Genomic DNA, 243,491 nt, shown 5'->3' with positions numbered 1-243,491 from the left:
ACTAAAGCAATCAGGGGAGATGGATATGCAGCAGTAAATTATTAAGATATAGAAACATCATATTGAAGATGAGAATGAAAAATGTATTTACAGGTTAAAAGGGCTGGCACAATTTCATCACTCACAACTACTTTGGGTGGAGTTGTTCAGAAACCTTTTCATCAGCACTTCCTTTTTTGAGGTTCACATTAATGTTTCAGGGCACAATGCCATGTGGAGCTACTAGCAGTATTTCAGATGAGGTGGCACATGTGAGATGCAGCCTGGGGAGACCATGCACAGCCAAACCCGTGTCAGGTATTTATTTGTGGTGCAGCCGAGCGGCCCCGACAGCAGGCTGTGCCGCTTTGCAGCCACGTCCCTCGGTGCCCAAGACAACCACGCAGTCGCTAGGGATGGAAGGGACCTCTGGAGACCATCTAAAGATCACCTAGCACAGATTACACACGAACGCGTCCTGGTGGGTCTCTCAGAGCTTCCTATGCTTCATAAACCAAAAACTGCACTTCCTCTCTGGCCGAAAGCCACAAATGTATTACTGGGCCTTTCCCTTCCCCCGCACCGTTTCCCCAGGGAGGCAGGGGCACCGCTGCTTCCCACCAGCAGGAGCGGGAATGCCCCGGTTTCAGCGCCGCGGAAAGCGCGCTGTGGCCGGGCGCTACCGCGGGCGCGCAGGGGCCGCGGCCCGGGCCCGGGCCCAGCCGAGCGCGGCCGGGGGCGGGCCCGGCAGGTGGTGGCAGCGCTCTCCAAGCCGCCCAATCAGAGGGCGCGGGGCGGGGAGCGCGGCACGCCATTGGCGGACGGCCCATGGCGCGATGGCGTGTTCGCCGCTCCTGATGGCGCGTGGGGCCGCGCGGCGCTCGCCGGGCCGTTGCCGCGGCGACCGGGCGGGTGACGCGCGCGGGCGGGGCGTGGCGCGCGCTCGCCATTGGCCGCGCGATCGGGCGATGGCGGCGCCGGCGTGTCCTTGCGCGGCGGGGCGGGGCCGCGGGACGGGGCGGGCGGGACGGAGCGGGGCCGGAGCGGGGCTCGGCCGGGCAGTCCGGGGCGCGGCGGGACGGAGCGCGGAGCGCGGCTGGAGCGCGGCGGTGAGCGGCGGCCGGCGGGGCTGCGGGCGAGGGGGGGTGCGTGGGGCTGGCAGCGCGCGTCCGGCGGGCCGGCTCCGGGCCCCGGGTGCCTGTTGGGAAAAGCAGCGTCGCTGTCGCCGCACGGCCGGAGCGGCGGCGGCCGCGCTTCGGCGCCGCCCTGGGCGGCGTGCGGCGGGTGCCGTGCCGCTGTCCCGTTACCTGCCTGACGCCGTCGGGCTGCCCGCGTTTCGCCGGGCCTGCGAGGCGGTGGGCTCCCCCTCACGGGAAAAAAGCCCCTCTTGCGGTGTGCCAGGGTCTCCGTGCTGCCGGCGCTCCGGCTGAGCCCGCACGGGTTTTCTCTCGGCTGTACTGCCGCCCGATTGCTGCGGGTACTGCTGAGTCAGATAGCCGGAGATGGGGAATTAGTGCTGATGGGATAGGCGGTGGTGCAGAGGATTGCTCTGAGGTTAGTGAGAGCTGTGTAACAAACCTTTAGCGTTTAAGAGGCAAGTCGTACTGTTACGTGGGTGGTAATTGCTGTAAACCATTACGTACAACCGGTCTAGTTTGCTTTTTACGCTATGGCTAATTTTTGAGGGGGTCACATTTGGGGTTTGTTCGTATTTTGCATTGTATTTGCAAAATGCGTATTTGTATCTGTTTTTATTCCCAGAATGGATTGCTGTCTTTTCTAGCCTCGTAGAAGTTTTTGATTGAAAACAAAGGCAAACAGGATTTATAAAACATCCCTTTTGAGCCACCATTTTGAAACTCAATAGCACAGATGTTAAATTTCAGCTTTATATTTAATGTTATGTCTTGCTAATTCCAAGCTAGAAGTCAGTGTGTGTGCATAAATATTTTAAGCAGAAATATCAGCTGATGTTATGCACTGAATTTTTTTTACAGCACTGTAATGTGGAATCAGTGTGTGAAATCATCATTATTTTCTAGAAAAGTCAACTGCATAGTAGAAAGCATCCTGCGCTTTGGGCAAGTTAAATCAACACAAAAACTTTAAAGAATCTTTTGATGTTAGGACTTAGTATGGTTCAGTTAACCCCAAGATGAGTGATGAGGCATCCTGTGTTTCAGGATAGCAGCAGTTAATAATACAAGTAAGATGCCATGGATCATTATTTTAATTAATTACTTAATTAATGCATTCCCCCCCCCCCAATTAATTATGTGAAGCCATTTTACTTTTACCATTTTTGATTAGAAATGGGAAAAACTGTTTCTCAGTAAGAGATTCTGAATTTTTTTTAGCCATCCTAATTGGTTTTTGATTGTCAGATAATCATTCCAACTTGCTGAAATAGTTATATTAGCAGTATTACTAGGTTCAGGACTGGTGGAACTCTGGAGAGTCCTGTAGTAACTGCTAGTTATGATTTTCCTGAAATAGAGTGGTATTCAAAATTATTTGTGTTTTCAGAGTATGATGTAATGGCTTTTATATTTTTTTTGGTGTGGTTTCAAAATCTTCAGTGCAGGTATTCTTCTGGCTGGGTTTTTATTTCAGTTTTCCTAATTAAACCATACCTGCCATTGTGCTGAGGAGAAATGATAATACCGGTGTGGAACAGCTTTGCAAGAACACAAATTTACAGAACATAATAAAAAGTATATGATATAGGGAAGAAGAAGGGATAATACCAGCTTTAAAAGGAGTGGGTTAGTTTTTAATTTTATTTTTTAAAAAGCATTCAGTCTGGAAATCAAATTATTTGTTCTTAAGGTAGGCAATCTTCTCAACTATTTTCCCAGTTTGGCTCCATGAGCCACAAACATCCTGCCACACCTTCACTGTGGAAGGATAAAGAAAAATAAATAATTGCTGTTGGTGCTCAGATGATTCAGATTGGTATTGGTAGGAAACCAAGATGATTCTGGTATCTTCAGGAGCACTTAGGCAGATAGATTTGCCTGTCCCTTATTTTCTCCATTGAATGTTGGCTTGATTTTTGATGTCCAAGCAAAAGAAGTAATAGCAAAAACCCTATGGATGGATTTAGGGCAATACAAATGGATTATTTTTATCCTCTTTGAGGTGGTGGTATGTAGAGCCCTCAGGCCTCCATGAAAATCTTGCAGTACTAGGTTGGTACATGTAAATTGCAGATTGTCTCTGTTAGCCAGGCTAAGCATTTTTTGCATAATTAAGCATTTTTTGAACTTTACAGTGCAGTTTTGTAAGCTGTTATTTTTATGAGGAAAGGGAAGTCCAGTTACTAATGAATGTAAGAGTGTTATGACAATTTATTTCTATGCCGTAAAATGTAAGTAAAGATCTTTGACTTGCATAAAGAAGCTACACAGAGCAGATAGACCAGGGGATGTGGTCTGAAGGATGTGTTGAACATTCATGTTGTTAGTTATGTGAAAGACAGCTGTGAACATTTCTGGTAAATGTTCGTTATCTGTTGGAAGCAGAGGAATGATAAAATGCACCAGTAACCATAGAATAGTAAAGGGTAGAAGTGAACTGCCACAATACTGTTATGTGAGGGCTTGCGTGCTTTAGACGGAGGAGGAATATTTTTGAATTGTAATTAATTTGTATCATAGAATTATATTGAACAGAAAGTAGAGAAGACGCAGTCAGAAACATAACATCGCAATTCCTGCTGTTGAGTATTGCCAGTAATGGTTAATTGATAATTTTTATAGCTCATCAGTATTTTTGACAGGAAGAACGAGTACAGAAAAATAACAGAATCTGGTGAGTGCTTATGTAGATGGTAAAAATAAGAATTTTGAGTCAAATATGATAGAAGATTTTAAGAGATCTCATGAGAGTAGTGAGGCTTTACTGTTAGAATCTTCAGATTTGAAGGGACCCATAAAAGTCACTGAGTTCAGCTGTTAAATGAATGGCCCATATTGGGATTGAACCCTCTACCTTGGCATTATTACCACCATACTCTAATGGGTGACCGAATCCCAGTGGCAAAAACTGAGAAGAAACCAGGAAGATGGGTAGTACAAAAAAAAAGGTTGAGAAGACAGGAGCAGATCATACTGTGTTTTGGAATATTAGAAATAGATGTGTTTTACATGGAAGATTGAAGGAAAGGTAAAGATCAGTTTCTTTACTCATCTCTGCCTTAAGTGGTTTTGCTTTTATTTCTTGAAGGATGTCTTGCAGGAAAGCGTAGCGCTGTGTCTTTTTCACTGAATCTTGTACTTATATGAAATATTCCTTTGCTGCAGGTTTGCTAAGTGTAGAAAAACAGCCTTGAAAATGCTGTCCAGACTCTTCCGAATGCATGGCCTTTTTGTAGCCTCTCATCCATGGGAAGTCATTGTGGGAACAGTGACTCTCACTATCTGCATGATGTCTATGAAGATGTTCACTGGGAATGATAAGATCTGTGGCTGGAATTATGAGTGCCCCAAACTTGAAGAAGTAAGGATTTAAAATAATTTTATGGTATTTGGTGTTAATCAGTAGATCCAGGGTTTTTTATAGAATATGATCAAGCTGTGATGTACTAGAAGTAAAGTAGCCATGGAGAAGCTTCTTCATGTCCTTTTCTTATTTTGGACGTTAAAGCTGTATGCAAACAGTGATGCACTAATGACTAAGCATTTTAGTATTTTTAGTTTTTAAGGCAAGACTAGCAGTGATACTTACTTTATTCTGGAACTTCATTTTTAAAGCAGCTTCACAATGGACTTAGCATTTGACAATGGACTTTCTATAGTGTAAAAGCTAACTAAATTGCTTTGTATTTCATACAGGATGTTCTGAGCAGTGACATCATCATCCTGACAATCACACGTTGCATAGCAATTCTTTATATATATTTCCAGTTTCAGAACCTAAGGCAGCTTGGATCAAAATACATTTTAGGTATTGTATCTGGCTTTTGTATTTCCTGTATGTGTTTTAACTGGGGGGGAAGTGGTTTACCTAAATTAGTAACAAATACTAACTTTTTAATCCTTATTTTCACAACAGCATTATTTTAATTATTTTATGGATTGCAGAAAAAATGTTTTGCATGTATCAAAGTACTATTTTTTTAGTGAGAGGTTGTGTAGGATTATATAAACACTGAAAACGTCATTCTTGAAATAACTGTTTATTATGTGAAATACTTAAAATTGTAGAGCTGTTTAAGCCAATTTTAATTTTACTTAAAATAAATTAAGATTTATGGCTTTTATTTCTGAGTCTTATTTTGAATTACAGATTTTGGATTTTAATATCTATAAAAATAACATCTACTTCAGTTTGTATCTCAGCTGCTGTTAATGCACTGAGACAAGAATTATCATTCATTGTCATGATTCATCTAAAAGTGGGGGATTTTAGTTTTTTTTCCTTTTCCTCTTCCAATATATATAAATGAAAAATTTCCTATTCTCTTGTTTTTTCAAGGTATTGCTGGCCTCTTCACAATCTTCTCAAGTTTTGTTTTTAGTACAGTGGTAATTCACTTCTTGGATAAAGAACTGACAGGTTTAAAGTAAGTAATGAATTGTTATTGTGGATTTCATGCTTACATTTTTTTCCTGTACCATAAACCTTGAATTTTAACATGTGTCTCTTTTTTTTTTCAGTGAAGCTTTACCATTCTTCCTGCTTCTGATTGATTTGTCAAGAGCAAGTGCATTAGCCAAATTTGCACTCAGTTCCAACTCACAGGTCAGGGGAGTTATTTTTAAGGATTTTTTGGTTGGTTGGTGCTTTACTTTGGGATTTTTGCTTGTTTGTTTGCAATGGTGATTTTTAACTTAACGTTCAGAATTGAACGTTTGCGTTTTTTGTTTGTCTTGCAGTGGAGATTTTTAATTTAATGGTCAGAATAGAACATTGTCCCATAGCAGGTGATTAGAACCTAGGTGAGCTTTAAGGCCCCTTTCAAGACAAGCCATTTTATAATTGTATGAGTAATCCAAGTGGAGAGACACACTGGGAAATAATGTCTTGGGGATACATAAATAACAAAAGGATCAGATTCTATCCAGATGGTGTTCTCTTGTCTTCAAGTGAATAGTAATATGGTAAAACTAGTGTGCACAGCCATGTGCATTGTTAATTGTGTGTATGAGCATGACTTCACTAAATTGGAACTTTCAACCAGCAATGCTTACAGCTGTTCCACGGAGGCTAGAGTTCCTAGACAGTCTTCCTTAAAATGCTTACTGACAGTAAAAAAGTTAATTTCTAGGATCCCCAGAAAGGTATCTAAAGACACATCCAGTGTTTTTCTGTTACTATTAAAAAAAGCATATTTTTAGGCTAAATGTTAGCAGAATGAATGTAGCATATGTGCGGTCAACAACGTCCATGCTCTAATACATTTAACACAACACAGTAGGAGAGATTGACAGGACATCTTGCTTGTCATACCTGGTAATGTTTGTTTACTAATAGTCCAAATTCTGAAATAAAAGTATATCAAGGACAGTATTTTGTGCTTACAAAATACTGTACGTGGCATTTGCACGTACTGATTGTGACAGAACGTAATGTGTTATATTTTAATTTGGTGTATATTACAATGTACAGTTTCTATATATGCAATATAATGTATTCTATATTATTTTACAATTACTGCAAGTACAGAATTTTTTACTAATTTTTAAGAGAATATTTTACAAAAAGATTTCTTCTATAGTTGTTTATCACTCTGCAGCCCCAAAAATACCATCACCAGGAAAACAGTAGCAAACTCTATAGAGTCTATCATGCCTGCTTTCTGGAGGAAATCCTTTTTTCCCCAGCAGAAAGCTTCAGTGCCTTTTGTGACCACTTTTCTATCAGCTGAGTCTACAGAGTTAAATATAAAATACTAAAGTAATAGTAATTGGAGTACAGATATGTGAGTGTAAGAAATTTTGAAATGTCATGACACAAGTGACTTTTATTTCATGTCTTCAGATTTAGAAGTGGTGTTCTTTTGAATTTACTGTAATTAGTGTCTCTGTCCGTCACCGTTGTAGAAGCTTAGAATACCGATGAGGCAAAGGTAGAGAAATTCATCAAAATGAAATAATTTTGTGTCAATAGACTGTGAAAGTATAATAACTTAGAGGAAATAGAATAGATACTCTGTATGCTTTCTCATAATAGTTAATTTTCAATAAATGTTTTAGAAGGCCTTACCACCATAATACTACTCTGTTTACTAGTCGTGTTATGTCTAACTTAATTTTGTTTTTGTCTTCATGTTAATGGCTAGAAATTTTTCTTTCTAGGATGAAGTAAGAGAAAATATTTCACGTGGGATGGCAATATTAGGCCCTACATTTACCCTGGATGCACTTGTGGAGTGTCTTGTAATCGGTGTTGGTACCATGTCAGGTGAGCCATACAGTCTAAGTTAAAAAAGGCTTTTTGAGAGACATTAGGATATGGAGAGTTTCAAATAATATGTGTTACCCATGAGAGTGGAATTACTTAATCTATTTATTTATCTATCTGTCTCCTAATTTGTTTATTTTACTGGTTTGTTGCAAATATTATTAGTATATACATGTTGAACCAAAGTTTGAAATACTAGTAATGACTTTACTTGAGCATTGTGTAGTAGGAATGAACTTCTGTGCAGCTGCTTTCATAAGATTTGGTTTGAGTTTTTTTTCAACTACATTGCATACCTTAACAGCATCTTCTTATCCGAAGAGCACTTGCTCTTTAAATAATTTTGGTTCTTTCAGGGTATTGTGTATCAATAAGCTGTTTTCTTCTTTATATATCTTAGGGGCAAAAGCTCATTTTGGTCTTGTATATAGTTTTTTAAAACATTTTATACTGTTAGCTCTTTCCTTACTAAGGCAGTTGTGTAATGCATGTGCAACATGCATGGCTTTTTTCTGGATACTTGTGAACAAGTAGGTGGGGTGTACACTTCTTGCCTGAACATCCCATATTTGGAAAGAGAATTCAGTACATAATGTTGGCTGGTTTTTTGCGCAAATAAGTAAGGAGTTTCAAGCTTTCATTATGAAGTTTAAAATCTTGGTGAACTTAATTTGTATTTATGTAGAATTACACCTTAAAATACTTTTCTGTCAATACATAAATACACATTGTGCTTAGAATAAGCCAATGTACAATAAGTAGGCCTTAAGATGCTTGTTTTTAATTAATCTTGATGGTTCTTTCTGTAATCTGCAATGTCAGTAATGATTTCTTTCTTAGTCCAGCAGCATTTCTTCAACTATAGCCAATTTCATATTCAAATGTAAAAACTGTCTTTTTATTTAGGTGTACGACAGCTTGAAATTATGTGCTGCTTTGGCTGTATGTCTGTTCTTGCCAACTACTTTGTCTTCATGACCTTCTTTCCAGCTTGTGTGTCGTTGGTATTAGAGGTAAGACCAACTTCAAGACAATCTCAAGTTTAGTATTCAGGCCTGTGCTTCTGTAGACTATACTTTTCATCATAGAGTTACATGCCAGCATGTTCATCTTCCTTTCAAAGTAAACTTTGAAAGACAGTAACATGTAAATATCACTGTAAATGAGTCACACTCAGTAGTAGTTGTGATCTAAAGCATACTAAACTGTAACTTATTGTCTGTCCAGGGTCTTTCACAATTGAAAGTTTAACTACAGACTCTTGGTAATTTGGCAATAACCAAATAAAAATGTAATGTGGAATCTTATTTGTTGTTCTTCTAATAGGTGATGATATATATGACCTATTCTTGTTATTTTTTTGCAGCTTTCAAGAGAGAGTCGTGAAGGGCGCCCTATATGGCAGCTTAGTCATTTTGCTCGTGTTCTGGAAGAAGAAGAGAATAAACCTAATCCTGTGACACAGAGGGTCAAAATGATTATGGTTTGTGACTCTTTCTCACCCGTGGTGATGCAATCAGTGAGGTGTCCTGGTGCAAAAATCAAGCTTTTGTTTCCTACAGACTTGTATTCTGCAGCCCATTAGTTGGACTTATAGTGATAGTTTTTAATTAATATCCCCTATATCAACACCTGTTATTTTCCTGCTTATGCTGTTTCTCTGCCAAGCACTCAGGGCTCTTTCATGTATGCTCCCTCTTACCCCTGCAGTACCCTCAGCTTCCTTTGCTTATTTCTTGAGAGAAAAAATGTGGGTGGGACACATCCAAAGCTACTATACAGCAATGTCACAGTAGGCCAAAAAGGATGTTAATGAGAGGTGTGGAAAATCAGCTTTTGGATTTTAGAGGCATGGGAAGCATGGGGGGAAAAAACATCAAAAAAATCCAAACAGAAAGAGGACAATATTTACTGTTAGTGGGTTAGATACCAAGTTACATTTGAAAAATTAATACTTGTTTTGTGTTTTTTATACAGTCACTGGGTTTGGTTCTTGTTCACGCCCACAGTCGTTGGATAGCGGAACCAGCTGCTCAAAACAGTACTGTTGAAAATTCAGTGGGATTGGATGAGAATGCACCAAAGAGAATTGAACCTAATGTTTCACTGTGGCAGTTCTACCTTTCTCGGTGGGTGGCTTCACAGAAGTGTGATTGTGCTGTATTTCTACTGCTGCCAAGCAAGAAGCTTGTTGTCCTAGGTCACAAGACTTGCAGACTTACAGGTCTGACCACTGTAGGACTCCTTGGAACAAGAGGTCACATTCAGAAGAAATGTCAATATTAAGCCATTTGTCCAAACCCTTGAAATAATCAAGGACATGATCAAGAGCTAGCTGTCCTGTATGCATCAAAACATTGTCTTTTCCCACTAGCATCTTTCACAGCATACTGGAAATAATTTTAAGACTGCACTAGAGTAATTACTTACACAGAGTTTCCGACTGTTCATACCTAAGTGCCTATGGTGCAAACCCCATTTTATACTATGGCTTTTCCTTCAGCTCAGTTCAAGTTTTTTTCTGAGAAGTCAGAATTTTCTGGTATAGGCACAGGGATTTTGTCCCATCTTACCAGTTCATCTTTCATCATAGTAGTCATAATTGGTAGAGGATGATAAATAAAACTTTGTCTTGTCATTGGGGGACAGGTGTCAAATCAATTTGATGTAGCTATCAGTGAATCTTTTACAGTCATTTTTCCTACCAGGTCTGCTTTTTAACCAGATTTATGTAACTCTTCAATGGCATCTAAAGATTTTCATGTTGATAGTAGTATGAAGAATTATTTTTCCACCCTAGCCTAGCATACTTCAATGTCCTGATAGAAAATATCTTCTGACTGGAATTTCTGTAACCATGTGATGATGGAATTATTACTCTTTCTGAAGCAAAAAATGTCAAAATGCTGTTCTAAGCAACAAATTGTATGTACTCTGTACTTACTTTTTAATCATTTTTAGAATGGCCAGTATGGATATTGAGCAAGTAATCACGCTTGGATTAGCGCTTCTCCTTGCTGTCAAATACATTTTCTTTGAGCAAGCGGAGACTGAATCTACCCTCTCACTGAAGAACCCCATAACGTCTCCTGTGATGGTACAGAAAAAGGTCCCTGAAAATTGTTGCAGGAAGCAGACTGAACTTCTGAAAAACAATCAGAAGTCTAACCCAGGAGAAGAAGCTTTCATTCCCAAAGATGAAAGTGGTAGGTAATTTTTATAGTTCTAAAGTCTGGACCCATTAATGAGTATTTGGAACAAATTGTGCAATCTTTAGTGGCATATTATATTTGGTATCAAAACTTCAGGATTTTGTAAACTGGAGTTCATTTTTATTATCTCCGTGCAGCTGAAGTCATAAAACCTGTATTAGCAGAGTTATCAACCAAGGCTACATTTGTGGTTGGCAATTCCAGCCCTGTGGAAACTTCTTCATATCTTAGTGGAAAAGAGGAAGAGATTGAGTTACCGAAAGAACCACGTTCTATTGAGGAATGTGTTCGTATACTTGGAAATGCACAGGTATGGAAAAAAACCTTTTTTATTTAACCTCTACTGCAACATCTGATTTGAGAGTTGTTAGAGTTCTTTTTCCAGCTTTTAGATAATCCCATTGGTTGTAATATAATTCTTTGGGAAATTACACAGCTTTAATAACGTGGGGGGGTGTGGAGGTCACGATTAAAACAAAGCCCTTTAATGAGTTACTTCTCAAGTCAGTTGAGAAGGGTGTGAGTAGGGATTAGCTTCGTCATTAGTAACATACCAAGTCTTTGGAGCTTCATCATGTACGTGTATGAATTGGTGTCTGATCATGAAAGTTTTTGATCATGTGTTGGCAGTTGACCCCTTTAACAAAGTAAAGTTGCTACTCTTCTTCTTCTAGAAATATGTGAAAGGATTTTCACCAGGAGAGTCTCTCTTTTCTCTCTCCACCATTTATGTTTCCAGGAAGGAGCAAAATTTCTTACTGATGCTGAGGTTATCAGCTTAGTTAATGCTAAGCATATTCCTGCATACAAACTGGAAACCCTGATGGAAACCCAGGAGCGAGGTGTATCCATTCGCAGACAGATGTTATCTAAGAAACTTCCTGAACCTTCATCTTTGCAGTATCTTCCTTATAGGAATTATAATTATTCTTTGGTAAGTACAAAGTAGACAAGCAGAACTCACTGTAAGACTATTTTCCAAACACATGAATCTGTTGGAACAAGTCCAGAGGAGGCCACTAAATTGATGAGGGGGCTAAATATCTCACCTGTGAGGACAGGCTAATAGAGTTGGGGTTTTTCATCCTGGAAGAGGAAGCTTTCGGAGGACCTTAAAGCACTTTCCAATATCTGAAGGGGGCTTACAAGAGAGAGAAGAGGGACTTTGCACAAGGATGTGTAATGAAAGGAGAAGGGGGAGCATCCTTAAGCTGAAGAAGGGCAGATTTAGATGTTAGGAAGAAATTCTTCACTGTGAGTGTGTTGAGACACTGGAACAAGTTGTCCAGAGAAGGTGTGGATGGCCCAATCCTGGCAGTGTTCAGTGCCAGGCTGGATGGGGCTCTGAGCAACCTGGGCTAGTGCAAGGTGTCCCTGTCTTTGGCATAAAGGCATAAAGGGTCTTTATGTTCCCTTCCAACCCAAACAAGTCTATGTTTCTATGAAATAAATCCATAGTCATGTATGTGAGTTAACAAATAAGCATGATCAAAACTGATGTAGAAGGAAAAAAACAACAGGCAAACATGAGGCACCACCTTTAATTGCTCTTGATGTTTTTAAACCTAGGGTGGTGCATGAGTTTTGTAAGTTATCCAAAAAGTATTTCCTATCAAAGTATGCAACTGACTTATCTAAGAAATGCAGAGTTCTACTAATACTGAGCCAGAGTTCAATTGAATTATAATACTACCTTGAGCACAAGTTAAAATGGAAAATTGTTTTAAAATTATTTTAAAACTTAAAGGTTATTTAAGTAACATTTATTACTATACCAGATTCAATACATCTGCCTAGTGTTGAATAGCATTAGCTGTTGATAGCTGTAGCTGTTAACTTTTTGAGGTGGCAATGAGTTGCTTTATGGGTAAATTTGTGGGTGTTTTACAAAGATGCCTTGGTGTAGTCATAGGCATTGTATCTAGCATTGCTGTACTGTACCACTGGAATGTAACCTGAATGATTGTTTTGTATGGTTTCTGTAAGGTGATGGGAGCTTGCTGTGAAAACGTGATTGGATATATGCCTATACCTGTAGGCGTAGCAGGACCTCTGGTTTTGGATAACAAAGAGTTTCAGGTGCCAATGGCAACAACAGAAGGGTGTCTTGTAGCAAGCACAAACAGAGGATGTAGAGCAATATGTGTAAGTATGGTGTGACTTTAAAAACTTAGAAAACTTCCTGTATTATAAACATACATAAATATAATGCATAAAAATATGCATTATATAAACCTAAACATACTCAGGTTTATATAATGCATATTTTTTATTTCTTGAAAACTAAAATTTCAGAAATCTTACTTTATCCCCCTTCTGCTTTGGTTTTTAGCTTGGTGGAGGAGCAAGTAGCCGCATTCTGGCAGATGGGATGACTCGAGGACCTGTTGTAAGGTTGCCCACTGCTTGCCAGGCTGCAGAGGTGAAAGTCTGGCTTGAAAGCCCCGAAGGTTTTAAAATAATGAAGGAAGCTTTTGACAGCACAAGTAGGTTAGTATAATGGCTGTTCCAGCTTCATTTCCAGACATAAGACTTCTGTGGATGGTAGGAAGATCTCAGTTGTTTTTTTGGTGTACTGTAGTAGAGGATATTACATCTCTGTTTTAGCTATCCCAATGTTGTGAGTATCTAACAGGACAGACGTCACTCTGGCTAGTGTGCCACGGCTACCAATAAACATTTTTTCACAGATAATGGTAAACTGTGTGTATTAACAACAAATAGATATATACTACATATAATTAATAGAATACTAATTTGTCTAAGCAATTTTTAAAAGTCCTATGAAGTTATTTTGATTTTTACAAGGCAGAATAACTAACTGTAGTTACTGTGCTGAAGAAAAACCTCAAAGTTTGGTCTTAAGTCTTTCAGATGATAATATAATCAATCTGTGAGGCTTCAGACAATACAAGGTAAACTAATGCTAGAACTAAAATGCTAAAAAAATGTAAAACAGTGGTAAGAATAAGTCTATTTCAAGCCTTAGAGTTTTCTCTAGGGCTTATGATTACCTTCTTGCTTTAGGAAGATTGAGAGAGTGATTTTCTTACCTATTGTGATTCTTAACAAGTGTCAGCCAAAGATACATCTGTATTTTGGCCAAAATCAGCTCATGCTGCTTTTTAAACGCAGTATTTTCTGTGTTTCGAGTAACTTGTGCAGCTTGCACTGTTGAAGATAGCATGCTTTTTGCCTTGCTGTAAAACTTACATCAGAATTTCCAAAGGCCTCATTATTACTTTATATCTGCTAGTGAGATGTTTTAAGGAATAGAAATGAATGAAATTTATGTTAGCAGTTCAGGATATTTTATTTCTTCAAGTTCAGGTATAGAAAAAATAAAAAGGCAGTGAACACTTTTACAGTGAATATTTTTGTAGTACCTGTTCAAGAAAGCACCATGCCTGGAAGGGTTCAAGAAATGACTGGATGTAGCGCTTGATGCTGTGGTCCTGTTGGAAAGATGATTGTCTGTCAAAGACTGGACTTGTTGGTTTTACAGCTCTTTCCCAATTGATTCTTAAAGGAATCTATGATTCTGTATTTAGCAGTGCAATTTGCGAAGATTTACTGTAATTTTGTCACTTAAAGCTAATGTTCCCATGAGGATTGTAAGTAATAGTTAAACTTTCTTGCAGGTTTGCCCGCCTACAAAAACTTCTCATCAGTTTGGCTGGTCGTAACCTTTATATCCGTTTTCAGTCTGGAACAGGGGATGCAATGGGAATGAATATGATTTCAAAAGTAAGGACCAGTACCCTTAAGTATTTTTTTAAAAATGGGTATTCCTTTTTAAGATAGCCTAATAACCTGTGACATCTGAAAGACAAGACACAGTGGTCTTTGCACAAAATAATAAAAATGTTTGATTTTGCCAAGACAAAACTAGGAAGAGAATGATGAAAGTAAAAAGTCAATTTTTTTTTTATATTTTTCATAATTATTTAAAGAAAGTATTTCTGGTAATAGGAGAAGCTAAGCTGGTTGCACTGTTGCTTTGAGCCAGAGATTTTACCCAGCAATAATTATTCTGTTACTGTGTTTATCACTTCCTAGTTAATAAAGAATTAGGAGTGGCAGCAGAGAGATGTTCTCTAGTTTTGCTTGTTTGTTTTTATACAAACATGGAGAAGAACTTGAGATGTGATCCTTAGATTGCTGGGATGGCTTATGCTGTAAGGAATGAACAACATTAGACTCAAACTTCATATGGATTAGGCAGTCAGAACCATTATAAATGTGGATCTGATCATAGACAAGTCATAATATAGCAGATTTTCTAGTCTGATTTCCTAGTATAGAGAAGCTCTTTCCACTACATCCAAAATTGATTAATTCCATGCCTGTAACGTTTAACTTAGTTCCTTTTATATCTTCAGTATGGTAACCATATGTCCATGTACCTAGAATGGATCCAGGGAGTCTGCATGTACTGGGAAAAAATCAATGTACTGGGAAAAATCACTTATTCCCCAATATAATTCCCAAAGTGATTAGAAAAAAGATAGTCATAATTGTTTGTGGTTTTCCCCCTCCAATTTCTTGTTTCTTCATTATATTGTGTTCTTTTCTTCCACTGTAACTGATTATCTGATTAGAATACTGTTCCACTGTGCTTGAATAGCTGGTTTTACACCCATAATGATAAACCTAGCCTATTAACTGTTTCTCTCTTAACAGGGTACTGAAAAAGCACTGGTGAGGCTGAATGAAGAGTTTCCTGACCTTCAAGTTATAGCTATCAGTGGCAACTACTGTACAGACAAAAAACCTGCTGCTATAAACTGGATAGAAGGAAGAGGGAAGTCTGTTGTCTGTGAAGCAGTCATTCCAGCTAAGGTTGTTAGAGAAGTAAGTGTCTGCTCTCTTGTTTATAAAAATACATATATTTTGCAAAACTGATGCTTACTTTACATCAGAAATCTGAACTGAAAGTTGTTTTCTGGGTAAGGATAGTTCTTACACATCTTTACAGGTACTTCTGTAGGATAAGCCATTCCTCTGAGTAAGTAGTTACTTCCTTTTTCATTGTGGCTAGTGTGAAATAGTGTGTATGTGTTTAACGATGCATATCTAGTTGAAGGCATTAGGATTTTCATGTTTAACCTCTGAAAAATTATGCCAAATTTTGACAAATGTTTACATGTTGTGTTTTGCCTGTCATTAAGCCCAGTCTTTTAATCCTTCTACTCATATTTTGTCTCACATGCACCTGGCTTTCTCTTCAATATTTATATGCTTCCTCCTGCAATGGAAACAGATAATTGGGTGGTTTACTTACCACAAAGCTGTCTTGGCATCTTGCATGACCAAGGGTATTGCTTTATAAGCAATGCCAGTTGTTTTCACTGGCCAGCTTGTCCTCCATTACAACAGTGTCTTAGATCCTCTTCCACCTGAGTTCAGAAGCTGGCTTCTGTGTCAGATAAAATCCATTGGCTGTTACCTAGTTGTCAGCACTGGCCATGGGAGACAATATCCAGGGAAGAATTCACTACATTGTAACACTTGTTTAAGATGTGTGTTTGCATTTTGGATGGGTTTTTTTTTTTTTTTTTGCTTGCTTTCCCCTAGTGATTTGTCCAGTCCCTTCTGGGAAACTCTGTAAACTTCTAGAAGTAGTATTCTGGGCATTATTCCACAGTCCAGTTTCGGCTTGTGTGAGAATTACCTCAGTGTTGATTCCATTTGATGATGCCCCAGTTTTGTACTGGGAGAAATGCTTAAGACTTGTTATCTTCACTCAACTGCTCAAGATTTTGCAGCTCTGACGCAGCCTGTCCACCTTCCCAGCTATTCTCATTTTCAGACTGAAAAGTACTAGTTTCTCTATCAGCAATGAGTAAACAGACTTCTAGTATGTCTTTGAACATCCTTATCTCTGCATCTTTTACAGTTCTACCATGTCTAAAATTCTGGGTACAGAGTTGGACACAGGATTCTAACAGTGTGTGCAGAATGGATTTATACATTGGCATAGTTCATGTCTTCTTGGGTAGAATACTATTTTTCAAATTGTTGTCACTGGCAGTATCTATTGTAACCTCAGGATTTCATTCCAGGGTAGTAGTGGGGAGGTAGTCCTTTCATCATGGGCATTGATAATTTTTAGGTAAATTTGGGAAGGTTTTCCTCAAATCCCAGCCCTGTATGTCACCACATTTACTTGTATTGAACTCTTAATACATAAATGTCACATTTTTTTCAGTACTGCAGACTTGGTGCAGATGTCTGTAAATACTGTTCCTGCTGTGTAGAAATATCTTAAATTTTGCTCAACAACAGTATCTCTTCAGACCATCTTTCATAATTTTTTAGATTAAATTCAGTATAAATCTTACTTGAAAGTTTCAAAATACAGTCACTATAGTATAAATGTGCCACTTAATTTTATATTACTATTTGTAGTATTTATTTACCTATGTAGAAGAGTGGTTTGTGTTGGTACTTTTCAGTTTGGCTCCAAATTCATATGCAAAACAAATTTGGGAGGAGTTTAGTGTCTGGAACAACTTGACAGGAATGTTACAATCATGTCAAGGTGAATTAATAGGCTATTCCTGTCAAGATTATTTTGCTTGTTCCATTGTGAATATAAGGGAGACTTTGAAATGGACTACCCAGCTGTGAGCTTCTCTTACCTGTGCAAGTCCAGGCCCTTTGTACTGACTTTTCTATTGTTACTTGGACATCCTACATTTGAAAGTCTCCTTTGGAACAAAAATAAAAGGTATCCAGGACAATGATTGAGTCAAATTCCATACAGAAGCAAACAAGGGGTGCGGGCCATGAATAACCATAAATAGAGTATTTCTACTCCTGCCTGAGGAAGAGGGTAGTGAAAGTGTATCTATCACTTCTTCTAGGTCTTGAAAACAACTACAGAAGATCTGGTGGAAGTTAATATAAACAAAAATTTGGTGGGTTCTGCGATGGCTGGTAGCATAGGTGGCTACAACGCACATGCAGCAAACATTGTGACAGCAATCTACATTGCCTGTGGTCAGGTAGGTTTGTTTTACACCAGTTCGCATTTTCCGTAATTCTTAATTAAACACTGATTTAAGTGTCTGGATTGTTGTTTCTTCTCCTTGATCTGAAGGATGCTGCGCAGAATGTGGGCAGCTCCAACTGCATCACTTTGATGGAGAGAACTGGTTCCACCAACGAAGACCTGTACATCAGCTGCACGATGCCTTCCATAGAAATAGGGACTGTTGGCGGAGGCACCAACCTGCTCCCACAGCAGGCCTGTTTGCAGGTATAGTTCTCAAAGCTTAAAGCCACTTATCTTCTTAAATCAAAGGTTGCTTTCATGTGGTGTGCAAGCAATATTGTGGGAAACTTGGTGTATTTTATATAACAATGTTAGAAATGTCTAATGAATTTTCATTTATCCAGTTTCTAAAGCTTAAGACATTTACTATGTCTTAATAATGTCTTAATAATATTAAAGAGACTAATTGGCTATAATGTAGAAATACTTATTTTAATACCAAATATATAATAAATTGACTTAGATTTCATAGCATAATACTGCCTTGTATTTTTTTCCAGATGTTAGGGGTTCAAGGTGCAAGCCAAGATAACCCTGGTGAAAATGCCCGTCAGCTTGCTAAAATTGTTTGTGCTACAGTGATGGCAGGGGAATTGTCACTAATGGCTGCTCTTGCAGCAGGGCATCTAGTCAAAAGCCACATGATCCACAACAGGTAAAAAATTGAAAAAATTGTGTATTTCTCTGCTGTTTTGATCCTCTTACAAGTACAGGAGAGTCAGTCATGATTATGTGATTAATTGCTACACATAAAAACAGTGTAACATTTTAACAATCTAATTTAGTTGTCTTGCTGTTTTATTAGGTCAAAGATAAATCTACAGGATCTTCAAGGAACCTGCACTAAAAAGGCAGCTTGAATACTAAAATGGCTTTGAAATGAAGAATTGTTTTAGTAACTGACCAGGTGCACAAGGAAAAAAAACCAAAATCTATGAAGTTTAGAATAAAGATTGCCTTCAACTCAATGATTGCTGTGTAAGAGAAACTAAGAGATCAAGACTTGAAACTAGCTATGCTTGACCTTCTTCAGTGGTTACAGACTGTGAAAGAAGTCCTGTCAGATGTTTTGAACATGGCTTTCAAATTCTTACTCTTACACATCATTTTCTGAAGAGTCAGTCTTACATTTTTACAGGTTGAGATTATTTTGCCTAATAAGGTCCTGGTAACTACTAAACTGAAAAGTAATGTAATGTACTTCGTACGTTTAAAGTAACAAAACAAAAGAAGTTGGTGTAAACTTGGATTGAATGCACTGGTCCTTGCCATCTTTATTTTCTGGTTAAACAAGCATGTTTTTTAAAGTGATGGCAAGCCTAATTACTTTCTATGAACTCCCAGTTTTAATTTGTCCACATGTAAAACAGGTCTTAGGCTATCAGACAGTTTAATTGAATGATATTAGTTTAATAGAAATATTATATTCTATTCTGTCTATATATAGTACTTAATTTGCTGCTGCTTCAGCTAAGCAGTGTTAATTGTTTAACACCACAATTTAGGTTATTCCTTTATGTAAAACTTGTGATCTGTAAAGTTCTGAACTGTTAAATATAGTCTGTACTGAAGTAGGGAAGAACAGTGTCTTCAACTGTTTTGGTACTTTGTAGAAAAAATGAAATGGTAACTTCAAAACAGTTATGTGTCAGACAGGTATTTAAGTAAATGTAGTTTCTCAAACATTATTTGATAGGAGTGCATTCAAAGAAACAAGAGTCAAGAACAGATGTTTACACTTACTTAACAAAAAGTCTCTTTAGGAACATATATACACATTGTGTACCTTATGTTGGGGATTTTTATAAGGTGTTTAACGCTTATTCTCCAAGAATAGGTGTTTATCCACCGTTTCAGCTGAGATAAAACTAAGCCAGAAAACCACACTGTTCTTAAAAAGAAAACGGAGGGGATTTTTTTTCTTTTAATTTCCTTTTGAACTTTCTTTCTGAGGAGGGGAATATTTATTTTAAAAAGAAATCTTAGTTTTTTTGTCAATGAAAAGTACTAATTAAGGGGATTCAATGAAATGACATGTTAATGTAAGAAGCAGTTTTTGTAATAAAATACTGTATTTGGACCAGTGAAGCAGTCTCAGGTGTTCTTACTGTAATAAAGAAAACCCAGATTTATTCTGGTTTGATTCACCTTTGGGAATACTGCTAAATGCATAGCCCTGCCTAGTTAATCACAGGAGGAAAATTATTAATATACTTGATAATTTTTTTGGTTGGTTGGTGTTGGCTTTTCTTGTTTGACTTTTTGTGGGGGGAATCAGTGGATTGGGCTGGGTTTCCTGCGGCATCATTCCTAAACGGGTGTCTAGTAGCGGTGCTCTTCTAACATGCAGATTTGATATACATCATGGTGGGTTGCTTTGTAGTACATTTACACATTAATATCCATTGTAATGAGCTCATAAATGTAATGTGCAAGCATGAAGATATACTACATGCTAAACATGTTATGATGGCATGTAAATAGCAAATACCATGACTGTTTATCTTCCTGCAGTATTGTTGCTAATTGCTACTATTTTTATTTAAGGAAATTTGGAATGACTTGATTTCTGTGTTCATTCAATGATTTTTATTTAACACTGGTCTGGCAATAAATGGTGGTTCAGTGTTCATTTCAGTGGATTTAACTGACATTCTGTCTGGCAGAATTACCTTTTTGTATTATTACTAAACTGTGTGCCTTTTGGTACAGAACTACTTTTTCAGTTTCAGTAAAACCATGGAAAACACATTGACTTAATTGTGATGTTTTAAGCTTATTTTATGACTTAGTGACATATTTTTAGACAGTCTAAATTAAGAGTTAATGAAAAGACACTGGCAAGCAGTGCTAAACACAGCCAGAGCTGTGACACCAGAACTTCTCCCCTTGTTTGCAGAAGTCTGTTGGCACTCATTTATTCTCCTCAAAGCTTAATAAGGCAGTTTGACCAAGGGGGAGAACTAGCTCACTGCAGCATTAGAGATACCTTCTGCTGGGGCCTGTTTGGCAAGATCAAACCACCTGTCTCGAACAGAATTTCTAGAATTGCTGTAACTTTGGTGCTGTACTTTTACCATTGATAATGGTTTCCCAAATGTTTTAAAACCCTAGAAGAAAAAAAAAAATTAAAATAGTGTGTTTGACTCTGGTACCACCTTGCTTCTCTCTTTACCTCCTTTCTCCTCTGTGTGCTGAATGTATTTTACCCTGTAGCACACCAGTCCCGTTCTGCTGCCTGGTGTGGAAGTTTCAGCACTGAGGCTTGCAAGCACTTCAGCGCCAGCTGCCTCTAACCACACGGTTCTTGACCACCTTGATTTCCCCAGCTGCTGCAAGGCCCTGTCAGTGAACTGAGCATTACTGAACCTTCCTGATGGAGGGAGCAGCAGCTCCAGCAAAGGGATACACACCACCACCAGCTGTGATACCAGAAGCCTGGTATAGCAGGTGCTGACCTGGGAGGATGTGGCTCTGCCAGGCTCCAGCACAGACATTCCTAGGCAGACACAATGATTCCTGGAAAAGAGTGCAGCTGGGAGACCATTTGCTTTCTCATAGGAGTGTACAAGTACACTGGGTGTGCCAGTGCAAAGACACTGGACAATTTTTGTCCTTGATGTGAATCTTGCTCATAAAGTGAATACAGCCCTGGGAAAAGCTGTGGTAGAGGGCCTGTCCTGCTCCTTCCAGCTGCCTTCTGGGGTGCAGTGAGAGCTTTGGCTACTACTCGGGGCATTTTTCGGATGTGTGATCCTCTCCATCTCCTTTAGACATGGCTTACCATTTTCAAGGTCGTATCCTCTTTCTCCCTTTGGCTTTGGTTAGGGAAGATTTATATTGTACAATGATATCTGCTGAAACAAGATGATGGTATGGGATCCTATCTTGCCTCAGTGCAAGTTTCATTCCTGTCAGGTCGACCTTGTCCTGCACACAGAGTAGTGACAGTGGTGTATCCAGTGATACCCCTAGCACTGATAATTCCATACCTTGTCCTCCTGCCTGGGGATGACTGCTGGCCCCAGGCTCACCTTGCTTACTAGCCTGTGGAAGGGGGGAGGCCTGCTTCCAAAGTTAACCTCATCTCAGTGCTCCAAGGCTTTTGCAGTCTCTCACACAATGTAAAACTACTTAGCATCCTATCTTAACCGCCAGTTTTACTTCAGTCTGCTTTTAGGGGACTCTAAGAGCTTTAGCCCCAGCTTTCATAGGTTCATCCCCATTCCATTCCCACTAGGATTCAGGCCTTCTAGTAGAATATGATGGGTTGACCTTGTTGTTCATCCCCACTCGAGCAGAACAGGAAAGAGAAATTGTAAAGGCAAAAATGAGAAGACAGATTGAGATAGAGACTGCTTAGGAGATAAAGTGAAGCTACACAGGGAAAGCAAAACAAAGAATTTATTCACAATTCCCTAGCAGCAAGCAGAGCTTTGGCACACTAAAAATTACATGGGAAAACAAATGCCATAACCACGAATGTCCTCACTCTCTCATCTTTTTCCCACAGCTTTTGGTGGTGGGCACAATGCCAGGTGGTACAGAATATTGCTAAGGTCAGTTGGGATCAGATGTGACTCCTTGTGTTCCTTCAGAGCCTCTCACCCACCTCTAGCCTACTAACTGGCAGGAAATGCAGGATAAAAAGAAGGACAAAAATAAAACCTTGATGCTGGCAACCCCTGCTCAGCAACAGCCAAAACACTGCTCTGTAACCAATGTTCTTAGTCACTAATCCAGAACACAGACTCAAACAGGCTGCTATGGAGACAGCCAATTTCATCCCAGCCACAGCCTGTATAAAAATAGAAAATCTGGATCTCAGCACCAGTGCCTACAACTAGTGAGAACCACAACAGCCAAGTAATGACCAGCTCTTAGAATCACAGAAGGGTTTGGATTGGAAGGGACTTAAAGGAGCATTAATTTCAACCCCCCTACTATTAGCAGGCACACCTTCACTAGACCAGAGAATCGCAGAATTGTTTAGGTTGGAACAGAATTTTAGAATCATTGAGTCCAACTCTAAACTTAACATTGTCAAGTCCACAGGCTAAAAAGGCATCGGCCTGATGCACCTGGCATGTTCCTTCCTCTTGTCTGGCCTGCTGGTACACAGTGAAACAGACATGATGCAGTTCTCTTCCTGGATCCTCCTGGAGGCCTGTCCCTTGGACACAGTGCGCACCAGACAAAACCCGAGTGTCAACAGGAGCCAGCCATGTTTCCTTTCTCCTCCTTGCAATGACTAACCTCCAGCTCATACCAGGCAGTAGTAGCAGAATGGAAAAAAAATCACTTCTCTCTTTATCCACCACCAGAAACATAAAATTAGATTGCTCAAAGCCCCATCCCACCTGACCTTGAACACTTCCTGTCATGGTCCAGCCACAACTTCCCAGTTCTACCATCTCAGCACCCTCACAAGAAATAATTTCTTCCTTACCCACTTTACTCTTCTGGAGAAGAATTCAACAAGATCAGTCCACACTTGCAAAAGCTGGAACACCAGGATGAAAATAACCATGCCATAAAAATGACATCAATTATTAATCTCTCTCAGGACCATTGAGTGAAGGACCACAGTTAGGCAAAGTCTATCATGCTCAGCACAATAGCTAGCTTCTAGTTCTGCACCTGGTACTACAATACAGTTTGCCAAATTTCTTCCTATGTCCCCTAAATGAACCACTGGGCTCTTAAAAAAATTGGAAGGCAATATTACAGTATGTGTATGCCAAAGGCTGCATCATTCTCAATCTGCAGTCTCAGAAACATGGTCTTCCATGGAGTCAGTCACTGCATAAAGCTGCCCTCATCCTCAAAACAACTGGGCAATGTTGCTACTCTCTTTTGCCCAGCACTGATTGCATCAGTTTTTCACCCACAGACCACACCCACCCAATACACAGGTTTATGCACAGGTATAACAATGCTGCTAAGGGTAAAACTTCTTTTAAAAAGATACTTGAAACAAGCCACATACAATGTAATGGAATGCAGAGGAGTCCGTCTCACTCCCCATCTTTTCTATGAGAGAGCTGGCATAGCTCTGTGTGAGCTGGTCCAGTTAACACCAGAGATTAAAATTAGTTCAACTTTTGGAGATACTGGCTCTAAAAGATGGTTTTTTTAGTGAAAAAAAAAGGGCAGGTCTATAATGTGCAACGAGTGGCACCACTATTGCCAGAGTTTCTGGATAAACAGAATAATACTTTTTGTAGGATAGTCTTGGTTTTCCCTTATCAAAATTGTTCCTGGGTAAGTAGCCTGAAGAGCAGAAAATTCTAAGTTAATTCCTCATAGCAGCTCCTTTTAATATGTAACAATGCATTCTACATTTGGCATTTAAAATCCAGGGAACACAAGCACATAGCATAGAAAATTTCATGCAACATTAATTTTTGTTTTGGCAATACAAGCTTAGGAATGGGGCAGAGTGTTATGTCACCAGGCTGGCCAGTTCACTGAAATAACTCGCTTGGAAACTGTTCTTGCTTTGTGAGGTAGGGAGGAATAAATCATAACCTGCATTACACTGAGGCTCATGCTAAGTCACCAATTACCGGATGTTTATTATGGATTTCTCTGTCTGTGCCGTAACAATGTAGTCCCATTAGTTATGATGGTCCCTCAACTATTGACATACAACTCAGCCCCTGAATTATCTGTTAACATACAAAATCACCACATGAATAAGTCCAACCTTGAAATTCTCTCAACAACTTTTCAAAATATAAATTATGTAATGAAATCACCATGTAAATTGCCTACTACATAACTGAGCGGAGTTCTTGTCCCTCACTATAAGACATTGAGGTACTAGAGTGAGTCCAGAGAAGACCAGTGGAGCTGATGGAGGGTCTGGAGCACAGCTCCTGTGAGGAGTGGCTGAGGGAGCTGGGGGTGTCTAGTCTGGAAAAAAGGAGGCTCAGGGAAGACGTCATTGCTCTCTACAAGTGTCTGGAAGGAGGCTGCAGCCAGGTGGGGCTGGTCTTTCTGCCCACATAACAAGCATAAGCAGAAGAGGAAACAGTCTCAAGCTGCAGCAGGGGAGGGCTAGACTGGATATCAGGAGGAGGTTCTTCACTGGAAGGGGGAGACAAGCACTGCAACAGATTGCTCTGGCAAGTGGTGGTGTCACTGACCCTGGCAACGTTAAAAAAGCTGTAGATGTGGCACTCAGGGACACGGTTTACTGGGGGGCCTGGAAGGGTTAGGTTAGCCATTGGACTTGACGAGCTTTGAAGTCTTTTCCAGCCTTAATGGTTTTATGATTCCAGGTAGAGAAGCCTACAGGGAAGGAATGAAGCTAAGCTCAGGAAAAGGGGTAAGACAACTTATTCCACTGTTTGTCCTTCTGTCTCCCATTAACTTCCCATTATTTTAAATCAGCAACAAATTGATTTTCCACATGTCAGGAATGTTCTGCCGTGACAAAAACCAGGGAGCAATCTTCCTGTCTTTCTCTTGACCCATGAGCTTTCTTATTCTACTTTTCTCTCTAATCCTGCTGAATGGGTGGTGAGCATTTCACTCTTTGCCAAGGCTATCCAACCACAAGTCGTTATTTCATTCAAGAAAAAATCTCCTCTTCCAAAAGGTGAGCAAAGAGAGGACTACCCAGTCATGACTTTATATATTAATTAAGGTACTTAATACCCTGGCTATCCTCTAAACTCCAGAAAACGTCATTCACATGGGCCTTTTTGAAAGTTGCAAGTCTACCAAAGCAGAGCAAGTTCAAAACTCTCAGGTTTCAGGAGCTTTTGCTCCTTTTTGCTCCTTTTAATTCCTGTGAAAAGAAGTCAAAGGAAGTTTGTGAGCCCCTTTAAAATATACTTACTCATGCTGTATGAGACATTAGTCCTGGGAGACAATCAGTGAAATTCAGGATTGATTTGGTTAATCACTTACACCTTCCACGAGTGTTTTAAAGCTAGTTCACAAGCTTTGGAGAGACCTTGTCACTCTCTACAACTGCCTGAAAGGAGTTTGTAGAAAGGTACAGATCAGTCTCTTCTCACAGGCGACAAGTGACAGGACAATAGGAAATGGCCTCATCCTGCACCTGGGGAGATTCAGGCTGGACATTGGGAAGAATCTCTTCTTTGAAAGGCTTGTCAAGCCCATTGGAATGGACTGCCCAGGAAGGTGGTAGAGTCATCATCAACAGAGGTGCTTAAGGAAAAAATGGATGCAGCACTCACTGCCATGATCCAATTGACAAGGTGATGTTCAGTCATAGGTTGGACTTGATGACTTTGAGATGTTTTTCAGCCTAAAAAACTGTGTGATTCATTGCATTAATTTCGAGAAGCTAACACACAGATTTGTGGGGTGGAAGACTTTTTGCTGTTAATTTACTATGAGTGAATGTAGAGTGCTGTATGCTTAACCTGAAAGCATTTTTGATTGATGGATGTAACAAAATTGGATTTGGACCTCAAGTCTGTGACATGAGTGAGAAAAAATTCTGAGTTTTAGTAACCTTTCATCGAGTTTACGTCTAGCTGACCCTCCCTTCTGCTGGTATTATTTCAATGGATCACTCATTTCACCTGAGGTTTTCCTGCAGAGCTCTGGTCTGAGCACTTGACATGTGACACAGAGCTGAGATAAAGGTCTGGTCCCACATGGGCATCCCATTTCCCTGACACAGAGAGCTAAGTGAGATGGATTTTCAAGGGAGCTGAACAGAATGTAGGTGGGTGGCTGGGAATAACATGTTTACCCTTCATTGCTATCTTTGTTTCTCTCCACCTCCTCCATCTGTCCGACCACCTGCTGTTGGTGTCTGCTGCATCCTATCTTCAACAGCTGCAGAAGAAGTTTCTTTAGGATACCTCTAAGGTATGTAGGTGTACCCCAGATCTTCCAAGCCTGCAGTGACAAGCAGCTCAGCAGCTGCAGGACTATTACTCTGCCAGTGAAGATACTTGGAGATGCTGTGGCTGTGGGGCCTCATTTGATCACCTATTTTTTCTAGAACTACAGGGGGACGAGCACTTTGGGACAACATTTATTTTCTGGATTGCACTACTGCAGAGCTTGTCAGACTGTGGTGCAAAACTACTCAGAGTAGCGACCGCTGTGGAATTTGAAAGAATTTTTACTTTGAGACAGAAAATTGACATCCTCTTAGGTTTTATGCGGCACCTGTAATAACACTGTTATGCACTTCAGCTAGAGAGAAGAGAAAATTGGTATCACCACAGAGAGAAGTGAATCTCAGAAATTAGTCCTCTTGAAATGCTAAAACACTTTTTTACTTTTCTTAGCTATCTTTTTCAATATTTTTTTCCCATCCTAACTGTATGATGACCACACTAAGTAAAGCTGATCCATATACAAGAGGAAACCTATTTTTTGCTCCTTGAAGCTTAGGAATGCTTTTAAAACCATTAGTCAGACCTTTTGTTGATTATTTTCTTACTTTATGGCAACACAGGCCTCTTATCTGCAATCTGGGGAGTAAGTACAATGTGCATCCACTGTGGCAGCAACGTGGGGTCTGGTTCCCTGCTTTGTCAACCTACACATTCCCCTCACGGATTGCCATGCACCCCTCAGGTCACCCCTGCTTGTCAGTACTCCAAATTACCTCTGGTACATCAGGGGTGATATAAACCATTGCTGCTCAGGGAGGGCAGGATTATACAATTTCTCATTTGCAGGTCTTTGGCTTTATTTATTTATATAATTTTTCTGGGGGGTGGCAGGGGACACCACCGCTGTGTAGATACTGATAAAGGAAAGGTGGACATACTGTTCACATTCTGTGTGGTCTAAAGGTTTGTTACACAAAAAAAACTGCTAAGAGAAAGGTCACATTTACTACTCTATTTTGGGTATTGACAGGAGAAAATTCAGCTGGCACATATTGGGCATTTCCATCACTTTTTGAAAACACAGGCTTTTCTGCCTAGAAATGGTGCACACTGTACCAGGCCCAGATGAGATTTCTGCCTTTCCAAACCAATGAATCATACACATTGCAACTCTGGTAACTGTTTTTAACCCAAACTGCTGCAGGAGCTGAAGCACGGCCCACAACGCCCGGGAGCATCAGGCCCTTCGCTGTTGCTGTAAACGACAGATTGGAACATTTCTGGTGGAGATTTTACACAGAATTAACTGCATGTGCACCTCTCCCTGGGGAGGGGTGTGGGTGCAGCCAGGATGACCCCTGATGGCTGGTCCTGCCTGCTGGCCTCCCACCCTCCTCCACTGTGCTCTCTGCGCTGGGGTGATGTCTTAAGGCAGTACAGAATCTGAAAAATATAAAATACAAAACCTGAGGCATCAGGGTGAGGCTGGCAGCGAGCCCTGAGAGATTTGGGCCCCTCAAGATGTGAGGTCTCAAGATTTGAACCAAACTTTGCAATTTTTTTTTTTCCAGTTGTTAATCAGAAGCTGTAGCTGGACAGCTATGATTAAGCAATTTCACTGTGAATGTTGCATGCTTGGCTCATCTTTTGTTTTGAGGAAAAGAGAAGACAATCCCAAGATGAATGGGCTCTCTGGATGAGAGCTGCCAGGAGTGAAGTCAGCAGGACTGGGCAGTAAGCGAGGGGAGGTAATTCCAGCAGTGGATGACCGTGACCACTGTCTCAGTGACCACCAAACCCTCACCAAAGGGAGGGAAGATCCACACCTGCAGACTAAAAGGACTGCTCTCTTGGAGAAGCAAGAGATACAGCTAGCAAATAGGGTTTGAGCACTAATCAGGAGAAAAGTGGTACAACATATAGCCAACAAACGCTGATGCTTTTGTTTGTTAAAAGGTATAAGTACTGTGGAGGTTTGATGATCACAGAGCCAGCCTTTCATGGGCTGCCTCCTGATTCCCGGCTTTGAGCAAACCAGAATGAAAGACAGAAATACAGCATCACAGAATCGTTAGGGCTGGAAGAGACTTTTGGAGATAATCCAGCCCAACACCAGGAGTCACTGAGTGAGCGTCACTGAGAGCAGGTGACACAGGAACATATCCAGGTGGGTTTTGAATGGCTCCAGAAAGGGACACTCCATAACCTCCCCGGCAGCCTGTTCCAGTGCTCGGCCACTCTCGGGATAAGGAAGTTGCCCGGCAAGCCAAGCAGAGGCGGAAAAAGCCGCGCTCCCGTCCGTGCCCGGCCCGCGCTCCGCCCCGAGGCCCGCGCGGGGCTGTGAGGGAGCGGGGGCGGGGCGCCCCAGACCCCGCCCCCAGCGCCGGCCCCGCCCCGCCCCGCCCGCAGCGCCCCGCCGAGCCGCCAGGGGGCGCTGCTGCCGCCTTGCCCGCCGCCGGGGCCGCGGGGCCGGAGCGGGAGCGCACCATGGAGGCGCCGCCGGTGACCATGATGCCCGTCACGGGCGGCACCATCAACATGATGGAGTACCTGCTCCAAGGTAGGCGACCGCGGGACCGAGCAGCGCGGGGGGGGGTTGGGAGGGCGCTGGGGCGGGCGCGCTGCGGAGGGAGCCCAGCGCGGCCTGCGGGGGAGGCGATGGTCGTGGCGCTGTCTCCGCAGGGAGCGTGCTGGACCAGAGCCTGGAGAGCCTCCTGCACCGCCTGCGCGGGCTGTGCGACAACATGGAGCCCGAGACCTTCCTGGACCACGAGATGGTGTTCCTGCTGAAGGGGCAGCAGGCCAGCCCCTTCGTGCTGCGCGCCCGGCGCTCCATGGACAAGAGCGGGATGCCCTGGCACCTGCGCTACCTGGGACAGCCCGAAATAGGCGACAAGAACCGCCACGCGCTCGTGCGCAACTGCGTGGACATCGCCACGTCCGACAACCTGACGGACTTCCTGGTGGAGATGGGCTTCCGCATGGACCACGAGTTCGTGGCCAAAGGGCACGTGTTCCGTAAGGGCATCATGAAGATCGTGGTGTACAAGATCTTCCGCATACTGATGCCCGGAAACACGGAGAGCATTGAGCCGCTCTCCCTCTCCTACTTGGTGGAGCTCAACGTAGTCGCACCAGCAGGGCAGGACATTGTTTCTGATGACATGAGGAACTTTGCTGAGCAGCTGAAGCCTCTAGTACACCTGGAGAAAATTGACCCCAAAAGACTGATGTGATTGAAAATCTGGGCCATTGGGGCACTTGTTTTGTGTTTCAGAAAAGGATGTTTTTCTAAAAAGCTTTTTGTGGGCAGATCAAAACAGGGAGAAGGGAATAAAGTACTATGTATCAGTTTTCACAGTTGCAATTACTGAGTGGTTTTTTTTCCTTCACTTGTGAATATGAACAAAAGTGGATACTTTAAATTACCACTGTTAAAAAAATTGGTGAATGTTAATAGTGATAGATTTCCTTCTTTTGCATGGGAGATAACTTAAAAAGCCTATTGCCTAACACTATAAAAATGTCAGACTTACTGGAATTCATCCCTCTGTGTACCCAGATCCCACTGCTGTCTTAAGGTCTTTTAGAGCACAATTTGTGTATCCTACCTAGCCATGCAAAATTTTCCTTTTCAGTAATAGATGAAGTTAATACCGTTTAATGCAGGATGTGCTGTTTCACGCAAGCACAGAAATTGCTGTATAAAAAAGCAACTAACTGTACACCACTTCACCAAAGCTTATGAGACAGGAACAGGTACTTGTTAGGGAAACTGTTTCTTCTGATGTAACCAAAGTTAGAAGTGGAAGAAAATCTAATAATATTAACCTTTACAAGTGGTTTTCACATCTTTTAATAGTGTTCCATTATTTTCACTGTAATTGGTTAGGACAGTTTTCGTTAATAAGAAAGTAAATTACAGGTACTTTTTATTACTGGATTTCTCACAGCTGACAGCTATATTAAATATTGAAAAGTTAAGTGTTTTATATTAAAAAATTATTCACAATTTTTCATTAAAATGTATTACAAACAAATTAGCAGCTGATAGTTGAATTACTGATGATTTTGCTTAGCACCTCTCTTGATGGTAGGATGGTTAGTTACCTTAGTGGTGCCTTCAGATAATTACCTTCAGTTACCTTCAGATAATTCAGTGTTTGAATTAGATTTGAGTTTTCAAATACAGTTCAGTCAAATGAAGGTCGGGAAAGATAAAGTAGCTCACACAGTGAGATGTCACCAGCGTGACTGCTCATTACGACTACAAGTATTTTCTGGTGGATACAAACACACCTGCAATTCTGCTTATACTTGGGCATGACTTGCCCTCATCAAAACAGTACACTATCCTGGGCCTCAAGCTGGAATTCCTTCATATACAGGGCATAACTTCCTAGGAGCTGTGTGTGCCAGGCTATTCCATGGCAGTCTCATCCCAGCAAATGGAAATTGTCAGGGCTTTTCCACTCCTAGCACTGGTTAAAAATCACTGGCTACAGACTTGTACAATCTGTGGCTTATCTCCTGGCACACAAAAGTTTAGGAAGTCTTGTGGATGACAATAGGTCTAACTATCGATTGATCCAAATTAATAAAGTTTTTAAGGAGAATGAGTTTAAACCCTAAAAACTGCAGCAATCCTCAGTTGCGTGTCATAGCCCTAATTATCATTCATCATCCAGGGTCGAATGATATTGTAGTTACACAGAAATGCTCAACCCCTCTTTACTGGAAAGTACATAATTTTAAAATTATGCACATAAGTTATGGTACCATGAATGTGAAATGTGGCTTTTTTTTGGCGGGGGGGGAATTTATTTTTGCCAGGTACAACAGCTGCATTCTCCAAGGTCAGAGGTTACCTCAGGACTCTGTTTTTTGCAATATATTACAAGGGGTCTGATACAGATGAGCTAAAATTTTGTTCCTGTTCAAGTAATGCCGTCTGTTACTTCAAACCGTTCCTCCAGTCCTGCATACCTGTAAGGCTTCTACAATTTTCCTGATTGCTATAAAAAGAATTAGAAATCACTGCGTGACAAATAAAGGTAGGATTGTTATTGATCTATTAGGCAAGACCTATTTCTACTGTTAAGAAAAGTTGCTCATGGAAGCTTATCTCAGTTACTAAAAGTTAATCTTATTTGGAAAAGCTGTAAGTTTATGTTTTTGCACATCTTAGTCCTGAGTTGCTGTTCTTCCCATGGAAGCTCCCAGAATCTTGTTATTCCATACAAATGAGAAGCTGGCATACTCTGGGAAGTGCTCTTTGTCATGACTACACTCTACCTGGAGCACCTTTTAACACCCCTCTGATTGCTTGCACAAAATGAGCTTCTCAATGTTTAAACTAATCTGGCATTCAGGTTTTCATCTTAGTGACCTCAGTAACACAAGTAAACTGCTTTCCTGTTAAATGTTTTCCATGCACTAGAATATTGTATATAACGTTATTCATTATTTAAAAGTTGGTTAAAATGTAAGGTTTCTCCAAACATTGGAATGTTAAAAACAACAAGAACCCAGGATTTTTCTTCATAATTTTTAATACTTTTAAATTTTAAATACTGGTTTTAAATTTGTGATTGTAACATGTAAGAGCCAACTTTTAATTTTTAAAACTTATCATTAGGATCATAAAGCTATTATAGAACAGTTACAACTCTACACACTCAAGGTACTCAAAAATATGATTCATGTTTTAAGTCTGTAAATGAACAGTGGCAATTCAAATACAGCATTATCTGTACAACTTGACAAAAATACAGGTGGACAATCTGATTAAAGAGAATCTGCACAACTTCAGATAAGCCAGCTCAGCCCAATTAAGTAAAAGGTAAGGTTTTTTCAAAGTGCATCACATTTTTCACAGATAAATTTGTCAAAGATTTTCAGGTTCTCAGACAGAATAACAATGACCATCTCATCTTCATTCCCAGTACAAGTTCTATCAAGTCATGTCCTTCAGATCTAGTTTGGCAACATCCAAATTCTCCAAACAGATGCAGATATCCAGAGAACAATATCTGATGATTGCTGCATTTTCAGCCTTTTGAACTGGTTCAGCTTACAAAGCAACCATTCTAGAGTCAGAAGCTGCTTCTGCAAAGACAACCATAGCTGTGTTAACACTCTTGATCTGTTAACAGGAGGAAATGAGCTCACAGCACACAGACCTGGCAGTGAATGACAAGAGGGATGGGCTCAAGAGACACGGTAAATTGTATAAAACCATAAAAGCAACATCCCTTCCAGAAGAAAGGATATAATGGCTACTCACACAAGGACAATATAAGAGAGCCTGCTGCCTTTTGAGATTACTTTTTCAGAAGTCCATTAATAATGATTTCTCATTATAATCACGTAACTCCTTCCATAGTCTTTAAAAAGCCTCTTACAAATCTGATTGGGCAGGGCTAGCTACAGTGAAGTACCAGTGCCTTTATCTAAAAGTAAAACATACTCTTTACAAATAGTATCTGTAGTGTTGTTTTATTTACAGAATAAATTGCAAAAGTACATCACATTTAGTGCAAATGCAACTAATGATATAAGTTTATATACTGCTTTGTAAACTTTCCATACCTTTGTAAAATAAAGCTATTCTATTAAATTAATAAACTTGCCCGTGTTCCAACAATTACCAGAAATGGCAAATAAGGAGTTAAACTCTTTATATTTTGGACTTTTTTTTAAGTTCCCATCAGTGGTTATGGTGGAATGTACCACTGCTTGGTTGATTGTAAAAAGATGACATACATTTTGAGGTATAAGATTTTGTTTTTTAACATCAGTATATAAAATGCTCACTGGTGATATAGTAAAGATGTACAAATTTTCATCTTATTTGCCTTGCTAACATTACCATATAGGCACTTTTCTACATATTCAAATGGACAGAATAACTCTGTAATAAGGCATATTCCATGCACACCATTAGAGAAAGGCAAATAAAAAGGGAAGAGTTGTGGAGCATGAAATCTGCATGCTTGTGTAATCATGTGTTAGGTATGGTTTCATCTCTACAGAGAAGATGAACAGAGAAGTTTTTCAACACTGTGCAGATAATATTTATTCATTTACCAAATCTTCACTAAGTTACTGTATTATATCTCTTTTCAGGCACCTAGCACGCTATATCACATAAATTTGACTTTCAGCTTTCTTTTAAAGAAAATACATCTGCAACTTTTTTCCTTAAGATACCCAGTTCAGTGAAACACCGAGCAGTCTCTGATGAGTTTCCAAGTATAGGACATGGATAAAAGACCTCACAGTCAGTACTAGCCCAACACAGTCCTTTCTAAACAAGTATCTCCAGAATCAAAGGCAGGCAAACACCTGACATTTAAATTTTCACAGCAGCTAAAGGGAACTTTCCAGTAAGAACTCTGCATTCTTATGTCTCTGATGGGGTTTTGATCAAGAGGCAAATAATTTTCTACATGAACCTCATAGCACAGCTTTATTGAGATGAGGAAAACACATGCAGGATCTGAAAATAATGTACTCATCCTCAATCTAGACTGGGAATGTTGTTTTATATAACCCAAATTATTTCAATAAATATTATAGTGTACCTTCTCACAGCTTTGGGAAAGCCCCAGATATCATCCAAGAAAGCAGTCCACAGATAGCATGGACAGATGTCTCCTAGGTTTTAGGTAGTCTCTTGCCCTCTCATACAGAATCTTTCTAGGTATTTCTGGATCATGTTTAATAACAAAAATTATGCAGCACATATTACATAACTAAAAAATACAATAGAAATATAAAGATATCTGGAAAAAATAAAGCTTTTCACACTCTTACTCCTTCAGAACTAAAGATCGTCATAAGAGTAAGACAATAGAAAAGGCAAAGTCATTAAGGATATTGACAGCCCTCAGATATTAACTGGCATTTTATGTAACAAGATGATTCATTATAGAAACCAGCAGTAATGAACTGTGATTATACAAAGCAAAACAAAACCTGCCAACAAGTTACCTAGGTTTTACTGAAGCCACTCCTTTCAACACCCCCAAAATACCACACAGATTTTTGTGCATATAAAGCACATACAGTATGCTATATGTGCATTTGTCTCTTGTGCTTTTTACACATGCACAGAAACTGCACAAGTATCTTAGGAAGGTTGACAATGAAATTCTACAACTTGTTTAAAATTAACACAGTAGCCCATGTTGGTGATTCAAAGTTGTATGCGCTTTTCTTCTTCTAAAGCAAGCAAATAAAAATAGAGCCATATACATGTTATCAATACATGTATTTATAATTACACACTGATTCAGCAAGAAAGTTAGCAGGAGAGAGCAATTGTTAAATAGTCAGCCCCATGGTGTTGCAACACTTCTTCACTTCAGCATACAAAGCCTAGAACCAGGGCCATAAAAAGACTGTAGATCCTTCGTTCCAGCATGGAGTGCTTTGTGCGTGGTCACTTCTCCAATGTGGAATGCTCACCCAGTCTTGTTATGATTGCTGCAGGTAAGCAAAGAGAATACAGCACTGAAAAGGTTGTATATTGTGAGTAAAATGAACTTGTTAAACACCTTAAGTATCGTCAGGACTGCTATGATCATGTGTTAACAGCTGGCCTGTGACACCGTGTTTCTAATGCTTTATGTACTCTACTTCTCTAACAATTTACATTTAAAATTGTGAATCGTTACAGGGATAGCTGTCACAGAAGAATGAAACAACTAAGACCTTTAGTCTTAGTTGACACAGTAACTTTACTGAGTCTGACACAGTAAATAGAACCCAAAAATAGAAGTAACCTATGTCACACATAGAATAAGTGATAGAGAATTTTTCAGATGTGACTGAATGATGCTGTAACACTAGCACAACTAAGCAGAATTCTGTGATTTGACATGACAGTTATAGAAAATAAAATATATAGCAGGAGTCAAAACTAGCAAAAATAATTTAAGCCTTATTTAGCACTAAGGGGCGCAGATATCCTCAAAGTGATCAAGAAATCCTCTTCTAATGTCATATCATCATCTAACTGTTCAAACAACTTTAGATTAGCAAATAACCTATACCATGAAGAATATATCCATTGACTTCAGAAAGCACCTGGAAATCCCTTTTCTTTCCTAGGTCCATCAGAAAGGCTAAAAACTTAAGCCACAGTCTTCTAAATACTCTAGTAATTCATGTTGGTCTGTCAGTGAAGTTCCATTAATAAAAATCCTAGGTCAAAACTATTCTGTCAATATAAAAGAAAACTGAAATGTACTCATAGTCTATGAAATATGCAATTTTAAGTAGAATTTAAGTTACAAAAACCTCATGAGGCTCTAGAGTAACTTCACTATGTTTTTTTTCAGAACAAGTGCAAAATGCCTGTGATAGTTGAAAAAAACAGTACTTCATCCTGTTTTACTTCTATATAAATTGGACATGTAAGCAAAAACTTGCAAAATGAACCAATAAAATTCTATGAAAACTAATGCTAGCTAACTTGTGCACACAAATTACATGTTTTAAAAAAGTATATTGCGTGCTAAAGCAAGTACTGAAGCCAAGTTAATAATGTAAGACATTCCTAGATTGCAGACTTCCATCTTTAAAATGGTGAATCAAGAATTTAAAAAGTATGTATACCTGCTAGTACTAGAATAAAATAGGCTTTCCTGCTGTCTTCTCTTGCACATATGATGTAAAACGCTTTAAGAACTTTGGATATTCTCGTTTAGCCACTGCCCGTAACACTGATGCTGGTGCCCATCCTCCTGGGTTCACTAGAAGTACAGAAAGAAGGACATCAAAATAAAGCAACTCCACTACATGCTGAAAAAGTAAATTTTAGTTAATTACTTCTGTAACTCTTCCTCAAGTTAGAAAGAATAACCATCAGCAGATTTTTTTATGCCCCTAGGCTTGTGTTGTACACGTCCTGTTTGCAGTACTCAAGCTTAGTCCAGAGCTAATGATGCCATTATTTAGAAAACATTAAAGGTGCTGAATGGTGAGTCTTGGGAAAATACCTGAATAGAAGAGGATATTCTCTATAGGCTTCCAAGAAACAAAGAGAAAGAGACTTGAGCTACTCCTTATTTCAAAGAAAGCAGAGTCAGTCTTAACTTTTCAATAATTACTGCATTTGCCTGCAGAACTGCCACATAGGCAACAGCCTGCAAATGATTATAAAGTATTCAAACAAAATTAGAATTGATTTTTAATTACATATTCATTCACAGGGAAAGTATGTTGCTGAAAAAACTATCACTTCCCATACAGTGACAGTTCACAATTTGGCAGTGAAAATATACTTTTTAAGTAATTCGGAAACTTTAGAAAAAGTAAAGAGCAGGGTGAGCAAAGTGTTTTGTAGGTCTGGGAGAGAAGATATTAAGCATGTATCTCCAATTCTACAATACATTTCTAAATACTGGGTACAGCAACAATACAATCTGGCTTTGACAAGTTTTCAGTCAATACCAAGGATTCTATCAGCTAAAAAAAAAAAAAAAAGAAATGTAGACTAAATTATATAGCTTGCGAGCATCTTCATACAAAATATATTTACTCCTTGGCATCAGGGGATAAGAGCTGTGTCTTTACTCTCAGCAGCTTTTCAGCCTATTGAGATGAATTGGGAGAAAAAAAATTACAGTAGTACATGAAAAAACCCAACATGCCATTACTGAAAAGAAAAGCTATGCCAGCTCATTCCAGTTATAGACATTTCTGCCCACCTTCCTGCATCTCAAGGTTATATACTTAACATTGGGCTACACAGCTCTTTCATTTATTCCTCCCAGAGTACCACAAAATGAATGATCCCATTCACCAGTTCATGTAGCACCTTAATTTGAGACCTTTTGAACATGATGAACACAAAAGTGATGCTATATATAGATAAAATAGAAAAAGAAAAAGGCATCAAGGGAAAAGGCACATTTTTTTTCCTTTTGTGCCAGTATTCAACTTTCCAAAATTAACATCTATCATGATTGCCATACTGGAAAATTTTATACTTACCATTTGCTACATACGTAATCTTGCACAGAATGTTGTCCCTGCTTATCTCCTTGTTGCCCTCTGGTGGGCTTACTAACGTCTGACAAATCATTGCAATATTTATTTTGGCACGGACACAGCGATTGTTCAGCTGCCAAAAATATGAAACACTGTAAGCTTGAATTTGTTTCAGCATACTTGAGCAAGAACATCTTTTCATCATGAAGTCTAAGACACTCTAGAAGCAGTGTTTCTGAGAGTCTACTTTCTGGCATTTACGTGGATTTAACATGAAAGTGAGTAAAATGAAAGATAGATGGATAGAGATAGAATTATAAATGTCTGAATCTTAGGTTTCTGCTTACTTAACAAATTATAAGTGAATTACTTCAACTGTTGTGACAAATCAGCAAAGAAACATTTCAAGAATAATGTATCAGCATTTACAAATATCAGTTAACTTTTCCCTTGGAAGCAGGCTATGGAATAGCAATCAACAGAAAACAACCATTCCTATTATCTCATAGAACTAAGGCAAAATTGTGTCAAATGGAGACTTAACACTATCTGTAATTATACAAACCTACTCTTATATTTGACAATGCTGAAGAGATACTGATTTGATACCATACAAAATAACCTAAATTCTTTAAAATGTTTTCACATCTCCAAAAATTTTGCTTCCATTCTGCTGTAACAGCTTAGATCATCCACCTGAGAGATAAGGCAAGAAAGCTTTTGGCTAGGAATGCCTTCATCAAGTTATTTTACCACCTGGTTTAAATCAACTGTATTTTTGTAAAAACCCTCCATCACCCCCTGCACTAGCACTGCAAATGCATTACCATGGAAGAGAAAAACTACCTTAAAAAGCAGAACTTCACAGAATCAAAATAATACTTACAGGAGCACTGTCATGTTCTACAGAGAAATTGCACACAATCCATGTTTCCGGATCATTTTCACTGAATGCTGGTATCTTTCTGATTGCAGACAAATACAGCACATCCCTTTGAGAGGCTGGCCACACTCTCTGCAGAGAAACACCTGAACATAAGCTTTTCCAGGTTTAACTACTATCCTTAGTTAAAATTAAAAACCAAGCAAGGCAAACCAGTTATATTATTAAGTTAAAGTAATTTCATTCTGAAAACTGCAAGAGAACACAACTGTTGTAAATAGGGAACAGAAATTTCAAGTTGGCTACACTTCATACGAAAAAAATTAAGGCAAAACTTCAAGGCCTTTGAAATGCAGAGCACTAAACTGAAATGAATTTTTCAGTTAAAAATAGGAATAAGCAGTTACACTCCTGTACCCTGAACCTCAGGTTTGTGTTTTAATTAATACTTGTAAACTACAAACTGAACTAATGGTTAGGTGTATAGGGATGCATCTACAGTTACTTATGTTTCCAGAGAAGAGACAGGAGGGATGTATTTGAAAAAAATATTACCTCAGAAAGCTACTACTTCAGTAAGACAGATAGAGCAAACTGATATTATCCAAGAGGAAATTTCAGAAGTGAAACATGTGACAAAATAAGAAAATATACAGAACTTATTTTTCTGACATTCAATAGAAGAAAAGAGTTCTGGCTTTTAACACAACCAATACAGATGATAAAACTGTCTTACTCAAAATTATGAGTTTTCTATTAAAGAAGTTTTAATGTAACTGCACTACTGGTAAAATTGTCCAAGAAGAACCTTTGTTTTAACATTTGAATATACTCATACTTAGAAACATGTAAGACTAAGGATGAGTACATAAATTTTATTCCTATAAATTTTTCAGATCTTTACATTTCAGTTGTTGGGTTGTAATTCAAATGACCATTTAGGGGGAAAAAACAATTAAGGTACAAGAACAAATGTTGTACCTACAATTAAAAACACTTGAATTATGAGGTGGTATGTCAACCAATTGTGGTGAATGCTAACCTGCATTTTTGAAAAAAAGCCATCTGATACAGTGGTGTAGATTTCTTCCTTATAGTCAGTGGTGGTTTATTGCTTCTGTTTGCTTTGGGTGAATCTGGCCTTGCTGGCAGTGATATAATCATAACATTAAAAGCAGGCCTCACTTGCTACTGCAAGCCCTATCAGACACATGCATAACCAATTATGCTCTCAAGAAAAGTTGAAAAATTGATATAAGTTGCAGTTGAATAGAGAACTTGTTTGGGAATATTGTTCAGAACAGTATTTTAAGTTGTTAGGCCAGTAAAGTATTCAGAATATTGGAACACACATGCTTCCAATGTCTCAGTAAGGTATGCAAATGAAGTGTTATTACCTTATGTGTCTGGTAAATGATGATTGCGTTATCCGCTAAATTTTCCACAACATGGAAATTTTCAATTGTTGCTAAAAGGGGACGGGGGTGGGGGGAAGGAAAAAAAATACATCAGTGAACAGTCACAGACAACAGGACAATGCTATAAATACTGTTCTTGCTGATAAACCTTCAAAGCTGAGGAACCAATGCCTTACTTTCCCAGTCATTACGAACATCAACATTCCAGAAGTAGTGGCAAACTTCATGCCCTGTTACCCCTTTAACAGCATGGGTTGCTTTCAAAGGATCTAGAACTATTCCATTCTCTTCCACTTCTCGTCTGTATACCTATAGCCAAACACAAAGAAACATATGTAGAGCAGAAGCTGTCAAAACTGTTCACGTTTTAATTGCTTAAATTTAATCAGTCTAAAGAAAACTGAACTAACAAACCACTTATCTATAAGCTTATCACGTGAATAATTTGCCATTAAAGTGTTCTGTGGTAACATCCATTGAAGACATTATTATGTGGCAATTCACATTAAAATACCAGTACTTTAAGGTTTCTACTCCAAGAAGTATTAAGCTAGCTTATTTATTAATATCCAGATGGATTTATAATAATGGTGGAGCATGTTCCACGAGAGCCACAGTTCTCATGGACCCCAGTCCCAAGCTAAACACTGGTATTCCCAGAGAGAAGTTACAACAGCATAACTTGCTGATTGATAATATTTTCAAAAATCATAGAATGAATTAAGTTGAAAAAGACCCTTAAGATCACGGAGTCCAGCAGTAAAGATAACACTGCCAAATGTACACTGGAAGTATCTGTTTTCACAGCGTATCATCTTATACGAATTAACCAAACCTGAAACATTTACCTTCATTTCTCCTTCTTCTACCACTAGCTGCCAATTGGCATCTCCTCCTACATCTTGCAAGGAATATGTCATGTGGTTTTGTACCATCTCTTCCACCTGTAAAGGAAAAAAACCAGGCATTTTCAACTCATTCCTTCCATGTTTTTGGGGAGATACTGTACAGCATTGGAAGTCACAAGTTAATACTTCAATTCCTGTGCAGGAGCTGAACTTGAATGAGAGTGTTCTCTGTTAGGTTAGGAAAAAACAAATAATGCCAGCCTTCGGAAACAAAAGCCAAAATCTTGATTCAAATTCCAATTTCATCCTTTGTGATTACTTCCTAGCCTGCCTTAGTGCCTTTAAACTGTCAAACCTCATCACTTCTACCTAAAACAGTTCTTTATTTCAGCAGATAGGAACTGCAAATATCTCTAAATGGAATTGCAATGCACTGTAAGATATTCACTGAAGAGCATTTTAAAAATTCAGCAAAGGCAGGGGATTAGGGAGGAAAACTGACAAGCTCTAAAACCAAACGCACATCAAAAGTCATACTGGAAGAGAAGTGAAGAAAATAGTCACAAGCAAAGCATGCCTCCTCTGTTTCAGAGGCATCTTTGCACAGTTGACATGTAGAAAAAAACCAGAAATGCCTAGACTCAAAGGATTATGATGGTAGAGAGATTCTATAATTACAAAATGCTAATTTAAAACTTATTTTGCTAGCAGCTATGCCTTTTTTTTCAAACAGCCAAATATTTGCTATATTTTTATAGCTTTTCACAAGCTATGTGAATATCTTATTTTTTATTCCATACAATATGCATGAAAATGGGTAGTGGGACAGGAAGATGATGCTTATTTTAGATGTAAGATGTTATTCTGTTTCTTTGGTTCCCCACCTTTTTCCTAATGCCCCAAATAAAAACAGAAGCAAAATCATAGGGTATCTATTGCTGTGTAATGCTTCAAGTATTTGAAACATTTTAATAATTTTTTTCCACCCAAGAGATAGATGACTACTAAAACTTGTGCGAGAAAGCAAGTCCACACGATTCACAGCATTCTCCTGAACTACTGGAAATACTTTTTTTTTTCCCAGAAGGAAAAGCACTACAAACAAAACTAGTTAATTGACCAACACAAAGGTTAGTTGAAGAAGTGCACAATCACAAAATTAACAGTCTGAACCCCAGGGTGCTTTTGCACATCTTACAAAAATATGAAGCCTAGTGTGCACTAAAATATGTAAAGCTTATTTGAGCATGTATGCAAACAAGTAGAAAGCAAAAGTAATATTAACTTATCTTTTTTAATATGATACTGAATTGAAAGACGCTATTTACTTTTAATTTAAGGCAGTAATTTCGTTTGTACCATGTACTCAACAGGCAATACACTAAAGGCCAGAAAGAAAAAAGGTAACTGTATCTAATAAAACTCTACAACCACAACATGAAAAACAAAATCCATTGGATGGAAACCCTAGTTTGGTTTAGTTTAACTAAGCATGGACTTATCTAGACAAGGCAAAGTTATCAATCCAGCTTTTGGGTACTCTGGTTCTGAGGTTCAGTGGAAAGCATCACCAAGACTTAAGTTTCAGCTTCTAGACAAGCCAACTTTTGCTGCCGGTTACTAGCAGGTTTCCTAGCAAGTTACTAGCAAGTTTCTTCCCTTTTTTCATCCCAGTGACAAACCAGGTAAGAATGTGAGCTACTTAAATATTTAATGATTTAGCTCTAGATCACACTGCTTTAAGAAAGGAATCCTTGCTATGCTCTCAACACATACTTGCCACACCTTCAGGCCCTTATGTCTTTTCTATCCTACTTCTTAATTTATGAAGGAAAAAGCTGCCTTTATACATTTACTTTTGTCTTTTGATACTTTTTGCTTTATGTGTTACATGCAAAGGGATGAAGGAAATATCAAGGAAAGAAGAGAATGAGGCACCCACAGGAATGCAATCTGAGCAGACACCTACTTCACCAGGAATGAAATATTTACACAACCTGCTTGTGCACATTATCTGTTCAAACTGTATTTAGTCTATGCACTGGTCACCATCTGTCAACCTGCACCAATTTCAGAGGCATAGTCAAGACCCAAAGATTCTCTCCCACCTGAGAGACTCAAGAGTACCTCTGGGTTCCTAGCTGGCTACAAGAACAATCTGCAAAAGTACTTGCAACCTGTATGCCATACAGCCTGGACCTGAACTTTGAGTGGCAAGTTTTTCCCTTTTAAGGGCCTAAGAACAACTCAGAACCTATTATAAAGCTGACAGATCTTTAAAAGAAAGTCATCTGAACTCCCACTCAACTGGCAGAGACAACAACGCCTTTCTAGAGACACGCTGAAGAAACAGCTCCCATCAGAATAAATGTTTATACTTCTCAGCCTTAAAAACAGGGTTGCAGGTAGCTACCTGACTTTTTACTGATACCAGCATTTCCTTCATTCATATGAAATCTTGGAAAAATATCACATATATTAAGAACCAAGATATTAGTTTTCCTTCCTAAAGCCAAACTGTCAGCCTGGGAACAGAAGCCAATTTTTAATAAATTTTTAATAAAGTCCATAGCAGGTAGAATGAAAAGGTCTTGCTATTCTCATCATGCTCTCTGTTATTTTGTTCTGTAGAACTGAAACTCTAGAGCAGGAGTGACTTTTTAGTCTGGCAAAAATTTGTTTTAGGGAAAATATTGGAGGGTGGAACTGCATATGGGGATATTCATACATTCTGTAATGAGTCCATTAACTTGAAACTGGATTAGGAGGCACTCCATAGTAACTTTCATGTAGTATAATCCATGCAGCAGGCAAAAAGAGCAACTTTACTCCAGTCCATTTGATCCTGATACTTAACCACAATTTGTGTTATAGATACAACAATCTGGTCCACCTCAGTTGTGTTTGAAGTGATCAGTTCTGCAGTCACAGTGCTACTCTACAACTCAGGTTTATCGTATGAATACAGAAATGTTATCACAGGAATAAAACAGGTGCAAATGAGGACACATGCATATCTTGGAAAATATGAGTTGCCCTTATGCTGAATGATCTCTGCAACCACAATGTGACAGAGTACTAGTTCCCATCTTGGCAATCAAACTTGCTTTCTATTACTCATTACTCCCTTACTTTATTATCCCCTCCTCCCACAGAAAAAACAACTTGGAAAACTAACTCAGCTACTGGAGTACCAGTAGATGAGCCTATCACTGTTGTGCAATAGGACTTGCATACTTTCTCCCTTGCAGTAAGTTCAGATTTCAGAAATAAACTGACTGCAAAAGATGTTGGAATTTTAGTCCACTAGGCAAGTCCTTAAGTGTTGGTTCTGCTCATGGAGCTCGTAGTAAGGTCTGGAGGTAACAAAATTCCAGGCTGTTAACAAAAAAAAATCCATTCATGTTAGGAAAAAAAAAAGATTGGTCGGAGCTTTTAAAAAGCCTCCAAAAGAGCAGATCCCAGAAGGAAGCTCCATATTCACCATCACATATGGACCACAGAAGGAAAGAAATGGCATGAATAACAGATCTGACCTACTGATTTGGAGTTTAAAAAGCAAACACTTATCTAATTCTACTCTACACTACCATCTTCCTAGTAAGTACTTCAAGTAATTTTGTACATTACTGGAATATGTCATTATGGCAACATTGACATATTCAGGATGTCAGACAATTTCTGAAGGACAAGTAATACATGAACACTTCAATATGATATGTCACACCCGCAGTCTTGTTGGTCAACATGTTTAATGGCCTTTTGGTAATCAAACTAGTCATAGAGGTAAAAAATGGTAATAGTGAACCATAAGACTCAATGTATTAACATCACTACATATTAACACTTCAGACAAAAATCAAACCTTTGATTTAAAAGCCAGATAAACTATTCAATCTGAAGCAAAGACCATCTCCAGCCTCTATAAAACATGTTATTCTACTTTCATTATAACTAGAGATAGAAAATTTTCAAACTATAGACATTTTTATTAAAGCTACTGAAGTAAACCAAATAGTTTCACAAGATTTGGGCCTCTGCACAAGTGGTATGCATGCAAGCTGAATGTAAAGAAAGACAACCATTTAGTACAGGAATAGAGAACTCCTTTGTTTGTCTCAATGTACTAGTTTAAAGCAAGCAGTGATTGACGTAACAAAAAAAAAAACAAAAAACAACCAAAAAAAACCCAGGTTCTAGAGAAAAGGATGATATAAAGTAAAGATATGCAACCCCCACTTGACACATCAATACAGTACCTGGGCGCTGAATCTGTGAACATCATCAGAGGCACTGACTAGATCAATGGAAGACATGGAGGAAGAGCGACTATAGGGCTACCAGAGACAGACAAAGAAAAAACCAAGTAATCAGAACAAAGGCACAACAGAGCGTTCAGTACCAACTTGCAAGCACAAGATAATGAAGAAAAGGAAAACAAAAGCACCATAAGCAGCAAGCACAGCAGGCAAATGCTGAGTTCATGCACCTATTATATATTATGCTCCCAGTGTAGCCCTGACAGGAGCATAGTGTTTCCAGTAACATTCAAAAACAAGTCAACCAATCCTGATACAACCAACTGGATTATTATTATTTTTTTTAAAATAAAATCAATTCAATGAATCTGGGTGAAGGTATCTTGAAAATATTGCAGTTAGCCAATTGGGATTTTTCCTTTTTTTCTGCCCAACAAGACTGACACAAATAAAGAATATTCTAAACAGGTTCTCAAATCAGTCTTTTTGAACCAAGACAAAAAGCAGTCTTTCTTCAGTTCCAACTACTTTTTTTTTTTTTAAATAAGTAGGTCACTGGAAGTTACTAGAAACACCGAAAAAATCTCACCTACCCGTACAAAATATTACATAGAAACAGCACAGACCAGCCCATTATTCTGAGAAGATCAGCTTAAATATCTTACCGTTTGCACAAATCGATGAGTCCCAACAGCAGAATATGCATCTCCAGAAGGTAAGGATGTTGGCCAGTGTAATCTAACCTTTTCGCTTTGGGACTGCAACAACATAGGTTTAATTATTATTAGTCAGCTGCTACGGGGTGGACTGTGAAACAGAGTGAGTCATGCTCAATCTACATAGTGACTACAACAAGTAATGCTATACATGACAGGCATGAAGCTGTCATCCCACTGGAATTCTCAGTGAGTGGGCCTGAAGACTGAATTCATCAAGGTGTATTTCTGAGTTACGGAAAACACACTGGCAGCACTAAAGATCCATGCAGTACTATCACAGTCACTCAAAACCTTTACTCTTTGCTAAGAGATCCCGACTTAGGGTAAACTCTGTTGGGTACTACTGGTCCACTACAAAGTCTTTTAATTCTCAAGTCATTGTTATTCACTACATTCCTAAGCATAAAGACTTTTACGACAAAGGATGCACAACTTTGTCATTCCCTCTCATTTTATATGCTACTATACTTTCTCAAACTCTATTTTCTAGAATGCATCTTATCCTTTTCTGATACTTGTCCCTGAAGTGTATTAAAAAATAGTGAAGTACACAGGCAGAACAATGTCTTTCCTATTCCATATATCACTGAAGCAAAAAGAAACTTCAGACTAATTATCAGATTTTGAGAGACAGCTGAGATTTTGAGATTTTGAGTAGTATTTAATATTTTTATCTTAACAGGGAAGCAGTCACATATAGGTAATTTTCATACAGGACATTTGTTTAGGAATTAGAAACTAGAGACCTTCAATAAACTTAGTACTTATACTACTATTTTCTACACAAGCGATGAAGTTACTTTCTCAAAATTAGCATTAAGCAACAATACTTTATTGTAAAAATAGTAAGGGGAATTCCCTGATCAGTGTCAGAATAAATTAACTAGAGCTTCAGGACATACACCTCAGGACAGACTGTAAGACACAGAAGTCTCTCAGGAAGTGCTCAACATTAAGATTTTTTCAAGTTTTAGTACCTGTTCTTCCATTTTATCCTGTCTGTCAAGAGCAGCTTCAACAGCATCAAAGAATTCTTCTTCATTAATCAGACTATTGGGACCCTCCTAGTGCATAAGAAAAAAACTAGTTAAAAATCTTGGAGACATAAAAGTTCCACTTCAATTTAACATTAGAAATACATATTTATGTTTTATATGTAACTGATGGAAGCAAATTTCTTCTACAGATCTCAAATATTTTCACCAATATACAAGAATATTCTTAGATTACAAGTTCTCTGAAAACCTTTACTTGTTAATGAAGTGTCTTCCTCTAACAACAATTTAATGATAGTTACATAAAGAAGGGGGGAAAAAAACCCAGGAAAGTGAGTAATAGTGTCAAGTATGCTTTGACTCCAAATTTAGGGCTTAATTAATAAATGTCTTCTCTTGAAAATGTTTACAGTGTCAGTAAAGTACATCTATTAACATAACCATAGAGTTAGACTCCTTACAAGTATTTCAGTACTTTACAGCACTGATATTCATGTGTGTCCAAAAATACAACAAGAGAAGAAATAATTTTGGGGATCTCTATTGAAAATTCTTGGAAGCAACAGTTTAACACTAAACAGCAGGTAGAGTTAAGTCAAGGATTGAAAACTCTAGTCTACTAATTAAAATGATAATTTAATAGACTTAGGTTTACTGCTTTTACTGTATTTTAAAACAACCTAGTCCTGCAAGTTAAAAAAACCCTGAAAACTGTGTATCAGCAGTGACACCCGCAAGAAGAAGCTGGGTTCATAACCAAGTAGGCAAAGTTCAACTTCCTATTTATTTAATTTAATTTACATTGAATGTATCAGTGACAACAATTAATCTAATGTCAAGTATCTTAAATAGCTGTGTAGTTGTATTGCTGTTTCTCAGACCGTGATTTGAAAGTACAAACGTGTTTCATTAATGTACGTGAAAGGGTCAAGCTTACTGTATTACAGGTGCACCAGCTTACATTAGTGTGGATGCCTCAACTGTGGAAGTGTTCAAGGCCAAGCTGGATGAGGCATTAAGCAGCCTGGTCTACTGGGAGATGTCCCTGCCCATGGCAGGGATATTGGAACTACATGATCTTTAATGACCCTTTCAACATAACCAACTAAACCTACTATAACTCCTCAAAAGTTGGTTTATGCATCTTAAATAGAACTAAATACCTCACTGAGGAGAATGCTGATGAAATGCAATTTAACAGAAGCAAGGAACTTAAACTCTGAATTTGAAAGCATAGTATTTCGAGTGGCCGTGACAAATTAAAAATCAGTTAAAGTTAAATGTCATCTTCTAGGACTGTCTCTGCCATCAGAGTTTTCATATTTTTGTTTTACTTATCTCTACAGCTGAACAAATAAAAAGGTAATGTGCAATTACACATAAGCGGTATCAAATGTATGAGAAAGTAAGAAAAAAATCAACAGAAATATCTGTAAGAAACATACTTCAGACAAAAGCAAAACACCAAAGGTTAAGATATACTTCCACTCAAGAAATTAAGGACTGAGATTCTTCATGCAGTTTCAGTTTCCAAGGTGAAAAAGTACGTTTGGCATGAACACACTTGTAAATCACGCTTGTACTGGCTTTTGAAACTTCACTTTCCCTCTTTAAGAAACAGCCCAGTCTTAAAAGTGGATTGTGTTAGTGTAGCAAGCTTTTGATAGCTGAAGTGGCTACAGGGGTGGCTTCTGTGGGAAGCTGACAGAAGCTTCCCTGATGTCCAACTGAGACAGTGTGAGCTGGCTCTAGGATGAACCTGCTGTTGCCATTGTCCAAGGCCACGCCCATCAGCGGCTATGGTAGCATCTTGGGATAATGTATTTAACAAAGGAGGAAAAAACCTGCAGCTAGAGAAGAGTGGAGTGAGAGCATGTGAGAGAAAGAGCTCAGTAGGTACCAGGTCAGTGAAGAAGGAGGGGCAGGAGGTGCTCCACATGCTGAGATTTCCCTGCAGCCTCTGGTGCAGACCACAGTGAAGCAGCTGTTCCCCTGCAGCCCATGGAGGGGCCATGGAGGAGCAGAGATCCACCTGTAGCCCACTGAGGAGCTACTGGAGCAGGTGGATGCCCAAAGAATGATGTGATCCTCTGGGAAGCCCATACAGGAGCAGGCTTCTGGTAGGACCTGTGGCCTCATGGAGAGAAGCTCATGCTGGAGCAAGTTTACTGGCAGGACTGTGAACCCATGCTGGAACAGCCTGTTCCTGAAGGACTGCATCCTGTGAGGAAGACTCATGCAGAGCAGTTCGTGAAGAACTGCAGTCTATGGGAAGGACTCATGTTGGAAGAGTTCATGGAGAACTGTCTCCTGTGGGAGGAATCCCACACTGGAGAAGGGTAAGAGTGTAAGGAGTGCTCCCTGTGATGACGAAGTAGTGGCAGAGACGATGTGAGATGAACTGACCACAACCCCCGTTCCTTTTCTCTCTGCACAGCGGAGGGGTAGGAAGGCAGAACATTTGGAAATGAAGTCAAACCCCGGAAGAAGAGAGGGGTAGGGGAAGGGTGGTTTTTAAAATTTAATTACTAATTAAGCAGTATTTCCCCAAGTTGAATCTGTTTTGCCTCTGTCAGCAATTGGTGAGTAACCTTTCCCTGTCCATATCTCAACCCAGAAGACTTCCATTATATTCTCTCTCCCCTGCCAACCTGAAGGGAGTAGTGGAGTGGTTTACTGGGCACCTGCCATCCAGGGTCAACCCACCAGAAAAAGTCATAGTGTTATAAAAAATTTCTAAAGTAAAATTCATACCTCATAGTCTGGCCCTCCAAAGTGGGACTTTTTCTTCAGTTCTGTCACAGCATTTTTGTACGCTTCTTCAATTCTTCTCCTTTTCTCTGTCTCCTGTAAAATTACATAAACATTTGATGTAGCAAAAATGAAATGTCAACATGCCAATAAATGGAATGGCCAGGGTAGTGTTTTTTCCAAGCAACAACTGCAAAGCTGATGAGTTTCTGAATTTATTTGCATGTATACATTATATGTGCCGATATATATGCACATATTAGTTTGGGGAACTAGCTACCTTGAGGATACCTTCTAGGTCATGTGGAAGAAACTAGATCAGCAAGCAAAAACTGGTTTCTAGTTTAAGCATAGTGGTTCATGCTTCACTGGGAGTCATACTTTGTATCTGACACTTCATATAAACTTCCTTGATGCAGGAAGGGCAGGGATAACAAAGGGTAAAAACAAAAATGGTAAAAAGCTAACATGCTGAAAGTAGTATACACTAACAGTTTGTATACATAATTAGGGCAACATTAATAATTTTGTGGACTCCAAGCAGAGAGTGCAACTTGATATCCTTTTCCAGTAACAGACTGTGACTGTATTAGGAGCCAGTCTATGTAGAAACCTGATGGTGACTGTATCATTGTCTATTTTGAATAAAACAATTGTAATGCCAAAATCAGACTAAGTCTAATATTGCCTCTACAAATTCTGCATACTGCCAGATACTTTCCATGAAAAAGCTATAAACACTTCTGAAATTCTTGCAAAAATCAGCTTTTTTTGCAAGACGTTTCTCTGTCCCCTTTCAAAATCACTTCAGATGAAAGCAAGTTAAGTCTAACAGGTGGACATCACACTTCTTGCAGATATGGGTTTAATTATTCAGCAACCCAAACTGAAATTTAAAGATTCAGTGGAAAATCCTAAAGCAATACCGAAAAGCTGAGTTTACTAACTAGGAATTTGGTGGTAACATTCCCTCAAACACATTTTCTAGTTTTCAGTTAGGCAATACTTTTGATGTGGAGCAAGGTAGTATAGTTTTCTACACACAACAACAACAACAAAGAAGCACTTTGATGGAGACAATATTGTCCTTAACTGTGACTGTAGGCTTTTCCCTTCTGAAACAATCAAAGAGGCAGTACCTGCTAACAGATTTCATAAAATTTTGCATGTTTATCTTTTTTGAAAGGAACTGGAGAGTTCTGAAGATACGTAAAACATGACCTGAGTATAAGTCATGGAAAAATGCAGAAATGTTACCAGACTTGGAATGAAAAACAAAATAGACCCCACCTAAAACACAACTCCTTCTCCCACTCACCCCAAATCCCCACACTTTCTGTAGTTCAATCTTCAAATTAGTTACAATTCACATGTGTCAAAATATGACTCTCCAAATTTGCCAGCTTCTCTTGGCAATAATATTAGAGAAGGCAGAAACAAGAACAGAAAAATGCTGCAGCACTCAAGACAACATGAAAAGCATTATCACAAAGACTTTGTTGCCAGTAAAACAGTGTATCAAATACTAATGACAAAATCCTTTGTGTATACAATGTGTATACATTTTAAGAAAAGTCTGTTTTAAAATACATTCAATGTATTATATACTGCACTGGGATCAAAAAGTCAAGCTCAAGATTCTAAGAGCTAAGTATAGAAGATGGAATGAAAAGCTGTAACTACAATAACTTTAGATAATACTACATGCTTCACATCAATTTCATTCTGGACATTTGACTATTTTAGTAGTGAAAGAAAACTAACTACAGAATCTCTACTTCTATCATCTCACAATATTTATTTACTTTTTAGAGAAGTTTACAGACAGATTCAAGAAAATTGGAAGCACAAAGATCTACACCATTCTCATCCCACACCTATCATATGGAAAGCAAGTCTTTTGATCATGCCCATAGTTATAAAAGTTACTCTTAAAAAGTGCTGTTTAAGCACTAAAATGAAAAGATAAAAACTAAACCAAAAGCTCTACCACTGTGGAATAATGGTAACAGTCAATTGCTGTAATGAAGGAGGTAGGCATCAAGGTGTTGCTCACATGGGTAGCACTTGTGGGAGGAGACTGGGGCTGCCTTGTGGCAGACACAGGCGGCTCTTGCCAGCTCCAAAACAGACTCACTGCAACACAATGCTTAGCCCAAACAGCATGCATGTGACACTTCTCTGAGGGGAAAAAAAAAGGAGTAAAATATATTCTGTAGAGAGAAGAATTGGAAGAAAAAGTGAGAAATCACAGAAGAGATGTGGCCAAGACCAAGAAGATGAGGAGGTGCAGCTCCAGGGCAGAGAACATAGATGTCCAAACTGCAGAGGTATTTTCTGAAGAAACCACATCCCATGAAGGATCCACACTGCAACAGATTTTTTCCAAGAGGGCTGTCAGCAATGGAGGCACTAGAGCTGGGAAAAAAACTATGAGGAGGAAGGAATGGCAAAGATGAAGTTTGGGACTAATTGCAAACATTCCATTCCTCAACCCTGCACTGTCTGCTGCTAGCAGGCAGTAAGGTTATAGAACATACTACCTCAAGTGAGAGCACACAGCACGTACTGGACAATCAGCCCAGCCAGCCAGGGTTTGTGAAAGGCAGGTCCTGCCTTACCAACCTTCTTACCAAGCTTCTATGACAGGGTGACCTGCTTAGTGGATGAGAAAATAGAGAAAATGAGAATGAAGAGAACTGGAGAATGGAGAAAAGAAAATGAGAATCCTGGAGAAAATGGCAGCCCACAGTCTTGCTGAGTATACTCTTCACTCGTTAAGAAAAATCTGTCTGGGTGGCTGGGCCAGATAGTGGTGGTGAATGGAGTTACATCCAGCTGGTGGCCTGTCACCAGTGCTGTTGGCAGGGCTCAATATTTGGACAAGTTGTGGTTCATATATTTATGGATGATCAGGACAAGGGGATTGAGTGCACCCTCAGTCAGTTTGCAGATGTCACAAGCTGGGTGGAAGTGCTGCTCTGCTGGAGGGCAGGAAGGCTCTGCAGAGGGATCTGGACAGGCTGGATCATGGGCTGAGGCCAATGGTGTGAGGTTCAACAAGGCCAGTGCTGGGTCCTGCCCCTGGGTCACAGCAACCCCAGGCAGTGCCACAGGCTGGGACAGAGTGGCTGGAAAGGACCTGGGGGTGCTGCTGACAGCAGCTGAACATGAGCCAGGGTGTGACCAGGTGGCCAAGAAGGCCAATGGCATCCTGGCCTGGACCAGCAATAGTGTGGTCAGCAGGACCAAGGAAGAGATTGTCCCTCTGTACTCAGAATGGGTGAGGCCACACCTCAAATCCTGTGTTCAGTCCTGGGACCCTCAATTCAGGAAGGACATTGAGATGATGTCCAGAGAAGACCAGTGGAGCTGATGGAGGGTCTGGAGCACAGCTCCTGTGAGGAGTGGCTGAGGGAGCTGGGGGTGTCTAGTCTGGAAAAAAGGAGGCTCAGGGAAGACGTCATTGCTCTCTACAAGTGTCTGGAAGGAGGCTGCAGCCAGGTGGGGCTGGTCTTTCTGCCCACATAACAAGCATAAGCAGAAGAGGAAACAGTCTCAAGCTGCAGCAGGGGAGGGCTAGACTGGATATCAGGAGGAGGTTCTTCACTGGAAGGGGGAGACAAGCACTGCAACAGATTGCTCTGGCAAGTGGTGGTGTCACTGACCCTGGCAATGTTAAAAAAGCTGTAGATGTGGCACTCAGGGACACGGTTTACTGGGGGGCCTGGAAGGGTTAGGTTAGCCATTGGACTTGACGAGCTTTGAAGTCTTTTCCAGCCTTAATGATTTTATGATTCCAGGTAGAGAAGCCTACAGGGAAGGAATGAAGCTAAGCTCAGGAAAAGGGGCAAGACAACTTATTCCACTGTTTGTCTTTCTGTCTCCCATTAACTTCCCATTATTTTAAATCAGCAATAAATTGATTTTCCACATGTCAGGAATGTTCTGCCGTGACAAAAACCAGGGAGCAATCTTCCTGTCTTTCTCTTGACCCATGAGCTTTCTTATTCTACTTTTCTCTCTAATCCTGCTGAATGGGTGGTGAGCATTTCACTCTTTGCCAAGGCTATCCAACCACAAGTCGTTATTTCATTCAAGAAAAAATCTCCTCTTCCAAAAGGTGAGCAAAGAGAGGACTACCAAGTCATGACTTTATATATTAATTAAGGTACCTAATACCCTGACTGTCCTCTAAACTCCAGAAAATTTCATTGACATGGGTCTTTTTGAAAGTTGCAAGTCTACAAAAGCAGAGCAAGTTCAAAACTCTCAGGTTTCAGGAGCTTTTGCTCCTTTTAATTCCTGTGAAAAGAAGTCAAAAGAAGCTTGTGAGCCCCTTTAAAATATACTTACTCATGCTGTATGAGATATTAGCCCTGGGAGACAACCAGTGAAATTCAGGATTGATTTGGTTAATCACTTACACCTTCCACAAGTGTTTTAAAGCTAGTTCACAAGACAACAAAAAAAGTGACAAATCCCAAATCAATATAATTTTGAATTATATTTTAACATGTTATTCTTTATTAAAATATACTCAACTACAGGCAAAGAACACATGCTCTAAGGAAAGTCTCATCAGCACAAAAGAAGAATGTTTGTCCAGCACAGGGAAGGCTTCTGCTGTGGCATCTAACAGTAGCCTTCCCATATTTCAAGAAACTAATAAAGAAACTGAGCCAGTCTCCTCACAGTTTACAGGAGAAGTCTGAAAAATAAGCATCAGATACGGGAATAAAAGTTTCTCCAACAGGATATAAGGCAAAACTTTTTCACTCCAACAACAGATGAGGAACAGACTTAGAAGAGCTGGGCTGTCTAGAGTCTTGATATAGCTCTGAGCAACCTGGTCTGACTCAAACTGTCCTTACTTTAAGATGAAGGTTAAAGCAAAAGAGGGCTCTTGAGGTCTCTATCCAACCTGAACTCCCCTATGATCCTACAAACAGGCTTCCAGTCTTGGACGTACTGTGATTCTTCCAACATTCAGGTGAACCAGTAAAAAATTGTTGTCAGAAGTCACAATACAGTCACACAGGGCGAGGCACAAACTATAAAGAAGACAGGGTCAAGGATTCAAATATGGATATACTCATCCTTTGAAGAATATATCACTATATAGAGTAAGACTGATACATGGTATAAGCCACATCAAAATGCATAAGGATAACAGAAGGACAGCTACAGTGCACACCAGCCAGTAATGGCAAGATTCTTGAAATTAAAGCCTGAACTCCAACCTGCCATGCCTCCAACAACAGATCTCAGACAAGACGACACTGCTCCTTTAGAGCTGTTACACTGGTTGAGTAGGTTCAGAATGAACTATTGCTGCCCAGAATAATAGATACTCTAACATGACACAGAAGATTTAACCGATATAAAGTATAACTTAATTTCACCAATCTCCTAGAGGACAGTGAAATAATTTTATCTTGAGGAGACATATAAAGTTAGAACTGTTCTTCCCAGTGTTGTCACCACCTCTTATCATATTAAAACATTTCAGAGACTTGCACATCATTTTGCATACATGGATAATTAGGTCCATGTCAGAAGGCTGTAAGTAATACACTTACTACTATGAGATAATTTCAGGCTCTTTATAGATATAAAGAATATAGGACTACTATCTGAATAAGTGCTGTGAAAAAAAGACTATGATGAAAAGAGCTACTATATCACCAGTCAGAACAAGGCTCCTTAACACTTTACAGGGTTAATAATTTAAGCACCTGAAATTAATAAATGCTGTACATAAAAATAAAAGCAGTCGTTTGAGTACAAAAGTTAGTAACAACTTATTTGAAATTTAAATTTCAAGCTAAAGAAACTTTTTTTCAATATAAGTAAAAGGAAAATTATCTTACCTTATCTAGCCTTTTTTGCCAGCTTTCTTCACGTTTTACCATGAGTTCAATACAATGAGAGAGTGTAGCAAGGATTCCAGCAGTAGTTGCCTTGAAAGTTATAGCTTCTCCTTTAAAGTCTATGCCATTAATTCCTTTGGGTGTCACATGTGGAAACACTAAAAACATATATATGAGATCACTGATAGCTGCCCTTAACCAAACAATCACTTCACACGTATGTGTTATATCTGAAGACAACAGACTGGCTACAAACTTAATTTAAAAACAAAAATCTAAAATGATAATAATGTCCACAGTTAGCCACAGGATAAAGAAAAATACTCAAAAGGCGAAACAGCTCCTTGCAGCTTCATCTTGCTATATTGTACTTCAAGCCTGCTTGTAATGCTGTATTACTCTGCACTCTGCAAATCATGTGGGTGGAGGGAGTGGTAATAGTTTGTAACAATAGCAGTTTGACAGCTTGAAATGGGGCCTAATTAACACAGAGCAACCTTAAAACATATCAGACTCAGCACTAAGAAAGGAACAATTTCAAAATGTCATCAAATCCAAAATGTATAATTCAAGGTTCTTTTAAGCATATAATTACAAATTTTAAAACCTAAAAGTAAAAAGGTATAAGATAAAAAGCATCAAATGTGCTGAATTTTCCAAGTACTGTGAGTTTTACAGTTCCAAGAACTGCTTCATGCTGTCAACCAGGCCATCTGTTGCTAAGGCTATTTAAACAAGTCATTTAAAATGTGTTCAAAAAAAAGTACCTATTATATGTCACACTGGTACGTAGGTTGACATAATAACATATCAAGCACTGCACATGAATGTCAGAAAATATTACAAAGCAGAAGTACACTCAAGTTGAAGTTCACTGAACCCAGCAAGTTAAAGTAACTCCTGCTATTGCCAAAGAGCAAGCTCATGACTTATCACCTGGACTGACATAGTTTTTTTTCCTCCAGTCTGTCAGTTTGTCAACATATGACTTTTACAGTTTAAAAAGTACAAATTAATTTTTGAGTAAGTTTATTTGTCTGCAAGAGCAAAGCAGAACTTTCAAGCAGTTCCATTCTGTAATGACAGAGCACAGTGTCTGCACTTTGGGAACAGAAAGCAATCATCACATGGTCTTCAGCAGTGGTTCAAGTCTCTAGAAGTATCACATGCTCCCCTTTCAGAAGGAATCCAACTCTTCTTCAAACAAGTAATTACAGACTACACACAACTTCAAATACCTCAAGAAGCAAACCTACTATTGTAGAATAAAACTTTTTTGTTTTTTTTTTTTAAATTTAAAATCTTCAACATTCCCTAAAAGGTAAAAAATATGGGGGCGGAGAAGAAAAAAAAAAGGCAAGGGAACGAAGAAACTGTTTCAGAAATGATAATTAGCAGAGCACCTCTTCCTCCCCAACAGCTGCAGAGGGAACACAGAAGGGACTGAGACTGACAGTGGCATAAGATGGCAAGGAGGTGATGCAGTGTCTCCACTCAAAACAATTAAAATTATACAAGAACTTTACTGATAATACTTCACAACTGAAAAAGATGATTTCATACTAATATTTCCTCCGGCTGGTGTAGGCTATGTTCACATGCAGGCTTAATAGTACAGCTATAAGCTTGCAGATGTGATTTTTCTCTCTCACTTAGGAAATATGTAGACATGCTGAAGAAACTGCCACTAGCTGCAACACTATACAAATAATTTCAGAAATCTCTGCAGTAGAATTTAAGGGAAATACAGCAACACAGTTTAATTTTCTGGAAAAAAGAACTTTTGTCCCTTTCTAAGTCTCAGCCACATCTCATTAACAATTCCAGAGAGTTCTAAGACATTCTTTAATGACTAGTCTCAGAGTAGGTGTGATAGATGCAGAGCTGCAGACTTAAAGTCAGTGCCTTAAGTTTTTCAGTCATTACAATTATGGGCAAAAATGAACATCTTGCAGAAGGATGTAAAACCTATTTCTTTAAAAAGATGGTCACTCAACAGGTTCCTTATGATGGATATAAGTATTTTGATTCATTCCTAATCATGGGAAATATCTGTCTTTCTGAAGCATGCTGGGAGATGACCTCAACCCTTACCTCAGGAACAACTGAGCTCAGCATTTTACAAGTACTTGTGAGAAGATTTTCTATTTGGAGAGACCAAATCTGATTCCTTTTCTACACTTTTTTTCATGTCAGCAACAAATTGACCATTTCAAAATTAAATCAGCATCGGGGGATCTCTGTTTAAAGGTAAAGACTAATAAGAAAGGGTTCTTACTGTTGCAACTGCTCTTTGGTTATCAAACTGCATGCTGTCAACTGAAAAAAGCAGGATAATTTTGTCTCCCACCCTAACATCAATTTCAACATCTTCCAAGCAGTTAATTTTTCATTATTCCATCTACACTCTATTTCTGACTTGTTTTCTCTTTTGCTTCATACAAGGAATTCTTCATATCTTTCTTTAACTTTCAACAGCTCTTTAGCTTTTCTCTCCTAGACCTCTGTGTCTGTTAGGATAGATGTTTCCCTTCTTGTTCCCAAGATTCTGCTGGTAACACCTTCCCACTGTTTGATCAAATATTTTTTCCAGAGAAACAAGAAAATATTCTAAAGAGTAAGTTGAATTATGTTTTTCCATTTTTTTTCCATTTTAAGCTCCCTTAACATATTACATCACTAATGTAATTCTAAGTGAAAAACAAACATTTGTGTCCGTGATCCATTTCTTGATGAGCATTGTTGTTATCTTCTGTGGATTGCAATAGGATCAATATAATTAGTTTTCCTCTAACAACCCCAGTTTTTGAGCAATGTTTTGGCAAGTATTTTTCCTTCATTCAAAGCACAAAAATCCAGTGTCAATCTCTGCTGTAATTTACATGCAATTTTTCTCCTTCAGCCTTTGTACCATTTCCATCTCTACAGTTCCTGTACAAAGGACATCTTCCATATCCAAGGTGGTTCCTTAAGTAGGTTACTCCTGCTCTTCCTATTCTTAGAAATTTAAATCTAAATATGTTCTCTTTCCTGAGGGGATGAATGCGAACACTTACAGATCAAGACTCTACTCTGAATATAAGATCCCAAAGGGCAAATATGCATCAGCCAGATACCATACCTTGGTGTTTTATATAAATTATTACAGTTACAATTACCAGATCTTGTAATTGGAAAGTGGCCAATACATTTAAATAACTTCATTGTACTCTACCTACCTCTTTACCTAAAGATCCTATAGAACACAGAAAAGAGAAAGTGTCCCTATCCAAATTACCTTCAGAGCAATACACAAATGTCCATACTTACATTAACTTTCTCCTCTCACCCAGACAACAAATTGCAAAAGTAATTTTTTTTTTACTTTAAGTCCCTTAAGTAGGTCTTAAATCTAATAATTTGAGCTTTAGATTGCTGCACTAGTAGTTTGAACAGTAGGCTTAAACACTCCATCACATCATAGTAAGCTAAATTAAGAGGTTGAACCTATGCCTCACTTCCTGAACCACTGAGTAGAGAACTATCACAGAATAAAAAGGCAACCACTTGTAAGCTACAGTTAAGAAGATTGTTAGAGTCCTTCCAGGACGAGATAGAAATTTCAAGAAGAGAACCTGAAATTTGAGAAAGCAAATTTTAACAGCTGCTCTGAGGCTAAGCTTTAAAAAGGGCAAAGTTCAAGATGAATCTTTCACTGCAGTTTGGTCTGACCTTTGTTTTCTGCCCAATACATGATCATGTCTGTCTCAATCTGAGACATCTACTTTCCCCACTGTATCACTTTTAATTCCACTTTAAGACAGAGACTCTAATTATGCATTTCCAAATAAGTTTTGCAGCACTCAGCTACTAAATATTTAATTAATTTAGCCACTAGAAATCAGACTGAGGCATAGAAAAACTGAAATGGGGAAAAATACTTTCATATAAATAATTGATGGAAAGTAAATTCAGTGGAATACAGGACTCAACTGGAATTAGAAGTTCTGCAAAATGCAAGGGGTTGCAGAATTATTTTCTGTAGTGAGCTATAGTGAGTGAATTTATACAGGTATCCAAAACACCCAGTATCAATTTCTTAGCATGAAGTTCCCAAAAGCTTGATGACCAGCTCCATTAAAAATACAGACTTTCCTAACGACATTCCCCATAGTATATGCATATATACTGCAGATGTGCTAGAACAATGTAGCTATGAAAAAATTTTCTACCAGTAATTTAAGCTGAAACTCCTACATGATTGTACAAAAATTGAGTTTGACAAAGACATCTCTTCCAAAATGAATCATGTAATAAAATTAAACTCTTAGCATTTGTTAAAGATTACAAAAAACTTAAAAAGCCTAACTTAACAGTTCTTAAAAAAAAAAGAATATACAGACAACAACGTTAGTGGAACCATACACCTGCTTACACTTGCTTCAAATCTTCTGTGTTATGCTACTTAGTCTCTGAAATCAGCATTACAATTAATACTCCACAGAAAAATCTACTTATGTGATGAATTCTGGAAGTAATCTGAAAAGCTGCTTCCGTTCCGTTTCCTCTCCTCTTCCATCACAACAGTTTTGGATATGCTTTAGAAAAAGCACTTAAATACAAGAAGAAAGTATGTAATACATGGGAACAACAGCAAACAAAAAGAAAATGGAAGACACAGAAAAGGCTTATTTTGCCCTATATTTTCTAGGTTCTTATGAAAGTATTTACATTTAAAAAAACAATTCTGGTGAGTACTTTGGGAGATTCCATCACACTTGAAACTGAAAGTGCAATTTCCAAGCTTTGTGAATCAAGTGTAAGAAATACCTTAGGACTAAGTGAATTGCCAATAAGTAGAGAGTGTAAACACTAGAATATTTCAGTCAGAAACCATGAGAAGGTCTAAGAAAAATTCAAATACAGTTTAAAAGCATACACAACTTCCTCCAAGCCAGAACTACCAGATTTCTTGACCAGCAAGACTTGCATGAGTTCTTCACATTTGCTGCATGGGTACAGTGAGTAAAATAACTAGTTCATTTATTATAAAAATAAAAATCAGAATTATGATCATTATAACAATGAAAAGGACAGCACAAAAGCTCTAAAATTATGACAAATGAGAATCAGTAACAGTGTTGTCTTAACCATTCCACAGCCATAGTACTTGTGAAAACCACAGGGTGACATCCCCAAGTGAAAAAGCATTGAAGTCCACCAAACTCCTAAAGCAGGTAACACTTGCAATAACCTGTTACAAAATCTCAGTTCCCAACATTTGAAAAATGCAACTGTTTAAACAGAATTTTGCAGCAACAACAACTTTAGACACAGAATAGGAAATCCCAGCTTGACAAACTTCTATTAGTATTTGTGTGAATAACTCAGAGAATCACTAGAAATTGCTAAAGAATTACAACGTGACTAAGAACATCCATTCACATACACTTAAATAGCTATTTTTGCAATTTTCTGCTTAAAAAAGAGCATAATACACCTGTCTTGTATGAGACATATCACCATACCATTCATTCTAATTTTCACCACTGAAAAAATTGGGACAAACTTACATTTCTCCTTACTGCTGTTACTGTTATGTACAAAATCTCCATCAGGACGTACTGTAGGAAAATCATCTTCATCATCTTCTACCACTAGATTTGAGAGAGAGTATTATTATGGGAGTGAGAAAGCTTTTCTAGTTCTTTGGTGTGCAAGAAAGAATTAAGACCGTCTACATGGTTAGCCAACACTTCTTCCTGTAACAACAGTCATTACTCCTCCCTCCCTTTTGGGTTTGGTTTATTTTATTATTTTTTGACCCAAGACTACTACCAGCATAAATGTCAGTTAACAGCAGAATCTAACCTTGCTCAGCATTGAAGTCTAGCATTCAATTCTCTGGTGAGAGCAACATACTTTGGTGTTACAAGTGGATAAGCAGGAGCCATGATTCAGTACTTATCTAATCTTCTACACTGGAAAGTTTAAAAAAAAAGTGGAATTGCACTTCTCTGGTGTTTTATTGCTGCAGAAAGTTTCACACTGCCAGAACAAATACAGGGATGCCTCAGTAGAGTGCGCAGATACAGTGACAATCTGTGCTCAGGTATAAGCAATTCAGAGATATGCAGACATCCACATCATAGTCTTGTATGGTCTCAAGTGTGCATTCAGTGTTCTATTTCCATCCAATACACCTCAGAAGCATTACTCAGGGCAGCACGTTTGACCTTTTAAAAACAGTGTATTGTTTCTATACAAAACTAATATCCCATTAGTTTTTCAAAATAACAGGTAAGAGACAGCAATAAATCTATTTCGTGAGAGTTAGCAATTGGTATTCTGTAACAAAACACTTAAAAAGAGCATTGCTTTTGTACAGTTGACAGCTACAGGCTAACATCAAGTGGATTTTAAAGCAAATCTGAATTCCAAAGTAAAAATAATTAACATGTTTATGCATTTATGCAAATGACTGCTCCTTTACTAAACTAAATGTAGGATACATATTTCATTTAAAAGACATTAAATTGTATTGTAACAGTATCAAGATGTTGGGGGGGGGGGGGGGGAGCTACATTCTATGGAGGGAGGAGTTTTCGGCTACAGTGTTACCTTTATCCCTCTGGAGTTCATCTTTGGAAACTGCATCCGCACAAGCATCAAAGTATTTCTGCAAAGTATCAACTTGTCTGCACAAGATGTCTCTAAAGGTTTCCATTTCTGCAAGCTTCTCACGTAAGCTATGGCCCTTCTGAAAACACAAACGAAAAAAGCCTGCAATGTTTCTACACACTCAACAACAGCTTGATGCTGTATAGCTACAATTTAACTTAAAAAATATATTTCTGCAGCTATGAAAAAGAAATTGAAGTATCAAGGGCATTTTAGATATCAGCAATTATGAAATATTGTTAATGTCAAAAGAAAACATAATCAAGTATTCCTTACTATTTTGTCACTGGTCTCAATGTTTTCTCTTGACTGCAACTGCTACTTCAGAGCACTCCACAAAAACTTATTAAAAATGTGAACTTGCATGCTACCAGCTTTATACATATTTGCCTGAAAGCAGTCAGCTCCAGTTTAAGATCTTTCTTGTGTTCTTTCTCTTCCGCTCTCCCAGAAGTACAGCACATTCAGTTCATATATTAAATATTTATACGTGTGACACAAGGAAAGCCATAATTTGTCAGGCAGGGCTGTATCACACATATTAAGCTACAGAATTGGTGTTTGTTTTCAACTGGAAAATGAAAAACAGGATATTCTGGTGAGTAAACTAGTAAAGGTTAATGAACACACCCACAAGTTTGATCTTCTTGCCACAGAAGATGACACCACAATTTAAATAGGATGATTGCATGAGAGGCAGGAGAGAGATCCCCCCATCATCTGTATGATGGACTACTGACATTTAAACTAAATATTTCATGTCTTTTCTATAAGTCTTTATACGTTACTTTTCCAGTTGCACGCTATTTACACACGAATGTCAGGAAAACTTTTTGCACGAACCTTGAATGAAGAGGTGGATGTTGCAGAGTATCCACTTGCTCCAGAGACAAGAGACACCATGGAGCCATGACGTCGCAAACTTGACTCTGACCCATAGCCAGATTCAGTCTAAAAATCAAACCACACAAAAAACTAAGGTGCCAAGGCTTTTGATAAAACAGAAATAATGAAAACAACATTAATGTAATATTCTCTGAACCCATCCACTTGTTTTTTGCAGTAGAGGTTTAAATAACTCAAACTGTGCCTGCATCTAAGATGTTGATATAGTATCTGTGAAGTTATTATAAACTTTTTATTATAGATTAATCAATTTGTAAAATAATTTGTTTTGAATTATGTGCCCCCAAAGGACACAGCAATATATATTTAACGGTTTAAAAAAGGGACAGTGTTTCATTAATTTGGTTTGTGTAATTCCTAAGAAGCAACTTTCACACAGCCTATTAAAAAACTTACATTACTCTATAATTAATTGGGGGATAAAACATGGTTCAGTCTCAAGACAACCAACTTCATTCAATCCACCCAATCATACAAATAGTACCATTTTCTTTTTAAAAGCAACAAAATAGAAATCAAAGAAAATCAGACAATTACTTCTATCAAGTTTTTTTCCTGTTTCAGGCTTCTTCAGCAAAAGAAGCCTTTTTAGACTGAAATTAATATTTCATGAGAACAAAAGTCTACATAAAACAAGGTAAGACTAAAAGTAAGAGAGAAGATACAATAATAGTAACTAACCAAACAATGAAAAAAGAAAAACATCTCTTTATTAGAATAACATTTAGAAGATCAAAAAAAGAGTTTGACAGATTTCCTCACAAGTCAAACAGAAGCAGATACTGAGGAACTGAAGGAAAATAAATTTCTCTAAATGTTAATGTAAATGATGTGCATGGCAAAGGAGATGAAAGATCTTGATAGCGAACATAAGCAATAAGCAGGTGGTTCAGAATAGTACATGAAATAGTGTTAGTAGATGAGTTTGATCAAGTAGACAGAGACAACAGTGAAGGACTTTGACACAAATGAATTCTGCAGTAGCACCAAAACTCCAAAGGGGCAGGGAGAGGGGAGACAAAACAAATGGTATAGAACAAAGAAGAAGCAATTATGAAATTCCAGTTGTTGCACATTTTATGGAAAAACTGGGAGCTGTATAGGCTTTGAGAAGGCAGGAGAGTGTGGATAAGTTAAAAAGCAGGGAAAGGTAAAGAGTTCTTTGAAGTGTCGGTTAGAATTTGGGCAAAGTGGGACGAAGTATGTATGTATGAGTTACAAGTAAGAGTTTGGGCATACAACTTTGTTTCAAAAGCATTTAATAAGCACAAACCTGAAAAGAAGAGTCACCCAACGCTTTGAAACATTTCTTTAAAAATTTGCTTGAAACGTAAATATAAAAAGACTTCACTGCTTAATCAGTACCTTCAATATTTATTTAAGCATATGCCACAAATCTTAAGATGACCCAATATGTTTTTATTATAGTCAGTTTGACAGTGAAAATTAATTTAATTTTCTCTGTAACTTGTACACACTAGGAAAGGTGACAGAACTTCATTAAACAGGATAAGGCTTAAAGAACAGATCCATTTTAAAATGTAGCCAAAATACCCACTTTATTGAGGTTAGAGTATTTTAACTAAGGATAGGAAGTGTTTTCTCATTTTGTCCTTAAAGTGAGAAAGACACACCTATTCAACACCTTGCTTTAAGCTTAGAAAGTGAAATTTTTTGATTCCTTTATTTGAGATTTAGTCAAAGCCACGCCTATGTAGTCCTACTTTAGAACTTCCAAGAATACTTGTAAACTTATAAGTAGGAAATCTGATGCCTTACATTCTACATCTAAATTAAATCATTTTCTTCTGATACTGTGTATATAGTCAATACTCAGCTAATTTAGCAATATATAATAAATTTAATTTTAAATATTTAATAAATATTGCTAATTTAGCAATAACAAAATAAAAATACTGAAGGTGAAAGGAAAAAACCCAACCCTTCTTTCCACATCAATACATAAGCTTGATTTTTCTAAGGTATATTTTCAGCAGAATATTTATTTCTCTCATTTATGCTTATGATTATTATTTCCACTAAATAATTTATCCATGCTACAGAATCGTACATGTAACAGCATACACGATTATATGGATACAGCTATCAGCTTGCAAAGTCTACCAATAAAAAGGTGCAACATCATTAACTATTTGTTATCGACAAGCAAATTCAGCAGGCATTAAGAGCAGACTGAACAGCACACATCATGAATCAAAAGCATGGACATTTACAGACCATGTTCACAAAACTGTGTCAGACCATTATGTTCGAATAGCCAAGAGGAAAAAAAATAAAATTACAATACTTATTTTTCACAAGAACTGGAAAACAAGTACTCATTTCAAACTGATGCACAGAGACAAGCCATCCTGCTCACAGCAGACGCATGCAGGCAGACGAACAGAAACAAAGAAAGCATGAATCATGCAAAGCCCCACCATTCTACTACCGCAACATCTAAACGAGAGCAGGTCACTGCTGCATTTATGTCTTGCAAAGCAGATCATCGTTAACTAATCACTGCAGAAATAATCATTTACATTGAGAAGAGGAATGTAGACAAAGTTTCTTCTGTTTATATAAATTTTAATTTCCCAAGATAAAAACTGGAAAAGCTGGTAGAGTTCATATGATAGAAATCAACAGTCTCTGCTTCAAAACAAAATTACTTGCAGAAGTCGTATCAATTCATACCATCAAGCACTAATGCAAATTGCCATGCTCGGTAAAAAGATGCAGTTCTTGGAAACTCCATGCATACACGACAGCTTCAAAGCTACATTAAAATTGGCATTTGATAGTAATTGCAACACCTTCAGCTTTCTAAGGCAATGCATAAAATCCATTAATCCTTTTGTTGCAACAGACATGAGGAAAGAGCCACATGATCCAAAGCTTCATGTGATCCTTTAACTGGAGCAGATGCTAGTATCAGCAACAAGGCAGTACGTCAGAAAAGCTGCTTTCAATAAAAAAAGCTAAGTATTTGCAGAATCACATTGCAGATCTCTGTTACTGCTCGCACTGATCCTTAAGTGGAAAATAATACCCTTGAATAAAGCACAGACTCACAGTAAAGTTCTCCCACTAAAAAAATCAAATAAAGCAAATTATTCTCGCATGTCTTCAAGGAACTCTTTTGATTTTGTCTCAATATGCACCTGTGAAGCACTTCAATGTACGTTTGTTCACCAAGGCACATATATTCACTTAGCATTATAAATTATTTATTATTTTACATAACACAACCAGCAGGCAGCTCCTCCCTCTAAGGCATACAGCTCACTCAGAAGGTGATGGAACTGATATCAGGACAGAGTGATTCTAATCTCATTCTCTACAGTATTTGTGAAAATACACTCAGTCTCACTCAAACATCCAAGAGATCAAGCCACAATATCTTATGAAAAAAACAGAAGATAGAAAAGGTAGTAACAAAAAAGAGCTGGAAGGTACTATGAAAGGCTTGGTGGAAAACAAACAGATAAGCTCTGTAAAACAACTATGTTCCAAAGGAAATTTTTAGACTTGCTGCAAATGCTTCAGAAAGATGGGTCAGTGCATGGATGAGCCAAGGCAGGGCTACCCTACAAAATTATTGCAGACAGTAAGAACACAACAGACACTATGCTTTGCGTAGTACAGGATGCATTTCTGAGGACTGAAATTAAAGATATAACTATCATGTGACTATAGGTCTGATTTTTCAATTGTTCTGAAGCTGCTGACAATGGAAATTTAAGGTTGCAAAATTAACATAGTAGTTAGCAGGAAGGCAGAGATAAAAATTCCACAATCCAGGTCAGGGCAGCTGGATAGTGATTCCCCCACCAACATCCCTCCCAGGCAGAGTGCATATGACTATTTAAAAGGAAAGAGCTTCTAATCTGACCTTTTTTTACAACTGCAAAAACAAGGAAAGACATGTAGCCCTAACGTTTTCCTCCAGCAGTGACAAATGTTGCAATTCCACAATAAACACTCAGGTTATGTGCACAGGAGGAATCCCCAGAAATTCCAAATTGAAAAACACACACAAAAATAAAACTCTCCACTGAGCAGAAGTGCCAAAACCCAAGCTGACAATAATTGCAACATTTAGTGTATTTAGTAACAAAACTAAAGCACCTTGTACTCCTGGGTCATGGGACTATAAGCAAGTCTGGGAGAGGCTACATTTATACCTTCCATGAATAAGGGCTGTCAAAGGTCTGTATTGTAATACAAGAAATAATAAATTCCATTCTATTAGACACTGGCAGAAAAAGCACTGATGTTTTGGTGTCAGTTCCCAATGCGCTAAAGAAAATGCTGTTGCTTGTTTTCATGCTCTGAAAGCTAGTGGATTTTAAAGAATGAATTAATTCCATTACATATTGTCTGGCTAGCACTCATGTAACTGTGCCTTTAAGAAAATGAACAGTTATGATCCCAAGTGAAAGAAGTAGTCACATTGGTATTTTTAGCACTTATACAAAAATGCATAATAGTTATATTAATATTATTACATCATCACAATATATAAAATTCAAAAGGGAGTGTCGCCAGGGTTAAGCTCTAACTAAGGCAGATGAGTCAGGCAGATGAGCAGCAGGAAAAACTGCTGCAGGAGTCTGAGAACTGGCCCTTCCATGGAGCATCCACTAGGTGGAGGGAAAAGTCCACGCCTTGCAGGGACTGAGCATGCAGGAATAACCCAGCCTGTCTCAACAAGGGGATGTAGCAAGGAGACTAAGACACACACTGTGTTCACAGTTAACAGGCATTTAGGAAATCTTACTTATCCTTCAAAATGGCAGGGAAGGAGTGATTGCCTCTTACTCCAATTCTTGGTTTAGTTTTATTTTCTAACCAAAGTTAAGTGTTACATTAATATCTACCCCTGTAGAAGCAGAAAAATGTATCCACCATCAGTATTATGGTGAAGAATCTTGGGCTAAAGACCACAATGAGATTTCCAAAGAGCATAGTTAAACAGCAATGGGGGTTTATTCACCTTTGTTAAAAGGTACTTGTTGCAAGCCTGAGCCTGTTTTGGATACGGACTTGAGAGGCGTACACTTTGCTTAATCAGAATAAACATTTTCCTTACAAGAAACACTAGGATTCAAAGTACAGGTGCAGGCAAGGTTCTTACTTGCACTAAAAGAAATGGACTACAAAAGGCTTTACATCCACGCAGAACATATTTATCAGCAGATAAATAGACTTAGCTATCTATGCTTCTTATCAATAAGAAGAAAAACTGCCAAAGCAAATGCTCCTGCAAAAACCCATGAAGTCCCTTGTTCATCTAGTGCAATTAGCAGTTACCTTGGCTAAATTCAGAAATGGATTGTTTCCCCCTTCTAATCTTTAAACATTTGGCCATCAGAATAGATATCTCTATCAAATGGCTGGCATAATGTAATATATAGAAATCATTGGAGGATCAAAAAGTTGGAATTTTCAAATTCCATAATATATTTGAGAAAGAATTTAAGGAAAACTATCTCACAAAAACTATCTCACACACAAAAGAAATACATGCAAACACATGCTGTTTAAATTGCCATCTCCTAATAGTAATTTGGGAAAAAGTGGGGGAAAAAGGGGTTTACTTTTAATATATTTCTTGTATTGCATCTCACCCCCTATTACAACTAACACAATTTTCTTCACTTTCAAAACCTATTACCTACTCTTACTTCCTTCTTGCTGTAGCCCTTGTCAGCTCTCGACACCTACTTCCTTCAAAAACAACAGAGGCTCACTGACCTATCATACTTTTGAACCGAAACAGTTATATGAAATAAAGGACTCCAAGACAGGCAACTTTTTGTCATGTTCCTGATATAGTTTCAGATTGCTCAAGTTGTCAAGGGTTGAAGATTCATAAAAACCAGTACTACTATTGAGTCAAAACCATGTTTGTTTAAAAACAAAGCCCAGTCTGATTTAAAAGCTCTTTATGCAACAGCATTCTGCCATCTCTAGAAGCTTTACATGCATTTCTAATCGTACATTAATTTGACAACATAAAGATTCCATATATTAAGCTCAAACTATCTAGACAATAATTCCGTCCAAAGGTAATTTTACTTTCAAACAACAGATGAACATACTGGACATAAAAGTACCAGAGTTCTGAAAGCATAATTATCTAAGGAAAAACTCTGCATGACAGGCAGAAAATAATCAGATTCATTAAGGTTGGAAAAAACTTCCTAGATCATTGAGTCCACCCTTTCACCCAACACCACCATGCCAAATAGACCACAACACTAAGTGTCACATACAGACTTTTACTCTGTGCCTCCAGAGGCTCCATTAGTTTCCTGGGCAGCCCATTCCAATACCTGATCACCCTTTCAGTGAAAAAATTCTTCCCAATGTCCATCCTGCAGAGCCTTCCTATCCTCCAGCAGATCAACACTCCCACCCAACTTGTCACCTACAAACTGAATGAGGGTGCCCTTGATCCCCTCATCCAGGTTGTCTGTAAGGACACGACACAGAACTGGACCCAATGCTGAGCCCTAGGGAACAGCGCTGGTGAGCAGCCACCAGCTGGATATAACTCCATCCACTGCCAATCTATGGTCTCAACTATCCAGCTGGTTTTTTACCCAGTGAACAGTGTGCCCGTCCAAGCCACAGGTTGCCAGTTTCTCCAGGCTAACGCTATCAGAAATGGTGCCAAAGGCTTTAGTGAAGTACAGATAGAAAACATCTGCAGCCTTTTCCTCATCCACTAAGCAGGTCACGCTGTCATAAAAGGAGATCAGATTGGTCAGGTAGGATCTGCCTTTCACTAATCCATTCTGGCAGGGTCTGATGCCCTGACTGTCCTGTATGTTCCAGTCATCACACCCAATATACTCTGTTCCATAACCTTCCCCAAGGTCTGGCAGACAGGCCGTAGTTCCCCAGATCCTCCTTCTGACCTTTCTTGGAGGTGGGCACCACACTTGTAAATCTCCAGTTATCTGGGGTGTCCCTGGTTAAACTAGGATTGACCGTAAGTGATGCAGAGTGGCTTGGAAAGGTATTTAATCAGCTCCCTCAGTCCTCTTGGGTGAATCTCATTTGGCCCCATAGACTTGTAAATAGCTAAGTGTCATGGGAGGTCACTTCCTCCTGAGTTACAGGAAGTCTGTTCTGATCCCCATTCCTGTTTAGCAGCTAAGGGAGGATATTTGATGTCTCTCTTAAAGACTGAGGCAAAGAAAGTGTTAACTACCTCAGACTTTTCCTCATCCTTGGTGACAGTGCTCTCTATCCACACGCCAGTTAAAGGATGGAGACTTTCCTTGGCCCTCTTTTTATTGTTAATGCATTTGGAAAAGTATCTTATCTTATACAGCAGTGACCACACTGAGTTCTAGCTAAGGTTTCCTCTTTCTGAATTTTTTTCTCTACATGACTTTACAATATCCTATACTCTTCCTGAGGTGCCTGCCTCACCCTATATAGGAAGCAACATTTGCAAGATCTTAAGTTAAATGAAGCTGGTGAAGGGTCTGGAACACAAATGTGATGAGGAGTGGCTGATGAAGTTGGGGTAGCTCAGCCTGGAAAAAGGAGGCTCAGAGGAGACCTTATCACTCTCTGCAGTAACCTGAAAGAAACTGTAGTGAGATGGGTGTCAGTCTCTTATTCCAAGTAGCAAGTATCAGGACAAGCAGAAATGGCCTCAAGTTGCAGCAAGGGAGGTTTAGTTTAGACATTATGAACATTTTTTCATGGAAAGGGTTGTAAAGCACTGGAATATACTGCTCAGGGAAGTGGTGGAGTCATCATACTGCAAAGTGTGAAGAAATGTGTGGATATGGCATTTGATAACATGGTTTAGTGGTGAGCATGGTGGTGGTGCTGGGTTGACAATTGAATGTGGAAATATTAAAGGTATTTTTCTATTTTAGCAATTCTACGAAACATTTGATACACGATGGCTTACCAAGATCTACAAAAGTTACATGAAAACATTGTTTTACCAAGGATAAAAGAATTTTTATATTTTTAAAGAATAAAACCACATGATTCTATAAATCTAATTTTCGTTTGTGAGTTAAGAACAAGTCCAACATAATGCTAAAGGGATAAGTTGTTTAGATGTTTAGATGTAAGACCTAGCCACAGATATATAAAGGTGAAAATAGGCATATAAAGCAGATGTCATATCAAAAAACTTTATAAGCAAACTCAGATTATGAGTTTATCTAACTTAAAAGCTTTGTATATTCTTGCAAAAGACACATTTGGATATCTAAAAGGATAAAAATTCAGATAATTTCGAAAACCAATTCAAAACATGAGAATATGTCCTTTTGTCACAAGGCTTCACAATACTCTGTGGTCTAACAGATCAGGACTGGGAAAATTAAGTTGTCATACACTCATATTACTCTCGGGTTAGTACCAGTTCATCTGTTTAATCTCCCCAAGTCAGTATCGTGTGTGACCACTAGGGGGAAATAGCAAAAAGGAAACAGACACCGCTGGAGGTTACTAGTGGTCTTTGACCAATAGTAACCCTTACCCTGTTTCTGCTTCAGTCCCAGGGCACAGAAACCTCCTTTTCTTGGTAGACAATTAAAATCAGAGCAGTTTTACCTTTAGCCTTTATAATTACATTTGAGACATATTGCTTAGAGAGGATAAAGTTTTCCACACAGCATGCAATTAGCAACTATGACATTTAGTGTAGTGCTGAATGGATGACAGTGAATTAGAAACTGTAGTAGAGATTGAAGAAATTATTCTGAAGTCAGACTTCTCAGCCAGTTCAAAACAGTGAACCAACTAAGAACACAACTCATTTTCAGTAAAGACTGTCCAAAGACATACTAGAAAATTGATCTGACAAATGTTCTGGCTCAGATTTTTAGAACTTACATCTGACAAGAAGTAGTTAGGCTCAATATAATTTAGCTTTAAAGAAAGTTTAATACTTGTCTCAGAGAAAATTTGGCACATGTGTCTCAAGCATCATGTCCAAGTAGATTTTTCTTTACATTCAGGTGTTCTGTCATTAGTCTGCAAACACACAGCTCATCATTAAAATCACTTTTATATACCAGCCAGACTTATAGGCACAGGATTTCTTCATATACAGGTTATACATTAAATAGGCCCTCACCAAACTAGTCTTCCCTGTAATGTATGCTCACTTTGAAAAGCATTAGAAGAAACAAAGCTTTAGTTAAAGCCTACCAAACCCATTTAAAGTCATGAAGTAATGATACAGACATATTTAATCTAAAATAACTTATTACTGTATCCATAACACTTAAGTCTATACAGGCTTACTTGGGAATTTTTAAAACTGTTTTATGAAATGTAACTTTCAGAAAACTCATCTTTGAAAACTAAAATATTATGTGATATTACATACAATATTAACAAACATATCAGTAAAGATATTAAACTTACTTGCCAAAACAACCTCCACACTATTATTGATGCAAAAAAAACCAGACTGCTTTTATTATTAGCTGAAAGCAAACACTCCCTGTGTGATAGGAAAACCAACTTCAAGCACAGCACAGGTCTCTACAATAAGCTGACCTACCCTGCCCTTGAAGGAAAAATCTGGAAACTGTTTGGAAAACAGCTCACAAAAGGCTGCTTCTAGTACATTAGAGGAAAGCAAATCAAAGCATCTACCCCTAAAATGTTCAGGACTTTGAAGATAAATGCTATCATGAGCTCTACACAGATCTATACTGTTGGTCATTATTAGGCTATGCACTAGAGCTTTGGGACAGGATTTTGGCCTTACTTTGCTTTCCAGAGGGGTAAAAAGTATAAACAAGATAAAGGGTGCCAAGGACAGAGCTGGTACTAACACAAAAACCTCCCTGTGATAAGCATTAACTAGAGGATAGTATAATAAAACAAGCAGTTTAGTGCCTATTTTAACTTAAGCCTTCTCTAGTAAGTAAATTATCTTATTTCATGACAGCATGTCTGTTTTGTACAAGCTATAGAGCCCTTTCTGTAAGAACTTCTGCCTTAATTGCCCATTGTACTATGAAACCCCAAGCAACTGCAGAAACACATTCAGCATCTACGTAATTAATTATTTTGTAGACTCATATTTTCTATGTACTGCTGAAGTCCAATCCCATTGTTGTTTCTCTCACAGAAGTGAGAGAACCAACAATTCATCGTGAGAAAGCTGCATATGTGTTCAGAGCTGGCAAACTGAAACTGATGCTATTGCTTGCAGAGATCCCAGTGTGCATATGGGTGACATTAAGACTTCAGGAGAATGGTGATATTCTTGCTGTTGACTGCTTTGAACTGGAACACACTAAAACTTGCCTTTATCCCCTTGTGAAGTGAGGAGAGGGAAGCTCCCACCTGATGGTAGGTAAGGTGTTTCCTGACCATTCTGCATGGCAATGACAAAACACAAATTCTGTTACCAGATTTTCAAATTCTGACAGATCTTATATTCCAGTTCAGGCATTGAAAAAGCAGCAGCCATAAAAATGATGAAAGTGAAGCTATTGTATCTGCATCCAAAAGCATTCCAGACTCAAATCTGCCTCACAGTTGAGAACAGTTAAGAAAAACAGCAGATTTGCTGCTTAACACACGGCTCGTATATCAAGACAGTATCAATCAACAAAGAGGGCAGAGAACCTTTCCAGTCAAGTGCAACACCAGTTTTTCTCTTAAATGCAGCCCCAGGTCCACATTTCAGACATTCTTCCCAAATGACCAAGTTCTAACCCAAAATGAAGCATGTTTTTTACTCCAGGTTCTATCTATTCACGTAGATATCTGAGAGAGACTACATATGACCAGCACTATCAGTTGAACACTGTCCATCTGTTGAAGACATGTCTAGCTAGTAAGATAGTCTCTTTTCAAGAATTAAAAAAAAAATCCAGTCCTGTCACCCTCTGAAGATCAATTAGATATACTTGCACAAACCTTGAGTCCTATGTATTGTGTGATTAAAAGAGTGCTGAGCAGCCTGGTTCCTTGTTCTCATTAGCCACCCAGGCTCAGGGCGGGGTTTTTCTCTTGTGAGAGGCAGGGTGATTAAAAGAGAGCTCTAGGGAGCAAGGTGAACAGGAGTGCGCAAACAGGGGTGTGGCACAGCAGCTCACCGGGCAGTTCACGCAGGCAGGGTTGCAGGTTTCCTTATTCTAGTGGGGTTTTCAGTTTGTTGTTTGTGGTGTTTCTGTTGGTTAGTTGGTTTTGGGGTTTTTTTATTAGTAATGGTTTTTACACAGTCAAAAACTGCAGTTACTATAAGTGTACGAAACCAGATGGAGCCCTCCAAAAAGGGTGCATCTGTCCAGACCCCCAGAGGGTCAGCCAGATGATACAGAAGAAAATTATCTGCCCCGTGGGCCTTCCAGTAACATTCCATCTGTCAGAGGGACCACCACCTCTAACGTTAAAAAGAAAAGAAGGGTAGTCGTAGTGGGTGTCTTCCCTCTGAGGGGAACAGACTCGACCCATCCCACAAGGAGGTCTGCTGCCTCCCTGGGGCCTGGGTACAGGACATTACTGAGAGACTTCCTGGGCTGACTCAGCCCTCTGATTATTACCCACTGCTGATACTCCAGCCTGGCAGTGATGACATTGAAAAGAGGAGTGTCAGGGCAATTAAAAGAGACTTTAGGGCACAGGGTCAAATGGTTGATAGGGCAGGAGCACAGGTAGTGTTCTGCTCAGTTCCTCTGGTGGCAGACAAAAATGATGAAAGGAATAGGAGATCCCACATTATCAAGAAGCGGCTCAAGGTTTGGTGTCATCAGAATTTTGGGTTCTTTAATCATGGGCCAACTTTTTCAGCACCTGGCCTGCTGGAACTGGATGGGCTGCATCTCTCTGTTACAAATAGAAGAATTTCAACTCATGAACTGGCAGAATTCATTGAATAGGCTTTAAACTAGGTTTGAAGGGGGAAGGGGATGTAACTGGGCTCTCTGGAAGCATGCCCAAGGGTGGTAAGCCTGAGTTAGGGGTGAAATCAGCAGCCCAGCTGAGGTGCATGTACACTAATGCATGCAGCATGAGTAACAAACAAGAGCTGGAGGCCGTGGTGCAACAGCAAAGCTATGATGTAGTTGCCACCATGGAAATGTGGTGGGATGACTCACATAGCTGGAATGCTGCACTGGATGGCTACAAGCTCTTCAGGAGAGACAGGAAAGGGAGAAGAGGTGGAGGAGTGGCCCTTTATATTACAGAGGCTTTTGATGCCATGGGTATTGAAACTAATTAGGATGAAGTTGAATGCTTATAGGTAAAAATTAAAGGGAAGGCCAACAAGGCTGACATCATACTGGGAGTCTGTTATTGTCCACCCACCCAGGATGAAGAGGTGGAAAACTTATTTTATAAAGCAGCTGGAGAATGTTTCAGGGTCACCAGCCCTTGTTCTTGTAGGTGACTTTAACCTACCAGACATCTGCTGGGAACTTAATACAGCAGAAAAGAGGCAGTCCAAACAGTTTTTAGAGTAAGTGGAGGACAACTTTTTTGTCGCAGCTGGTGATTGAGACCACTGGGGAGGGACTGTTAGGCTTGTTTGCAAATAGAAATGGGCTGGTGGGAGATGTGGTGGTTGGAGGCTACTTGGGGCAGAGTGATTATGAAATTATGGAGTTCTTGATATTTGGTGAAATCAGGAGGAACATCAATAAAACTTTTACATTGGACTTCTGGAGGCCAGACTTTAGCCTATTTAGGAGACTTATTCAGAGTTCCTTGGGAAGCAGCCCTTAAAAACAAAGGAGTCCAGGAAAAGTGGGCGTGCTTCAAAACAGAGATCCTGAGGGCACAGGAACACACTGTCCCTGTGCGCTGAAAGATGAGTTGAGGAGGCAAACATCCAGCCTGGATAGGCAACAATGTTTTGAAGGAACTTAGGAATAAAAAGAGGATGTATCATCTTTGGAAGGAGGGTCAGGTCTCTCAGGAAGTATTCAAGGGAGTTGCTAGGGCATGTAGGAGAAAAACTAGGCAGGCCAAAGCTCAGTTCAAACTTAATTTGGCAACTTGTATAAAGGACAATAAAAAATGTTTTTATAAATATATTAATGGCAAAAGGAAGAGTAAGACCAACCTTTGCTCTCTCTTGGATGAGGGAGGGAACTCAGTAACTGCAGATGAAGAGAAGGGAGAAGTGCTTAATGCCTTCTGTGCCTCACTTTTTAGTGCAAAGACTGCTTGTCCTCAGGAGAGCTGTCCTCCTGGGTTGGCAAATGATGTCAGGGAGCAGAATGGTTCCCCTGTTATCCAGAAGGAGGCAGTCAGAGAACTGCTGAGCCACTTGGATGTTCATAAACTCATGGGAGCAGATGGGATCCATCCCAGGGTGATGAGGGAGCTGGCAGATGAGCTTGCAAAGCCACTCTCCATCATCTACCAACAATCCTGCCTCATTGGTGAGGTTCCAGAGGACTGGAAGCTGGCCAGTGTGACACCCATTCACAAAAAGGGTGGGAATGAGGATCCTGGTAATTATAGGACAGTTAGCCTGACCTCAGTACCTGCTAAGGTAATGGAACAGTTTTTACTGAGTATCATCACACAGAACTTAGAGCATGGCCAGGGTATCAGACCCAGCCAGCATATGTTTAGGAGGGGTAGGTCATGTTTGACCAACCTGGTCTCCTTTTATGACCAGGTGACTGCCTGGTGGATGCTGGAAACGCTGTTGATGCTGAATATTTGGACTTCAGAAAGGTCTTTGGCACTGTCTCCCACAGCACACTCCTGGAAAAGCTGGCAGCCCACGGCTTGGACAGGAGCACTCTGTGCTGGGTTAGGAACTGGCTGGATGGCCGGGCCCAGAGAGTGCTGGTGAGCAGTGCTGCATCCAGCTGGGGCCAGGCACCAGTGGTGTCCTCAGGGGTCTGTGCTGGGGCCAGCTCTGTTCAATGTCTTCACTGACAACAAGGATGAGGGGATTGAGTCTTCCATTAGTAAATTTGCAGACGACCCTAAGCTGGGAGGGTGTGCTGATCTGTTGGAAGGTAGGAGGGCTCTGCAGACAGACCTGGAATGGTTGGATAGATGGGCAGAGTCCAATAAGATGACATTTAATAAATCCAAGTGCCAAGTCCTGCATTTTGGCCACAATAACCCCCTGCAATGTTATAGGCTGGGGATGGTGTGGCTGGAAAGGGACCTGGGGATGCTGGTGACAGCCAACTGGACATGAGCCAGCAGTGTGCCCTGGTGGCCAAGAAGGCCAAAGGCATCCTGGCCTGGATCAGGAACAGTGTGGCCAGCAGGAGCAGGGAGGTCACCCTTCCCCTGTACTCAGCCCTGGTGAGGCCACACCTTCAGTGCTGTGTCCTGTTCTGGGCCCTCAGTTTGGGAAGGGCCTTGAGAGGCTGGAGCGTGTCCAGAGGCAACGAGGCTGGAGAGGGGCTGGGAACACAAACCCTGTGAGGGATGACTGAGGGAGCTCGGGGTGTTTAGCCTGGAGAAAAAGAGACTCAGGGGTGACCTTGTCACTCTCTACAACTTCCTGAAAGGTGGCTGTGGTCAGGTGGGGGTTGGTCTCTTTCTCCAGGCAGTAACAAGAGACATAGTTTGACAGAATAAGAGGACACAGTCTTAAGCTGTGCCAAGGAAAACATAGGCTGGAAATTCTTTACATAAGGAGTGATAAGGTACTGGAATGGTCTGCCTGGGGAGGTGGGGGAGTCACCATCCCTGGAAGTGTTATAAAAAGACTGAATGTGGCACTCGGTGCCATGGTCTAGTAGAGATGTTAGGGCATGGGTTAGACTTAATGATCTTGAAGTCTCTTCCAACCTAGTGATTCTGTGTGTAATGTTTGATTAGATTTTGGGAGCTATAGTCTAAATAGCTGTTATCTTTGCTCTTTCTTCCTACTTTGCAAAATTGACAGGTTTACCTAACAGATTTCCTCAAGCCCACTAAATATCATTAAGCACACAAATTATATATTTTCTGCTTAACCTTGCTTAGCATATTTAGAGACCGGTAGAAACAAGAATGGAAATAAGTAAATGCTGCACTTTTTGAACAGCACAAGAATAAAGCAAAACTTAAAGGAGACAGAATTTAACCAAACCTTTTATTTACACCTGAAAGTCTGAGAATCGGCAAAGTGAGGCAAAGAACTTTAATCTTGTTAAAAAGAACTCTTTCAAGACAGAGGAATTCTTGTGCTGGAAGCAGAAAATACTATAACACAAACAAGGAATAATTAACTGCTATGTAAGAAGCAGTTAACCTTTTTACCATAGAATCAGAATGACTAGGATGCAAGATCTCTAGTACCACCTCCTGATCAGAGCATGTCCAATTATGTACCCAGGTCTACACCCCACAAGGATGCATTCTCTAGAGAATTATTGTATCTATTTTCAAAGCCAAAGCAATTGTTACGAAACATAACTGGAACACACAGGCAAAGAAAGACTGAGTTGGTCAAAGTGAAACAATCTGCTTTGTTTATAATTAATCAAGTGTGTTGGGCTGAAATGGACAAAGCTTTAGTCCAGCTTTAGACAGTGCTAACTGTAATTACTTGTTAATAAAGCTGCAATTTAACAGCTGCTGTTCGATCAAGAACGGCAAAGGGGTGCCAAGACAGACAAAGAACTATTGTTTTCAGTCCTGAAAGGGAAGTTTCAACAATTTGGAAGTGAAAACATTTAGGTTTGCTGCAGCAAACATGCTTGTGTAGTCAACCGAAACTGCTGATTCACTGGCATTCCCCTAGTCTTCTTTCAGGAAATACACAGTTTTCAGCAATAAGTGCACTTAGCAAATTTAGCAACATCAAATGACATGCACTATCATATGTATCAGAGTTACTGCTGATAGCAGTGCTAAGATAATGGAATGTACAAGACATACCCAAGCTTAGTTTCCCTCACTGAAATTTAATTAATATTTAATTTAAAAAAATTAACTGTTATTGACAGCAAAGGAATAATAACTTGAATAACCCATCTAATCTTTCCCTGAAAGCGCAGCTTCTTACCAAATTTCAGTACCACCATCATACTGTACATCAGGGCAAGTAATTCTTATCAGCTGAGCATCCTCAAGTGTATTTGTTTGCTTAAACAAGCAATTTTACAGTAATGCACAAAGCTATAGAAAGATGGACACCTTTCTCTATTTGACTCTCCATTCCCCCAGTTTTCTGATGTTCATACCAAGCAATATGGGATATTTAAACAGTAGCAGTTAAATATTAAACCCCTTCTTTCTCACCTACTATTTAAAATAGGTATGCTCAAGAGCATGACTTTCTTTTCCTCTGCAGTCAGTCTATACATAGACAACATTAAAATAACAGCAAATGTATATTTTCCTGCTTGATCTGTTTTCAGAGAAAAAAAAAGGATCTTTTTGCTGACCTACAGTGATTATACTGGAAGAATTACCTTAAGAGGTTCTGATAAATGGCAGGGACATTAAATTAAAAGAACAGTTGCCCCAAGCCATGATGTGTTTCCAAAAGAATTCCTCCAACTCTTTTGAGTCATGTTAGGTTCTGGTTACCCTTCTTCTCAGGAGTTTCCTGGATAGTGGTGGTGTATGTGCGCCTCTCAAAAGAGCCTAAAAGTTACCTCTGTTCAATGTTACTATGTCTCATTGGTACTCTGCACCCCACCCATGCGGCTGAGCGCTCCTCCCTATAGCAAGGGGATCAACTATAATCTATTAATATCACCTCATTGAGTTTCACTGTAACGAAAGCTCACTGAAAAGCTACCTCCTAAAAAGTTATTTAAGAAAGAAAGCTATAAGAGACCACCTTTGATAGGTTGAGACATACATACAGAGTACCCAAGACTTTTCTATTAAGCTGTTGATGCACAGTATTTTTTGAGGTGATGAGTAATAATTCTGAGTAAGTAGCATAGAGTATTGGTAAGTGACAACTTTGAACTGTTTAACCACTCACTACTTTTACATTGCAGCTTTCTACTTTCTGTTCTTGATACCAAGAACATACCCTAATTTGAAGGGGCATTTAATACCAAAGTCAAGATTGACAAAGGTCTCTCTCAGTGAACAATACTGATTTCAGAGAGACCTTGTAAAACATACTAAAACATACTACCATTTGCTCAGACTCCTAGAGATAACTGCATGTCATTCTGCTGGTGACATTCCCCTTACTTCTATTAAATGAAAGTATACACTATCCAAATGATTGACAAAGTGAATTAATAACACTTCTGAGTGTAATACTGGAAACCCACTTGTTTATAGCAATGACACTGGTTATTTACTGCACAGCTAGCTGCAAAATGACTCTTCTAGAGCTCTGGTCACCTCAAGACCGAGCATTAGTCTTGAGACCAAGTTTACTTTAGCCATGTAGATCACTCTTCATTAAAGAGCACTGCAAAAATGCTGACTGACATACTCAACAGCTTAGTGGAGCAGTAGTGTCACAAGCCTTTCCCATTACTTGATACTGAGTTAACACATCTGCAAGTGTCTTCCTTCACACAGTATTGCACCCAAAAGGCAACACTCTGCTAATTTGCAATGTGAACTGTAATTTTCAGGCATTCATTAGCTATTTCAGAACACCCTGGTTCACCAGCCTGGCTATGCAGTAATCAAAAATTTACTTTAACCTTTCTATGCATTTGAATCTTGAATAAATGAGTAGATTTAGCTAATTTAAGGGAAAGATAGGAGTAAGCCACCTTGTAAGTTCACTACCTTTTGGGGGCAGGGACTTGAGAGGAGAGCTCCAGACCTCTACTAAGACTGTGAAGACTATCTCTGCTCTGACTACATGGAAGAGAGTACTCTTTAAATTAGGAACATATAGGTGATCACAACTTTCATGAATACAAAGATTTAAAATTATCTTAAGTGCATTATATGTACAGCTTCAGATTTAGATAAGCAACTCCCAAAAGAGTTACAGGCAAGCTAAGTTGTGAACTGAGACAGGTTAAACTACTTAGCAGTTTCTTCATGTCCCCAAATTTTACAAAGTAATAGAAGAATCACAGTCACTTAAGGAACAAAACCAAACCCACACAGCACAATAATTATTACCCAAAGCAGCTGAGCTGGAAAGACTGAAATTGACAGAAGAGCAACACAAACTTAACACTTATGTACACATGAGAAAAATAGAGTTCAAAGTTTACTTGGTTATTTACTTGAAAATACTGCACTGTACACGTAGAAGACAGGTAACTACCTGCAGATAGTTCTAGAGATGAATCAGATTTAGTGGTTTGCAAGCTGAATTAGTTAAAAAACTCATGGTGTTGTAAAACGGTAGCATACAAGATTCACAAAATAATCCTACATTCTACACAACACATATAGGATCCTAGTGGGAATCCTAAGTTCTGTTTTGGTGCTATACTTCACAGAAAGATGAAGACTGAGTTTGGAAGACAGCCATGCCAGGCATCAGAAAGCTGTAAAAGACATCCACATGAACAACAACTGAGGAATAGCCCACTGCTTTAACAGCAAAAGACAAGAGACATTAAATGTTTCAGAAATTAACAGAATCTCTAATCTCTCTAGATTTACTGTAAGACTACTTAATAAAGGAGAACTCATTTTGTGAGCATGGCAAGAAATCCCTTTGGTGGCAGAAACAGCCTAAAATGATTCCACAATTCCTTACTGTTACAACACTTCCCAGTCTAACTTACAGTGAAACATAGCACTTAGTAAGGATGGGGGGAAGAATTAGGGAAAGAATTACAATTAACTTTATAAGTCTTCCTTCAGGACAGTACTTCACTTTATTTCTTTGCTGATCTCTATACCACTCAGATGTCACTGAAGACCAAAAAGAAAAAGACAGTATTCCCAACTGAAGAATGAATGAATTTGAAAGTTAAGACAGGGTGCTCAGACTTGAGACAGCTACATCCTTCTCCTATATATTTCCCGCTCTACCTAAGGTTCTGGTCAAAATCTAAAATAAGTAAGCTTATTACTGCCAAGCTCAGAAGCCTCTGCTTGAACACATTTTGTTATTTAGTTACCAAGGAGCAGTTTTGCAAACACTTCAAATTCAGCTTTGCTGGAGATGTCAACTGTGAATACACAAGAACTTAGGTTACATATTTAACATCAACACAAAACAATGACAGAAACAGCAAAAAACCCCATATCTATTCCCCTGCATAAGCTTGAGCAACAGTTCATTACTTTTTAGTTTCAAACTAGTACAGGGTGCTTTTCTAACACCTTTAAGAGCATCTCTGCTACTCACCAGTGACTTGCCTATATATTTCAGTCCTTTAAACAGGTTAACAGGCTTTTAAACCAGCTTTTTACAGCATAATATAGGTATCTGAATGCTGTCCTCCAGCCTCCTCACGCAAGCTGCACTACTGCTGCAAGCCAGAGCCTCGCAATGCCACAGTGGGAGAGCGAGTCACTAGCTTCTGAAGCAAAATGCATGACTACAAAACCAGTAAGAGTGTATACTATACTATACAATCCATATCAGCATCAAACAGAAATATTTAGAGTTTGTTGCAGGCTGCAGAGCACCAGAGAAGGAAATCCAAGAAAATAACAAGGAAATCCAAATCAGGTTAATGGGAAACAATAGCTGACACCAAGATTACTTAAGACACTTGTTCCAACACTTAGGACACAGACACCAACATAAGGCCAAAGGAGGTCTCATCAGTGAACTCCTACAATCCTCTTTATGAACTTGATAAATAAAATCAAAGTTGAACAATATATATCTACTCCCATATATCCCATGCTTTCCTTCATCTGCATTGTAGCTTTCACTTATGTCAGTCTTACTTGTGAATAGGTACAGGGGAAGTATGGCCAGATGAACTTTGATTAGTATGAAATGCCAAAAAATTAAAACATTAGGGAGCCACAGTTCTTTTCAGACCTGAGCAATAACTGCTGAGGAAGCAAATACTTTAAACACCACACATTATTGAAACAGCTGAATTTCAGGAGAGGAAGTAGAGGGAGAAATGGCACCAGACACTCTTCCTGTTGCTCCCTGCTATATAATGTATCTGTAGTTACACTACTTTAGAATAATTAGCAAGACTGTATTTATAATTAACATTCACTCATCAATATTAGAATATTTACCATTGCTAGAAATTGACAGTGATGAGCTGTCAATAATATAGTAGATAAAATAAATATATTTATAAAGGTCGCAACACCAAAATAGACTTCTGAAGAGTATTTGCAGCACTTCTATATGCACTTAAATGCAGTCTGCACAAACATCTAAACTACTTGGTCCAGCAGCTCCTCAACGGAACACTAAATTTAATGTACAAAACTATTTACTGATGGCAGAAATTTATACTTCTCATTTAGTATATATTCTAGAAGTTTGCTACATTAGTATGCTGAGCTAAAATATTTCTGTATCATTTCTCTGCATATACCATTCATTCTAAATTATCTTACTAATTTCAGTCCAGACTGGCAACAGATTTGGAGTGATTTATTGGCATGTCTTTATTGTCATTATCAGTATATTAAATCCATTCTATGGCAGGGTTTGAAATGTGTAAAAAATGAGAAAATTACCCTCTCTTCACAAAATGTTACAGCTCTACTTAAAATTGCTGAAGACCTGTGGACAAGTTAAACATGTGCTACCTTTCTGTACTCTCCTCTTCTTGTTGACAACCCGAGCCATTGTTTTACTGACATTGAAACTCTGATATTGGTTTCTGACCTGATTAATGCGACAATTTTTTTTGCTCTGGCATCCGTTGCTAGTAAAATATTACTATGAGAAAGTTACCTCTATTTGTATATTTTAGTGTTTTCTTAGAACAGCTAAATAAAAATAATCTCATAGATCAATATTTACATATAGCATTCAAACAAAAGCTTGACTTTTAATCATACTTTAAGTATGGTTAATGTGAAAATTTTTAAGGCATTGTAGGTTGAAGGAACAGGTAGATGCCCTTGGATCTCAGTCTGAAGGTGACACATTCCAATTACAGAACAAAAACTAGGAACTGAGAAATTCTGGGTGCTTATAATCAAGCCTGAAGTGAAATTTAAGGCTTCCTCCTGAGTTTAATAAGTTACTCATGCATTACCTCTTAAATACTTAAGTTCATAAGAGAAATAACACAAGGCTAGAAAGCAATTTTAATTTAGAAATACTTCAATATTTACTGCAATATTTTACCTGAAGTTCTTCGCCTCAGTCCAGAACCTGATTTGTATTATCAACAGAATTAAGCAATTAGCTCAACCATTCAGAACAGGAACAATTTCAGCAGGTAGAGGCGGGGATCTGTTAGCTCTGGGTAGGTACTCTGTGGGTTACTTTGTTATTAAGATGCTTCTCAAGTGCAAAATCTGGTAGTGCTCTGGTTTCATCCATTGGCACTCTTGCTTTTGAAGGTTTTGCAGCATGTTAGATTAGTAAAAGCGCACCGGGCTTCCTGCTTCAACATTACCATTACTAGCAATATTTTTCAAAGTGTAACAGCACATTCAGTAATTCTTTTAGTACAGTACATTGACAAGGGAAAACAAAACAGGCAGATTACCTTAAGAGTGAAATTAATGATTCTTAACACTTTATAGATAAGGTAATTACTAGCTTTTTTTAGGTTACTTGGAAAAAAAGGAACTCCATTTTATGTGGTTAACAACAATTTTCTGAAAGTTTCAGATGATGTTTTTGGGTTTTGAATTTTCTCACAATGGTATCATGAAGTGCCTTTACTGACTGCAATCAAAATTATGCTGTTTAAAGTTTGCTCTGCAGTTTTCTAAAATGACTTATGAACTAAGATCAACAGTCGAAAAAAACCACTTCACAGCTAAGTATTTCATTCTAGGTTACTTGTTTGAAAATGTATCAGTGTTAAAGAAACAAAATTAATCAACTGCTTTAATAATTACTCAACTTTTTCTTAAATTTTAATTTATCTGACTGTCAAATCCAGCGCTTTTGGCTTTTCCCACCATTTAACAATGCAAAAATGGTATCTAAAGCATCTTACTCGGTTTGACAAGTGGTATTTTAAGAAACAAGTTGTAGTACACAAAGAATTGCACAAAATTAGAATTACTTAAAAGCTAAACTATCTTTGACCTCCAAGCTGCCATGTCTTCTCCCCATTTGGGGAGAAAATGCTAAAAAAAGGAGATGTAAGTTTTACTCTTCTTGATGTTTCTGTATAACCCTATTCTAACCAGCTAACTCCTTCCACATTATCTAATTAAGAGTGAAAACAATAAAGCAGTAGCCACTCCTTTAAGGAAAATTCTTACTGAGGGAGACAGGCCGCTTTTGTTTAAAGGGGACAGGTCCCTTCATCCCCCAAAAAGGGATGTATGTCAATTAGGTTCAGAAAATAACTACCTGATGCTTTTCACAGTCAAACTTTGAAATTCATTCCTTCTACTCTAGATATAAACACCTTGTACATCATCACTTCAAAATTAAAAAGAAAACCTACCTACTCCCTACATGCCAATTTGCTGGATATCTAGGTACTCCTCTGAAAAATTACCTTTTCCAGTCTAAACCAGCAAAATCAGATATTGTAAGAAGTTTAGGAAGACTTATTTTGATTTGACAAACAAAAGATTTTTTAAATACAAGACCAAAAAAACTATCAACCTATAGTGCTGAAGAATCAGGAAGTCAATAATGAAGACATTAAGAGTCTGTGTGCAGAAAATAAAAACTACAATGGAATAAAAAACTACAGATGGAACAAAATCGGACAAACCTAAACTGATGGAAAATTTCTCATAAAGTACTCATTTCTAAATAAATTCTCATCAAGTTCTCAACTCAGGTGGTAGATTAACATTACAAGAAATCATTATCTTGATTTCAGGAGTTCATTTGCTCAAAATAAGTTTACTTATACAGATATTTCTCACAACAAAGAGCAATTCACTCATTTTCTCACAGCACTGAACTAACAGCATTTAAGCCAGTTTATCTAATATTAGTTTAGAAATTCCAAATTCCAAACAGATCAGTACTGTGGTGCTCAAGTACCATCAATGTTTGGACACCAGAGAAATGCCTGATCAATACATCAAATGAAACATTCAAGTAGAAGAATGGAGTCCTGGTTACACATGAACTACTTCCTCATTTGCCTCACTGATGGCTTTACAGTACTTTTATATGTATCCCTTCTCCAGTTCAGAGCAATGAATAAACATTTTGAGCTATACTTGAAACACTTAATGTGGTAAGGATTCAGCAACCTCAATACAAGAAAAAAAAAGTACAATTATAAACCCCCCTGAAAATTCTAATGGTTTTTATGCCTGAACATAAGCTGTTTTACATTTCTCAGCCATCAGCTACTAATTTATATTTTATATAAAATTAATTTTAAATCAGTCTTCTCTTTGTTTGGAGCAAAATGAAACACAGTCAAAGTTTCTGTCTATTTTTCTTACTCTGAAGATCAACAACCTTATGACATGCTCCATTAAGTCTCACAAACATACTTTCATTAGCAAATAGCTTAAGCAGCCTACCAGAACTATCTACCCACTCAGTAAGCAACAAAGAACTTCAAAAACAAACAAAAAAGTATTTTATGCAGCAGTAGACTAATGTTAAGAAAAATTACCGTTTAGTACAGGAAATAATTTCCTCTCTTGATTTTATTCAAATTATGATGTGCCATTCGAATAACCTGTTTCTCAAACAAAAACATTTTTTACCCAGTGGAGCTTTTACGTGAGGTTAGGTAACCTGACCAGAAAGCTCCTTCAGAAAATGTCAGAGTAAGCTGACAGATCTGATCTTCTCAGTGCAATGAGATATTTTGCCCATCTTCCCCTACTCTCAGTCAAGATTTTAAATATGAAACTTCCACAAGCTGAAGTAAATTGAAGGACGACTGAAGAGTTATTCCAAGGTTCACTTAAGTGTTGTTCATACAAATTTGAACGAAAAATATAATTGACTTCCAGATTCCATGAAAATATTTTCTTTCAGATCCCATCAAAGTTATACTGGAAAAATGTACTGTTTCTTAAATATTTTCCATACAAACCTATATTAAAAATTACAGGTTATAGCACTAACTCCTCAATGAAAGTACAGAAACAAGGTATTTGGAGACATATTCTTTAAGAACCACTAGTAATTATCAGATTGAAAACAGCATTTGGACACTTCTGTGCTGTATTTAATTCTACCAAACACCTATTTATGTAAATACAGCACTTTTTCAAGTGCTGGTCAAGATTTCCAAGGTTTCTGGTCATGAGATTACTGTTTATTTTTCTAAAATCATTAGAAGTAACAGATGAGCCTCTACACCTACATTTATCACACAAAACTCCTACTGTATTAGGAAGACAACAGAATATTGCACTGGAAAGAAGACATTAGTAACTCTGATATTTCATTATATACTTTCAACTTGAGTTTAAGCTATTATTACAAGACTGCAGTAACTTCTACCGTTGTCCTTGCTATATTTTGACCATGATATTCTTGATATTTAGTTGTATAATACAAAAATTATATTTTAAAATAAAAATATGTATTGTAAGTATGTATGTAAATAATGTATTACTTTAACATATTAAACGTTTTGATAGCTTATTTAGAAGTGATGTGCAATAGTATCTTCTACTCCATTTAAGAATGAAAACAACTGCTATTTGCCTTAAATACACTAAACACTAGAGAGTAAAAAGAAGTATGAAAGAAACGGAAAAATATCAAATAGCCATGAAACTGCAAACTACACATAGTGGAAAAGCTGTAAGACTCAGAACAGTCAAATCCAGTATAATTTCCTTAGGATAGCAAGATGCAAAATGAACTGCTTCTTGTTAGTTCAGCGTATACAGAAGGACTTCTTACCACTTCCTACTTGTAGATATACTTTTCTTCTGTTTTTACAACATTCCAGAACACCCTAATTCTTTAAAAAATAAGTTGAAAAGTAACTTTATTAAAATAATGAAAACCACTTTCTTATCCCTATTTCTATACTAATCCTAAATACTAGAAAAAATTAGGTAGTGTAAATAATCAACCCTTCGTTGTTCTTCTTCTTTAAGCATAGAGATCTGGTATAATTTATTTATCTAAATGACTACCAAACTCTTGCAAAGAATGGAAGTCTAAACTGTCCAAATGTAAATTATGTTAAAAGATCATTTTTTAAAGCTGAAAAACTGTAAAATTAACCAGGCTTCTTTATAAAACGAGATCATTTTTGGAATGTTAGAATTTCAATATTCATTCATGATCTGAAAAGGAGGTTGAATAAGACAATTTAAGCTTGCCAATAAAAGCTTATCAATAATACCAGACAGAAAAAGGAAGATTAACAGATACTTCATGACAGGGGCTGAGTATTAATGCAGGTAAAAAATCAATGTTGAAAAACACAAGATTTTTTAAGTAGTACAGAGAAACAATGCCAAATCAACACCTCCAATAGCAAACTCTAAATTACTACCATTCAATAATCTTGTATTATGAGTTGGTGATTCCATAAAGTTGCAGCTCAAAACTCAGCAACCGTTCAGATGAATCTTACAAAAGGGAATAGAAAAATAGTATGAAAAAGGTTTGAGGTAGTGATGGGCAGAGTTTAATATAGGATCTGGGTTTTTTCATCACTCATTCCTACAGGGTAGCATTCAATGACACAGATTGCATTTCTGCTAACCCAGCTTCAGGTTAAAGTTCTGCATTTCCCCAGCTAAATCATTCATGAAACCTAGTCTAAATTTTAGCCTAGGGCTATCAAGTTCCATGACTACATTAAACCATACCTGAAGAGCCCCAAGCCTACCAGTTTTTGAAATGCCAGTTCTACAGATATGCAATCCAGTAACTTCTTCAGTGTATCCTCATAAGAAATTTCTCTCAGGAACTGCACTAGGAATAAATTGTGGTATTGCTGTCTCAAGAACATGCCACTGTTAACTTTGTATTTTTTCATTAGATTACAGGAAAGAATCCTGGCTTTGCAACTTAATTTCTTATGCTCCAGTATTACCTCTGTATCAAAATGAAGGCAAAACACCAAGCTACAAAGGGATGAATAGTCCAACTGAGATGACTTTTTTTTAGAGAACCCTTATTAAAAGGCAGCACTTTAAATTTAAGAACATGTACTGCTTATTGCAAGGAATGGCCAGTACAAGGTGAAATCTCTTAATTACACACAGTATCTATGCAGACAACACTTCAAGAAGCTGAAGGTAAAAATTCATACCTACTTGGATATCTATTTCAATTTGTATTCCTGTGTAACCCAGACTGAGAGGCTGCACTGGGCTAGGTATTGTAGTTTAATGCTACACCTTGGGACAGTGCCTATCTTACACCTGAAAACATAATGGATGTTTTGTGTATCTTCTACCTGACCTAAAGGGCTTGAAGGTCAGGTATTTTTAAAATGAAATTAATTAATTGGAAGATATACAGAACAGATCAAGAAAGCTGAAAAACAATGCAGATGAACAACAGTGCCTTAAAAGACAAAGAGACAAAACTCAGTGATCAGATACAGTAAAAGTGGTTAAATGATGAAAAAAGGAGCCCAAAACCAGAATGATAACTTGGAGAACTGACTGTAAAACAAACAAGATAGCTAAGAAGCAATTCAGCAATCAGGGAGAAGATGGATAAAACCTTGAAAACATCACTCAAACATAATAAAAGCTTTTTTTGTTTCAAGCTAGAGAGCTCAAGAAAGGCTCACAGCTGTTAGCACCCAGTAAAGTCTTATGTGAAGAACAAGTAAATTCCTTTTAAACATATTTAACACAGAGGTTCAATCTTGAGCGTTTACCTGTCATAAATACCGTGAGCATTTTCATGACTGTACAGGGAAGCTTAAACTCTCTGCAAGCACTATGCTTGATCTAATGAGGGAATGAGAGTGGAAATTAGAAAATAGACAATAACATACCTTATGTTGTTCTATTGCATCTACCCACTGTTGTCTGTGGTCGGGATCCTGAGCCCGGAGGTACCAAACACTATCATTCACACTGATATCAAATCTGCATTCATCGAAGTCATGGGGCTGTGACAGAAGAGAGTGTAAGAGTAGCTAAAATTAGCAACATGATCAACATTATCTCACAGATTTTGACAATCAAACACTAATTAGAAAATCTGTCTATATTGTCTCAAATTCATCCTAGATTCCAAATTCTGTATTATGTAGCTGTCTCAAATAATGAACATATACTCTCATAAGGAAAGATGCTGGTCTTCTGAAATAGAAATGCCTGTGTAATACATTCTAATAAATAAAATTTTCATAAATAAATTCCATACATAATAAGTTCCATATTTTCAAATATTTTGAAACAAATCCCTCAGAAAAATATCTACCATACTGGAAAATATTCCTACATATACATTTTAATTTCAAAACAGGATGAGAACTCCATAACATTAGTGCTACCAGCATTAATCTTAGATAAACACACACATCATAGCAAAAAAATACCAGGATAGAGCCATAAAAGCAGACTATATCTTAATGACAAGTCAGAGCGGGAACTTACAAGCTGTGACATGTTCTGCCTCGACTATTTTCACAGATAATTGGAAGCCACATGCAATCCTTTCACACATCTCCACTCAATTGTATCTAACTTTCAGTTCCAATGCCTCAAATACTAGTAAGCTTTTACTAATGCAACAGTGAAGCTGGTAAGGAAAGTACAGGAAACAATGATCTAATCTGCCCTGTACCCTGACATAGTCAATTCAAAGTTACTCCTTAGCAAACATCCAACTGAGCCCAGTATTTCCCACACCCTTCATCTTTGAAAGCCATTTTTAAAGACATGTAATACAGATATAGCTGAACACCTTTTTGAAATTGAATACAAAGAAAAATACACATTAAAATAACTGCAGGAGGCTAACAGGCTCCAGGATAAAGGCTAGTGACACAGTCTGAAGGACCACAAATATTGGTACCAGATGCTGAAGACAAGTATTAGAAATATCCTTTACAACACAAGGACCACACTGCCAATACAAACTAAAACACTGTTAAACACTGACTAAACACTCCACAAAAGAAAACCTAAAAGTAAGTCTCATTTGTTTTCATGCACACCATTCCAGTTTTAGTGAGAATTTTTTTTCAAAGAATTTGGAAGCCAGAAGCTACTTTCACATAAACAAACACACACCTTTCTCTTTTTCTGTTTTTAATATACTAAGGAAGAAGAAAAGTATAACATAATACAAATTACAAATTTAAAAAATTAATTAGAAAGAGTTTAACAAAAGTACATAAAAAACCAAAGTATAAGCAGCTTAAAGCTCCATATACTTTCTCAGACATCTGAATGTTCAATGTTAAAGAAATTTAAACTTCCCATAGGAAAAATTTCCTATGTAACTGAAAGAATTGAAAATCAAGTCAAACAACTACAGCTACTAATTACCTTATACCTGACCATCTCAAGTTAATTAAATTCAATCAACTTTCAAAACTGGTTCTATACACTCCTTTGCCTTCACTGAACCAGACAAAAGGGTGTAAAAGGGGACACGATGTTGTCTGACCCTGGCTGGATGCCAGGTGCCCAAAGTCTTAGTCACTACCCTCCTCAGAGAGGAGAATACTTTAAACACTTTTCTCTACCATTTACTGAGTAAACACTTCTGCAGTACATGTAGTTAAGAGACTAAGTCATATATATATATATATATATACACACACTATAAATATACACACACACGCGCACATACATATAATTGACCAGCCAGTCAAAGGAGGGGATCGGGGCGGATCGTCCTGCTCTGCTCTGCATTTAGGCACCCTCACCTTGAGCATTGTGGACAGGTTCAGGCATGGAAATATAAAAAAACCATAAAGCTACTAGAGAGCATCCAAAGGAGGGTTATGGAAATGGTGAAGGGTCTGAAGGGGAAGCCTTATGAAAGGCAGAGGTCACTTGGTCATTTCAGCCTGGAGGAGACTGAGGGGAGAATTCATCGTGGGTCTTCAACATCCTTACAAGAAGCATCCTCACAAAGAAGCAGGCACTGATCTCTTCACTCTCATGACCAGCAATAGGACCTGAGGAGGTGGCACGAAGCTGAGTCAGGGGAGGTTCATTTTGGATAAGGAGAGTAAGTTTTTTACCCAGAGAGTCGTTGAGCACTGGAAGAGGCTCCCCAGGGAAGCAGTCACAACACCACACCTGACAGAGTTCAAGAAGTGTTTGGATAATGCCCTCGGGCACACGGTGGGACTCTTGAAGCTCTCCTGCACAGGACCAGCAGTTGGACTCAGTGATCCTGGTGCATCCCTTCCAACTCAGCATATTCTGTGATTCTATAAATCAGGTTTAGGGTTATACTCAGCTCACCATGCAGTTCCACGTTATAAAAAAGTACAGCTGATCAGATGATCCTGTTAGATCTAGTTGCCTAAAGAAAAGAAATAACCACTAGCAAGGTTAAATGTGCTTCAAAAGGAAGTTTGGCAGGTGATACATGATTTGCTGTTTACCCATTTTAATAGTATGTATTATTTGCCCATTTTCCATATTTTTGGCAACTGAAATAATTGTTTATCATCCTTCTCCTCTGATCTTTTTTTTTTTTTTTTTGGAAAACATGTTTCATTGGAAGAACACTGAATTAACAGAACACAAAAGACAAATCACCTGAACCATGTGATGTGTTCTTTTCTTAACACAGAACAAATAAGGTTGTTGTCGATTAACCCCCTTCTCCACCAGTACAGAGTTCATATTTCATTTTCACTGATAACTTGGCAAACTTCTGTATGCTACTTTACAGTTACATACTCAGTACATAATAGGCAGCACTTGTTATATTCTCCTCCCCCTGACCTACAGATAAACTTCCCTGGTTTACCTCTGCCTATAACAGCTTTTATTGTTTTCTGTAGCTGCATCTAGCAAACACCACAAAGTGTTATTCACAACTTCTCAGGTCTGTCCTTTATTCTTCTAACATTCTCATAAGACTACTTTGATTCCTTTATGCTTTTCCATTTCTCTTCACCTTTTTTCCTGTAGATCGCAACTCATTTCATTTCGGTCTCATTTCTTTCTGAGAGTCATGGTTTCTACCCTAGTGTTACTTTTCCCTTTTTTACTCAGAAGCTGTTTTAAAATGGTACAGTTCTTAGCCAGTCACATGACAGGACCTTGGAGGATAAATAGGGATTTTCATCTGTAACAAGCTAAGGACATGTGCTGAGGCCAGGATATGTCCTAATGACCTTTCACAACAAAGATAAGGTAAGAAAGAGGAATGTTATGCAGGAAACAGGAAGAAAGTAGGAGTTCACTATCTATTCTCAGGATTTAAAGCACCTTGGAGAACTTACAGCTGCTTTTTCCCAACCCACAGCAGTCTCAAGCAACATACATAAATTGAGAGAGCACTGGGGAATAAAACTCAGATCAAGACACTTTGAATGGGGGCACCTGAAAATATTTACAGCATTTTCAAAGCCGAGTTTTAAGCACAGATTTAGGTGTCTGTAGCAGAGGTAATCTCTGTGTATGCCAAGAGCACCTTCAAGAGCCCTCATTAAAAAATAAACAAAACCAACAAAAAGTCCCTACAGCTAAATCATAATTCCATTTAAGAACATGCTGCAATAAATAGGCATCCAGGATCCACAAAGAGCCTTTCTGTAGGACTCCTAAGATTTTTTCCAAGGCACCTGCAGAAAATCCTGCAGAAACAAAAGCAATTCCAAGTATTCAAGCATCCTAGATCTTTCCAAAACTAATGGACACTAGTTCATAAATTCTGAACATTTCTAAGCAGGAACAGTTTACATGAGAAAACACTCACTTGGCTTACAGTTATTGAGGAAGTCAGTAGCCAGCCCCAGTCTCACGAGTCACAGCTGATTGCACTGCCACAAAATCCTTCCTGCTATACAGCTGTCAAGCCTGAGGTGTTCATAAAACAAGCTTCAGAGCAGTATCTGCTTGAAAAATACTGGTTCAGGTGTTTAAGGCAAATCACACAGGAAAGATTAAGTGTTTTCATGTACTTTATGAACTTCAAGAGTACTCCATGACAGAAAAAAAAACCCTCTAAATCAAAGCTGGAATGAAAAAAACTCTTGCTTGATCTCTCTCATTACTCCAAACGGTGTTAATGGCATTTTGTCCTTTCCTTACTGAGGAAAGCCAGGGTGGTTCACAGCAGATACAACTCAAGTCTGCATATTGCTATTATTAAAGTGTACTTCTGCCACTATTCTCATTGCAGAACTAGAAATTACCTAAGCTGAGATTATTTTAAAATTTTGAAGATTTTTCTTATTAAGAAAATCCTGAGCTGGGAAGTAAGGCACAAGACAAACAATAGAGGCCTACAGAAAATGAAAATTACAACTCCTTAGATCTCAGACATGAATGTCACTAGCATAAATTCAACAGAGGCTGTCATCTAGCCTGACCTAAAACAGAAACCTGATAATTCCCCTTTGCTTCTCTTAGTGCAACTCAAAGCAAGTTAAGAGAACTTCACATTCTTTCTTTCTGAGTGGGTTTGAGTATGGTGTCAATCAGAAGTTACTTAACTGAAAATTGGGAAAACAAATCCAAGTTTTGGTAATCAAACTCCAGGTTTTTTCTTTGAAAAATGGCCTACACATATATGCTTTATATCAGAGTACCTCAAGCTATTAAAAAAGCAAATACTCAGCTTTTAAGAAGCAAAAAAGAACCTTATCTAGTAAAACGAACAAGTATTTTGCATATATTTCATTGATACAAATGCGGTAACTCATGCCTGCAGATTTTTTTGTTTTGTTTTGCATGTAGCATGTGTATGGGGACAAACCACCCGGCAATCACTTCTTTTCCACCTGGAATACAACTTGGTGCATTTTGCCCTTTGCTTCATCTGCTGAGGAAATACTGAAACACCACTCTGCAACTCTGATGTCTATCTGCCTGCATCTTCATGTTAATAGGCCTGTAAATCTTTTCACCAGTTTCAACTTAAATACCTCTTATAAAAGTAGACATGAAAAGTTATACTCTAGAAAATGAGATACAAGCCAGACTGTAACTATTCATAAACAACTCTTCCAGCTCAACAAAGCTGAACACACAACTTTTCCCATGTGAACAGTGTCACTGTCCTACCATGCAAGGTACAATTTATCTACTGGTTAGCTTTTTACAATTCCCATGGCATTCAGGAAAAAGCATCCTTTTTGCACTGTTCTTCAACTTCCTGAAATTCCCCAGTTACAAAGTAACTGAACAAACTACCACTTCCTTCACAAAAAAAGCCAAATGTTCAGAGCAGTTACCACCAACCTACAGATTTGCTTATTTGTTTTCACAGCTCATTCCATATGTTCTGGACCTGGATGTATTCACTCAAATGCCAAAACCACCTCTATCCTCTCAAGTTTTCAACATGAAATTCAGAAGATCACTCCAGGATAATATGGATAGGACAAGAAAGGACAGAGGGGCACAAGCCATGATCAGAATAAAATAAACTGCGTCTGTAACATAGTACTACTTTTGAAACAGACAGAAGTTCAAAAGAGCACTGTATTCATCCATAAGCAAGGAAAACTCACAACAGAAGGCAGCAAACTGGTTAAAGGGAGAGATGTGCATGTGATAATTTAGGATACAATGGACAACATCAGTATCCTATGTTAAAAAAAGAGAAGCTAAAGATATGATAAGCTATAGAATTAAGATAATGAGCACCTTAAAAATTAGTTAACTTGATGGAATAGAAAAAGGGAAAGCAATGCAATGTAGCAGGTAACAACATTAAATAAAGAAAAGTAAAAAATCACTCCATGATTCTCAGTAAGCAGCATGTATCAAAGCAAGAAAACATTGCAGTTACTGGGAATTGAGGCTAACACTGAAGTACATACTTTGACTACGAGAATAAAGGAAAAAGGAGCCTATTTGATACCAGGAAAAAAAAGAAAAAGTTTTATGAACACATTGTACATGTACCTATGTTGAGATGCTAACAAAACCCCCCCAAAAAAAGGGGGCTTTACTTTAAGTTTACTAAACTAAAAGTTTACTGCAGTGTGAAGGAATTAGCTCTAAAAGCACACATGTGAATTGTATTTCGGCTACCGTGTAAAACCACTTTGGAACTGGCAAAGGCTGCCATTAGTTAACTAGAAAAAAGCAAATAAAACACCAAGTTTTAAAGAGTGCACATCTTAAAATTATTTTTCAAAAACACTTAATTCATGAGATTCAAACTGTGAAGAACTTGTCCCCTGCTTCCAAAATATAAAATGGCTGAAAACATGCTAACTTTCAAAAAAACTTTGAACAGAAAGGTAGTGAAATGAAGTACTACTCACATGATTTTAAAGTTGCATTCTACATGGTGATTATTACTTAAAGTCATCAATGGAAAAATTCTATCAGCTGAATCACAATGTGTGTTTTATTAAATTATATATAAATAATAATATTATGTGTGGTTAGGATTTTACCGGACAAGGCCAGTCAAATCATGGTTATTCATGCCTTATTGAATACTAAATAGCAGTATTCTTCAAGTTAGTGTATTTCTCTCCAGAGTCACTGAAAAGCTCATGGGTCAAGATAAAGACAGAAAGACCACTTACCTACTGCCAGTGTGGTCGATCAGATTTGATTTAGGGAAAACTGACTTAAATTACTGCAAAGTAGAGTTGGATGGTGAGAAACAAGAGAAGCACAGGAGGATTGGGAAAGAGGACTACGGTCTAACACTTTAATTCTGCCACTCCTTCCTCATGCTTTCACATGCCCCAGCAAGGATTGTATCCATCACTGCAATTCTTCAGGCCAAACCTGTTACAGCATGGGGTCTTTGGAAGCTGCAGGCTTTGTTAAGACATATCCAGCAGCCACTGTTGGGTTCTAAACAGGTTGCAGTGTTGTCATCTGGACTGGTGTGATTCTCTGCACAGGTTACACCAAAAACTCCTGCACAACACTCTCCTCTACAGACTGCAGGGGACCTCACTCTGTGGCTAGTGCATCTCTTCCTGCCCAGCCAGCTGTTTCTCACACCTTTTCCTCACTCCTCTCTTTCTTACACGCTGCCGAGCAGCATTTTTGCCATTTAACTCTGTTTACTTTGAGATGTCACACAGTGGCTGTGAGGCTCAGCTGTGCCCTGCACTGCGACCCCTGAAGCTGACCATGTTCTGTGCAGGACAACCAGGAGTCTCCTTACAGAGGCTGCATAGCAGACCCCAGCCCCATGACATATATTCAGTGCAATCATAACAGCTCATCAAGATCCTTCTCTCACTATGAAGAATTTTTGACAACACTTGGCTCTAGAACTACAAACACTGAAGTAATTAATTTTGCAAGGATTTTTTAAATATCAATATCTATTGTGGATCTGAGCCTCAGGAGGGAACAACTTAAGGAAAGCATTGTACTTCATTACTTATAATACATATTATTAATAATGTACTGAAGTCCCAAAAGACATTACAAGTTCCAATTTTCTATATTTGCAATATTTGCGCCCTGCTGCCCCACAGAAAAGCCAAGGAGATCCACAAATCTGGCAAATGAAAGTCTACCAAGAGTCACAACACAAAATTCCGGTTTCCCATCAAAACCTAATATAAACACTAGACTACAATGTCTCGTCTTTCCTTGTTGTTATTCATAAACAATAAGAACCCACTTTTTAGTTACACTGACTGGTTGTGTTCTTTTTACATTTACTTGTACTATTTTTTTACGACAGATTAGGAGTTTTTGATTAGGAGCTTGCTTTACAGGCCAGTAAATAAGACAGTTCTATGCCTATTGGAAGTGATAAACCTTTAGGGGCAAAACATGGGATATATCTAACTTCTTGCTCATTAGCACATTAAAAAGAAAACTTTCTCATAATAGCATATTTCCACATGTAGGAAAAAAACTTACAAAGAAAATAGGCTTAAAAACATAAAAGCTATTCAATGTTTTTACATTATTTGCTACTACCCAAATATTCTGCTTCAGGTCTTGAGTCAGGATATTTTCTTCTCAAAATGTCTTTAAACACTAAATTTTCTTCTAAATAATGATCTCTTCTTTTCAAAACCTAGTTAAGGTAGTGGCCAGTGAAAGGAGTGCATATAAGCAGAATTTAAAGTTAGTTTGTTAGCATAGTATGCAAATTTAAAATTAGCTTGGTTTAATCCATTGCAAAGAAGCTCTCTCATGGGAGAACCTTCCTTTTAAGTCTGGATCAAGTATACATTGCATGTTACTTCAGCACTGAAACCACACTTAAAATTTGAAATTACAGATCTCAGGTGTAAACCTGGTCAATCTGTTTTTCTGCACATCTGCCAAATAAATTCAGATACAGAAATTGATTATATTAAAAAAAATCATAATTATTTGTGAAGAATTAATCTATCTTACAGGACAGTATCTTACATGATATAATCTTTTAGATTAGTATTTTATCAAATTATTTTTTGTGTTAATGAAGTGGAATTGGTAGGTAGTCATGCTGTGTTGGTTTATATGTAAACATACCCCCGACACTGCTATTTTCAATTGCCTACTGAAAAAACAATTACTAAATAGCAAGACATAGAGTATAACAAATGTGTACTTGAAATGTCACCTAAAAAGTATTCAAAGACATGGAATGGCACTGTGTTACTAGAAGAAAGAGGGCAAGGTTGAAATAGTTGTAAACCAGCATGTGCTTGCAGCTGTCACCCTAAGTGATCTACTAGTGAATACAGATACATGTAAAAGTTCCATGGATTAGTAAACTGGTATTAACAGATTTAGAGACACACAGAGAGGATATAACTCTGGGCCTGTAGGATATAACAGGATATAACTAATGGGCCTGTCCTGTTTAAACATAGTCTGAAGAACTTGAAACTTGGTCTAACTTATAGAACTTACCTTTAGAGCTAACTATCAGTTATGGAAATGGAAGCATACATGTTATTACTTTGGTGAGAACTAAGTCTAAGTGAATCCCCTGCAAACAAATACATACGATACTCCTCAGGTTTCCACTTGGAACAAAATATTTGCATTATCCACCAACAACATGCATCAGCCACAGAAAAAAACTGTAGAAAAACATCAAGCTAGAATTGATACAGATCACTATGTTAAACTTCTTAGGAACCACATAATATACAACAAGAAACTAGATTAATTAACAGGAAGGAAGCCAAGCAATTTTGTATCAACTTTAGAGAATACAGAAAAACTGTATGAGCCACTTTTCTTAAAGGTTAATTTTACTGGACAGTCAAATATAGGAGCAGGAATCACACTCACACTGCTGCACTCCTAAGACAAGTATTTATATATTGATTAATTTAGTTGTACCTCACACAATGTACTGCAGTGTGTGGCACAGGAGACCCAGCACTCTCACATACACCACTGGCAAGAGAACAATATGGATTCCACAAGTAAACTACGAGTGAATATCCAGAGAAGGTACTCCACCCTAACAGAAAAGCCATGCTTCATAGCACTGTATTGAGCTGACAGATAGAATACAACATTCTGGACCTAGATTCATGGCGATGGGAATGGAAATTCCTGTTCTAGGAAATCAGTGGCATTCCAACTAGGATAAAGGCCTGATGTACCTGCAGAAGCACCACACTAAGACTTAAGATTAGCTTGGTTTGAATCCAAACATAAGCAACTTAACACAGTACAACTGTGTAAGCATTTCTATAAATGCAGTATGAACATTATTAGCAACAGGACTTGCTAACTGTGCAATTCCCAGACCTGAGCTGATCTCATTAACTTGTTATGAAAACTGGCTCTATCAACTAGACCTTGGAACCAGGTGTCTCTTGTTATGATACAAAATTTAAGCATGAGATATCAAAGACCTGGAAACTATGGACACAGATGAAAAGCCATAGCCCTAGAACCATAAACAATTCCTTAACGGTCATATACCAGTTAGTGAAAACATGCAACCTCCACAGCTGGGAAGATGATTTTGCTCTTGGTAGCAGTGGCTACTTAAAAGAAAACACACAAACAGCTGTGCAACAGGGCAAGGAAGCCATAAGGCTGCAGCCTGGGAAAGGACCACCTCTCCAGTATCACAGCACTCCAGTCATATATTAAAAGATGCTTACAAAAGATCTTGATTTGGGCCTATTGGAGTGTACCAATATCACTGATGGGACTAACCAGGGGAAACTGAGGCAAGTCATGACATCACACCGCAACAGGGCCTGTGTGTGTGTTTTGGCAAAAGATGTATGCTTCAGTTCTATACCCGTCCTGTCATCCAACCTTCCCCATTCCTCACTTAAGAGTTCTCCAATTAGGTTACCTTCACCTCAGCAACTAGGATCATCAAGAACAAAGATATCAGGCTAGAAATACTGTAGTGGCTAGATGGTACTGCACAGCTACAGGTAATTTAGGATGTAAGTCTAAAGTGACTGCTTTGAACACAAGATGATAATGGTTACTGTGTAATAAGTAACTTACAGCAATAATTAACAATATGCAAGAACTAATTAAAAGGAAAAGGCATGTTGCTAATGAATGTCAATCTAAAAGCTTTCATTCTAAAGTTTAAAATTGACCTGAACTGTCAGTCTAAACTCTGCCATCACAGCTACCTCTAATTCTTTAATATATATTTGCATGTGTATACATATAGATCTATATATGCACACATAATTAGTTTTGAAAGAGCTGTAAAAGAGAACTTAAGAAAGAGCAACACTTGTCCTTAAAAGACAGCAACTGAACAAGCTTTAAGGACATATTGGACACCACTTAGAGTACAACCTCAGTTAAGTACCTGGAGACCCGGGGTAGTAAATTCTGTTCCAACTAGTCCTCTTAACTAAGGAATGATGGGCTTCAGTTGAGAGGCAGAACACATCAAACAGATTTAAAAAGTGGTGGAATTGGCCACATTACTTGATTGATTTCACCCTAACTAGAATTCAACGTGAGCATGGGAAAATAGCAACTGAAGTATACACCTAAAGGAGGAGACAAGATGATGAACTGGGAGAAGAAGAAAACAACATTCAAGCAGTCATCTATGACAAATTATTTTGAATGTATGAACAGAAAGAAGCGCAGTTAAGCTTCAGAAAGCATCTAAAAAAGAGATGGCCAGCTGCATATTGGCAGCTGCATATTGGCAGATGAAAAGTATTCTGACTTTTTGACTTCATATTCTATGAATGCATATCCAAAAGTAAGGTCTAATACTGTACAAAACCTCAACAGAGCTGTTGAAAACGTCATTAACAGCTACCACAAGACACACCAGATAATAAACAGCAGTTGCCTAAGACGACTGTTGAGCAACAGTACAGCCCTGGAGGGGGTGACATATGAACCAACCATATTCATGAGCAAGAAATCAACTATAAATCAATCTTACCAAAATGCATAGAAATTCAGATTAAGCAAGAATATGGATTGCAAGTAGCATAGAAAAAATTGCTGAGCTATAAAATCATAGCTTTAATACCTAAACCAGTAGAATTTTTCAAAACTTGGTATACATCTGCAAGAAATACTCCACAGCATGAAACTGCTCCAATATACTGACCCACAGGCAAGTATTATGACCCTGAAGTGTACATCAAATAATGAACTGTGTTAGAATTTAATTATCTTAATAAAAAGTCATGTTGGGGAACTATATTCTCTCTGATAATAAAAGGACAGAAATACTGCTGGATTACAGCCCTAGTTTCTGGAGTGTGGTAACACATGATCATATTCAAATCCTAAAAACTAATTCCTCAACAATATTAAGTAAGGGTAAGATATTTGGTTAATGTACATTGTAGATTTTTTTTTACATCTTAATCATTTCAGAACCTGCATCATAGTACAAAGAACAGCCTCACTGAGCTGATCTGGACGTGTATTTTTCCATTTCTGACTTAATTTCTTCAACACACACTACAGAAGAACTCATCCATTTCTCCACCATGCCAAATAATTATTTTTTGCTTAACCAGGATATTAGCACTTTATAGAAATTCAATATACACATACATTTTCATTTCACATCAACCTATCAACAGCTGGTTCAGATAACTCAGGAGGCATACGCAAATTTGTACAGAAGATGTGAATGCCAAAACTAATTGTCCAGCAAAATCCTGTATTTCAAGGAACTCCATGTGTTGCACCAACAGCAGCCCAGTGTCATTATCTCCAAGGCATTTACTCCCTTTCCCTTCCTCCCTATCCTGTTGCTCTATGGCCTTTTCCTCTCCAGAACAAAACCACCTCAGGCCTTTCACATGAGACTAAGTACTCCTAAATACATTTGCCTCTATTTAGAATGTCCATTTCCCATTTAGTCAAAATCTCCCACCAGTTCTGATTTAACTACTTGATAGAGACACACACCAAAGCCAAACAGTACTAATTGCCACATGACCTAAATAAACCCCAACCTAGTTAAGGCTTGTATTGTAAATCTTAGCTTACTCAGGTAATTTTTTATTAGTAACTAAGGCTGAGAAGGCACTTTATCAAATTACAGAAAATTAATTATTCAATTAAATGCCCATCATGTCATTTTACACCAGATTGTTTTCCAGCCTCAGACATTTGGAAACAATATTTTACCCAAGCAATTAGCATCTACTACAAATTTACTGCTAGTGTTTCTGCCTAGGGCATGTTCTGATGGCTTAGCCTTTTTAATAAAAACTTTCACACTTTCACAAACACCTATCTGTTCCCATTCAACTTAACTAGCAACAAACTCAAGCAAACCTAACAGTAGATACAAACTGCAATTACAGCATTCTTTTATCATAAGCAGGTATCTTAGCAAGATCAAATTTTGATACAGTAGCTAGGAAAAAAAAGTAAATCCAAACTTTATTTACTCTATACCACTTCTATACACTACCACATCAACAGAGTCCAAAATACTGTTAGATTTCACATTGTATAAAGTGTAAAACTTTAAACACATCAATATATTCTTAATGTCAAGATTACTTTTTGAAAGTCTGCTTTGCAAGACATGATTTTTCATGCTACTAAGCACTGACATCTCCTTCAATTAAAAATACACATCTTTATAATAAAAACTTAGAGATTTGTAGGTTTGACGTTTCTGTGAAAAAAACTGGAAAGTTCTGCATGTGTTTTAATTGATAAGGGCATGAAGCATTTTCTGTTAACTTGTCAATCTATTTTTAAAAATGTCAATTTGTACTTCCTCTCACAAGTGCCCAATTATTAACGGTGGTATCGCTCTATAAATAAAACAGAAATACTACTAGAGTGAGGAAAGGTAGCTGTTCAACTAACCATATCTTTAAAAAGTGGAGCAAAATTTTTATTTTTAGTGGTTGATTATTGGATACAAACATGTCCATCTCTCTTCAAACTATATATAAGGAAATGAGAAATTTAAAACTCAAAACTGCCAGTTTAGCTCTTTCGTGTACAATGTTCTTGTCCGCTTTGTAAACTGAAAGTAACACGTTTACATCTGTTCTAATTTATAAAATGAATATTTATGAAGTTCTTTACAATAACAATTTACTACTACTTAGAAAGGAAAAAAAGCTAAGACAATTCACTAAGCTGTCCCTTAGACAGACTTCCATTTTCTATTCTCTTGCCTTTCCTGAGCTCTAGATATTCATAATAGATTCTCAATTCCCACACCTTTTAGAAGTTCATTCTAAAGTTAAAAGGCTGGCTTGCAATTTTGTATTAATATAAAATGTTATTACAGCCTTCATTAAGCAACTGTGCTTTCCAGTTGCTGCTTCTGGAAGAAAAAATCCCCAGCAAACATGTTTACTTGAAAGTATCTCCACTATTCAAACTGAATTTATTGTGCAGTCCTAGCTCAGGCATTTCCACAGAGCTGTCTAATTGTCTCTTTACAACACAACTGAAAAACAAACTACTCCAAAAACCCCAAACTACAAATCAACAGCAAGTTTCCATAAAGGTTTTGATATGTATATACATCATTGCAGTATAACCAAAGCCAAGGAAAACCATTGCATCACAGTTATTGCATCTGGTTTAAGCAACTAAAACCAAGAAGTTTTTCTACATAAATAAGACACAGAGGAAAGAAGATTAATATCAATCACTTGATTAAAGCTACACGGCAAATATAGATTCTATCAGTAGAAAAGCTGAAGTTTTAAGTTGGAACATAAGTTTCTGGAACTCTTCCTGTATACATAGTCACCTCTAGGGACAAAAAATACAAAGTTCACACACAGCTGAGTTTAAGCACTCTTAAAATTTTACCAAGCGTTACATTTCTCTACACATTTTTTAATATCTTCCAAATACATCCATGCAGAAAAGCTACTGACCAGAAAAAAAACCCCTAAAATTCATCAGATAAACACTTTGTTATTAAGAACTCTATAAAGAGCTTTGAGAATCTATTAATATAAATTCCTATCATGATCAAATTAATGTTGGCCTTCCTCTTACATTGCCTAAAGTGGGGGCAGAGCATACAATTTTATTCTTGATTTATCATGCTGTGACTACATGAATTAGTGCAAGTCACTCTGTACAACAGTGGCGATGGCACTGTAAGAACAGACACAGCAATCAAAGTAAAGACAGCACAACCTTATGGACCAGGTTGCCTAAAAGTTGAACTTCCAGACCTACAGGGCATTTTCTTTTTGCTCTTTTAATAACACACCCGAGACTTTCCAACTCCAAAACCATGCCCCAGAGATCCACATTCACACGACTGCCATGAACATGCATTCTTAACCTTGTACACAGAATTCCCCACTGGAAGTCTGACCTCAAGAATGAATGAACAACAAAACTTTAAAATAAAGAAGGATATTCTTAATAAAGACCAACTGGCCACTGAGTACCATCAACAGCAGTAATTTAGCACAGGCTAGATTAATATAACAAAGCTTAAGTTTGTCCATATATGAACTTTTTGTAATATACATAATTTCATCTCATTCACCGACCATATACCAGAACTTTCATCTTTCAGCCTCCAGCCTGTTATAAATCAACTAAACACCTCTGAGGTGTCTTGTCGTATGTGGATAAAAGCAAGTCACCTAACATCATACACTGACTTTCATCATCCTTCCCCAAACTTAATTCATATGGCCAGTTCATTACTTGATGTAATCCAATGACAATACAATAAATATTCATCCTTTGTTCATCTATTCCAGAGAAATTAGCTCTTTTCAGTCCCAGTAGTCTAACCAGATCTCATATCTTCCATTCAATGAAAGGTTACTGTCACATGGCCATACCTTTTCTGGACGTGTGAGGGTATAATTCTGCACTTGAAACACAAAAAAACTATGCTAATAAGCACAAATTTAACTAGTATTCTGTCATCAAATAAGAGAAGAGGTGAGTGTCTTACAAAATATTCCTGTAAAATTATCTATCAATCCCTACCCAGTAAAATACAAATAATACAACAAGAGCAGAAGCAACATGGGTTTCTACATACAATATTCATGTCTCAATTAATACTACAACTTATAATTAGACTCATCTTCATTGCTGAAAGTACAGTAATACTACTCAGTGACAGAAAACTTCCAAATTTATGCTTATATATTAACAAAATGTCATCATTCTATAGTAGCAGTAGAGTTAACTATGCACAAAAAATCATTACATTCCCCATCAGATTCAAACATGCATACCTAATCCAAGTGCCTAAAAGCTTTATGAAAATCCAGCTACTTTCCTACAAGGGAACATTACAGTTAACACCATCTCATACTACAGAAAACTGAAATGCAACAGGTTGAGATAGAAGTAGTTAATACTTCTGAATCTGGATCTGAAAGATCACGGGAAACTGAACTTAGGAGTATAGTGAAAGATTGCTGAAAAATGTTTAAGATCTCAACTACATCAAATCAGTGCAACTGAATTAAGCCAATAAGAAACCTGACATCCCCTCCTTACCAAATTAATTACCAATAATTCAGTAAATAGTAAGTTCCACTGAGAGCAAAGGTAGTTTCCATGCATTATCATTTCAACACTTATTTTATCAGCTATTGGTGTTTTCCTATGCATTTAAATACATGGTAGAAAGTTATAGTTACTGAAGACACTATGAGGATACAAAAGTAAAGATCAACTATGGGCCTCAGGAAGAATATCTTAAACATTTATCTTTGAGCATAATCAATTTTCAATTGAAAACCTAAGTTTTAACTTGAATACAAAATACAATATTCAATTTGCTACCAAACAACTATTAATGTTGCAGAAGCAACAGAAGCATCAATGCTAAAACTATGGCATTAAAGCACAACCTCTGAAAAACAAAGAGAGAATCATTACAAGACAGTTTCAAAAGTATATTTCTATATTCTAGAGACATGAAATGATCCAATAGTATTCCTCAACTTTTAAAATTTCCACAACAATAACTTTAATTGCAGCTAGATATAATTAACTGGAACTTACTAGCTTTCAGGAATACCATCTACCAAATGAACTGTCAACTACCATTCACAAAGCATGAGCCTGAACAAAAACAGAACTAAAATATCCGATTAACCTTTAGAGCTGTAGTTGTTTTTAATTCTTTCTCCATGTATTCAAGAAGTTCAAGAACTTAAAAAATAGATGCATCAATTCAACTCCAAGTTACCATATCTAACAAGTGCCAGAGAGAAAAAGAGAAAAGGTACCTGTAAGAAGTTCCAGGGTTTCATACATCCTAGTCTGAAGACACGCTTGCCAGCTTCCCCTTGTAAACTGCAATTTACCAAAACATTCCAGCAGCAATAGTGGTATCCCTATAACCTCTCACTCCACCACCACAGCTGGAATTCAAGCTGCTGAGATGTGCTGTACAGCATGCGTGCAAATGCCCTTTGGCTACATCCTTGCCACTACCTTCCTGTCTCTGCCTGGTTGGCATGCTAAGCTCTTGCCTCTTGAGAGATTTTTGGAAGTTTGAATCATAGGCTCAGGCTGCCATAGATACACCTCAGTGAGAACTCCTAGAGACTGTCATGTACAATCAAATCCTGATTAAGCCACATGTTGAGGAAGTTCTAGAAGTGCAAACAGTTCAAAAAAATAAAACACATTGTACAATCTGTTTGAATTTTCAGATGACAACAATACTTGCCAGACATCTAAATGCAAAAACTTCCTTTTCTTCACAAGCTTTTCTCCAAAATACATCCAGTTTATGTAATCAATCCAGCCCTTTTTTTTTAAACCAAGAGGCGTTAAATAAAATTCTCTTTGTAAGCTTATTATCAGTAAGGAAGAATACTTCTTGTTCATCATCCTTAATTCAACTTGAAAAATTCCATATATTTGGTGGAATAAGAATATACATGCTAAGATTTAACACTGGTACTTTAGGAATTTGTCTGTATGTGAAAGTCTGGCTATTTTTACTCTAAATCACATAACTGGACAGACTATTTAATGATATTGCAGAAAGACTGCAGCATGCTATTTGACAACCATAGTCATAATGTGTATTGTAATTCTGAAAGCCAAAAAAGCAGATTTTTTTATCTTCTAAGACAAATTAATCCTTTTCATTTTTAATGGAGTCATAAAGGTTGGGGAAAAACGTTAATGTTATCAAGTACAACCACCAATCCAGCACCACCACATTCACCACTAAACCATGCCATCAAATGCCATATCAACACTTTTTTGACACTTGCAGGGATGGCAACTCCATTGCTACCCTGGGCATCCTGTTTCAACATTTTACAGCCTATCTGTAGAAGCATTTTTACTGTGTAATCTAAACCTCCCCTTAGACAACCTGAGGGCATTTACTCTCATCCATCCACTTCCTACCTGGAAGAAGAGACTGAAATACAATTTGTTACAACCTCCTTGCAGATAGTTTAAGAGGGCCATAAGGTCCCCCCACAGCCTCCTCTTCTCCAGCCTAAGCAACCCCAGCCCCCTCATCCACTCGTCATAACACTTACGCTCATTTATATAAAGGCTCTTTATTCTTACCAGTCTATTCCAAACCTTCTTTTAGCATTTGACAAAAACAGCAACACACTAACTTGTTCAGAGAAAGAAGCACAGAATATTTTATGCTGGAAACCGACAGAGCTGTGTTCAGAAAGTCAACAACCACAAACAAAGAACCACTACCCTCTTTCTAAAGCAAAGACTGTGAAGGATGGTACCTCCTATGGGAAGTTGGTCTGGGGTCTTCAATTGACCTATAGAGAAATTTTTGCACCCTTCAGAGGCAGACAATCCACCCACAAAACCCTCTAATGTAAGAAAAGAAAAGCTGCTTGCCGAAGCCACAAATTAAAAGAGTTTGTTTCAGCTTTAGGAACTCCTTGCCCTGCTCCACAGTGTTCCACCGACACCAATGTCATAAGCAGATGACCTTTAAGAATTTGCCATACCCATGTTTGCTTTCACCAGACACAAATATATAGCACTTCAAAACATGAATCATGTCAATAATAAAATTGTACTTACTGTAATCTCAGCCTTGCTCAGACAGATAGAGCCTCTGCAGCCATACTCTGTTTCATCTTCAGACTTGTAATAACTGAGTGTGTTGCTTTTCAGAACTACCCATCGATCCTGCCACCCATGAATGTAGTTGGTCCACTGTAAAAAAATTTTCCAGAGATCAGCCAACAGAAAGACAACAATAAAAGAATGATGCATATTTTCTAGGCTTTTGAGTGCCTGAAGAAAAAGGTAACTTATTTTTACAAGTTCTTTCTAAATTAGAACTTTTTTCTCCTCAGAGATCCTAGAATAATTTTACAAACTCCCAAAGCAACCAAAAAGCAGTTGTTTTGAAGGGTCAATAAGACAACAGATACCTGGACTCCAACTGCACTGCCAAGGTCAGTCACAATAAAGGCAATAAATGTACTGACATAAATTGAGGAAAAAAGGGGAGGGGGGAAAAAAAATCAAACATTAATGACTGAGGCGAGTTTAGGCACCTGATTTAAAAGCTGGAGCTAGGCCAAAAGATTTAAGTGGAACACTGCATAATTTATTTTATATAAAATACTATATAAAGTTATCTTCATATAAATACAAACATGCCATTATCCCACAGCACAGTAAATAACTATTGTAGTGCCTAGGGGACTCAGTGTTTTATTAACTTAATGTTGCCCATACATACTGCTTTATCAGCAGACAGCCAATCAGGTTTTTGCTATTCAGATTTTTCTAGGGACTCCACACTCACATACTGAATAAAACCAATATTCAGGGAACAAATTCTGGATTCATTCTAGAGACATCTAGTAAGAAGTGACCAAAAGTTCTGATTATTATTCTCACAATTGCAACATTTTTTCTGACTGCACTTTGTAGACTCATATGAACTTCATAGAATCATCTGGCACTGACAGAAAATCAGGACTGTCCCATAATTCTGACAATGCATGGTGCCAATGTCATACACTTGATAAAAATAGAGACAAAAGCATTGAAACCAATCTTAGCATGCAAGCATTTCTTTGATTTTGACAAATGTTTTTTGATTAAAAACTCTGGTTAACGTTTAAGTCTATCCATCATTCATTATTTTGTAATCAAAAAAATGAGGGGGAAAAGTCAACTCTCAGTCTCGTCCCCACTTCATACTACATACATTAGTTAACACATACTCCATAATTACATGTTAACTTTAGTAATAAGACAATGAGGTCTAAAGAAAAAGATTATAGCTAAGAAATTCTTAACAATTTTCAAATGTAGGCAAGACCTTGATTTGCTCTTAGAATAAAAAGCCCTTTTTCATCTCTTAATACAGCTAATTGTTAAATACAGCATTACTTAAATAAAGCCTCAAGTGTGTTTAGTGCATGAAGTGGTAGCATAAGCATTCAGAGGTGTATTATTTCCTGCCCTCCACTTTTCCTATCTCTCATGTTCCCAACTCCTCCCAGGATGTGCAAGGCAGAGTCCAAAGTTATTTTGGGGGAAAAAAAAGCAAAGACAACGGCCTTTCCTTCTCTGAAAAAGTTAACAGAAACATATATAGCAATGAATCTTGCATCTGCTGTTGCAATCAAAGCTTGTTGCAATCCAAATGTGCCATCCTTAAAGTATACTTGGGTAGGCATGAGGTTTTGGCAGAGAAAAGATCAGTGTTTTTCCAAGCATCTAGATTCTCATGCTTCCTGAAAGCTTCTTCCACTGAAGTTCTTTCCTTGTATCCACCTTAAAACCATTAGCAGGAAATACAATGGAAAAAAGCCTAGAGTTTCAAAACATTTCAAAAGAGCAGCAGGGTATACTTCTAACAAGTTTCTCTTACCAAATTCCTCCATTACCTTTGCAACTTTTCTCTTTACTGAAGGCAAGAACTACTAAAACTACTAATCACACAGTGAACTGCAGCCTACTTCTATGATTTTAGAACTTAATTATTCACAGTAAGATATTAAAAATAGCTACTTCCTTATTATAAGGTTCAGTATGCTACCATTCCATTTAATTAGTTTACTTTAATAATTACTGAGGTATCAACTAACAAAAGGTAACCTTACCCCCCAAACATATTCATTGAGACAGGTTTCACCATACTTGACTATTCAGATTAAATTCTGGGTTCTCATGGGAATGACAGACACTCTCTGCTGCACTCTGCATAATCATCCACAGAAGTAAAAAGTTTGCACATACCTCAGCTAGAATGTCTGAAGCTATGCCTTCACCTGCTACACCACTGAGAAAGAACACCTGGACTTTGTATTTCATTTGCTAACATAAAAATTAATTACATCCTACAAATTACTTCCCCTCTAACGACGGAAGCATCTTACCCAAGGAAAACTTTGCTGTGAAAAAAACACAAACAAAACAGCAAAAGTACACCAAACAAAAATCTCTTATTGTAACTGCTCTAACACTATCTCACATCCATCTCATCCCCTCCTCCCCCCACCCACTACTAGATAAGATCTTACAAACGAGAGCAGAGATCCTTCTCTTCTAACCATTCCTCTTATCTCTGGGGTTAGAAACATTTCCAGCCTTGAAGGAGTTCACAAAGTCCCTCACAACAGCGTGAACTCAGTTATGGCTGTTTTCTACGCATTCAAGGCAGTGTAAGAAGTGTAAGATATCCGTATCCCGTGCCTCCTACGTTGGCTTGTGCCTAGCTTTATTGCGTAGGACAAGAAAAAAATACAGAACATAGTACTTTAATCTTACAGATATCTCAATGTTGTTCTGAACATACTTTCTATAATAAAAAAATAAAATATCCGTATGAAAACTAAGTAATTCAATACTCTAAAGTACTGCTGAAAATAAAATTTTCCAATATAAACCGACACATGTTCGGAAGCCACCTTCCGAGTGATAAAAGAGAAAATAACGATGGTTATTTTTAAAAGGGGAAATAAGCCGTATAGCCATTTTCCTTTTCCTCTCCTCCCGCTATCTCTTGCCGCAGGAGTATTTCAATGCCCTGTTTGGATACTTGCACTCAAAGCCTGCTCCCGAGGACACACGACTGCTTGCGGGCGCCTCCGGGAGCTCCCGGGTAGCCGCGACACCCAGGCCCGGCGCCGCTCCGGCCGGAGCCCGAGGCGCGGGGGAGACGCCCTCCCTGCGCGGCGGCCGGAGCCCCGCGCCGCGCGGCCGGCTGGCCCGGGGGGCGGCGGGGACCGCGGCTCTGCTCCACGAAAGGCTCGCCCCGGCCGCAGGGGGCGGCGGGGCTGAGGGAGGGGGCGCCCGGCGCCACCGCGGCTCCGCTGGCAGCGGCTCCGCCGTCAGGTGGCGGTGCCCCGGCCGTGCCAGCGCCGCCCGCGGAGCCGCCCGCCTCGCCCCCGCCACCGGGCCCCTCGGCCCGAGCCCCCGGGGCGGTCGGGCCTGACAGCGAGGAAGATGGGTGGCGGCAGGGCGCAGGAATGGGGTAGAGGCGGCTTACCTTGCTGAGCACCCCGCAGAGCTCAACAGGCAGTCCGAGCTCGGTCTCGGGGTCCTCCTCGGAGCCGGAGGAATTCCAGCTCTGGTTGTCCGACATGGAGACCGGAGCCGCAGCCACCGCCGAGCTGGGAAAGAGCCGGAGCGGCCCCCGCCCACAGCAGCCTTCTTCTGCCGAAGGGACCGGAGCGACGGGCTCTACTCGAGCGGATGCCGCCACCGAGCGCCGCTCGCCCCTGCCAGCGACCGGCCGGCAACCAGGCTCACAGCCCCGGGATCCCCCCGCCGCGGCCCCTCAGACCCCGCCCGCGGCCAGAGCCACAACACCGGGACAGCGAGGGGAGGAGGGGCGAGCGCGCGTCCGCCTGCCGGGCACCCGCTCAGCGCGCTCCCGCCGCCGCCATCTTAGGTGAGGCGGGCGCTCAGTGCCACCATAGAAGAGCACCCCGCCCCGGCGCGGCGCCCCGCGGGAGTTGTAGTCCTGCTCCGCGCCGCCGTGAGTCTGGGCGCCACAGCCCCTCGCTGGTGCCGCAGGACGTGCTGGGAGATGTAGTCTCACTCCGACGGAGCGCGGCCGCCATCTTGGTTTTGTCGTTCCTGTGGCGGCGGCGGCGGGCATCGCCTCAGTGCCGCCGGGGGAGGGGCGCTCCGCCACCAAGGGCGACGGGGCTGCCCAGGGCGGTGTTTGCTTTGTCTTTTGCGCTGAGGTATTCGTTTTATCTTTAGCTAGGCGAAGCGTCTGTCCGACTCTGCTTCCTTTCAAGGGCAAGGAGGTGTAGGCTCTCTTCCTCCCCTCAGACCGGCGGGACTCGGAGGACAGTTGAGGGGGTTGAGCGCCAAATTTTTCCCTAATCAAATATGGTGGAGGCGGCGGCGGGAAGGGGCGGGAGGTGATGCCGGCTGTGGGGGAAGCGGGAGGGGAGGGCGAGGCGTTCGGAGCCGTGCGGGTTGTGCTCCCCGGCGGAGTGAGGGGTCCGCGTCCCGCTGCGGCTGCCTGCTATTTGGGAAACCGCTTTCGTAGTTCGGGGAAAGAAACGGTGAGATTTTGGTTTTTTGTTCCTCAGACTTAGTCTGACATACGTGCTTTCGTCGATATTTATGGGTGGAGATATATTTGTAGGATTGGGAAAAAACCCCACCCTGTGGTACCTGTCACTTCACGGTTTGTGAGCGGCGAATATAGTGGTTTGGGAAAGACTTAAGGTTTGTACTAACTCATCTCCTTTCTCTTGATTTTTTGGGCTGAGGAAAAGTGTGTTAAAGAGTGTTAGTTGAGGAAATTTCGGGTTGGGAAGATACACTTCTGTTATTGTTGTAAGAGCAATGCTGCACAATTCTGTTTTCTTGGACTTTTTCCTTATGACAAATCATTGTGTAATTTTTCCCTGTTAGGCTGTTTGAAAGTTTCCATTGAGGGTTTTTTTTTTTTGAAAGAACATTGACACATCTACTTATATGCATTCTTTGTATATAGCAATTAAAAGTTAAATAATATTCATACCTGCTCAAAGTCTCAGATATAAAGATATTTACAATGAAAGCAGAACTGAGGATAATTCAAAAGGCAGCATCATTGTCCTAAATTATTAGAAATAAAAAATAGTCTTAGATCTCTTAATACTTGTGTAATCACTGCAATGTACAGGAAAAAACTTCTACAGAAGTCTACTGTGGGTGCTACTTTAGGCAGTTTGCCAAAAACCAATTCACTACGTTTTTGAGAAGAAACCAAGTGCATATTTTTTCTCCTTAGCGTTGGTTTCAATGTATTGTATTTGTCAAGCAGGCTTTGTAAGTATCGATATGTGTGAGAGTAATTTATACTTCTTCTCTGCAATATGTTGTCAAAGTTAGTTGGCGTTACCTGTAAAGCCAGTTGTGTTTTCCCATTTAAATTCCGAATGAACTTTTCAAGAGCAGGAGCTGAAGAGACATGTCTGAGCAAGTCCTTTTGGCAGTGGCAGTAGCATGTGCGCAAGACGTTTCTTGTCATGCTTTTGATCTGAAACTATTCGCTTAGTTACAGAGGAAGCTTGCTTTTTCTTTTCCCCCTCCGGAACATTGAATCAATCAATTCTAAGAATGCGTTGGGTAGATATTTTCTCGGGTTGTTCAACAAACATACCCATCCTTTTTAGAGAGAGTATTTGTTTTGTTTATTAATTGTGGCTAGCATTTTGCAAACTTTAAGTGGAAAAATGCTGAATGCTTAAAGGTTTGCATGTTCAGCTTTTCATCTAATGCATTGGCTGTGCTAGGTATTAGGTTTTTGTTTACATCTGCCGCATGCTCCCAATGGATCTTGTTTTTCAACACAGCATCACCAGCTTATGTTCTTCCAAAAGCTGAACTGCAATTGTGAATGCCGTGTGTAAATTACCTTTCTTTCCAATGTTCTGACCATTTTTTAGAAGCATAACATACTGTCTGTCACTCTTAATGAGGTAAGGCCATACCCTTTTCAGCAACCATGGGGTGCAGTGGGAGTAGATTTGTAAACAAAAGGTTTCATGCTGAGGACTTGAAGTTCTTCTTGCGTTTTGAGAGGTGTTTTTTTCAGACTACAGTTGTTTGATCCCTTGGAGGGCACTACATTAACAACTGTGGTTTAGCAGGTATGCTCTGGAAAAGTAGTGTTCCAGTTACATATTGTTCAAAAAGAATCAGGTTTGCCTGTGCCAAGACCAATCTGGGATGCAAACCAAAGCATAGGAAATGTAGAAAATCGTACTAGTTTCCAGATGCACTGGCTCGTCTTTAACTCCTTCTGTATCTCTTCTACTGAACCTTTATTTTGTGAATTTATTGCTGTGTTTGTTCTTTCATAGCAAGTGTCTGTACTCAGTCTGTACCCTTCTAGAGTCATAGGGATTGCAAGAAGTTTGCAAATTGCTGTTTTAAGTGGAAATAGTCCTCATCTTTTTTAGAACAGCGGAACAGATAGTGTTCTGTATTACTGTTGTGTATACTACTTGTACTACAAAAATCAGGAGTGTTGAGTTTTGCTGCTTGGAATGTCAGTCATAATAAGCACTGTCAAGTGGGTAACTTTATAAATACTTTTTTTTTCTCTCTTTTTATATATCTTTTTTCCACTCCAGTACCTTCTATTTTAGGGTATTTTATTTCATGTTTTTAAAAGAGAATCTCCGTCACTTTCTAGTGTGTTCATGCTTACCATTATGTTTGTTGAGAAATTTAAGACCATTTTTCTTAGGAGGATCCTTAAAGGAGCTTTGTTATGCCACAGCATATTGCTTAATAGCATAGGCTCAGAAATATTAATGATTCAGACACTTTATTCTAAAACAGTTTTGCTCTCTGTGAATCACTGTATTAGGCTTTTATTTCTAAGTAAAAAAAACGCAAAACAACCATATATGAATCCGTTGGCACTAAATATGTCTGTAGAAGCCCAGTTGCAGATAACTACACCATCTCTAGTGTAGTTTTTACTGATGAGTGTTCAGATCCTTCATTATTTTCTTTATGGATTGAACTACTAAAGCCTTTGTTTTCAGCAATCTAGAAGCACAAGGAAAACTTAGTTAAAGACTTGAGATAAAGCTTTGAGTTGAAAAGGTCCTTTAAAATACTGAATGGAGGCAGAAGAAGATACCATGGTTCTTTACCCTTCTAATAAACTTAGATGTTCTAAAGACATGAGTATTTTTTGGCAGAGAAACTGAAAGCAGAATTTACAACAGAATTGCTTTGCATCTTGCCTACAGAAAATTGATAGGGGTGAGTATTCCACTTATTTTACTTGTGTCACTCTTCACATAAGCAAAGAATTATCCAGACAGTTTGGTGAATGGCATAAAATATTTTGACATTTATTTTTGAACATTATCAGAAGCAGTCTCTATTAACTGTTGACTTTAAGTGTGAATTATTTAATGTTTTAAAAGATGGATTTGCTTGTAATTTGTTGCATCTTAAAGTTGGTGAATATACAGAAGACATAATTCTAGGACTTTATTTTTTCAGGGCTAACTCCAGGTGCTTGTATGGGATCTACATTTTTGTAAAATGCTGTGTCATCTGCTACTTTAAAAGTACTCTCATTTGATATGTGTCAGCTTGAGCACTTGGAATTCTCACTTCCATGAATTCTAGCCCAGTTTTCTGTTCAATAGTATCATGTGCTCTGGCTTATTACATTTGTAAAGATATTACATCTTTATTGAAAGATTCTTTTTTCTAAGGAACTAGTTTGTGTTGTATTTTGAGAGAGAGAGAGTAGTGAAACAGTAGTTTTGAACAGACTAGCTAGGAATCTATGTGGTTAACACCATGTATGTTAAATGTATATGTATTAAGTGCTGACAACACTGTTGTGCAGTTCCTTCTGCCAGTTTTTTTTCTTGCAAATCACTACAGGATTAGAATTGACAGGAGTCTTCTCAGGGCCATTCAGAAGCCAAGCCTCTAGTAAAAATCAAACACCCTGAGGAGTTGAGCAGATATTAGAAGTCTGATATGCTTCCTTGAACATGCCTTTAAATAAAGGAATATCTGAAATGTTTTAATTGAGAGAAAATAGGAAGTTTATTTTGGGCTCTTGCTACAGTAAATGATGTATCAGATTTTGATGCAATACTATTGGTGGCTTTTATGAGTTTTACAGAAATTAAGAAAAATATTTCATTTAGATGCTTGTTTTAGACATCCTAAGGATAATATTTAAAAGATCATCAGGGAAAGAGTCTCTATTATTTGTGCTGCTATTTGCAACATATATTTCAATTCTTCTTGCATACCATGGAGACTTACTTAGGATAATTAGGGTGTAAAAGACAGTCTTTTATGTCTGTACTATATGTTTGGATTCCTTTTTGAGTTTTTGAGCTCTGGGCTCAGTAGACAATTGTGTTTCTTAGTAACTTCTTTGCAGTTCACATTGTCATGAGAATATGTGATAGCAAAGATATCAGAATTTGTTTTAATTATGAGGACAAGTATGCAACTTACATGCATTAAACAATAACTCAGCATGCAAATAAACTATTTTTCAAGCTTTTCCATACTGGTGTCATTTTCCAGTCTTGATAGTTCTTCCCATGTTGTTAACATGGTCAACAAAAGATGAACTGTTAACATAATTTGCAAATGTTAATAATGTACATAATAGCACTGCGCCTACTGAATTGAATATTCTTATATACAAATATCATATATTTTGCATTATTTTATTACATGGAAACTGTATTATGAAGACGTTAAATGTCTCATACTGTATACAGAGTTCAAGTTGCTGGAATTGAAGGATTTTTAATGAAGACAGGATGGAAGAGTTTCACAGGATCAAATACTAGCCATTTCCTTTAGATTGGTTCAACTGTTAAAAAATGCTAAATTTAAATGAAGGTAGAGGCACTTGAAATTAAATTGTTGCTCTAATTTTATTGCTGTTTCAATCTCTTTACACTTTCAAATATTATATAATCCTGTCTTACTAGTTAGTTTAGTTTCTGTGCCTCATTCTAGAAGAGCTTGATTACAGTTAATTAGTGATCTTTTCCCACTTGTAGGCATGAGAGCTTACTCATGAAACTTTCTACACAGTAATGGTATTTTGTGGTTCTTCTCAATGTTTTTGCTTGTTTGGTGGTTTGCTTTACATTAAGTGTTGACTTCTAAAGCCTTTACCTTTAGAAGTCCTTCCCTAGCAATTGGAAAGTTATCTCCTTCCACTTACATATGATTTTCCTGCTTCCCCTCCTTCCCCAATTACAGGAATAAGAGGGTAGTATATTACTGTAGACTACCATCATAGATTCCTCTGGTTTCACATCCTACTTTCTTAGTATGGTACTGAGGGAGATGTCATGTTTTGTAGTAGAGGAAACAGCTTTGTCTCGCAACAGCTTCTTGAAGTAACGGTATGCCAAAAGCATGTCACTCTGTGTAGACTGTTTCATTAGATTTTCATTCCTTACCCACTTTTTCCAAATTTTTTTAGGAAAAAAATTGTCACCACATGTTTAGTGTTTTCTCTAGCCTAATTGAAACAGTTACTATGTTGACATATTTTTCACATTTTGCACAGTTGAAAACTCTGCTGCTTCTCTGTTACATTTAAATATTTTCATTTTCATCTGTGGCAAATGAGGACCGGTTTTATCTGACAGTTCTATATCAGTTGTCTTGTGGTAGCTATTGTGATTAATTTCAATATGTTAAATATTTTATGGAATTTTTTTCCAGACCTGTTAGTTTGAAACTAAGATAATGTTCAGGTTCTTGTAATATTAAGCAGCTGGAAATTGTATCACTTGTTATTCATGTTTTCCTTTCTGTACATCTGTAAGCTCTGGTGGGTCACAAATGTCATGTCCTTAGGTACATATTTTCTTCTTAATTTCTGCTAAGGTATTATTTGCTATTTATACCTTTTCTCATCTGAGACAAGCAATATATTTTGTTCCACACAATAAGCTCAAAGATAAAATACACCACACTCATAAGTGGTGATCACCATTTATGAGACTTTATAAAGAAAATAATTTTTTCCATCACTGTGATTATCATAGTAATTTTTTATTGTTAGATATGTAACAATGAGATAGAGAAGACTTTCTTTTGACTAACAAATTAGTTTTTAAAACCTCTGCTATATACTGAGCCTTTAAGAGTGCTCTGAATGAGGAAGAGGAAAGATTTGTGCATGTTAGGGAGTAAGACACTTTCAGGAATAAGGAACTGCTAAAAACATTTTGAAAAATGGAAGCAATCTTGTGTTTATTCTTGTTTCTTGAATGCAATGATGATAAAAGAAGCAGGGAGAATAGTGGAGGAATATTTACTTTGATGAAAGTATTCCTGGGAAATGTTGCTCGTTACTTACCAGAGATTGCCAGTAACCATGGAATTACTGGGAGATAATTATACAGGGGTGCTTATAAGCATCAGATGAAATTTGTAATGGTGGTTGGGATGCAGTGCTTTTTACTTTGATTGAAATCTAGCAAACCTCTTCCGATAAATGTGTATGTTAACTGTAAGAGATTGTCCTACTGCAGCTGAAAAATTTGTGAAGATGTTCAGCATTGTAGTCTTTTATTTGATAAACATATATAAGAGCTATGAAGCCACTCCCATTCCCAGAAGCTCAAGTGCTACCAAAGAATTAAGAGAAGGGTCCTGATCTCTACATCAACTTATGTTCTTTGTAATACAACACACTGTATATAAAGAGAGCATTATGTAACTGATCTTGCATTTTTCAGCAGACACCATGAATAGTAATGTGAATTAACAGCATATGATTGAAATGGTGTGTTTTTGACAGAATGCTTTTTGTAAACATGCGTTTCTTTAATATCTTGCCTTCAGTTGGCTAGTATGTTTTAGTAGAAGAACTTCAGGAAAATATGAACATTGCCATCATTAATTTTTAGAAGTTACTCGTGTGGTTCTTTAGTAACAAAAATTCACCTCTAAATGCAAAAACACATAATGACTTTCTTGTGTTTGGTTGATAATGAGGCCAACTTAAGTTCTGGCATGGGAAAGGGGCATTTAAAGGAAAAATGACACACTCATGTTTGTGTATTTTGTGATTAAGGAAACTAGTGTGTTTGCCTAAAAGGGTGGGGTTTCTCCAAATAGCAAGGGTTCTTGTCACAGGGAGCACGGTAAAGTTGACGGTTGAATGTCCATTCTGCCTGACAATAAACGAGTGGTTTATGAGTCAGTGACTTGGGGTAGGAAGAAATGGTTTCTGTGTGCTTTTTCAGTAATGAATACATGTTAAATAATTTATGGCATTATCACACTTGGACTTTTTGGTAGGGCCTCCTGCAGTATTACAAGAGGTAATGGTTTTACTGAGGAGGATTGGTATAGATTAGATATGTTTTTACAGTGAGGGTGGTGAGACGCTGGGACAGGTTGCCCAGAGAAGTGGTGGACGCCCCATGGCTGGAAACATCTGATGGCAAGTTGGACAGGGCTCTGAACAACCTGATGCAGTTGAAGATGTCCCTGCTCATTCCAGAGGGTCTGACCTGGTGACTTTTAAAAGGTCCCTTCCAACTCAGACTAATCTGTGAGTCTGCGTATTTGAATCGGCTAAAATAAGACCACTGGTTCATGGTGCAGAAGATGAAATTTGCTTTCTTTATTTTTTTGAGATTAATTTAATAACTAAACAGTTCACCGTATAATAAGATCCTATTGAGGATTCAGCAATTTACTTTCATAAAGAACAATGGAAGGTGTCAGAAGTATCTGCATGTATAAGAAATTACAGTTGACTTGGTAAGTTGCACCAGTTGGATACCATGGCTCAACACATAAAAAAAAAAAAAGTGCACGGATTTTATCCTGAATTAGGGTTTTATTAAAAACTTTTAATTGAAGCCATCTGATTTTAAAATAGGAGTTTTGACACAAAAAAAATTGTGCTAAATTTGAGCTAGAAATTACTGGAAATTACATTTCTACAGGTTGACTCAGGCAGGGATGATGACCAAATGAGCAGTGGTTTTCTTCAGTGTAAAGATATTGTAATTTTTTTTTCTTTTAATGTGATAGTGAGCACTGTTTTGTGTGTAAGATGGTAATGTTTCATCTGACATGGTAATGTATGGGCACAAAAGTCATGTTCATATGTAAGGTATAGTGACTGTCCATTTACATAAAGGTATATAGTCCACTTCATGTAAAGGTACTAGCTTTTACCTGGGGCTGGTTTGTGCTCACTTATTTCTGTAAGGGAGGTTTTAAAGGAAAATGTTTTTAATTTAATGAGAGTACTCTCTTTTCTGTCTTGAAACACTGATAGGTTATAGGTGGTTTGATGTGGTGTGTGTGGCAGGTCAGCCACTCTGTAGGAATATGTCTTCATATTTATGATAAATAAAACTAATGACTAATCTAATTATTGTTGTTGTTCAGTTGAAACATAAATATTTTATTATTTTTTTCAGATATTAAGTCATAAAACAGGTACTTGTTTTCAAGAAATACAATGGACATGCAAAAAGTTTCTAACAGCTCTTGCAATGATGGAGTTCTTCTTAGAATGGGCCTTAATGATAACAAAGCTGGAATGCAGGGTTTGGATAAGGAGAAAATCAATAAAATCATCATGGAAGCTACCAAGGTTGGTTTGATTACTTTTTTCCTGATGCTTTATTTGTGGTCCAGTGTTTTAAGACCCTCTTCCTTCCCCAAGTTTTATCCCTCACATGTGTATATGGGTAGCATCTTCTTAGAAGAAATTTATATGTGGGGAGGAAGGAGAGGGGCCACAGTTTAGTGTACTTCAGAGTATTGTTGGATTCATCTACAAGGACATGGGGGAGGACAACTGAGTATAGGCTAAAGTGCTCCCTTTTTGTCCAAAGCAGTACATAAATACTACAGCATTTTCCAGAGGTAACTGTGAAGACTGCAACTTCCTCTTTTTTTCCCCCTTTCTATTCCTTTTGTCCACCCCATCATTAATCAGCCAAGCAGATTTACTTCTTTTGGTCACCTTCCTGTAACTGATGAATTCAATATAATCAAGTTTTTTTATAGTCAAGTTTTTGCTGCCTGTCTTTCTGACTGTCTTCTCAGTATGCCAGAGAAGTGGCCAATAGCATGCAGCTTTATACTAAAGATCCACAGAGGCCCTCACAACTCTTCAAACCATTGAAATATTTGTCATCCTAGTTGTTACTGGAGAGTTCCAATAGAACAATGTAGGGATAACACTTTATCTGGGACGCTCAGGGTTTTCTTACTTTTCCTTTCACAAATGTGTATTTTTTTTTGTGTCACCATGGCCTGAAGATTATGTGCTTTGATGTTTTCCTCATGCATTCTGTACTGACTAATATTGCTCTGCAGTGATCTGCAGTGGTGGGACAGAGGGAGAAAGGAGGAAAGAGAGAGAAAACATGCTGCAAACAGTTCTTATGTAGCAAGCTTTTTCCCTTTCTTGCTTGCAGATTCACATTGATAATACTTTATATGCTATCTAGCTCATTATTGATGTTTCTTCTATATATTGTGTTCACTCATTCTGAAAAATAGTGCTTTGTCAGACATATCCCAGATAATGATATTTACATAAAATATTTTGTTATTGCAGTTACTGTTTTATTTCCTGGTATGAAATAGAGTGAACTATAAAATAGGCTTTCAAAACTGACATACAGGCATCTGACTACTAGACTATATTTCTGTCAAAAAAGTGGAAGAGTTTATAATTGCCAGTTACACATCAAGAAATACGAAAAGAAGCATTGATTTTTTTCCTTAAGCTTTTCTATAATCTTTAAAATGACACCACCTGCTGTGATGTACACACTTGCACAAACTGCAAGAAGGTTTATAGCATTTCAACTGTGAAATACTGCAAGAAATAAAGAAAAAAAATAAAATCTTACTAATAATCTCAATAACTGTGTTGTTTTCTACACCTACATTTTGGCACTCATTTCTTTCAGTGAGTCTCAGCAAGCCATATTTGATGGCATAGGGGAGAAAAGATAAAGGGCATATCTGACATTCAAAGAAATCACACCCTAATTTTTTCTAATGAGATGTTTCTTCTAATGAAACATGACATATTACAGCTCTGCCATCATCTTTTTTATAGTTATTATGAAAGTGGATATTTTTGCTTTTTATATAAATGCTTGAATCTGACTTGACTATGGCTAAATTCTTGGTATCAGTGACAGTTTGGTGGTCAGACACTTTGACCTAAAGATCTGTTCATTTTTGCAGATTTTTCCAAGTAGATTGACAAAAGATTTCTTGCAAATATTATTTCACTTGTAAGCTAAGACATATTGCAAGAAAAATAATTCATTTCCTAGTTTTGAATTTTTCTGCTTCATTATATGCTCTCCTTTCTTTGTTCTGAGTCAAGAGGGAGAGTCACATTATAACATGTCTTTTTATTACGTCTCCTTGTATTCATGCCTTTTTTTGAAGGAACAATTACGTATGTAAGAGCCACAGGGCTACTTTTATACTCATTTGGTTTTCATCATCCTCTTACAAGTAGCTTGTGATTCTGCAGTGTCCTTCAAGATTAAATGGCCAACAAAATATTCAGCATTACAGGTGAATTCGACTTATACAACGTCATTATATATTTCCATATTTATTAAGCTATAATAAATATAGCTTAATATTGGAAGTCTGAAAAAATGCTAAAATAAATTTTTATTAGAACTTAGTAATCCATACCTTGGAGGTGTCGCAAAGAATAGTTTGACTTTTTTCTACTCTTTCAAAATTTTTATTGTCAAGTGTTAGGCTAAATAAACATACAAAGTTCTTTAAATAACTCCTTAAACTCCTTTGTGCAGGAGAAATATATGTGTCATTTGAAGAGATGTAAAGAACCAGTGATCTTTTTAGTGTATTTTTATATGAAAGTCCAAAGCATGCATTAGAAACCATCTCTGTGTTCTGTGTTTTCTGTATTTAAAGATCAAAAGTGGTTGCATAAAGACAAGGTAGAGCCAAAAAGAAAAACACAGTGGTTTTGTGGTTTTTTTTTCTTTCAGGGGTCTAAATTTTATGAAAATGAACTTAAGAAAGATCAGCAAGTTAACCAACGAATTGAAAAAATGATGCAGCTAAAAGAGAAAATTACAGCACAACAGCTCTTGAAAGCACAGATGCAGGTATTGATCTTCTAAAGACATACTGGGCTAAATGTTGGATCATAAAGATTTTGCTGTGTTCTGGTTTATTGCATTAAATTTTGCCAGCAGGCACAATGTTAAACTACCATTTGATGTTAGACATACAAGGAAAACTGCACCCTATTTTGATGGTCATCTTAATATAAACTTGTAAGAAGAATAGTTCATAAAATTATTTTGAAATGTTCTCTAAATGAGTAAAATGAAACAAATCAATTCCTATGTTTCCAAGTCTGATGAATTTGAAGTTATGTCATTATGATTTATGTAAAGGTTTGTTAAATACTTTGCTAATAAGTATCGTATCACTATTGAGCTTGGAATTTATGTGTCCAGTGGCCTGTGATGGGATGAGAAAGATCAGAGTTGTCAATAATATGCCTGTTTTAAGCTAATTAATAAAAATCATCATGGGAAACAGTCAAAAGAAATGCAGGTGTCCGGAACTAGACAGGTGAAGAGGCTATTCTTCTTTTCAAATGATAGATTGTAGTCTCCAAAGTATTACAGTGTATGAAACATTAAAAGAAAGGTTGCACACCAAACATTACTAGGCACTACAGAGTTAAAATTGTTTGTAGGAGTTGAATTCCTTTCCATTTTCATTTTTGCTGTGATTCAGTCTTAAATGATTGCTTGCTAGCTTTCCTTGACAGGATTCCTGTTTTATTCACTGCACATAGCAGATTGTGTTCACTGAGGGGCAAATTATTCACTATTTACCATTGTCCTTAATGTTCGATGGGTGGCTCTAAGCTTTTGTTGAACTCCAGTTTTGAATACAGAATTACTGATTTCCTAATAGAGTTTCTTAATATTGTACACCACATGCTGTGAATTCTTAATTCTTGCAATATTCCAGCAAGGTAGACTGATATTTTTTTTGTTTGTAGATGGAGAGCTGAAACACATGAAGATTAAACACATCCTTTGATTTTCAGTGCCATTGTGAGGATTAGAGGTTGAGCTCTTTTTGGTGTACAACCTTTTTTGTTCATTTCAGGTTTACAAACCACTTCAGTACTTCAGATGCCAGTGTTTCAAATTTGTTCAAAGAAAACTTTGCCGTTCTGAGTACCTGTGAAAAGTTTGTTGTAAGCCTGTGTGTCACAATTGTTTTTAGTGAATCTTAAACATGGATTAGTTATGACTCTGCTTGTCCAGGGTTTTTTCAGTTAGCTAAGGTAGCTTTTAAGTAATATAATTACAGAAAAAATGCTTCTGTTTCCATCCTACCTTCACCAGAGAACTATTTATTTTACAGAGAATAGTCTTTCTTATAGAATGAATTACATATAACAACATTATTTTTTTTATAATAATTACATTAATAACACAAATTTTATAAATAATGTTATTATATCGTTATGTAATGAAAGAATATGTAGTGCACTTTGTGGAAACCAGAAAATTTCTGTTGCTTTGTCTATCTTCATGTTGTCTTTTTGGGGAATTGATTCCTTGATATCGCAATATAATTTTGTAATCTTTTAATGTTTCTTATGAAAACTGATTTCTATAGAGGAAAAAAGAAACTTAAGATAAATTCTCTCGTATGTCTCTTACTGGGACTTGGGTTTCAAATTCCATGCTTGAAATCTTTATGCTTCTTGCTGAAGTAGCAGTCATCTTTATTTCCAATAAATAAACTGTAAAATCAGCTGTCATACTGCATGAGAAATGTCATTAGAGGAGTATAGTAGGCACACTTTTTTGCTGGCTAATTTGAGATCCTTACTTCTGTAAAAACATTGGATTTTTGTTCTATTCTCTGTATACGCATAAACTCTGGTTTATGATTGTTGCTGCTATCATTCTCCCAGCACAAATTCTGACCGTTTTGCTGTCTCTGCTTTCTTTTAATTTGTCATATCCTGAATTTTTGTTTCTTGTCCCACATCCACAGATCACCATCAGTCCTCTTTACAAAACAGTCCTTGTTCCAGAGTCCTCATTGAAATCTGTGAACTTGAAGCCAGTCTTCTCTCTCTGTATTTGATATTCTAAATACCTTGCCCTTTTTCTGTTTCTTACCTGCCAGCTACATCTCCCCAGGCCTTCACCTTTTGCTTTGTTTTGTTTGGTTTTCGTAATAATTACTGTGTATTGTTTAATCAGCTCCATTCAGTTGTGGATATAGTCAGTTCTTACTATCATTTTCTCTGTTGTTCTTATCTATTGAGTTTTTGACTCTTATTTTACTGCCTTCTGATAAGAGAGCCTGTTCTGCTAAAATTTTAAGTGGGAAGTATTCTGGAATTAGAAAGGTATTTGTATATCTACCTCTATGAACACTGCATGTTCTCGTCTGCAAGTGAAGTCTTATTTGTAGGATGGTTAGAGGCTCAGGTATGGTTTCCTAATCTGGCAATTGAATTAAGTCCTGTAAGGTAAAACCAAACAAAAACATCTCCATATACTGGACTTTTGGACAAAATCCTGGTTACATGGTGGAAACAGTAATACGAATAAAATGTAGAGTCTGCAACACAATACTGTTGTTTTTGCCATTAGAATGTGTGGGACTCCATGAGGTTCAGTGGTAATTTGTAATAAATTAAAAAGTGTGCAGCTGCTGCCATATTTGGAAACTGCTGTAGTGATGTTTGCTGGTTTTTTTCATCCATGTTGGGTTTATCCCGGATGTTTATTCTGTAAATAATTACCATTGTCTTGCTTTTAATGACTTTTCTGTCTTGCTTATATATTCTGCTGTGGGATAAGAAAAAAAGGAGAAGTTACTCTTCAAATTGTCTAAAAGTAGTTATAAGGAAAATTAAACTTCTAATTTTGGTTCTTTGGTGGTTTGGGGTTTTTTTAGCCTAGCTTAAAAATATATATTAAAAAGTATCTCTACTTTACAAACGTTTATTGAAAGCAGCTTTTAAATACTTGTCAGCCTGGCTTGCATGTAAGGAATTACTCCACAAATTTTAAGGAGAAGTTTTGTAGGTGCCAAGATTTCTCTGGGTAGATCTGGTTGTGTTTTGTTTTGGCATAGTCCTTTTGCTGAAGAGTAATCTTTTTGTATTTATTAGTTTAATGTAATTTTGCTTCATTCTTTAGATGTGTATGTTAGCTAATCAGTAAGTATGATGTTAGCAATATATTTAGGGAGAAAAAGCAAACCAGAAGTTAGTTATAAATGTGATAAATTGAAATGCAGAAGTTATGCTACTAGAGCAGCACTTGATAGTATTAATTACACAACTTGAATTTGAGAGCAACCTGAAAATTATCTTTAAAGTAGAATTTAAAAAAAGGATGTTTTTGATGAATTGTGACTTGAATCCTTTTGAATTAGTACTATAATGGAAATCATGTAAATACCCCACTTTTGTTTGTTTCTTTGAATGGCTTCCCCTTTGTGTTTTTAATCTGTCTGAGCTAGTTTTCTCAGCCTCAAAGAACATACTGTGCTCTTTTGTATTGAGTAGCTTAGTTTAAGGCTCTCTAGCATTTCATCCCTTGTAGCAACTTGGAAAAAAACAAAGAAAAGACTTTGTAAATCATTAATCAGCAATTTAAATAGAAAATTCCAAGCTCACTTGCCTTGATTGAAGTGTTTTGAGCTCAAAGACGGTTCTTGTAGATGAGGTTTTTATGGTTTTTTATTAAGCAGTTCTGTTGAGGGAAGTAAAAAGAGAAGAACCATGCAAATTGCATTCCTCTCCAGAACTATAAATGCATTATAGTCAGTCCAGAGACATTTCTGTGCTGGTACCCTGATGTCACGAGAGTGTGTGTGTCCTTGTGCCTAGAAGCAAAGTAAAACTTTGGTTCATTTTTGCTAATTCCATTTCTTGCTATGTTATCTTGTTGTGAAGCCTATTGGGACTTCTTACTAGCAGTAGCAGCCTTTTGTTGTGTAGATTAAGGTTGCCCAGTTGTGAATATGATTAGGTAATCTTATTTTCACAGCATGTTCTTTTGGGGTTTTTTTCCTGTATTTTCTCTTCTAGAATGATGTGTGATGTTGCTGCCAACATAGTTATCATAAAAATCCCATGTCAAATATTTCACAATTTTTCATGACAGCACAGCTCATACTTTATTCATAGGCCAACAGTATTTCAGGAACAAGCACATGATATGTATGGCTTTTGGTAAAAACACAAGCATTTTAAGCACAAAGGACTTTGTAAAGCAATCTGCCTTAAAACACCATGGAGCTGATGAAACAGTACTGCTCACACAGACGTACATCTTTAACATTTGGAGTGAAACACACTTTGTGTATAGACTATTCTGTAAATAACTTGCACTCTTCTTAGCAATCTAGCCTTATATGGTATAGGTTCCTGTGACAAAAGTTGGGGACTTTTACTGGGGGATTGACAGTAGCTTACTTGGTGGTAATTGAATATGGATCTTTAAGACCACATTTCTGCCAAGACAAAATAGATGGATGCGTCCTGTGAGCTGCTGATTGCCGGGGTCGGCTGTTACTTGTCTCTGCCCCAGCACGGGAAAAAGTGGTCCTGGGTAGGCCGCGCTCTCGAAGAAGGAGTCTGGACTCTTGCTTTTAGGTCTTCAGTTGAGTTTATTATTTCTTATCTACAAAGTTTTTCTGTCTGTCCAGCCGAGGTCTGATCAGCAAGACAGCCAAGGGCACTCACTCCCGCCCACGGGGCGGTTGTCTCTTTTATAGTGAAAACTACGTACTAGATATTTACTTTCAATTTCCAATACTTTCTGCCCTTGTTGGCAAGTGCACTTTCACTATGAACCAATCCACACATGCCAACATCATCCTGAACATGGATGCCAAGGAGAAGAAAGAAGGAGGACAGGGCACGCCCAGATTCCTCCATCTTGGGACTCCTGATCCATGCACAGAATTCTAGACCCCCCTGTACAACACATAAAACCCCCCTGTACAGTGCATTCTAACTTAAGTTCTAACAAGTGAATAACATCCCCTCACCATTCAGACCTGAAATTCTCTCATCTCCTCACCTTCAGGTGTCATTTCTTTAAAAGGATCAAAGTCAAGCCACCAGGTACTTTTGGCAACATTCCAAGGCCTCCGAGCCCCCCAAGGGTTGTCTCGGTAGCTCTGGACATCTGGAGTGATGTACTGAGTTCCCACAGCTGATCTTCTCTTCACCATTCTAGGCAAATTTTTTGAAGTGTGATAGCTTTATTTAGGAATGTTGGAAATTCTTTAATAGCATGTTTTCATGTTTTTTTAAACAACTTGCATTTCTAAACCTAAGTACTTTTAAATAAAACTTCATACTCAAGGGTCTTACAAAGTTTGTTTGACCCAAATACATCTTCTTTTTGTCATGTTTTGTGGAGTTTTGTTGTTTGATGGGTAGGGTTATCTGCTGGTTTTGGCTGGGATAGTTAATTTTCTTCACAGGAGCTCACGTGGGGCCGTTTTGGTTTTCTGCTGAAAGCAGTGTTGATAATGAAGAGATACTTAGCTATTGCCAAGCAACACTTGCACAGAGCCAAGGCCTTTGCTGCTCCTCACCCCCCCACCAATGAGGAGGCTGGGGGTGCACAAGGACTGTGAGGGGACACAGCCAGGATAGCTGACCCCAACTGACCACAGGAATATCCCAGACCATGGAGCATCAGGCTCAGCCTACAAAGTGGGATGATTCCATGTGAGGGATGGAATTTTGCCGCTATGGCATTTGTCTGCCCAAGTGACTCCTACCCATGATTAAGCTGTTTTTCCTGGAAATGGCTGAACACCTGCCTGCCCATGGGAAACAATGAATGAATTCTTTATTTTGATTTGCTTGCATGCACAGTTTTTGCTTTCTGTGATAAATTGTCTTTATTTCAACCCATGGGTTTTTTCATTTTTATTCTTCAGACTCTTCCACCATGAGGGATTGAGTGGCTGCAGGAGCTTAGGTGCCAGCTGGTGCTAAACCACAACAGCTGTGGTTTTTTTCCATTGGGTTTTGGGGTGTTTTTTTTTCAGCAATTGCTGCAGCAGCATTCTCTCTCAGAACAAGTTTCCTCCAAAGCTTTGTTGGGGTTTTTAGTTGGTACTGGTTTGGTGGGGATTGGATTTGTTGAGGTTTTTTTCTCTAACTATATGCAAGATTCATCTGAGTTTTAGGATCATCTATACTGTTGCACTTCTGCCAGGTTAGTAGTATTTAAATGACTGGTTTATTCTGTTCAGGTGGACAAACTTGTGATAGAACTGGAACAGAACCGTAACCTTAGCAGTACAATTGTACACATTGACATGGATGCCTTCTATGCAGCTGTGGAAATGAGAGACAATCCAGAGCTGAAGGAAAAACCTATAGCAGTGGGATCAATGAGTATGTTGGTAAGGCTGAATGTTAAACTAATATAAAAATCAATTGCATGAACCTTAAGCCTAATAAACCATAAAAAATAGCAGAAATATAATGACACTGTTTTATATAAAGTGTGGAAAACCCAAAAATAATAAAGGAAACAGCAATTGTTAGACTTGACCATGTAAGCTGGATTTTTCAGTAAAAAAGTGTACTAATTAAAAGTATGTAAGCATATTTAAATGAAAAGGCAGGAAAAGGGGGAGTGAAAAATGTATATAAAGTATTGGCTTTGTCAGTCTTTTCTGTATGGAGATACATGATTAGAACTTTATTATTTAATTCTAAACTTAAAGTTTGATTACTGAACACTAAACTTACTTAATCTCTCTTAAGTCCACCTCAAATTACCATGCTAGGAGATTCGGGGTGCGTGCAGCCATGCCTGGATTTATTGCTAAAAGGCTGTGTCCACATCTAACTATAGTACCACTAAACTTTGAAAAATACGGCAAAGTGAGTAGAGAGGTAAGTCTGAAAGTGGTCTCTAACCAAAAGTGAGTGTATTGTTTTTAGCCTGTGTCAATAACATCAGTTCTAAATAGTATAAAAAGTGATAATTTAAGTATTAAATTCTTCAGTAATGCAGCTTTAAACATAAGCCTAACAAAATATTGGTACTCTTGGACAAGGAGATGAAAAAGCTGTTTACCCAGTCTGTCAATTCTACTGAAGTTAGTAGTGTTGCTGATAGAAGTTTTGAAAATCTCTTGAGTTTTATTATTCTTAAAAGTTAAAATCATGGAACATAATCTAGTTTCTAGGAAGTTGCAAGTACATAGGAGACGTGGAGATGATAATTTCATGCAATGTGTAATCGTACTTTTGAATGCTAATTACTGGAGAGAAAAACAGAGCATTAGTGACTTATAAATGCAAATTGATTTTTTTAAAAAATAAGGGACTTCATAAAGCAAAAGAAATATGGAGAAAATAAATAATGTTTTGCTTTAATGGAAGTAGTTTTACTTAGTGCCAGAGGAAATAGTTATGATAGATAAAAGCCTCTTCAAAAAAAAAGGATAAGAGGTCTTTTGTACATTTTAATCAAACTAGTGCATGGCACAAATCTCCTGACTTTAAAAAAATTGTGTCAGGCCTTCTTTATTTTTATGAAGCAACAAATGTACAAATATAAAGTAAGATATTAGTTTATTTTTTTCACATCTGAAAAAAAAAGGCAAATATAAATATGCCATATTTCAGAATGGGTTTGAACTTAAGGATCTTGGATTTCATTATATGTATTTCACAATGCATATTTCATTTGTTGTTTGATAGGGTAAAGTATTAAATAATTAGAGATCTGGCTTGGTCTGGCCTTTTAGTTATGTTTTTCTCTTGGGATTTGGATTGAAAATAGTTAAATTTATTTCATTTTGTCTTTTAAAGTTCATAGTGAATCCTATCTTCATTCAGTTTCAGAAAGATGAAGTGCATGTGGACAAATGTTGTAATACCTAAGAGCTTGACTCAAACTGATAGGAAAAAACATAGAAAAAATCAAAACATAGTCAGATTTTCCTCCAGATTTAAAAAAAAGAGAGAAGGTAGAGCTTTTGTTTTGACCTTTTATTTTATTATGTTTCCTTCTAGAAAAATGGACTTATAACTAAAGTTTTTCCAATGGGTTTTGCCTGTGGCTTTAACCACTGCTCTGAAATATTTTCTGTAACTTCAATTTAATGTAATTTAAAACTTAGGATTTTTTTGTTGCTAGTGGATTTCTTTAACCTTTGTGTATGTGATATCTGACACACTGAGCACAGAAAATTACATCAGTTTATCTGCTTTGCTGAGTTTCCATGTCCTCAGAGTTTTATTCAGATGGTTATTGTAGTGTCAGTGAACCCAGTGGCTGTGCAGTCCTTATACACTTATCTTACTACCCTTTGCTGTTAAATACACTGCTCAAAATCTGTTTAGTTCTCACCTACTATTAATATCTCACTACTTGGAGAAGCATTGCTGTAATTTTACAATATCAAGAAATAATTTGTATTGTCAGTATCTTTATTATTTATTGATCATTTGGAAGTTTCTGAGTGTATTTGTTCATGTCCTGATTTTGTGTCAAGATCTGCTCTTATAGCGACATGGCTTTAAACTTTTACTATGTATTTATTGAGGTTAGAGAAATACTGGCTGAATATGATCCCAATTTTATGCCTATGGGCCTAGATGAAGCCTACCTGAATATAACAGAGCACTTGGAGGAAAGGCTGAACTGGCCTGAAGATAGAAGAAGGTTCTTTTTTAATACAGAAAGCACTACAGGAATAGGTAAGCAAATTACTCACTTTTCATGAGGTCACCAGACACTGAGACAGAGTGTTCCTTTTAGAGATCTTAGGCAGAACCATGAAAGCAATAAATTAGAGTTAGAATTTAAGCTTTATTTTCCTTAGTAGGATTACTTTATTACAGTAGTACAGAATTTGTCATTCAAATGGCAAAGGACTTCTGCAAGCAGAATCAGTGCAGTGCAATCTATAAGAATCAAAATAAAAAACTTACAATACAATATGACCAGGACTGGGTGAATAGCACACAGTTTGCTGTATCAATATAACAATCATAATCTAGACTCAAAAATCATATAAAAGAACATAAGTCACTCCCTCAATCCTCAGAGGAAGCAGATGAAGGCAGAGGTGTCCTTGGCCATTGGGATGTCCCAGGTCTCACTGTCCAGCTCTGGTCCCAGGTCTCTGTCACCTTTGACAGGTCCTCCTCCAGGCCTGTCAGAGGTGACAGAGAGACAGCTCTGGGGGTGCAGGCAGGCAGGGCTTTGGGGGCTGCAGACAGGGCTGTGGGGGCTGCGGGCAGTGCTGTGGGGCTGTGGGGGGGTTCATGCAGTGCTGTGGGACTGAGGGCAGTGCTGTGGAGGGTTCATGTAGTGCTGTGGGGCTGCAGGCAGTGCTGTGGAGGGTTCATGCAGTGCTGTGGGGCTGCAGGCAGTGCTGTGGGGCTGCAGGCAGTGCTGTGGAGGGTTCATGCAGTGCTGTGGGGCTGCAGGCAGTGCTGTGGGGCTGCAGGCAGTGCTGTGGGGCTGTGGGGGGTTCAGGCAGTGCTGTGGGGCTGTGGGGGGTTCAGGCAGTGCTATGGGGCTGAGGGCAGTGCTGTGGGGCTGTGGAGGGTTCATGCAGTGCTGTGGGGCTGCAGGCAGTGCTGTGGAGGGTTCATGCAGACACTGCTCTGGGAGCTGCAGCTTCCCAGTGCTGCAACAAGGCCATCCACAGCACTGGGCTGGCCGGGTGTTGGATATGCAGCAGCGCAAGGAGCGGAGTGAGCATGGCAGCAGAGAATGACTGCTTGCCTTATGAAATGGCATAAGATATGCTGACCACATTACATGGGCTTGGGAGCAGGGGTTGCCAGTCATGTGCTTATAAGCTTCAGATAAGCTGCACCAACTAAAAGTGTAGATACTTCAGTCCTTCCATAATTTGTCCTCTCATATATTTTCTGCATCCAATTCAGTTTACAGATTAACTTCCTCTACTGCTCACCTCTGAATAAAATGTACATTGCTAATGACTTGGAGAATTTTTTTTCTTTTGATGTGAATAAAATGTTTGAAAAGTGGTGCTAGATTTTCTAAACCAAATGGTGTGGTTTAGGTCTGCATTACAATTCAGCTTGATAATTTTGGAAATAAGTAGCAGAAGCACTGCAGGATTTTAGAAATGTTCAAGATATTACTGGATTTCACTTGTATATCCACTTGAGAATAATAGAAGTAGTCATACAAATGGTTGAATGATGCACAAACTGGAATATTTATACTACCTGTATTCAAAATTTCTAACAGTCATTAAGAGGATAATCAAGTGTACACTACTACAGAAAAGCATTAATAAAATATAAAGCAACAAACTGGAATAGTCTTTACAAAATCATTGTCACTGATATGTGGTCATGTGCTTCTTCACACTTGCATGATATCTTAGTTCCTCTCAAACACAAACAAGTGCTCAGAGTGTGAAACTGTAATAGTAATGTTTATAGAGTCAAATAAAGGCCTGCTGATATAACTTATTCTATTATGCTTGCAGTTGAAAATGAGAAGCTCATCAGGCTGATCATTGTAGAACTAGATATTCCAGAATCCTAATTTTATTTGGAGAATATTGAAAAAAATTCTGTGGAAGAGAGCATCTGACCTTCAATCTGATATAAAACAACAATAATGATAAAATCTCACTGATTTTGCTACAGTAACAGGCCATTAAACCTTTTGCTTTTCTGGAAGTTATGTCCAGTCTACTAACCAATTCCTTCAATCTCAGCCAAGCTCAAATCATAGCAAAAATGCAGCAGTTACATCTCTCCAGTCTTTAAAGAAAAAAACAATGCAACTGTTTTCTCTAACTAAAGATAGAAAGAAATAAAACTGCTTATGAACACTGAAGAAGGAAATCAGTCTGTGTGGACGTATTAATTGTTTGTGTTTCTCTCTAACTTAGATAAAGATTGTATGAATGTGTCTGCCAAATTTAATGAAGGTGAAGTCTCTTCTTCACCAGTACTGTTTGAAGACAACTCATCTCTGATGGATGGCAAACATGAACAAAGAAGTCTGTCAGTGGAAAACTCAGTTGTCTTTGGAACTTCTGCAGAGGAAGTTGTGAAGGAAATTCGCTTTAGGATTGAGCAGAAAACTCAACTGACTGCTAGTGCAGGTATTCAGACACATTGGAAAATTAATATTTGTTTTTCCATAATGTCTTCTACTTTAATCTCAAAGGCCATTAATTTAAGAATTTACCCTTGCCACAGTCTTCTTGTGCAACAAAAGTATGCTGTCTTTGAAGGTCTGCAAAGAATGTGACTTCCAGTTATTTCAAGAGATGTCATGAATATCCAAGCCACTACTGTTTATTTTCTTATTTACTATTTTTTAAATTGAAACAGTTATGTCATCTTTTTGCTTTTTTCTACTTGAAATAAGAGTAAGCAGTGAGGAAGAATGGAAGACCGTGCACTTGAGCTAATCTTAGCACAGCTGGTTAGTCTAGTGCATTGTGTAAATTGCTTTTGTTAGACGGTGTGTCATAGTGAAATCTGATTTCTATACTGCTTTTAGTTTGAATAGCAAATGTGTGCTATTATGTGTTTCTAACTTCACACTGTTTCTTGATTAAAACAATATCAAAATTCATTAAAATGTTAGTCCTAGAGAAGTAAATGAACTGAAGTTAATGAACTCTTTAATAGCTTTTTAATATTTATCAATCAAGTTCTATGTCTTGGCTTCAGACAACCCACTTTTATACCTCAGCTATTTTGGTTGACTAAAACCAGTGTATGTCTCTAGCCACTTATTTTGGATGCCATCCAAACTGCTTCATGAACCAGGTCAGTGAGGCATCAGGAAACGATGAGCTTTATGAAGCAGCTGCAGAGGGTCAGGAAAGTGTGGAATGTAAGCAGAGGCGGAGAAACAGCTAGTAAGAAGAAGCAGGATGAAACCCCCTCCCATGTATGTTATCTGATGAATAATAGCAGAATAACAGTTTTGTTTACTAAAGTTTTGTCTTCTTAAGGATAAGTTAGTGTGTAGAAAACAGGCATAGCTCTTACAAGTGCAAACAGGGGTTTTAAGCCCCAAAATTAAAAATAATTAAAAGGGTAACTGAAAAAATACTGATAGTCAATAATAAGTAGAGTTATTTCTGCCATCTTGAATAATATGTTATATCAGTGAGCAGACTTCTAGGGCTGTAGGACAAAATTATTCTTTCTTTTGCTAAACAAATTCCAGAGTTAATTTGTAAAAACAGTTACTTTGATAGAAGAGAGCTATCCTTCCTAATTCCTCTGATGTCTGTGAAATATATATAAATTTAAAATTACTACATTCCAGTGGTAGCCCACAAAATAATAGAATTTATTAAATTCTCTCAAAAAAAGTCTTTTTGCTGAAATACAAGGAAGAAAGGTCTCCTTACTTAAGAGTTCATTATAACTACCATAGTATGTATTTTCTTTCTTACCGTAATCGCCATCATAAAATTATTGACTCATGAACTGATGTTATTTTTAAGGACTTATTATTTAAGCCCTCTCAACTAGTGCTCTTTACGTTTCCCTGACTATCTTAAAATAGGAAGTACACTTTATTTAAGTTATATTTTATGTATTACATGTGTTACATGATAGTCACAAAATTTCTTCACAGAATTGTATCAAATGTGGTATCAGTAATCATAATTCTTTTCCTTATTTTAGTTTTGGCCAAGTATAAAGACTATTCTGTAGCTTATAAATATTGGGTAGTTGAAATTAAACTTTGTCTTACATTTTTTTAAATTACCATGTTTTTTGTTTGTTTTTCAGGAATAGCACCAAATACAATGTTAGCAAAAATGTGCAGTGATCGTAATAAGCCTAACGGCCAATACAGAATTTCTCCTGAGAGACTAGCAGTGCTAGACTTCTTAAAAGACTTGCCTATTAGAAAGGTAAGAGACACGAGGACATTTACTATTCTGTCATGTAATGTTTTTATGTTCTAGAAGCAAGAGTTTTACTGAGGAGGTAGAATTTTCTAGGTAATCTTCCATGTTGTATTTGATTTAAATTTTCTTAGTAAAGGATCTACAAATTGAAATTTTTCACTATAATGTTACATACTCTTTTCTAGGTGCCAGGTATTGGAAAAGTAACAGAGAAGATGTTAAAAGCCCTTGGAATTGTGACTTGCTCAGAACTGTACCAGCAGAGGGCGCTGCTTTCTCTTCTTTTTTCAGAAATATCTTGGCGTAATTTCTTGGATATTTCCCTTGGTTTGGGCTCAACACATTTGGAAAAGTAAGTCATGGGGGTTTCTTCATTCTGTGTTAACATTTTTCTGAATGTTTCCTTGTGTATGTTACATACGAACATATTATTTAATTGGCAAATGTTATGGAAATACACTTGTTTAATATATTTTTTTAAATGTCTGATGCCTGTTATTGTTATACTTACGTCTAAGATGCAGTATCCAAACATGAAGAAAACAAAGGTTTGTACAGCCATGTCTAAATATGCAATCCAAAAAATCTCATCAGGGAAGTTGTACATAAATGTATGTCAAGAGATCTAGGTAGGATAACCTTATAATTATCAAAATAGCTAATCATAACTGAGATATCCTAAGAAGAGTTGTGCACTCCCTTTTCTTCAGAAACAATGCACATTCATTGGTGTTTATGATTCTGGGATTATAATGAAAATCACAAATTGTCAGGAAGTTTCTGTGTCTCTTATCAGGATTACGTATTTGTAATACCAACATGTGAATTTGGTGGAATAGGACTGAAGGTTATTATATCCTTCTTAATACATGTTTTTTAAGGTTGGCTGTGCTTTAATGGCTTTTGGCCTCTTTTTTAGGATGGGAGAAGTCAGTCCTAACAGTGCATATATCTTTTGAACAATATTTGTCATTTCTAAGCCTGTCCTGGAGAGAAACATGTTCTTTAAAAAGACACAAAACATAGCATTTTACTGTTTGTTTAACTAAGAGTCTTAATTAAGAATTGACTTCTTTTTGAAATATATTCCTTTCCACAGCACTGAAATTCTATTTTAAAGTAGTTTGACAATGATTTGATTTTATTAGAAGTTCCAAAGTGTCTTATGCACTTCTGAAAGACCTAGTCTGTATTATATCTGTAATTTCTCTGACAATAATCTTCACTTTTTTCCATTTGACTACAAAATAATATAGGTAGTTAGCAGTTTGAAGCCCAGTAATGTGCTAGCACAAATTTTTGTGGGTTTTTTTTTCTATTAAGAGTATAAAAATATTTTTTTTAAATATGTGGTAAGACTGACTTGGTGAAGGTGACTTGATAAAAGATAAAACACAATTTTCAAAATATTTTTTTCTGTTAATATATAAACAGACCTTGGATAGTCTTTTAACAATTGGTGCTCTTTCTTCTTATTCACCCTAGTTTGGTGGTTAGGTGTTTTACAGCCTGGGATATCTCCCAGTACATTTTGGAAAAAAAAGGAAATTTTTTTAAATTTTTTGGTCAGCACCAACCTGATTTCGGTGATTTTAGTGTAGAGAAAGCAAACACTTAATATATTAAAACCTGCGTCTTCAGTAAATAGTTAATCTTATTGTGTCTGACTACCTTCTTTTAAAAAAATCTGACAATACCAAATTTGTGATTTCCAATACTTGAAAACAGAAGAATGACCTGAAATTGCTCTGAGGTATCTGCTTATATGCAGAAGAGTTGTTAAAGAATACTCGATTAACACTGAGCAAGAAAGCAACTAACAAAAAAAGCTTTAACACATCAACTTAAAGCTGAACAATCTTTTAGACTGAAAGCAAAATATTTCCTCAGATCCTCAGATAAAAGAAATATTCAAATATACATGTATGTATGGGATTCTAATAGCCATGCTTCACAGTTATAGCTAAGACAGCACAGGATTTGTAGTTTGTTTTCTTTTTGAATCAGGCTCCCTCTGACATAATAGGTGAGTTCTGAGGGAATTTTTTGTAAACTTTTTTTTTTTTTAAGACATCTAAGTCTGATCTGTGTCTTTCCTTAAGCTACAGTATTTTTTTAATTCTGTAAATTAAAAGTGCAAAATTCCTTTTTGCACTTGTTTAAACTTGATGTACAAGATTTGTAGAAAAAATTAGCATCCCAACTTCATAGAAAAGACTGCTGTTAGTTATTTGAGCATGATTGATTGACTGAGTTTATTAAAAAGATAACATTTCTACATCAAGTAAGTATAATCAACTTTTTTCTCTTTAAAGGGATGGAGAAAGAAAAAGTATGAGCACTGAAAGGTATGCTTCTTTAATACTGAAAAAACTACATTAACCATTGGAAGCACTAAATACCAAGTAATGTATACTTTTATTAGTCATATCATTTTATTGTGTATTTATTTAAAAATGCACATATACAACAATCTCACTAAATCAGATTCAAGCTTTGATTATTTTTTGTCCTTGGCTCCAGAGCTCCATGGAGGTATTTTTGTTTGAGTATTCTCTTATAATCCAATTCTGCTAGAGCCTCTAATGCATCAAAGTGATCTTTAAACAATAAGGTGGAGATGTGTAAGGGCTTGAAATTTTTTTATCTGTTTAAGCTTAATGTCAATATCAGTGTGGTAGTCTGCAGTCACATGTATTTCCTAACTAAAGCTTTACCAGAGTAAAGTCCTTTAAGAAGATAGTTAATTTTTTAAAAATCAGTTCTGCCAGACGAATCTGTAAAGCACTGTAATAACTATCCCCATCATCATGTGTTTTCTTAAAAAAGGTGGTAAGAAAACATGCTTAGTCCTGTCATGTTGTGACTTAATAGCTGTGAGCAGCTTAAAAAAGCCTAATGCTATTTTGGTACCATCACAGCTGAAAAATTTATGGTTTTAGTGTTATGCTGCCTTGCAATCAGACAGATTTTGGCGTCTTTATAGTATCTTTCTGTACTGCTTTTTTCCTTTACTTTTTTCCTCCAAGGGAAAAGTTTTAGACCAGAAATGTCTACAGGCTTCTGAGATCATGAAATTAGTTTATATGGGGGAAAAGACACCTCTGAAATAGCATTCTCTCTATCCTGTCCCTTTCAAGCCTTGGACTTTTACAACTTCGCAATCGCTGCAGTATTGTCTGAATAGCTTGAGTTACTCCTTGGATAGCAGTATGGAACCCACAGTGAAAAACTCAGCCGATTAGTTTGACAGCATGTAAACATTCTTAGGGGAATGTGAATCATAATAGAGGTTGTTTTTTCGGTACAGTCAGGTAAAACTGACTATAACTTAGAGATGCAAAATCCACTGTAATCTTATTGACCTTATATTTGTAAATATAAAGCCTGACAAGGAACAATGTGAGACCTTTCCAAAGCCTGTGCTGTCTGTAAGTTTTGCTTTCCATTTCTCTTGAAACAACTGAAGGTTGCTTTTCCTGTGATGTTATTACTGAAAAGCAAATGTACAACAAAAAACAAAACCACTGTAATTTCTGTTCTAAGAAGCTCTAGCAAAGGCAGTTGGCAACATTTTTTGGCAGAAAGATAGCTTTTCCTCCTCTGAGGCTAGACATAATTATCCTAGTTGGCGTCTTTTTCTTAGCATCTGCATTATCTATTTCTGATACTTGGCTCTGATGTTGACCTTCAGCTCCTGGCTTTCTTCTGATGTTATACGGTGTATACAAATGAGATTAAATACCAATAACTTGGCTGGCTGTATGAATTCACTTACTGTTAGTGTTCTGTCTTGAAAATGCTTAAGCATTAATAACATTAAATTTGAATAATTTTCAAATAGTGCATGAAAAATTGAAACCAAATTATTTCATTATTTGAAGGGTCTTTGAAACATTTTGCAAACAAAATATTGCTATTAACAATCATTGTGCCTTGAAGTAAGAATTTTAACCTATATAACATTCTTCTGATTATAGTATTGTTTAACTGTATAAAAAATACTTCTAGATTGCACACACTGAACATACTATAGGATTCATACTGAAAAAGATCATATTTTTGTCTTAGAACATTCAGTGAAATAAACACAGCAGAAGACCAGTACAGTTTGTGTCGAGAGCTCTGCAGAGACCTTGCTCAAGACTTGCAGAAAGAGGGACTTAAGGTATTTATACTATTTAGGTTACTTGCAGAAAGATGCTTTGCACTCCAACAATTCTGTGCAGCTTTAGTATAAGTGCTTTCAGCAAGCGTTGTACCATACAATCTTTCTTCAGAAGTCTGCATTCTTTAATTTGCAGATGTTTAGGATGACTTAGGCAGCATTTTGTTGTTGTGCAAGTGGCTGTCTAGCAATATGTGTAGGATAAAAATTAAATGGAGTTTTGAAATAAGAAAAATTAATCAAGTTGTTTGGTATGTAAACATTTTATGCTAAAAGCATAATGTTTGTAAGGCAATAATAGAGCTGATCATCCATAAGCCATGTTTTGGTCAATTGTGTAATACTAATGTATTTAAAATACTTTTTCTCTCCTGTATACATACAGGATCCAGTCAATAGCCAGTTTTTTAGTTTTAAGAACTTGACATGTGCCGAAGTTGCTGACCAGTTACTCACATCATTCAATTGTATCAATAGTAGAAACAGTCCCTTCATTCCTTCTCCCCAGATAGCTGTTTTTTACTTGGAAAGAGTAAATATTTTCTTTGAAGGTCTTACGGTAAACCAAGGGATTACATTTACAGCCTGAAATAATTGTTGTTAATGTTCAGCCATAAAAGATTGTCTCAAAAGATGACTGTTTGAAAGGGAGATGATCAACTAAGGAGGACAAAAGGGATAAGCTTACAAAAGCACCAAAGAGAGTGCTAGTTGTTTACATTTGGATGGACATTATGAACCATACAAATTGTTTGGGAGGTGCTGCCAGGGAAATATCTGCACCAAACACAGATATTGTGTGTGGTTGTGATAGCACTGTGCAGGAGGAAGTAATTTTTCTATGAATCTGTAAGGGGGTATCACTTTTTTGTTCTTCATAGTTAGGATATCTGGCACTGAAAATTTCCATAAGAGGAAATAATTTGTTTTAGATGGGATAGAAGTTGAGTCTGTATTCAAAACATGAACTCAGTTGAACATACACTAGTGGCAGATGGTCTGCTGAGAACTGCAGTCAAATGACCCAGTTTAACTTCGGCAGAAATTTAGGGGCAAGTACAGAATCTTGCAGACAAATTCTTGGGAGTGCCCCTTGGTATGCACAGATAAGCACAGTGAATATAAGCACATTTAACTATGGCTTAAGAGCCCTTACATAGATTCTACATAATAATTGGTTTTGTGCCGTATATGACATACCTTTTAATCTTCTTTATAATTGCATTTTTTTCCTAGGGTAAAACAGTTACATTGAAGCTTAAGAATGTGAACTTCGAGGTTAAAACAAGAGCTTCAACTGTGCTGTCTTCTGTTTCTACTGAGGAGGAAATATTTACTGTTGCTAAAGATTTGTTAGGAACAGAAATTGATAGTGTTGCTCCTCATCCACTACGGATAAGACTTATGGGTAAGATTTTCAAATTCATTCTTCCTTTTCAGAGTCAGGAAATCTGAAAGTGTTTTGAAATAACACACCATACTTTAAAGTAAAACTGGTATTAATGCACTTATTATCGTTCTATTGCCCTGGTAATTTTTTCAAAGTGAAACAGATCTGTGCTGAGTGAGTAACTTAGGAAGTTTTACTAATGAGTGCTGAATGGTGACTTAGTAAGTTTTACTAATTGAAGTCATACTTTTTTTATGCAACAACAGTCACGTCATCATGACCCTAGAAACTTCAGTCATAGCAGCACTTAATTCTGCTGCTTTAGAAGAACTTCTAAATCTACTTTGCACCACAACAACAGAAGTGCTTACAGATATAAAAAAGCAGTGTTCTGCAGGAGATGTGAACATTTCTAACAGTAAACTCTGTGTTGTGACCCTAAGACATGTGTTTCAGGTCTTATGTTTTCTGCTTAAAACATTGAGTGGTATATAAAATTTACTTGTCTAAGATATTAGAAAGTACTGAAGAAAAATATGTTTTGATGGGTGAAGTTCATGTAAAACCTTCAGACTGAATTCTGTGTAACTGTATTTATAACTTTTTGTTATAATGCAATGAGTTAAAACTTCAGAGTACTAAAATTAATAATATGGTTGGACTAGTGCTTGGTCTGATAAAATTGTATTGACATTGTGATGTGTTTGGAGGTAGTCTAGCATCTTTTTAAAGATAAATTTTGCCTTTATTGAGTGAATGTATACCTCAAAAGGTGTTAATTAGGAGTTAGTATCAAGCTTTCATAGAACATAGAATTGTTATTATAAGGTTTTTTTTCATCATTAGGTGTACGAGTATCAGGATTTCTAACAGAAGAAGAAAAGAAATACCAACAAAAAAGCATTACAAGTTTCTTAAAATCAGGAAAAGAAATTGGTTTCTTTAGGCTTCAGCCAGAGAAGTCCAACCAAGAGTATTTCACAAAAAATTCAGAAGCACCTCATAGAAGGAGTTTTTTCGATCAAAAGCGAGCAGCAAGACAACTAAACAGTAAGGAGCTCTTTCATGATGACAAGTCATCAGCAAATTTTGTGGAAGAAACAAAGAAAGTCACAGATTTACTGAATTCTAATATTTGTAAGATCTTCACATGTCCTGTGTGCTTTGAGAAGCAAAGCAGCAATAATTTGGAAGAACTTAATAGACACATTGATGAGTGCCTCAGTGGGATGTGTGTTAAAGATACTATGGAAATATCCAAGAATGATAGTTCAAGAGAAAATACATCTAACTTTCTTCCACAATTTAAAAATGAGTGGGTTGATAAATGTCAAAAAAATGAAACAGATCAATTATCAGGAACAGACCAGTCTGCAAGTGTATCTGACAGCTCTACTGACAATAGCACAGAAAAATTCGGTCAGATAATACCTGATAAATCACCCAGAGAACGACAGCCTAGCAATCTCAGTGACATTGCTAGAAATGTGTGTATGAAACAGTGTCTCTTCCCCAAACTAATATCACAAGACAGTGAAGACCGTTTTGACAAGACTGAAGATACAGAAGGAAGTAGTTCATACTGTTTCTTTGAAACCAAAGAAGACAGTGTTCTTGTTTGTCCAGTTTGTAATTTAGAACAGAAAACTACTGATCTTATGTCATTTAACAGACATGTTGATGTCTGCTTAAATAAAGGCCTTATCCAGGAGCTGACAGAAAAAGAGGATTTTCCTACTAAGACTTATAATATGAAAAACTCAAACAGAGTTTTCTCTGGTAAGCATATGCATTAGTATATATTTAATTATTCAAATTGTCTGCTTTTGCAGTTAAGATACTTTGGTAGTGGTATACTTTGAACTTTTTGGGACTTGGAAATTTTTTTTTCAACAAGCTTATTTAAGTAAGGTCTATATAGGAGTGAACATTTTTATTTAAAAAATATCAAATTGATTTCCATGACAAACTAGATTTTTGAACGTGATGTTAATTTGTCCTATTTGCCACAAAGGTGACACAGGAATTACTGCTCATTTATGGAAATTGTATGTTGGTTACACCCAACCATATTCAGAAAGGTGTTGGTAAGACCACTGAGATTACAGAGAAGATTAATGAAAACATCAACCTGTATTGTTTCAGATTCAGTTAACAGAGAGGCTCCATTATGTCATGTGCTGGCAAAAATAGAGAGATGAGAACTAGAGCTTAAAGGAAGAAACTTCCAATTCTGTTTTATAGCTAATAAAATATATCATGTAACTTCATCTGTAACATGCCACAGCAGTATCATTCATGTTTTGTGAAATAGTTTCTCTTTTTGACAAAGAGTTCTTCTTCAGCCAGATTAGAGTGCATGTGCAGGTAGTAAAGTATCTGCCTAAAGTAGTCCCTCATCTATTTTGGGAACCTTATAAAAGGAAATTGAAATGCTAGTGTGTTAGAATTTTCAGAATACAATTAAGACTTAAAATAAGAATATTTTTCAAGAAATTTTTCAAAGTGATATTGCTGTTACATGTGCAAGCATGCTTTAATTTAAATGGAAGACTTCCTTTAAGTGAAGTTTCTTTTTTGCCCCCTGCAGGATAAAAAAAATTAAAACCATGATTTTTAACCGCCTTGAAAATCAACAACATTATCTGAAATATTTCTGAAAACTGTTACAAGGTTCAAAGTAATCCCTTACAATTCAATAAAATAAAGACTTTTTGTTTTTTTCTTTTAAAAATGGTAATATAAACTACAATATTCAAGTTGCAGATAATAAAATGTTACCTTCTTCTTGAGACATATTAAATTTCCATGTATGTAATTTCAGAAGGATTCTTTCTTTGTTGAAGTAACTAATTTTGGTTGTTTTGAATTGCTTTTAAGGAGGTTTAAGCAAAGGACAGCCATGCACAAATCCATCACAAGGAACAAAAAGGTAAATAGCTTTTGGGAGTTTGAATATGCAACTTGTTTTAAAATAATGAAGTCTAGAAAAATATTCAGTGTTGTAAAACCTGTGTTGGTGTGCACTGTGTATTTTAACCTTTTTATTTTCCTCTCTTTTATTTAATCCTAGGTCTGGACTAGCAGCTTCACAATCAGTATCAAAAAAACCCAAGTCAAGCAATTCCAAACATACAATCAAAATGTTTTTTAAATGACTGTGTAAACAACGTGTTCTATATGAAGCATTTCATAGAGTTTTATGACTGCAAGTTAATTTAGCATTCGCAGTAGGCTGGATTCAGGTGCCGGTCATTTTGGAACCATTCCATATCTGTGTAATAAGAACATGATGTCAGAGATGGGAGAAGAGGTAAAAGGAAGGGTTTTTTCTTTTCTTTTCTTTGAAGAATAGTACTTTTTTCCCAATTGTTTTCAAGAATCAGAATTTGCTAGCACTTTGGTTTAGCTCCCTAGAACACACGTTAATTATTAGCTAGGATGTTGCACTGTACTTGCTGAAGGCCATCTTCCCACACCTGAACTTCTGTCTTCCCTATTGTAAAAATATAATTGTGAGATTAATTGTGTGATAACAAAGAGTTGAGTTGCTCAATTTCAGCTGATGCCTGTCTTTGTAGTGGACACAAAACTGTCTTTGTAGTGGACACAAAAATGTGTTAGCGCAATTACACAGGATAAGAACAAGAACTTACAGCACTATCAAGCTCTTATTGTTACTGAAAATTACTAAAGTAAGAATTGATTGACCAGATCTGAAGGACTCATTGTGGTGAGATGTGGGAGGCCATGGGTTGGGCCTTGAAGTGGGAATGCCCTGGGAAGAAACCCCTTTCTAGTTCAGGGTGAGAAACTGAAACACTTTCCCAAGGTTCTCCATTCCTTTCTGTAAATCTAGCCTCATCACTCAAATAATACTCCCTCGTCTGTTCTAGAAGACTCTGTACCTCCTGTTCGCCCATTGGTCTCTGTTCAGCACCACTCCCCTCTCCGCTCTCCATTGGCTATAGTTGTGTTGCTCCTTCCCAACTCCTCCCTTCTCCCCTATCCCCATTGCTTTATTTGTGTCCAACCCCCTCCCACTCATCCCTGGTTATATGCCTCATCCCCTCCCTTTCTCACGGCTCTCAGTGCCTTGTGATGGATGTGTTTGTGGGTCTGTGAGAGAGAGCAGCACCCTCTTTCCCCAGCTCCTTGATCCCGAGACCCTTCAGCTGTGGTTATGGAACTTCCAATCCGTCCTACCCTCCACCTCACCTGGACTCTTACTTCCCCCGGACCCTCCACTGTTGCTGTAATAAAACCTAGTTGGATTCCTCGAGTCAAGAGCCCTCCTATATTCTCTGGTCAAATGTGCATTTGTTCCATCCGAGCATGAGGTGGACTGGGGAAGTTGGTCATCTGGACTGGGAGAGGATTGCTCTTGGGAAGGCAGTCACCCCGACAGCACCTGCCCAGGGGTTCCCACAGTGAGATATACAATTACTTCACTGATGTAAAAAAAATTTTAAAATCTGTTAATTGAGAGGATTCCTCCAGGATACTCGGACAAATGTTGTTTGATCTTTGGCCTTTCCAGAGGGACTGAAAACTCTTTTACAGTTTGAAATTGTTACCAGTGAGTAACACTGAATTTACTCTAAAGAAAAGGTTTCATGGTGCAATAATAATGAATTATGTGCAAATACAAGATAATGAATCTTCTTATTGTTTAGCTATCTTTCTCTTTTAAATTATTTTGTATTTCTGAATTAAGTGTATTCTGTGAGTGTATATGAGGAAAGAGGAATGTAAGTGCAAATATTTAAAATGCTCTGTTTAGATTTTTTCTGTTCACACCAAATTGTTTAAAGACATTTTATTATAATTAAATATTTATCAGATAAATAATTTATTATAGCAGCATATTTCTTAGAAGTTATACAAACAGTGCCATGCCTTATAGGAAATATAAATTGCTTTTTTAACTGCAAGGTCTTTTAAAGAATGGGCTGCAATAGAAGCATCTATTTTGCTGTTCAACTGTATTGGGATTTGTTTGCTTTTTAAACAAACAAATGTATACATGGTATGTATTAGATGCCCAAGCTCAGTTCAGAATATGCTTTCCTGTTTCCAGAATTGCTGGAATGATTACACCATCTCTACCTGCTTATCTGTTTGTTTGTCAGATGCCACTGTGCCCACAGCGCTGTCATTTGAATTCATGTCAGTGCTCCTCAGACCAAATCAGCAGGACTGGTTCAGACTGTAAATTGGTTCAGTTAACTGCTTCAGACTGGGTTAGTGAGCACTAAACATGAGCTGTTCTGTTGACAGACATGGGAACTTCTGGTAGGAAAGACATAGAAGCAACTGAGGGAACATAAGTATGCCAACTGCTGTTTAGAAAGTGAATGCTTATTCTTTTTAGTTTGTATCTCTTGATTCAATAAAGTGCAGCATCTAAGTATAACCTTGTCATTGTGTGTATATCTTTAAAAAGTCTATTTTTACATAAGCATCATATAGCAAAAAGTAAGCTGCTCGTAAGTGCTTGAAAAAAATAAGTTAGTTGGCTTAGCCTCAAAAGTTGCCTTGCCATCTGTTTAAAAGGGAAGTGTCATAGAGTTATCTTAGTATCATGAAAAGGTTGTGGATGTGTCAGTACTAATGTGAAAATAAAACTCATAATGTGACTGTAAATTATTTATTACAATTCCATTGTGCGTTGACCCTGGCTGGATGCCAGGCAGCAACCAAAGCTGCTCTTTCATTCACCTCTGCAGCTGGACAGGGGAGAGAAAATATAATGAAGGGTTCATGGGTTGAGATAAAGACCGGGAGAGATCACTCATGAAATACAAATACCATCATGGGCCAAAGCAGGCTCTAATTGGGGATATGAATTGAATTTATCACTAAAAAAAACTGAGAGCAGGATGAGAAGTAAAATAAGAACCTAAAAACACCTTTCCCACATCTGTCTGTCCTTCCCAGCTCTTCCTCCTCCCCAGTGGCACTCAGGGAATGGAGGTTATGGTCAGCTCCTCAATGTTGTTCCTGCTCACGGAGAGGAATCTCCCTGCTCCAATATATGGGGTCTCTCCCGTGGGAGACAATTCTGCACGAACTTCTCCAACATGAGGCCATCTCATGGGCAGCAGATCTCTGAACTGCTGCAGTGTGGGACACTCTTCCATGGGGTGCACTCCTGCAAGGACAGGCTGCTGCAGCGTGGGTCTCCCACGGTGTCACAAGTCCTGCCAGGAAACCTGCTGCATCATGGGCTCCTCTCTCCACAGGTCTGCAGGTCCCTGCTCCAGTGTGAGCTTCCCATGAGGTCACAGCCCCCTCTCAGACATGCACCTGCTCCAGCGTGGGTCTCCTCCATGGGCTGCAGGTGGATCCCTGCATCCCCCTGACCTCCATGGGCTGCAGGGGCATCCCAGCTCCAGCGCCTGGAGCACGCCATGTCCCTGCTTCTCCACTGACCTTGGTGTGTACAGAGCTGTTCCCCTCACATATTCTCACTCTCTTCTTCTGTGGTCACAATTACAATTTTGTAATAATCTTTTTTCATTTCAAGTCTCTTATCAGAGAGACCTTACCACTGTTTCTGCTTGGCTGTCTTTGCCAGCAGCAGGCCCATCTTGAGCTGGCTAGAGTTGCCTTTGCTGGATATGGAGGAAGCTTCTGGCAGCTTCTCACAGAAGCCACTCCTGTAGCATCCCTGCTACCAAAAGTTTGGTTATGCAAACCCAATACAAAATTGTGCGTGTTTACTGGTTTACAAGTCCTTTTTCTCCCTACTTCTTATAGATTTTTATACCATGCTTATTACTGCTTTCATCTGAATAAGGCCTTCAGTTCACGATTAAGCTTTGTTGACAATTTCTGTGATACAATTTTTCTTCTTGTTTCTTGTGGAGAAGACTGTATAAGCAATGTCTTTGTTTTGCATTTTCCTCAGTGACTCTGTGTGTTATTCAATTGATCTTAAATTAAAATCTGTTTTTATTAGTATGTGACAGTTTATTTTTAGTTGTCCTTAATTAATTGTAAATTATTTCCTGTATGTGAGCCATTCCACACTTAGTGTATCCATAGTTCTGAAACATGTGAATGATCTAGGTTAGCAGCAGATGCAACTTCTTGTGTAATGTAAGTACTTCCTTATTTAAGGTATAAATGTAAGTACTTGATCTTGAATTCCTCTTTTAGTTGAGTAACAGAGAAAAGGGATAGTGATTCTGTGATCTTAATGTTACTGTCTGTGCCATTTCTAAAGAAAGAAATTTAGACGATCTATACATTCAATGTGCTTGGGTCTTACCTTACATTTTATTTTTATATTGGCTCTACTCATTTCTGTATGTATTACTGTTGTTATCTTAACTATTAAAGAAAATGCTCAATTTCCTGTACGAATCAGAGCTCTGTGAAGGCAAGTAAGGAGTATGCTACAGTACTTCCTGGCTCTGCACTTTGTTTCAGATTCTTCAGCTCTGTAAGTTTGTGTGTCAGGCTGTCTGCAGTCTGTGGGGGCCATCTGGAAGAGTCAAGATTGTAGGAAGTGGTTAGAGAATGTGCTAAACTTGCTACATATAACCTGTAAGCACAGGATACGCTGTGAAATAGTATTATGTATTAATAATTAGAACTGGAAATTAGCAGCTTGTGTCATGACTGAAAATTATGATTTTACTGTAACTGATGCTCTATATGAGACTGCAAATCTATCCCTCCTTTGGTGCCACCTTTGTAGGCTAACCTAATCACTCCGTAGTTGTCTGTTGTCACTCATTTTGCATTAACATTGATTGAAAACAGTCTGTATCACTATAAATAATACAGACCTACCTTTCTTACTTTTAAGAAATTGCTGGAACATTTGACTCAGAGGAAACCTCCATGATTCAGTTATGGCTAAATCAGTTATGGCTTGTTCTTCTCACTGAGCTTACTTTCTCAGGGTTGTTTTTTGTTGCAGCTGAATTACATTCGCCTACTGGAAGTACAGTTGGTGAAATTGTCTTATCAGACTGAAGTGTATAAACTGTAAAGATTTTTTTACATCGCAGCCTCTCTATACCAAAAATGTTCAAAGGAGACAAGAACTGTGAAATCTCTTTATCTATGGTAAACAGAATCTGAGCAAATAATTTTTGTATCCAAATTTGTTACATTTACAAACTCTTGAGTCTTTTAGATTAATTTTATTATGGACAGATACAGTGTTAGTTATCTTGCAAATTAATGTGATTGTGTAATTTAATTTAAGAAAAAATTACAGCAAAGGAACTCCAATCTGTCTACAGTTGTGTGAGGCTGAATACTGGTGGTTCTGCTTTCTTGGAACTACTTTTCCTATATTTATTTTGAAATAGCAATATCAAAGGCTGTTTTTAAAGTAAAATTCAAGGTAGTCCCTTTAAAAAAAATTATTCCTGTGGTGGAAAAATCATTGTCTATGTGAAAGGAAATACCAAAGACCAAAGTCATAACGGATGTCAAGATAAGTTGAGAAGTAGGTAGGTTAGATGGATCTCAGTGTGTCAGGTCACAAAACTTGGACCGTTGGGCACGTGTGTTTTGATTTTGATGGACTTTGACAAAAGCAAATGCAAACAGTTTTTACCTGAAATTGAAGGGTCTTGTGATTGGACGAATACTGCTGCCATGTGTGCATAGTTATGCACAAATTAATGTCAGAAGCGCTTCAGTCTGTCACATCCTAAGGCTGTGGGAAGCACGCAGGAGTGCAGGGATGGTCACCCTCTCCTGTCCAGTGAACACTGCTTACAATTAAAAGAATAACTCCCCAAAATGTTCTTCAACCTGCATAGAGAGCTCCATGACTACCAAGTAGTTAGTAAGAAATCCACCTGGCTCCAGGCATCCCATCCAAGCTGTGATACCTCTGCGTGTGTACACATCTGCTTATGGCATGGCTTTTCAAAACTTGTCTGGTGCAACAGGACTGCCTTTTGTCTGATGTGAGCGCTTGAGGGTGCTGATTGCTCCCACCAGGGAAGACATGAGGGTGATTGGATGGAGAAGGATGATCCCATTCAGTGCCTAGCCACTGTCAAGAAATGCAGTGTATTTAGTGCTTGGTTTCTCTTAGAACAAACTCCTAAAGCTGCTCCACAGCTCTGCCCCTTTGCGCGATGGTGTCCTGGCACCAGCGGGGTGCTGTGCAGGTGTGCCTGGAGGGGTGTGTTTGGCCCGGCTGCGTGTGCTGGCGTCCTGGGAACCGGTTTGTCGGGGCCAGCGCAGGACACCTCCCTCGGCTCACCGCCCTGGGGCCCTTTTCCTTGGCTGAGGAGGAAGAGGAGCCCAGTGGGCAGCGATGAAGGGCCTGAGCCGCCTGCTCCGCGCCGGGGAGGATGCCGCGCAGGGAGCCGTGGCCGTGAGCCACGAGGGCCGTGAGTCCGCGGGGTGCAGGCGAGGCCGCCCGTGGGCAGCGCGGGCCCGGGGGCAGAGCGGGCACGGGGGCAGAGCGGGCACGGGGCAGCGCGGGCCCGGGGGCAGAGCGGGCACGGGGCAGAGCAGGCCCGCGTTCCGCGCTGCGGCCGGCACAGCCACGGGGCCTTCCCTGGGGACAGCGAGCCAGGCCGCGTTCGGGCTGCTGGGACCCCCCCCAAATGTGCTTTTTGCCGTGACCTGAGAACAAAATGAGCGGTGGGGGTTGGAAAGGACAACGATGAACATGAGCTGTTTTACGTGTAGTAAAAGATATCAGCAGATGTGTGGATGTGGGGCCGGGAGCTGGGCTTTGGCCTGTGGTGTCCCCAGGGGCAAGTCCTGCAAATTGCCCACTGCCGTGCTTTAACTTCCGCTTTGAACTGCTCTGAGAGGGTTCCCTGGTATTAGTCACATCCCTGGAGCTGTCTGCCACCAGTTTCACAGCCGATCACCCAGTTTTGGGAGGCACACAGAAACCAGAGGATCTTGCACTCAGAAACACAACCCAGTGATGGGGTCTCCATCTGTGAACCAGTCTGTGAAAGAACACAGCTCTGGCGTGAGCTGTAGTTAGTGAAAATAGGTGATTCGTGGAAACTAAGTGGTAGTTGTCAAACCCTGCTTCGCCCCAGTCCTGTGATCACAGTGTGACAGCCAGGAGCCATTATCTTGGGCTGTGGTTCTTGGTCCCAGGCTGGCAAAGAGGGCAGAAAATGAAAAATAACTAATGAAATAACACCATTGGACTCAATAAGTAGTTTTGCCCATGACTTCTTTGAAACGGAAGATTACTATTTTAGAAAAAAAAAAATCTTAGTGACTTAACAAGATCCCTACATTGCTCTAGTAAATTTATTTCCAGTAAAAAGAAAGGCCAGAGAAAACTTTTTAAATGTTCCCAGATCATTAAATAGATTATTTCATTTTTAGAAACAATCAAATAAAAGTACTTATATTGTCATTTGAATCCAAATATTGTTAATTTTTTAAAATTTTACCTCCTTGGACATCTTCAGCCAATTCAAATTCAGGGGTTGTTTTCCCATGTGTTAAGTTAGTTTGGATTTCATTTTGTGGACATCACATCAGGAAGTTAAAAGCAGACCAGGGAGATAGGGATACACACATGCAGGATTTTTGCTGTTCTGTAAGTACTGAAACCTCAGCTGCATTTTTTAAATTCATTGGAAATCATCTTTATTTGTGGTATTCCTGAAAGAAAGAATGAGACCTCTAAAGACATAAAAAAGAGGAAAAATATGATTGAAGATACCTTGCTTTTTGTTTTGAGGTCAACTAAGCTATTTACTTTTCTGCACTTTAATTACTTTCTTGCTCTTCCAAGAGATGAAAAATCTTGGGATGTTCAATATACTGCTGGCAGAGCTCTCTATGAAACTCTCTCTCTCTTCTTAAGCAATATCAGAAGAAGAAATCAAAGTACTAATTTCAGTTAGCTCAAAAGAAAAACAGAATATAACTATTAAATTGTTACAATATAAATATATATTTATTATATAAGCCAGAGTTTTGAATGGTGCTGAAGCAAATACCCCCTAAAAAAACCTGGCAGTCACACAGAGATAATTGATTGCTGCTGTTACTTGAAAATAGAGTAATTGCTAGTTACAGGAGGAGTGCTAAATCTTGGAGACCCCTGCTTGGATAGAAGGCTTCCATAAAGCTTAGTCTGACAACTCTGTACTCTTGTAATTTCATACATAAAAAAAATATTTTGCAAAAGTTTGGGCAACAAATCATTCATGGTGTGTCTACATTGTCATAGTTCTCAACTCCTGAATCACTAAGTGTGAAGAGAGAGAGATATTAAGCAATATAATGCACAGAGGAAAAGGTCTTTTTGGCAGCACATGGCCAATTCATGGCTTCTGGACAGGAGAGAATTTATTTTTTATTATTTTTTGTTAGAACTGCAAAACTGTCCTTGCTGACACATATATAGTAAAGAAACATAAATTTATCTTGTTTTTGAAGGCAGTGTTGCATAAAGTCTTAGGGTTGTTCCTGATTGTCCTGAGATGCATTTATCTTTGCATCCTCATGTAGGACAGCAGTCAGCAGGAATGAATGTGGCCATATTGTAATTAATTGCTCTAATTAGTGCTGTATCTTTTTTTCCACATTTGACATAAATTTGCCTTGAGCAACATGCCCTTTGACCATTGGTTCACCTGAGCTTGAAATCGAGTTAGTAGAAAGCTCTGTTGGATACTTACCTAAGGTAATGACTATGAGAACTGGGAATGAGGCACTTGTTCTTCAAAGATCACTGTTCCTAATGATGATTTTGCTGTCAGCCATGCTCCTTGTCCCAAATGCCAGGAGAGCATTTTCATTTGCAAATGCTTTTTTTTTCCTTTTTTTTTTTCCTTCCTTTGCCTGCACATTGTGTTGCAAATAACTCATATACTGTGATTCCCAGAGAAGTTTGGAAGTATGATGCTTTTATTTGAGGCACTTGGATAATTTCTTAGGGAAACTGGAAACACCTTTGCAAGAATCCAGTTTAATTTCTGATTCATTTTGTAGAGTAAAAATATGATTATTCTCCCTGAGATGATAGCAGGGAACATATAAATGCAATTAAGTGAATGCCATCCTGATTTTCCTTAGTACGCTCTGCAGTCATAGTGCGTCAGGCTGTGTCCTGATTAGGCATTAATGAACTTAGATTTGATGTGGTGGGATGAACTTGCCTGGGCACTCAGGAATAAGATAATTCCTGTAGTTCCTGGTCCAACAGACTGGTGCCTCCTTGTTGATATCATTGAACAAGTGGCCTTCAGCCCAAAATAGTCTAGACAGAAGACATCTCACTAATAATATTTTAAGTGTGACATGCTATTTGATTAAAAGTATGTACTAATGTTTTTGCAACTGGTGTAACTGCTACACAATTTTCTTTTTAATGATTAATGAAATGCTACAGTATAAACATGAAAAATATTCTGACCTCCAGCTAAAAGAGGTCAGACACTGGAATTTTACTTTTCAGAGTTACTAAATATGTCTTGCTACTTCAGCTGACCAAACAGATGCTGATTTTTGGATTGAGATGTTATAAGGAAGGCCTCAATTTAAAAGTGGGTTTTGTTTGTTTTGGTTTGTTTTTCCAGTCATGTCACACTGTTTGGTTACTGCTTTGCATATTTTGTGCTTTGGTGGTGTGTTTTAGAAAAGAGCAATTTCTCAAAGAAAAGGAAATAAATGCCGAAGTTTGTAGAATTCACTGCTGTGCCTATACAGTAATTTGAGATGCAGTTAGGTAGTAAGAGCTTCATAAACTGTTCTTGTGAGTGCTAGCTCTGGTAATCTGTGTTGTGAAAAGTCTCCCTTTATTTGCACTTAAAAGTTGAAACTAGAAATACAACCAGATGTCTCTAAAGGTGAAAAACGTAGTCATTAAATGCTTTGATGATGAGAAGCAAGTGATTCTCATAACATTAAATCAGTACAAAGAACAGAAAGTATCATCATCCCTTACATTGGTTATGGCTACTTTTTTAATAATATGGGGTTTTCCATAATGTTTTCCCACAGTACTGCCAGATGAGAGAGAATTTCAACATGCTGCTAAAATGAACAATTTGGATACCATGGAAAAGCTGTGTAAAAAGAATGTGAACATAAATGCTGTAGATGCTGTGAGTATAAGGTGCCTGACAGATCACTGATGTGAAGGGTGACTCCTTGGGGTTGCATGGGGGAATGCCAGCATGCCCCATCAGCTGCAGGAGTGAGGCTGCAGAAGTGCCCTCTAGGACCTGATGAAGAAATAATTTCATATAGCCGTTATGGACACTGGTAGTTGTACAGCTTAACTCTTAGGTTTTGCAGTAATCAGTGTATCACATTGGGAACTAAGGACTTCTCAATTGTGCCCATGCTCTAGTGTTTCCTCAGAGCTCTTTTGTGACTAATTTCTCAAGTTCTCCATCTTCCTGAGTGGGATAGCTTTACCTCACTGCCACTTTAAGAATGGCTTCATAGTGCTAGCATTACAAACTTCTAGAAAGAAGTGTTACTCTTTGGTTTGCATGAAACTGTGGGAGCATTCTACAACATGCTCTGGCTCCAGCCTGAGCTCAGAGATCAGATTTACCCTAGATATACGAAAATGCATTTCCTATGCTGACTTCAGCATCAGGCCTTAAAATCTGAGGGTGTATACTTCACAGTAGCTAAATATAGCACTCTGTTCCACATGAGAGGTAGTTCAACAGCAACCAAGTAGTCATGATATTAATCTGGGAGTTTTCTGTAACAGTGTCCTCTCAATGGCTACATAAAAATCATCTACCCCTGAGTGTCCAATGTTGCTTATTCTGGGTTCTGAAAAAAATTGCCTCCCATGCTCACATGCATTTTCACTCACTGGGAAGATAGTGTAGTGCATTCCTTGATTTGTTTATGAAACAGACAAGGAGACAAACATTTCATCTGAGCACACTCCTCTTGAATCCTGAGAGTATCAATTGCATTACACTCTAAAGGTCCCTTTAAAATAGTTCTTTCTTCTTTCTTGCTTTTCAGAATTCAGGAAGTTAAACTAAATACATTTTCAGTCCAGTAGTTTAAAACTTTTCTGTCATCCTTAAATTAGATCTGTAGTATGAGAGAGTTACTAGCATAGCTGCTGGAGGTGTTGTGCTTTGATTATCCTAGTAGGGATGTAGGTTATGCTGGAAAAGCCATTAGTTTTGTTAATGTTGATCATTCCTGCCCCTGTACTCTCAGGCCAAATAAGGAAGGCTGTCAAAAGATGAGTTTTTTGATAGTACTCTTTCTATAGTACAAGAGGCTTTTTTCTGACATAAATACTTGTCATAAATCCTACCTTTTCATTATTTTTGATGCATATGATTTGTAAATTTAAATTTTTACAAGTTAGGTGGTCTTCAGAGAAGCAAAGAAAGCAAATTCAAATTGACTTTTAAAGTGAATAGATTAAATCTCCTAGACATCTTTGTATGGAAGCTATTAGTCACTAATGTTAAACCCAGTTATGCCTACTTTAACTGAAAGCAAAACTCTCTCCAATAAAATTTGATTCAATGTAACAAATCCCTTTTAAATATATACCACCAATTACTTTATGGAAGTCTTCTTGAGGAGCTCTGAGCCCATTCAATTCTGTAAAATTACTCACTGCTTGCAAGGTGGTAGCTTTCATTTACGTAGATGATGACTCAGTATGGGAAGGTGACTATTGAGGGAGAAATCTTGGCTTGCATTACAGAGGTTTAGTCAAAAGCAACGAGGATACCAAAAGCAAGTCTATCTACATATAGACCTCAGCTATTCAAACTACACCATGCAATAAAATAATAAACAAGGATGCTTCTTGTACTGCATGCACCTCCCCTATGCAGTGTTAATCCCATTTTGACATTTCAATGAAAGGACAATACTATGTAGACTACGAAAAAAATTCTGTTTTTACAAAAATTCTCTAAGATCAATATCTAAATTCTGTCAAAGGAAACAAAACAAAATATAAAGATCAAGTGTGACTGTTAAAGCAGAAATGTGAAATAATGTATATTATTAGGTACACTTGGTAACAATCAGAGAATTCCAAAATCCTGAGCAGGGGAAGAACTGTATTAGAGACCTGACAAAAAAGCTTTGCTTATTCCAGCTGAAGCGCACAGCATTCCATTTTGCTGTTGCGGGAGGCCATGTGTCCGTGGTGGATTTTCTTCTTCATCACAAAGCTAGACTTGACATGGCAGATCAGGTAAGCTGGCTTACTTGTTTTGATTCACGTATATAGGAACTCCTTTGAGTAAAAGCAGCTAATTTTCTTGTACTCCCAATTGTGCAAAAATTAAGAGCTTGCAGTAAAAACCTGGTTTGCCTTAGAACTGCACATATTTGTACGAAAACAACATTTTTTGAGGAAAAACACAATGCCCAAAGTATTGGAAACTTGAATACCTGAATGAGCACAAGGCACATCCCTTGGCCAGGTCAAGGTTTCCCTGGATGGCAGCACACTAATACAGTCTATCAGTTTATCTATCTGTTCATCCCAGTTTAATATCAAATTTGCTGCGGGTACATTCTGCCCATCATTAGGTCATGAATGCAGATGTTAAATAGCATTCCCAGGATGGATGCATAGTGCATTGCTTGTGGCTAGCCTCCAGCTGTTATAGCTTGGAAGGTTTTTCAGGGCAGACTTTTAGGCCAGAACCACACATTTTGCTGAAGCCTAGATTTGTCTTATTGCCTGCATACCAGGTACATATTCCAAATTGCCTTCAACTATTTTCCATTGCAATTTCTGCAAAGACGGGAAAGACTGGTAAAGTGGAGTGAGTCCCATGCAGAGCTGCTAGAATGATTAGAAGTGTAGAACAAGGTATATCAGGAGGTGTCCTAATATCCAGCCTAAACTTCCGCTTACACAGCTCCATGCCATTTTCTCTGGTCCTGCCAGCTCGGTGCTGCCCTTCCTCTTCCCCTCCCAAGGAGGTTATAACTGCAGTGAGGGCTCCTGTCTGTCTCCTCCAGGCTGAACAGACCAAGTGACCTCATTTGCTTCTTATATGGTTTCCCCTCAAGTCCTTCACCATCTTTGTGTTCCTCCTTTGGACACTCTCTACTAGCTTTATGTGCTTGTGTTGTGGCATCCAAAACTGTCCCCAGCACTTAAGAAGAGGCCACAGCAGCACAGAGTTGAGCTAGTCCTTTTGTTTTTAAGATGTTCAGAACAGGATTTGGTTTTTTTTTCCTATAAGAGAAAATGGTTTTAGAGAATTTGAGAGGTGAGAGCATTAAAAGAGGTCTAAATGGAAAATTATGGTGACTCATGGAGGTATAGTCATTGCATATTGTCATTTGAAATGTCATCCACTGCACCCAGGACTATCTATCTACATGGTTTCTGGAGAGAGAAAATAATTTCCAGGTAGGACTTAATCCCTCTGTCATAAAATGGGATCAGTCCTTCCCCAGAGATGCTAGACCTTCTGTGAAGAAGTCAAACATTTATCTAGGTCTTGCTCTATTGCATTTAGCTTAATTTAAGTGAGATGAATCCCACCCACAGTCAGGTGTTCATATTGCTTTTCTAAAAGCCTACAGATTGGAACCCACTAATACACTGAATCAATCAAAAAGATTTAAAGAAATTTGGCTTGAGGTATTTTGGTGGTAATTTCTGCCTTTGTCATTTTATTTGAAGCATGGCCTGACAGTGATTCATCTTGCAGCCTGGACTGGAAATCTGGATATAATACGAAAACTAGTTAAAGCAGGTGCTGATCAGAAGGCTAAAAATGAGGTTTGTTGAGGAAAAATTTTTACCAACCCTAATCAAGTTTATATTGGGAAAAAATAAACATTCTTACGGACTGACTTACCATTTTTCAGGAAGGAATGAATGTACTGCATTTTGCAGCTCAGAGCAACAGCATTAAAATAGTTGATTATTTCCTCCAAGATCTTCATCTGAATGACTTGAACAAACCTGATGGGGTACAGTGTGTTTCTGTTCATTTCTTTAATGTCATGAGGCTTTTGTTTTGGGGGAAACAATCTTGGCTTGGGGAATTTCAATGAATTTTAGTTTATTGATAGTTACATTTAATTACTGACTTGATACTGAGAAACAGGTGAATGAAACAGCCAGACAAGCCCTTAGGGGGCAACACCTTTCCTCCCTCTTTGCCCGTTTTGGTTGGACTGCAGACACCCTCTGCTGTCCTTGCTTTTGCTGCATGTGACTCTCAGTCGTGGTAAGGCAATGGAAGGCAGAGGAGGTTGGGTTCAGTCCCCAGTTGATTCCTTTTTTTCCTATGTTTTGCTTCTCCCTATTCTTCTCTGCTCCAGAAAGCTTCTTGCATGGGCTGCAGTCACCTGGGGGGTGTAGCTTCCCCTGTGTCTCCTCCCTTGCATCTTCTTGTGTCTCCTGTTGTATCTCCCCTTGTGCATCCTTCCCACATTTTCACAGAGGCATCATTTGGTTCCATGGGGGGTTAATTGTTGGCACATCGTGGGGCAATTTGGTCCACTGTGGGGCCAGCTGGAAATGTCTGTGACCAGCACAGGGCAGCCTCTGACATTTCCCACACAGCTCATCTTCACAGACTCCTGCCCTTACCAAAATATGCCAGTTATGGCCAACATGGCCATGCTTCATCAATGTAGAACATAGAACTCTGTGCACCTATCCTACAGGGGGCCACTGACTCTTCAACAGTGCCTTGTCCTTATCAGGTTTTCTGTGGTTTTAATTTCCACAGTGTTGGGATCTTGTTTTGAAATGCTATGTAGATAAGTCAGATATTTTAGCATTACACGAGGAAAACTTATTCCTGTGAGATCTGACATCCAAAGAACAAATCTCCCCCTTTTTTTTTTTCTTCTGAGTTTTTTTTAATTTTATTGACCCAAGGGTGAAAATTCTGAATTCTTTTTACAAATGACAAGTCTGACAAAACAGAGTTAATTTAACAGAACATACCTTTGAAGGTTTAGGCTCTGGGAAAGGAAGGGTGAGGAAGGAACTCAACCACCTGTTGAGGCTGTATCATAATTCTCTACTTGGTGCATGCATTTTTTTCCTAGACATTTCTATAGGTACTACCAGGCATGATATGAAGCCATTTTACCTAGCTGGTTACATGCCTACTGTCTTGAACAGTGGTATGGTTTTGTGTCAAGATAACTTTCTGCGGTTGAGTTCGTAAGTAGTTTGAAAAGTTTTTGTTAGTTTCAACACTGCCAAAATCCCCTACAATGTACAGTGTAAATTCAGGCCTCCTGGATGAAACTTCTGAGATACGTCAGTTTTGGTCTCTGTTTCCAGAATTTGGATCAAACAAATTCACCCATGGAAATAAATTTTGCAATTTCTTTGACACCTGTTTCTGAGCATTCTCAGATTTTTAATGACACAGTTATTTTAATTATTATTTTCATACTGAAAAAATAGGATTAAAATATTTTGAGTGTGTTTTCCACTTTTTTACCATTTCTAAACAATTTTAGTGTATTTTATTCAGGATATGAAAGATGTATGATCTGTTTGTATACACTAAGTGTAATTTTAATTACTGCTCTTCTATGTATCTACTCTTGTGTTAATCTCCTTAGTCATATGATATATAAATTTTTATGTGGGATACACATATACATATGCATGTCATATATCTAGTAACTAGAAATAAAGTATTTCTACTTTTAACACTGTCTTTCTTTCCATAATTGTTTTCTAGAAAGGTAAAAAGCCATTTCTTCTGGCCTCTGAAAAAGGCCATGTTGACATGATAAAAAATTTGATTGCTCTGAAGCTATTTACATCTGAAAAAGATAAGGTAAATGTTTCTTTTCCACAGATGTACAACTACAAATGTGCTTATGAAAAATTATTTTGTTTCACTGTGATTATTATATATTCAACTGAGTGCTCGCACAGGTGTGACAGTGGTATGAGGGGCCAACAAACATATGATGATTTTTTTAGTGCTAAAGGGAAGGCAGTGGGATGATTGCCAGGAGACTTTTCTGTACACATTCATAATTCATGCAAAGCAAGACTGGCATATGATGTCTGTTCAGAGAAGTGGGGAGGCCTGGTGATCAAGGTGTCAGCCTCTTCTGGGAGATCATATTTCTCAGTATTTCACTCTGTTTGTCTGTGTCTGTGTGTCACTGTGTGACCAATTTTTCAAAGGTTTAAAAGCTCCAGGATGAAAATAAACACCCATAAATTCTTTTGCAGCAATACCTTAACACTTCAATCTGATTGAGTTTGCTTTGACACTGTGTTTTAAGGTATCTTAGTAATTTTCAGCGTCTGCTCTTAAATTTATTTTTCCTCGCTTTACTATTTTTGGACTGAGCAAGTTAGTATTTCTCTGCATCTGAGGCATTGTAAGGACAAATACATTAAAAATTGTGAATATGTCAGATACTGTATTTACAGAAGCACATAAGTAAGCACTCAGGAAGTGATGTTGGATTTTTTTGGTTTTCTGGTAATAGTTTAAAAGCTGAAGTGCCACCCAGAGCTCTGCTGTGCTAAGCAGTTTACCAGCAGAGGTTCAAAGATAATGTTGTCCCAGATATCTAGCAGGTTAAAGGTGTTGACAGGGTCGGGAGGTAAATGCTTTGGTCCTGCAAATTAGGTAAGGAGCCAGGATAGAAATTAATTTCCTGGGTCACCAAACCCAATCACACTGTAACCATAAATAGTAAAAAGGATTCCCACATCTTCCCACTCAATGCTATGAATGAAAAATTATTCTGGACTCTCATTTTTCTAAGAGTTAGGAATCTTCTAAAATTTTTAGGCATTTTCATACTATTTTGTATGCTCGCATTTTCATTTAGTTCCAAAGCTGCTGCTCTGCCTGAAGTTGTTAGTTGCTTTTTTTTGCTTGGTGGTGTGGTGTTTTGGTTTTGGTTTTGTTTCTGTTTTGTGCTTCTTAATTTCCTGGAAAGAAATTGCTCTGATGGTGACAGAGATCAAAGATCATGATGTTGATATCAAAACCATGAAAACTTCTATGCTCTGACCTAGGGTTTTTTACTCTTTAAATCAGTGGTCTTGGGGGCTCAGTGTAGTACCCACCCTTGTGGGAACCAATACCTGAAGTTTTCTTCTCGTTCATTTGTTAGGAGTTAGAATTTCTGATCTTTTTGCTGGTATACACTGAAGTTTTCAGACAACTAACTAGATCAGACTACATCAAAATTAGACTGAATCTTGGCACATGCTGTGTGCAGTTGCCTCCCTCTCCTTGTATGTAAGAAAGACTTGTATGTAAAAGACCAAAAGCATTGTATTGGTTTTAGTTAATGTCTTTATTCTGGATTTTCAAATATATTATTTGACATTTTGATTTCAAGGAGGGAAACACAGCATTGCATTTAGCAGCCAAAAATGGTCACAGTGAAGTTGTGGAAATTCTGCTTGAACAATGGGAGGAAATAAATGACTTCAATCAGGTAAGTATACTAAGCTATTGAAAGAAATAAAGTTAGAGATTTGAAAAATTTTCTAAAAAAATCAAATTTGAAAGGAAGAGATGTGGCACTGAGGAGATTTCATTAGTCTTGCTGGTTTCCTGGTAACTTTGCGTCCTGTTTCCTTGTTCCTTGTCCAATGAATTAACCTCCCTTAACTCCTTTGGTGTCTTCCTCTGTCCTTTATCCCTTACCCAGGTCCTCCCTTGCATTTGGCAAGCTATTGCATAACTACTGGCAGAAGACAACAGAGGAAGGTCTTAACCCCCTTGCTTTCTGTCATCCAGCACTTTTAGCCATGTGATCCCATTCCTTGTAACATCTTGCTTTTTCAGCCTATTCATTGAGCCAGTTTGACTTGCATAGCAAGCACATACCATCACAGGCACCTCAGCAGAGGTAATTTGTATTTTGTCCATCTGACCTCACTTGCACAAAACTGGCTGCAGACACTGCCTACCCAATTTGCTTTCCGGGTTTAGTGTTGGTGAGCTCAGCCAGCATATTCATCAATTGTATATTAGCTGGGAAGATTGTATCCCTGAGTTAATGCACTCTTGAGGTTCATTTTAAGGCTTAAACAAGGAGTGGAGGAAGGAAATGCGCACTAACTGCTCCTCACAGCGTTCTTTTGTTCTCTTCTGTTTCTTCTATGGGGCAGCTGGAACAACCTGGGCATGGTAATTTTCTTTGTTGTAGGCTGGAATGCCCACTGTGGGAATCTGCCATGTGGCTGATCATTTGTTCTGCTGGGCCAGGGGGCCAGCAGAATGAATAAAATGAATAACTCTTACCAAGACCCTCCTCTTCCTTTATTAGTGTCAGACTGATGAGTTGAGAAGTTCCCTCTTATCCACCTTGTCTGCTGTTTTCAGCTGTTGTGAGGCTCATGAGCCTCTTTAAAATGTGGAGCCCTTGTGTTTCCAAGGCTCATCTAAGAATGTTGTTTTTGCACACAGAGCTTGTGCTGCTTGTGCCCCTGTCTTGGCATGGCTATTGGTGTGATCTTGCCATCCAGCTTGAGATGTTGTGATCTGTGTATGAATAGATTTCTCTTCCCATAGCATGAACAAAGTACTAAAATGTTTTAAGTTTACCAGAATAACATCAGGATTTTAAATAAAGAAAAATTAGGATTTATTGATCCTTTTGTGATTGCTGAAACGCCAGAGTAACTTTCATCAAACCTTTGTGTATTTTGATGTTGAGAAGCAGGAATTAGGTAATTGTGTAGCTGATGTATCCCATTTTATAGACTTGCTGTGGAGACATGGAGACTCCTTCATTGTGAAAATATTTGAAATAAATATGGTTATTTCTGCTTAAAATTCTCCTTATAGCTAGCACTTGGGGTTGTGAATTTGTCAGAAATCATGGCATTGCACTGACAGAAACTGGAATTACTGTATGTACTAGCATACTAGTGATGTTTCCTATTGTTGAATGACAACAATTGCTGCACACCAAAAAGATCATGATTAATATTTTTGAAATAGTTTTCTGTATTGTAAACCTTACTATACATCTGTCCAGATAAACATCATCTGTCACTTGACTGCTGATGAGTAGCCATGTCATTCAAGAGTTGGATGAGCCTGATGGAGCCTACTGGAAGTGTCTCTGTGTTGTAGTCACGTCTCTTAAATTGGAACAGACATTTTGTCTCTTTTGGTCTAGAATGGAGAAACTCCATTTTACTTGGCTGTTGAAGGAGGTCATCAAAAATGTGCTGAGCTCTTACTGGAGGCAGGGAGTGACATCAATATTTCAACTCAGGTAGGTACACATATCTCTCCTAGTGGGGCAAACTAGACTGTGAAGAGGACCTTACTAGCAAAGGATATTTGCTCTGGGTGGTTTTTTTGGGTGGTTTTTTTTTGTTTGTTTTTGTTTTTGTTTTTGTTTTGGGGTGGTTTTTTTTGTTTGTTTTTTGGTTTTTTTTTTTTTTGGGGGGGGGTTTGGTTGGTTTGTTGTTTTTTTTTGTGTGTGTGTGTGGGTTTTTTGGGTTTTTTTTTGGTTTTTTTTAATGCAACCAGTTTAAAAATAGAGTGGGGAATGTAGAGAGTGCTAACAGAATAAAACCAATGTGGAAGTAAAATAGCATTAGCTTTATTTGATGGAGTACTGTGGTGGAGCTTTTAATTTCCTGTATGCCCACTAGTACAACATGTGACTAGAAAATGTTACCAACAAGGATAACTGAAAATCCTCCTTTTTGGCAGTGTATGTGACTGATGACAAACTTGTTCTCTCTGTGTGATTCCTGAACTGCAGTCCAACTCATATCTGCTGAATGGCCTTGGCTAGCCTGCTGCAAGAAGTTTATGATTCCAGCAGAATAAGTTGTTTGTTTAAGCAGAACTATTTTGTAAAACTTAGTTCTTAAATTTTATTTTATATTAATTTATTTTTCTATTGATTATTTCTATTAACTATTCTATGGATTTACTGGTTGATGGGACCATACTTGCTTGGTAAGGGTCTAACAGAATAACTAAGAGAATAGGAGACATGTTGGCATTGTTGTTGTCCATGGCATACTATAGATGATGATGCTGATCTGTCTCTTTTCTAAGAGAAGTTGGATGGGGCCATAGGGTACAGGTGTTCTTTAGTATGTTTGTTGTGATATAGCAAAAATGAGAATTTCCTTCACTGCTGTCAAAATATCATGCCAGCTGCTGATGTGCTTCATTTTGTATAATTTTTCCAAAAGATTTTATTGGTGGAGGGGATACTAAGACAAATTTAAATGCAAGATTATCCTATATTTATACCTCTCTTTAATACTGTTTTTTCAGAAATAAAAATGTCAGTTTTTCTGTCTATCAAATTTCTTTCAGAACAATAGCAGTGCTTTGCAGGTTGCAATTCAGAATGGACATCTATCCTTGGTTACTTTTCTGATTGATAAGAATATTGACCTGGTTCCTAAACCCGAGGTGAGTGTTTATCAGAATAACTCTTCTCCTGCTGCTCAGCCTGTCTTGTCTTTCTGTGGGAATTCAGACAGCTGAATGAGATTGAGTAGTTCTTGAAGTTTTTCCTAGACACACTATTGCTTGGTTTCTAGGTGTTGGTTAGCAACACACAGACCAATAGAGACAAGATCCTGTTGCCTGCCCAGTGAGTGCCTGAGTGGCTGGTGCAGTGCAGAGTAGACATGGCCAGACTACACCAAGGGCCAGGCATTTGGAGAAGAAGAGCAAAGTGCACTGCTTGAACTTAGCAGTAGTAATGCCATGGGCTAAGAGTCAACACGATTTTGAATAAAGATAACTAAAAGGTAAATAAACACTTTAGTGCTTTTACCCTCTGCAGGTAAATGCACCCTCAGTGCCTTCAAAGTCTGCATGCCAACATTCTTTGTGATTTAAAAAGAGAATCGTATTTATATCATCCAAATCCTCTCTCAGTTTAGATATTACAGATATTTGAGATTTTTTATGAACAGGAAATTATTTTCCACTTCTACAGTACAGGATGAAAATAGAATCTGAGTTTCATGACTTATGCCATGATCACTGGCCTCTTGCAAAAAGTTATCAAAGAATAACAATTTATGTTGTGCTTGAAATGATTCAAAGGTCAGGCAGTTGTTGTGCTGCTTGTTCTCCTTAGCTTTCTGTAGCAGAAGCAACTAAAATAATTTTAACTTACATTTTGCAAATATTTCCATCATAATGTTGCATAAGAATTTGCTTTATTTTTCTGTAGCCCAGAAGAAATGGCTGTATTTTATAAAGACACTGAACTGGTGCCTGGCACCATGAATGATACTGGTATGGAATTATTCTTTAGTTGTATTTCACAAGAAACTGATCAGTCACAGGTTCAACATACAAAGTGATCGTACCAACCTAGTGTGGATTTTGACTGGTTTTGAATCTGTGCCCTGGTTATACTAATAAATAATCACTCAAATAAAACCTCTGTCTTACTAATTGTAATTTGTCATTTTTTATAAATATGACAGTAAGTCACTTTAATTTGAAGAATATTTCCAGCAGCAACACATGACAAAAGTTTGTTCCTGGAAAGTAGATTTCGACATGAGTTTACCAAATACAAAATGAGTCTGTCTCCAGGCCATTCAACAAAGGGCAAATCCACTTTTCTGAGGAAGCAGGAACATTACATCTCTGTTGTCAGAATAGCAGCACATCCCAGGCAGGAACACTTAAGAGCAGTGCCTTTCTGCATTGCTAAGTGGCACGCCCCACACACTCAGCATTTCCAGTTTTCTTCTGTTTACCTGCTTCTAGATGGGAGCAGGCTACCACCTCTGGTATAACTCCACACATACGGATGTGTTTTCTGCAGTGTTGAGCCTCTGCTAGAGCATGTCACCTTTGCAAGTGGCGGGCTTCAGTTAGAACCTCTTTCTTGTGTACAATATTCCCAAATATAATAATTTATTATTTTCCCTCCACAGCAGAAGAATTCCCCTCTCCATTTAGCAGTTCTCAGTAATAATCTACTGATAGTAAAAAGCCTTTTGGATGCCAATCACAACATAAACTCCTTAAATCACGTAAGAAAAGCTGGGAATTTACACAGTTTTATTGGTAAAGGGGAGATTATGTGGGTTTTGCTTGAATTTTTTTTTCCTTATGAGCTCAGGGTACAAAAAAACAGGAAGGAAGAGGCAGTTCCCTCCTAATCTTTTTGTGTGTGTACATTTGTATTAGTCACTGGTACATGCTGTGCTAATATTGTTTGAGCAAGATAAGGATAGCACAATGCTGTATACTCAGAAAATGATTGGGTAATGTATTGTTCAAGTGTTATGTGTAATAAATGACAGAAGCGTTGAATGGTATTGGCTTCAGAGAGCCCATTGCAGATTGCAGAATGTCATTTGGCTGGAAAGAAGTTAATTTTTCCTTAAAAATTAAGGACCCACTGCACCCACCATGTGCAGTGTTTTTTAGATCTGTGACCAAAACAGGGCTGGTAAGACAATGCTCTTAAAGCTTTGCTGAGCAATGGTTGCACAATATCAAGGCCTTCTCTGTTTCATGCTCTGTGCCCACACCTTTATCAGCGGGGGTGCTCAGGGAGCTGGGAGGGGGCAGAGCTGATCAGAGCCAAGCAGCACAGCAACACCGAATGACAAGGTCACCAGTCTCTGTGATGCAATCAGTGAGCAGCTGTTAACTGAAAGGATGCTGGTTTGAGCCCATCCACAGCTACACCTGTCTTCCTTACCTTAGCCAGGATTCTTTCACCCTGCTTGGTGTCAGCAGCCTTTGGAGGCCTGGTTAGTTGTTGGCCAGTTCACTGTAGATCAGATCAGTTCACTGTAGATTAGATCCACCACTGATGTGTGCCATACCTTGGTGCTGTCATGCTTGATCCCTTCTTTGCTGTACAAAACCTCCTGTAATTGTTAATGTCCATTTCTCCTTTTGCTATGTTGCATATCACTTTGTGTTGCTTTGCCTGGTAGACTGATGATAGAAGCACTGGCTTGTGCCTGATCTGGTGTTTTTGGTCCTTACAGTGCCACTCAGGTCTACTCAGGTGGCCATCTCATGGAGAAAATCAACAATCACACCTCCTTGGAGAGGTGATTTGTTGAGAGAGGAAAGAAAGGCATTTGCCCCTTCTTCTCCCCCAGGGCAGTCTCTCCCACCTTCTTGTAACACTACTATTCAGTTCCTTGAATATCCTTGCATAATTACTCTCTTCATACTAGTGTGTGTTGGAGGAGGTTTAGATTATTGTGAGTAACAATTAACAGCTAATTGGGAATGCCACACAGGGATTTGCCCAGAGGAATCAATTCTGAGGTGGTATCATGTGTGAAAGGAAGTGGACAGGTGCCTGTCCGGCTCTTACTGCCTCCAACGGTTTGGGATTTCATGCCTTAGCAGGAATGTAGTCCCAAGTAATTAATACACCATCTGAATGAAGGAGGGGAGCCTTGCCTGCCCTGATGAAACACAGGGATTTCCAGTACTATGTTGGGTCTGGCCCTTGCCTACCAAGCTGCCATCCAGTGCCCTCAAAAGAAAACAAAGGTTTCCTGACCAAGGAGCATCCAAAGGGACACTGAGAAGCTCTGAAATCACCGTAAGTGAAAACTCACTTAGCTGGACGTGTCACACCTTTGCTTAACCGGAGACCCAGCCCTCAAATATAATAATTGTGCCTGAACTCAAGGAAAGATGATGGAAATAGATGTTGATTTCGTTAGGAAGCGAAACAGCAGCTCCTTCTGAGGGGCAAAAGGGGGAAGATTCAAAAAGAGGCAGCCTGGCCTGTAGCAGGACAGGAAAGGGAAAATACAAAAATGACAACAGAAGCAAAACTACCTGGTGTCCATCTCTGAATGATCTCTTAGGTAGGCAGCAAGTATTCATCTGTCAGCAAGGTAAACACACCTTGCTCCAGTGTTGGGAAGATAGGGAAGCTCAGGGGAGTCCACCTCTAGGGACTAAGGGATTGACAAAGGGATCATAACAGAGGCAGCCACTCACAAGACTCTGAAGGTGGCTCTTACTGAGCATGAATGCAAAGTGTCTCCTCAAAGAAGATACTGCAAACCAGCAAGGCAAGTAAACTACCACAGAAGGTATCCAGTATCTGAGGGGGTGGTAGTAGAGTGGACTACAGTGACTTGACAACAACTAGGTCGCCAAAAATCTCAGTGACATCCTGTGCCCATGGTCCACGTGGCAGAAGATTGTACAGAGCTCACATACACTGGCTCCTGACCATGACAGACTCCAAAGGTCCAACTGTATACAGACAGCCCTGCCACCTGTGGCACTTCAAGGAGAACCTCTCTTCCTCCTCCCCATCAGCCCTACAGATATCTCAGCCAGCCATCTCAGTGGAAAGCCTGTTCCAACAGGCCTGTTGAGTCCCATTCGGGGCATTGTGGCTCACTGCTGAGGAAATACAGCCTGGTCTCCTTCATGACATGTGGACGTTCTCCCCACAATAGCAACAAGGATGAGTCTTTGAGAAATCTGTGGTTCACCCCTTCCCATTGTTCTTTTATTGCTAAAGATTAATTTATACACATTTTTGTAGAAGACAGAGGCTGTCATTTGTGGTTGGAGTAAAGTATAATGACAAGACTTTCTGGTTACATAAACCAGAGAATTCTGTAAATTTCTTCAACACATCTTTTAGAAATATCTTGCACTCTGTCTCTAGCATGTCAGAAGTTGCCTACAGTAGGTACTTATGTATCCCTACATTTCTGCAGGAAAGAAAGTAGGGTATATGAATAGAAAACCCCTTTTTATTTACGGGAATAAAAAAGTAAGGTGAATACATGAGATTGTGTGATCATAGTGTAAACTGTAAAATTAACTGATGAGACTTTTAATGTGGAATCCTGAGCCTGGTGTTTCTTAGGGTGCGAACTATAATTAAGATCTAAAGGCCAAAGAATTTCTCTAACCAGATCTACAGAATGTAAACTTGCAATGTCAGAGAAGAACAGGCACAAAACATTCAACTTAGAAGGATAACATGTCCCAAGAAACATACTAAGGAACATTCCCATATATGGAGGGCTTCCACAGTTACTCCATTATTTGCTACTGCGTTTCACCCACAGATGTCTGGATTTTCTTACTCTAATTTCTGTAAAAAAAACCCAAACATATTTGGGTATATATAGCTATGCAGACACTATACAACCCTCCTTTCAGACTCAAAGATTTACTTGAAGGTGAATGCCATTTTAGCTGCATTTCTTGTTAATGGTTTGGCCTTGTTTAATGATTTTCTTTAGGGTTTTTTTATATGTGTGTTGTTTAAGGTTCACTGAACCCACTATGGAGCAGGTGGACTTCTGCTGTGTATCATCATTTTGTGGCTGGGCTGACTAAAAAGTTCTGTTGTGGATGTGGCATAATGTACTGTTGAGAACTGTGGATATCCAGTTGTCTGGGCATGAATTTCAGCAGGGAAAAGGTTACTTGAGAGGATAATATGGGTGTGGGTTGCCAGACACATGAAGTCCTCTGTCCAAAGCACCTTGCTCTAAAAGGGAAGAGAGAGACTGAGCTTGTTGGTTTACAGTACATTAGAGGGGCATAACAGCAATCCTTTCCTGAGCCTTCCAGTTCCAGCTGGAACTTCTGCCTAGTTTTCCTGCAGAGATCCCATATGCTGTCTTGTCTGCCTGAAACAAAACTGGCAGATCACGCAGAAGTTAAATGATTTCCTTCTGCTCAGTATTTTCTCACCAAGGTCACCTCTTGTTGTGAATCGATTTTAGATCCAGCCTGTGAGCATGCTACTTTTAGGAGAAAGTTTGACTCAATGCACTTTTTTGGTGTCTTCAATTCAGAGGCAGGAAACCCCTCTACATCTGGCAGCTGATCTTGGCAATGTGGAGTTGGTGGAAGTGCTGCTGAAGTCAGGCTGCAATCTCAAAACCATGGATAAGGTAATTTGCATTCCTCACACATATAAGGATTACATTATTTTATTTTTTGTTCTATAATCTTCCTTACACAGGTGCATAAAGCACATGTTGCGAATTTTGTTTGCTAAGTAAAGCTAACCACAAAGGAAGTCTTTTAATATTGCTATGCCTGCAGCAGGTACAGATCTGATGGTTCTGGTAAAGAGCTGTAAAGTTCCCAAGCTCTGTGGTTTGAAAGACAAACACTGCATCCAGTGTTGTAATGTGTTTATACTTTGTAATGGTTTTGTTTTTATATCTCCTTATTTTTCCCAAATGGTTTACCCCTGATTGTACCTCCTCCCTCTACCTGTGTATTCCCCCTCCTTTGTTGAGGTCATCCCCAAATCCCCACCCTAGCTGTCTGTCAGTCACTCAGCATCCCATCCTTTCTATCTAGAATTTTCAGTCCGGGCCATTGAGTGAATAGCCAGAGACCAGGGGTCAACTCCCCGAGTGCTACCCTATATGCTTCCCAAATGTCCCTTCCCTAAGTTTTCACCCCTGAAGTTTCTTTATTGGTCAGCAAATTTATCTGCTTTTTTGGTTTATACCTCCCTTTAAATGCAACCTTGGCACCTCTCCCGGACACTCTGAGCAGGAGGCCCCCTGAGGTGTGGGAGCATCCACGAGCTCTGAATAAAACCTTGGATTAACCCCTGCTAAGAGTCAGCCCTTTCATCCTCTGCCTCTGCTGCAAAGGCAACTAGCCTAGGTGCCTTGGTACCCTTGGGGCACCAGAGAGTGTCCCCCCGCTGTCGGCCTTGTCGGGGCTGGCCAGGGTTCCTGGGGGGCTCCCAAAGAGATGGAGACATTCCAGAAATTTTTCATGGAAAATATGGCTTGCAGAGGGGAAAATGTCTTGTGGCTCCTTGTAATTGTGCATCTACAGCCAGGCTCAGTGCCAGAAGAGATGCAGCTTCACAGGTGCAGTGATGGAGAGTTTTCCCTTTAGCACTCCAGGTCATCTGAGAATCATGGTGACATTCCAGATTCATTCAGATGGATACTTAAACCCTGAGATGATGTTCTGCCTGAAAAATAGAAACAAAAATGGTAACGGCTGGAAGAAGTACCAGAGCAAAGTTACTGGGGAAGTGCTTTTGAAAGGACAGAGTACCAAACACAGTATTACATATTTTGCTAAATTACTGCAAGAGTGAGTGTTCCCTTTTACACTGTTACCACTTTTCTTGATATTCTGTATGACTGAGTTGAAGGATTTGATGTTTATTATGAGCAAAATCTTGCCTTTTTGTAACTTTAAAAAGTAACTTTCCTGCACAAAACTGTTCTGATGAGAAATGAAGCTTTACAGACTAGAATTGTCTTGTTTTGCCCTAGCCTGATATGAGGCCTGGGACTCTTGAGTGTGGGTTGCATGGTTGGTATGTTTTTGGGATGCTGAGGTAAGACGCTGCATTGTAATTAAGCCTTTCCATTTAGAATCACACCTACACTTGTCAAAGGGCTGCAGTTCTCGTAGTGTAGCCACAGCTCTCTTCACAGAGAGCAGGCAGGCACAACTTCCCAAGGGTATTTCCTGGGAATCGAAGCAAGGAACCTCAGAGAAATTCTTCTCTCTGCTCACTGCTCCTGTTGTTTTGCACATGTGGAATGTGTTAGGAAGATTGTTTACCTGAAGGGATTTGCCAGTTGGATTCTGCTGAGGATTGTTTTGATCCCTTGGCCAGTCACTCAAAGCTGTGTCCTGGCTGTCCCAGACAGTCACAGATTTTTCTTTAGTATTCTTTTACTGCCTCTTTAGTATAGTTATAATATAGTATTAATGTAATATAGTGTAGTTTTAATAAAGCATCCCATTGCTCAGCCTTCTGAATCAATGGAGTCTCAGATGCCAATCATTTGCCACGTTGGGGTCATCCTGCATACAATATTGTAGGGATCAACCCAGAATGAAATCTTGTCCACTTTAAACAACACCTTTGCTACTGGGAAGTTTTTTCAACATAGTCATATTCCAAAGGCAGACACAAAAAATTACTTATTGCCTATGACCTTAAGCACCTGCAAGTCTTTGGGCGAGGCAGTGCCCTTGTATTACAGCAACACTGATAGAGCTTGTTATTAAATTTGTCTCTGAGACAGTACAAGTTCTGATACAGGTCACCTTTCTGCATTCTGTTTTATTTCTTGGAGTAGCCTTTTCCTTGCCTATTTGCTGGGTGTGCCCCTGAGATCATCCTACTGCTGGGAACATATGCAAGTACAGCACCCTTTGAACTGAACTGGTGCTGAGATGCCAAAGTTGTTACTGTGCTTGCTGAACAGTAGACAGGAAGAAGGGGAGCCTGCTTTGATTGCACAGTATTTTTCTGGCCTCCATGCCCTGGCAGCAGTACTCAGTCTCCAGAGAACACCATGCATCTGCTCCTGTCAGAGGTCAGGAAATGCACTCTGTCTTTGGTTGTGAGTGCAGAGAGCTCCCCATGTGCAGACTGCTGTGCTGCGTGTGCATGCAGGATGCCAGCAGTGTCTACACTAGCACAGAGGTACAGAAATAACCCCCTTATCCACTGTATCTCTGCTCCTCTGTGAAATGCAAAGCACCTCTCCAGACCAGAGCTCAAGGAGTTCTTGTGGTCTCTGGACTCTTCACATATAAAATATGCCTATGCTTAAAAGATTTAATGAAATGTATGTTCATTGGCATCCAATGTGATGCTCTTCTAAAATCAGGTTAATTAGAATGATCTTGAGCACAGCCAGGAGCTAGAACTCAAAAGGTATATATTAGGGAACTTTATACTATCTGGAGAACTGAAATACCTTATAATTTAATTAATGAACCTTCTAATTAAGGGATTGGCTTCTTTAGATCTAATTTTCTAGAAATGCCTTGTTATGTGGAGAATAATGATAATATTTAAATTCCAGGCAGTTGCACTCAGTGCAGATCTGCTGAAAATAGACAATTGCAGAGAAATCCTTTTAGAGCCACCGTGATGCCTGTGCATCTAAGTGCTGATAGGAGAGAGGGTTCAGGTAGACTGAGCAAACCTCGGCAGCTGGTGTTGCAGCAATGGCTTTGAATAACTGTGGCTCCTTCTATACCCATGAAGCATCATCTTGCAGTTGTGCTCCTTTCAGGTCCAATGAGAAAGTAATTTTCTTTTTGTTCTGTGAGCCAGCTTACCATCAAAAACAAGGGACAGGTTTGCCTTTTAAGTTGGAGATTTAGAACTTTGCCAGCCTATCCATCTGAAATGCTAGTTTAACCACAGCATGGGAATTTGCTTTATTTGTTGTAGCTTGAATGTGGATGCAGGGACTGGAGTGTGCAAGCTGGTATGAAGTATGCAAGTCTGAGTGCAGGTTTCTGAAAGCAGCAGTACCTCACCAGAATTTTTTACTGGGGAGTTTAGTATGTGAGAAAGCCGACCACCTCTGGGCTGAGGTGATACAGCTTATGCAGAACATAGGACTTTGATTGTAGCTACCCAAAAGCCATGAAAAAGCGATGGCTCTGTAAACAGTCCCTGTGTTTTTCTTCTGTGACACACCCAAGATAATGTTCTTATTCACTGTCTCTGCTTTCAGCATGGGAAAACTGCACTAGCCATAGCATCAAGGAGCCATCATGCCCTCATTGTAGATATGATCATTAAAGCAGAAAGGTATTTTGCCATGAAACAGGTAAGAGTCATCTTTCATTAAACACAAGATACCTAAGGGAAAAGCTAGTTCTAATTTTGAGATGCCTTTTGGCTGAGGTGGTTCCTTTTGGCAGGCAGTAAGACTGGTGTTGATGAACAAAAGTTAGGACTGGGAATGGGAAAAGCCCATCCAGGCTTTATTCCTGACTAGCTGTAAAACTGTAAGCAGATCTTAGCATTTCCTGCCTTGTGCTCTACACATAAAGGGATGGAGAGAGTTTCTAAGTCAAATCCAAACTGTGCCATCAGTACCATGGCTGGGATAACATGGATCCATGTTGATTCCTGGATCCTTTGGTAGAGTAAAATCTATGGTTGAAAAATAGCAGAGTGGAGATGTCTGTGTGATTCCTTTGTTAGCAAGAGCACAGCTACTTCAACAGAAGCTTCCTCTTCTGTCCGTTGTTAGTGTTTATTATAAAATTAAAGCAATGAGAAGGAAAAGAACTTTACAATAAGTGTGAAGGACATGGCTTAGGTTGTCTGAATTTCTCACCTTCTTTCCCTTGTTGTTACTTAAATGTACACTGCATAGTGATGGGCTACTCTAAAGGGCTAAAAGTAACTGCCATATCTTTTTCTGATTTTGTTCTCACTCCTGCTTCCTGCTGAGTTAGCCAAGGGTATCAGCATACTGATCCTGTCTTGGTGCAGGTACAGGATTACCTGGTTTTACCACCCCACTCCTGTCCTGAGTGGCCAAATCCATGACACTAATGTTAAAGGGCAGGTAAATCACAGATCTAAATTAACTACTGTAAAAAAAGCCTCAATGAACACTTTGTATTGAGCATTTGATTTGCACCAGTTCAGCTGGAATTGTCAGGTCCTGTTAATTTTTCCCATTACTGTTTTGTTTGCTTCAAAGATGAATTAGAAGCAGTCTATTGCCACAGAAGACATAACAAGTCTGACAGCAGTAAGCCCATCATATTCTCAACATTTTGGCATTGTTCACTGAATTTTCTGAAGAAAAGGTGTTAAGCAGATGCCTTTCTGCAGAAGCACCAGAGATGTTGGGAAATACAAATATAAGTGTTTGTATCCTGTTGCCTGAAGCTGAGAGCACATTCTTTGGAACAGCTTAAGTCTTACGGCTATGGAATATGATGCTGGTGGCGTTACCATACTGGAATTACAGCATTTCGAACCATTATTTTAAGGACTGTCTTTTAGTTACATTCAGCTGACTTGTCATTTGTGACAAAGCATTAGTTACAAAAGGAAATGTCATGTAGCTGAGAGGAAGGGCACATGATACTGAAGTGTGACTGTCATCTCTCTGTTTGCCCTCTTTTCTATTTATCACTTCTACACAACCCTTCCCTATAATTGTCTAGGCTGGGTTTAAATGGATTTGAGGACAGCTGTTACTATCCCACCTTGCTGTTGCCTCAAAACACACTTAGCATCAAAGGGAAGCTGTGCTGCTGCAAAGGGTTTTTTTTTTTTGTTTGTTTGAGATTATTTTCCTGCGGCTTTTTTTTTTTTTTTAATTAAACATAAGCAAATGATCTAATCAGGGAGACCCTGAAGCTGTCCTGTAGGATATTCTAAACTTTACCTTGCATGTGTTAAGAAGCATGAAATAAAGTCTGCATCAGATGAATGGAACCAGAAATACAATGCTTAGTTACTAACTGTGACTCTTTTTCTCTGTAAGTCTCTTGTAAGGCTAGGAAATAACCCTGCTGTATTTTTCTGAATTTAATTTGGAATGAAGCACTTTATGCTTACTATTTTTAAAATGTGGCCTACTGCCATTTCATTTATTGCTTAGTATCTGCTTTGTCATCCTTTATCAAATTCGTAAAGAAATTTTTTCCCTTCGAAGATTTATTTGAAACAGGACTAGTACATAAATGTAATGAGATAGAGAAATAGCTGGAGCTTACCTACTTAGGAATGATCCTGGACACAGCTTATCTAGAATTGAAATAATTCGACAGGTTTTTGCCAAGGTGCTCAAACAAGAGGTAACCCCGTCACTCCTGTTCCAGGTGAGCCATGCATACAGTAGGAGCATCACTTTTAATTGGGAGGTAAAATCCATGTGATTTTGGTTTCTGTCTGATTTTACTTATGCAAGAATGAAACTAGATCCATGCTCAACACACAATGTGCACATTGGTGTTTAGACACTTTGCTGAATGGGAGTCCCTGTGGTGAACCTAATGGCTGATGGTACCAGCAAAGGATCTGGAAGTCCCCACTTCAGCCAAGTGAAGCCGACAGGGCAGAGGCAGGAACAGTTGAGCAGGCGCTGTGCTCATGGTGCCTACCCTCTCCCCAGAGAAAGATTAGTGCTTTGAGAAGCAAGAGAAAGGGTTAAGATCTGTGCCTGAAACTCAGCTGTGTTCTAAACACGACATAGACAGAACCAAGCAGTGTTGACACAACAGTTGCTGTTACTTTGCTTTTGTGCATCAAGTACCAGAGAAAGTGGCTTATTTTGCAATTAACTTAGTAGTACGTAGCAACAAACACTGGAACTCTTTGTTTCAGTTCTGTTTCTATGAGCAATACACAGTTCCTTTACAGGCACTGAGTCAAGCATCTGTCAGCAGCAACATCAGTACAGGACCTCACTGAGAAAAGGTTCCCAGCTCTGTTACACAATTTGTCATCTGCTTTTTTTTTCAGACACATCTAGCTCATAGTGGTAATGGGTCAGACTTCAGTGTGTCCTTCAAACAAGATCACAGCACACAGACCAAGCAAATCCGTTCCTCCCTTTGGAATCTCGCATACAACCAGTTAAAACCCCACGAATGGAAAAAACTGGCTTTATTCTGGAAGTTCACAGATGAACAAATTAAAGCTATTGAAGAACAGTGGACAGGTAACAATATCTGAATGGCCAGACACAATATGTAGGATAAAAAGCCCCCACAAGGAAGTGTTGCTTTTTAAACTGAGTATCCCATAGTGAAGGGGCACCAGCCTTGTCCCTGGTTCCTGGGAAGCAGTGCTGTAGCAGTACAGGACATTCTGCTCTCCCTCTTGGCCTGAAGGAACCTTCCTCTTGGGAGATCAAAACTAGAAGCCGTGAGCATCACAGAAGATTCTTGGGGGTCATGCTGCAAGTGAGGACCTGGGGAACCTCATGACACAGAGAAATTTTGCTCGTGCTCTGTCTGCACAGCTGCCATGAAACAGGAGTTCCTGGTTTCAGACCTCTCAAGTGCTGGGAAGACAGTACTTCTGCAGCACATATTGTACTTGTTACTGCTACTCCAGGGTGTATTTCCACAGCTTGGGGAAAAATGAAAGGAAAATTTAATTTTAATACGTATTAGGTGTTTTTTATGTCTTAATAGTAGTGTTAGGATAAAATGAGATTTTTTTTAAACTTTTGTAAGCTTCAGTCTTCATTTTTCTGCTAGATGAGAAATGTAGTTAAGAGTAAGGATTAAGTTTAAAACATCTTGGAACTTTTAAAGTGCAAAAGCACAAAATACACTGTTTCCACCATATTGAACAAATACTCTGTGTATTGCATAGGGAAAAAAAGTTACAAGGAACACGGGAACAGAATGTTGCTCATCTGGTTACATGGTACATTGCTGGCTCATCAGAATCCTGTTAAACATCTATATGAAGATCTGGTGGGAGCAGGACTTCAGCCTTTAGCTGGTAAGTTGATACAGAGCACATTACAGTGTCCTCTATGAGACTGCAGTGCCATGCTGAGGTCCCTGCTGCTGCTGGGAAGCTGTGGCTAGGGCAAGGGTTCTTTTCTGGGACTGCCCTCACTGAGGGGCGAGGCTGCTTGAGAAAAAGCATTTATGTCAGACTTAAGGTTTCTAAAGGAAGATGTGCGAACTTTGCTTCCCTCATCTCCTGTACACACAGTTAAATTGTGACTGGCCATCCTTCAGTTAGTCTGATCTTGGCAAAACAGAGCACACCAATCAAGTGTTTTCTCTTCTCTTTACAGAGAAGATCAGAGCTTCAGTTTGCATTGGCATGGACTCCAGGAAATGTGTCATTTCATGAGTTCATCAACATAACATGGCACATATGATGGAATTACATGCCAGAAGGAAAGTGGCTTTCAAATATCTTTTTGGGAAACAAAAAACATTTTTTGAAGTTGTACAACTTTTTCTACCCTAGAAGAACTTGCACTCCTGAAATGGTTACTTTTTTCTCAAATGCTTGCTAAACAGAAATGTAAAAAAATTAAGAATTAATGGCTGACTGGTAGCTTTTAACTGCTACGTAAGATTCACCACTTACAATTTCTACATCTGACCAAACACTGATAAAGCTATTCTGTATTGGAACTGCAAATTAAACTACTTTGTGTTTGATGTGAAATGTAAATAAGATGTTTTCTACATGAAAAAAATTAAATTTAGTAAATGAAAGTTATGCATATAAATCAACTAACACTTGGCAACTAACACTAAGCTGGCATCTGGCCTCATTTAGGATTCAGGTTTTTATGAATTCTTGCTAGGATTATGACAAATCTTTCTGCTGCAACATTTGATTTATGTAGTGAAGAAACACAAAAATGTCTTATGTAAACACCACGTGTGGCTGGCTGCAGAATTTTCTATCATGGTCTAACACTGTATACATACCCTCATAAGAGCATTTGATATTTAATACTTCACACATCTAGCAATTATTTACTTATTTATTGTTTATATTTTGAATTAATTTTTGGTAGTGTCCTGCTGACTATGTTTAAAGGCTTTCTTATTACTGAACGTATTTAATACCTGAAAAATTATGTAAATGTCTTAGTGATCTTCTTTATAACATAGCAATAGTTTTATTGTGTAATGTAGGAATTGAATTGCCTTTTCTATTTGCATATAGCTAGCATTATTTTGAGCTGAATCCTATTGTTTGTACTAAAAAAGTCATCTGTACCTTAGTCTGAAGTCTTACTTCAAACTGCCCACCTGTTTGCAAGCTTCTTTGACTCTGCTGCAGAGCATCCCAGGAATATGAAGAACAGACCAGTAAATCATAAAAGTTTTGGAATTAGGGATCTAAAATACAAATGCTTGGAACCCTACAGTATTCATCAAGTTCTACCACATTAGCTTGTAAAATGAAAATGTTTAAGAATTTGATGGACTGAGCACCTCACCTAGCCTAAACTGGACCGTGGGTGAGGAGGATGCTACCCTGCTGTTCTCCATTTAAATACAGTGTTGCAGGATATAATTAAGCTTCAAGCCAGCTATACTTACATGCATAAACAACTAAAAGTGTTTGTAAGAAAAAAAAAAATTCATTTTCTCTTGAACACAGATGTTAGTATCACTGGGATTAAACAAGAGATTCAGACAAAAATCACATTGTATCCTTTATTTAAAAAGTGTGCTAAAGATTTCTTAAATAAAAAGTATTTGTCCTAATAATAAAAGTTTGGAGGTAGAAAAACAGTTCAAGTTATTTTTTCCCCTCCAGGTTTTATTATAAAAGCACTTTTACTTAAAAAACCTTCTTTTTTTAGAAAAGGGTAAAAACATGATATGTACTTTAGGCCTTACTGCATCAAATCTGAAAAGACTGGGTAGTGGTACCTTGATTAAAAACCCCTACTGGTGAGCAAGATATCAGTCAGTCAACAACTTTTATTGACTGAACACTGGTATGAGTTTGAAGCACTCGCCCAGCTTGTCCTGCAGGTCTCGCAGTGGTAGAGCCAGAAGAATGAAGCACAGTTCGAGGATACTTAGCAGCAGTGGCTTGTGATATGGTTTGCTGAAAAGTAATCAGATACATCAAAACACTTAATGACACAAAAAGCCACATTAAAATAGCTCTAGGTGAGCTGTTGTTTAAAAAGAAAGACCTGCAACCTAGCAAACAGAAATACACTTATCAAGAAGAAAAAAATAAATGGCCATTCAACAGAAAGGAAAAAAACTTACTCTTTCTTATCTGTAATAGTCTTTTTAGAATACAAAGTGCTAAACTTCCAGTTACCTAAGTATTTTGGGCTTTTATCACCCCAGTTTTATTTCAAGGTTGGTTTGTTTTAGTTTTTTACTATACTGTTCACAGTTTTCCCCTGTAGAGCTAAGTTAATCATGCCAACTTTCCTTTTGAAGTATTTGCTATGAGGCAGTCCGTGAAAGATCTTTGAGAATAGAAGGTTTGCAATTTTATCAAGAATTAATTTTCTGCCCATAAAACTAGCCACCTTAGTGTAATAAACAGTATTCATTCTGCTTTTAATCAAGTTAAATTCTCTTCCCTCTCAAATTAACTCAAGACAACTACTTGACTTCAGATTTTTATTTGCAGAATGGGTATACAGAATGTATCTCCAGGGCTGTCACAGTTATTACATTTTCAGAAGTCAGTTTTTGTTTCAGTAGTTCAGGTGCTTTCCTTGTCACACTAGTCACAAAATCTGAAGCCAGAAACTGTTCTTCATGAAATAATTACCACACTGAATCTCTAAACTCCTAAGAACATAAAATTTAAATATTAATTTCTGCTTAGGAACCCAAATTCTTGAAAGCAGCAAGCCACACAGCTGTGAGTCATAGCAGGAAATGGGGGCCTTTTCTGCTTTTGGTACTGCCATGATGGTGAGGAATTGAGGGTGCTTGGGAAATTGGGAACAGACAACCAGGACAGGTGACCCAAACTGACCAGAAGGATATTCCAGACCATGTGGCACCAAGCTCAGTGCATAGAGTGGGGGCAAGAAGCAGGAAAGGGGGGGACATTTGTAGTGATGTCATTTGTCTTCCCAAGTAAGCATTTTGCATGAATGGGGCCCTGCTCTCCTGGAGATGGCCTGTGCATGGGAAGCACTGAATTAATTCCTTGTTTTGCTTTGCTTGTGTGCACACCCTTTGCTTTCCCTATTAAACTGTCTTTTTCTCAACCCAAGATTTCTCCAGCTTTCACCCTTCTGATTGTCTTCCCAAACTCTCTGGTGGGGGAATGAATAAGTGGCTGTGTGGGGCTTGGCTGGTGCCTGGGGTTACACCATGACTCTTCCTCAGCCATGCCTTCTACACAAAGACAGTAAGTAATGTTTGCTGCTTTCAACAGGCCTCAAGTCTGAGCTTTGTCTAATACCTCTTGACAAGGTAATTTTTCTTCAAACCACTACCAGATGTGCTGTAATAAAAATACTTTAAGAACATAAATACACAATCTGATTTACCTGAGTGACTGGATGGTGCTTCTCAACAATAACTGAACTCATGGGTGGAGCGACTCCCATCACTGCTAAACCCCCAGACGCTCTGGATTTTTGTCCCATATCAGCTCGACCTGTGATTCGAGCAGTGATTGTTCTTCCTGCTTTCTGTTGTGCAGATGTTATTACTTTTGGCATGGGCTAGAAATAAATTAAATATTAATCAGTAAAAAATTCTAAACATAATATTTACCATGCTAGGTGTTTCTGCTCAGTTTTATCTGCCACATGCCTAAATGGAACATGTGATGTTGTAGGTAGTCCAGTTACACTACACAGGACTGAATTTGCTCCACCTGGCTGCAACCAGGATTACTCCATTTTTTCTACTTATGTGATAGCATTTCAAGTAAATGTCTGAGGGAAGTAAGACTAATTTGACAAAAATCAAGAAGCATGGATAGTTTAGCTTTGCTTGCTGACTGCATGCTTGAGTGACAGCTGAGGGTACTTCCATCATTGTGGAAATCCTTTCTAGCAATGATAGAGCAGATAAAAACCCTCCCATGCATACTAAAATGCATCTTTCTCTGACAGCTGATAGCAAACTGTGTCAAATCTGGAAAAGAAAGGAGGGCAGTTTAGCACAAAGCACAGAAAAGGGAATGAGGGAGAAATTTCAAAGAGCAGGATAATCAGACAAAGCACTTTCCATAACAAAAGGTTATCAAGTCAAACACCGATTGTTGCTGTTGCATTATACCTGAGTACACTCTTCTATTCTTCACTTTGCCACTCTGCCCTACCTACAAAAAGGATTTAAAACTGCTCCTAGCGTAAATGAGTTCATATAACATAAATGACACTTCAAGCCAGTGTCTTCATGTTGCAGTTTGTCTGGGAGTCCCCAGGGGTGTCCCCTAAGCTGTGGGTTCGCTGGCAGCAGCAGGCAGGCAAGGAGACTCCTCACGGCTTCTGAGGGTGCTGATTAGATGGGGGTTTATTGGGGTCCCACCCCCGGGAGCAGCATGGTTACTGAGGGGGAAGGGGGAAAGGGGGAGAGAGGGACAGTCCAGGGAGAAAAGGGCCAAGAGAGGGTCTCTTCTCCCTCGCACAGCTTAACAGGGAGATCCAAGGTGGGAGTGGAATAAGATTCGGGCCAATGGGATTACAGACACATGATACTTCAGGGGAAGATCACAGGCTTGGAATAAACTCTACATTTTTGAGGGGTCAGGCAGTGAATACCATTTAACTAAATATTAAAATGTAACACCACATCTTCATACTGCTATGTAAACTCTATGGCAGTGTCCTCAACTATATACCTGTGCTGCTCTGAGAAATGCACAAATAACAATACCCAAACTATTATTTGTTATGATTATGGTCTAAAAGAAGGAAAAAAGTTAACTTTAGCACGTTACCAGTTTTTGGGTTGATGTCACACCAGATCCTGATGTCGTGCTAGTGACAATAACTGGAGAATCAGAATCTAGCCTTGTCTCAGGAGTGCTTGCATGAGCCAAGTGGCAACAAAACTGAAATGAAACCAGAGTTTATACAGAATGAGTACAACTTTCTAGAAAATACAGTTTTACTCCTTAGATAGCCAGTTTTTTTACTATCCCAATTACCCTTTTAATTGTAATGTCTTTACAGATATTTTATCTCTAGTGTTACTGTTTATTGTCTAATATAAAATTAGTTGTCTAAAAATTGTAGAAATGGTGTGAATAACATTTATCGGTATTAGAATGAAAAGTCAGTAGAGAGGCATGTACATCATCTCTGCTCTAACCTACTCTCTAGCATGATACTGTTTTACAGTGGCAAAGTTTTCAGGATGACTCCAGGGCAGATGCAAAACAACCATGCTCCTAAATGATCTTGCTAAGTTGGTATGAAGGACAATAAGCTGAGTTCCCTCAATGTCTGTATGCGTTACGCCCGCTAAAAAAGAAGTCTGAAGTCAAGCCAGCTTTTCATCTTTCGAGACTAAATTCAGGTTTTTAAAAAAACCACTCTTAACAGCTTTTTTCCAGAGAGAAACTTAGAGAGCAAATTATACTTATTGTAGTGACCTTGTCTTCATTGGTTTAATGCATTTTCACTAAAATAAAAAAAAGAGCTTAATGAAAGTACAGTAAGCCACAGCAGCTGTGCCCCATTCACAATGCAGTCTGAACACACCTGCAGGTTTCCTTTTAGATCTGGACTCTCTTCAAAAAAGCCCCATTCAAGGAATTTCTCTTTTGTCACTAGGAAATACAATTCCGTTCCAGTTTTCCAGCTACATGCTTACCATGCTTTCCGTCTGAAGAGCAGCTGCTGGTGGAGGTGGTGGTGGGGGTTGATTATATTGTGAAGGAGGTGGCCTTCCTGCACCAGTGGCAGCGTGATCATTTCTCCTGCTTCCTGTATCTATTATTAGAAACACAAAGTAAGGGATAAGCACATAATCTAGCTAAACCTAAGGGGTGGGGATATGGGGGAAGATAAGTTACAACAAAAAAATTAATATTTCTTTGGGATTTATGTATAATCTAAATAATTTATGTATAATCTAAAAAAGAGCAGGCTGTTCTTTATAGAGATAGGTAGGCAGACAGATATAAACAAACATTCTTATATTTTAACCTCTTTTGAGATGCTTATAAATGTTTTTCAAGGAACTTGTTTCTCTATGTCTCAACATCCCTGTGGCACGTCACCTAATTGTAGTGCAAAGAATTGTAGTGCAAAGAAGCAGTTCTTCCTACTGCTTGCAAAACTAAAATCAGCATGCAAGAGATGCTCTTGTCCTAAAACACAAAATCCAGTTTAGATAGTAAAACACAAAGGTCATGTGCTCATTCCAGGAACTAGAGTGACACCATGTGGTAGTTGTGTTTGGTTTTTTTAATTAGCTGAAATAAGTCGGAAAAATAAAAGGAAGGTTCTTGCAATCTGTGCAATAGTTGTAGATGTCAAGAGTAAAAGGATACCAGAATGTGCATTTTGTACATATCTATGTGTGTACACACACGTTAAGCTTAAGCACAGACAGGACCAATTCACAGTTACAGATCAGTAAGATCTGATCTATTTTACTGAAGAAAAACAGTATTAGGACTTCTTGCTTATAGAAGTTATGAATTCCTGTGGCATCAGTGTTCCTTTAAATACATGAAGAGGTTAAAATAATCTTAATATACTACTAACTAAAAAAAGTCAGCAAATTAGGCAGGTAACTTTAACACGATCAACACTGACACTAAATATTATGAAACCATTGAGTTTGTGATACATGCACACTATTAATAAATACTATAATGATGTATTTACCTTTAGATTTTGTGTATATTAAATGTACATTAACATAACCTAATAATAAATTTGTAAAGGGGTGAAATTCTGCATTTTATGTCCAATGACAGTAGGTGGCACTGCAGTGTTCATATAAATTTATAATTGCTGACTGATTCTGGCACATGGAAGTTTTGATGTCCTCAGATCAAAAGACTAGAAACAAATCACAGTCATCTTCCCTGATATTTGCAGTCCTCCATGTCCTGATCACTGTTCTAACTGATTAAGAATGCAGATCAACAGTTGCTCAACCATATTAAACAATTATGTAACTAACTTCATTAAAACCACCATCTGGCTGTAAGCAAAAGATAGTATGCCTGGGGCAGGGGAGGAGGTGGTACCAGGAGGTGGAAGCTGGTGACCTGCTCGGGACTGAGTACAACAGAGTCTGTGAAATATTACGAAGCCTGATTAAAAAGCATAATAGTGGACACACAAAGAAATGAGTTACGGATACCCTAACATCCAGCACAACAAAATCTTTAGGTGTTGTGCTGGTGTAGAGTTATCAGTTCCAGCTTAGTAGAAATCAAGCAAAGTCTTTGGTCCATGAAAATAAAGGGTTGGTCACAACTCCTATAGAGCTCAGTTTTCTTTATTTCCTTACTACTTACTCTCATTTTTATAGGTCTACAGAAAAATATACTTTCACACCAGTCAATTAACCTTCATTATTAGGGAGACCTGGTGTCTGCTGCATGTTTTTTGAAAACAACGGACAAACAAATAAAAGATAATGCTTCCAGATACAATAATTCTTAATTAGTACCACAGTGAAAAATAAAGTACTGGGAAAATGCCCTGTAATTTTATTCCCAAACCCAGTATCTTCAAGAAATCATTCATTCTTAACCTTCTATAAATACTGATCCTAAATTTTTACTAGCACACAGCTACTACACTTTGCTAATGTCATATTAATTTCTTAAGCAACTGCAGAAATACCACTTATGTTTAACAGGCTTAGACAGCTGCCTAGGTAAGTATCTGCTTACATCTTCTTCAGGTTTTTATTTCCTCTTTTTATCTACCTTTTTGATGAAGAATTTCTCTAAAGTAGTTCAGAAACTTCTGTGTAAGACTGTTAAATTTAGCAACTGAAGTTACTTGTCTAAAGCTATTAACCACTGCTGCCAGTACAGATAATTGGTGAGCCACATGTATAGCTGTGGCACTCCTGCTGGCACAGCTATTTTCTCTTTAACCTAGGCTGCTGCACCAGCATGATTATTATTCCCACTGCTATGGATTGTCTCAGTCTGAGAGAGTGATTTCATTATGTCTGTAAGCATGTGCAGCGCTTCCCTGTGTAGCTGCACAGGTTTTACAGGTATGCTGCTGATAAAAATAGACAGGTGTTTCCTGTTCTGGCATGGAGTTACAACTAAATACAGAACCTGAGAGATTTGCTTGCCCTTTTTACATTCAAAAGCAGGATTAAGAAAGAAGGGAGAGCTGTCTGGGAATAGCTGATTCATGGCACACTGAGATTCCAGAGTATAAAGGAATTTTCAAGATTTGGTCTTCACTGCTCCATAACCTGATGTTTTAGGAAGTTTGCCACCTTTGACTTCCTTTTCTCCCTTCAGCTGCAGGCTACCATTCTCCCAGCAATGTGGGAACAATAAAGAGAACATGTTCCTCCTTCAGGTACAGCAGTATGAAGTCCAGCATCAGAGTACTTCTCAACATATTCAACAGGACGTATTAAAGCAATAAAAGTTTTATAAACTCTGTATTGCCAAAAATTTGCAAATTAAAAAAAAAAGAGAGAAAAGGAACTCCATTGAAAAAAACCCAAAAGTTCCCAAACAAATCCAACAAAAATGCACACACACTACCAGATTTAACCAGCTGCTCATACTAACCAGGATCTGGGCTATTTTCCTTGCTTTGGAACATGGTCATGGCTTCCAGATTCAAAGCACATACACCACGCATAAAGGCTTTCTTCATGGTGTCTTCATAATGATCTCTTTCAGTATGCAGTCGCAGAATCTCAGCTCTTGTCAGTTCCAAAGCAGCAGTTAACTATGGAACAGAATGAGGAAACAGGTCTCTCTTACTTCCGAATGCAAATTACAAACATACTAATCAATTAACCTTAAAAATAATTTACTGTATTTACAAAGATAGAGGTTTTCACTTGAAAATCTCTGCTTCACTAGAGATGAACAGCTCATTTTAGTTTTGTTGTAGCACAGCACAATATTAATAATAGAGCATATCAAGGACAAGACTGTTCAAAAGGACTGTCAGACTCTGCCTAAGCAGAAATATATCTTGCAAGCTTTTGTCTTTTAGAAGCTGGCATCTGGCACAACCCAGATCTCTGCAGAAACATGGGTTCATTCAACAGAAGAGCAAGTCTTCTCTAAAAATTATTTAAGTATAAGGGTAAATTTTCATCACCAGTCTCACTTCTCTAGATACTGTAAAAAACTAAAAATGCTGAGAAAATATCAGAGCAAGTTGCTGCTTATGGTTTTTGTGCTGTTAAGACACATTTGGTAATCCTGTTCTTAAAATTCTAGGTTTAATGCTGAAATACAAAGCTCTTGAAAGTAATATTTTAAAACTGATTACTTAGTACGCACCAACGCACAATTGTGTTGTTGACAATTGGTTGACAAGTTCACCTTAAGATCTGAAAATTCTTTAACAAGCTTATTTAGTGAGCTAAAGAAAAATCAAACTTAATTTCAGCCTTTAACAGAATAGCTATTAAAAAAAAATATTGTACTCATCATGATCATTCAAAGAAATAATCGTCTTCTATTTCCATTGTCTCCTTCATTAAGGCCTCAAAATGCATAGCCCATACTAACAATGCTGTTAGAAAACCAATGGCATTCCCATTAGTAGGCAAACAAAGATTTGCCTTATTTCAGGAAAATACAATTTATTCCACCTGTGCCTGCAGATTGGCAACATTTTATATCAGATGCAGGGAGAAAAAGGCATGTCTAAAAACATAACAGAGATCTTAGATCCATTCAGATCTATTTGCATAGTTGGGAGCTCTGTTCTACTTGAAAATACTCATGTTTGTTAGGTTTGTAGAGAAAGACATGCTTTGGAGGAACAGGGGTTTGGAGTCAAGGAGCAAAAGAAGGAAAGAAAAATTAATTTTACCTCTGTAATTTTCTCTTCATAATCATTGGTGAGCTGAACACACACATCTTCTGCCCTTAACTGACAGGCTCTTGCTACTTTGTCTTTCCATCTTTCTTCACTAACAGAGCGCCATGCGGCCCACACTTTCTTCATCAAAGCTGTCTGGAAATGTGTATCTGCCATTCTAATTGCATATTCCTTAGGAAGTAAATACAACCACATCATACAAAAGTTCACTGTTGTTAAAAAGTTCAGCACTCTACTGTGGATGATTGTTTTACAGCTTATTACACAGACCACTCTAGGAACCCCTGAAGTTAAGTTCCTGCAGTGAAGTGTTACACAAGCAGCGTCAGCAGCTCAGTGTTGCCTCTGCACACGTGCCATGGCACATTACTGTCCTCACCATGAGAAAACGTATTTGTGAACTCCTAGGTTACACACAACAGTGGTCGTACTCTTTGTTTAATGACACTCAAACAACAACGTCACATACACAGTGTAAAGAGACGTATGAAGCCGTTTGTTGGGTATGTGGCACATTTGGATTCACTGCAGGAATCATATAAAACCTGCAATCACAGATTGCAGATAGTTACTGTAAAACACTTACCTTTTGAATAAATTTAGACTTCAGGACTGTTTAAAAACTACTTTAAAGCAACTCTATATTTCAAAATAGTCAGCAGACAACAGTTTTTTTCCCATTCCAGAGAGTGTTCTGACAGCAACATTCCTTTTAGAACTGATATTTTCAAACTGTTATTTGACATTGTCAAACACATCAAAACAGAAACACCATGATTTCTTCAAACTGTAACAGGAACTGCAGCAGCTCTGACTCTTTTGAGTTCAAAGGTTTAATTTTCACTGCATTTTGACTTTGTGCACATACCTCTTGTTTGGCTTTAACATGCTGAATCCGCCACAGTGTAAACTTTCTCATCAACATTACTCTCTCCTTTTGCTTTTCTAATGCTTGGGTCAAGTTTGTAATTACCTGCAAAAATATTCATTAACACTATTTCAATATCTATGATCACTGTAAGATCAAAGAGAATGTCTTTATGTCTCAGTTATTTTTCACTTAAAGCATTTGCTTTTAACAGATGCTTTCTATTGAAACTTCCCCTTACTGTAATCAAGTAAGAAACAATAATCAGAGTTCAAATGAGAAGTAAAATTCCTGTGGCTTTGACACTCAGATTGTGGCACTTCCATTGTGTAGTTTTAGGAAAAGTTCAACTGAATTGTTATTTCCTCCTACATTTGGTGGTTTCTGAGCTACCTTCTCATAATTAAATGTTAACGTAGCATAACATCAGAAGAACCTATTATTTCAAAGAGAATTTTAATAAATCAAAACCATTTATACAGAAGTTTGTTTCACTTGTCTGAAAAGAATAAACAAGCTAAGTCATTGTTATAAACCAGAAAAACCTTATTAGAAATTGTTACTCTCTTTAGAAGTTCTCATGAAAGATACTATATAAGCTTATAGCAATTAAAACATTTGAGAGCAGGATGTCGTACTGGACAGAGACTGCAATCTCTGGGGACTTTTACCAGCAATCTCTAAATTTTATGAGTACGCATAAACAGCTGAGGTTCCCCAACTAAAAATTAAGGCAGGTATGATGCAAATTTGGTAGACCAAATCTGAATATTACTCCCTACTTCTGCCTAACTTCTTAAGCTAGATCCTGCCATCAGCCATATATGAGCAACTCCAGTGGTTGACAGTGACCTATCCTGGGACTTTGGGCAATAATGCAAATATTTTAACTCTGCATAAATATTGTTGAGAACAATATTTTATGACAATACATGCTAGCATATGTTAACATTACATTGCATTTATTACAAGTAATAATTATTGAACATGCATCAATTTAATGAATGATACCTAAAATAAAAAATAAAACAAATTAAATTAATATATTAACTACTTTTGTTGAAAAAGTGTCATAAAAATCAAATTTCAAAGCTGCATACATACTGCTACACACTAGAAGTCTTAGCCTAAGTCTGTTTTTGTTAATTAGCATACTTTTGCAAATAAAAAGCATTTAAGATTTACAATGTGAGATAAGAATCTAATAGTTGTACTATTTGTGAGGCTGATGGACCTTGGTCTATGTCCATATCAGGATACAGCAGATTTCATAATTATGGAATGATATGCAGAAGCATGGAAGCACTGCCACCTTCCATTCAGGTGGCAACAATAGTCATTTTCTATTCAAATGTTTGTTTTTTGTTTTGTTTTTTTTCTTAGAAGCAGAACTATAAAATTGGCTGAAGAAATAATTTCTTTGGCAGCAGAAAACAAAATAGGGCTTTTAAAGTATCGTTGAGAATTATGGCACATTAAATATGACTGACATACAATGATATTCAACAGAATTAGATGTTTGAAAGGTATAGGCTGAAATAACCATGCACAAGGTACTAGTTACATGGTACAAGACTAATCCAGTTATTGTAATGTTACAACATTTCTATTTGCTTGGTAAGATTAGTCTGTTTCCAAACGAACAGAGAACACCATATACATTCACATTTTAACGCCTGTAATGTATGTTTTTTAAAAATATAAGTAGGATTTAGAAACCCAAACTCCATTAAATGTTCTCAAATACTAGGTTATATGTTCAGGGTGGCAGTAAGAAGACTCAGTTATGTTGTGTGATTGTAAAACTGCCAAGATTTTATATCTGCTTTCACAGTTCTGGTTAATTTTCAAGTTGTTTGCACTGCTGCCAGCAGGAAAGTGTAAACCAGAGACTCCAAATGTCCAATCTTATGAATAGGCACAAATGTAGAATTCCTAAGAATCTTAAAATAGAGGCTCCTCAACTTTATGAGACTGCTGCCCATTTAAAACTGAGGTAAACCAATCTAATATTTGAAAATTTAGAGGCTTTTGAAGCATAAGAGCTAATAGACTCACCTATGCCTGTGTGATCTTCATTAAATGAGAAAAAAGAGTAGATTCTAGATTTAAGGAGCAAAGAATGCAAAGTATGCACATATGATGTGTTTTCATTGTTAATATAGACAACTCTATTAGCAACCATTATTATTTTTCTATTATACCATCTGAATGCATTATTTATGTCTCTATGTTACTTGCTTAAAAAAAAAAGTTGTTCAAAGAAATGGACCAAAAAATTTAGTGTAGATATTTTTAAACAAAGAGGATCTGTTAAGATATGAAATGGAGTTACTACCTCATCTTTCCTGCTAATAGAGATTTCATAAGTATGAAGTAACTCTTTCAGGTTTTCAATCTCATTCTGCAGTTGTTTCACTTGTGTGGCATGTTTCTCTTTCTCTTGTTTCATTTGAAGCTTGTGATGTTGAATCAAATTAAGTTCCCAATTTTTCAGTTCAGTCAGAATATTTGTCTGAAAAGGTAAAAGGATGACAGTAATGCAATGAGTTTAAACTATTCCCTCCTTTCTATTATTTTAATCTTGAAACACTTAGCAATTATGGAGACACAAATATTTGCAGTGATACCTTCATTATACAAGCTGTGTACAGCTGTATTACCAGACACAATTAACAATTAATTAAATAATCATGATATCTGAACATTCCTAATGGAAACAGTTATTCCAAAGTTTCTGAAAAACAACAGTCTGTGCTACATATGCTTATATGCAATATGCAACAACAAAACATACCATTCTCCCAGCAATCACACTGCAATCTCCTGCACTAACTCTACCATGCAATGATAGCTCTGAATGACTTTTAAGGATTCCATACAATATAAATACCTTAAGATTTCCACTCCAGAGATCAACTATATTTTCTATCTGAGTCACTTTTCCATCTGGTGAAGTTAATTCAGTCACTGTGGTTTTGCTGACTTCTCTTGAACTATGTGTGGAAGAAGTTGCTTCTGGAAGAGCAGGTTGTTCCATACCAGCCTGCTTCACTGATGTTGAGACTGAAAATGAAACAAGCGAAGAACTGACACTCTGGAAAGGCTCACTGGTCAACATTGTGGGTGGAAGTCAGAAGACAGGCATTGGTAAAAGGAAACAAAATATTTATCACATCAGAAAGAATGTAAGAAAAAACCCATGTAAGAAAAACCAATCCAATTCTAATACATACCTCCTGGACACATATATTTAAAATGACAATCCTACTGTAACATTAGTAAATTCCAAAGTAGTGCTCCCTTAAAATACAGTATCTTAATATCTTAATAATATAGTATCTTAATTTGAAAGAGAATGATCACAGCAAGCACTAAAAATAGAGCCAGAAAGAACATCTCTAAATAAAGGCTTCTTGACAATTTACATCTCAGGTCAACAATCTACTAACTTCTGGTTTTTTTTCTCAATGAGCCTGTAAATACCTGAGGTCTGTGGTGTTCCTTTACAAATTCACAAAGAAGCCTGTGGATATATTTTGATGTTTATATGTACCTGCATCCATTTTTCTTAAAGCCTTAAATCTGTTTATCTAATTAGTGTTCACGCAATTTGAGAAAGGATGTATCATCTACCATGAATTTATATAATGCCTTATACAATAAATCCTCACCTTTAGAGGAGGAGCTGTGACTAGGTTCCACTGCAAGAAAAGTTAATCCCTGCCCCAAAGCTAGTTTGCATGCATTTGAGCTGAGAATAAAGTCAATATTTAAGTCAACTTGGGAAGTAAAATATTGTTTTATATTTAGTTATTCCTTACAGAAAATTTGTTATATGAGTTGACAACTGAATAAAATAAAACTAGAAGAGGTATCAGCAGATTCCTGCTAATAACAACAAACACAACAACTTCAAAAAAGTTCATAAACAGAGAAAACCTCCAACATTTTAGTCTTCACTTCTGAAAACAAGTATTGTCTGATGGATACTATTTTTTTATTCAACCTAGAAGAGATAAGCTTATCTGTCACAAAGCAGTATCTTCAGTGGACACTAGAAAAGTGCGTTTCTAATTTATTTAAGGCAGAGCCTGATGGTTGATATTCTTTTATAGTTATTTTTACTGTTAGGTTTTCTTTCCTAAGGAAACGAGAAGAGCTGTCTGGCTAATACTCCCTGCCACAAAACTACTATACTCATGCTCTAAAACAAAAGGGAAATAATGAGGAACCATGATGTAGAAGCAGTTACAACTGCTTTTTGATATTTCTCTCAAGGTAATACACAACCACGCATCATAAAATTAACACCAGCTAGAGCTAAAGGAGTTATTTCTATAGCTAAATGTTCTACCCTATTACAGAAGCATAAAGAGACTATTCCCATCACAGAGTATATTAAAATCAGGCTTCAGTTTTTTGTCATTGATTCTCTTGAAAATGACAGAAGTATTGCTAAAGTAGTTGCAGAATTTGAATACTTGTTCCTTGTAAAAATGTCCAAAATACGTGACATGCCAGACAGATGAGCCAGATTACTTAAAATACATCTAATTTCTGTGATGAAGAATCTGGCTGGCATCTGACAATAAAATTATCTGGCACTGTTACCATTGTCAAATATTCACTGTTCTGTCCTTCACCACTTTTCCTCATTCTTGCATGTCACTCCTTCAGTTGTGACATGAAATGCATGAGGCTTTGTTTTTATTTTTAAACTTCTACTACTTGGTTAGATTACAAAGATATCTTACACAGCACAGTTTGTAAGATACTTTCCAAAAAAACCCAAAAAACAATACCCAACAGAACAAAACATAACCAATCAAAGCAGGATATTAATAGTCTGACAACTGCCATATTGTGAGAATCACAGTAGTTCATCACTCCCTTCCCCTTAATTCTCCCTATGAACAGATTATCCTAACACAGCTTTCATTTCTCTCATTTACCATACGATGTATATCATCTTCACTGAATCCACCATGTGTATCTGTTACATGTTTATAACATCATCTTACGAAATTCATCTTGGCCTTCCAGCATTGCCATAATTTTCTAGTTGTACACATATTAATTTAATTCTTATTTCTAATGGTCTCCTTCTGTCACCTCTATTCCTTCCTTCCATAGAATTATATGATGTCATTCAGTTACAGTGTGTTGAGGTATCAATGATACTGGAACCATTTGGATATGATAAGTATAGAAATGTACTTTATTAAATAACCTCCACATGCATTTACTGCAACAAATCTCTAGATGGAGATAATGAAATTAGCTGTTTATCCAGATGTCTGTTACTACTGTTGAGCTTTTCTGTGTTCTAGTTCTGACTTTTTCTGCTTTTATTAAGAAAATAAGCTCTGACACTGCTCTCCCACATTACATGTTATTAGTGGCCCAAGCTGAGCACAGCAATTTGCTAAAATGTTCTAAGAAGTTTAATGGATATATACTGAGGACTGGCAGGCTCAAAGAGAAGGATTTTTTTCCACTCTTTGGGTATGAGTCATCATTGCATGTCTCTGCAACAAATAATTTACTGCTCCAGTCTTAGTAATTTTCAAATTTAATCAACTCAACTGATAACAAGAACAGGAAATGAAGTTTTAAAAGTTTAAAAACATTTGGACATCGAACTGAATTGAATAGTAGAGCATGTTTATTCCAATTACTTTTCTTATTTGACTGAAAGCTGTTAGGGAAGATACCATGTATACTTAAATTTTCTGCAACAAATAGAGATTACCAGTAATCAGAATTCTACAACCATAATGGTAGCATCCAGACCAAAGAACACTTCATAACCAGAAATTCATTTCAGAAGGCATCACATGGCATTGGAAACTCTGTTGTCCCAATACCATCATATGGAGAAGGGGAAAATACATTGTAAACTTGAGAAGCTCTGCAGAAGAGCAAACTTTCAGATTTTAACTCCATGCTCAGTACATTAATTCATTTTGTTTTACAGTTACAGAACACTAACCTAATAATTTATGATTTTGTTATTTTAACATAGTAGCAGCATTACAGCAAATTTCAAAAAGCCTGATTTTTAGTGTGAGCAAGCAAGCAGAGCCAAAAGAATGGAGTTTAACAAAAAAATTAATTATCCTTCAGGAAAAAACCTGGTAAACAATCCCACTTGATCAGCATTAGAGGCAGACTATTAAGCTTGAATTTAAGCATTAGAGGTATAGTATTAAACTTGAACTTAACAGTTTTCTCACTGTTCATTCAAAGTCATGTTATTTCCATCATGAAAAAAGAAGATATTCTGAGGGCATTAACACTGTGGTCAACACTACTTCAATATATAATCACCGTCAATCAATAGTAGTGATTACACAGAAGAGTTCAAGATTTTGATCAGATCTTTTCCTAGAAGTTGAAATAACCTTTTTACAACTAGATTGTTTCCAGCTCTATCTTTAGAAGGTATGACCCATCTCTCTCCCAGACTGAGAAGACATAGTGATATTTTGAACAGCAAACACATGTTTTGATAAAGTAGCAAAGCAAAGGAAACTTGTTGATAGCATTTTAATTGACAGAAGCAGAATAAGCCTGTGTAAATATTCTTCTTATCTCTTGTGTTCTCTGGGAAGTTCATAAGCACCTTTTTTACTGTCTTTAATCACCTTTTTCCCATTTTGAAAATAAGAGACAAATTGTCTTTTGCAGGGTGCTGCCTTTTGCAAGGATAATAAATACCAGAGTGGTTCCTTGTAACGAGCAATACAAGTCTTTTAATGAGAACTACAATGCAAAATTTTGATCACCATCAAGTATAAGATTATTTCTTTTCCCTGTTCCATGACAATTAACAAGAACTTGCAAATGACTATTCTAATTTGATAACACCAGGCATATTATAAAGATAACACGGTTCAAATATTTCAAGAGAAGGAACCAAGGAAATGGAATTTTGTCCTCTCACTTCTATGGCCATAAAAAGGAACAAAGACCTGACAGGCTACATGTTTACATGAAGTTGTTTGACATTGGCTGAATGCCAAATTGCAGCTACCAAAGCTGCTCTTTCACTCACCTCTGCAGCTGGACAGGGGAGAGAAAATATAATGAAGGGTTCATGGGTTGAGATAAAGACCAGGAGAGATCACTCATGAAATACAAATACCATCATGGGCCAAAGCAGGCTCTAATTGGGGATATGAATTGAATTTATCACTGAAAAAAACCGAGAGCAGGATGAGAAGTAAAATAAGAACCTAAAAACACCTTTCCCACATCTGTCTGTCCTTCCCAGCTCCTCCTCCCCAGTGGCACTCAGGGAATGGAGGTTATGGTCAGCTCCTCAATGTTGTTCCTGCTCACGGAGAGGAATCTCCCTGCTCCAATATATGGGGTCTCTCCCGTGGGAGACAATTCTGCATGAACTTCTCCAACATGAGTCCATGCCATGGGCAGCAGATCTCTGAACTGCTGCAGTGTGGGACACTCTTCCATGGGGTGCACTCCTGCAAGGACAGGCTGCTGCAGTGTGGGTCTCCCACGGTGTCACAAGTCCTGCCAGGAAACCTGCTGCATCATGGGCTCCTCTCTCCACAGGTCTGCAGGTCCCTGCTCCAGTGTGAGCTTCCCATGAGGTCACAGCCCCCTCTCAGACATGCACCTGCTCCAGCGTGGGTCTCCTCCATGGGCTGCAGGTGGATCCCTGCACCCCCTGACCTCCATGGGCTGCAGGGGCATCCCAGCTCCAGAGCCTGGAGCACGCCATGTCCCTGCTTCTCCACTGACCTTGGTGTGTACAGAGCTGTTCCCCTCACATATTCTCACTCTCTTCTTCTGTGGTCACAATTACAACTATGCAAAACTTTTTCTTCTCAAATCTCTTATCACAGAGGCATTACCACTATTTCAAATTACGTCAGTTTTAGCCAGCTGCACTCCCATCCTTTGGAGCTTCCAGGGACTGGCTCTATTGGACATGGAAGAAGCTTCTGGAAGCTTTTCACAGAAGGCACCCCTGTAGCATGCTCACTACTACAAACCCAATACAGCCCCGAAAAAAAATTAAAAAGTAAGAGCATAACCCGAAAGAGTTACAGAGAGACAGGAGACTGGGTGGCTGGCTACAATTTTCTCTTCAGACAAATATGATAGAAAATAGAGTATACAGTCATGTACCAAAAAAAGCACAATGTCTAGTGCTTTGATATTGATATTCTTTCTTACGAACAGCAGTATTATACATCACCAAAAAATCCCTTAGGAAACTATATTCCACTCAAACTGGGAGACAAAACTCTAAGCACAGAGCACTGAGAACAATACCCAAATTAGAATTATTATGCTCCATAATATAGTTCCACATAGCTGGGTTTGAAATTTTCTACTGTTTTAAGGACATCAACTCAGGCTGAGAAACAGTTCCAGCAGCTGACATTAACTACTCTACAAATCAAGAGTTTTGCAAGTGTGCCTGAATCCTGACAATCGGTGACTTACAATGTGACTGATCAGCAATGGAAAAACATCCACAGCAGGTAAATATTCTGCTCATGGAGCTCTGGGAAGAATATACAGGGAGTGATCACAGCTGTTTTAAAGGAAGCTGAAGTTATCTCAACACAGGAAGGGGCTCTGGGTGGCTTTTGTTTCTCACAAAAGGCTGCACCAGTTGAGAGGATCAACTGGTTGTGTAAGTGGCCTTAGTTAACTGAACGCTGAACACATTTCTGTGCTACCCAGACAAGCATGGCTTGAGCCAGCACAGTATAAAAACTAAGCAATCAGCAAAATGAACTTTCAACATATCAAAAGACTTGAGCTGGCTTTAACCCACACAAACTGTCACAGCAACTGGGGACAGCTTGTGTCATGATAAGTTCATATACAGAGACTGGCAACAGGAGTCACAGCTGCACTGTGATCTGTGTACTGCAGACATTCTGCTTGTGCTGGAACTGTTCACCTATGTCCTGCTCAGATTTTGGCTAACTCACAGCTCATGCTAAGGCCTGGTGTATCCTAGGAGTGTGCCATGAGGTCAAGATGAGAGCAAGAGGCAAGATACAATGGACAGAAGGGCTACAGGTCATTATGTAGCTGTCATCAGCTACCACTTGCTAGCTCCTGCAGCCTTAATCCTTCCACACAGATTGTCTAGCCATTGCTTTAGAATCTAAAAACTTAAAAAAATAGTACGGACCAAACTTCCAAATTGGAAGGTATAAATATGTCACTTGTTCCTCTAAACAGTAGACATAAAGCCATCCACAAAGGTTATAAAAGTGAAGACAGAAAGATAGCTAAATATTTTTATAATTAAATAGCATGATAAAGAATAGAAGTTAGTTTAAAGTCAGTTTTTCCTGATTATGCTTAACTTTCTAGCAAAGAAATAATGCAGGTGTATTTGTTTACTATTTCTTCTGAAGCAAAATTAACAGCAAAGCAAGAATCTCAATCTAAACACTAGTGACAGAAGCAAACAACACAATCAAAAATATCCATGTTACTAATGCATCACAAGACACTAAGTTTAGTGTCTTGTGATGCATTAGTAACATGGATAAATAAAATACCAAGCAATAAATTAAAATTAGAATAACAGGATTGAACTAAAAAAGTAAGAATGACATTCATGTAGTGACATGATTAATCACTACACAAAGCCCTTTTAAGGTAATCCTCCTTTACATTGAATCATTGTTTCTGTATGTATTTCTCTATCACAGCCATACTAGTTTGAGGAAAACCAGCTGTGACCCATCAAATTTCAATGAAGTATACTGTAAGGGTATCCCTTTTTCTGTTATTACACCAACCACCTTTAATAATATCTGCACCACAAAACACAAAGAACTGCCAGCACATCAACACTGTCATCTGAACGTGATGCTAGAGAGAGAACCCTTCAGGGACTATGCCTTCCTACGTTTCTTGTGCAAAATGTAAATGTACTAACAAATGAGGTACATGTATTTTTCAAACTAAAGCTATTAAAAAATTTAAGTCAAAGTTCCATCATTGTTCTTGTAAGTACAACACATAGCCTTGGGCATACTACCTGGAGTATTATGGTGACTGGCATAATCTGTTAACCTGGAAACTCTTTCAGGTGGTCTCTGTGCTGAGGCAGGTTCTGGCAACTTTGAGACACAATGCTCAAACTTCGGAGTCATTGCAGTATAACAAAACAGCTCTTCATATTCATCCTGTTGCAAAGCGGTGACAAAGAATTATAAAACTACAATTACATTTTTTAAAAATTAAGCATATGTAAAAAGAAGTGCATATTATTTTTTATAATTTTGAGAGGTTTCTTTTTTATTATTATGGTCTAAATAATGGGATTTCCCCTAAAGCTGCAAAAGTGAGCTGTTTTCCTACAGTGACTATAATAATTTAACTTTCTCTTGTTTAATGTTCACATTCCTTCTGATTACAACTGTATGCACTAATAGTTGCACAGAAAGACTCTGAGATTCCAGCATTGGATACTATAATAGGCATCTAAAACAAGAACTGGAAAAAAACTCCAATCCCTGATCATGTAAGTTATTAATCGGCCATTATTATTTCTAATCACTACTACTAGTGCTTCAAGGAAAAACATGTATTTTTATAGCCATGACAAAGATGCTACTGAACACAGTCACACTTCACTATGTATCATAACAATTTCTTTGGTGGAAGTTGTAAAGCCAATCATCAAAAGAGATTTGATTATACACCACTTTGTTTAGAGTGGATATAATTATTCTCACCTTATATTATTTATTCTTAAAATTACAGGTATAAGGAATGTGTATATATAACTTAGAAAGCAGCTTTCCTATTAAGAAGCTATAACCCTATCTAACTGGTATGTGACATTATGCTACTCACCAAACTAAGTCAATTAATATTTTTTTAAACCTCCTGATGAAACAGATTTTCAGGATCAAAGTATTCAGAGTTCATTGTGAAACCATAAACAATCTGTATTATAGCTTAAACATACAATCTAGTGATTAATTAAACAATTGCTTACTAAAACAAATAAAATCTACTAATTAAGGATTTGGAAAACAATATCCATTGGAAAATACTAAACCAGGTCACTAGCAGTTATTTTTTTCTTCACTTAGTATTATCACATTAGTTCTATTCAGTATCCTAATGAGATCAAACCTCAGAAACCAAACCTCAAAAATTAATTTCCTCTTAAACTTGGGGGAAGTTAGAGTGAAAACAATCAATGAAAGGTACCAATTACATGCAATATGTTTTTGAATCTAACAACTGAGAAGGATAACACTTCAAAACACCCAGTGTAACTTGTATATTTTTATGTGTTTCAACTAATTAGAGAATTTAAGAAGCTAGGTTTGGTACATTTAATCTGAATTCTAGTTTCCATTTAAATGTCCATTTCCTATCTTCATCATGTTCAAAGTAAAAGCCTAAATAAATGTATAGGAAGCTACAAAATTACAAATACATGATGTATCTTTTGGACATGCAAGTGTGTCACAATCCATGTAAAAGGTACAGTTAGCCGCAAATCAACAAGCTATCAATTTTTCCACAGCCATATCTTTCTAAATGTATACAGTTTAAATTTTGTTAGATATCGAAAGAAGAAAACAGATACCATTACATCTGTTACTCAATCATGAACTACATGGAACCATACCAAATTCCCTGCAGCAAAATCTCATCTGAGTAAAAAAGCCAATATTAGCCTTAACTAATAAAAATTTAGTGATTCTGCAGATGTTAGATCACACCTCTGTCTTCTAAGACATCATGTAACCAAATAGCAATTTTAAATTAATTCTTCCCAACAAACAATTTAGTTGTCAGACAGAGCTGATCCAGTTGCTTCCATGATTATGTCAGTCAATTCAAAGGACCTAGTAGGCTAGATGTGAGATGCAAGCGGGTGTCTCACGTTGAGTCACCCAACTTATTAATTATCATGCAATATGGCCTACTATAATAATGCCTAGCATTCAAAATATGCGTATCAAGTTACATCAGGAAATATCTTTCAAATTCTAATTCTTTTATGAAAACTCAAAGAATCCAATCTGTACAGGAATACGCACGCTTGCGCGCCAACAGAAAGTGTCAATAGACAGCATCCAGTGACAAATCTGGAAATAAATGTTTATAAATTACAATATTACAACACTGTTGGAATGAAGTTGAAAGGCAAATATTAAAGAAAGCAATGTATCCCAGCTGTAATCAGAAACTTAGACACATGGGAAAAAAAAATCCTGGAGACAGCAGTGGGAATATGTATGGAAACACTGAGTGCTTAAGTGTATTACCTCAATCTTAAATACTCCATAACAAGTATGCTGCAACTGGAATGCAATATTGACCAGTACATTTAAAATAAAATCATAATAAATTTAACAATATATCTTTGGTTTATTATTGTGGTTCTGCTTTAAACAGAACTTTCAAGCTCTTTCGTTAACTGTAAACAATTCTATTCATGTATAAAACTAGAGGAATATAATTCTATGGCCTGAAGTCTGTGGAGTTTTGACTACTTAATGCCTTGATTTTGTAGAAGAAAATGTAGTGATACAATGAGCAAATGGCACCAAAAAATCAGAAGTTTTTTTGATAATTTTTTCCTATTTTTAAAATAAAAATCTACAGATACTGCAGAGGATTGTAGTCAAGGTAACTAGACAATATAGCAAGAATATATTGAATGGATAAAGTAATAATTATAAGTATGGAAAAATTATAAGTAATAATTATAAGTAATGGAAATTGTCTAAGAGCCAGTGGATCTCTTTGTAAGGAAAAAGTAATAAGCTGGTCTCTAGTTAAAAGCAACACATTATCAAAAAGGCCCAAACAAACAAAACAGAACAGACCTTCCAAAATTATCTAAATGGAGTAGAGTACTTCCCTGTCAACATTCCTGTTGATCACCTGTGACCTCAGTGTTGTTGTTTTTCAACAGCAGCAAACTCCTACCAGGGGTAGCTTTGGGCTTGTCTAGTTTGAAGAAAGGGAGGCTGAGGGGCCTCATTGCTCTGTACAGCTTGCTGAGCAGCAGAAGTGGAAGAGATGGCCATCTCATCTCCCTGGGACCCAGGGATGGAATAAGTGGGAACGGTTCAAAATTGTGTTGGGGAGGATCAGATTTGACATTAGGGAGCATTTCTTTACTGAGAAGGCAATCAAACACTGGAATGGGCTTCCCTCCCTAGGGAGAGCGTTTGATGCCACCAACCTGTCACTGTTTAAGAGGCATTTGAACAATGCCCTCCAATAACATGCTTTAACTTTTGCTCAGCCACAAAATGGCACTTTGGCCAACGACTGATGTAGATCACCTCCAACTGGAATTATTCTTCTCTAGACACGTTCTCATTCACAAAACAGTTGTTCATTAGTATAATTTTATCATTCTCTAGCAGGTGGCCTTACAGCTCCTTGATAATCAACCAGCTCATTACAGAAAATTCTGGTCCTTCAAAATTTGTAGCATGACACTTTTATCTTGTTCTCTGACTATAAAAAGCATTGGAAACACAAATGCATTACTATTCCTAAACAAAGATTATGAAAACTTATCTATGAGATACAAGCACAAGTAGAGAAGTACATGAACTGCAGAAATGAACTGCCCCATAAAATGTTGTTTAAAAGGTAGAAGTCAATCCAAATGGTAAAAAAAAAGAAAGAAGAAAGCCCCTTAAACAGTGCTGCTGCTGATATGCCCATTTCACCACGTGACAAATGTGGAGATGCACTTCTAGCAGGCAGCTAGCCAAACATGTTATTGCCAAAACTGTCCTGGTTTGGACTGTATCCTACCAAAGCAAAAAGCCACACAATCTACTATGCAAACAGGAATAGCTAATTATTAAATTATGAAAATCTGCTGCTTTCAAAAGAATGGTACAAAGACTTAATCCAGTATCATTGCATCCTCTTGAAAGCATGATGAGCACAGAAAAGGCAACCCCCAGTATTATAGTTACAGAATGTCCTAATGTGTCTGATGCAGAAAGTAAAAAACAAAAACAAAACAAAAAGCAATTCTGTGATTAACTCCAGAGGAAATAAATCCATTAAAAAATCAGTTTTAAAACTGAATCATGGTGAAAGCCTAAAATATAGTTACTCTTCATCTCTCACAAGTCATGGGTTTCTATCCTACTGTGTCAAATTCTGGCTTCTTGATAAGACTTAACACAAATAGAGAATAACACTAGGGAAAAAAAAGGTAAGAAAACAACCGATTTTACTTGCAGCTGATCAAACTCTAAAGTTTAGATAAGAATTCTTACATAAATTTCTTGTGAAATGCACAGAAGTGGAATATAACTGAACATATTTTAGAATCAGTATTTTTTGCAGCCTACTTTCTTTTCACTAATATTTTTATTATTTTCCTGTATATGTAAAATACAAAAAACACAGACATTTAATTAGATTTCCTCATAGTTATCCTGCACCAAATAAAATGCTATGACAGTAAATCAAATTATATTGCCTCTGTCCTACCTGAGGATCTGAAGAAAGAGAACTGTCCTGAACAAAGTCATTTGGGAAAACTGGACTTGTGCTTTTCTCCTCATCAGATGACATTCTGCACAAAGTAAGTCTATAAAACAGTAGAAGCTGGACTTCATTTTTCAGTTTCAGTACGTAAACATATATTCACCAACATTTTCCCAGAAACAGATTCTGCTGTAACAACTGGATCAATGCCCATTCGCTGCACTAAACTGATTGAACAGTCTCATAATGCTGGAAACTGTCTGATAGATACTCAAAATAATGGAAATATTTTCACTAACTTATAAGAAAACACGGAAAGACCCCAAAGCAGCAATGTCAGTTGTTGCAGTTACAGATATACTCCTGTGTCAGTCTCTCATTTTTATTCATACTGTATTGCCTTTTAGTTTATCAGGCTGTTTCAGTACAAAATTCCTACAGAGCAACATAAGAATGTATAAGCTGTACTGTGCCCACCCACTACACGACATCAACCAAAGTCCAAAATAACATAGTGCCTTCTTCTAGCTGATAAAGTCTTTCAATACCAAAAAATACTTCTGCAATCCTAAAAAGACAACTTCAAATTCATATGCTTTCCTACATAGTTTCTTAAATTGTGGATCCTGACTACTCTAAAAACTGTGGATCTATTCAAAGATGTGTGTGCATTAGTGAAGACCACAAAGAACCAACTATCTAGCACTTACAGGAATTATATGTGTATCTGCAGCCAGAAGTTCCAAATATTGTCATACCTTCCCTTCTCAGTACACTTCAAAAGAACTAATCTATTGATTTTTCTGAGAAATAGGATGGCAAACGGAGTTCAGTGTGAACACAGACAAGTCCAAGGAAGTCAATGTCCTGGCTTGTAAAATAAGCATGTATTCTATTTTTGCCATCTGTTGGGGGTTAGGCAGTTTTTCTTATCTCTTTCAAGAACAATGACACTGCCAGGAAGATAATCTCCTGCTAATGGGCTATTGAATTACTAACTGTGGCTGGTAAGATTAGTTACATCATCCCATTGGGAGATGCTCCGCCCAGAGGGAGGAGCCAAGCATCCTTACCACCATAAAACAAGCATTTCTGAGACCACAGAGAGACTTCTTTGCTGGATTTCCCAGAGGAATCAGGAACCAAGGCCCAGCTGCTCCTTTGCCGCATTTTCAGAAAGGATCTACACCCTTCTGCAGATCGCCGCTCCAGGAGGATCAGCCACCATCTGGCTGGACTACTATCAACACCCTGACTTCTCAGGGTGTCAGGTTTTTCTCACTCTGCCAGTGGTTTTTTGCTTGTGCTAAATTACATTGTTATTTAGTTTTTTTTTCTTCCTAGTAAAAAACTGTTATTCCCATTCCCATATCTTTGCCTGAGAGCCCTTTTAATTCTGAAATTGTGATAATTCGGAAGGAGGGGGTTTACCTTTTCCATTTCACAGGAGGCTTTTGCCTTCCTTCACAGACTCCTGTCTTTTCAAACCAAGACAGATTTTGGCGCCCAATGTGAGGCACGAGGGCATTGAGAAAAAAAAAAAAGGGATTAACAGTTCTTAGGTAGTTTAATTTTTAAGTACCACCATTTGGTCTAGTTTTCCCTGGTTTGGGTGGCATGTGGTCGCAAGTGTATACTTCCTATTTACAGGCCCTTATCTAAATATGGGTCCTATAACTAAGGCCACTGTGTCTGTTATCAAGTTTGTCCACTGGGTGAAGGATTCATGGATCTTTAATTTCCTCTGGATGGCAGGTACATGGATTCAGAGCTATCACACACTAACTGCATGTTTTTGGAGTTACTTTAATAATGGTACCTTCTGTGAGGAAATGACATGGGGGGAAACTTTCTCCCAACCTTTTAACCATCTTTTTGGGTCTGCTCCACCAGTTTTCGAAGGGTTAAGATCCACTCTAAGTGCTAATGATACCATACAATGGGTGGTGTTGCTGATATGCCTGTTATGTTTAGCACTCAGAGATAAGAGAAGATTAACCTGGATAACTACCCTGACACCTACACCAGAGACTAGGGATGCTGCTGCAGAGCCTGACACTACTCCAGAGACTGGAGATGCTGCTGCTCCAGAGCCTGACCCTGCCCCACAGCCTGCCTCAGAAACGAACCACCCAGATTGGGTGAGGGTGCTGGTTAAGGAGATGCAAGAGATGCTGAAGGAGTGCATTTCACCAGCTGGTGAGAAACACGCCCTTTGCCTTGAAGAGGGACAGTCTAATAGTACAGCTGTGGAACCCACAAATGTTACAACTGTCCAGGTTCCAGCTGAACCACAAAGGCAGTCACAGCCAGCAGCAGTTGCCCCGGTAGAAACAAGGAGGTCTAAGATGAAAGCAGAGCACCCAGATAGAGATAGGAATGGAGGAACCTCACAACCCACAGGGGAGCCAGAAGTTGCGATCATTACCGAGTCCCTGACGTACGAAAGTCTCCGTAATCTGCACAAAGACATTGTGCGACGAGGGCGTGAGGCTTATACTACCTGGCTACTCCGGGTCTGGGACCTTATGGGTACAGGCGTGCAGCTGGACGGTGGTGAGGCAAGGAACTTGGGACCCTTAACCCAGGACTCAGGTATGAATCAGATTTTTGTAAGGGAGCCAGGATCCCTTTCTCTCTGGGAGCGGCTTTTAATGAGTGTCAGAGAGAGGTTTGTCCACAGGGAGAGAATGCAGGAGCACCACCATAGAATGCGTTGGAAGACCCTAGAGGAAGGGATCCAACAGTTAAGGGAAGTGGCAGTATTAGAGGTACTCTTTGGGAGGGATGGACAACATAATAATGACCCCGACAAGGTCAGATGCACAGGGCAAATGCTGTGGAGTCTGGCAAATCTGGGGCCATCTCAGTACACCACTTTCATTGCAACAATTGATGCTGACACTAACTGAGAGACAGTGGGCTCTGTTGCCAACAAACTTAGGAATTATGAGAGTATGATTAATGGCCCAATGCAGGCTCATATCTCAGCTGTGATTAAGGAGTTCAAAGAAGAGATGAGGGAGGAAATGAGGAAGGTTCATGCAGCACCCGTACGAGTCACAGGCCCCAAAGTCAGAGCCCAACATTCCCCAGCTAGAGAGAGAGGGTACACCCCAAGGGCTAATCTGTGGTTCTTCCTGCGTGACCACGGGGAAGACATGGGGAGGTGGGATGGGAAACCCACTTCTGTCCTGGCAGCACGGGTCCGTCAACTCAAGGAGGGAAACTCTAACCAGGGGAGTTCCACCAAGGTGAAGGTAGCCTCAACCTCCCATGACCAAGCTTTTGGGTACGATCTGTCAGATCCCCTTGAAGGGACCTCTAGTATGTATACCCAGGAGAGGAATAATAACCAGTGTTAGAGGGGCCCTGCCTCTAGCCAGGGAGAGGCACAGGAAAACCAGATCTTCTGGACGGTGTGGATCCGATGGCCTGGCACATCAGAGCCACAAAAATACGATGCCCTAGTTGATACTGGTGCGCAGTGTACCCTGATACCATCGGGACATGTGGGGGCAGAGCCTGTTTCTATTGCTGGTGTGACAGGAGGATCACAGCAATTAACCCTGGTGGAAGCCGAGGTGAGCCTGACTGGGAAGGAGTGGCAGAAACATCCTATAGTGACTGGCCCAGAGGCCCCGTGTATTCTGGGCATAGACTTCCTCCGGAACGGCTATTACAAAGACCCAAAGGGACTCAGGTGGGCTTTTGACATAGCTGCTGTAGAGGCAGGGGACATTAAGCAATTGAACACCTTGCCTGGACTGTCAGAAAACCCGTCTGCAGTAGGACTCCTGAGGGTGGAAGAGCAACTCGTGCCAATTGCAACCTCGACAGTGCACCGCCGGCAGTATCGGACGGATCGAGATGCCGTGATCCCCATCCACAGAATGATTCGTGAGCTGGAAAGCCAAGGGGTGGTCAGCAAAACCCACTCACCCTTCAACAGCCCCATCTGGCCTGTGCGCAAATCTGACGGAGAATGGAGATTGACTGTGGACTATCGTGCCTTGAATGAAGTGACTCCACCGCTGAGCGCCGCTGTACCGGATATGCTGGAACTCCAGTACGAGCTGGAGTCCAAGGCAGCGAAGTGGTATGCCACTATTGATATTGCTAATGCGTTTTTCTCTATTCCTCTGGCAGCAGAATGCAGGCCTCAGTTTGCTTTCACCTGGAGGGGCGTGCAGTACACCTGGAACCGACTGCCCCAGGGGTGGAAACACAGTCCCACTATCTGCCATGGACTGATCCAGACTGCACTAGAAAAGGGTGAGGCTCCAGAACACCTGCAGTACATCGATGACATCATTGTGTGGGGGAACACAGCAGCAGAAGTGTTTGAGAAAGGTAAGAGGATCATCCAGATACTGCTAGAATCTGGCTTCGCCATCAAGAACAGCAAAGTCAAGGGACCTGCCCGAGAAATCCAGTTCCTGGGAGTGAAATGGCAAGACGGACGGCGCCAGATTCCCACTGAGGTCATCAACAAGATCACCGCTATGTCCCCACCAACCAGCAAGAAGGAAACACAAGCTTTCCTAGGTGCCATAGGTTTTTGGAGGATGCACATTCCTGAGTATAGCCAGATTGTGAGCCCTCTTTACCTGGTTACCCACAAAAAGAACGATTTCTACTGGGGCCCTGAGCAGCAACAAGTCTTCACCCAGATCAAGCAGGAGATCGCTCATGCTGTAGCCCTTGGCCCAGTCAGAACGGGACCAGAAGTCAAAAATGTGCTCTACTCTGCAGCCGGGAACAATGGTTTGTCCTGGAGCCTTTGGCAGAAGGTGCCTGGTGAGACTCAAGGTCAACCATTGGGATTCTGGAGCCGAAGTTTCAAAGGGTCCGAAGCCAACTACACCCCAACAGAGAAGGAAATCTTGGCTGCCTATGAAGGAGTTCAAGCCGCCTCGGAGGTGATTGGCACGGAAGCACAACTCCTCCTGGCACCCCGACTACCAGTGCTGGGGTGGATGTTCAAAGGAAAGGTTCCTACTACCCACCACGCCACCGACGCCACATGGAGCAAATGGATTGCCCTCATCACCCAGCGTGCCCGTATTGGAAACCTGAATCGCCCTGGGATTTTAGAGATAATTACGAACTGGCCAGAAGGTGAAAACTTTAGTCTCACTGATGATGAGGAGCAGGTACAAGCAACAAGAGCTGAAGAAGCTCCACCCTATAACCAACTACCAGCAGAGGAAACACGTTACGCTCTTTTCACTGACGGTTCTTGTCGCATCGTAGGGATGAACCGGAAGTGGAAAGCAGCCGTATGGAGCCCCACATGACAGGTTGCACAAGCTACCGAAGGAGAAGGTGGATCGAGCCAACTTGCTGAACTCAAGGCCGTTCAGCTGGCCCTGGACATTGCTGAAAGGGAGAGGTGGCCAAAGCTCTACCTTTATACTGATTCATGGATGGTAGCCAATGCTCTGTGGGGATGGCTGGGAAGGTGGAGAAAAGCCAACTGGCAACGTAAAGGAAAACCAATCTGGGCTGCTGATATATGGAAAGACATTGCCTCTCGGGTGGAGAAACTAATGGTGAAAGTCCGTCATGTAGATGCCCATGTCCCCAAAAGTCGGGCTAATGAGGAACACCGAAACAACAAGCAGGTAGATCAGGCAGCGAGAATAGAAGTGTCAAAGATAGACTTAGATTGGCACCATAAGGGGGAGTTGTTCCTGGCTCGATGGGCTCACGATGCCTCGGGTCATCAGGGCAGAGATGCCACCTACAAGTGGGCACGAGACCGAGGGGTGGATCTAACCATGGACAGTATTTCTCAGGTTATCCACGACTGTGAGACATGTGCTGCCATCAAACAGGCCAAGCGGGTAAAGCCCCTGTGGTATGGGGGGCGGTGGTCTAAGTACAAGTATGGGGAGGCCTGGCAGATTAACTACATCACACTGCCCCAGACACGCCAAGGCAAGCGCTACGTGCTGACCATGGTGGAAGCCACCACTGGATGGCTAGAGACCTACCCTGTACCTCATGCCACTGCCCGGAACACCATCTTAGGCCTGGAAAAGCAAGTCCTATGGAGACATGGCACACCCGAAAGGATTGAATCTGACAACGGCACCCATTTCAAGAACGGCCTTATCAACACCTGGGCCAGAGAACATGGTATCGAATGGATATATCATATCCCCTATCATGCTCCAGCTGCTGGCAAAGTTGAACGGTGCAACGGGCTCCTTAAGACTACCCTGAAGGCACTTGGTGGGGGAACATTTAGAAACTGGGAAAATAACCTGGCAAAAGCAACCTGGATGGTCAACACCCGAGGGTCCATCAATCGAGCTGGCCCTGCCCAGTCTGAACCCTTGCACACAGTAGATGGAGATAAAGTCCCTGTGGTACATGTGAAGGGTATTTTAGGGAAAACTGTCTGGATTAATCCCACCTCAGGCAGAGACAAACCCATCCGTGGGATTGTTTTTGCTCAAGGACCTGGTTACACTTGGTGGGTAATGCAGAAAGATGGGGAAACCCGTTGTGTACCACAGGGAAACCTGGTCTTAAGTGAGAACTGAGTATAAGATTTCATTGTGACACAGATGCAAATAGAATAAGGGGTGGATAATGTCCTGGCTTGTAAAATAAGCATGTATTCTATTTTTGCCATCTGTTGGGGGTTAGGCAGTTTTTCTTATCTCTTTCAAGAACAATGACACTGCCAGGAAGATAATCTCCTGCTAATGGGCTATTGAATTACTCACTGTGGCTGGTAAGATTAGTTACATCATCCCATTGGGAGATGCTCTGCCCAGAGGGAGGAGCCAAGCATCCCTGCCACCATAAAACAAGCATTTCTGAGACCACAGACAGCCTTCTTTGCTGGATTTCCCAGAGGAATCAGGAACCAAGGCCCAGCTGCTCCTTTGCCACATTTTCAGAAAGGATCTACACCCTTCTGCAGATCGCTGCTCCAGGAGGATCAGCCACCATCTGGCTGGACTACTATCAACACCCTGACTTCTCAGGGTGTCAGGTTTTTCTCACTCTGCCAGTGGTTTTTTGCTTGTGCTAAATTACATTGTTATTTAGTTTTTTTTCTTCCTAGTAAAAAACTGTTATTCCCATTCCCATATCTTTGCCTGAGAGCCCTTTTAATTCTGAAATTGTGATAATTCGGAAGGAGGGGGTTTACCTTTTCCAGTTCACAGGAGGCTTTTGCCTTCCTTCACAGACTCCTGTCTTTTCAAACCAAGACAGTCAAAAAGAAAAGTTTTTACTCAAAAGTTTGTTCAATAACTTAAGACCACTGTCCAGAATTCTGTTTTCAGTTCTCCAAGATCATATCCCTTCCATGCAATCAAGTGGATCTAGCTCTCTATCACTGAAACTATTCTCTGGTCTTTCAAAACTCAAAAGGTTCCTTCACCACAAGTGACAAAGCAAAGTGACCTCAGTCACTCATACAGCTTCCCCTCAAGGCCCTTCACCATCTTCACTGCTCTCCTTTGGATGCTCTCAAATAGCAGAATGTCTGTCTTACACTGTGGCACCCAGAACTGCCCCAGCACTCGAGGTGAGGCTGCCCCAGAGCAGAGCAGGACAATCCCTCCCTTGCCCAGCTGGTGATGCTGGGCCTGATGCCCCCAGGACACGGCTGGCCCTCCTGGCTGCCGGGACAACTTGCCATTGACCAGGATTCACCAGACCACTTCAGCCTCTGATTTTCCAGTTTGTTCTTACATCAGGGTTGCCCTGTCCCAGGTAGATTTTCTGCCTTTGAGGAAATCAACAGCCTACCTAATTTAGTATTGTCAACAAACTTACTTCAACACCTGCATCCAAGTCAATTAAGAAGATGTTGAAAAGCAGCAGGCCTAAGATGGAGCCCTGTTGAACGCCCTAGGGACAGGTCCCCTGTCTGATGTCACCCTATCCACTGTAACCCTCTGTGCCCACCTCATGAGCCAGCTACTCACCCATTACATAATGTGTTATCCAGCTGTGCGCTGGTCATTTTCTCCAGAAGGATACTGTGAGAGTACTAAAAGCTTTACTGAAATCCAAAAAGATCACATCAACTGGTTTCTCTTGATCAAGTACGTGGGAATTAAGTTTCTCAGGCAGGATCTTCTCATGAACCCATGCTGACAGTGATCGACAACTGCATCAATGTTGCAGAACGAAGCAAAGAACTCACCTCTGCCTTGTTTATGTCCCTGTTTGAGAGGTGATCATCCTCATCATGTAACAGGCTCATGTTATTTCTGGACTGCCTTTTATTATCGACATATTTTTAAAAACTACTTTTTATGTCCCCCACAGCTTCACGTCTAACTGAGCTCTGGCCACATTAACTTCTTGTCTACCACGGAGAGCTGAATTTCTGTATTTCTCCCACGTAATCTGACTTTGCTTCCACTGGGCATATGCTTTCATTTCTTCCCTTAGCTTCAGAAGATGATCCCTGCTCAGCCAAGCCAGCCTAAGAATAACTTGTCAGCTTTGATCTCAGTGAACAAGCACTAAGTACCACAAACTACCGGCTAAGTTCCTAAAAGACAAATCAAGGGATATTAAGAGACCACCTCTGGGTCAACAAGCTAATTTGCTAAGCTGCAAATCATTATATGGGGAAAGGCAAGCGAGAAGAACATCCTCAGGCTTACCAGGTTCTTCTAAACTTACCCAAGCATCTGCCAAAATATATTCTTGACTTCATTAAAGAAAGATTCCTGCTAACAGCAGCAGTTTCTTCCAAACCATAAGCATACAACTGCAGTAGTAAAACTTTTAAGAAACAGGATGCAACTATAAGACCTTGGTCTGACTCAGCATCGTTGCTCTCCTCCTTAATTTTGAATTAATTAAGCTGTGCTCAGGATTTTGTGGGTTTGGCTTTGTTTTTAACTACAGGTAATGTTTTCCAAATAATTTAGTGTTTCATTTGGATCACAGGACTAAACACCTACAAAAGAGAATCATGGATCCTGACTACCAAGGTCAGAACAGACCATATTGGGTCATCCAGTCCAGACCTCCTGCTTAAGCAAGGTCATCCTAGAGCACATGGTACAGGATTGCATCCAGGTGGTTTTTGAGTATTTCCAATGAGGGAGACTCCACAATCTCTCTGTGCAATCTGTTCCAGTACACAGTCACCTGCACAATATAGAAGTTCTTCCCCATGTTCAGATGGAACTTCCTGAGTATCAGTTTCTGCCCATTACCTCTTGTCCTACTGCTTGACACCACTGGGAAGAGGCTGGCTCCATTGCCTTGGCACCCTCCCTTCAGGTAATTATAGACATTGATGAGGTCTCCTCTTAGTTGTCTCTTCTTGAGGCTGAACAGGCTCAGCTCCCTCAGCTTTTCCTCTTATGATGTTCCAGCCCCCTCATCATCTTTGTAGCCTCTGCTCCCCCATTCCCAGATCTCCATGTCTCTGTTGTCCTGAGGAGCCCAGAACTGGACTCAGCACGGCAGGTGTGTCCTCACCAGGGCTGAGTACAGGGGCAGGATCACCTTCCATGACCTGCTGGCAATGTTCTTCCCAATGCCCCCCAGGATACCATTGGCATTCTTGGTCACGAGGACGCACTGCTGGCTCATGGACAGCTTGTTGTCGTCCCCAGGACCCCCAGGTCCTTCTCTGCAGAGCTGCTCCCCAGCAGGTCAGCCCCAGGAGCCTGAGGCTCTTCCTCCCCAGGTGCAGGTCCCTTCATTTGTCTTCGTTGACTTTCAGACAGTTCTTCTCTGCCCATTTCTCCAACCTACCGAGGTCCCTGAAGGGTTGCGCAGCACTTCAGAGTGTTGGCCATTCCTCCCAGCTTTGTGTTCTCAGTGAATTTGCTGAGGAGGCATCTGCCCCTTCATCCATGTCATGGATGAACAAGCTGAACAGTTCTGGGCCCAGTATTGAGCCTTGGGGCACACTGCCAGTGATGCACCTCCTGCCAGTAGAGGCAAGACATATTCCTTCCTTTACCCGTACCCCTCGCAAGGCAGCGCTGCTCACGCTTTTACTCCTCCCCACAGCAGCTCCGCAGCTGCCCCCGACACCGCGGCTGCCATGGCAGCCGGGCACAAACAGCGACAGTCCGCTGAGCGGCCCACAGAAACCAGGGACGCACAGCGGCGGTCAGGCAGTCGCGAATACGGCGGATTATACACAGGAGATTCTCCTTTGCTTTTCTTATACAGGGCTCTCAAGGCAACCAGCCCAAACAGTGGGTAGGGAGTGCCCGCTGGCACCCTCAGGAGACTCGGGCTGGGGCTGGGGGGGCAGTGCGGCCCCCGGGCAGGAGCAGGGTGCTGTGGGAGGGACAGGACAGGACAGGACAGGACAGGACAGGACAGGACGGCTCGGCCCCGGCCCCGGTCCCCGGGCAGGAGCAGGGTGCTGTGGGAAGGGAAGGACAGGGCAGCCCGGTCCCCGGGCAGGAGCAGGGTGCTGTGGGAAGGGAAGGACAGGGCAGCCCGGTCCCCGGGCAGGAGCAGGGTGCTGTGGGAAAGGAAGGACAGGGCAGCCCGGTCCCGGTCCCGGTCCCGGTCCCGGTCCCGGTCCCGCTCACCTGCGGGCCCCGGCCGCGCGCCGCCGGCCCCGACGGTTTCAAACTGCCCGAGCGGAAGAGGAACCGCCTCTGCGATAGGCTCGGGGTTCCTCCGCAAGGCGCCCTCCGATTGGGCGGTTTGGCGGCAAAGCAGCCAATCGAGTCGCCAGGCCGGGGGCGCGCACGCCGCCAGCCCCGCCCCGCCCGCGGGCGGCTCCTGTCGCACGCTGATTGGCGGGGCTGGCTGGGAGCCGGCGGGCGCGCGCGGCGCGTTCCTGTGCCAGGCCAGGCCGGGCTGTGCCGCGCCTTGCCCTGCCGTGCCTTGCCGTGCCGGGCCGGGCCGTGCTGTGCCTTGCCCTGCCGTGCCTTGCCGCGCCGTGCCTTGCCGTGCCTTGCCGTGCCGTGCCGTGCCGCGCCGCGCCGGGCCGGGCCGGGCCGTGCCGTGCCTTGCCGTGCCGTGCCGTGCCTTGCCGTGCCTTGCCGTGCCGGGCTGTGCCTTGCCTTGCCGTGCCGTGCCGTGCCGTGCCTTGCCGTGCCGCGCCGTGCCGCGCCGTGCCGCGCCGTGCCGCGCCGTGCCGCGCCGTGCCGTGCCGCGCCGTGCCGTGCCGGGCCGGGCCGCGCCGGGCCGTGCCGCGCCGTGCCGCGCCGGGCCGTGCCGTGCCGGCGGGCGGGCACAGGGATTTGCCGGGCTCGGGTGCCGCGGGCCCGCCGGAGCCGTGCGTGGCGGCGCTGGCGGTGCCGGGGAGGGAGCCGTGCCAGATTCAGCTTTGGTGCGGGGCCTGGGTCTCCGTGTGGGACAGCAGCTGCTGGCGGGCATTCCTGTGGAGAATGAAAATTAAAAAAGAAAAAAAAAGGAAGCGAAGAGAGAGAATTCCGTGGTGGAACTCCTTCATTCTTAAGCGCTTCCAACCGTGCTAATAATGAAGCTATAAGCCGCCGCCGAGGAGGGGTTTTAAACAATTTGTGCAGTAATGCTGCAGAAGGAGGCCTTGGCTTGTAGTTTCTCTCCAGCATTCCTCTTCAGGACCGGCTTTCCCTAAAACTTTTCGTCGGCAGACAGGCGGGATGGGTTCGGGAGCTGAATCCGGCCAGCCCCGTGGCAGAGCTGTGTGTCGCACGCCCCAGACGAGGCAAATAACTCTCCTTGCTGCCGTCCCTGGGCCGTAATAGAAAGAAATACAACAGCGGGCTTAAAGATTTTAACATCAGGCATCAGGGAGCAGGGAGTCCTTCCGTTTTCGGCGTTCTTTTAACTTGATAGCATCGTAATTGATCTTTCTGTAATGCAAATAGTGACGCCGAAAATGATGCAGTATTATTTCAAAATTATTTGCAGCACTGAACTCTGGCTACAGCATGGCACTGGGCATGCTAGTGCCACAAGCCTTCTGGTCAAGCTCTAGAATATGAGATCTTACCTTATACAGCACCAACATTTTGTCTAATAACATGCGAAAGACAGGTTGGGCATAAAATACGCAGATAGACACAAAACTATAACTTGTTATTTGCCCTTTATAAATGTTTACAGCAATACATGTATCTCGCTGCAGAATCTGTTGCCCTTGTGAAACAGTTCAGCAAGTAAGGACCACCAGAAAATTTCACCTCTCTTGGTAGCATTTAAGACCTCCTACCGTGAGCCTTTTGGCACAGTGGAAGCCTACTTCAACATTCGTTGAAGCTCTCATTTAGACAAAGTGGCAATGGAGGGTTGTTTTTAACTGCAGTGTCTGATAAGATCAGCATGATTTGATGAGCAAAATTCCAGCCTGAGGAGTCACTGACTGTGCAGTCATTGTGTTTCATTAAGGCCTACTATGACATCGGTTCATGTTAGTTTCCAGAAAAACATAATGGATGGGCTGCATTAGCAAATGGATTTTAGTAAGCATGAAGGAGTGTGTGGTTTCAGAAATGCCTATTTTTAAAAATCAATTTAGTTGCAAATATCTACGATAGGATCTTCAGTTCCAGTTAAGGTTAAATTTGGGGAAAAAGGAGGTGCATTTTGTAAGGACTGCAGAAGCACTGGCCTCAGACCTTTTTTGAGTCCCATTCCCTTTTTTGAGTGCTGAACTGAACCTGTCATTCAGTTGTAATCACATATCGGTGATCAATGTCCACACCGAAGCAAAGCATACCTTATTTTCCCTTGCCACAACTGGTTTTCCCAAAAGATGATAGCTGAGGGAGGATATTGCAATAAACCAGAAAACCAAAGTATTTCTGGACAAAGTGAGTGGAGTTGTTGCTGTACCCTAGCAGCAATGAATTTGTAGGACTGGATCATTCCTCAACTCTGAAATAAGCTTCATGAGACATAATACTGTTTTTGACTGGACTGAGTTGGCCTTCACAGCAAAGGACAGAAGGCACAGTGGCATTTGTAGCCATGACAAGATGTCTGGTCACAGGATTTCCTCTATGCATATCTGGTCTTTTAGGAGGCTGCATTCAGCTAAGAATGAGAGAGAATATCTTCCAAAGACCATCTTAAATCACAGAATCCATACAAGCCCTTCTGAGCCTTCTGACTACTAAAGCAGCCTCCAAATCTCCAAATCTACCTTTTTTTTTTTTTTTTTTTGTGTTTCACATAAGGTCAGGGTGCATGCTAGTGAAAAAGAGCACATTATTTGGTCTCAGACCAAATATAAGTTTATTTATAAAATGGAGAGATGGCATATGTTTCTATCATGCTTTTCATGATAATTTGTTTTGTATGCTGCTGGTGCAACAAATGTGATGAAGCTTTCTTCATAAAATAGTTTTTAAATACATGACTACCAGTGGCACATAAAAGATAGCCTTTAAATATATGTTTAGCTTTCAGTGTTACATCTTTGGAAAAATGCAGACATTTGAAAAATGAAGGAGTTTGCAAGGGGTACTCAAATCAGTCCTTGTGATGCAAACATCTACTGCTACTTTGTAATTAGATGGATAAAAAGCAACGGAGATCAAATGGTATCAAGCTGATTACTAGTATAAAGGGATAATTGTAGGTAGTTAGAGACCAATGAAATGACAGTAATTACCCTATTCCCACACTGGGGAATTTATGGTGTATCTGATTAAACCTCCTGTTGAAACTTTCTGATTTTCAATTGTATTTTAAAAATACCTTCCATCTTTCATGTTGGATTCTATTGTACAATAGAATGTACAATTATTTTCACAGAAGGAAGGAGATTTTTCTGTGCTTTTATGACCACATATGTTCATCTGCTGCTCTATCCAAGCAAATGCTGCAGTAGTGATTGAAGTCAGGAAAAGTATGGTTGTCTGCACAATTAGTTTTGAAGCAGGTGCTGTTCTGAGCTTTTGAAGGAAACAGATAGAAGGGAGGCAGGAGTTCGAATGGCATTAACACATCTAATGTCAAAAAGTCACCTTTTCTTTACTTGAATTCCTTAAGGAATTCAAAGTTAAAAATTAACATAATCCAGTTTATATGAAACAATAATTAATTTTTGGTGTTTTCTGTAGTTCTATAGGTTGCTGAAACACATTTCCAGTGTCTTCTATTTTCCCCCTATATGTATCATGATTATGTGATGGAAGACCAGATATTTTGTTACAACTTAAGAGTGGATACTGGAATGGTTATTGTTTGACTCTACCAGATTTTCTATTTGATGTTTGCTGTGTGAACACATGATCTGTGTCCTCTCATGTGGAGTGCTGGATGCAGCTCTGGCTTCTAGGTAGGTCTGTGCCTTGTACAATGTAGTCTCACCATCTCTCTTGTGCTCCATGGCTCCAGGTGTCTCAAAGAGAGCTGTTGAGTGTCTGGAGGTAGAGAGCCAGGCAGAAGGCACTGAGCTACATCTTTTGGGGCTTTACATTCAAAGGACTGTCACATTATGGCTACTGCCTTGTGCAGTGGGACCATTGTAATTGGGTGGTCCAGGACCATTCCTTTTCCACCACATGAACTGAAATATTAAATATATGATTGACAGATCACTCATTTCAAGCCTTACAATTATTTTTTTGTTCTGACTGCATTAAGAAATGTTTTTCAAAATACCACAGTTTCATACACAATTTAAATCCTTATTATATATGAAAAATAATGTGTAATCATAGTGAATATGGGCAATGTGGCAGTGCTGTTCCAGATATTTTGGAAATTACTGACATTTTTTCTTGTGATAATGCTGATAGTAGAAACAAACTTACCTTGTGAATATTGAACACCTCACTGCTAAAAGGCTCTATCTTCTACCTCTTATCTCCCCTCTTCCCTTGTAAAAACACTCTTCTGACTATGCTGTTTCTTATATAATGGTTAATGCATATATCAGATATATGTTGATTTTCAGAAAAATATCCAAGGGAATTGTAATCAGTATTTAGAGATTGAAAATAGTGTTGAGTCTAGTATTTGCTGTTATCTGAAAATATATTCTCCTTTTTTTTTAACACTTGTATCAGCTTATATCTTGACAGACACAAGACAATGCTGAAGAGCTTATATATATGAAAGGCCCAGTGAGCATGTTCATATGCATTTAAAAGTTTCTCCCAGGGCATTTGAGTGTTTTTCACTCAAATAAGTGTTTTGACATCCGTCAGTCATCAGTCCTTTCCCCATCAATGACAATCTATCATGACAGAATTTATGAAGAGATTTTTCATTAATAGCAAGGATGGTTTTTCTGCTACAATTACTTATTGACATGTTAGATAAAGATTTTCAGTTACGCAGAAAAAATACCTTTCTTACAGTACCTTAGGTAACTATACATTCACCAAGGTTTTCAAGCTTCTCTCTTTTTCAAGTGTGATACCAAAACAGATCTGTCAAACAGTTTTGCCAAAAAGCACTGGGAATACTTTTGTATTTTTTCTCCTTTTAAACTGTAGAGAGCAGGTGAAATCTCATAAGATATTAAAACATCCCTAGAGATCTTTCAGTGACAGGGTGCGCATGTACAACATATTTGTGATGACATATTTAGCTGCAGGGGCAATAGAACACCACCATGCTCTAGAGTATTGAATGACTGTAAAAGGCAAAGCATCAGCTTCCTTCCAAGACTAGCATTAAGACTTCCCACTGAAATATGCTATTGAAAATCATATATGAAGAATGAATGCTGGACTTGTAATTGTTCTTTGCAGCAGCATACAGGATTTTAGAGAAAGGTAGAAATGTATTTCTTGTAGGAGTTGGCAGCAATTAAACTGTTCTTATTGAAAATAAGTAAAAGGTTTTACAAGCTTGGTTGTATTAATGATCTGTTCTTAAGTAACATGCAATCTTTATAAATAACAATTGTAATGTTTATTGCTATCTTTAAGAAATCTGCACACTGTTCTTGCTTTTACCACTCTTAAAAGGTTCTTTACACAAAAGAATACTAAGCAGTTTTTTTGGATGATGTTTCCATCGCAAAATACGCTTTTGGCAAATGAAACGCAGGAAACGTTTGAAATGGTTAATGTGCAGCAGATAGTCAGCCTTCCTCCAAGAACTGCCCATTTACTTGAGAGACTGTATAGCAGTCAAAATGTTTCAGCATCTCTTCAGCATCTTATGGCAGGATCAACATGTTGGCTGTTGACAGCCGTAAACATGTCTGTTTGCATTCTGGTTTGAATGCTTTCAGCTCCTTTGCCGGCAGCGGTCACTTCCTCTCTCCCCATTCTCCGGCAAGGTCTGCAGTCCCTGTGCTTGCCTGCTCCGCTTCACCGCGGGCTGAAGGACACGCTCCTCGGAGCAATTTCTTCCCGAGACGTGAGTCAGCAGCAGGGCAGCTGACGGCATTGCCGGCATGGGCCACGCAGAGATGCGCCTCTGCAGTGACGCAGCCTTTGCTCACGCAGGAGCCACCGAGGATTTTTACATCACCTCTACACCAGGTGGCAACATATCATGCTGCTCTGCTCGTGATCTGGTTTGAAACGCAAAAACGCTTATAATATGCAGCATTCTGTGGAATTCAGTCATTACAGATCTGATCTGCTAACCCTTCTATTTTTTAAAATCAAATTAAGTGTTGCTATTACATTTATGTTTTTTTTCTATTAATGTAAGACTAGTTAAATGACATTAACTTTAAGGAAGAAAATAATTCAATGGGATGGTATAAATGGTGTAAGAATATGCACTAAATGTACCTTTTAAGTTTTAGAGCGTGCTATTGGCATTCATTTTAAGATGCAAAAAGGTATGTGTTACAACAGTTTTTTCTTTTAAATTTTCTGGCACCTAATTACTAAAAAATTCTCTCCACTAATAAAGAAAGATTCATAGTACTTGAAGGACTAGCACCTTCAATTTAGTCTGTAATAAAAACTTTGGTTACTATTAAAAGGCCTTTCAAATAATGTTCAGATGTCTGTGACATTCAGGCTGAAATGTTTCATGTCGTATTCATACTGCCAACCTAAGGCCTTTTTATTGCAGACATCTTCTGGGATATTGTGGATTCCCCTTAGATTTGCTTAAGGGACATCAGAGGTAGCCTCATCTGGAAAGTCTTCTAGTCTTTTGTACTCCTAGCAGAGAAACAAGTGTCTGCAGGATTCAGTTGATCTCATACATTTCTAAAAGGTCAGATGAATCATACCACAAAAGTGCTTATTAGTCTGTTGTGACTATAGAGTCTAGAAAACTAGTTCAGATTTCTACATTTTAGACATTTGCATTTGCTCAGATGATTCCAATCTTTTGAGTGTAATTGTACTTCAAATGGAACTAGAGGTTCTCAGAAGATTTGATTATTAAGCCACAATTTTTTTTCAGTTTGGCATCCAGACTCTACAAGCCTGGCTTGGACATTGATCTGAGTCATTCTATCAATTTTTTGGAGTAAGGAGACACAACTCCCACTACATCAAGTGAGAGATAAGTCTGGTAGTGTCTGTTCCCTTCAGTTCACTGTATTAACATTGCAAAAACATAGTAAATACAGTATAAGGGAAAAGATTTTTTTAAAGGCTTAAATGTCTAATTCTTTAAGATTTGTAAAACAACTGTAAAAAGCAAAACATAGCTGTCCTTAAATAAAAGTTTGTGAAGTATTTAACGTGCAGATAAAGAAACTGACAAATGAAACTTTTATGTAAGACAGTATTATGAAAGGGAGCAGGAAGATGGAGTGCATATGAAAGGAATGATAAAGACAAAACCAAATCCTTGAGTGTGAACTGAAATTACGGGAGTAAAAGTGTTTATGGAAATTTTTGCAGCCTTAAATGGAAGAAGAAGGAGAGGAAGGGATATGAAGGTGTGTGTGTATGTAGATAAGTGACAGCGTTTTGGGCAGAATGTCAAAAGCTTTGCCACTGGAGTGAAGCCCAACAGAACCAGTGACAGGGTGAAATTTAGTGAGTATGGGACAACTTTAGAATGAGTTGATTAGTCAGCAAAGTCAAAGGCTACTGTTCTGAAAATCCCACAAGAAAAGCTGTGTTTTACTTACTAATTTTTGGAATTAATTAACTAATGAATTTGCTAATAATGAAACCACACAAAAAGTTTTTTTTATTTCAAGGTGACTAGCAATGCTGATCATCTTTACAAGAAGACCTTGAGACAGTGATTGAAGTTTGAGGTGACAAGTGTAACTGAATACAGTGTTATCTAAAATGTATTATTATGTGCATAATACCATCCCTAACTCTGCCCATACCATGTTGGATTTTGACCTGTCCATCTTTACCTGGGAACAAGGTCTTTGGTTGCAATAAAAGCATGAGTTTTGTTCTTAATGATTGTTATCCCTTCCTCTTAAAAATGCTATAATTAAACTGGAAAAAAATCAAAGAAATGTAAAAAGGATGATCTAAATTGTGATGTTACAATAGGAATATTAATTAGGGAAACCAGAGTTCTTTACCTCGGAGAAAAGAATGTTCTATGGAAATGTTAAAGAGGCCTAAAGAACCCCAAATGGTATGAAGGTTGTGCATTAAGGATTTCTTGTTTAGTCTCATTTCCAATAAAAAAAAAGCTGAGCATCAGTTGAAGATGATCTTCAGAATCTTCATTCAAAGCAAGTAAGAAAGCTTGGTTCTTCATCTGGTTTTAGCATCTACAATGTCTTTTTCATCTGTAATATCTTTTTCAAAGCAGGTAAGAAGGCTTAGTTTGTCATCTTATTTTAGCATCTATAATATCTTTTTCAAGAAACGTCACAAATTCACTCTACACATTTTATAGGCTTCAGAATAGTGGATAATTTTGAGAAGGAATACCCACCAATACCTATTAAATAAAAAAAGACATTATCCCTGGCTAAGGAATTCCAAATGTTGCAAATTTTTGGCGGTTAGATTATTTGATGAAGTCTCATTATGTGCTGCATTGTTCCCTTTTTATTTTGGGTGATCTTTTGGAGAATGGTTACTAAGCTTGATGAATCAGTAGCCTTTGCCCTGACCTAGAATCACCCTTATGTTAGAAACAAAGCCGGTTTTAAATAACAATCGATTTATCCAGTAGTGTTAAAATAGAATTACAACAAAAGTGTGTAATTTATATTGAGATATTTTTCAGGTAAATATATGAAATCTATCAGATTGCATTTAAGGTAGAGTGATTCCTTCATATTCTATGTGTGAAGTACAATTTTCCGTATTGTAGTTTCAGGAGTGTGCTTAAAAAGGCTGAAAATTTTTGAGTATGTCAGTCCTGTAGCAAACTAGTGAAGATTATAAATAGTAGAATAAGTGGTGAAGGGGCATATTATCATTAACTATGCTGTTTTTTAGGTTTCAACTCTGATGCTTTCTTCCTCAAAAGCATCTATCTTGCTTCTCCTTTTGGTTTAGTTTGCTAGATTTTGTTTAGTTTCCTATCTCCCACTTGCTTCAATGAGCAATAAGTGTATTTGTGCCAAAACCAAGAACACTGACTTCCTATTTTAGACTGTTATCATGTTTCTTTTACAGGAGAGCCAAATCTGTGCCAAATCTGTGGCAAGTGCTGCAGTAATTCACATTTTCCTGCTTCCCTCTTTCAGGACTGCATGTTATACTTTCCAGCATGTGATGTGAATGCAGACGGATCTTTGTATCTGTAGGAAGAAAAAAAAGGAACACAACTGTTTGCTTGTGTTGTGGCTGTGTATGTGAGATGTGAGGGGGAAAGGTACCCTTTCAATGCAGCTTTCATTTCAACAGACTTATTGAATCATAATTTGGGATATGGGTTCATAAAAGTAGTTAGCATTACCTGTCCAGCAGTCTTGTACTTGTTTGGATGCAGAAAGTCAGAACTAATTTAATGAAACTGGTATTAAATTGAAGACAAAGTGCTTATATTAAATTATACCTAACTTTTAATATGAAGACAATAATTTAGAAGAGCTTTAAAGGCATTAAATTTCTTTACCATCAAGCTCATACTCACTAAAGTCTATGTGGGAATTTCTTTTTGCAGAACTTGGAAACATACCACTCATATGTAGGCAGGTGTTACAGCTCTCCCTGCTTTCCTTTCCATTACGTAATACAATACTCAAAATTCAGCTGAAAAAGACTTTTCAGTAGACAAACTGCAAAAATAAAATACTGAGAGAATTTTTGAAAAGTGTTCTTAGTCTTTAGTGACTTAAAGATTTAGTTAGAAGCAGACCTTTAAAGAATGCCTCAAGTGGATGAGCTACTGTGTTGAAATACAGAAACTGGGAAACTGGAATTGCTTCCAGTAGTGTATCTGACCCACAGACTACTGGTGTGTGTTAGTGCGGGTCTCCTTTTGGATTATAAATTGATTTATTGTAGTTAGGAGCAGGAATAAAAATGGAGAAGAAGAGGCAGCAAAGGACAAGAAAACCTTAGAAATGGTAACTCCCTCACTCTGGACAATGGCAGAAGCCAATGCAAATGCAACCAAACAAATTCTCACTCAACAAACAAACAAGCAAACAAACCCCTATGTTCTTTATTCTAATTCAGAAGACATTAATTTAGGGATTAGAATTTGGGATAAAAATTGGATAAGAATTTCACTTACATAAGTTTAATTATAAAGCTTAGACGTATATGTGAGCTAGAAGCCAAAATATGGGATTTATTTTTCCTAAAGCAGAAATCTTAAACCTGTTAGAGGACGCAGATGGCATCTAAAGCTAAATGAGAAGTATTCCATTATTTGTTGAGGTAAAAGTGTCCTTACTGTGCTGTGGTGCAGGAAGATGAATGTGGAGAAAAGAAGTTTCTTTTTCAGATTCAAGTTCAAAGACACAATATTCATGTTTTCATGGAGTGTTACATTGGGAAATAGATCACTCTTGTTTCTTTAGCTTAAGAGAAAGGTAGTTATGTGTATTGACCCTTTGAAGAAGGAGGCAGCATGAAAAGCAATACAAAAGGAACATGGGAACTTGTGAGGAGGAGAGGTATTGGACTGGAAACAGCAGTAGTCAGAATGACATTTGACATGGTGAGAAACTGCTCTGCTGGAATGAAAACTTCCATTCAAGGGAGAAGCATCCTCTGTGTTGGATGTCATGAGGTGTCTGCATCCAGCCAGTGAACCGTCAGCTCAGGCTGCAGCAACACATACTCACACTTGCAATGCGCAGGTGTGAAGTCATGGGGTTCTTTCACACTAGTGTGTGATTCAGCAGGTTGTAATGAGCTGAACAGATCCACGGAAAGCTAGGCCACCCACACCTCTAGCAGGAGATGTGTAAGGAGGACAGCGAGCACACCCAGGTTAGGTGTGTGCACTTGTTACTACTCAGAGGTCCTGGGAGAAAGATGTCACATGTAACTGTGTTTTTCTGTCTGTCATTAGAGCATTTTGGGTGCGCTGTTGCAGGGGGTAGTTTTTGTTTGTGTGTATTATAAGCATTTCATATGCATTTAATATTGTGGTTTATTAGCATTTTGCTTGCATCTAATATTGTTGTTTATTTGTATTGCTGAATGTTAAATATAGAGATCACTGATTGATAGCTAATTACATGATGTTAATAAGTTGCTTAAATTCTGATTTTCCCTCTGATAATGTACCACGTTTAGCAAAATATCTCTGAGCTGGGTGTACTGTTAATATAGTAAACACAGCTGTGAAATACAGCATCACAGAAAGGAAAGGACAAGAGTTTTGTTTAGCTGTTGAGAAACAGCAAAATTAATAGCTGAGTGATAAGCAAGTTTGGATATATGGGGAGATCTTGCCACTCTCTTAAATGCCTCCCAATGAAACTTCTAAATTTTTTTCTGTAAACACAATGAAAAGATAAGTAAGAGTCCATTTTGTATTAGTTAGCAGTAGTTCTTGAGGGATAGAGGGGAATTCTTCTAAAACTGGGAGCCGAATTAGGAAACATAGTTCAGGAAGGACAAGTTATAGTCCCTTCATTATGACTAGAGTGAAAAGGGAAGTAGAATTAGCATTGCTGATGGAAATAATTAATGTACCAGGAACATTTCCCATGAGACGTTATTGAAAGTGCTGCATTTTAGTTTTATGGTGAACAGATTCTTCAAAAAACATAGTCTCAATTAGAACCCTGGAATAAAAGACGTATTTGAGTAATAACTGGAGGAATCAGTTTTTCTCCAGCTAGATGACATTGTTAAGATATGTTTCAGTATATCAAGTTCATAGGCTTTAGTTTTTAAAATGTTATTACAATTTTAATTGACTCAAAGATTTAAACTTCCCCATTTAGAACACTGTGTGCTAATAGAATTTGTTCCTGAAGTCCTTTGTTAAGAAACTGTGGAGTTATGTGTACAATAAGCAGAGACTGTGATCTGTGTTGACTTTTAACATACATTAAGGAAATAAGACATTGTCTTAGCTAAAATTGTGAAGCATGGTTGTGCAATCTGTACATTAATTTTTAGTTGTTAAGACACTATTTGCAAGACTGCATCTTATTTTTCTTCTTCATGTTGCCTCATGCTACAGTTATATCATTTCAGTTTTACTCCTTCAAAAATACTGATATGTCGTGGAAAGAACTATATAATTTTTTTTTTTACTTTTAAAAGGAACAATTGAAATGTGATATGAAGTAAATTACATAAAGACTCTAACTAGCTGGTGGCCTTGGCAACCCTTAAGAAAACTCAGTGATATACAAATAATAGTTTTCCCTTCTTTTCCCTGATTTCTCAGATGTAGCATTGCATCAGTGCAGAACAGTTAAGTGTTATCATCACTTACATTTTATGGTAAGAATATATGGCATCTAAGATATTGTTAGAGTCCTTTTTGAATTTCTGTATACTGAATGCATCATAATGTCAGCGCTGTGGTTCATTTTATTCCTAGTACTGAAGGGACAATTTTAAATATTAAAGTACTTGAATGTTATTTTATATTTAATCAGAGATGGAGGTTTAGGTCAGCCCCTCAGTGATACAGACTCTACAATTTACTTTACATCATAACCATGTCTGTTCAGACAGGCATAGTTTTATTTTTTTAGGTACAGAAAATCATGATTTCCAGAGATACTCCTGCCTATCCTTGCTCATAATTAATAAAAGGAAGGATCTAATGTTCCTCACTGAGAAAATTATTAAGGAGCTCTTGTTGCTCCTTGACCTTGTAATATGTTTGCAAAGTGCTTTGAAACCTTGCTAGAGAACATACTAATATGTGCAACCAAGTATCCCTATTTATTAAACAATCTCTACTCCTAACAAGTAATCAGATCCAACAAACTTTTTCATCTGTTGTCTTTTTATTTACTCCTTCTACATTCAGATCATGAACACCATTCAATGAGACCAGCAGCCAAACAGAATGAGAAATGGTAAATTTGAAAGGACAGCTTAGGGAAGACAAGCAAATGACTGACACTGCTCATGGCTGGGAAACCTACAAGGTGTATGGATTCCTAATTAGTGTCTTTGAGAGGCTTTAACTCTTCTATTCTTTTTTAACCTATTCTATATTTCTAAAATCTTATAGATCCAGGGCTATAATTGGTTTGATCGAATAGTTAATTTATTGCTATAATACATCTTCCAAAAGCTACATTTTTCTGTTTTTACTAATATCTGGTGCTGTCTTACCTTAACAGAGCAGTGCTTATGAAGATAATTTCATATTTAGGAAAACCTTCTGTAGTGCCAGACCATGTCCAGAATATTCTGATACAGTTTCTCCCAATAGACAGTACTAATGCAATGATGATACTTGTTATATTTTTTTTCCTAGAAGTTATATGAATTTTAGCATTCACACGGGGGGACAACTGTATTTATCCTTTTTTCTGATCTCACTTATGTTTCCATTACACATGTTTATTATTAGGAACTCTTCAAAACTGGTCCTTGTATTTCAGTTATGTTGTGCTGCAGACTTAGCACTTTTACAGCATGTCATGCCCCTCCCCTCTCTGCATAACTTAATAGGACTGCAACATCTCCTTGGATTTCAGAATGTAGACACAAATACAGATCTTCTGAGTGTTTGTATAGTTTACTTTATGTTGTCTCCCTTCCCAAAATAGCTTATGAGTAAGCTCCTGAAAGTGTGGTACTGAATAATGTTTGTATGTTTTAGCTTTTATGTTCTTCCATAGCCTGTGTAATTATAAGTCTGTTTACCAGTTCATTTCACATAATCCTGCATACTAACATATATAAGTTTTTGTGAAGATTTGTGGTATAGTATTTCTCTATGTACTTTTGGGATATATTTAGAGAAAGGTGGCTTTTCTTGGAAAGGTATGTAAAATTTCAAAACAAATTCTTCCAGCAAACTTGTACCACATTTTGAAAAAGGAGAGAAGTGAACGAAAAAAGAGAAATTATAGTGCCCACAAAGAAAGATTCAATGGAACAAATACAGGCCAGGTAAAGAGGAAGTTTTGAGTAGGCTTTGTATTCCTACAACTGATAGATCTTAACCATCATTTGATATTCAAATATTATTAAATAATGAAGTGGCTAAATATCATTCATCAGTACTGTTCTTAGGCTCTAAGAGTATAAGGAATTTAAATGTAGAGAGTTGCAATCTCACTGTTTTCAAATCAGGTGCTCATTTTGCATATTTCCATTTCTATGTGCTGACTATAAGATAAACAAGAGTTTGATAGAAAGGTTCTCCACTGAGGGTAGACTTTATCTTGGTTTTCCTGCTGAGTACTCAGGTTCTTTCAAAAGCAGTAGGAGCTGCAAGTGCTCATTGTATGTAGAGCTGAATAGAACATGTAAACTTGCTTGTCAGCTAGTATCATTGAATATTTGAGATGTTTACTAGCCACAGCCCATCCCTTTCCTTCACTCACATAGTATAAGCACTCTAGATCGTCTTAAAGTCTCATGTGGATGGATTGTAACTTTCAGAGCTTGTCCAGAAAGATTCTTAAGGATCCCAATGCTTTTCATCAGAAGTAAGGTTAGCTAGCCCAAGTTCATCCTTGGTTCCTGTTAGCTTCTCTGACACTGAGCCAGAGCTCTGCTGATATGAATACCTGCAGTGAGGCATCTGGCTGTGACAATGTATAGCATCTGACTATGACAAGACTCAGATCTGGGATTCTTTTTGATTCCAACTTGATATAATTGCTAGGTACTTTTTAGTTGTTTCAGTCTAACATTTTAACAAAAGTGTGATGAAAAAAAATGCTCTGGTCTTAACTTTTTTTTTGTTTGGGTTTTTTAAGCTTTTTTTAATGGAATATTTTTAGTCAAAAAAAGATTTTCTAATTTTCTTATAACAGTAAATGAAAAAATTATTTAATCTATTTGGGCTTCCAAAGAAATGCAGTTTTCTTATGTAAAGACATTTTGCTGAAGGGGTATTTTTGGTAGAAAACATGTTTGTTTTCTAGCAGGAACATCTGCAAATTGAAAAGTAGGAAGGAGGGAAAATGTGCTGTGAAATCCATCCACTTTAAAAATTCTATAAATGGTAATTAAAAAAAAAAAAAAGTATACCCTGCAATGTCATGACTAGATGCAAACTTCTTAATCATTGCTACATGTGGTTCTCACATGATACAAAACATGAGGAGGAAGAGAGACATGGTTGTCATGGGTCCTTACTGCTTTTTTCTTTATTTCTCCCATTAATCTCTCCAGCTCCTTCCTTGAGTGTGTTTCTCTAGTGTGACTATTTGCATTTTTTTTTTTTTTTTGCTGATAGTGCTTCTATGATGTGTGTTACGTTCACTGATACAGGGTTTACTCTATAGTGAACTCTCTTAACATTATATTTGAATGTTATTTTAATATTGATGCCTAATCCCATGTGTCTTTCCTTTTTGGACACTGCAGGGATATTTTTTCCCTAGAAGTTGGATTTTAGAATACTCAGTACTTATGAGCTACACAGAATCTTCATTGGACCTGACTCATTATTAATGTTTTCAACAGCTGCCCAAATAATGTTGGCCATCAAATGAACAATGTCAGTTGCTACCTCTACCTTCATTATAAGAACCCCATAGCTAAGTTAAGACAATTTATAGACTAATAGATTAAAACCTCATCCAGGCACTGGACTAACTGGCAGGTGATACTGTGCACATACTTCAGCAAACTCTCTTATCCTCCAAAAGATGTTTGAGTACAAGCTGCCTTTTAAGAGTAGTTCCTGAAACAATCTGCCTACCAAATTTTGTTCATGGACCTATTTGGAAGAGGTACAGGACAAAGATCTTTTAGGGAATATTTTAGGAGTTTACACAGACAAGTATATTCTAGTGTTTAGGGGGATTTTGGTTGTAGTTAAGACATAATCTTCAGCAGATTCCAAAAATCACAATACTTGGAAGAAACAAAAGGGTTACAAACAATTTCTCTTGGTCATACATAGTGTGACCATGTACTAGAAATCAGAAGGAAAAATGTATCAGTATGAAAATGTTGAATATTTTTAGTGTTCTTTAACCTTAAGTAGATGTTGAGATGAGGGCTGATTCTTAGCAAGAAAACCTGAATTAATACCACAAAAGGGTGAGGCTTGACGCTATTTTACAAAGTACAGTTTTATAGCCACTATAGGTATGTGAGAATGAACCATAATGGTAGTACTTTCTGTCTGTAAAGCTCAAATACAGATGACAAGTTAAATGTTCATTACAAAAGAAAACTCATAGAAGGCAAAGGATGCATGGAACTCTAGAGTTCAACCCATGTAACTACCAAATGCTGTTTCAAGATCTAACTTGCAGGCATTTCCACAGCACTAGCTTCCTCTGGTCCCTGTGATCATGACAGGACCAGATTCATCTTCAGTGCTCTATTTTGCACATACCTCCAGTGACCAAAAAGCTCCAGCTTCAATAAAGGTGAACTGTGGTCTGTGTCCACAATGAAGCAGAGAGAAGTATATTCCTATTTTCTGTGTTGCTGTTTTAGGCTATAAAATAAGATGAATATCCCTACAATCTTCACATTTGCCTCTCAAACTGATGAATGAAACCACTTGCAAATATGACAAGATGAAAAGACTTTCGACTATTCAGAAAAGCACAGCTAAAGGGATAACTTTTGACCAAGAAGCTATAATATAACAGCAGCAGGTATATAATTTATAGCAGCGGGTATATTAGATGAGAAACTGGAGTTATCTAAAATTTGGGAGATCTGTGTATGGATGATGGAAATTGAGTTAGAAGTTTTTCAAATCTGTGATATTGTTATAACTTATTCCTAACTTGATGAAAGTATGTCCAGATCTGATTATCTAAAGTTTGAAGATTTTTTTTTGCTCAGTGGATTTGAGAGAATGCTTAAGAGCAAATATAAATAGATACCAAGCACTGTGGTGCTTTTAATCTCTGTCAATATTTCTGCTGTGATCAAGAGACAATGTAACATTGTCTTGGGCATAAGCTTGGAAGCATAACCCTGAGTGCTTTAAGCATATTTTAGCATATTGCGAAATTAGGAAATGGAATTTACATGGCTTCCTGTTACAGTGCCTTTGTTTAATAATTACCATTACAATAAAGTAAGTCTATTGTTTTTTGGGACTGGTGATTTTTCTTCACGTTGAAGGAATGTTTTATCCTTGGTTGACAGCATATAAGACAGATAGTTTATAACTGTATATTAATGAAAAACAGGAACATTTTGTTTTTAGGAAAGGGACTCTGTTCTTATTTCTGTCTAATCACTAGATATTTGTAAATGGAAATTTTTAGATATGTTGAAAGATATCTGGTTTCTCACAGTTTTTCTGTATCTGGAAAATTTCCTTAAGGAAATTGCATTTCACCTTCCAAGGAAATTTCTGGTTTAAGACTCAAATAGATGCTGAAAGGTCCTTGTCTTCAGTATCTCAATGAGCACCATGGCAATTTGTATTTGATGTTACTCCCAGCATGAAAAGTTTACCAAATCATTCCCTTAGTTGTTGAAATTTGTAATTTACAACAATTAGTGTATACATTTCTTTAAGTATCCCTTAATTTAATCTTAAGTGAAACACTGGGCTGATAGCTCTAGACTGCACCTTTTGCATGAAAGGCAGTTTTAGAGAATGTGAAGTTTTGGTTCAAACAGTGAAATAAGGTTTTCTCCTCAAGGCTTTTTTAAAGATCCACTTATTAAAATTAGTAGAGGAATGTCTCTGACTGAATTAATGTACAAATGAAACCATATGCCAAGGTTAGTATGGATCTTTATTTAACAGTAAGTGTGAGGGAGAGAGCAAGATATAGGAAGAAGCAGGAAAAGGCTGGGGGGCTGGTAAGAAAAAGGCAGATTCAGATAGATAGATTCAGTAGTACCACTTCATGGATCCTGTTGGCCCTCTTCTTATGGTCTTCTCAATGGTGATGGTTCCAGACTTGTTGAAGTGATGGCCATTGTCTTGATCTGTCGAGGGTGGGGGAACCCCATGAAACAAAGAACCACTGACTTATGTTCAGGTGGGAACGCCCAGGTGCTTCCCCTAACTCAGGGTATTTTACACTGGGTGATGTAATACTTTGGATCACAGGACACTTGGAAGCCTTTGATGGTTTAAAACACCTCCTAAGACATTACAGCTGCCTCTGACATCAGAGAAGTTGAATTAATTATGGCCCATCAGCAGGGGTGAATACTTTCAGGCTGCATGCGAGGTGCTTGTCCAGAGGGGAGTTTTCACAGTGAGCCTTTGATGATGGCTGTGCATGCCCTCTGCACTTGAGAGGTTAAACATTGACTGAGTCATTAACCATTAACAGACCAGTGTCTCACAGGCTTATAAAGATGGTGTCAGAAATATTTTGTGAACTGTGGCTTTCTGAATTATATTTTTTTTCATTATTTTAAGAATGTGCATTTTCAAACCCATTCTTTAGTCATTAACTTCACAGCACTTTTGAATTGACTCTACTGAGTGACAGTATCTTTAGTCCATGGTTATTTTTTTTCTGAATGTAGTTCTTCAAAACACTCTTACTGTTGGTCTACTTACTAAAGTACAAATAAATCTTTTCCTTATTATTGTATGTAGATAGTGGCACAGTGTTTCTCTCAATATAAATTATACTTTATCTGTTAAATGAACAAAATCTTTAAAGTGAAAAGGAGTTATAGTCTGATATAATGACATATGGAATTAAGATGTGGATGACAATATTTTTGCAGAATTCTGAAATATCTGTACCCCAGAGCCTGGGAATGCTCCTCAGTATTTGTGGTGTGTTGACCATGGCTGGATGTCAGGCACTCACCAGAACTTCTCAATCATTCCCTTTTACAGGGAGAGAAAATATCACAAAGGATCACGTGTTAAGATAAGAAGTGAATAGAATCACTCACTGAATACTGTTAAGGGCAAAACAGTCTTGAATTGGGGATATTAACTGAATTTATTGCTAATCAAAATCATATCAGGATAATAAGGACTAAAACAAATCTTAAAAACACCTTCTCTCCCATGCCTCCTTCCTTCACAGTTCTACCTCCTTCTCCCCAGTGGCACAGAGACACAGGGAATGGGGGTTAGGATCAGTTCACCATATGCTGTTTATGCACCTGGTCAGGGAGGGTGGTCCTTCCCCTGCTCCAGTGGGTGGTTGCTCCTGCAGGAGACAGTTCTCCACAAACTTTTCCAGTGTGAGTCCTTCCCACAGGCAGCAGCTCTCCATGAACTGCTCCAGCATGAGTCCATTTCCATGGGATGCAGTCTTGCAGGTTCGGCCTGCTCCCACATGGGTTTTTCAAAGGGTCACAAGTCCTACAAGGAAACCTGCTACAGCGTGGACTTCTCTTTCATGAATTCACAAGCCCCTACCAGGAGCCAGCTCCAGTATGGGCTTCCCACAGATTCACAGCCTCCTCTCAGGCATCCACCTGCCCTCATGAGGGACTCCTCCTGGGGCTGCAGTTGGATCTCTGTTCCACCATGGGTCTCCATGGGCTTCAGGGGCACAGTTGCTTCACCATGGTCTGCACCACAGGCTGCAGGGGAATCCCAAGTCTGGTGCCTGGATCATCTTGTGCCCATCCTTCTCCACTGACCTTGGTGTGTGCACAGTTGTTCCTCTCACATATGCGAAGTCCACTCTCCTTTGGCCCCAATTACATCAGCACAATAACTTGTTTTCCTTTTTAAATCTGTTATCACAGGTTGTTATCTCTGACTGGTCTAGCTTCAGCTCTGTTCTGGAGCCAGCTGGTACTGCCTCTATTGAACATGGGAGAGGCTTCTGGCAGCTTCTCACAGGAGTCACCCCTGTATTCTCTGCTATTACCAAAACCTGTCCACAAAACCCCACTACAGTATTCCACCAGTAATTTCAACACAGAAAATAGTTTTTAAATTTGCATCTGTCCAGGTATTTTTAAAATTTTTTTATGGCTATCTGCAAAGTAGATATTTCCATTTTCCCTAGTTACTTGGATATTTTTCTAAGATCCAAATAGAAGTTTTGTACTCAACTCAGCTGGTGAAGTTCACTGGGGAAGTTCAGTGAACTGCCTTAAGCAACAGATCTGATGATAATAGTCCCCTTCAGTCATGAAACCCCTCTTTTATTTAGCACAAAATAAATACCAACTTGTTTTCTCTTGGTATTAGTTATTGTGAAATGCATGGCCAGGTCACAGAGAAGTGTTGATTTGACAGGGTAGATATATATGATCCATATATATATGGATCAAAAAAGTCTTATAATAAATACAATAATAACAGGGATAATTTAGACCTAAATTTATTTCATTTATTTTAAATGAAAAACGTACCAATAAAGAACTTCTTTTCTCTGTGTGTGTCTAGCCTCTTTTCTCAGAACAATTTCAGCATTGTTGTCAAAGCCATGCTCAGAGGGCATGCAGGAATGAGACTACAAATACTAGTTCAATTTTGAATGCTCAAGGGGATCTGTGTGTTCAGACAGTCCAGTGGATTAATGCAGGGCCAGTCCAGGTCTGCATTTCCTCCCTGCTGCTAATTCTCTCCCTAAGTGAGCTTCTAAGAGGCTCCCTGGAAGCAGCCTAATGCGATGCAGGCTGTGGGGTGCTCTCAGTTGAGGTCTGCAAGGAAAAGCTAAAATGTATCTGCACTTCCCAAACCACTCTCTAATGCTGGTTCTTGGATATTCCAGAGATTGCCTGACAGAAAAACTGAAATACAAGAAAAAGAACAAATGAAGATAAGATAGCTGTATACTAACTGCAGTTCCTTCCAATATCCTCTTTTTTTTTGTTTGTTTTCCATAGGGAGAGAGTGTCTTGGAGGTAAGTAATACAGCCTCTGAACGGGGCCCTCTGAGTGGGGCCTCTGAACCATTGCCAATCTGTCTGGGATGGCTCTTTTCTCTTATCTTGTAAGGAAGTACAGAATAGTAGCTAGATAGGAAACCAAAACCAGTAGGCAGTCCTCTCTGATGGAAAAGAAAGTTGCTAAAGACAGTATAAAAGAAAAGCAGTTATAGTTGCTGACTGCTGAGATAATTTATCCTGTATATTCAGTATTTCCACCTTTGAAGGTAAAAAAGTGCTGACATTTAAATTGCTAAAATTAAATAAATGTTGGAGTAAAATTGGAAAAAAAAGCATGTTCCTGGCTTCCTTTTATCCTGTGGAGGTAAGCTGAAATCCCGTGAGGAAGCCCTTCCTGAGATTATAGCCCTAAGGATTTAAGAAGTAGTCACGTAGTTCATGGCCAAAGGTAATGAACTGAAAACACAAATAAAGGTTTTTGAGGAAATATATGTAGCTGTGATGCCTCTGAGACACTACCGCAGGAAAGGCAATCCTCTTTTGAAAAGTTAAGGAGTGCTGCAGTACTTTAAGGTCTTTTAAACAAATGCAGTTGACCATAAAATGGTGCAGTACAGAACATCTCAAGGATTTTTGATTGTGTGCAGTGATTTTAAATATTGGACTTCTTCCTAAAAGTGAAGGAACTGGACTTGGTGACTTTACTGAGGATAATTGCTCTTCACAGTGGATTGTTAAAATTTGATCTAAAAATCTATTTGTCTAAAAATACATGAAAACAAGATACATTAAGCAAATAATGTGAAGTTTCTATATGTAGGCTTCTATAATGTAGGATGAAGCAGACTAAATAGCCTTTGATCTTCGAAGCATCAATATATGAAGGAAAAATCTAGGCAAACCAAAGCTATTTACCAGAAAGTAAAAAATGGAGGATTAGGTAGTGAAGAAAGGAAACATGACATGGAAGTGCAGTGATTTTGTTGTTGTTTATATTCTTTAGAAGAACTTTTAATTTTCTTTTCTTCTGAAAGTACTCTGTGCTGATAGTATAGAGTACTTTCTTTTTGTTTTTATGAAGAAAGAGAGTATGATTTTCTGAATTAAAAACAGCTGTCACAAATCTGGTGCCCAAGACATGGTAGTGGGCTTCTGACCAGTATCTGATGAAGTGAGAGAGCAGCACTCAGCTGGAGGACTCAGTAGAAGCTTTGGCTAGGTTAAAGCATGCCTTCAGAGTGTGTATCTTACATGGGATTTAACATCACCATTCTAGAAAATGAGTCTCACCCAGTTTGGGAAACATGTTGAAAATGCCACAGCTCTGATTAATGATTAGATACAAGTTCTGGTGTAACAGTCTGTAAGTTGTGTACTTCCACAGAGAAGATTCATGTGAGGTCAGATTCACTGGCAGAAGTATGGATCTGCCAGTGCCCATCTGTGCTGTGCCCCAGCTACACACACATGGCTAAGGATGGAAGTTATTAGGTGTCTCATAGCATGTGTGTGGCTTTGCTGTGAAGACTTGGCAAGTGGGCTTTGTTAAATAAGTAACAATCTCCCCATTCCTTTGGAGGACTTGGGTAGACAGATCAGCTGATCCTCTAAAAACATTCATTGTTCTGTTAGCTTTGAGTCTGACCTTGTGAAAGGGCTGTATGAATAAACATTCTCCACTTTGGAGGATCTTGAGTCCACAATTCATCATGTTGATGTGTTGGATAGTTAGAAGAAGGGGTTTTGGGTCTCCTAAGCTATTTGCACCCCTTTCACAGGTGCTTTCACAGCACTGGTCTGGCTTGTGGGGACAGAATCATGGGTGGGCTTCTTAATCTCTTGGTGTCTTTTGCTAAGGCATCTAGAATTATATCAGTATCTGTTTATGAGGGATTAGAGCTTGATATTTTCAACAAAGGGCCTTGATTAATATTTGTGCAACTCACTATAAACACAGTCATACATGCACAAGTTTGTCCTATTAAGGCATGCAATATATAATGTGCAATGCAATTAATTTAGGGGCAGTAATGATTAAGCAGCATAGGGTCTTTCTTTCAAATTGTGTGCTGCTGTTTATTATTTCTGGAACTGCAGTTCTCTTTCCTCAGTCTGATTCATTCTGAGTCATACAAAACACATTCTCATTGAAATGGGGTGCACAGCAGCAAGCGCTGTCATGCTAGTTCTGCACCATTAGGTAATTGTTTCAGTCTTTTCTAGTGGAGATGTCTGTAGCACAGGCAGTACAAAAAAGACGAGGACAATGTGGGTGTCTGGTGGGAGGATTCAAAGTTAGAAGAAAATTACCTATTAGAAAAACTTCAGCTTGAGCTTGCTTATTACAAACCTGACAGTATTTCAATTTTAAAATATTTGTACAATGTAATTAGAGGTATGGAAATGATTGTTCATATGCAGAACTAATCCTCTTTAGTACAGTGAAAAAGACCATGAAGATTCATCTGTTTGGGCTAGATTTGGGGCCCAGTTTTAATACTGAATTGGTTCTTAAAACAGACGTTATTAAAACAGCATTTGAAAATGTGTGTCAGAAATCAGAAAGTGGGATGTTTGGTGATTTTTATTAGTTAACTGATAGTTTTACTAGTAACAACACAGCAATATCTATGCATTGTTTTAATATTTCAATCTCATTTAGTAAGAATTTTAATAAGGCATATTCTGATTTACAGAAAGAGTATTTTTCCTTCATGTGTAAAAGGCAGAATTTGAAGCAGATAGCACTATAGTTAATATATTTTAAATTGATTTTCTCATCTACTGTCTAAAATTCATAAACTGTTTACTCAGAAACAGGCAGCCTCCAGTGCTTGGAGAGATATCAGATTAAAGAAAACAGACACCTAGGACAGCACATCAGAAATTACACAAAGGGAGGTATTTATGCAGGGATGAGGTGCTTCCCTCCCCCATGCTGTGAACAAGTGAAGAAGAATTGTTACAAATAGCTGAAAAATCCCCTCTTCCCTCATCTTGTGATAAGAAAAAATGCCTGGATAGGTGATTTGGAATAAGAAGTATGGGGAAACAGAATGGCTGACATGAAATATGCTTTATTTTTAAGACAATGGTTGAAGTACAGTTGATTTGATTTGGTAATAACAGAGGCTTATGTTAGATGGAAACATGAACAGAACTGCCTGAACAACAAGAAGGGATCAGTTACTGTATTAGTCCAAAATAGTCAAAACATAACCCTATTTACTAATGAAAATATTTAAAATAAAATAAATATAATTATTGATTTTCCTTTCTTGAAAGTAAAGTACTATATAGAGATAAAGTGTTTTAATCTGTTGTTTTACATATAATTTATCTCTTCATTTTTAAAATCCCTTTTTTATTTGAGGTACCTTCTATGGCTATGAATTATGAGAGTGTCTTTTTAACTGTGTAGCTTTCAGTAAAATCCATTATCAGTTCTTTGTTTGAATTCAGTTCACATCATCTTCTCATAGGCTATAAAAAGACTCAATCTGTTCCAGAACAGTAATCACAGTCCATTAAACTCTGTTCCCTGTAGTCTTTGTTCCCAGTTACATGAGATACTGTAATTGTGTGTGTGAGAGAGAGAGAGAAAGAGAGAGAAAGAGAAAGATATTCAAGTGCCTGGCAAAACTGACACAAAGATTTACCAGTCCAGGCAAAACATATGCTTGCCTTCCCTTTATTATTGTGATAATTTCCCTGAAAAATTAGCAAGTGTTTCACTTGCCCAGTCAAAAACCCAGAAAAGCACTCCCAGCTCCCCCATCCAAACAAACCCCACCCTGGAGGAATAGATTTTCATAAAACTGTATCTGAAAAAAAAAATTCCTGTATTAATTCTTTACTGTTCTTGATCACCAACCTAATATACATGAAGAGAAGACAGAAAAATAAAAGTCTTTCATGTTGACTTCAGAGATAATGGAGTTCATGATCTAAAAGGTTTTCTCTGTAGATTGAAAGCTTGATATTTTTCTGCCAGATCAAACCTGTTTTGGTCTACTCTAATTCCATTGAGTTTTGCAAGGAAGGTAATAAATCAGGTGTAAGATCATAAGCTTATTGACAGATTCAAGTTAAATAAAAAATACAGTAATAAAAGATGCTAGATTAAAGTTGCAGCCCTATGTGGTTTTCAATGTGTTTTCAGTATAGAGGAATGAAGTACCTCAAAAATTAATGTCATCTGAGTAAACTGACCACAGCAGTTTAGAGCTGTAGAAGATTTCCAGTATTTTTCCATGTGTGCTATGGAGAGCTTTGAAGAAGCTCTTTATTTTGCTATGTAAGATAAATCTGCTCAAATGATACATACTGAAAAATTAGTTTCAAGGAAGGTTGATCTGATTAGCACTTTAGCCCCAGCTCATTCCTATATTTGACTTGCAATTGACAAGTTAGGTTTGGTTTCAACGGGCTGGTCACAATTCAAAATACAATTCAAAATTTTAGTTGTTTTGCTGTAACGATACCAACATGTTCTGTTGTTAATAGCCTCAAGCTTTACTATCTCAGCCATATGAGTAGACCCAAAAAATGCAAAGTGTGGCTTGAAGTCTTTGGTCTTTCCTGCAGTCTGCCTTTTTTTCATCTGCCAGACACTAAATCCATGCAATGCTGTTACAACCAGCCTTAATTTTGTCTCAAATTCAAGGGAAAATATTTGTGTTTTGATGGAAAAATAATTGCAGCAAATTTCAAGGGAGACCTCTGATGATGAATGGCAAAATACTGGTCAAGAGAACTCCCTGGGTGTCCTTTTCCTGCCTTATTCTGCTGGGATTCATGGAAATGTAATAGGTACCATACAAGGTAGCTAAGAGTGCCTGGAATTAATGCTGTAGTCCTTTTTGAGGAGTATTGGCTATCACAGAACAGAAAGGAACTTCTGAAGATAATGTATTGTGTGTTGCCGTAGGTGTTTCTCTTTTTATAAAAACAAGCATAATCAAAATACAGTATTTATGTCTTCTTTTCTTCCCTAAATAAATGGTGTTTTCTAAAAAACTTGAATATCTGCCAGCAATCTATTATTCCTGAGGAACCATACAGAAACATGCAGTATAGATGCATGGAGGGAAGAGAGAAATTTGCTGAAGAAATAAATTTGCATTGTTGGTTTGCATTCTTTATTCTATTATGAAAAAGAAAAGTCAATTTTATAAAAATATTTAGACAGTCTCCTTTAAAATGTAGGCTTTGATTGCAAGGCATTTGTTTTGCAGCATTATTTGACTGTGAAATAGACATAGTAATTATTTGGCCTGTTCTTCCTATTTTGTATAACAAATTTGTTTAATTGAAAATTGGATAGCAATTTGAAACCAGCAATACTTGGTGTGTGTTTGGGTGAAACAGAAAAGATCTAGAAAGAAAACAAATGTATGCTATACAGTGGACAGTTGGACACTATTCCATTAGTTTATTGGCTCTGAGGTAGTAGTTTATGAAAGGCAAGGGATGTAGGGGTTTATATCTTAGAAAATATGATTCAGATATCTGTGAATGGAAAATTGAATGAATGAATGAATAAGGAATTAAATGTAGTCATTGTATTGGTTTTTGCATGGCCTGGGTTTTGGTTGTGGGGGGGGGCCACAAAGACAGTTCCTGTGAGAAGCTGCCAGAAGCTTCCACCATGTCTGGCAGAACCAGTCCCTGATGGCTCTGAGGATGGACATGCTGCTGGCCAAGGCTGGGCCAATGAGAGAGGCTGGTAATGCCTCTGTGATGACATATTTAAGAAGAAAATCAAAATGAAGTCACAACGTTTTTGCTTCTAGTGAGAGAAGAGGAGGAGAGAACGTGTGAGGGAAACAACATGGAGACTCCAAGGGCAGGGGAGAAGGAGGGCAGGAGGTGCTCCAGGCACTGGGGCCGAGATTCCTCTGCAGGCCGTGGTGAGACCAGGGTGAAGCAGCTGTGCCCCTGCAGCCCATGGGGATCCAGGGGGATGCAGAGATCCACCCACAGCCCGTGGGGGAGCTGCCCATGCTGGAGCGGGTGGATGCCTGGAGGAGGCTGTGGTCCAGTGGGAGACTCTATGGAGAGAGGGGGCCCTGCTTCCAGGCTGGAGCAGCCTGTCCTGGGAGAACTGCACCCCGTGGAAGAGTGACCATGCCACAGCAGTTTGGGAGAACTGCTGCTCATGAGATTGGAACCATGCTGGGGAAGTTCACAGAGAACTGTGTCCTGTGGGAGGGACCCCACGGCCTCACAGGGGAAGGACTCCTCTCCCTGAGCAGCAGAAGAAAACCTCGGGTGATGAACTGACCAAAATCCCCACGCCCTGTCTCCCTGTGCTGTCAGTGGGAAGGAGGAAGGGGCTGGGGGAGAAGGTGTTTTGAGGGCTTAGTTTGCTTCTCATCCTCTCCTGATTCTGTTAGTAATAAATTCACTTTGCAACCTTAAGTTGATCCTGTTTTGCCCTTCTCCTGGTCCTTATCTCAACTTGTGAACTTTTCATTAATTTTTTTCTTGTCTGCCCAACTGTGGCAGGGGAGGGTGAGGGAGCGACTCTTGTGGGTGTTTGGCATTGGTCCAGTGTCAAACTAGGCCAGTCATTGACCAAAATATCAGCTGAAACTACTTTATAAACCATATGAGCATGTTCTCAGTCTAGTAGGGAAGTGAAATATTTCTTTTTTTTTTTTTTTTTTTTTTTTTTTGGTAGATTTTCCTGGTTTTTGGCCAGGACCAGGTTATTTTTTTTTTTCTAATTGTTCATATTAGCCATGACGGGACAGAGCCTGGAACACTTTAGACACGTATAGGTCATTCTGTACCATCCAGATCACTGTCGAGACTGTTCGAGACTACAGAGAGAGTTGAAATTCTTGAGCAAACTAGAGAGGAAATGTCTTACGCCCTGCTAGTACAGACCAGAGTGCTATTAGGATCAAGCTATCCCCTGCTCAAGAGATAAGGTGCGCACTGTGGTTTTACCTGTGTGGTCATGAAGAGGATATGATGAAGTGGGATGGAGAACCCATCTGTGCCCCAGCATGTACCCTCAGGTACATGAGCTGAGGGGAAAAACAACCGCACAGGAAATTCTTCAAGGATACAAGCTGATCTAGTGTCCAGTGGGCAAGTTCTCAGACAGAATAGAAGGGCTAATGTTACTTCTGATCCTCTTGAAAGGACCTCCAAATCATATTTACGAGACGTGAGCAACAAGTACTTGAAGCAGAACTAGAGGATCCCTGCCTCCAGCCAGGTGGAGGAAAGTGGCAATTTGATCTATTGCACTAGGTGGATCTGATAGCACAACTGATACCATGAAGATATGTAGGAGCAGAATCCATCTGTATTTCTCAGGTGGCAGGGGCACCCCAACAGCTGACTGTACTGGAAGTTGAAGTGAGCCTGACCATTGGCAAAACCATGGCATTCTGACTGACTCAAAGTTCCTGTTTTTTCCTTGGCATAGACTGCTTCAGCAGAGGGTATTTCAAAGACCCAAAAGGGCATTTTTCAGCCTTTGTGAATAACCACATAGAGCCATTTAATATCAGGAAATACAGGAGGTATGGAACTATTGCACTGTGCTGTATTGTCAAGAAATTCCTGCATACACATACACAATTACATTTTACTTCATAAATACTGAACGAGGTGGTCAACCCTCCTGTTGTATTCTGAGCACCTGGCTGAAAGGTGACTGTGTGACACTTACTCTTTCTGTCTCTTCTCTCAGGACACCCAATACTTCCTTGCATTGTGATCTGCCTGAGGAAGTGCTGCGCCATTCCAAGTTGAATCCAGTTGCAGCAACCACTATGAATCTGCTATAGACAGCTGGACTATAGTGTGGTGCTAAGGGACATGAGCTTTCCAGCTACATGCTTTTGACATCCAGACTGCCCCTCCATGCTCTCCAACTATGTGGGAACAACCATATAAGAAATTAGGCCAGCTTTACAGTAAGGAAAAATTTCACTTAAAATATGAAATCTCCAAATAGTTACTACTTAAGTATTCAGGGTAGTCTTTGTTTCTCTTGTGGGCTAATACCTGAGGTCAGATCCATAAAATGTGTCAGAAGCAACAGTTTTGTTTTCCATTGGTAATAAATCACCAGTATTTTTGACTTGGAGAAACATGATTTGGGAAAAATCGCAAATAAAACATTAATTTAGGCCTCCAGTCATTCCTTGCTTTTTGTCTCTATTCCCTTCCTTAGTTCTCACTCATTTTTGGTTGAAAATCTAAAGAAGGGCCCAGAGTGCTAAAAGGTTTTCTCCAGCAGTGTGTGTATATACTTATGTGTGTTATGAAAGCCTGTGCTGATTGCAGCAGCAGGAGCCAGCTTCAGGGAACAAAAGCTGTTTTCTTTCCCTGCCATTTGCTGTTCAGGAATTAATCTTGCATGTGTGCATGTACACTCACACACATATAGACACTTGGAAATATAATGGAGGCAGGAAGAATTTTCTTCATAAATGTGTTCCCCATAACTTTGTGTGAGGTAATCCTCAATCTTTTTTTTTGCTCCTGAAACTTCTATTTTTAATAATCTGCTGATTTTATGTTTCTGGAAATCTATGAACTGTTGGGTTTTTTTTTAACGTAGAACATTATTTATTCTAATGCAGCAAATCATCAATTCTTCTCAGAGGGAAGGAGCTGTATATATTCTTCCTTTCTTTTTTGATGAAGTTTTCTGCTTGATGGCCCAGAATGAAAAAGTGGAGATAGAAATGCCATGAGTCAGCTCTTCAGTTATCAGAGGAAAACTGGAGGGGAGCATCAAAATCAGACTTTAGAGATGTGAATTATATCACATGGCAGTGTGAAAATCAAATGAGAGTTTCAAACATGACAATTTCAAAGGCTATACACGAATTTTTGCTTCTTCATTTAGTATATTGGTGGAGAATTTTATGCTAGTAGAAAATATTGAATATTTATGGGCATTAAGATAAGGAACTGATTGTTCATTTCATAGGCATTTAAGTTCGAATTTTTTTTTTGTTTGAAATCTTGTTCCATACTTGGGGTGGAAGACTATGTTTGCAGCTGATACTGGAGAAGTTAAACAAGGAGTTCTTAATTTATAGTTATAGGGTTTGTTAAGATACAAAAGGGATGGGCAAGAATTGAAAAAATATAGCCAG

The 243,491-nt window shown here is 38.6% G+C and overlaps 6 protein-coding genes and 1 long non-coding RNA gene across 35 annotated transcripts; 4 read left to right on the top strand and 3 right to left on the bottom strand.

Moving 5' to 3' along the window:
- Positions 1-989: 989 nt before the first annotated feature.
- Positions 990-20,407, top strand: HMGCR (3-hydroxy-3-methylglutaryl-CoA reductase). 2 transcript variants are annotated; one of them, XM_064405581.1, is made up of 20 exons: positions 990-1,088; positions 4,284-4,479; positions 4,815-4,926; positions 5,458-5,545; positions 5,640-5,724; positions 7,281-7,386; positions 8,293-8,399; positions 8,753-8,869; positions 9,364-9,515; positions 10,348-10,592; positions 10,736-10,908; positions 11,338-11,532; positions 12,585-12,743; positions 12,931-13,088; positions 14,240-14,345; positions 15,282-15,452; positions 17,468-17,608; positions 17,704-17,862; positions 18,159-18,313; positions 18,464-20,407. In XM_064405581.1, exons 2-20 carry the CDS (start codon positions 4,315-4,317, stop codon positions 18,516-18,518), a joined length of 2,649 nt encoding a protein of 882 aa, XP_064261651.1. In that variant the 5' UTR covers positions 990-1,088; positions 4,284-4,314; the 3' UTR covers positions 18,519-20,407. The 2 variants fall into 2 exon arrangements, with proteins under 2 accessions (XP_064261651.1, XP_064261652.1); XM_064405582.1 differs by lacking the exon at positions 990-1,088 and adding an exon at positions 1,408-1,533.
- Positions 20,408-28,912: 8,505 nt separating this feature from the next.
- On the top strand, positions 28,913-29,859 carry MED18 (mediator complex subunit 18). The gene is made up of 2 exons (XM_064403380.1): positions 28,913-29,052; positions 29,175-29,859. Exons 1-2 carry the CDS (start codon positions 28,980-28,982, stop codon positions 29,726-29,728), a joined length of 627 nt encoding a protein of 208 aa, XP_064259450.1. The 5' UTR covers positions 28,913-28,979; the 3' UTR covers positions 29,729-29,859.
- A 2,167-nt stretch (positions 29,860-32,026) lies between these two features.
- On the bottom strand, positions 32,027-112,037 carry CERT1 (ceramide transporter 1). 5 transcript variants are annotated; one of them, XM_064403356.1, is made up of 18 exons: positions 111,695-112,037; positions 108,262-108,396; positions 89,703-89,819; positions 62,743-62,850; positions 61,840-61,978; positions 60,792-60,875; positions 55,240-55,397; positions 49,370-49,462; positions 46,598-46,684; positions 45,567-45,659; positions 44,902-44,979; positions 40,643-40,738; positions 39,971-40,103; positions 39,774-39,844; positions 38,380-38,508; positions 37,497-37,626; positions 36,117-36,253; positions 32,027-34,982 (listed from the first exon to the last, which is right to left on the bottom strand). In XM_064403356.1, the coding sequence occupies exons 1-17, from the start codon at positions 111,788-111,790 to the stop codon at positions 36,126-36,128; spliced, it is 1,875 nt and encodes a 624-aa protein (XP_064259426.1). In that variant the 5' UTR covers positions 111,791-112,037; the 3' UTR covers positions 32,027-34,982; positions 36,117-36,125. The 5 variants fall into 5 exon arrangements, with proteins under 5 accessions (XP_064259426.1, XP_064259427.1, XP_064259429.1 ...); XM_064403357.1 differs by lacking the exon at positions 44,902-44,979 and having other exon boundaries at positions 111,695-112,036; XM_064403359.1 differs by lacking the exons at positions 89,703-89,819; positions 108,262-108,396; positions 111,695-112,037 and adding an exon at positions 65,622-65,804.
- On the bottom strand, positions 91,947-96,871 carry LOC135291345 (uncharacterized). The gene is made up of 3 exons (XR_010354147.1): positions 96,396-96,871; positions 92,137-92,197; positions 91,947-92,033 (listed from the first exon to the last, which is right to left on the bottom strand). It is a non-coding gene; the product is annotated as an uncharacterized LOC135291345 (long non-coding RNA).
- Positions 112,038-112,077: 40 nt separating the features above from the next.
- Positions 112,078-147,123, top strand: POLK (DNA polymerase kappa). Of its 8 annotated transcripts, none has more exons than XM_064403351.1 (16): positions 112,309-112,397; positions 112,755-112,893; positions 120,627-120,802; positions 123,210-123,329; positions 129,502-129,654; positions 130,022-130,153; positions 131,815-131,968; positions 134,155-134,370; positions 136,028-136,152; positions 136,335-136,501; positions 138,465-138,497; positions 140,221-140,317; positions 141,554-141,725; positions 142,554-143,486; positions 144,588-144,639; positions 144,781-147,123. In XM_064403351.1, exons 3-16 carry the CDS (start codon positions 120,668-120,670, stop codon positions 144,863-144,865), a joined length of 2,574 nt encoding a protein of 857 aa, XP_064259421.1. In that variant the 5' UTR covers positions 112,309-112,397; positions 112,755-112,893; positions 120,627-120,667; the 3' UTR covers positions 144,866-147,123. The 8 variants fall into 8 exon arrangements, with proteins under 8 accessions (XP_064259425.1, XP_064259418.1, XP_064259421.1 ...); XM_064403350.1 differs by lacking the exons at positions 112,309-112,397; positions 112,755-112,893 and adding exons at positions 116,744-119,743; positions 119,829-119,955; XM_064403355.1 differs by lacking the exons at positions 112,309-112,397; positions 112,755-112,893 and adding an exon at positions 112,078-112,099.
- Positions 147,124-150,800: 3,677 nt separating this feature from the next.
- ANKDD1B (ankyrin repeat and death domain containing 1B) lies at positions 150,801-186,449 on the top strand. Of its 13 annotated transcripts, none has more exons than XM_064403376.1 (15): positions 150,801-150,853; positions 154,680-154,783; positions 156,781-156,879; positions 158,332-158,430; positions 158,520-158,624; positions 160,367-160,465; positions 162,003-162,101; positions 163,797-163,895; positions 164,963-165,061; positions 166,555-166,653; positions 170,437-170,535; positions 174,115-174,210; positions 176,874-177,072; positions 177,735-177,866; positions 186,303-186,449. In XM_064403376.1, exons 2-15 carry the CDS (start codon positions 154,718-154,720, stop codon positions 186,422-186,424), a joined length of 1,512 nt encoding a protein of 503 aa, XP_064259446.1. In that variant the 5' UTR covers positions 150,801-150,853; positions 154,680-154,717; the 3' UTR covers positions 186,425-186,449. The 13 variants fall into 13 exon arrangements, with proteins under 13 accessions (XP_064259446.1, XP_064259438.1, XP_064259437.1 ...); XM_064403368.1 differs by lacking the exon at positions 150,801-150,853 and adding an exon at positions 150,954-151,078 and having other exon boundaries at positions 166,558-166,653; XM_064403367.1 differs by lacking the exon at positions 150,801-150,853 and adding an exon at positions 150,954-151,078.
- POC5 (POC5 centriolar protein) lies at positions 179,811-213,888 on the bottom strand. 5 transcript variants are annotated; one of them, XM_064403363.1, is made up of 13 exons: positions 213,778-213,888; positions 203,231-203,330; positions 200,797-200,844; positions 198,771-198,918; positions 191,619-191,791; positions 191,064-191,240; positions 188,726-188,830; positions 187,849-188,028; positions 186,582-186,744; positions 183,665-183,783; positions 182,787-182,900; positions 181,384-181,560; positions 179,811-179,960 (listed from the first exon to the last, which is right to left on the bottom strand). In XM_064403363.1, the coding sequence occupies exons 2-13, from the start codon at positions 203,312-203,314 to the stop codon at positions 179,817-179,819; spliced, it is 1,632 nt and encodes a 543-aa protein (XP_064259433.1). In that variant the 5' UTR covers positions 203,315-203,330; positions 213,778-213,888; the 3' UTR covers positions 179,811-179,816. The 5 variants fall into 5 exon arrangements, with proteins under 5 accessions (XP_064259433.1, XP_064259431.1, XP_064259434.1 ...); XM_064403361.1 differs by lacking the exon at positions 213,778-213,888 and adding an exon at positions 211,183-211,235; XM_064403365.1 differs by lacking the exons at positions 179,811-179,960; positions 213,778-213,888 and adding exons at positions 180,483-180,670; positions 211,183-211,235.
- Between the last annotated feature and the right edge of the window lie 29,603 nt (positions 213,889-243,491).

Source organism: Passer domesticus, chromosome Z (genome assembly GCF_036417665.1).
Source record: "Passer domesticus isolate bPasDom1 chromosome Z, bPasDom1.hap1, whole genome shotgun sequence".
Taxonomy (NCBI): domain Eukaryota; kingdom Metazoa; phylum Chordata; class Aves; order Passeriformes; family Passeridae; genus Passer; species Passer domesticus.
Note: the sequence above shows the minus strand (reverse complement) of the source record. Positions and strands in the feature narration are given on the sequence as shown.

Coding starts and splice junctions, on each gene's coding strand:
- HMGCR (XM_064405581.1), top strand. CDS start 4,315: ATGCTGTCCAGACTCTTCCGAATGCATGGCCTTTTTGTAGCCTCTCAT. Junction 4,927..5,457: donor TGGATCAAAATACATTTTAG/GTATTGTATCTG, acceptor TGTTTTTTCAAG/GTATTGCTGGCCTCTTCACA. Junction 13,089..14,239: donor GCTTTTGACAGCACAAGTAG/GTTAGTATAATG, acceptor ACTTTCTTGCAG/GTTTGCCCGCCTACAAAAAC.
- MED18 (XM_064403380.1), top strand. CDS start 28,980: ATGGAGGCGCCGCCGGTGACCATGATGCCCGTCACGGGCGGCACCATC. Junction 29,053..29,174: donor GATGGAGTACCTGCTCCAAG/GTAGGCGACCGC, acceptor CTGTCTCCGCAG/GGAGCGTGCTGGACCAGAGC.
- CERT1 (XM_064403356.1), bottom strand. CDS start 111,790: ATGTCGGACAACCAGAGCTGGAATTCCTCCGGCTCCGAGGAGGACCCC. Junction 108,397..111,694: donor TCTGCGGGGTGCTCAGCAAG/GTAAGCCGCCTC, acceptor ATTTTTTTACAG/TGGACCAACTACATTCATGG. Junction 60,876..61,839: donor TGAACTCCAGAGGGATAAAG/GTAACACTGTAG, acceptor TCTCAAATCTAG/TGGTAGAAGATGATGAAGAT.
- POLK (XM_064403355.1), top strand. CDS start 120,668: ATGGACATGCAAAAAGTTTCTAACAGCTCTTGCAATGATGGAGTTCTT. Junction 120,803..123,209: donor TCATCATGGAAGCTACCAAG/GTTGGTTTGATT, acceptor TTTTTCTTTCAG/GGGTCTAAATTTTATGAAAA. Junction 129,655..130,021: donor TGGGATCAATGAGTATGTTG/GTAAGGCTGAAT, acceptor ATCTCTCTTAAG/TCCACCTCAAATTACCATGC.
- ANKDD1B (XM_064403367.1), top strand. CDS start 151,003: ATGAAGGGCCTGAGCCGCCTGCTCCGCGCCGGGGAGGATGCCGCGCAG. Junction 158,625..160,366: donor ACTTGAACAAACCTGATGGG/GTACAGTGTGTT, acceptor ATTGTTTTCTAG/AAAGGTAAAAAGCCATTTCT. Junction 166,654..170,436: donor ACATAAACTCCTTAAATCAC/GTAAGAAAAGCT, acceptor TCTTCAATTCAG/AGGCAGGAAACCCCTCTACA.
- POC5 (XM_064403361.1), bottom strand. CDS start 211,220: ATGACCAGCGCACAGCTGGATAACACATTATGTAATGG. Junction 188,831..191,063: donor CTATTAGCAGGAAAGATGAG/GTAGTAACTCCA, acceptor ATATTTTTGCAG/GTAATTACAAACTTGACCCA. Junction 188,029..188,725: donor ATGTTAAAGCCAAACAAGAG/GTATGTGCACAA, acceptor TTACTTCCTAAG/GAATATGCAATTAGAATGGC.